This window comes from Lipophrys pholis (assembly GCF_963383615.2).
Source record: "Lipophrys pholis genome assembly, chromosome: 7".
Taxonomy (NCBI): domain Eukaryota; kingdom Metazoa; phylum Chordata; class Actinopteri; order Blenniiformes; family Blenniidae; genus Lipophrys; species Lipophrys pholis.
Window position 1 is genome coordinate 12315370 of NC_137638.1, and position 241084 is coordinate 12556453.

The 241084-nt window shown below is 42.6% G+C and overlaps 14 protein-coding genes across 29 annotated transcripts; 5 read left to right on the forward strand and 9 right to left on the reverse strand.

Annotated features, from left to right (window-relative positions):
* The first annotated feature begins 11725 nt into the window (after nt 1–11725).
* On the forward strand, nt 11726–15206 carry ptger4a (prostaglandin E receptor 4 (subtype EP4) a). Its single transcript, XM_080467908.1, has 2 exons — nt 11726–12777; nt 13173–15206. The coding sequence occupies exons 1-2, from the start codon at nt 11995–11997 to the stop codon at nt 13731–13733; spliced, it is 1344 nt and encodes a 447-aa protein (XP_080324034.1). The 5' UTR covers nt 11726–11994; the 3' UTR covers nt 13734–15206.
* Nucleotides 15207–28233: 13027 nt separating this feature from the next.
* loxhd1b (lipoxygenase homology PLAT domains 1b) lies at nt 28234–51872 on the forward strand (the record flags this gene model as incomplete). Its single annotated transcript, XM_080467884.1, has 42 exons — nt 28234–28924; nt 29718–29832; nt 30436–30531; nt 30737–30921; nt 31492–31590; nt 31723–31871; nt 33413–33536; nt 33867–33976; nt 34263–34403; nt 34526–34661; nt 35642–35802; nt 35891–35977; nt 36331–36466; nt 36552–36706; nt 36957–37117; nt 38309–38385; nt 38469–38665; nt 39028–39220; nt 39346–39506; nt 39593–39914; nt 40620–40771; nt 42282–42415; nt 42584–42729; nt 42867–42971; nt 43065–43193; nt 43281–43445; nt 43911–44092; nt 44169–44285; nt 44463–44625; nt 45285–45439; nt 45523–45732; nt 45832–45958; nt 46515–46723; nt 46977–47162; nt 47270–47397; nt 48636–48753; nt 49285–49462; nt 49743–49928; nt 50130–50300; nt 50441–50573; nt 50826–50981; nt 51065–51872. 42 exons carry the CDS (start codon nt 28234–28236, stop codon nt 51543–51545), a joined length of 7227 nt encoding a protein of 2408 aa, XP_080324010.1. The 3' UTR covers nt 51546–51872.
* Nucleotides 51873–55734: 3862 nt separating this feature from the next.
* On the reverse strand, nt 55735–61712 carry ark2cb (arkadia (RNF111) C-terminal like ring finger ubiquitin ligase 2Cb). Its single transcript, XM_080467910.1, has 7 exons — nt 61388–61712; nt 61105–61236; nt 60266–60395; nt 59972–60076; nt 59506–59601; nt 58627–58730; nt 55735–56378 (listed from the first exon to the last, which is right to left on the reverse strand). Exons 1-7 carry the CDS (start codon nt 61618–61620, stop codon nt 56261–56263), a joined length of 918 nt encoding a protein of 305 aa, XP_080324036.1. The 5' UTR covers nt 61621–61712; the 3' UTR covers nt 55735–56260.
* An 8211-nt stretch (nt 61713–69923) lies between these two features.
* Nucleotides 69924–73956, forward strand: LOC308112398 (ATP synthase subunit alpha, mitochondrial-like). The gene is made up of 11 exons (XM_080467897.1): nt 69924–70088; nt 70563–70638; nt 70936–71105; nt 71197–71370; nt 71662–71828; nt 71937–72237; nt 72356–72580; nt 72657–72764; nt 72862–73006; nt 73085–73235; nt 73319–73956. The coding sequence occupies exons 1-11, from the start codon at nt 70029–70031 to the stop codon at nt 73395–73397; spliced, it is 1656 nt and encodes a 551-aa protein (XP_080324023.1). The 5' UTR covers nt 69924–70028; the 3' UTR covers nt 73398–73956.
* Nucleotides 73957–76640: 2684 nt separating this feature from the next.
* Nucleotides 76641–83551, reverse strand: LOC308112408 (phospholipid phosphatase 1-like). The gene is made up of 6 exons (XM_080467914.1): nt 83109–83551; nt 80081–80232; nt 79726–80006; nt 79086–79143; nt 78792–78968; nt 76641–78289 (listed from the first exon to the last, which is right to left on the reverse strand). The coding sequence occupies exons 1-6, from the start codon at nt 83164–83166 to the stop codon at nt 78161–78163; spliced, it is 855 nt and encodes a 284-aa protein (XP_080324040.1). The 5' UTR covers nt 83167–83551; the 3' UTR covers nt 76641–78160.
* Nucleotides 83552–87308: 3757 nt separating this feature from the next.
* LOC308112399 (chondroitin sulfate N-acetylgalactosaminyltransferase 1-like) lies at nt 87309–94975 on the reverse strand. 3 transcript variants are annotated; one of them, XM_080467898.1, is made up of 11 exons: nt 94802–94975; nt 93928–94057; nt 92276–92876; nt 92073–92173; nt 91783–91961; nt 90950–91166; nt 90537–90638; nt 90039–90220; nt 88824–88918; nt 88650–88731; nt 87309–88070 (listed from the first exon to the last, which is right to left on the reverse strand). In XM_080467898.1, exons 3-11 carry the CDS (start codon nt 92636–92638, stop codon nt 87784–87786), a joined length of 1608 nt encoding a protein of 535 aa, XP_080324024.1. In that variant the 5' UTR covers nt 92639–92876; nt 93928–94057; nt 94802–94975; the 3' UTR covers nt 87309–87783. The 3 variants fall into 3 exon arrangements, with proteins under 3 accessions (XP_080324024.1, XP_080324026.1, XP_080324025.1); XM_080467900.1 differs by lacking the exon at nt 93928–94057 and having other exon boundaries at nt 94802–94943; XM_080467899.1 differs by lacking the exon at nt 94802–94975 and having other exon boundaries at nt 93928–94121.
* A 1407-nt stretch (nt 94976–96382) lies between these two features.
* Nucleotides 96383–112329, reverse strand: rnf122 (ring finger protein 122). Its single transcript, XM_080467917.1, has 6 exons — nt 111803–112329; nt 105234–105390; nt 100048–100093; nt 99904–99945; nt 99693–99775; nt 96383–98636 (listed from the first exon to the last, which is right to left on the reverse strand). Exons 1-6 carry the CDS (start codon nt 111825–111827, stop codon nt 98522–98524), a joined length of 468 nt encoding a protein of 155 aa, XP_080324043.1. The 5' UTR covers nt 111828–112329; the 3' UTR covers nt 96383–98521.
* Nucleotides 112330–113947: 1618 nt separating this feature from the next.
* LOC308112406 (gamma-glutamyl hydrolase) lies at nt 113948–118258 on the reverse strand. Of its 2 annotated transcripts, XM_080467912.1 has the most exons (10): nt 117966–118207; nt 117793–117867; nt 117596–117710; nt 117132–117182; nt 116957–117041; nt 116537–116675; nt 115894–116000; nt 115362–115455; nt 115118–115255; nt 113948–114240 (listed from the first exon to the last, which is right to left on the reverse strand). In XM_080467912.1, the coding sequence occupies exons 2-10, from the start codon at nt 117839–117841 to the stop codon at nt 114122–114124; spliced, it is 897 nt and encodes a 298-aa protein (XP_080324038.1). In that variant the 5' UTR covers nt 117842–117867; nt 117966–118207; the 3' UTR covers nt 113948–114121. The 2 variants fall into 2 exon arrangements, with proteins under 2 accessions (XP_080324038.1, XP_080324037.1); XM_080467911.1 differs by having other exon boundaries at nt 117793–118258.
* A 959-nt stretch (nt 118259–119217) lies between these two features.
* On the reverse strand, nt 119218–123617 carry nmrk1 (nicotinamide riboside kinase 1). Its single transcript, XM_080467916.1, has 8 exons — nt 123452–123617; nt 122661–122751; nt 122524–122572; nt 122238–122385; nt 121893–121964; nt 121657–121763; nt 121087–121170; nt 119218–120526 (listed from the first exon to the last, which is right to left on the reverse strand). The coding sequence occupies exons 1-8, from the start codon at nt 123478–123480 to the stop codon at nt 120507–120509; spliced, it is 600 nt and encodes a 199-aa protein (XP_080324042.1). The 5' UTR covers nt 123481–123617; the 3' UTR covers nt 119218–120506.
* A 1984-nt stretch (nt 123618–125601) lies between these two features.
* Nucleotides 125602–133568, forward strand: ostf1 (osteoclast stimulating factor 1). Its single transcript, XM_080467915.1, has 10 exons — nt 125602–125761; nt 128808–128854; nt 129353–129403; nt 129650–129713; nt 129827–129880; nt 130000–130107; nt 130298–130347; nt 130776–130854; nt 131071–131169; nt 132445–133568. The coding sequence occupies exons 1-10, from the start codon at nt 125728–125730 to the stop codon at nt 132501–132503; spliced, it is 645 nt and encodes a 214-aa protein (XP_080324041.1). The 5' UTR covers nt 125602–125727; the 3' UTR covers nt 132504–133568.
* Nucleotides 133569–133698: 130 nt separating this feature from the next.
* Nucleotides 133699–149003, reverse strand: mapkapk5 (MAPK activated protein kinase 5). 2 transcript variants are annotated; one of them, XM_080467906.1, is made up of 14 exons: nt 148077–149003; nt 146387–146460; nt 142923–142998; nt 141265–141362; nt 141050–141158; nt 140474–140563; nt 139992–140087; nt 139798–139878; nt 139517–139704; nt 139047–139167; nt 138325–138455; nt 138047–138162; nt 137507–137611; nt 133699–137252 (listed from the first exon to the last, which is right to left on the reverse strand). In XM_080467906.1, exons 1-14 carry the CDS (start codon nt 148110–148112, stop codon nt 137158–137160), a joined length of 1416 nt encoding a protein of 471 aa, XP_080324032.1. In that variant the 5' UTR covers nt 148113–149003; the 3' UTR covers nt 133699–137157. The 2 variants fall into 2 exon arrangements, with proteins under 2 accessions (XP_080324032.1, XP_080324033.1); XM_080467907.1 differs by lacking the exon at nt 142923–142998 and having other exon boundaries at nt 148077–148103.
* A 3540-nt stretch (nt 149004–152543) lies between these two features.
* On the forward strand, nt 152544–175126 carry atxn2 (ataxin 2). Of its 8 annotated transcripts, none has more exons than XM_080467889.1 (24): nt 152590–153074; nt 154589–154619; nt 155357–155416; nt 155805–155876; nt 158338–158503; nt 161771–161895; nt 162037–162128; nt 162542–162730; nt 164228–164400; nt 164713–164961; nt 166340–166525; nt 166637–166807; nt 166929–167036; nt 167136–167206; nt 167315–167679; nt 167916–167979; nt 168080–168226; nt 169477–169549; nt 170601–170794; nt 171614–171740; nt 171829–172020; nt 172126–172337; nt 173558–173735; nt 174442–175126. In XM_080467889.1, the coding sequence occupies exons 1-24, from the start codon at nt 152965–152967 to the stop codon at nt 174468–174470; spliced, it is 3384 nt and encodes a 1127-aa protein (XP_080324015.1). In that variant the 5' UTR covers nt 152590–152964; the 3' UTR covers nt 174471–175126. The 8 variants fall into 8 exon arrangements, with proteins under 8 accessions (XP_080324013.1, XP_080324017.1, XP_080324015.1 ...); XM_080467886.1 differs by adding an exon at nt 159835–159849 and having other exon boundaries at nt 158338–158488; nt 171829–172337; nt 174442–174603; XM_080467887.1 differs by having other exon boundaries at nt 152544–153074; nt 158338–158488; nt 171829–172337; nt 174442–174603.
* Nucleotides 175127–178260: 3134 nt separating this feature from the next.
* Nucleotides 178261–226688, reverse strand: sh2b3 (SH2B adaptor protein 3). Of its 2 annotated transcripts, none has more exons than XM_080467896.1 (8): nt 226465–226688; nt 211463–212644; nt 184559–184660; nt 183290–183378; nt 180492–180586; nt 179907–180121; nt 179548–179725; nt 178261–179290 (listed from the first exon to the last, which is right to left on the reverse strand). In XM_080467896.1, exons 2-8 carry the CDS (start codon nt 212615–212617, stop codon nt 178890–178892), a joined length of 2235 nt encoding a protein of 744 aa, XP_080324022.1. In that variant the 5' UTR covers nt 212618–212644; nt 226465–226688; the 3' UTR covers nt 178261–178889. The 2 variants fall into 2 exon arrangements, with proteins under 2 accessions (XP_080324022.1, XP_080324021.1); XM_080467895.1 differs by having other exon boundaries at nt 211463–212647.
* A 7275-nt stretch (nt 226689–233963) lies between these two features.
* Nucleotides 233964–238541, reverse strand: LOC308112550 (sesquipedalian-1-like). Of its 4 annotated transcripts, none has more exons than XM_080468146.1 (3): nt 238434–238541; nt 237909–237973; nt 233964–236907 (listed from the first exon to the last, which is right to left on the reverse strand). In XM_080468146.1, exon 3 carries the CDS (start codon nt 236864–236866, stop codon nt 235970–235972), a length of 897 nt encoding a protein of 298 aa, XP_080324272.1. In that variant the 5' UTR covers nt 236867–236907; nt 237909–237973; nt 238434–238541; the 3' UTR covers nt 233964–235969. The 4 variants fall into 4 exon arrangements, with proteins under 4 accessions (XP_080324272.1, XP_080324273.1, XP_080324275.1 ...); XM_080468147.1 differs by having other exon boundaries at nt 237909–238009; nt 238434–238525; XM_080468149.1 differs by having other exon boundaries at nt 237909–238022; nt 238434–238522.
* Nucleotides 238542–241084: the final 2543 nt, after the last annotated feature.

The following is a 241084-nucleotide window of genomic DNA, read 5'->3' on the forward strand; positions in this document are numbered from 1 at the left end:
TGTGTATCTGAACACACACACGTTATTTAAAATCTCCTCAAGAGGCTCACAGCAGTTTGGTGACTCTCTACGAGATGTTGTAGATTCAAAGTTGACCTTTTTATAAGTGTAGAGTGACGTCTTTGGAATTGAAAACCTTTTTATTGTTACCTGAACGACCTGTAGGTGGGAAAGTGAGTGCGTGGTTGTGTTTTCCCAGTGGTTCACTGGTGACCTGTGCAGCATGTACAGCGATCGGCTCCAGTGGCCTTGAGTTGAATAAAGTGTTATCGAAGATCAATAATTGATGTGTGATAAAGCAACTTTGCTCAGCAGTAAGTGGAGATAATCATTATGTTGCAGGTTGTCTTGTTTTCTTGTGTTTTATTGGCATTCGAAAGATAGGAATCTGCAATCAATCACTTTATTCCTTTTATTCCAACGGGTTTATAGCAGGAAAAAGAACAAACACAGGTGTATTGATCCTTTATTTTTTTCCCCTTCTGCATCTGCTTGTCATTTACTCATTCAAGGAGACAGAATTTTTTTTACTTGTCGACACAATTACATATCACATTATCACCAGTTCAGAGCTGAGTTCACCCTCAGGATAAGGCTGGATATGCACCAGAAAAGTATAATTACCATAAAGAAAAGTGTCACTATCTGTTGTCTCCGAGCAATAAAATCTTTCATCTCCCTTCAATTCACTTCACAGGCTCAGGCCTTTTTTATTTTTTATTTTTTGTGAGCGTCTGCGATGCTTATCTTCTGGCGATAAAGCTTAAACCGTGTAAAAGGTACAGAGAATGAATTTGCTCTATCTGTGGTGTCATTTTGTTTGCTTTCTCAGCTTTGACTCAGAGTCACTGGCCTAAAATTAACATTGTTTGGACTTCTTGCTCTTATCACAGAAGCTTTTTGTTCATCACTTCAGGTGTTTGAGAACAAGACGTTGCTCATGCTGCAGCTGAAGTCAGCCAGCTAAGATAATCAGGAAGTTTGACGTTCTCGCCACAGCCTTGAAATGCTCAGAGACCTTTGAGTGTTTGGAAAGGTGTCCAGAATTCTCTGTGATATGTGACGAAATATTTCGAAATCTCAGACAAAATGGATGCTACTGAGCATAAATACCTGCTAAATACCTGTAAAAACAATATTGTCTTGCTTAGAAGATTGTAGATTATTCTACTAATACAAACAATAATCTTGTTTGTTATTTAAGGTCTATTACACATTACGACTGAATAACAAAGTCCTGAATCCATCATTTAACTCTTTTTTTTTTTTCCTAAAGTTTTACTCTTAAACTGGCGGACGGGCTCTGGTCAAGTTATATCTTATCTTTAATGCTTCAGTGAGATTTGCATCAGAAGTAGTGACAGAAATGTATTATTGCTGCTACGTGAGGCAGACTACAGGATGAGCTGCTGCCGGTCGTGTTGCTCTTTGACCGCCTGCAGAGTCTCCAGAGAAATACGCTTATTATCCTTTCATTTTTCATCAAGATCAATTGCCTCATATTTAACATTTTAAAGAGGTAATTGGAAACACATAATGTCTAATTTGTCTGTCCATTTGTTCAGAGGGTATACGTGACTTTCATCTCATCTGACATTGTTCACATATTAAACTAACAAATTAGAGAGATAAGCAGCGGTAATTAGAAATTGGATTTAACTGCTGGCTGATTCATTTGCCTGATATTTTCTCACCATCAGCAGATAAATGTTGGAAATTTGAGCAACGAAAATGCACAAACAGATTTTAATGGACACCATTAGCTTCTAAATGCTTGCTATGGACACTGAAACTCTGTGAGATTTATATTTCTAAGTTACCAGTTGTGGCAAATAGGAGGAAATCTCTTCTCAGACATTTGCTGATTGAGTTTTGTTGAGTCATTTGACTGTTTTAAGGTGTATTTAGTGGACTCATGCCAATTTTGTTGTTTTTGTTTGAATGCTCTCTAAGCAATAGTATCTCGAGAAGTGAATGGATGACGTACGATTCAGATGTTTGGCACTTTATTTTGAAATCTGCTGCTTTCTTCTGTAAACATGAAAATCATTGCAAAGTTAGTTTTTTTGTTTTGTTTTTAAGAATATAAAAGGTATGAGGCTGTTCATGTGAACGATGAAACAGGCCAAACCAAAAACACTGGCCCTCGCCATCCCAGTTCAAATGAATGGTTTGTCAGCAAGTGCTGCTGTAGTTTCTTGGTACCTCGACGAATCGAATCAGGCCTGTGGGAGAAAGTAAACATCAAATGAATCCAACCTGAAAACCAGGATTGGAAATCCCTCAAGTAATAACTGTCTAAACATTGATTTTGAAAGCTGAGGTCTATTAATGGTATTTCTGACTTGTTGATGGCATCTGTTGCAGAGAGAGGTCAATTGAATCGCCCAGAGAGGATTTAAAGCTGATGTGAAGAGTTGCAGCAGGAAAGCTGTGGCACGCAGAAAGGCAAAGCTTGAGGCAAAAGTCAAGTGAAACAATGGAGAAACAAAGCAACAAAGACGTTAAAGAAGAAAGGAAACCACCAAGGTTAAGCAGTAAAAGTCTAATTAAAGTGATGTCAAACTAAAAAACAGGAAGTCCATCGAGAAAATGTTTCTGCTGTTCCTGATGATCTCACTCAGAATCAGAATGGAAAACGTGCTATCATACACACTTGGACAGCCTCCACCCCCTCCACACACCTGACGAAATGCACAGTCAGTTCATATACAGTATGTCGGACTGTCGCGTTCCCAGAGCTGCTGAAATCTGAACTATCCCACACCTTCAGACTGTGGTTTCCTCAACTTTGTAACCGAAGTAAGTAAGCTGAGTTCTTTACAGATGGTAACTTGTACAAATGTGAGTGACTTTTGTTGATTGGATGGTTTGATACTGATTTCAGTATTTTTTTTCTTTCAACCTGGAACTACAGTTCATCCATCCAGCTCTGTGAAGAAAACAAATTACAGTGTTTAAGTATGATGTAACTATGTAAGGTGACAAACAGTCTCACTGGTCCGAAAAGCTAAAGTGGTGACCCCAAACAAGAAGGAGGAAAACTTTTAAATATAAGAATTCTAAAATTATGTAATTGTCAAAAATACTCAATAAACAATGTGAATATCAGTGTGAATATACTTGCCCACAGATCTTACAGGAGGGTGGTAAGAATGAATAGAATACTGCGAAACTGTTCCTGTTTAGCTTCAGCAGCAGATTATTCAGATGAAACAAGCGACGGTAAAAATGAAATGAAAACTTGTTTCATATAACGCTCAGTAATCTGAATTCAACTTTACATTGGCCTCGAGTTTAGTTACAGGCAGCCTCCATTTAGTCTGAAGGTAGTTCACACAGTCAGTGGTTAGAATATAAATGAGGGGATTAAAGAAGGAGCAGTCCTACTCGACCCATTTAGCTGGAGGCTTGCACCTTTGTCTTTAATTTATGTATCATCAGCAGTATAACGTCCCGCGTGCGTTTTTCCACGGTGTTCTAATGTTCAACTATGGTGGTCTGGCTATTTAAAGATTAGCAGAGAACACCTCTAACATGGCTTTGAGTTTGTCTCTCTGTTAATGATTACACTGTAGGACAACCAGCAGGACACCTGCACAAAAAAACTGCTGGCTCTGGAGTGAGACGCCCACATTTTTTTTCCAAAGAGTCTGCACTTTTTAAAGGGGACATATCATGCTAAATCCACTTTTTTAGCCCTTAAATGCATTTTGGTGTATATTTAGAGTGTTTAGAAGTACAGAAAAGTTCAAAGTAGTCTCTTCAGGTGCTCCGTTGATATCTTTATATTCTGTTTTGGTCATATTTTGCGATCGGTTTCGATTTTTCTATTCTCTATTACGTTTTTTGAACAATGACGTCACAGTATTCTCAGCGGAACTGCCAAATTAGGACATCGACGTTTCGAGCAATCCGCCATTTTTGTTTCTCGCTGCGATTTTGTAGTCCAACCGAAGTTACGAGAGGATAAGTCGAAATGTTCGGTTGTTGGATGTAGTAACCCACAAGCTTCGTTACACCGTCTCCCAGCATCAGAACCTTTTCGAAGTGCCTGGTTGAGTTTTATTTTTCACAGAAATGTACCCACATCTGTGGGTAAGGTCATTTTTGTGTGCGCGAATCACTTTAAGGACGACTGCTTCAGCAACCTCCGCCAGTATAAAGAAGGATTTGCCGAAAGACTTCGTCTGATTGAGCGGTCAGTTCCTTCTATCTATGCAGACGACGAACAGAGCACTTCGGTAAGCTGTATATAACGCTAAAAAGTGTGATGATAAGACGTCCCTGTCATTGTTTTGTTAGCATTAGCAGTTGCACCGTCTTCATATGTTAGCGCTGTGTGCTCGTTTTAGATTATAATGTAACTTCTGTGTTAAATAGTCGTTGTAATACAGGCAGTATTGTAGTAGTGGGCATGGATGGAGAAGTTAGTGTAAATATAGTAACACACCATTGCGTTACATCCATATGAAGACGTTGTTCTGAAGGTGCATCATCGTCATTTTCATCTCGCTCCGCCGGGTCCGACTCTGGCTCCAACATGTATGGCTGGATGGACAAATCTTCCGTTGTTGACATTTTGTAAATAATGTGTGAATATAAAGTTTCTGCGCCGCTAGATAATTGTATCTGTTCTATCAAACTACAAAGATGGCCGAACAGGGTGACGTTGAACCGAGTGTGACCTCTGCAACCTGGAGAGGAGGAGGGGTATGAAGTGTCTCATTTGCATTTGAAGAGACCGCCCCAAAACGAGTTGCTCTCAGAAGCGCATCAGAAAAGGGGTTGAAAAGGGGCCTGTGGAGCTATAATAATGAGGAATTCAGACCCAAGCATTGCAGTTTCGCGTTGTATAGACCACAACTGTATGATTTATATGTAAAAAGGAAGGATTTAAAAGCATGATATGTCTCCTTTAAGTTCATTAACACTTTTAGCACAGCTTACCATATTGTTGATGTTTGACTGTTGCTATGCTATGAGGCACACCCTGTGTAGAAATAAACTTTGTCTCTCAGAGGACAATGATTGTGCCACGTGAGGAGTGAAGAGCATTAAAGTGAATAAGGATGAGCCTGCTGTTGAAGGAGATAGACTTTGCAAACGTCCAGTCTCACTTGTCCTTGGTGAGTTTGATGTGTGAGGAATGATTAATGCGAGTAACTGAAGAAGAATGTTTTCATTAAATCCCACCAGGCCACTGAAGGCCATATTTACAGAAATCCTTATAATGTGTAGAGTCTAATTACATTCAGTGAGTTGAGAACATTATCAAGAGATGGACTGGTTGGATGCAAACTGTGGATAAAAGCAGACTAGTTGTGTTTTCGAGGAGCTGGAAGCGCCATGTCACGGTTTAATTGGATCACTTCCAAAATGGGAACGTGAACAAGAACAAACAACAATGAAGATAAGCCAACACATAGACAGAATACCCCATCCGATCCATCCATCCATGGTCTTTAATGCTTTATCTCAGGAGGAGGGTCTGTAAGTCCATCACAGGACAAACAGGGAGAGTTGGAGAAGCATACACTCGCCCACATTCACACCTACAAGAAGAACATGCAAACCACACACAGGGATACCCGTGTTTTCAGCAATATAGAATTAGTTTCTCCTGGCTCGACTGAATTCCACACTTTCCCAGCTGTAAGTTACCAGTTTAATGGAGTTGGCATGTATTTTTCCCGTTGTGGACATTCCCAGTCCTTCAATTACTCTTGAACGCACCGCCGCTGTTTGTGTTTCCATGTTGCCAAATGTGTGCCAGTTCAAACTGTTTACATCTGATTCCCAGCGCTGTGGGTTTGTTATGTTGAGCGGGATTGCGTTCGGATGTTATCTATAAATCTACCGGACTCCAGAATAAACACATCCTCTAACTGTCTAAACTTTACATTTAAAAACAAGCTGCAGGCAGCGTGTCCTCAAGGACAACAACCCCTCCACCTGGGCTAATGCTTGGAGATGCTGGGATTAAAAAAAAAAAAAACACTTTAAAAGTCCCAGCAATGACCCCCCAGGATATATTTAGAGGCAAACCAGACCAAAAAAGTGAACAAGCTTTTGATTTGTAAGGATAAGAAAATGTTAAGCGAATCTTAACTTAACTCATAATGTCAGTCTTTAGTTAGTTGTGAACTGAGTCTTTCCTCAGCATCAACATACCAACAACTAACGATTGTTTTTAGGAAGAAGCCTTCTGCTCTCCGTCTAGTAATCATAAATAACCAGGCCATAGAGGTGATACAAAAGCCGCCAACAAACTGTCTTTTCTTCACCAAGTCGATGTATTATGAAGAAAATTTAACCTTTTTAGAAAACTGACAAATTTTAATAGATTTTAATCAAACTTTTATGAACATATATTTCATTCTTGTTTTATCAAATCTTGCCTTACTTTTGCTTTGTCTGTTGGTATGGGTTGGTCATTCACACCCAAAATCAAAAACAGACTAGAGAGTGTAATAAGAACCACACTCAAAATCCTCAATGTTTTGTACAGGACAAGAATCATGAAGTTCTCCTTGCTGCTGTCCAGTTCAGTTTACCTTCATGCAGACCCAATACACACAAGAGCTCAGTTGCTCCAGCTGCCATTGCTCTGCTCAATAATTGTAAATAGGTGTGTCAGTGCATGTATTGTACGGATGCCGTTTTCTTACATGTCTGTCTTACTAATGGCTGCACCACAAATTGCCCCTTGGGAATAATAACGTTTACCCGGACCTTAAAACTCAAGTCTCGTTATCCAAATCACCAGGACAATGAGAACTGTGACTCAAAACCAGCCTCATTAGAAATGAGTTCCTATAATCTAATTCTACCTGAACAACAACTCCACCAAAGTCAGTAAAAAGAAAGCGTCTGCAGGTTGGAAAGGGTTAATGCTCGATATAGCGATGCAGACTGAAATGATGGCCGAGTTACAGTGTTGAGTCAAGGTTCATGAAAACGCCCTCTGCAGTCTGACGCTCGTGTTGGATTAACACACAAATCTCCAGTCTGCAGACTGGTGCCGCTGCTCCCGCTGGTCAAGTCGTCTTTTTAGCTTTTAGTTTAGTCGATGCATTCATCTCCATTCCATTCGCCACTACAATATTTATAACAAACATCTTAAAAGTTTTTTTTTTTTTTTTACTTCAGGGAGCCCTAACCTCAACTTTCAAATGACTAGTTTGGAAAATATGTTCATTCCCTTCATGCCGAGAGTTATATTAATTATAATGACTGTAACTGTTCACCTGGAGCCAGCAGCTCACAGCACAGAGAATAGATGTCTGCCGAGCAATACTTTGCCTGCAAGATTTTTCTTTTTCTTTTTTTTTCTTGTTTCATCAACAAGATGTGACATGTTTTACATCAGTGAGCTTTACATGTGCTGGTGGGTGGATTTTGTTACCTTTGGACAGAGATCGGAGTTCTCTCTTCCCATTTCACGTCTTGGTGCTAAAGCTATACGAACCAGATACACTTCCCAGGGCTTATCTACTTTCTTTAGTTAAGAAAGCAAATGAGCATAAGTTTCAACTTCAAACCAGTGCTGACGTATATTTACATTTATGTCTGGTTCGAAAGTGACTTCAGAGTTATGCAATGGTTTCATCGAGAGAAGAGTAAGCTGTGTTTGTAGAGTCCGTTTTATCTATTATGAAACATGTGGGTGTGAATGCATCAGCGCATACACATCCTGCACAGTTAAACCCTGGAATGAAAAACAGCTTTCTTCGAAGCCCCCTAGGAGCTGCTGGATGTGTCTGTACCTGTCCACAGCGATCACGTTATGCTACAGGTACGAGTAGTTCTCTTTTTTTCTAAACACAAAGGCCCATGGAGTACCATAATCTCAAGTACATTTCAAATACTGAACCAAAACACAGACACGTCGTTGCGAAGGAAATCATCCTCCGATAATGTGGCCAACAGAGAAAGACACACCTGTAATTGCATTTCTAGTTTTTCCGCCGATACGCCACAATCGACTCATTCAGCCAGAAACAAAAGTCTCGAGCAGCTATCACAGGAGGAACGTCATGTTCGGTTTCCCACCAATTGGCAATACTTTGAGGAATCTATGGAGCCAACAAATCTTTTCCACAACACAATGTAGTAATTGTTTGGCACAGGAATTAAAGGACTGGAAGAAATCTCGCGTTTGGGAAGTATTTTTGTGTTTGCTTTCTTTAGACCGCTGAGTTTACCCCAAAAAACAAACATAGAAACAGAGAGACCCACTCACCCGTACCATTGTCTGTCAACAATAAGTACACTGGAGTGGGTTTTTTTTATAAGAAAATCAATTCTTTCAGCAGTGATGGTGGTCATTACTCTTGAGCTGAAGGCGCAGTCACGCTGCAGGTTATCTGACTTCAACAAACAAATCCAGGAAAAGCGCATTCATAAGAAGCCTAATCTTTCAAATCTCCTTACAGAACATTCTGCAAGGCCTGAAACCAGACATACGCACACAAACAACAGGCAGAAACCATCATTTACACAGTATGTACGCACGCGTGTTACATAATGGCTCTGTTCTCCAAAACAGTGACATGTTACCACCAATTTAATCATGTCACATGTGAATGCCAGTCTTAAAAAATAATTATGTTCTCAAGGCCGTACAGCGACCCTGATCGCAAGTTCCCTTCTTTTCTGAGTTGGAATAAATTCCAGAAAGTGTCAGCAAGGAAAACAAGAAGCATGTTTTTTCTAAGTGCACAGGGTCAGTGCAGCAGGATGACGTCAGGCAGAGGGACTCGAGGTCTCGGCAGCTCATAGTTCAACGTGTTGTGTCACAATTAAGGAGAGGAAACCGCCTGGAATAGTGGACAGACTCAAGTATTTGACTCATGGACCATTAACCGCGCCGATTCGAGAAAATCCCACTGCGTCAACAACGAGGTTGAACTACTTCAAATGCAAATGGCTGCAAGCACGTGGCTAAACTACCCACAGACAAGCTCCAGCCTCGACTGTGGGTGCTGACTAACAACACACACATGAGCGTAGAGAACGTGGCAGAGCCGCTCCTTATTTTAGAAAGACCAGGCCTGATCACTGAACAATACATCTTTAGAGATTTGACATCTGCTCGGGACAGTTAGATCAGCTGATGTCCTTCATGTTTACAGTCACCCTGCTGCTGACACAGATATGACTTCCTTATTCAAAATGTCGGATTGCTCTCACCTCTACACTCTCGCCATGACACCACCACCGTCCCACCTTTGACAATAAAGGATAAATTTATGCGTTCATGTTGTCAATGTGGCAGCAGAACTCGAGAGTCGCCAGAGTTTTTCCAATCATATATACATATATAACCTCAGTTTCCTGTTCTTAGCTGACAGAAGTGGCACCCGGTGTGGCCCACAGTTTACTGTGGCTTTGGTTGGAAGAACGGGCATCTCTCAGTTGGAACACTGCAGGTTCAATTCCCAATCTCCGCATGTCGAAGCACCCTTGCGCAACTCTAGCAATGGGTGAGTTCCTTGCAACTGCTTTCCTGTGTGTGAATGGGCGAATGGAATTACCAGTGTAAAGCACTTTGGCAAAAGCAGTGTAAAAGCTCCATATACATACTTAATACTGTTGCTTTTCATCATCTCTAACCAGTCTGGCCACTCCATTCTGGCCTTTTGTATCGACACACCATTGAGAACTGTACTGGATATTTTCTCTTTTTCTGATCATTATATACTTAGATCAGTTCCTGCCATGTCATGGTTGATGAGCTTGTTGCAGCAGTGTATATGTGTACCCTGCCTTCACCCAGTCAGCTGGGATCAGCTCCTTCCTTCTGTAACTGCATGTTCTTGTTTCTGTCTTTCTATTCAATTCAGTGCGATTGAAGTTGATTGGATTGTTCAATCAGAAATGACTTTTCTTCGCATTTCAAGTGGTCATTTTCCCTGATTTCTGCAAAAAATGTTGAATAGATGTTTTAATAGCTATTGCACCCCAACAAATTATATTTTGTTGTATTGATTCAACAACAAAACACGTAAGTGAATGAAATCAAATTTTTCTTTGTAATTTACCAAAATGTGATCCAGTTGATCAAACGCAACGACAATACAAGTCAGAATTATTATTATTATTATTATTATTATTATTATTATTATTATTATTATTATTATTATTATTATTATTATTATTATTGTCATTATCATTATTATTATTAATAATAATCATATTATTATTATTAATAATAATCATATTATTAATATTGTTGTTATTATTATTATGTTGTTGTTGTTGTTGTTGCAACGACTTACAAAGTTTTACTTTTACTTATTTATCTTTGAATTCTATAGTTATGTCACTATTCATACTATTCATGCTTCATAATAATTCATCCATCCATCTTCTATGCCGCTTCATCCTGTGCAGGGTCGCAGGGAGCTGGAGCTGGAGCTGGTCGGAGCTATGAGTGACAGCAGGATACACTCTGGATAAGTCGCCAGTCCATCGCAGGGCAAAGGGTCACTAATTAACCTCACGTGCATGTTTTTGGGAGGAAATCGGAGTACCCACAGGAAACACATGCACACAGAGGAAGAAAAAAATCCTCACAGAACAGCCTGGCTGGTATTTGAACCTGGACCTTCCCGCTATGAGGTGAGAGCATTAACCACTGCACCGTTTTCAGCCTTCATGAAGATTTAAAACTTTTATTATATGCATGTTTCTTGGTAGAATAAGTCCTTTAATGAACAAACCCACCACAAACCTCCAAATATTTCACTCAAAACAAATCGATTTATGGCTTCTATCAAAACAAGTGAAGTAATTATACCTCAAAATGTTGGAAAGCCTCAACATTACAGGCTATGAATTGTAATTATATCTTGGTTTTTTTTCAAAATCTAGTCTTCATTTATGTAAAACATAAATAAAATCAAACCATGACTATAACTTTAAATGAAGGGAAAAAATATAACTTACTTGTTTAAAATATGTTGATACAGAAATCTTGCTGTTGCCAAAATATCAAAAAAATTGTCTGAAAATTGAGTATTCTGTTTCATAAACACACTATTAATTGTAATAATCCAAAGTGCAATAAAAATGGTCCAAAATACTTTTTGAGGTAAACGTCTTCCGGTGGTGTATCTGTTGGGATGACATCTGCAGTCACACAGGAGGTTCAACTGTGAGGTCGTGAGGTGATTACAATGCAGATATTGTGTTTGTTTCTGTTGAAAAATGGAAATACATCAAGGTGTCTCACATGTCTATTTATTTCAATAAACTTTTACAAACTCACGGAAGCTCTGCTGCATCTCTCCCTCACTAGCACTGATCCAGAGGTTGTTACAAAAAGGCAGCTGCCACGACACCACACATAATTTCATACCAGTAAAATCATTGTGTCACATAAAGGATTCATTTTATACTTTTAAGTAACAATAATATCCTTTCACGTAAACATTTACTACAAAGTCCTTGCTCTTATGGCATGAGACAAATCACATGCATCATGAAGGTTAAGGGGCGCTCATCCTCCCACATTTTGAGGAACCCCGGTGTAGGGATTTCCTGTGAGCTCATGTCATCCTTCGTGTTGTGAAATAGGTCCAAGGCCTCTCCTGAAGCACGTTGAACAGCTGATAAAGTGGAGTGAAGGGGAGGGGCTAAACCCGTGGAAAGCTTGGAGGCAGAGCCTCAATTCAATGAAGTCACTGCTGTCTTGTGCCCACTTTTATCTGTCTCCACTCATGAGTGAAATCTGCTTCTGTCTTGCACAGCCAGCTAAGGATCTAATGACAAAACCCCACTAAGCTGTGAGCAGCAGGCGGAGGATGCTCTGAAAGTTTTTCAGAAGTTAGTTGTCAGATTTTGGTGAAAACACTTTTTTTTCTCCTCACATTTTCAGGATGTTTCCCAGACTCCTTTTGAGTGCAAATAAGTTTTCTGCTGTGGACTGGAAGTACAGGCGTTAAGAAGAGTCCTTTCACTCGTCTTCCACAACATTTGGACTCAACAATGAATAACCAGACGGAGACAGGGAGAACGATGGTCCCCACCATCCCGTCTCTGATGTTCATTTTCGGCGTGATTGGAAATGTCATCGCCATCGTGGTTCTGTGCAAATCTCGAAAGGAACAGAAAGAAACCACCTTTTACACGCTGGTGTGTGGGCTGGCTGTCACGGACCTGCTGGGCACGCTGCTGGCCAGTCCTGTTACCATCGCCATTTACGTGAAAGGCTCGTGGCCCGGAGAGGACCCGCTGTGCCAGTACTTTGGATTCACCATGCTCTTCTTCTCCCTGGCAGGACTGAGCATCATCTGTGCCATGTCCGTGGAGAGGTACATCGCCATAAACCATGCCTACTTCTACAATGATTTTGTGGACCAGAAACTTGCTGGACTGACTCTTGTGGCGATCTACTTCTCCAATGCGTTTTTCTGCGCGCTGCCAATTATGGGCTTTGGCCAAGTTAAGAAACAATACCCGCAGACCTGGTGCTTTCTCGAGTGGAGGAGCAATAAGACCAGCGATGCCGCCTACACCTACATGTATGCGGGCTTCAGCTCTCTTCTCATTCTCGCTACTGTCATCTGCAACGTGCTGGTGTGCGTCGCTCTGATTCGGATGCACCGGAGATTCGTGCGCAGGATGTCGCTGGGAACCGACCTGGGGCGCAACGTGGACCCACAGAGGAGAGGACGCAGCTTCGGGCGTTTGGCTGGTGCAGAGATTCAGATGGTCATTCTGCTCATTGGCACATCAGCAGTGGTCCTCATCTGTTCCATACCACTGGTTGTAAGTTCTTCTTTTTTTTCTTCTTTTTTTTTTTTGCGTTGCTCTCCGTTACGCGTGTTTTACGCACGGTTCTTTTACGCACAAAACAAGTCAGGGAAAACGCTTTGCAAGGGAAGTTAAACCATGTCATTTTTATTATGAAAAACTTTATCTCCCTCTTTAAAAGCTACAGCTTATATATTTCATGGCTCCTATTGCTGTGAAATGTGCTCATGGAGCCATGTGTTTATGCACTTTGATCCTGATCTACAGAGTGAAAAACAAACATATTAAAACAATCCTTTTTCTACCAATCTTTTTATTTTTTTTATTTAACTTTATTACATGCCTCTCCATCAAACGCATGCACATCCAAACATGTATCTCTGAACACAGTATTCTCATCTCCTTTGCAGGCTCAAGTATTTCTGAACCAACTTTATAAGACTCCAGTGGAGCTGAAGCTGGAGATAAACCCTGATCTACGTGCCATACGCTTTGCCTCCTTCAACCCTATTCTGGATCCCTGGATCTACATCCTACTCCGCAAGGCTGTTCTACTTAAGCTGATTGAGAAAATCAAGTGTCTATTTTGTAAAATAGGAGCAAGACGACAACAGAGACAAGGGAACTTTCACTGTATAGATGCTCATCAGCTCTCCTCAGTCATCTCTAATCGAGATTCCCACTCAGTGGTGTCAAATGACCTGCAAGATGTCACCAGCAGCTCCCAGACCTTTCTCTATCTGCCAGAGGGGACTGAGGTCTACACTGGGAGCTGTTACAAAGTGGACAGACCTTGTGTTTCTCAACCATCATCAGTCGAAGACTCGCAAGCGTGTTATTTATGTGTAAAGTGTAACACTGGCGATCAGAGCAGAAAAGGGACAAATGTTACCCGTACTGTCTCCCGCCCAAAAGATGCACCGCTTCAGGTGACTTTAAAGACTGACACAATGAGGGAGAAAAGTATCTGACTTGACTGAAGCAGAGGAAAAATCTCAACCAGAATTGAACTTTTAAACCTACTGAAGACCAGGGAAGGCACATAAAACTAACGAATAACTCGTCTTGTGAAGGTGTGCACGCGCGGGGAGAAAGCTCTACAAGCTTCACCGTCCCATATTGTTTCATCACACAGCTACCTCAGGCACGACTATCTCAGACTCTATGAGCAGGTTTTTGTCAATTTGTCATTGATGGATGTTACAACCAGGAAATTGATGGAAAAGCTAATCTGTCCTAACATCATTTGCCTTCTTCAGTGATTGTGGAGACCTTTACTGTAAAGTAGATGTAGCCAGTAATTTAGAATGATTGAGTCACACACTTGTGGTCAACACAGTGAATGAATGCGGCACTGAAAGTGATTCTTATGCGTAATCGATGACATGTGTGCTATTGTGGGGGTTGATTTTTTCTTAAAACTATTGTACAGCACTTTTAGAATGACATAGCGTGTCAGTTCCATGACTAATGGGGTGAACACTTATTTTTTGTTCCTCTGTGCGGGAATACACTCAAACATGTTGTCTCACATCGTAAAATCCTTTGGTTTTCCATTATCCAGTGAGGGTACCATTGTTGCACCATGTTTTGTGAACGAGGAGAATAAGTCATCAGCTTGAAAAACAAACAACAAAAACATGAGGTGTAAATAATTTAGCACTAAAGTTATTCTTCTCCGGGAGAAGGCACTCGATAATAAAACCTAATTATATAAAGGTTACCATGCCAAAACAAGTATTACAATGCAGTTACAATACACTTATGCTTATGTGAGTTGCTTACATCCAGAACTATAATCTAAAAAGCCTGATGTTTGAGGAAGGAACTTATTTGCAAAACCTGTAGTAGCAAAGGTCGCAACTGACTTACATTTAACTTAGAAATCACCCACAATTAATATGTAGCGTCTATGTGGACAAATGTGGGAAAATACAACTTCTGAACTCTTTTTCTCACAAAATAAGCTTTTTGTCTTCGTTTGAGCAGCTTTGAGGCACGGGCTCCAGCAGCTGTTTTTTTCCTTCTTAATCTTCTCAGATTAATTTTCCTCCCAGTCATGCCTGTTTGTGTGCATGAATACTAAAAAGTGATGCCACTCAAGACTGTACTGTGAGATGTTTGTTTGAATAACTAATGGCCTGTTAAGCAAGGTCTTTTAATTTATTGTTTAATTTCTGAATGCACTTTATTTTGTATTGTGTTTATATTGTGATGTAGATTGGAACCTGTGGTCATGTATTTGAGCATTGAGGTATTGTTTGCTGTTGCATCATTTTCACATGTGTAAAGATGGCTCGATGTTAGACTGAGTGGTAAATACCGAGAACCTCTGTGATCAGGAATGCAGATGTGTACATTTCATGATGCAGCTGTACATTTGCCATTTGTTCCACATGACTTTTGACATGTTGTCACACGTTGTCACCATAAACCAAATGTTCAAAATACACTTTCTCACACTCAGTTTTTCCTGCTCAGATTAGACGAGATCATCTGATGACCCTCATTAGCTCTGACAAATAACTCCAACAGGAAAATGATCCCAGTGTCTCAGACTTTTCCATTCACAGATAAACACAAAGGCTTCACTCTGGGGTTAGCTTGGATAACGCTAAGTTGTTGTTTTTCTTCATCCGGGGTTTAACGAAAAGAGACATCACTAATGTAGCCGAGACGAAGAGGAAACACTGCAAAACCAAGCGAGCCTGTGCGCTGATGGAAAAGGTCTCAGGAAGTAGACGTGGCTGAAAGCTTCTTCCCTGAAACAATAAACATAATGGAAGACTCCAATTCACTTCAATTAAGCTTAAACAAGCAATGCTGTGGCTTAAGCAAACACACGGCTTGAAAGACAGTGTCAGAATACTGTTGAGACTCTGGGAACATCGCATATTGTTCAATTGAACCGTGAAAAACGGATTCAAACAGTAGCAAGACACCGTGATACACAGATCTACTCATGAGTGTCATCTGCAATTTGACCCTCTTTGCTTAGTGTCTGTAGGGCTTAATTAAATGAACGGGTGGACAACTGGCAAGGCTGATGTCTAGTGTCTGCATGAACCAAAGGACATTCAGCGGTAACTCTCATGTCAAGCTGGTTTAAAAGGCTCCATTTCAGAAATAAATGAGGATGTTTTGAATAATAGGATCTCAGGGGGCATTCAGCCTAACATGTCTGTTTGTTGTTGTTTTTTTTTAACAGAGGCTGCTTTCCGTCAGTGGGACCCTTCACTGACGCTCTGCACTCATTGATAAACAGCAGAAAGCACCTGCTGCACTGTCACGCCTGCTGTCACCCTCGGTTGAAAAGGACACAAAACAATCCCAGTCTGACGCAGGTTATTGATAAATGTCAAACAACCTGCACTTCGTCTTTTTACTGGAGGAGAAAACAGGAGTAAAGTGTAATCTAGGTGAGGGAAATATGGCTTGATGTGCCTGGAGCCGCTTCTTTTTCTTTTTTTATTTCAAGAAAATTTCAAGACATCATTAAGCAATAAGGGCTGAGTGCTAATGTGCTATCGGAACACTTAAAGGGCAGTTCATCCAAATTACAAAAAAAAAAATCTATTTTTAAAAGTGCTGACGAGTGGGCTGTTGATGCAGTCTGACTATGATGCTGCTAATAGAGCCTAAAATACTGGGAAGTGAGTGGAATTCGCCATAGCAACACAAACAGTGATTCTGGGAAAAATGTGATCTATGAATAAGTGTACTTTTTTTATGAATTCCAATGAATGCAAGTCAATTCAGTCTCACGTGGGAAATTAATGCATTTCTATCCCGTGTCCAGTTCATGGTCTTTGAACAGAGGCTCTGATCCCAGCCGACTAAAGGTGAAGACAGATTTTACTCTGGACAGGTCACCAGTCTATAACATGGAAAATATAGAGAGACTGACAGGGACACACACTCACATTCACACCTAAAGGCAATTTGAGTCACCAATTCAAGTCAATTGCATTTATTTTATTTTTTTTTGTGGTCTCTTGGAAGAAACTTCTATACCTTGAAAAAACCCCACACCCTCTCACTACTTTATATCAAAAGTACAGTTCACCAAAGATCTTCTACATGAGGGCAAGTTTAGCTGTAGTGAGAACCAAATGACTAATGGTTGAAACCTATTTTTTCTATAATTCATGCATATTTTTGGGCTGAACTTTGGAGGTATTGGATGGATTCCACCAGAACAGTTACTTTGATCAGCAGGAATCTCTTAAATCTGGAGCCCAGCACAGTCCCAGCTGTGTCAGAAAGCTCCTGTTGTTTGGATAACAGATTGAAGATTAAATCCAGTGTACGTGACAGCCTCAGGATGAAGGACCTTTTAAATCCCAAGGTGCTGTACAGCAATAACGGAAATTTCTCAACATCGGGCTTAAAATCTAAGATGAAATCAGTACTATGCCACACAAAAGATAATGTTGCTGCTGTTTCATTGGCAGGTTTGTGTCAGTTTTAGTAAGCAGTCCTGGTGAAAGAAATTCTCATCATCTGCAACAAAGAAGTATGTTGAACTACCTCACATAACAGTGTCGCTCCAACAAAATGATCAAATAAACCTGGTTTTACAAAAGCAAAGGTAAAATGATTGAAGCTGGTGCTCATAACCTCTCAACGCTCCATCATGAAGGAGTGTCTACTTTCAATGTCTGGTTGCTCTGAAGTATTAGAAGAAAAACATACTCCTCCCACTTCCCAGCTATTGTGCTGTGGTGTGCAGGATTCTTATTTTCATAGTTTAACTTTTACAAGACATGAAAAATCTGTTTCATGTTTCCTTCCATTTTATGGGAGGAAGTATTACTCAAGCAGTGAGTGCTGAGTCAAAAGCAATAATGCCACTACCATGCACTGGGTGGCAGTGCTGTCCTCAATCTGCCTCTAAAAGTGCCATTAATTAGTAGTTCTTCAGTTATTTGAGTCTAACGTTCAGAGAAAAAAAAGTGCTGACACCTGCACTCTATTTTGTATTTTTCCCTTGTTGGAGTTTGAACAGACTCCACAGTAGCGTGACTTGTAACTCCATCTTATGGTTTAAAAGCTCCTTGAATATTCCAAGTTTAGAATGATGTATTCAAGCTCAATATATTCCAGTAACTTCCTGAAGTCTTTGCCTTCATCTGAGCTGGTTTTATGTTCACAGACGTCTCAGGGTAAACAATATCAGACTGGCCTGAGAGAGGTTAGTGTCACGAGCAGTAGCAGTAGTTTAATACTCAAAAGCTTGAGTTGAATCTTTTTGTTGGTCACGTGACTGTCTGGCTTTGTTTGATTGATCACAGAGAGTCAGGTGGCGAAGCCTCGGGAGGAAATATCTCTGCCAAACTGTAAATGGAACAGATTAAATGTAACGGATACCGTTGATCACTGCAGGTTGAGGACAAGGTTTTTCCCAATTTAACTCCACATTATAATGCTGCCCACAAATGTGTCCTGCTTCTTTTCTTTTTTTTCAGCGAACCAATAATCCAACTGGTGTATTCCTCACAACCATGCATATTTCAAGATCCATAGCATGAAGGGACGTAACAATGTGCCTGTCTTAGGGCAACATCTCCATGTGGTGGACAGCCTTAGAAGGACATATTTTGCAAGCCTCAACAAACTTGATCCAACTGAAGGAAAAACTTTTTCCAGCGATCAAATTGCAAACAACATGAATTTCAAAGAAGACTAGAATGCATGCAGCATGAGTGGTGCCAAGTGAACTACCTCAAGGTTGTTAAGTTCAAGTATCATGTTAAAAGAAAATTACAATAATTGCATCCAGCTCTGTTTTCTCCCTGTATTACAGGACTGATGCCCAGTTGATATGAAACTAATCTTCTTCTTTGCAATACTGTGAGGTCATTATTGCCCTGTGAACTTTCTTATTCCATTGCCTTTGACCTGCAGATGACTCAGTCCTTGAAATGCCAAATCCAACAAAGACCGAGAAGGCAAGTGATTTGAACACACATATTCACATTTTACGAGTCATCTATCAGTATATCATGAACATGTGTGTTTGGATTGTGATCTTTGAATTGTCCAGTGAAGTAGTAGAACGGGAGAATATGCACACGTCACAAAACAGGCCCAGTCAAAAAGGAATATATTTGCTGAAAGACATCCGTGTTAACCACTTCATCACCATGATCAAATGATTCATCAAATATACAAAACAAGGACAAAATGTTGAGCTTCGGGACAAACCTTTAGGGACACAAAAGAGAAATTGAAATTGCAATAGAAGAAAAAGTCCACTTTAAGTGATTTGACTCATTATCTTGGTTGTGGTCCAGCTCCCACTAGATTTGATTCATTCCTGTGAACCAATGAATGTAAAAACTGAAAAACTAGCCATTCCTTTCACACCACAATATCAATAATATCATCATTGCTCAACTTGACCCCGCCAAACATTCAGTCCAGAAGAAGACGGCAGTGTGAACAGCTCCGGGGCAGGATTTAGTGCCCCTCCTCACTGCGTTAAATCCAACACAAACATACAGCATGTAGAGCGGCTTATTTCAAAGGGCTTTAAAGCAGAATTATGTACTCCCGCAAGTTCCCATGAAATCAGCCACTAATTGCTTACTTTGATCGTTGCTGTTCCGTAACAGCCGAGGCAGGAGGAAAACGTTAACCACATGAGATGACCTGTTCGACAACAGAGTTTGAATAAACAACACACATCCTCAAATGTATTTCTCAATTGGTTTTATTTTCAAGAGAGTCGAAGTCGTGCAGCGATCCGACCGACTTCTAGCTCAGCTTTGTGTTTCTAAAGTAGAAAAAAAAAAAGTGTCCACTGATCATGTTGCTGTGTGTGTGTGTGTGTGTGTGTGTGTGTGTGTGTGTGTGTGTGTGTGTGTGTGTGTGTGTGTGTGTGTGTGTGTGTGTGTGTGTGTGTGTGTGTGTGTGTGTGTGTGTGTGTGTGTGTGTGTGTGTGTGTGTGTGTGTGTGTGCGTGTGCATGTGTGTGTGTGAGCTGGCTGCATTCTCCAGGGTCATATTCATCCAAGAATTTTCCAGAGTCTACTGTGGGTCCTGACTGAGGTGAACATTCACCCGAGTCACTCGTGTCCCTAAATTTCCATTTCATATCAGTCACAGACCACCCAGGACAAATATTATTGCTCCTACGTAATAATATCATAATATAAAACTACACACCATCAAGGAAATTGGCTGCAAAGAGGTCAAAATGAAACATTAACCACTGGAATCAGAGCAATAATGTTGGTTGTTTGTCGTCTGCTCACGTGTACAAACGTACGGGGAGTGATGAAGAAAATGGATACAAACGGTAAAAAGTCTTTAAGTAAACTAGTGAAATTTTAACCCAACTGTTAGTTTAAATCTTCCACTCTCCTTTGGGTTCATAAGGGAGCCGATTGGTTGACAGCTTATTGTCTGTCTCTCCTTGTTTGTGTTACAAACCCAAATTCACCAGCCTCTTTACCACTTTGTTTTCTGCTTTGAAGTCCCTGTTCCCCATTTTTCCAGATGCATTCTCTCCCCGACACATCTGATTTAACTGAATAGGTTATCTTCAAGTCTTACGGAGGCCTTGTAATGACCAATCCTTTGGCTTCACAGGATTAAGCTGTCGGCTGCTGAATCAGAGCAGATGCAGATGAAAGAGCCACAGTACCAGAGAAAGAAATATAAAAGACCCTGTAGGAAGTCCAGCATTCCTTTTTTTTAAGATTACAACTTAAATGTAGCATGGACCAGCAGATCCTTTTGGAGGCAGACAGCAGGCAGTCAAACATCTCCAAACCTGCACTGCCCTCACTGTCTTTGGTTTGGACGCAGAACTTTTGAACGTTCATGAAAACCCAAAGCAGTGAAGCTCTTGCTGAGAGGTGAGAGTGCTGAGCATTACACCACAGTGCAGCTTCTCTTAGAGGGAAATTCAAATATGGATTAAACCCCTGTGATTTCAACACCTCAGTTCTAATAAATTAACATTAACACAGTCTGTTAGACTTTTTAACTCCCTTTTTAAACGGAACAAAATCCAGATAGTTTCAGGAGAATCCGCTGTGTTTTGAGGGGAAAGCAGTTAAAATGACTTAGTCATCTTCAGATGTCATAACATCAGACTGGCGCACTATGAAAATGCTTATATCTGGTTTCAACACAAGGTTCCTGGCAGAAAGTCACATGTCTGCTCGTACTGGAAGTCTGTAATGTTTCCCAGCTCATGCCACTCTCCCGGTTCGCTGTGGCGCCGCGCTCAGTGATTCTTGGAGCTCTCGCCTGGTTTTTTTTTTGTGGTTTTTTTGAAACTACGACCTAATATCACAATGTTTCTCATTAATTTTTTTCACGTCGCGATTAACTCCTGCAATCACCCATTTCGAGCTGAGTGGAGTTTCCTCTCATTGTTGCTCTGCACCATTAATCATTGATTCCAACACAGGTTCGTTTGGCTGCAGAGCGTCACCAGATCCTCCCTCCGTGCCCAAGAATCATAATAGTTCCCCTTTACTGTTTTCTTTTTCTTTTCTTTTTTCCCTCAAATGAAACTCAGACACAGTGTTGATGGCTTGAACCTGCTTATAGATTTCTTTTTTTTTATTAGATCATATCAACACCTTGTCAGTCAAACTTTCTTATTTCAAAACAACTCATCAGACACTGCATTACTAGAAAAACAAACATTATTATGTATCACCCAATGAAAAGAACTCATCTGGAATGGGTTCTATGTTTAAATTAGTTGACTTCATCTGGTTAGATTTAATGTTAGTGTTGTTTGAACTGTTGATAAACAGTGATTATTCGCTGTATAATACTGGTGAAGCAAATATCTTATTAGTTGTGCCAAAACTATGCTGTTGTGACATTTACAACCACAACGCATACCCCAATAAGAACAGGTTGGTAAATATGGCTTTACATAAGTACATGGTTTGATGGTGTTTGGGTTTTTTGCTGCCTTGTTGCACATTTCAAGTGAAATTGTGTTTCTTCTCTCCCTCGTGCTCCTCTGTTCACCCTAACGCCTGTTTCTTGTCCATTCCTCAGTGTGTGTGTGTGTGTGTGTGTGTGTGTGTGTATGTATGGGCTCCGCCCGCCTGTTGATTTCTACCAACTGTGCTTAATTCCTTTCCTTTAAATATCAGTGTTATATTGTCTAATAATGCCAGGAAAGACTTTCTGGTTGGCGCTCCGTGTCAGAATAATGCCTATTTTGCTGAAAGCGTCACCAGTGCATGGGGAGTGTGTGTGATGTCGTCTTAATGATGGATTTTTCTCCCCGAGTCAACGGCTCAAGTGTTTCCGTCCTTTTTTACCGGTTTATTGAAATGTCTCAGACGTCACAAGATCTATGCACATGCAGTGGCAGAGTTAGATTCAGCACACCTCGTGACTATGCATGGGAGATAATAGTGTCCCACACAAAAAAAAGTAAACTAATTAGCAGAAGTTAAGGATAGTATAGTCCTCCATCCTCCCTGCAATTATCACTGTCACATTTTTTTGCATGGCTATAACTTCCCTCGAGTCCGTGCTCATCTGTGTGTTATGACTCAAGATATTTTCCATATAAACATCCCCTCCTTCTATTTCAGAGACAATGAATGTTTCCTTGAGAAGCAAAGCGTTAATGGTGACTTTTCTCATCATCTTGCCAGTTTAATAACACAATATTTAGTTAAAACAGCACCACTGAGTCATAATAAGCACTTTTTTTTTTCTTCCCGCCGACGGCTAACAGATGAAGGTACTCAGGTTGGTGTTTTCACTTGATTTTCATTGCAATCCGGCTTTCAAATGCGAGTCTCTTGTCATGAGTCACTGAAAAATGCATTGTTTACTCCTCAAATATTGCTTCTGCAAAGATCATTTTTATGTCAATTTACTGGAAACCACCTGTATATTATCAGCCCTCTCTGAGTCCATGACATGTACGGGAATCTCTGGTAAAAGGTGCAGTGTTTGGCACAAACGTGATTTAGCGGAGGGTACTGGGATAAAGCGACAGGAACAGGCCATAAGTCTGCTAATTCAAGTCTCCTTGAAATGGTTTATGAAATCACCGACTTCAAAAGGACAAGACATTAGTGGGGAGAGCACATTTCTTGGCATTTAAAGAGAAAATAAATCTGAAAACAGAGGCTATTTAGCATGCTATTAATCATAATCATTTTTTTCTCATGTGTGCGTGCGCGTGCGTGTTTAGGTGTTTCCTGTGCTGCTGCACGACTCAAGTTTCCCTCCCACTCGTGTTTTTTGCTTTCACTTCCTTGGCATTTCAAGCGATGCAATTTGACTTTGTCCTCATTTCGACTGCCTGGACTGGGGCCACTAATTGTATTGACGAGAGTGTTTTACCAGCAGCTGGGAACTGAACGCCATGGTGCTCTCACTCACACACACACACACTGTATCATGTGTTGCTTTTCAGCAGACAAACAAGCACCAAAGACGTGTGGACGTGGCAGGAGCACATCGATTGTAGATCCATTTCTCAGCGCATCCCATATGACCTGCATCGTTTTTGTCAACTATCCAGTCATCGAATTCCATACATGTGTTACACTTCTGAATAGTTTGCTTTGTTCAGTTAAGAAGAAAAATAGCAAATCTGACTTATTAGCGTTTCATTCATGACGTTTGTCCAAGAATCAAACTCTGTGCACTGTAGTGTGTTGTTGACAGGGGTTGGTGCAGGAAGGGTCCTGGTTTGAGTCTGTTGGACAGCGGGGCTGAGGCAGGGAGGACGGGGCGGAGCGCAGGTGGAAGGAGAGCTCAGAGGCTTGTGTCTCACCTGGGACAAACAACAAATATCAACATATTTTCACAGTCTTTCATTCCATCTCACAAATTTGCAATCTTCAGGGTGCAAGATGACGGTAGTCGTGGTATTCAACAAACCAGGAGTCTCATTATTATGAGAAGTACAAAGAGAGGAAGGTCTTTCAAGCCAGTTTTAAAAGTCTTGCAAATAGAGTGACAACTTTCTATTCTGATCAAAAACAAACTCATGTTCACCTGAAAGTAACTTTCTATCACGAGAATACACAGACACATGTAGTATCCTATTGACAGTATGGATTTTTGTATTATTGCTAAATGGATTTCACTCACTATATAGTTCCCAATAGATGCAAGGTATCTAATCCGTCCATTGGGAGCAATTTGGGGTTCAGTGTCTTGCTCAAGGACACTTGAGATGGGATGGGAATCAAACCTGCAACCTTCCAATTGGGAGAGGACTGCTCTACCAACCAAGCCACAGCTTCCCCTTGAAGAAGGAGCAACATTTTCTGAATGTGAAGTCATTTGTTGCTCAATGGAAAGTCTGTGGTGAAAGTCTCAGGTTTTCTTCATAATGTTTCCCCACGGTGCAGTGTTTACACAGAACGGGATCAGCGACTCTGAGGGTGATTCTGTCTTCCCACCGTGTCACCTGATTTCCACCATATCGATATCATCAACACCATCAGCAACCTTTCACTCTGTGTTGCATAACCACCAGACACGGAAGGACTGAACCACCTTGCTCTTGTGGAATAAATCAATGTTTAGGTTCCTCGACATGGAGATCCCCGCTGTCAAAACAGAACTTGACCGCAATCGGTAGGGCAACACAATAAGTGCCTGTCCTCCTCACGTATCCTGCACTGGCCGTCTTTTTCCTGCTCATTTCCGTCGGTGCATCCTGCCTGAACTGTCAGACCCTCTGGTATGTTTGTTTGAAGAGTTTTTCGCAGAGTGTCTTGTGTGTCACTGAGCCGCAGCCATGTTATCACTGTGTTCCTTCTGGATGGGATGGAAAATAAACATTTGTAGTTTGGGAAAACTAATTTGGCTTATAATCTGAAGGCTTGGATGGGATCTGAAGTCTCACACAGGAGAAATTGCAAGCTCACATGGGAGTCTACAGTGACATGTTCCTATCTGAAGAGCGAATCGGGGCCGTACAGTTCGTTTGGGTCTCGGGTGGTAATGAGTAAGATTAGCAGGGTACAAAGATACTGCTCTGTTTATGTCCTCATTTTTTTAAAGCATGCGCAAGTCGAGAACATCACGGACTGTAGTAGGTTGATTAGATGTGAATTTGACAACACCAGCAGTTTAGATGAACCGATAAATTGCTTAAAAAGCAACATGACCGGAATGAATGACAACAGTTTAAGTTGTGTTACCACATAATAGTTGCACAGGCCGAAGAAGAAAGGCACTCCTGACATAGGGTAGTCCAAATATAAGCTATAAACAAATAATTTGAGAAGAAATATATTCAAAATGAGTGAAATTATCTGTCTACGCAACTAAGTAAATTTTACTTGATAAGAAATCTTGAAATAAGATTTATAAATCCAGATTAAAGATTATACTGTAAAATCAAGGACTAAAAACAAGTAAAATAACTTTTAAAACAAGCTACGGGTCAATCATGTCTAAAAATAAGATTTTAAATCTTGGCAAGTGCCAGATAATTTGCAGTGTTCTTAAATTCCATTTCATGGGATGAGTTTTTAATCGTATGGTGTGTTTCTCTTGATACAGACTTAATCATAACAGAATATCTTTAAATATTACATATTTGTGCAAATTTGCGTTTTAGTTCAAAAGAGGTACACCAAAAAGAAAAAAAGAAAAAGGCAGAAGCTGCTTGTAGTGTTTTTTGGAACAAACCACCTGAAGACTGAAAACTGCCGGACGGCTCTAACCAAGTCCTTCAAAATGAGGCTGAAGATGTTTTACTTTATATTGCATTGTATCTTTAATGGTTGTTTTGACGCCTTGATGATTTCTGTTTTTATTGCTTTTTCTCATTGTTCTTGCCAATTGTACATGTTTGGTAATGAAAGGCGCTTTGCTGCCAAACATCCGGTCCAAAGAAAGCAGCCTTGCCATCTCACTACACCTGAATTCAATATAAAACGTTTGTATGATAGAAACATTTAAAAACTAAACAGTAAGAAAACTACCACCATGAGCGTTTCCTTTTGGTTGCAGTGAACTGAAGAGCAAAGGACAGATATAATTTGAATCAGATCAGTTTTTGATTACAGGCTAAACTGAGCTTTGGGATTTAGGCTCTTTGAATCCGTGTTCAAAGAAATAAACGATAATGCTGCGTCTGAACTTCAGTATCTGGCCCTGGTGGACTGCCATGTCTGAACCGCTTCCCTTCCTTTCAATGACTCTAAAAGACTTTCATACTGTACACATACAGTCAGTATGTTTTGGTTGTCAGGAGACCATCTTGAAAGACCTGTTGGATGTCCTCCTCTTCCTAGAAGCATCACTGATATGCATCTCACAAACATGTCAGTGCCCTTTAGCTTCCCAAACAGCCCTACCCTACAGGAAAGGTTACACCGCAGGGTGATGGCTATCAGCTTTCCTCTCCTTTAAAGAGAAAATTATCACCCACACTGCTCTGGAGCTCGTTATGCTACGACTAACAGATTTTGTCACGTTATATAAGAACCGTTTCTCCAAATCTATCGGGTAATTCATTTTAATGTACAAGACAATTCTGGACAAACTGTTTCAGATTCCCATTTTTGTGTACACAGCAGTTTTAGAACTTTAAAGCAACAACTGATGAGGAATTCAGATGAATAAATAAAAGAGGGATAGCAGTCTCGGTCAAGGGACAGACTGCAAAATAATTTGATTAATGGTACAAACCTTGACACTGATCAGTGCTGTAGAGAGCCCCAGAGAAGAAACACTGAGGGAAATGGGAAGATGAACATGCAATCGAGAAAGAGGAAGAGCTTCCAGTATTTCACTGAAACTGAGGATTTCTTTCTTTCTTTCTGAATATAAGCAGGTTCACACAATACAATTAGTGTGTCAGTATTTGTATATTTGTGGTTTGTACTGTGTTTGTTTTTATCTAATCTCTGCATCTTGAATGCAAAAGTAATTTAAAATTAAATTACTGCCACACAGAGAGTTTGCATGAATAATTACAGCATTATCTGTGTAAATTGCATCTAATGAAGGGCGTTAATAGTACAGTCAGCCATATCCCTTGAACCCTAAACCAAATGACGGTGTCTCCCTCTGCTGGTTATAATGAAAACTTCAGGCAGAAAAGCTGTGGGTCAACACATTTTGAGTCGCTCTTTAAGAACCTCTTATGTGAAAGATGTTTGTACAATTTAGATTATCAGTATACTATAACTGTGCTGCTTAATTATGCTCAAGTTTCGATTAGAGACAATCTGTGAGATTTCAGATTTCAACTGGGACACTTTACAGCCGTATCACTCCGCTTCATAGTCGCTTCAACAATAAAGACATTGTATTTGAATCCAAGGAGAAAGGTTTAACTGGTAAATAGTTCTAATAACAACTTTATGATGTAGTGGTGGAACCATTTGACTTGCAAGAGTAAAACATATTCAAACATTGTGGTGCTATTTTTATTGCTGTGTAAAAGAAATTGTAATCCATTGTATAGCAGGAATATCTCCAAGTATTGATTAACACTGTTTGATAATACAATGCAAATTATGACATTGATGTAGTTTTCCCTTTGTTGACAAAAATGCGATTACTTTTTAGGAATGTTCACATATCAATGCACTTTTCCCATCAAATTAAGCACTTCTGACACTGTGTGCGTCTGGTTTTGGATCTTTCTCATATCAGGATATCAACATCTTGGTGAGTATTTTATATAAATAGCTAGGAAAGTATACGGCACCGCAACTAAAGGCATCTACACAAATATTAGGATTAAAAACTCAGAGTAAAGTAGCTGCCAACTGTCTAGAGCAAATTTAACTAATCTAAACTCTTATGTAACTCGTTTTTCTGAAACAGTAATGATTGGTTAGGTGCTGGAATTACTGATGTTTTACTGATTTACTGATGTCACAGATGACCAATACCAAAAAGCTTTACCACACTATTCTCATGAGAGAGTAACAGTGTGTGTTGATGACTTTAAAAGAATCGTGTCATTAGTTTGAAAAAAGGGCTCAGTTATCAAGTCAATGTATTTCCAAGGCTGCCATCATTTATTAAATAAATTAAGACTGAAGATTTTCCTCTTTGTTGAGCCAAAGTACTGTGATCTCTAATTGTTTAAACTCCCTTGACAGGGGCGTGCCTCTAATGTATATGTACTGCTAAGTGAGGATCAACCAATAATATAAAATAATGAAGTGTCTTTTAAAGGTTTTTTTTCCTTTAAAGCTTGGGGAAAATGTTTGTAGTTTGTTTGTTTTTTCAGCAGCTAACAGAGGGTTTCCTCCTTACGTCAGGTGACCTATTATCATTTATAATGAGGTCAGAGCATCTGCTGCAGTTGTAGGTCAGGATTACCAGGAGAGAAGGGCTTCCCCGGCCAGCCACAAAACAGCAGTCGGTCAGCTCGGACTTGTCCTGCCAGCAGGTCACTCCTCTGCAGTTAGCAGGTCAGTTTAATCAAGTTTCACAGGATCCCGCAGAAATCGGTTACGGTTACAAGGTAGTAAATAAATTAAAGATGCCCACAAAAAAGAAAAAAACAAGACAAAGAGCAGAAGAGGAAACCGAAGCTGTGGATGACGAAGACTTAGAGGATCAGGAACCAAAGACTAAGAAGAAAAGTAAGCAGGTGAGTGAGTCAAGAGATACGGGAAGACTGAAGAAGAAGAGGTTGAAGGACACCGAGGAAGAGCCGTACGACTCGGACACATCAGAACCTGAAGTGAAGAACACCAAGAAGAAAGGAAGAGATCAAGAAAAGGTCAAGAGGAAGAAAAAGAAGAAAGAGAAAGACGAGAAGGAGAGCGACGATGAGTTGAGCAATGGATCAGATGATACAGACGATGAATGGAACAATAATGACTCCAAAAATAAAAAGAGAGGAGAGAATCTCCCGGATGTGATTGAGATCACGAAGAAAGGCTCAAAGAAAGCCTCAGTCAAAGACAAGATGGGCAAGGATAAAAAATCCAAAAAGGACTCGGAGAAAGAGGATGAGCCCTCAGCCGGGGATGAGGAGGAGGGGAAGAAGAAAAAGAAAGAAAAGAAGAAGAAAGGTTCAGTGAAGGGCGACAGTGACGACGACACCAAGAAGACAAAGGCCAAAAAGAAAAAGATTGAAAACTATGTTGAGATCTACGAGAAGGAGCTGCGCAACTACGAGCCAGAAAAAGTGGAGAACTACGAAGATGAGTATCACAAAAAGAAAGGTAAACCATCTCAGGCTGTACAATCTACAAATACTAAGACGGAGAAAGTATAGATATATAAGTATCTGTCTTTTATAGGACGGCCGTATTGTTTAATCGTAGTGTGTGATTCCTTCATGGAGATATCGATGATAATTCTTCTTCAGAGACATTTGACACCCAGAGAAGAGGTGAATCCTTGATTTCAGTTACGGGAGTCTGAGTGGCTCGAGCAGTCACGCATCCGTGCTTTAGTTTAATGTTCACGGTAACGCGACACGCTGAGATGTACTACCCAAGTATCGTTAGTGTACCTCCTGGTAAGAGACACCTGTCACTCACTACACCTTATACAGACTGATCTCACATCCATCTCATTAGTCCTCGCATCCTTTTTGTTACTGAGCCCTCATATCGGAAACACATTTAATGTCACTCCAGATCTTAAACACTGAATTCCTGTGTGAGCATTTACTTTGATATCATGACAGGGAAAAAATATGGATGACGTTTTCAGGTCAGTTGATTAAAGAGCAATCAAATAAATCGCTGGTCATGTAAGGGACATGTTGAACAATGTCTTTGGGATCATGTCTTGGTAGCAAACCTTTTCAAAAGAAAGGTGAGATACCGTGTGAAACAGGAGGGATAACCAGCTTCATGAATCCTTTTTCAGGTCAAGCTGGTCTGCGGCAGTACGCATTCTCGTTTCATTTGAATAATATTTATTTCGTAATCCTACGTGTCCTCTAGTTCCCATGATGTCAGTTTCCCCTGGTGTAATCACGCTCTTTACCACAACAATGCTTCCCAGTGTACGAGGTGGTGACCATCACTGGTGATGAGAGAGGAGCTGGAACCGATGCCAACGTGTTTGTCACTCTATTCGGAGAATACGGTATAACTCCCAAAGTCCACCTGGCGAGCAAGTAAGTCCCCTTAAAACGTTGTACAAAAGTATATGCGAGCTCACCTGTACTCCAAGTAAAGAGCAAGTGTGTAACATAAACCAGGCTGCATGAGGCAGAGCCCTATTAACTTTACTTCACTTAGACTTCCATCTTCCTTCAGTTTTCAAGCCTGAACAGTGTTTTCTTCCTCTTCAACAGCACAGAAAAAAGGTATTTACCCCCTAAAACTTGTGAGTGAATGACGGCTCACTTTGTGCTGTGATTTTGATGTGAATCGATCTGCATGGCATGTGAATGTGTCAAAAGGGTGCAATGCATTTGTTTCATCATGAACTTCATGTGATTGTGAAATATCTTAGTTTGTTGTCTGGATCAGTGTTTTTCAGTCCTGATCTGGGATTCCTCCATTACACAACTTTTACTTGGCTTCGTTCTATATACAGTATCTGATTTATGGGATGGTCCAGCGTGATGGTCTTCAGGGAAAGATAATGACCTAGTCATATAAATTACAAATATTAAAAAAAGGAAGACATAGAAAATATCCAGGACGCAGGTTTTTCAGGAACAGGACTGTAAAACATTGATCTACTCTGCTTGTTTGGGTCAGATAAAGTTCAGTCACTGTGATTTCAGGAGTCGCACAGCATTCGAAAGAGGCAAAACAGACGTGTTCAGAATCAGAACCCACAATATCGGCGCTCTGAAAAAGATCAGGTATGTCCAAATGGAAGCATTTCATCCTGTTAACCTTTGAATGGAACCATTTCGTTTAGTTTGTTATTTGCATAAGATATGAAGCATCTTCCTGGTTGATGATGGTTGAATACTGTTGACTTGGATCAAATATGCGTTGGTTTCCTTGATTATTTTCCTGAAGAAAGCCGACGTAACTCATTGCTTTTTGCTCTGTGTGCTTTAGGATTGAGCACGACAACACAGGCATGAGTGCCAGCTGGTTTCTGGACAGAGTCGTGGTTACAGATGTGATTCGACCTCACCTGAGGTTCTATTTTGCGTGTAACAACTGGCTCAGTAAGGTGGAAGGAGATGGGCTTTATGTCAGGGACCTGCTGGGCAGCATGGACCCCATGGACATTCCCAAATGTACGTACCCACAGATAGGAGATTCTGAAACAAAAGAATCGGCCCAAACTGTTTGAAATATTAGAAACTGCTGATCATTACCATTAAAGGGGTCAAACTTTTGACCTCTGGGCCAAAATCACTGAAAACAACTGTTGTCTGTAATTGATGTACCAGCGATTTAATGTTTCAGTGAGTAGTGGCTACAGCGCCGTAGAGATCCGTTTGTTTGTTTGTTTTGTTTTAAGTATTATCCCTCCTATGAGGGAGAATATGCAAAAACATGCATGCAAGCTTCAAAATGCTTCAGTTAAAGGACTTAACAGGCATGGTTGAAATTCCATTTGTTTTTCTTTGTAAATTTCAGCTTGTTCTAATTTTGCATAAAGCAATTAAATGAAACGTCCACTACCCTGCGCTAAACTTAAACAAAGGAGCGCATTTGAATTTGTATTTAAAGATTATTTCTTGTCATGTTACTGATGCAGCCCTCTTAAGCTAGAAGGGGGCTGCGCGAGACCTACTGGACCCTGGCTTACATTCAAAGGGTTTCTTTTAATGATGTTTCAACATTTCATTGTTGTTTTCCAGATAATAAGTGTGTGGTGAGTGTTTTCACAGCAGATGTAAAAGGCAGTGGAACAGATGCGGATGTCTTTATCAATATATTCGGGGAGTTTGGAGACACAGGTAAATCAGACTGCAGCGGGGAACAAGTGTCACAAATGTAGAAAAACACATTTTCCCGACTGAAATGTCAGTTTTAATTATGTGCACCTTAATTATAGTGTAGTCTGTTACCGTTTGCTTTTTTCATTTCAGGGGAGAGGCGACTTGACAATGACAAAGATAACTTTGAAAAAGGAACTGAGGACAAGTTTACCATTGAGGCACCGAATTTAGGCAAAATTAGGAAGATCACCATTGGTCATAATAACAAAGGCTCCTCAGCAGGGTGGTTTGTAGACAAGGTAAGAAACTAACAAACATATTGTCCATGCCTGATTCGATGTTACTTCAGAAACTGTTATTGCGCAGAAGCAGGGTTTGGTGTGGTTTCAGTCTGGGTCTCCCCCGGAGGTGACTGGAGAGCTTCAGAGGACACGTAGCAGCAGCAGAAATCCGGAGGTCAGGGCAATGCGATGCCTTTCAAAATGAAAATCAGCTTTAGTTTCATTACAATCATAGTTGCAGACTTTAGTAAAATCCAAAAGTATTTAATTAGTACAAGAGCAGCCATTAGGAATTATATAATCTGTTTTGGGCATTCAACCTCCCCAAAAATCCTAAATTACAACAAAGCAGACTTGAGAGTTTTGGTGGCTGGGGGCCACAATGTGATCCAAGCTTGTTCGGGAGGAATTTGTCCTCCTGCGTTTAAAATGAAAGCGCTGTGGTATTTAAGACACGTAACCTTTGTGTTTCCTGCCAGTCTTTTCAACTGAGACCGGCATCCCAGCTGCTCCAACACGTACAGTGCACCTCAGCTCAGGCAGACGGTCACTCAAACAGACACATGCACACACACATTGTCATTCTACACTCTGTGTAAAGGGAAACCGTGGCCCATTAAGGGATTGTCTTACGACAGGCAGATGAGTTGTTAGATTTGTTGGTTCCTACAGCACAGACCAAGAGTGGCAGCAACAGTGGCATTGGCATTCCTCATGGGGTCCCATCAATGTTTATTACACTGAGACATGTTTGAGAGTGAGCAGCGTTTTGAGAACAAGATATGTGAGCTTGTTTTTTCCTCCTGCTGCAACCTGTTTAGGCTCCTATGCTAAATGTAATCGGCATTCCCACACTGAACACATTGGACTATCAAACTATAATTACTATATGTCGCTCATGAATTCAGCGGAATGCCAAAAAACACAATTAATACAATTTATGGCAGCATTATATGTTTATTTAAATATGTATAAAGAGGACAGAGTTTCAAGGACTCAAAATTATTGAAATGATGAACTCAGGAAGGGAAAAGAGTAACCTGACTGGCCTTGATGCCTGAGGAACTGTAGGGGACATTAAACATTACACTTCTACGATAAACTCCCCCAAACAAAAAACATATTGAAAAAAATAACCAACAAAATGACTGGAACCATATCCTGGATTCAGCTCAGGGATACACCTTTAGGTGAAGGCAACTATAATTATTTTTATATTTAGGATGAATAATAGCAACAAGGAAACCTGAACAAACACTACAGAAATTTAAAAACGTTTTAAAACTGTCTCAATATTTTCATTCAGCTCATACTAGATGATTTACTTCAAGTAACAAAATGCAAAAACCTGCATTCTCACACTCATCAGGTTTTCTATTTTTTACCTTTTGCATCTAATTACTTCTGTAAAATGTCCATTATGTGTACCATAGCGTAAGAGAGATGGAGAAATAGCTCAAGAAAGGATGAAGAACACCAGTGTGTTCATCGTTTGACCCATCAGTGTGACTATTTATGCAGGTTTATGTCTGAATAAACATATTTGTCTTTTCATACAGGTGGTTGTGGATGATCTAGGAAACAAACTACTGTACGAGTTCCCCATCAACCGTTGGTTTGCTATTGATGAGGATGACGGGAAGATTCAAAGGGATGTGTTGGTGGGCGGGAGCCAGCCCACAGGTGAGGCTTGACCAGCAGAAATGTAGCTCTAAGCTTGGAAAAATGTAACTGTCACATATAGTCATGCTGGAGAACAGAATATTGGTGAGAAAATGTTCATTTTGAAAAATTTGCTGGGTCATTCATTTCAAAGTTTAATAAAAAGACAACTGCAGATAAAGTTTGCTGGAATGCCTGCGGTGTAACGATTCATTCTAGGGTCGGAATACGGCCGTTTAAATGGGGGTGATCCGGTTTCTTCTCCACTCCTTTGCAGTATGGGTGTACTGTGAACCATGGTGAGCCTCTGGCGTTGCCTCTGATAGCCTGACATGTAACTGTACCCAACAGGTATTGTGTACAATGTCCAGATTGTGACAGGAAACATCCGTGGTGCTGGGACCAACTCCAAAATCCACATTGTGATGCATGGCACGAAAGGCATGAAGAACAGTGGAAAGGTAATGAGAAGATCACAGCAGCAGAGACGTCCGCTCACATTCAATTTAGAAAGTAATGAGAGCGGTGCAGCAGTCATTAGTTTCTATTTGTAGGAAGCAGAGTCGATAAAGACACTGCAGTTAACTTGAGCGGCCAACACAAGGCGCAGGATTCTGGACACAAAGCAACATCAGCAGCAAAATCAAACATTTAATTCAATCAGGTGTCCTTGATAATGTTTCCTGTTAATGAAATGACTCAAATTAAATGTGCGTGTCAATGAACCACTATTTCCTTTTGATGCAGGTGTTTTTGGAAGGTGGAAAGTTTGAGCGGAGCCTGACGGACATCTTTAATGTTGAGACTGCTGCACTCCTCAGTCCCCTCAGTCGAGTCACCATTGGACACGACAACGGAGGCCTCAGCGCCGGGTGGTACTGTGAGAAGGTGCATTGATATGCGTGTGAGCATCCGAACACTGCAGTCTGGCAATTTTCTCCAAAATGGCTCAGTGGAATTGATGTTTGTTTTTTTTTTTTGGGGGGGGGGGGCTGTCTGCGGTTTTGCAGGTCGTGGTGTATTGTCCATTCACAGGCATCGAGCAGACCTTCCCCTGCAGTAAATGGCTGGATGAGAAGGAGGGAGATGGGCTGATAGAGAGAGAGCTCTATGAGATGGTCTCACTCAGGCAGAAGAGACAGAAGAGTGAGTTGAATGTTAATAATTGTGACTAGTGTGCTGCCACACTGAATGCTTCTGTTTCCAATTTCACTGCCTGAAACACGAAGCAGAGGAATTTTAAATCTCTCGCATGTATCACAAATTTGCATAATGACTCATTAGGCAGTCTGTCTTCGCTGTACCTCATATGATGGCTCGTGAAATGAAGCCCAATATAATTTTTTGAGAGCCATGAATGACAACTCCAGTTATCTTCCATCCTAACTTTGTGGCCTATGAGCAAATACAGCATGGCTCAGGTATTTCTGTCCCTATAAACCTGTACAGTTAGTACTCCCCCACCAGCTGGTTTCATATCAGTCACATGTCCACAGCAATCACTTCATTATGATCGATCTGTGTCCAGCGAAGACTTTTTAACAAGCAAGAATGTCATTTTAAAGTCTCCCAAAATGGTGAGAAAGCAGATCTGCTTTGGAGCCGACTGTTACAGACTTGAGGCTTCTCGTGGGCACAAATGTGAGAAATATGCTTATTAAAGTCTGCCTGGGCACCCCTTAGGGCTATATTTTAAGTACTTCGCTAGAACACATTTAGGAAGAGTCCAAATCCACTTTAGTTCAACAGCAGATGCTCTATTTGCAGCTTGGAGTGCTGTTCTAAAGCTGTTGTATTCGGTATTAATACAGGTGTGCATCAGGCCGAGAAGGCGAAAACAAGGGAACTCCCACTCACTGTCAACCCAGTGACAGAAAAACACAAAGTCCTTTATATGTCAGATTTACAATGTATTTATGTTTGACATTGTTGGATACTTGCACCATCGGTAGCAACATCAAAACTGCAAATAAAACACAGAAGTGTTTACAATGACTTTGCATGCGACCAAATTTAAAGTGAACAGTGCAATCAGTTTCTGCACCAACTTGTATACGGGAACAATAAGAGAAACTTAGAGAGAAATTGTCCCCCAGAAACACTAACAGTGATTCGTTTCTCCACAGAGCACCCCTGGTCCCTGTGGATCTGGACGTCAGACCTGCCTGGTGCAGGAACCGACGCAGAGATCTCCTTCCAGCTGTTCGGAGTGAAGGGCAAGTCCGACGAACTCAGGCTGGACAACAAAACAGACAATTTTGAACAGGGACAGGTAGACAGATTCATGGTAAGCAGCTTATAATTCATACTAATATATGAAAGGCATAACAGGAGGCCCTGTCATTAACTTCTTCAATCCTGCTGTCAACCTGCAGGTTGAACTGCCAGATTTGGGAAAAATTACCAAACTTCGCATCTGGCATGAGAAGAGGAATCCTTTTGCCGGATGGCATCTCAGCAAGGTGACAATTTCTCAGATCTTCTCATACATGCTGATGAATCAATTTAAGTACCTCACCGTGATGCTCCAGTACATATATTTCAAAATAATGAGCCATATTTAATGATTGACTATATAAATGTGTATATTGGTAGGCAGAGTATATAAATGAGGCAATTAAATAGCTCAGGGTCCTCAGGCACAGACAGATATAGTAATGTCATAACCATAAAAAGGTCTGTGATTTATACACTTTTATATAAGCTTTAGGATCATTGTTGTACCTGCAATTAAAATAAAGTTTAATGAATCACAGCACATTGATTATTGGTCAAAGCAAGCAAACTCACCAGCATAATCTCTCCTCATTAACAGGCAACATTGATGAAGACCTTAACGAAGGAGAAGTATACATTTCCTTGTGAGCGGTGGCTGGATACGAATGAGGACGATAACGAGGTTGTGAGAGAGTTAACCGCCACTGGAGACCTGATTGCTGAGCCTCTGCCACGTATGTAAAATGCACAAGCAGCCAGGATGTGCTTTAAAGAAATCAACAACGGCGGTTTGAGTTCTGGCGTTGTTCTGTTCTTCAGTGGTCAAATACAGAGTGACTGTGTGCACGGGGATGGTCGGCGGCAGCGGCACAGACGCTTCTGTTTTTCTCAATCTGATTGGAGACCTGGGGGACACTGGAGATCGTGAGCTGGTCAACTGCAAAAACAATGTCAACAAGTTTGAGAAAGGAAATGTGGGTACAGTCAAATCAGTATGAGTCAAACCTCAGGAAGAATGATCAGTGCTTCTGCCTTTGTCTCACTTGAAATAACTGACAGATCCTCACTCCTTTATTTCAACCCTGAAACTCTGAAATTAAGCCTTAATGGAGTTTCTTTTTTTTAATGTGTGTTACTGCATTCGTAGCAGAAATGCTTCAAACCTTTTTCACACTGAATATGTGGTAAATGTCTGCGTGTTAATGGGTTATTTTGTCATTCCAGTTGGATGAGTTTATAATTGAGGCAGCAACCATCGGGCAGATTCGCCGGGTGAGAATTGGACACGATGGCAAAGGCGGAGGCTGCGGCTGGTTCTTAGACAAAGTGATTGTAAGAGAAGAGGGACAAGCTGCGGCCCAGGCCGCCGAGTTCCCCTGCAACAGGTGCATTGGTTTCAGTGTTCGTACATGATAAGTGCTAATTTGGGATGAGAGTATCTAGAATCCTTTTAAAACTACACCGAGCCGGGGCAGCCTCAACTCCATCATTTCATTTTCACAAATCCATATTTTCCTCATATTTATGAGCCGTGGCTTCACATTCCACAGGTGTTTTACAGTATTTCGTTAAGCTCACATTTCCCATATATTTCTCCTCCAGCAGCAGCAGTCCACGCTGTTGGCACGTGGCAGCTTGGCGCCATTTTGTCCATAGATTCATGCTTTTGATGCCAAATCCTGAGTGCACCATCTGCAGCTTCAACAGATAAAAAGACACGTCAGTCAAGGCCTCAGTTTTAGTTTTTTCTTCAGCTGTACAGTTTTAGCAAACTTGTATCCCATGCAGCTTCAAATTTCTCTTCCTGCCTGACAGGAATAGATCCAGATAAGGTCTTCTTCTGTTGGAGTGAATTTGCCTGCAGGATAAATGTGTAGTAGATGTTGAGAGGCTTCTTTGCTGCGTCTGATCAATGGTGACCTGAACGGAGAGGCTGTTCACTTGAGGATATTTCTGTTGTTTCATGTATCACAATTGGTATCAATATTATGGTGTCTAAATGTGGAATTAATGCACAATTAAGTGATCTGGCATCATGAAATTAGCAATGCATTCATCAATACTGGTATGTAGCAGACTGTGTTACTCATTACTTTTGTCAAACAGAGAAACTGTTTGAGCTGCAGTCTCACTCTGTCCAGTCAATTCTCTCAGAATTTCTAAGGAATTTATATTTCACTAAATTGCTGTTTACTGGAGAAGGAGCGGCTGATTATTCCTGAACACTGACAGTTACATAACAGTTGTCAGTTTTTCAATAACACTGACACAATGACGTTCACACTACCTGTGATATAATCTAGATTACAGAGCATGTTCTCTAATCTATGTAACTTCTGATGAACTTGACGAGTGACTCAATCATCAGACTGAACCACACGGAGCTGACAACTCAGCTAATGTGTCAAAAGCAACACTACAATTGCACCACTGCATGTGCTGTACTGTTATAACTAAACACATTGAAAACCAAGAAACTAACTGACTTCACAGAAAGTGACTGTTCATGACTAACTTTCATTAACATGTATAACATGATATGAATAAGATGGGTTTATTGACAATACGCTCTCTAGGTGGCTGGATCGCAATGAGGATGATGGACAGATTGTTCGAGAGTTGGTGCCGTTCTCCGATGGACAGCGTCTTTACAGTAAGTGAGAGAAAATGTTATTTTATTGAGCTTTTTCAACTCAACCCTGACACTTCCATTTGTGCCTCCGCCACGTGTGTCAGACATCAGCTATCACATCGCAGTGAAGACAGGAAACATCCCCGGGGGCAGCTCAGACTCCAACGTGTTTGTCAAGCTGTACGGCGAGAAAGGCGACACGAGCAAGATGATGCTGGTGGTCTCTGCCAACAACCTGGGGAACTACTTTGAGACGGGCCGTGTTGACATCTTCACCGTGGAAACCTTTGATATTGGACAGGTTCGAACGTTTGATGTTGGCAGCTCGCTATAAGAAGCTTTAGGTGTAATTTAACTGAGGACACACAGTCAGAGATTAGTTCTCCGGTTAATTTGGGATCAAAGATTTTATCAACATGCGATGTAGAGATACTGTGGATGAACTGTGTGACGAATATCACTTTTTTTCTATCGAAGTAATTAGAAATAGTGTATTTTTAAGATTAGAACTTGACACAAAGTTGGAGTTTTGAAAACTTCTACAGAATCTCTGACCGAGCAACAAAAATACACTATATGACGTTTCATTAGTTTTACATGAATAATTGATATTTCATGTTTAATTTTTGACATCTGAGATATAATCTGTTTAATCATTTTTAGATCAACCGTCTGATGATTGGCCACACCAACATAGGCATGCGGGCCGGCTGGTTCTTGGACAGTGTTCAGATCATTGTTCCGGTCCATGGAAGCCATTACATGTTCCCCAGTCACCGCTGGCTGGATGAAGACGAGGCTGACGGCAAGACCGAGGTGGAACTTTATCCGAGCGAGATCTTGGAAATGGAGCAAAGTAGGCAACACATGCGTTCTGGATTTTCAAAGTCAATTACTTACATTCATCTATGTACAGTTAATAAAGTGATGTTGTGCAGGTAATAATGCTCCAGTGTGTGTCCTGTGACTTTTCTTCCGCAGTGATTAACTATGAGGTGACGGTCGTGACTGGAGACGTCACTTTTGCCGGCACCAATGCCAAAGTGTTCACACAGATTTATGGGAAGAAAGGCAAGACAGAGGTTATCACTCTCGAAAGCAGGTCCAACAACTTCGAGAGGAACACCACAGAGATATTCAAGGTATCAGAGCTACAGGTCGAACAGTGAGCACCTCTAAAAAGTGCAAGTTGAACAAAAGTATTTGAAACATTGTGCTTGCTCCCCAGACTGAGGCCAAAGATGTAGGGAAGATCTTCAAGATACGCATTGGTCACGACGGCTCTGGGATTGGATCGGGTTGGTTTCTGGACACCGTCGACGTGAAACACCTCATCATGGCCATGGTGCCCAAAGAGAAGAAGAAGGAGGACAAGAAGAAGAAGAAGAAAAAGAAGAAAGATGAGGAAGATGAGGATGAAGAGGGTGGAGAGGAGATGCAGGAGGTGGTGCTGACATATCATTTTCCTTGCTCGCGCTGGCTGGCTGGCGGAGAGGAGGATGGCGAGCTGGTGGTGGAGTTACTGCCTGATGGAGAAGAGGAACTGGAAGGTAAAACTTTATTTTTTATTTCTTTTAAAAAGCTTGCTGAGAGGGAAGAGTTGAATATCGAAGTACTTCCAACTGCATCGTGAATTTCTTGGACAGTGAACAGCTGATGATCTGAGCACTCACTTATAAAAACCAATCTCAGCTAGTAGAAGCTTCTCTTTATGCAATGATAGAGTATACATTGTTGTAGGCTATATAGAGTGTAAAACTATACACTAAAACAATCGTTACTTCAAAAAAAATCCATTAACATGAAATCCATAAAAACAGCAGCATTATTCTTGTCAACGCTCCCTGGAGCACATTGAAGTTGCCGTCCTTAAGATTTTCATTGTGTTTTATGCTATTGTCATTAAGTCTATTCCTCCCACTGCATTCATTTGTATGGCCACTGGGTGAATCCACCATCCCTGCCCTGAATTCAAATGACCTGCGCTTTCATAAAGTACTCTCGAGAAGAATATCATGCAAGAGCTGAGTAGAAGTCTCAGGAACATTGCACTTTATGATATCGTGACATCAGCCAGACAAGAAAGTTTAAGAAATACAACGTGTTCATTTACTCCGACTAGAAGTTCTGCTTTCTACTCTGGACTGTCTGTGAATTTGTATCTATTTGTTTGCATGATATTTGGATATAGTCGACATTTATACATAAATAGTGACACTGCATGCTGGCAATTCATCCTGTCTGTTGTCTTCCAGTCAACACTTATGAAGTGTGTGTCTTCACTGGTGACATGCTGGGAGCTGGGACCGATGCCAACGTCTACATTAATGTTTATGGGGAAAACGGAGACACCGGCGAGCGCTACCTAAAGAATTCTGACAACCTCAACAAATTTGAGCGGGGGCAGGTATTGATGAGTCAAACAAAAACAGACCAGTCACTCAACTGTGAGGACGCATCCAGATCGCATGATCTGTGAAGTCAGAAAGATGTTGAGTCGATGATTCGTATAAGTACATTGCTTAAATGACACCAGCTGAGTCATAAAATAATTTAGATATTCACACTCTTTCCTGGATGGGTAATTCGCTGAAAATTTGCCAGCAGTTAGTCAAAGATCGATCTGCGCAGCCCGAGGTGTGGCCCGAGGTGTGGGCAGGAGTGTTTTCTGATTGGGTTACAAGCTCTCCGGCAGGCGAGCCAGCTGTGACTGAGAGGAGCTCCGAGGAGTACTCAGTGTCATTGAACCTGCCCTACTTTTACTCGTTACTTCATCCACACCTGTGAATTATTCATCACTACATTACACCTGGCTTAGTGTGATCACTAAACTGAGGCCCGCTGACCGCCAGGCTCATCAGTAGCCCACGAGGGGGAAAAAAAAAGCCACAGAGGACTTGGCAAATTGCATGCACTCTTGACAGGAAATAAGTGAATAAATTATAATATGAAGGACCAACATCAGAATAGTTTTGTTGATTAAATCAAACTTTTAAAATATATTTTATTCAAACTATGTCGTTACAGAAAGCCAAACAACCTCAGAAAAATGTAATCGAAAACTTTTTTTTTTTTTAAATTATTATTATAGTAAAGCACTCAATGTGAGTGTTAAATTATCCTGTCTAAATATTATTTAACAACATAACAAAAGCCCAAATAGTTTTAGAGGAGTTTTTTTCTCGAACTAGAAGGAGCTCATCACAAAAAAACACTGTCTCACCATGAAGTTCTGTATAATTCATTTCTTCTCACAACCTGAAATTTCTACCCGATTAAACAAATCATGTGTTTTGAAACAAACCTTCCAGAACTATTTGTACTGGGAGTATTTGGCAATTGAGACTCTACACTTTAGTCTTGCTGCGTAAAGGCTTAAAAGGGATATTAAAAAAGAAACTAGCAGCTTTGGTTACTCTGGAGATTGGTGGGATTTTTCATAGAAAAACTAACAACATTCAATAAAATTACTGCAGGACATACAAAGCAGATCAAAGAAATGTTTTAAAAGTTGAAAATCTAACTGACCTCTCATGAAACTTAAACAATTAACTCTGATTAACATTCAGCTTTCATTTCATCTCTCCAAGCGATGCAAGGCCAGACAATTATCATAGACAAGAAATGACATTTGTTGATGGGTAGTCGTTGGAGCCTTTGACTTTGGAAGCTATATCTGTATGCACCAATCACAGTTAGAATGGTCTTGCATCTGTTTTTGTCTGCATTGCACCATTGCATGTATTATTGTTATTATTTTTACCCTTTGCTCAGTGTATTTTTTATTTTTTTTTAGCTGCTTTCCTTTCCTTTTTTATCTGTTCCTCCCACATGACCACCCTTGTTGAAAACATCCCCCGTCCTGCTTTCATCACGAATGGCACCCTGCCCGTATCAGCATGTGTTGTATTTTGCAGGAGGATGTTTTCACTGTGACAGCTATTGACTTGGGCCCTCTGAAGAAGCTGCGTATCCGACATGACAACAGTGATCCTTACTCCGCTTGGTACCTGGATCGGGTGGAGATAGTGGACACGACGGAAGACATCACGTAGGTGAAGCATTTGCAGAGGAATTGCTCGGCTGTTTAATCAGAGGAGAAGAAAGATCCTCCTGCTGTTTGATTTAAAAATTCATTTGTTGATATATTTGATTGTGACGTAACAACGTGCTATCTTTAAATAACAGTGCTAATCAAAGGAATTTCCTGTGTCCACAGATACTATTTCCCCTGCAACCGCTGGCTGGCAGTGGATGAAGATGACGGGCAGATAGCGAGAGAGCTGGTTCCAGTGGACGAGGCCTTCATGAGGAAGGACGAGGATGACGAGGGGACAGGAGCCACACTGGGGCTCGAGCAGAAATGTGATGCCATTTTTGAGCTTCTTCATTTTTTTTAGATGGAAAAACGAGAGAAATCAATGAATCATGTTAGACTTTAAAGAGGAGATATATCAACGTAAAGAGAGTTAAAGTAATGACTTGTTCCATTTATCTTACAGCCATGTCTACCACATATACTCTTAAATTGAAAACTGGAGAGAAGAAATATGCTGGAACGGATGCAAATGTGTTTGCCATACTGTTTGGTGAAAATGACGACACAGGTATAACTCATCCACATCCTGACATACTGTAGTTCTGTGCTCTGTGATAGAGTCAAGATACAATGTGATAGAAGTTTGCTGCACCATTCACAGGAATCATCAACCTAAAGGCTTGCAAAACCTACAAGAACAAGTTTGAACAGGGGATGATTAACGAGTTCACAGTGGAGGCCGTCGACTTAGGGGATCTTGAGAAGCTTCGAATTGGCCATGACAACTCAGGTGGGGTAAGACCCAAAAGATAATCAAATACTGACGGTAAATAAAAATCCTCTTGGATCAAAACTCTCCCGCCTCATCTGTCTCCAGGAGGTTCCCCTGGTTGGTTCCTGGACTGGGTGGAGATAGACGCCCCCTCGCAGGGTCAGCGAATACGCTTCCCATGTGGCCGCTGGCTGGATAACGGCGAGGACGACGGTGCCACAGTGAGGGATCTCTATCCAGCTGAACTCCAGACTGAATTCTACACGCCATGTGAGTGACGAGGCAATTTAAGGACTGTTTGAATCTATTAGTAGAAGTAGCAAGAACTGATGGAGAAAACGTCCTGTGAAAGTGTTTTTTTATGTATATCTAGTAAAAGTGTGGGTGGATTTGCAGTGAAATGTATTAAAGGTAGACTGTGTGAGGTTGTCAGAGTAGTCTTATTTTGTAGTTTCAGTTTACTGCTTTTTTCATTGAACCGAATTAAAGGCATTTTCCCAACATGAAAAAAGTATTTTCTTCCAAACTGTGCTCATTTGGAAAACATCAATCATCAAATGTCACAGCACTCCTACAGGCTGATAGCATTGAAAAGTCTCGATATTTAGGATATTTTTTATTCACATAAAATATTAACGTGTACTTGTGTTTATGCCACTTTGTGTTTATTGTGTGACAGATACATTATGGCGCTTTTATTTTTCAACCGACATTTTCTGCCTCGGATTTTTCTAGTTGTGCCTTACGAGATAAAGATCTACACCAGCGACGTGTTTGCAGCAGGAACCGATGCAGACGTGTTCATAGTTCTGTATGGGGGTAAGGGTGTGTGCACGCAGCAGAAACACCTGTGTGTCAATAAGAGAGAGCGACGTCTGTACTTTGAGAGAGGAGCCGAGGACATGTTCATTGTGGAGGTGAGTCTTTTCCATCAACGGCTCTTTTAAAACTGTGGCCGCTGTTGACCACAAGCTGTTTTATTTGTTTCCACAGCTGGAGGACATTGGCGATATTCTGGAGAAAATCAGGATAGGACATGACAACAGAGGCACCAACCCCGGATGGCACCTCGACAGAGTGGAGCTCAGGCGTCAGCTCAGGAAAGGAAAGGTAGTAAAAATCCACTTGAGATCCACCTACGTAATGGAGAGCATCATTAAAGAGATTCTGGTCTGTGCTCTCATTAATGGTTAATAATTCAGCATCTTTTGGCTCTCGCAGTCAGATAGAGATACCTTTCCGTCACTATGAGGCTCAGCCTGGGGATTCGTCTGTGTTTAACGGCAGGGTTCCGAGACGACCATCTTCCCCTGTGAGTGTTGGCTGGCCAAGTCTGAGGATGATGGGGAGATTGTGAGGGAGCTGGTCCCCTCGGACATCATCACACAGAAGCTCCTCAGGGATGGGACACTAAAAACGACTGAAACTGAGGTGGAGGACGCACTGGAAAGTAGGTTGACCCTGGCTTCAGTGCTGGAGTGTAACTGATTACTCTAACTTTGGCTGCAATTAACCCTTAATTACTTTTCATTTGTCTTTCCTTGTTCAATTTTGGCACAGAGCGTGTAGTCATTATGGACAAAAACATCTCTTGTTATCACACAATGTCATGTCCTGTTTTACATTAGACATGAAAATAAAACTGTCAATATCCCTGACATGGTGGCTTGAAATTTGATTAGAAATGTTGATATATAATAACTGTAATTAGAGTACTCAAAACTAGCACCTGGTCCAATAAAATATCACAACATGCAAACAAAGAGTGACACATTCTTACATGCGGTTAACATAATTCATTGTATAATTGTATAATAAGAGAACTATTTGTCAATATATTTAAAAGGTGTTGCTTGTAGTGATGAACCCACACAAAGTTATCTTAACCTACTGCTCAGCCCTGCTCTGCTCCATGGATCTTTGAGATTCTGCTGATTGTTTTGAGGCCTTTTACTGCATAAATTCACATATTGCTGCACTAACTGAGCAGAGAAATGCCACTCCATAGCCAGAGGTCTGCTTTCTCTCAATAATGTGGTTCAATTGCACAAAATTACAGACTCGGTGAGCAAACAAACAATTCACAGCAGAGTTTTTCTCCCCTCACAGTTCACACGTACAAGGTGTCTGTGCGGACAGGTGATATGTACGGAGCGGGAACTGATGCCAACGTTTTTCTCACCATCTATGGAGACCTGGGAGACACCGGGGAGCGTAAACTCGCCAAATCTGAGACCAACAAGAACAAGTTTGAGAGAGGGGAGGTATGTGTGGAAAGATGTTTGGATATTATATCACAGTATTTCCACAGTATTGAAATCATCTCATTTCTCTTTTGCCTTCTAAGGTGGACAAGTTCACAATAGAGGCCGTGGACCTGGGGCAGGTGTTTAAGATCCGCATTCGTCATGACAACTCCATGATTGGGGCCGGCTGGTACCTGGACCAGGTGGAGGTGCTGGATGTGGAAACAGAGGAGGTGTACATGTTCCTGTGTGAACGCTGGCTCTCAACCAAGAAAGAAGACAAAAGAATAGAGAGGACTTTCTACGTTAAGGTTTGTGGGAATATCTGCTGCTGGAGCAGCACAGTGGCGTTGGAAGAGGGATGGATTGATAGAGGCTGTGGTGAGAAATGTTTCTTCTGTCCTGTTCAGGATTATGAGGGTGAAAGAAGCAGTGACCCATATACCAAGATGATCGCTCAGGCCAAACTGGGACTGGACAGGAATGCCAACAAGAAGAAAAAGAAGAAGAAGGTGGCAGTTGTCGAAGAGGGTCCAAGTAAGGCCACAAAAGCAATACTCATGTTTCTCAAAGCTGAAGGCGGGTAAGATGAGAGCAATGTGCCTCGGGAACCTTTTGAAAATGTTTCAGATTCTCAACATGTATACCTAATTAGACATGTTGAAATAATTAAAAATATGTGAGATTCATCAGTTCAAATTCCAATTTTAACATTTTGACCTAGTCAGCTAGATAGCTATAGATAAATGTATATGAAACCAAATTTCCCAAAACAACCTGCTAAAGTCATTTAACATGTGCAATTTTGTTATTCAAATGAAAAAAAACTAAAAGACAAAAAATCAAACATTAGCGACTAAATTTCATGCTTTACTTATTGAGAAAAATTAAGAAATTCCCAACAGTTCAAACCGATTCTTCATAACATACGTCTTAAAATTGCTTCAGTCTAGCTTTATAGTCACTCAGTAGAGCACACTCAGGTTAAAGATGGCTGACATCTCTCGTTTGAAGTGTGAACTTGAAAGAAGACTTCAAACTGAACTTTCAACGGAACTCAAATCTTAAAGCGATCCCTCTCTCTCTCACTCAGTCATTCCATATCACTTCACCCTGTACACGGGGATTGACCGCGATGCCAGCACGACGGCCAGGGTCTATGTTATCATCATTGGCCCTAATGACGTGGAGACAGACCGGCTCTGGCTGGACCTCCCCGAGGGAAAGAAATCCTTCCCAGCCGGCACGATGGAGCACTTTGTGTCCTATGGAACTGACGTAGGAGAGATCAAGAGGGTGGAAGTGAGAATCTTTGACTGTGTCTGTTGGCTGAATCTGTGAATGTGCCTCCTATCTGCTTCCTCCTCTCACGCACCGATGCTTAAAATTCAAATATAGCCATGCTGCCTTGGTAATAATTAATAATAGTTGTGCCTGCTGGTGCCAGATCAAACAAAATCAAATCCCCACTTCTACCTTCTTCCTGTATTCTCTCTCTCTCTCTCTCGCTCTCTCTCTCGTCTGCTTTCTCATTCCTGCCGTGTCTCTTCCTCAGCTCGGCCATAACGGTGTAACACCAGAAAGCTGCTGGTTGGTGGATGAGCTGTCGGTTGCCGTGCCAACCAAAGGTATCAAGTACATCTTTCCGTGTAAGTGCTGGCTGGCTAAAGACAGGGGAGATGGTCTGACTGCCAGACTGTTCAATGTGCTGGACTCCAGCACCATCAACATCAGCCGCAAAGTGAGTCACCGCATGAAAATATGATGTCTAGCAAACATTCAGTGAACCTGTTACATAAAGGCAGAGTTCCCACTGTCTGCGTCTGTAATACCGACTGTATGTTTCAGGTTGTATATACAGTCACAGTTGTCACAGGTGACACTCAGTATGCAGGGACTGACACCAACATTTTCCTGACCACGTACGGAGCCAACGGGAGCACTGAGGAAATGCTGCTGCCTAAAAACGAGGACAGGTCAGTGGAGTCAGCCCACCGATTAATGAAGGAGTATTTAATTGTATTGAATTACATGGAATTGAATGGATTGATACCTGCTTAACCAAAGCTGTCAACGTTTGACTTCAGCTTGGAGTGAGATTTCTTTTTCCATCGAGGGAGTACACAAACACACACACACACACACACACACACACACACACACACACACACACACACACACACACACACACACACACACACACACACACACACACACACACACACACACACACACACACACAGTGCAAGTGTAATACATAAGGCATTAGTAGGCAATCGATAGAGAATCAAAATACAGGTAGTTTATGTGAAAATGTTATTTTTGCAGCTCTCCTCGCGTCATTTAATGTGACTCACAGGAAGTTCAGCATGGATCTGAAAACTGCAGCGTAGCGTGACAAAAGGTTATGTGTGGAGGGAGAATGTGTGTGTAAAGTCTCACAATCGCTGGCAGCTCAGGTTGAACTCAACTGATCACAAATATGAGCAGCATCTTGAAGCACCACATCATCAAATCTCACTTATTTACAAGGGATGTATAAAAAAAGTGCTTTAACAAAAAATCACAGGCTGCATTAGACTGTTTATGAGTCAGAGAGCTCATTCACACACTTTTTTTTTAATTCATTTATTTTAGGCATGTGACATTCAAAGGTTTTGTACAATCACATACATAACCAATTTCCCCGTATACCTACACACGTATCCCAAAATATCTACACCATTTGATGATAATAGATAATTAAATTATAGCTTATGAAAATATAGTTATACAAAATATCTAATTCTATGTTCAAGTATACCCACACATACTTATCAACATACATGCACACACACAGCTTGTATATCTGATTAACATGTCTGAAAAGGACATCTCATGTCTCATAGAAATCTCACTGGTCACAACTCACACCTAATAAATAGTCTCTTTCCGAAAGGTTAGTGTACTTTTCTGAGGAGTGTAAATCACTGAGCTTTAGACATGCTGTTAACAGTGTTCACAATTAGGGAAACTGTTTTACTGATTCCATACCTTAAACTGAGTCAAGCAGCCAATGCTTGCTACGTATTTATTTAAAAAAAAGAGGAGCCATTTGGGCTGATCTAACTCTCAAAGCAATATCCGTTTGTACAAATGGGACAAACTCTTTCGTCAGGATGCCCATTCAGATGTTTTCAAAGGCCAATTGAATCAAGCATATTGTTCTGTGCAGGTTTGAAAGAGGTCAAGAAGACACTTTCAGCCTGGAGATCGATGATATTGCTCCTCTAAAGAAGATCAGAGTTCGGATCGACGGCAGCGGCAGTCGCCCTGATTGGTTTCTTGACAGGGTAACAAACACACTGCTGGGACTGAAATGCAAATCGGTGATAACACAGATTATACGCACAGGCAGCAGAGCTGGCAGGGTCATAAATTGTAATGTAAATGAGGCACCATGTTTGAACGGCGCTATCAGAAGTATCTCTGGATTCTGCCACCTGAAGATCCAGTTTAGTTCTATTTTACTGCTAAATTGTAAACACAGTTTTCATTTGCCAGACAAGAAGTATCTCTGCGGTTTAGTGCTTTAGATTATCTACAACTAAAATTAGAATGTTGTAACTGTAAATATGCAATAAAGCAATGAATTGGTCTCCAAACAGCTGAAAGCAGGAGGAATGTTTTAGTTTGTACTTGTGCTTGTTATGGCTGCATAATGTTTTATACAGTGACGACATACATAAAATGAATGGTTATGCATACATGTGCTGGAACAATATTTTTAAATATTGATGATAAGTTCCTGATGTCGATATGTTTGTGTTAAACCTTGTACTTCTGCTATGTACTCAAACCACTGGTTTAATTAATACGTTTAGATGCTAATGAGGAACCTGATCACGGAGGACATGTATCTGTTCACCTACGAGGACTGGCTGTCCAAAACCAAAGGTCCAAAGAGGACGAAGGTGTGTGAACTTGCGGCCGTGGTGGACGACGAGGAAATGGTGGAGAAAACGACTTACATCATCCAAGTCCAGACCAGTGATGTCGGAGGTGCGGTGCATGGGTTTTCAATAGTTTAGTTGAGAAATCTATTTGAATTTGTTCTCTGAGGTCCCTCACAAATATTTATTAATTCTAAGGTGGACGTTAAGATTAAAACTAAACTGTTATTTGAGTCTTGAAGAGTCCGATAGCATGTAGAAATTCTTTTTATTTATTGTGCCTCTTGGTTGAGCTTTTTCCAAACACAAAAGGAAACATATGATGTTTACTACGGAATTTATACAGATGGATTATCTGTGCCAAACTGCCAATCTGTGTGATATTACAGGTGCTGGCACAGACACTAACGTGTTTCTGATACTGTTTGGGGAGTACGGAGACACAGGGACTCTGCCTCTGAAAGAGAGCACCAACCGGAACAAATTTGAGCGAAAAGCGAAGGACGTATTTCGATTCCCCGACTTGCTCAGTCTTGGCGAATTGTCCAAAGTCAGAGTTTGGCATGACAACAAAGGTGAAGAAAGAGGGAGCTTTTCCACACATTTGTTCATTTTATGACCAGGCTTCTTCTTTGATTTAAAGAAAATAATAATAATTCTGTTTCTCTAAATCAAAATGTTTCTTGTGAATTTAATGGGCTTTTTGAACTTTTCAAATGAAAAACATGTAAATATGTTGTGTCTCGGTGGATTTAGTTTTCTCTCTCCGTGAGCAGGCCCTGCTGCCGGCTGGCACCTGGAGTACATCGATGTGAAAGATGAGGCCATGGACCAGACTTTCAGGTTCCCCTGCGACCGCTGGTTGGCTAAAAATGAAGACGACGGGCAGATTATGAGGGAGCTGGCTTGTGCCAACAATGACGCTATAGACCTCAGTGACAAAACTAGTCAGTATGAATGGACGTTTGCAGACATAATTACAACCTGTCCAGCTGTCGGAGATGCATTACTTACAGCTAATTGCAACCATTTGCCAGATGTGAAATGATTGCAGTGTGACAAATTCTGCCCCTCTGCTTCGTCACAGAATATGAAATTGCCACAACAACTGCGAACACAGACGACGCCTCCACCTCGGAAAATGCTTGGATCGTTTTGGAAGGGAGGAAAGCCCGCTCCAAAGAGTTTGTTCTGGAAAATAAGAAGAAAAAGTTCTTATGGTAAAGTCTTCAAAGAGAATCCAGGGGCTCGTGCCCCGAAGTCTTACGTAATCTCTTCTCTTTCACGTTTTGTTTTTCTACCCTCTTTTTATCTTGTCGCCAAACGTTCTGTTCTCCAAGTCTCTGCTCTCTGGAGATATAATCCCATGAGGTGCACAGAAGAAACTCAGAGAGACCGCTCAATTCGCTGTTCAGAAACCTCACACAAACCCTGCCGGTGACTGAAACTTTCTTTATTCCGATGCTTTACAGTGGTGCCACTGACACGTTTGAGTTTTCGTCCAAGCACTTGGGGGAGATTGCCGGGATCTGCCTCGGTCACGTCACTAAAGACGGCAAGAAGGTGAAGAGTGAAGCGTTCTGGCATGTGATGGAGGTGGTGGTGACAGAGAAGGAGCTGGGAAACAAGTAAGTGGAATCCCACACAACCTACTGAACATTGTATGAAATGTAATAAACATTGAATGTGTTGATTTCGCTCTCTTGTTTAGGTATTTCTTCCATTGTGATGCACAAATCCCCCTGGCAGCCAAAAAGGACCAGTTCCAGACGTTTGAGTGCTACAAGACGGTTGAAAGCTTTGCGAGCAAAGTCCGCAACCTGGTCCCTGTCAAGTATGAGGTCATCATCATCACCGGGGACGTCAAAGGGGCGGGCACGGACGCCAACGTATTCATCACCATCTATGGCGTCAACGGCGACTCGGGCACTCGCCATCTGCGGCAGAGGTTCCGCAACCTCTTCGAGCGAGGGCAAACGGACCGCTTCGTTCTGGAGATGCTCGACCTCGGCGAGCTGCTGAGGGTCAAGGTGGAGCATGACGCCAGCGGCTCCAACTGTGGCTGGTTTTTAGAGTGTGTTGAGGTGACCAACACTGCCAACTCGGTCACAACCATCTTCCAGTGCGGAAAGTGGTTGGACATTAATAAAGCCGATGGACAGATTCAACGAGTGCTCTACCCGAGATATTAGACCCCAAACCTATGAAACAATGAGTGGGTATGCATTTTTCTTTCTCCTTTTTTGGGGGGTTTGTTTTTTTTTAACTATGTGTTAAATGAGAATTGGGTGGGAAAAAAAGAAGTTAACAGGCCTGAATGTGACTTTATGTCAGCTTTTAAGGGGTAGAAACAGTGTTTGTTCTTACATTGGTGCCAAGAGTTCAGGCTGCCCCTCTACAATCCTCACACAGAAAAAAGCCATTTGCACCCGACGTGTACAGTCTGAAAAATGAACCTCAGCCGACCTCAACATCACTAAAAGTCCTCATGAGAACATAATAAATGTGTTTTCACCCGGTGTTTGTTTTCTCTTGTTTAGAACCAGCTAAACCACTTCAATGCTGAATACTTGAGAAGTTCTGGTCAGAAACATCAGTCTATCTTCTATGCCATGCCCAGCTAAGTATGGGTGAGGGCAGGATTCACCCTGGACAGATCCCCAGTCCATCACGGGGCAAAAACAAAGACAGACAACTGCGCACACTCATATTCACACCTAGGGGCAACCATTTCAGCTTGATTTGTCCTCCTCATGTGCCACATAAACATATTTTGGTGTTCGTAATATGGATTTTAACTCAGATGCTTGTTTTGTCTCAGTATTTAGGCAATGAAAGTTCAAGGTCACTGTGTTCTCATGAAACATTATGAGGCCATGACTGAAATTAATTTACTAATCATGAAATAAAACACACAAATGTGGCAGAGAAAAAGTAATCCAAGATACGTTTGTATCCTCTCTCTGTATCAAATGTAGAACTGTAGTCTTCAATAGACTGCACAGCTTACACAAGTCTAAACAGTCTGAATATCTGTGAAGACTTTGCTGAACATCAAAAGGAATTGATTAATGCATCTCAGGATTATTTAAACTGAAACCAGGATAATTTAAATGAGTGTAAATACGCTTTCAATGCAATATGAGCAGTAGATAACTATTTTGATATAATAGTCATACAGATTTGCTTCAGATTACTGTTCAAAGTCACAGGGTGCCAAATAACACCAGAAATTAGTTCTCAGCATTTTAGGCAGTTTATTTGAAAAACACATACAAAAAGATCATGTACAAGACAATAAATAAAAAAGAGACAGAACAGTTTGGGTTAAGCTATGCAACTTTTTGCATCATCATTAGTAATAAATACAGTACAAAATCCACCCAGAGTGAATCTAAAGATTTTCCACAATATTCACTGATCATGTTATTCTTCATTATGATTTAGCTATTGCTTTCATATTATTGATACATACTTCTACTTTTCTATAAAATACTCAAGATCATAAAACATTGCGCGGTTACAGCAAAACAGCAGTGTGTTGTACAAAGATGGCCACTTCCCTTTTTCACTGGCAGGTTAATAATCAACTTTTTTTTTTTTTTTCAGCAGCAAAGAAACATCTGAAATATTCAAGAAGGTACAGCATCATATTAAACACATCTACAGAGCTACTCCCACATACACATAGGAAAACCTGAGAAGGACATGCATTAAAAAGCTTGTGCTTTAAGTTCTACTGTTCATTCCGGTTCATCAGCTTGAGTTAATACTATGGCTACTGTCCAGTTCGCTCTGGAGTTATGGGGTACACTGTGGAGGGCACGGGGTAAGGCCAGTGAGAGCACAAAATGAAATAATAATAATGATAATAGTAAGACCAGCCAGCTTCATTCCAATCCGATACGTGTTATAATAATTTGCAGGATTAGTAGAGTATTAAGAAGAAATGCACACCGAAAACAGAGTTAGCTTATTATACCCAGGTGTAAAACATCTATATTGTATAACCACAGTACACCAGAAGTTTGCTCAATAAGATCAATGGCTCAAGTTAGCATGTTAGATACGCCCCAAAGTCCCACACAAAGCAACTGCCAGCAATACGTTAAGAACAAAGATTACAGCTCGTTATGTGGGCCCTAAAGTAAGAAGCACTAAATTCTGATCCAGATATGATGGATATCATGAACACGAGAAAAGCAAAAGTAAAAAGAAACGACACAAATATGACTGATTATGACGGGCAAAGCAGGATCATGTGGGAAAAGCAAGCTAAGACAAGCAGGGCTGCACCCCGACGTCTGCTTTGGATCAAAGCAGGGAGGATATTTTTGAAACGTCACTAAGACCAAACCAAGAGATGACATGAATGGAATGTAATCCAGATTAACAGCACCATGCTGGCTAGTAAATGTGTCGGGAAACGCCCCCCCCCCCCCAATCAATTTTTCAACTAGTTTCTTTTTTTCTCCTCTGAAAAAGAAAACACAGACGGCATGCAGAAGCATCCCCACCGACCAATGCATAATGAGGTATTCTTTTTTTTTTATATTTTGTGTTATTTTAAATAAATATATTGATTAAATTGCAAAGTTATGAGATAGAGACATTAAATATTCCACCACAATAGCTAGCTAGCTACAGTTAGTAATAAATAATGATTGTTAAATACTTAAGGCATCTTTAATCACAGCATTCTATGTGAACTAGCAAACCTCCATTTTCATCCATCTGTAGTTTTTTGGATGGAGGTTTCATACAAAAAAGGAAAAATAAAAACGCAACACAAACAGTCAAGTTACCCTCCAATAGTACACAAGGAAGCATGAAAATACTTTAAAATGAAAAGAAACACAAAAATCTAGGACAAGAAGAACCCACACCACCAAACCAAAATATCAGGCAACTCCATATTATAGTGCATTTACAAAACACAAGCTACATTATAACAACAATAAATATGTTTTTGCAGCATTGCAGCTTTTCTTCACTATGGTTAAAATGGACACGGACTCGGCATATTGGTACCATGTCCACATTGGCATGTGAGCAAAAAAAAAAAAAGAAAAGAAAAAAATTAAGTTAACCGAAACAAAGAAGAAGAAAAAGAAATGACAGAAAAAGACAATTGAAATAAACTAATGTTAAGAACAATTGTTTGGTATTTTTCAAATGGATGGCTTTTTCTCCCTTTCACCCTCCTTCAAGTGAACTACGCCAACATGGTTCATGCATGATATAGAGAAAACATCTTCTATCACTGAACATATCACAGTTGTTCTAGCAATACCATACACTACTACCATGGGGGAAGAGGGGAGTGGGGGACAATCATACACATTCTAGCACATATCACAGGCAAACTAGTTTGTATTTTCCCTGTAAAACCAGACACAGTCATTTTTTGTTTTTGTATAAATCAAACAGTGGGAGCAACTCAGATTGAAATGAAAGGAGCTGATACACAACAGAGGCGATTCACTGTATATAGAAATCACATGTGCTTGTTCGATAGGCAATAAGGTTCTGGTAATAGGTAATACAAATGTTTTATTCACTCTGATGGCAAAACTCAGGCACTGCATCCTCAAGCCCATGCCAGCCTCTCGCCATCGCCATCATGCCGGGAGCGAGGCCACAGAGGGGAGTTGCTGTTAGACACGGACCCCGCTAGCAGCTCTTGGAGTCCTAATCACTCGACTCTCTGAGAGAGAAACGCTACACGGGTCTGAGATCAGCGTCTAAGAGCAACTTTGGTCTTCTCAGGATGGGGCAGGGGCAGGGAGGGAGGGGTGTGGTGTGGGGTGGGGTGGGGTGGGGTGGGTTGGGGTGGGGTGTTCAGGTGCATTCTCGACCTCCCCTGCGGATGAGTGGGATCATCAGAGTCAGAATATACGGTTCACATGCACAGACACAGTCCCTGTTTCTACTGCTCCACAATATTAACGACACAGCCCAAGCCTGCCATACAGCATGCACATCTGGGGCCTCTGCTCTAGGTTATAGAGGCCCGACTACGACACTACACACATCACTGGAAGCCATGCCTGCAGTTAGCGGGTTGAGCATCAACTCCGATGGCATCTACTAACTGGAAATCCAAAACCATGTTAGACAAGAAAGAGGGATTTTTGGCCTTTTTACACAACTAGCTCTTTCTCTGGTTGCCTATGATTAAACACACTGAATATTCGCACTGGCAGAGCTGCATTCCCCTTCTCCGTTAGGATTATTTTTCACAAACATATTTCTCAAAAGGCTTCTGCTTGCTACACAACACTGTTACTCTGTAAATACTTATTCAGTACTATACTCCATTACACCACAAGCGTTCAGCTACAAGAGTTCACACCAAACAACCTCATGCTAATCATTTGATAATGTTCTGTACAGATGTGCTGAGGGCTTGGGCAGAGTGCAGCTTAAAGGATTTTTCACAGGCCTCGGGGCGGGGGTGGAGGGGGGTGGGAGGGGGTTGGATACAGTGGCAGAGAAATGGCCTTAATACACCACACTGAGCAGGGGAGGTTGGTAGTCAGAGTGTCCTCTCTCATCGCTCTGTGGCTGTATGGAGAAATGCACACGAGGTACACAATCTGACAGTCGTGTGAGGCCTCAGCACATCTGTCCATACCTGTCCCCTCCTACCTGTCACATCCAGCTAACTCCGTTCAAGTGACCTTACGTCCCGCCAGCTGTCTGTGCGTCAACCCCCGTCCCTCGTAGTGTTGTGGGTGAGTGTGCTTTGTTAGATCCCTCCGTCACAGCTGTCTCAGAAGGCAGGCTCGTTGAGTGATGCAGAGGGGAAGAGGGGTGTTTGGCAGAGCTTCCTCCCCTCGACAAAGGGAGGCAATGGAGAATTAACAAGACCAGATCCAAAGCTGCAGGAGTCAGACAGGAACTATCAACTGTCCGGGGTCAGCTGGGTCTCAATGTCCACTCTGCAGATGGGACATTTCCTGCTGGTGGCCAGCCACTGGTCCACACACGCCTGGTGGAAGAGGTGCATGCAGGGTAATCTCCTACACACAGAAGAGACACAGTGATGTTTAGGCAAAATATCTTTGTGTACATTTTCAAAGGTTTCTTAGGAAATACAAAACACAACTTCTAATGGGGCCCAGGAACTGTCTTTGTGTTTCTGACAAAACCTGTGAAAAGTCAAAAACCAGCGAGTTTAAAACGTTCCTCTGCTCGGTTATAATAATTTACTGGTCTCTAAATCAACAACGTCCCTGTGATTCATGGGTGCTGTCACACCCCGTTATCCAGCCTGGGTCTAGAATAGCTCCAGTTGTCAGACTGTGGCTCACATTTGACACCAGAACGCGTCTCAAGTGGCCTCTTCAGATCAAATTTCGCCATACAGCAGACGTCAGATTTTATCTGAGGAGAAACTGCAACTGCTGGGAAAGGTTTTGTGTGTCTTTGGGGGTATTAGGTGGGATGTTTACAACAAGCATGTTATTGCCAAGTGTGAGCAAAGCCAAAGGTATTCCCGTCTCAAATCAGTCTTCTTTGACCTTGGAAGTATGAACCGAAGAAAACCAGGCATGTCATGACTAAAGAGGGACTCTCACTGTGAAGCACTGCTCACACCAACTGTATGAATGTGATCGAAGTGAACACAAACATGATCACAGTTTCACTAAATCATCTTCCTCTAAACAAAACCTGACACACCTCAACCGTTAAAAGCCTTTTAAATTGTTACATGTACCTTCTTCTTTTCCTCAAAGTATAGCGACTTGCTCTCTCACTATGCCAGTAAAAAACGAAATACACCCGTGGACACACACCATAAGGTTTAGTTCAAATGCTAATGTTGCCTGAGGGCAGTTTTTTTCGAGAAGATTTCATGATGGGACCTGGTGCTTTGCAGAAACAATCTGAAGTTAAAAGCATGTTTTACTCAGTTTATTAATAACTGGTTAAAGTTCTAGGCAGATGTGAGAGACTGTGCCACTTATCCATCCAGTACTACAATCAGAACGGCATCTGATGAGACTGACATGTACACCGAAGACACAACTGCAAACATGCAGCCAAGGTCATCAAGGTCAGTCTTCAGTGCAGAGACAAGAAGGTCCTGGAAGTGATGATGTGGCTCATCTCCACACCTCAGTTTGAGATAGCATAAACACATATGAAGCAGGGAGCCATAAAAGATCTGTAGTCCATTCTCAAATATGATTGGAACAACTCCAATTCAGAAGACTTTCAAAACCAAGCAATGTGTCACCCAATATTGATTATCATCTGTAAATTCACTTTGTCTTGTAAAAAAAAAAATGGCACTTTGGTTTTTTAGGAAGCAATATGTATAATATCAGAGTTGAACGCAATATCAATGTAACCTCAAAGATCAGCAGAATGAGACAATGCAACAGCCCTGATGTCATCTGAAAGACAGTTGTGTGATACGCTGGTCTCCCATTTATCTCCATGTTTTCTAATGTGTCTGTTCACTCCTGCAGTGCAAGTGTGCACCACAACATGGACTACTGCGTCACCCAAAATAACATCAGGATTAATAGTTACCATAACAATGGCTGAAAATCGTACTATTGAACAATGACACAGTCCACATGATAAGAAGCTGCATCAAATTTAGTCACTGGACCCAAAGTAGACCGACAACAAATAAGAACAGTGAATATCGAAATATAGGCGAAGGACAAACTGGTGCTAAATTGACTCAAAACTGCCACCCAGTGGACATCAGACACGGGTTAAATTTCACACATTGCCCCTTTAAAGTTTTCTTGCTTTAAAAGGGGAGAGAAAATCTTTGCAGTGCTGTATATATGAAATATTAATGTCAGCGTGCTTCAAAGATGTCTGGTCGGGAGGGTGTGTATTGTCTGAGGAGGCACAGTGACTTAACCAGCTTTGCATCAACCGCACACAGCAGAGTGTGTAAGGTCCAGTATGTTGTGTAGAGGCTGGATGTCAAAAACAAATATAATGGACAGGTGAGAAATGTCACAAGAGTCTTTAAGCCGGTGTAAAACGGCGCCAGACTGCAAAAGTACTGCAGTGCTTTGAGCTGGAGCTGAACTCAGTGTGATTTCATGCATATTGATGTTTAGGGGGTCACAAGAAGAAAAGCTGGGTCTAATGAGGTGGGACGGGTACTACTGTGAATGATGCAAACTAATTCAGGACAGGTAAAATACATTTATTGAGCCAACAGGGGACTGTGCACATAGCCTCCGTGTACTTCTGCACAACCAGCATGATGGTCTCTGAAGGAGCAAACAGCCCTACCTCACGTCCTCGCCATCCTCCAGCATCGACAGACAGATGGTGCACTTCTCGTCAGTGTCCAGCTCTTCGTCGTCCAGACACATCTTCAGGTCCTGGGGTATTCTCTGCACAGGCACAGAGGCGTTAAATATTAAAATGGGCTGAGTAATGACATAGGAGTCCACCGAGTCATCCAAGGCTCAAGAAGAAGTCACCTCACACTCAATCAATTGCATCTCAAAATGAGGAGGATTTTTGAAATGTGACTTCTGAAATGAAAGGATTAGGTTTATTGTAATAACTACGGGCTCCAGGTGAAGAATAAAGCCAAAATCTGGTCTTTTGAAAATGCTTAAGTTCCTGTCTTTCTAGATCCAAACATTTTAGTTTAGGTTTGACCATTCACAAACACATGAAGGCTTGACTTGAATTAAATTATGGGAGACATTAAATTGGTCATTGAATTCGAATTGCGAGACGCACCTGTACCTCCCAGAATAATATAACACATTGGATTCAGAAGACTCGATTACCTCTCCTGACTCGCAATGTGCCAAATAATCTGACAGTTTCCCCAGACTATGTATGTGGGTCATATTCAGTATGGATGTTTCCTGAAATTCATTCCAGGCACGTATCTGCAGACAGCTGGATGACTCATCCTCTCACTTAAACTGTGCACACTGCAGCCCTGTCTCACTAATCTGAGAACGGAAATTAGTTTGACCTTTGAACCGCTGTGAGAGTCGCGACCTTCTTTCCACTGGCGTCTCCGCTCTTTGATCGCTGCAAACCCTGCGGCGCCCTTCTCTATTCCCATCTTTCACTTCTTCCTCAACTCATTTCTTGCATAACGCTTCAGCAGACCACATCAAGACGATCCAAAGTCTCTAATCTTACCTTTTTGTACTTATGGGGGAAGGTGAATCTCTCGATGGTGGTTTGCACCGCTCCTCGGTTCACACTGCCCAGCCTGTCCTCCAGCTGCAGCAGCTCCTTTCAAGGACACATATATATCAGTTAATCATTTTAGGTGACACGTTCAAGAAAAGGCTCGCCCGTGTAAACAATATAACTGCGCACAATAAAAAGTGGAATATCTGCTCTAATTCAATAAAGTTGCTCCTTCGAGCAAAAGGCAAGAGCATCTGAGGAAATCTCACTCAAATGAAAACAAATGTCATGAGATTAAAGTCAGCCGGACCGTCTGAAGCATCTGGAGTCCAGAGTATTTGGAAATAAGAAAATCAGTTACACACTCCAGCCTGTCCAGAGCTTTGGTCACACAGGAAACGATGACAAAATTAATGCAGACTGGCGTGTCTGCTGAGAAGAGGGAGGGAAGGAGGGAGGAAGATACACTAACCTCATAGCTCTCTCTGACTGCAGATGCGTGGCGGGAGGGGTTGAGACTCTGCAGAGCCAGCAAGTGCAACTGGGGATATGGGTAGTTTCTGATCTCGTGGACAACCTAAGAGATGACAGATAAAAGAAGCTGGCGTCAGCTCTGGAGCAGAAATCAGGAAGAATAGCAGAGGTACGGGGTCGGTCGTTCCGCAGCTGCTGGATATCCAAATTAATCTGAGAAGCCAGAGGAGATTCGAGCAGAGTTCACTGAGATGAGCATGATTGATTATACGGAGGCAGAGGCGACTCTCACCACTTGTGTTGAGGCATTGTTTCGAGGGAAGTGGTGCATCCTTGGAGAGGTCAAGTAGTGCTGATAGTGCTGTGGCAGAGGGTGGATGTGATACTGGTGGGGGGGCAGCCCAGCATCTACACTTAGATCCCTGGGCAAAACCACAAGACGGGTCAAACACGTAGAAGTCATCTTTTTATGACATTTATTTTTTCTAAAAAACGGGTGTGCCGGTATTTCTTGATTGGGCCATTTAGCATATATGTCCATAATTGTCACAACTATTAAACAATTGACCATCTCGGGGAAATTCAAAAGCTACCAGAAAGCTGTGAAAAAGAGCTTTGCAACCATTTACCATCCAGCATTTCCAGAGTACACATGTCCAACCACAGACAAGTCGGCTTTATAGTGTTTTGGGTCCGCTTATTTCAGATCTCATTTTATGCGTCTCTGTGGTTATGTTTTCTCATATTAACCACTATTCATCTCTCTGTGGTTACTTGTATTTATTCACAATCCTTTTATGGATCATTTTTGCTGTTTGTCTTCTTAACACATCATCCCAGTTGGATTTATTTCTGGCAACCAGACAAAACGTCAATATTGTTTTTGTGTTCTGCTGATCAAAATCTATTTTCGTCTGAAATGTTGCTGCACCTGAAGTGCACGGACTAAAATGAAGATGAAAAGTAGCAAAACTGTTGAGATTCTGTTTTAAATATAATAGAAATTATATGTTATTAATGCTAATGTTTGGCATTAACTCCAACCTTGAAAGAAGGAAGGAATTCTTCCAGCATTTGACAGCAGCTGATACTGTTTGCATTTTGCTATGAAACAATAGATGACCTGCTTACCAGTCTGTGCCCTCAGCCAGGTAACGGGGCTGCTGTACCACAGGCTGAGGAGGAACATGAAGAGGGGGCGCAAACTCGTAGCCAGGCCGCAGTCTGTGGGGCTGATGAGGAACTCTCTCTGGGGTGCGTCTACTAAAACAAACAATCGAGCAGTTTAAGGATCACATCCTGGTAAAAAAAAAAAAAAACACACTTCAGGCATGGCTGACGCAAACCCCTCGTAACAACTAACGGTCTGCTGCAGCCTGTCATCGCTCACGTTTCTGCAAACCTGAATGGATACCTGGAGGGTGGCAGGATGTGTCGATGCTGGGCCTCGAGAATCTGCTGCTGGAGGAGGTATTGCTGGTGTAATGCCTGAGGTAGGAAGGGAGGGGCAGGGATGTCCTGGAACTGGGGAGCGGGCAGGGGGTTGAGGGGCGGGTGGAGCGGAGGGCCATGCTGGTGGCCGGGAGGGGCCAGGTGAGGGTTAATGCCTGACTGTGGCTGCCCTGGGTGGGGCATGGGGAAGTCCATGGGCAGCGGGGCCTGAGGACCTAACTGGAAGTGCCGGCAAGAGGTAGCATGGCTGTGCTGCTGCTGCTGCTGCTGTTGCTGTTGCCGGTTGAAATGGGATCCTGTGGAGGATAAGGACAAGTTGTCAGGCACCTGAAGGGAGAGATGAGCTGGAATTAATTGTGGGTGAAATGTGGTGTCACTGTGTGTGTGATATAGCATGTTAATGAAGCCCTACCTCTTACCTAGGGTGACAAATACTTCTGTAGGGGTGGGAAAATGATGGTTACCACAAGTACCATGAAAATGAAAACCGTTTTTGGCGCTGTGCACGAATCGTGAGTGTTCATTTCTTTAACTGTATGTCCGACCTCTGGACTCTGGACTCCTGGTCTTCTGATTCTCAGACAAAGGCACTGGATCAGAACAGATGAAGTCTACCAGTAAACAGGTTTGGTCCTCAGAGCTGCCCAGTTGTGAAAAGGTCGGTGAAAACCATAATTACCTTGCTCTCTGTAAAGACAAACTGTTTTAAACAGCAGGTTTAAATCTGAATGACCTTAAAGAACCATTCCTTTGTTTTAGGATCATAAAACGGGACAGTAAATTCACATCAGGTGCCTGTGCTTCACTAAAAGCGAGTTTCTTTACGTTTTACACATACAGTGTGGCTCTACTATTCTTCTCCCATATGAACAGTTGAGGGTTGAGAGGAAATAGCCTGAATGCTTTTTTTAACTCTCTCCAACCACAGCTATTTGGCAGCCGCAGTGGACCGACTGCTGTCGAGACTCAACGGGGAGGAAAACACTGGATAGCTTGTGCTGTGGTGCAATATGGTTTTAATACTGTGCTTAAGCTTGCAAAGACCTTCTGGACTGTAACAGTTTGACAATACAGACATACTCCGGAGAACATTACTATATATTATGCCCAGCTATGTCTGAATTTGCAGATCAAAACTCTGCCGTTCTGACAGGAAATGCTAAACATCTAATCTGACAATATAAAAGAGGACTTCTGTTGCACAGTGGATTCTCTTTTTAACAAATCATGAGGAAATTGGCAAAGTCTACATTGCATTTACTAGGAGCACGCTTGTAAAACGCAGTAAACGTCTTATAAACACAGCCAGGATTTTCTTTTCAAAAAAAGGTAAGCAGTATGGCTTTCGAGATAGGTCTCCTTGCTCAACAGTTGTGTCGGCGTGAAGGCGCAGACAAGAGGTGACCTTGCTGCCGTGGGTCAAAAGCTCGAGTCTAGACTGCAAGTAGCACACTGCGTTTTCAAGCGTCTCAGTGAGTACGATCACCATGAATGACAGCAGATAGACTCATTCAGGCCCTGTGATGGAGGAAGCGTGGAAATCATCTATCTTTGTCACAGCGGGAGAGGAGGTTGGTGGGAGGGGGGGGTGGAGGAGGAGGAGGAGGAGGGGGGCAGGTAGGGACAAGGGAGGAGGAGGAGTAGGACAATAAATGGAAATCAGCAAGAAGCACACTGAAGGTTAGGAAAAACACTATATTCTTTATTGAAAATTAGTAGTATATGTGGAATTCGTGTTTTCTTTCTTGTCCGTTTGTAATAATAGTATAAATCCATGCAACAAAAATAAACAACATAGACTGAAGGCAAGGCCCACCATGCTCCATATAGGGTTAAAAAGAACAAAAGCGGCATCCAATGAGCAGACGTGTTGGCTACAGCACATGATTTCAGTACAGCAGGGTACATCTTTACTACAGAAAGATTACATTGGATTTTCACTAGTCAATGTAGAAAAAACATAAACAAAAAATTATGAATCATAAATGTGACCATGCATTGAAAGTACTATTACCAGAACAAAAGGTAAAGAGAGACCACAACCAAACAATAAAAGACGTTATTACTAATAGAGGATCTCTTTAGCAGTGCAGGAAAATAGGCATCCCTGTGAAATGGATAGCATTTTGGTCTTATGTTAGTGGGGTAAATTGGGAAGTGATGAACCACCAGTGAGCATGTTTTCCTACTTAATTTCTTAGAAGTGTAATTTGCCCGCGAAAGTAAGGGCAAAAACAGCCCCGACAATTCAGTGTGATTCAAAGCTTGAAATTTGCAAAGGGAACAAAAGGATTACACAAAAATGGAGACAGTTATGGCAGGTTGTCGTGTGCAGGTGCAGTGTACCTTTGAGTCATTTCAAGTGATCACATGACAGCGTTTGTTCCAATGTTGACATTACTAATACAAAGGGCATGCACGTGGCTCCAATTAGCATGCTTCTGGCTTGCTCTTTTGTTTTCAATCATATGTCACTTTGGTCATGTACATTGCACCTTGTGTGAAGAGAAGGAAGATGAGCCAAATTCTGGTGTTCAACAATGCAGTGCAGTATTTGAGATCATGCAAAATGTATCCACTTTACAGGAATTTACAGCATGTTGTCTATCAAGACTGGATGGGAGGTACACAATGACATTCAACTGATATCTAGAAAGGAGCTAATATGTTTACTCAGTGCTACAGCAATTTGACAGAAAAAAAAGACAAAAAAAAAGGTGCACTGGTCTAAGGTGTTAGCTACTGTTTTAGTCTGCTCAACATGGAAAAGTCTATGGCTGAATACAGTCTTGGGAGGGGGGGGGGTGCGTTTAATACCAATGTCGTCTTCTGATGGAAAGAGGAAATGAAGAAGGGATTCACAATACAGCTAAATGCAGAGAACAGGCAGAGGCCACGCCACACCACACAGCAGCAGATGATCATTAGCTACACAATGGGGGGACGACAAAGATCTGATAAATGCAGAATGTAGAGCCAGCCTCCATACTATGAAACAGGGAAATAAGAACAGAAATAAAAGCACAATGAAATCACTGATGCCACTGTTGTGAAATTAATGTTACACTGTAGCTTTATCATTATTGTTTTAACTCAGACCGCATACATGGTTGCTTTCTTGTTTTCCAATTCGGCGAACAAACAGCTGCTGAATTTGCCAATGAGCAAATTAAAAAGGGAGGAAAGGGGGGGAAAAAAGAAAAAAGAAACCCGACGGTAACAAATAGGAACAAAAAAATTTGCGCAGTACGGGCGATTGACAGTGAATCGATTAATGCATCGGGAGATTTACGGAGACGATAATGATAATAATTGAAGAAACGACGAGCGACGGCAGAAGCGGATGATCTTCAAATGACATCATCCAGGCTCAGCTAAGCTGACTGGCTGGACGGGCTCCGGCTAGTTTGCGGTATTTTTTTTTTTTTACACTGCAAACTGCTCCGAGCGAGGAGGTGAACAACAATGCACAGACGCGTTATCGGGTTTAGAAATAAAACTTGCAAATAAAAAAATATATATTTCAGCCGGTTTCACTATGAACTCTTGTGCAGGACTGTGTGTGTTGTTGTTTTTTTATAGCCGCATGTGCAAAGCCTTTGTGAGAAATGTGTCCGATCCAAGACGTAGCCGGAGCCGACGAGCCTGTTAGCTTAGCCGTAGCCGCGGCGTTCCGAGCCTCGATAAAAGCGGATTCACATCCGGCAAAAACACTTCACTCGGTGCCTTTTGTTCACCCGCGACGGGTGGGGATTAAAGAGCTGACATGTTGCGGCGACATGGGCGAGTAATTTGAGCGCTAATTTGGAGGGTAGCTAACGGGAGCTAAGCGGCTAACGGCTGAGCTCGAGCTAGCTAGCCAACAGCTGCAGTGAATATTAAGATAAACAGGGCACATGTTGTTGGATCGATATGAATATTAATACCATACCTCTGTTTCTTACTGAGCCGAATACGGGAAGAACCAGATATCCGACATGCACTAACACCATCCTGGGATCCGTGTGTTATGATTCCGCCTGGTTATTTGGAGAGATGGAGTAGTAGTAGCAGCAGCCCATGCGGATCTACATTCAGGCGGCTGGTTGTTGCTGGCTGCTGGCTGGGCTCAAACACTACAGGCTCACCAAACCCAACGACTGTCTGCCTCGCCTGCTTATCGTTCACAAAAGCAGACATGTCATTTGTTGTCCGGAGCAAAAGAGGGCGATGTTGCGGCGCCGCACGCCACAGCTGAGGCTGCCTCCCGGATTCACCTTATCCGGCCCTGATGGAAATAAAATGGATTTCAATGTTTTAAAGCGCAGACGGGCATTTCATTATGTGGGTTTTAACTTGAACTCACAAACCCTGCATTTAAAGAGACATTTACTGAATGGTTATTGCTTGTACCAAAGTTATGTATTTTAGAGAAGAAAAAAAAAAAAAAAAAAAGTCAAATTCAGAGTGTTGGTGGAGTAGTGGTCTGGGAGTAGTTCCCTGCAGTTTGCATGTTCTCCCTGAGCAGTGGGTACAAACACACTTGACAACCACACACTTATAGAAATTTTATGTTCATTAACTAACCTAGTCATACCATATTCATCCCCTTTAGTGACCTTTCCCCCCCCACACATTGGTCAATCCTATTTCTCGGATGTGGAGGTGCAGCCACATTACAGCGCTGATGGGGGTCAAGGGTCTTGCTTAGGTGTTGGACTGTTGACCTGTCCAGGATGTATCCTGCCCTCGCCCATAGTCATCTGGCTTCAGCACCAGACCACCCTGCACAAGATAAAGCGGTATAGAAGATGGATGGAACTAACCTCACATGCACCTCTGTTGGGATCTGTTGTCTTTAACTATGTTGTGTGCAAAATCCCTTGTTGAGCTTGAACATTTGCGACAAAGAAAAGACATGAATTCAACATGGTGTGGAACAGTGGCTCTGGTATATAGTTCTGCCAACTTCACAATCAAAAAACCTTTTTGCCATGATCCTTGTCCAGACCCTTTTCCTTACTTAGTTAAAGAATTGTCCTTGTTTAAATTTGCTTGCTTTACAAAGTTGGCCACATTCACACACCAGTGGTGTTGCCTGCTATGCAAGGTGGATTTAATGCCTTAACCAAAAATCACTTCAACAGAGACGGTGAGAGATGGAATTAAACAATCAGCCTTGAGAATGAAGGACAAACGATTTTCTTAATTGAGCTGCACCCGTAGAGACCCCTTTAACTTATCATTTGTGGAGCTCAACCAAAATTGCTTGATATATATATATATATTTATTTTTTATTTATTTATTTTTTTTAATTTATTTTTATTTTTTTTCCGTTTAACGTCCTCCCCACTTTGGACACAGATTTCCATCTTGTTCAGGCTGGACGATACGGGAGAAGATGACAATTACGATGCAGCAGTGAACAAGTTGGATGAGTATTTTGCACCGCAGAAAAACATTCCTTATGAGAGACACGTGTTTAGATAAGCAGAGCAAGAACCAGGAGAGTCAATGGACAGTTTTGTAAGCAGATTAAAGAAGCTGGCGTCCACTTGTGAGTTTGGAGATAATAAAGATGACTTCATGCGAGATCAAGTTATTGACAACTGCAATTCAAATGCACTGCGCATACGGTTGTTGTGTGAAAAGGATTTGAAGTTGGCAGGACTCCAAGTAATGGACAGAGCAATGAAGACAGCAGATTAACAAGCTGCAAAAATGGAGATATTAACAATTAATGCAGTGGAAATGAAACCAAACAGAGGGAGAGGAAAAAGAAAACGGGCAAAACCCAGACCTCAAGATAGTTCCTTAAGTGATGAAAAAAGAGTGAGCTGTTATTGGTGTGGACGTGCAGGTCACATGAGCAGAGAATGTACCATAACAAAGGACAAAAAGTGGAACAAATGTAGAAAACCAGGACATTTCACCAAGATGTGCAAGACGAAGAATGTGCATAAAGTGAACAGAGTGTCAACCACAGTTACAGAAGATAGTGACAATGATGGTGATCGTCTTCTCTGTTGAGAGTGGCAATAAGGAAGGAACACTGACTGTGCATGTTAATGAGCAGGCAGTGGAAATGTTGTTAGACTCTGGTGCTTCTTGTAATATTGCGAACGGGCCTACATTCAAAGAGATCAAGTCAAGGGATAACATTAAGTTAAAACCAGCAGACAAAAAGGTCTATTCATTTGGATCTAGAAAATCCACTTAAATTGAAAGGGATTTTCACAGCTGAGCTGAAGACTGGGAGGTCAGACACTGTCACTGCAGAGATTCAAGTGATAGAAAATACACAGATCTGTCTGTTAGGCAGGGAAACAGCTGTTAAATAGGGCTGTTGCACATAGGCTCTAAGGAACAGATGAATGCCATTCAATCACCAGAGGCAGGAGGTTTCACAGCTGAGATACAGGAAAAATATAAAAAAAAGTGTCTCCAGGGATTTGGCAGGTCAAAAGACTGTCAGCTAAAGTTACATGTTGATGACACTGTAAAGCCAGTAGCGCAGTGGGTTCGCAGAGTGCCATTCTGTGTGAGAAAACAAGTTCAAGAGAAAATCAGAGAACTTGAGGAAATGGATGTAATAGAAAGAGTAACTGGACCACCTCCATAAGGTGTCAGCGTTAGATGTAGTCCAAGCCAAGAAAGAACCAAGACTGTGTGTGGACAGGAGAAGAGCAAATGAAGCTATTGTTCATGAGAGGCACCCCATTCCCACAATTGAGGACATGATGGGAGCCACAGTATATTCAAAGCGAGATTTGAAATGGGGATATCACCAGAGCTCACTACATTCGTCACACACACAGGGCTGTGGCGTTATAAGAGACTGATGTTTGGGATTCCGTGTGCCGCTGAGATTTACCAACACATCATAGGACAAGTTCTACACGGCGTTCCTGGTGTTCATAACATCTCTGATGACATCATAGTTTCAAGAGAAACCATCCAGCTGCACGACGAGAGGCTGCACCAAGTTCTCTAACGACTGGAGGAGAAGCAGCTGACACTAAGTGGGAAGAAGTGCCAATTCAGAATGACAGAACTGGAGTTCATGGGTCATGTGCTGTCGAAAAACGGTATCGGAGCAGCTCAGTCAAAGGTGGAGGCAGTGGAGAACACACGTCGTCCAACAAATGCTTGTGAGGTGAGAAGTTTCCTTGGGTTTGTGAACTACTGTGGCAGATTTATTCCCGATCTGGCTAAATCAGCGCCACTGAGGATATCCTGCAAATGGACATGGGGTTCAGAACGGGAGGCAGCATTTGTAGAGCGAAGAGGCCAGTTCACATGTGATGACATATTTTAATCAGGATGCAGAGACACATGTGATAGTGGATGCTAGCCCTGTTGGGCTTGGGGCTATTTTGAGCCAAAAACAACGTGATGGAGCGCATAAACCCGTGTACGATCCCAGCCCAGCTTTGTCAGATGTGGAGCGACATTACTCTCAGACAGAAAGAGAAGCTTTTGCAATTGTATGGGCATGTGAGAAATTCCCCATTTTCCTTTACGGAAAAAAAGTTTGTGATGGTCACAGATCACAGGCCTCTTGAAACAATATATTCACCAGGGTCAAAACCACCGGTGAGGATTGAAAGATGGACACTGAGGTTGCAGCCATACAAGTTTAAGGTTGTGTACAAGCAAGGGCTGCAGATTGCAGCTGATTCACTGTCACGCCTCACAGTGAATCCATCAGTGGGCATTGAGGACACAGAGGAACACATTGACCTTGTAGCTCAACATGCAGCGCCAAAAGCTTTCATTCACCGACAACTAGAGGAGCTCTCAGCAGTAGATCATACCTGTATACAAATGGTTGCACGTGTGTTATGTGATGGCAAGGAGAGGAATTGTTTACAGCTTATTGAAAGTCTAATGTGTATTTTTGTATAACTGACAGAGAGAATTATTGTTTTAGAAAGTGTTAAGTGTTGAGTTTGCTATCAATAATTTTGAAGGTGTTATTCTATTGAGAATTGAAGTGCTTTAGATTTATTATTTAGTTTTGGTATTGCAATGTTAGTAATGAAAGTTAACATCTAAGAAAAAGAGGGATGTACTGTACGTCACTTCCAGTTTGATAAAGGTCATAGGTGATTAAGACGTACAGCAGTGTCAAATAACCAGGAATTTAAAAAGAACATTATTTACCGCTTACACATCTTTTGGTTCACAATTTATTGCTTCATTTTATGGAAATATTGCTACTTTTTATTTTCTGTACAGGTATTTATTTAGAAATCTTACTCTATGGGCCACTATGGGGAGAATGCTTAGGGATGAAAAGAGTAGTTGGATTGTGAACAGTCAAAGTGTATGATGGAAAAGAAAAAAACCTACCTCCTGTCATTTTTCTTTTCTCTTAAGTGGCCCTTGTTGCCTTTCGTATTAATTAAACTTTTGAAAAGGTAATAAACTATATGTTGAAATAGGATACAGCACTGAGGTCAGTATCATCACCGCTCAGACAGGGGGCAGCGGTGAGCTCTAAAGCCGGAGAGTCACCGTGGGCGCAGCATAAATAGAAGAAGTGTCCATTCTGCCATTACATTCACAGGCAGGTCGGAGCAGCTAACGGTGGAGGACAGGTCATCAGAAACCCGACAACATGCTTTCCGTGAGAGTTGCAGCAGCTCTGGCAAGAAGCCTGCCCAGGCGGGCTGGCCTTGTAAGTATTTTAGCTAAAGGTTGCACATCTGATTAACATGTTGCAGCTGCTTTCTTTAAACTTGTGTGAACCTTGTGGGTGTGAAGGGTAACGTTAACGCTACAGGCCGCTAGCTGACTCGGCACCGGGCTATAATGGCGTCCCTAAACGTTCATAATCTTATCGGATCAAAGTTTCTAGTTTAAATTTGTGATTTGTTTCCCATTTTAATATGCTTGTTGAAGTTGCCCTTGTGGTTGACAGTGTTCGTCCTGCAGCGCTAAAGTTAGCACACAGGCTAACGCTAGCTCGGAGCTAGCGGCTCATTCAGCCACGCTTTGAAGGTCAGAAAGCCTGACGACGCATTTCGTCTCCTCTTTATCAGATGAAGACGGCTGCAGCTTTTTGGATACTAATTTAACTCTCTCTGCTGGGTCTGCAGAGAAGTGAAGTTTGCATTTTACCCATAATTGAATCCGACTGTCATTGATTCAGGTGTCCAAGACTGTTCCGGCCGCCTGTGTTGGGGTCAACCACCTCCACACAAACAGACCATGGCTGCAGAAGACTGGTGAGGAAGTCAAAAACTTTACCCTTTACGTTAATATAATTTAGATCCTAATGCGTTTGTGTAATTGGAGAATGCATACGGGTTTCGAGCCATGCACAGCCATCACATCGATATATCCACAAAGTCTGCCTGTACATGCATTCAACTCTTTATCACTGTACTTTTTAGAATCATAGACATTTCTATAGATTAATATTGTCACTTGTCAATTTGTTTTTGTTTGACCTTTTAGTTAAATGAGTGAATGATTTATGAAAAACATTGATCAACTAAAGCTTTTACTCCTCTCCTTATCAGGCACAGCTGAGGTGTCTTCAATCCTGGAGGAGAAGATCATGGGAGCTGACACCTCTGCGTCCCTGGAGGAGACGGGACGTGTGCTGTCCATCGGTGATGGTATTGCCAGAGTGTACGGACTGAGGAACGTCCAGGCAGAAGAGATGGTGGAGTTCTCTTCTGGTCTTAAAGTAGGTCGACTTTTGTCTCCATGAGTTCTCAAAGCAATACATTGTACTATATTTGGCAAAAGGCATTGCTAACCAGTTGTCTTCTTGCTAGGGCATGTCTCTGAACTTGGAGCCGGACAATGTTGGTGTTGTGGTGTTCGGTAACGACAAGTTGATCAAGGAGGGTGACATTGTGAAGAGGACTGGTGCCATTGTGGATGTTCCTGTGGGCGTGGAGCTGCTCGGCCGTGTGGTGGACGCTCTGGGAAATGCCATCGATGGAAAGGTCATTTGGGACATTATGATTATTTTTAGTTTGGTGAAATAATATAGATTGAAAGTTGCTATTCACCAAGATTTGTTTCTGCAATCTGTAAAAGCAGGTTGTTTATCTTAATCACTTGGCTCCAAATTTTTTTTTTTTTAACATTCATTTATTGAATCACAAGGGCCTTAAAAAAAAAATGTTAGACATTGTCACGGTTGGGCCTGCCAAAAAGAATCTAAAATGAAATGTACAATGGTGCTTGAATTATTTGACAGTTTGTCATTAAAGTTGGTGTTTGTTCTTTCTCAGGGTCCCCTGGGCTCCAACACCCGTAGGCGTGTGGGTCTGAAGGCTCCTGGTATCATTCCCCGTATCTCTGTGAGGGAGCCCATGCAGACTGGAATCAAGGCTGTGGACAGTCTGGTGCCCATTGGCAGAGGCCAGCGTGAGCTGATCATTGGAGACAGGCAGACTGGGTAATTACACAAGGATGAAGAACGAAGTGTTTTCCATAATACAATTACTTTGATCAAACTGTTGCTTGGATTCAATATGAAGTTCTTCAAGTTGTAATTTCGTTATAGTAAAACCGCCATTGCCATCGACACCATCATCAACCAGAAGCGCTTCAACGAAGGAACAGACGAGAAGAAGAAGCTGTACTGCATCTACGTCGCCATCGGACAGAAAAGGTCCACCGTGGCTCAGCTGGTGAAGAGGCTGACTGACGCAGACGCCATGAAATACACCATTGTGGTCTCTGCCACCGCCTCCGATGCCGCTCCTCTGCAGTACCTGGCCCCGTACTCCGGCTGCTCCATGGGAGAGTACTTCAGAGACAACGGCAAGCATGCCCTGATCATCTATGATGATCTGTCCAAGCAGGTGAGGGCTTTCTCGGAATTACAACATCAACATGCGTACTATTCCATTGGTTTAAGCACCCAACACATTTAAAAGATTGCGCCCTCCGTTCATTTTCTTTTTTCGTCCCTCCCTGCAGGCTGTTGCCTACCGTCAGATGTCCCTGCTGCTGCGTCGTCCCCCCGGTCGTGAGGCCTACCCTGGCGATGTCTTCTATCTGCACTCCCGTCTGCTGGAGAGAGCTGCCAAGATGAACGACAATTTCGGAGGCGGCTCCCTCACTGCCCTCCCCGTCATTGAGACTCAGGCCGGTGACGTGTCTGCCTACATCCCCACCAACGTCATCTCCATCACAGACGGACAGGTCTGTCCCTGAGCCCGTGACCAAAGTGATTAAATGCTCCGAGTTGGGACGTTTCTCACCAACTTACCCGTTGCAGATCTTCTTGGAGACTGAGCTGTTCTACAAGGGTATCCGCCCAGCCATCAATGTGGGTCTGTCTGTGTCCAGAGTGGGGTCTGCTGCTCAGACCAGAGCCATGAAGCAGGTAACATCTGGTTTACAAACCTGCTCTATCGTTCTGTGCTGCATTGTTGGGAAGATTGTGCTTTTACACTTTTGTTTTTTCCTCCCCTACCTCATAGGTGGCCGGTACCATGAAGCTGGAGCTGGCCCAGTACCGTGAGGTGGCTGCTTTCGCCCAGTTCGGTTCTGACCTGGATGCTGCCACCCAGCAGCTGCTGAACAGGGGCGTCAGGCTGACTGAGCTGCTGAAGCAGGGACAGTACTGTAAGTGTCTCGGTTTCTAAAGACTCTTGCAGTGTTTGTTATACAGATGGTGTTATTAAAGTCTGTCTCCTCATTCAGCTCCCATGGCCATCGAGGAGCAGGTAACGGTCATCTACGCTGGCGTCAGAGGTCACCTGGACAAAATGGAGCCCAGCAAGATCACAAAGTTCGAGAAAGCTTTCCTGCAGCACATTCTCAGCCAGCACCAGGAACTGCTCGGCGCAATCAGGTGAGGAAACCGGAAATCTCAGGCTTTTCATAAACGATGTCTTTTTAAGAGGCTAAATCTGATTTTAAATCTGTTTGTTTCAGGACTGACGGCAAAATCTCAGAGGCATCAGACGCTAAACTGAAGCAGATTGTACTGACCTTCCTGTCCAGTTTTGAGTAATGGATAGCACTTGTGTTGATCTTCAGTGAACTATCCATCTGTGTCCCCACCATGCTTATATATGTGAACACACTGAAGGCCGAAACCTCCATGTACAGATTTCTCCAAAAATAAAATTTTACAACCTCGCTCCGCCGAACAACTCTTCTGAGTGTGACTGCATCTCGTGTTGTGTTTCGGTCAGAAAGAGAAGAGTTTGAGGGGAAATGAAACAAAAGCCACGCTTCTCTTAAAACATATTAAATGTTTTGTTTTTTCAGTGTCCCAAACTACAAAGCTAACTTCTGTGGCTTTGCACACGTTCATAAATTTAGCTGGCTCCTGTTGGTAGTTCATGAGTATTGTGGTAAACAGTGGCTGAATGGGTTTAGAGTTATGTGAAAGATCTGTTTTACTCTTCACTTGCTCAGACCGTCGGTGAGGCGTTAGCGCAGGTCCTCAGCTGTGGTTGAACTGTTCGATACTACAGTAATAAATTCAGTGACATTGTCACATACCAAACGATCTTGTCCTGTCTTCATATACATGTTCTTTGCTTAAAGCAACTCATAACTGTATTAAAAAGGAAAAATATACACGAGTTTTCCATCAAAATGTATACAATAACCGAAGAAAATGTCATTTTGACCCTCTTATGACATTTTGTTATGAAATGCATTTTCATGACCAAGCTCATCCTTTATAAGACAAACACTTGAAATAGTTTATGTAATGTATCTGTTCGGAAAAGGATTTGCCAAATTTTGGAAAGAGTTCACCCATGCTTCCATAGTGGAGACTATATCATCAAAAATTTCTTTGAAAACTTAATTTCTCCTTGCAAACTTTAAAGATTGAATTGTCCATAATTCTGTTTCTTTATTCTGGCTATTGAGTTTCTCAACCCAAATGAACAATTTCCACCGCTTGATTTATTTTTAAATGTCCACATTTGGGTTTGTCTCATTCTTAAAAAACCTTTTCCTTCACCTGCACATATCCAATTCTACATTGTTTGAAAGCAGACCACAGCACGGAGAGACTGATAATCTCATTCACACTTACAGGCAATCTAAAGTCACCAGATCACCTCAGGAGCACGTGTTTGGACTGTAGGACAACCTAAAGACAATCCAGCAACCGGGAGAACATGCAAACTCCACAAAGAAACCACACCTCCACCTCGTTATATTTCTTGGCAAGTAAAATGATTTACTTTTTGCAACACTCATTGTACTGGTGTTGTGCGGCTTCTGTGTCGGTTGTGTCCAGTAGGTGGAGTTTGTGACCTATTTTGCCTCTGAAGGGCACGTTGACCCGGGAGACTGGAAAGGTGACAAGCTGTTCAGTGTGTTGAGGTCATTTATCAGATCATTTGTCTGACCTCATTAAAACCATAAATATCTTCTTTTTTTTTTAGTTCCACATCAGAATATATACATGATATTAAGATTTTAAATGGCCAACTAATGTATCTCTTCTGAGGAAATTAGGTTAAAATGATCAAATGTCAAGGTGGAATAAGAATGAATTACATGTTGATGAGGTTTGTGTGTGGGATTAGTATGCATCACAGATTCTCCAACAAATTGCACGTTTTAAAAATGAATGGTGTCTAAAGTTTGCACTGACAACACTTCCTCCACGCACCACCATGTATTAGTAGTCAGTATTTTCTCAGCCTGTGCTGCGTTTACCTCTTTTATTACTGCCTGTCCAGCCTTGAAATATATCTGAAGAACATTTTAAAGAATCGATTTTGGTTGCTGTGTCTTACTCTTCAGGTGAAATCTGCAACGGTTTTCCAATAATTTCTCAGTGAATTTTTTCTTTCTTTCAATTTAACAGTGGATATTGTTTTTTATGTCATTATGTTGGAGTTTTTTTTGTGTCACTTCATAATGTTGACTATTAAGTAAGAATATAGTATTGATGGAATTGGATGTATAGGAGAGAATGAGTGTTTCGGTGAGTGGTCCTTTTATAATTGTGACAGGACGCTGTGTTCTGAGTGGTTTGTTTCTCCAGCAGCATCAGTGCCTGGCAAGATAAAGTGAGGCATGTGACAGAGAGTGAATGGAGCTGCTTTCAATAAGGACTATTGTCAGTGTCAGCGTGACAACAAGTGAGAGCGCTGTGCTGCGAGAGCGACGGGCAGCAGGATCCCTCAGAGGTGACGCTACAGCAACACTACAAATCATCAGGCCCAGTGGATTCCATAAGATTAAATGATATTAAATCAATTTAAAACGTTTAAAACATATCTTTTTGGGATATCAGCCAATTGCGATTGTTTGCTTTGGTTGTTGCCCTCAGCAAGAAATAGAACATTTTCAAAACAAAATTTAAATGAATATAATCAATTAAACGTTGTCCGAATAATAAAATAGAATAAAATAAAATAAAATATCAATATTCTGTAGTGTGTCATTGTTATTCTTGCTTTGTATGTCATTTGCAACATTTAGACAAGGCATTTCAGCTTCGCCAGCATTTTGTAGCTTAGATCCACGTGACATCCATTCAAATTCCCATGAGGTCGTCATGCCGTCGTGTTTGTGTACAGAAAAGTCTTATTGTGCTTCTCAATCAAATTTCCTCCTCAGTCTTCACAGGGTTAAGTGATTACAGGGACAATAATGAGTGTCTGTACAGGAAATCTCCCCATCAACACGTTTGTAAATTTCTTGTGCTGACTGAGGTCTGTAACAAGAAGAGCTGAGTCTGTAAGAGGAACTGAATCTCTGTTTTAAATGACAACGCGAAACAGCAAACCAAAGACAAACATTTAAGTATCACTTTGTCTTTCAGCACAGATTGATCTGTGATCAAGTCAGCTGAATTTTTTATCATTTGTTTAATCTGATGGAATATTTTATCACTTTTCCTCAACCATCATTTGGCGTTACCCTGTTGCTATGGCAACCACTAAATGATTAAGTGACTTTTTCATGCCCAGTATTCATTTCCCAGGACCAAACAACTATAACTCAAACAGCTTTTATCTACTTCATGAATGTTGGAATGTTAGCGGCCTAACAATACAAACACAAAGATTCATGACTAATTTGCTGTAATTAAAGTCGCATTACAGGAATTTCCTGATTACAAACAAAAGGCAGCAGGGATCATTCGATGGTGCTGTGCAATGCACCACTACGCTGACTTGAACTAAAATCCAACAACCTATTTACTTTTTCCCAACTAAGTTCCAAATCTTATCAAGCTGCTTGTATAATTTATATTTCTTTTTTTTTTGGTCTTTTGGTTTACATACACAATTTTTTGACACTCATTTAATAAAATACTTGCGGTGCTCCAGTTGACTTTATTTCCTGTATATTTCTAGCATTTGTTTTAGTTCCAGTCCAGACCTATCACGCCTCCAGCTTCTACAGTGAACATGTTCAGCTCACCGGCTTGCAGGCGGCGCGGGAGCAATCATCCTCGAGGTGCACAGTTAAAGCTCAGCTTTGCTCCAGTCAACCACAAGTACAACTGGTTTAATGTTAACTCCTTTAACAATGAGCTGAGCTTTTCTCACAGGGTGACATCATCACAAATAAAACCATCCCTACATATTTAAGCTGTTGGTTGCACTTAAGAACATCATTTACTTCAGTGGCCGAGAATTTGTGTGTTAACAGGATCTTGCGGTTTCTATCGCTGTACACTTGAGGACCTGCCAAAGCACTGTTTGTTTGTTTGTTTGTGTTTTTTTAATGCAACAGCTTGGTTTCTCTTCCTTGATATAATCATACTTAAAAGTGAAGTGTACAGTTACGTATCAGCTTAAAAGCAGCAGCAGAAAACGCACAGCAGATTAGCCGAGCAGTGGAAAGACAGCATCAGTCCTTTGCGCAGCATTGGATTTGCATTTTTGTCATTGTACCGATGAGCAAGACACCGACCCCCAGATTCCTCCCAGTGGAAGTCGTTTTTCTTGCCCGGCAGCAGTGAATGGGGGACTGTAACCAACAGTGTAAACTGCTGAAAGACTCCCGAAGTGGTGGAGCCACTCCAAGTGAAGTCCATATAGAAGAAAATAAATCACATGGGAAGATTTGTTTTTCTTTCATAGCAAAATGAATTTTATTTTTATTTTTTTATTTCACCACTGCTCGGCAGAGCAATTGCAGTTTAAAGCTTTATGCTCAGAGAAAAACTCATAAAACTTCATACAAACTATGCAAAAAATAAAAATAAAAAATTTCTGAATTTGTATTTTTTTAATACATAAAATGTGTGAGGTGACTGGGGAGCAGGTAGCAGCAAACGTCTAAGGCAAAAATATAGCATTTCTGACTTCTGTCCCCATTTTAAAAGCGTGTCTTATTCACAGGTGCCAGGCCGCTACAAGCCTGCTTGCAGTGTGCACACAGAGGATCATTATATTCTGGGCAAAAAGAATTTCATTCATTCATAATGGCAACATCACACCAATATACATATATAACCACATTTCCACCACACTCACTATAAAAAATAACTAATTTAAAGGTCGACAGAACACGCTGCCATTTTTCTTTTTCTCTCTCTCTTCTGGTCACTCTGAAATCAAATGTGTTATATAAGGTTTCAACCAGAACTGGTCGGAATCTTCAGCTGCTTAACGTCTCAGCGTAGTGCACTTTACACCCCATAAAAACGATCAAAGGCAGCAGCTAAAGCCTGCGGGCTGCAGCGATGGCTTCATGACGGCGAGCCCGGTTCAAGACATGAGGGCAGGGAGCCGGCAGTGAATCTCACAAGCGTGTGTTTCGAGGCCCACGCCAACCTCAGATTCAGTCAGTGCTGCCGTAGTGGTTCCCATTGGAAGGGTTATCCTGTAAACTGGTCTGCGAGGCTTCGTCTTCCTCCTGCGACACCACTGGCTCCACTGGCTGTTTGAAGAAGTTCGAGACGCAGCAAACCTGCCGGGAAGGAACACACAGTGAAAACACGTCACTCGGCATTGCCACAACAGTGCTGAGGAGACAGAAGAAATCTTTATCTTGATCACATGGGCTTTATTTTCCATCTTAACAGCTTTGACCTAAACCGTCAACGACTGTCTTAAAATTCACACCATACCAATAATTAGTCTGACAGTCGAGCAAGAATTTTTTTTTCTAATTATAACATTACTTCTGGGGGGGGGGGGGGGGACAAATATGACATGGACATTCTTCTCCATTAATCCATCTTCTAAACTTGCTGGTGTCTCAGTCAGCCGAGACAAAGCAAAAAGCAGGGACAGGTTGACAGACACTCGCAGCCAATGTAAAAGTCAGTATTTCACCCAACATATATGTCTTCAGAATGTTGGCGGAGGCTACTGCCAAAACCAAAAACTACACAGGCACAGGAAGAACATGCAACTTTCAACCTTTGCTGCTAAACCATCATCCCGACACCTCCTTCGGTGACACTTACTGTGAGAACGGCGACGACTCCGCCCTGCAGGAGGCCGGCCAGCACGTCACTCCAGTGGTGTTTATAGTCGGACACCCGGGACAGGCCCACATACACCGCAGTGGCAAGCAGGAAGAACTGGATGGTGGGACGCAGGAGCCTCGCCCACTTCGACCTCAGTCTGGCATGAATGTAGAGCTGCAGTAATTAGAGGGGAGAGACCAATCGATAGTGGAGACAATGCATCACTTCAGGAAATAGATTTATAGCAATAAACTGGAACTGAATTCAAGTCTGCAGAAAATGAGTACTTACTACAAGGAACAGCATGCAGTACATGGAGAAGGATGAATGTCCAGAGTAGAAGGACAGTCTAAAAGACATAGGAACAACAAATATTCAGTAGAATGCAGCACAAACTACACAGGAAAACAAGCAAACACAGAAAGGCCACAGCCAGAGATTGAACCCCAGTATAATGACCTTTAGCCTTCTTATTCATCTTCTTTGTTTTTCCAACTGCTCCCTTCAGGGGCCTCCACCGCAGATCATCTCTTCCCATCTCCCACTATGACTGTTATGCCAACTTTGCTCTTTCACTACATCCATGGATCTCCTCTAAGGTTTCCCCCCTGTCCTCATCCATCTCTAATACTTGCCCAACATATCCACCATCTCCTCAGCACACATCCAAAACATCCCAGCCTGGCCTCTCTGGCTTTATCTGTGAGCTTCTCAACCTTAGCTGTCCCCCTGCTCATCATGTTCTAATGGTCATCTCATTCAACTCCAAAGAGCTAGAGCACTCAGCTGATTTCTTGAAGTACCTTATTCAGAAGACGTTAGATATGATGCAAACTATTGCACAAAGCTTGTGACATTGTGATTTAGTCACAGGAAATCTAATTTGTTGGGGGTTCCTTCGTATGGTTCCCTTCCTGCTCAGGAGCATTACCGGGCCTCGTCCACTAGAAACTTTTCTCCCGTGCAGGTGAAGTTCTCGATGTAGCCGCCGGCTTTGCAGTTGATGCGATCCCACGCCGGCTTGCACACAGCCAGGAAGTGTGGTCGCAGCCGGCCGATGGAATACTTGGCTATGTCGGTGAGAGACTGGCTGGCGGCGGCTCCAAACACGTAGCTGCCCACGGCTTTGTAGACGCACGAGACGTACTTTGTCCCCAAGGACTGGCTCTTGATGCGGGACATGTAGACAGAAAGGCACTCCCCGCAAACAATCTGAAAGAGAAGGGAGCCGACGTTACATAACGCCGCGAGTTGAGGAATCCGGCGAGAGCGGCGAGGTGACTCACGACAATCAGTGTGAACGGGATCATGACTCCGCCCAGCAGCTGGTAGGATATGGTGTCCTCTTTGAGAGGGTATCTGATGGACTCGTCATTGCAGAAGAAACCTCTTTTGAACGGGTTGTGTTGAGGCGTGAGGATAAAAAATGGCAGTCCGACTGAAAACGGAGAAAAAGGCACATCTTTAAATCACTCAAATTCCCGTCAACAAGTGGCAACATGAACCCAGACGCATGAGTCACTGCCGCTGTGACACACGCTGTTATTGTGGTCAGAGGAAGCGTGATCTGTTGGCATTGCTCGGGCATTTTACCGGCGGAAAAAAGAAATTAAAAAAGACGTTTTCAGATGAGGGTTTTTCTCCGCAGCCAGGCCTCGAGTTACTGCAGATCAATAACGGGTCCAAAACAAAGAGAGGGCCAGTCATACGATTAGATTCATACTGGGACAGTGACGGTTATGATAATCTGAGGGGAGTAACCGGGATGCCAGTCTGTACAACAACAAAAGACAAAAAAAAAAAAAACACATGTTCAAACTAGAGTTGGTTGCACAGTCATCTCAAGATATTACAAAACTGAGTGGAGCTAAAATCGAGCCTGTTGGCTAAACTGCAGAAGGTAAAGCAACACCAGGCTTTCCTCCAAGTAAGATCACTGACATTTATGCTTTCAGGCTAAATGAGCCATCATCCATCATCCATGCTGAAACAGAGACTGGCTGCTTGTATCTTATTATTCAGTCATGCGGTTAACTCATTTAAAACTCCAGTTTTTAGCCATTATAAGATCTGCTCAAGCTCTCTTTCTACTCAGCTGCCACGATTTTTGTTACTAATACCATAATATAATTTTTTTTTTTTTTATTATTATTTTTTTTTTAATGAATCTAGAAAACCAAAATGTCTTTATTTGCACAGTGAGATTTTGTCCTCTGCGCTCCGTCCATCCTGAAGCAGCAGCGGGCAGACGTTGCTCGATGCATTCAGAGATCTTGCTCAATGGAAAACAGTGGTGGCAACAAGCAGTGGCTTTTACTTTCCCCTCAAAAGACACCTGCAAGTCCCGCCCGGGTACAAGATTCTCTAACTGATAAGCCACCACTTCCTCCCAGACTGGGCTCTTCGTTCAGTGCCCAGTCATATTGAAAGCTCATGATGGTTTGGTGCTTTCACGTCCTCTTTCTGTTGCCGTTTCTTGCACAACATACAAAGAGCCATCACAGAACCAACGACTCCGCCAGAGATTAATGAAAGTGAGATATGATGTTATTTCAGAAACATTGTAGAGGTGGTTTGCTGCTCCACCTCGTGAGGCATTGGTGGGAACAGAGGCCCGGATGTAAACACACAAAGGATGATTCACTGTCCTGCTCATTTTATGAACCATGGAAACGAAATAACCGATGAGCACAAAGAGCAGGGATCATTCCTATATTGATGGCAGGTTATTTACTCAGCTAAAATACTTAATATAGTTGTCATTTTTAAAGACTTTTACCATATTTCATATACTGTATAATTTAGTTTATGTAGTGAATTTCTCATGTAATGCACCGATGCTATACTGACTCATCAGGCATATCTATGTCAAAGTACACAAATGTTTTATAACAACCATACATAAATATCTCAATGACTTCCACATGGATGCCTCAGTAGTAGAGATGGTGGAATGAAGATGATGTGAATTTCCCCATTGTGGGACAATAAAGGAAAATCTAAATACACGTCACACCGTTTATTTAATCTCGCTATCAAAATCCTGGCCATTGTGTTTTCACATTAGTACACACTTTTAAACTCCTGCATAACATCTATATGTGTTATCAGAATCAATTTCTTTAGTGTATTTTAATATGCACTCTATTATTTGTTGGGAAAAAATGTGGTTTGAATAAGCATATTCCTAATAAAAACTTTCAGTTGTTTTCATGATTAGTTTGCACCTTTACTTGAGAGGTTTAAAAAAAAAACAAAAAAAAAAACAATTACATAAAAGTAGATTATATTAGAGTGGCTATGTGACTCTTGGACTTTACGGTCATTTTGATCATTTGCTTTTAATTTTCAGTGGAAAACATTTATTTGAGATGAAGAGGCAGAGTACTTTTGACGTTGTATTGAATTGTTTGGTTTATATATATATATATATATATATATATATATATATATATATATTACAATGAATGAAATAAACTAAAAACTTCACTAAATTCTCATTCAAAACACCACAGGTGCAGACATAAACGAAATTTCGTTTGTAGGCTTGGACAGGCCTAAAACGTAAAGTAATAAAGTGATATGGTGCGCTGGGTTATTGTATCACTCTCAACCCCTACAGACTATTTGCAGTTCAGCAGTCTTATGGCCTGAGGTAGAAAGCTGTTTTACATGAGCAACATTTGCATGTTCTACACAATAACAGCACCACAGCAATACCTTTTGAGGAACACACTTTCTGTACTATTTCTACATCTGTTTGTCGTGAGTGAAAGTCACTGCAGAGTTTGGTCGTTGCAAAGTGACGCCAGCTTTCAGATGAGAGGAGAGGAGAGGACTGGTGTGTGATCAGCAGCTCAGTCGACCACAACACAGGGAGAAAAGATTGGAGTTTAAACTTTCCAGATCAAACAGGCCCAGACAGAGACAAACCACACACTCTCGGGGTTTCTCTCTTTATGCAGAATCTCTGTATTATTGTTTGAACACATAGCTACTGCGGTGATCCAGCATTCCTCCCTGATTACATTCCAAACACAAAGTTCAAAATATAACTTTGCCTGGGAGAAAGGAAAAAAAAAAAAAAGAAGCACACAGGGTGGGGCTTTGTTAATCATTTTCCATCTTCTTGCCTCGTTCCCAAACCAGCTTTCCCCCCCCCCCTCACAGTATTTACATGACTCTTTATGCAAATCTCTCCATTTGCACTTTCCTCGTATGTTTGTAACAATGATGGTAAACACAGTTTACTCCTCGCGATACAGACACAGAGATTAAACGGTGGGTTAATCTGCCAAGGGAGGATTTACATACCGAGGATAAGGCAGGTAATGTCCAGCAGGATGAAAGGAATCCCCGAGGCTTCAAACATGTTGCGTGTCCTTATTCTTGAGTCTGTCTGGAAAAAAAAAGAAAAAAAAAAAGTCCTCTCCGGGACTGTCCTGTCTACACAGCGGCGGAGAGGCGAGGCGCAGACAATCTGCCGCACATGTCTCTCTATTTCGGCACAAAATCTAAGCACACCAGTGTCACTGTCCTCTACCAGGGACTTTTTCCTGAGGTTTAAAAAAAACAATTAAAATATAAAAAGGGGAAACGTGTCCTACTCTAGATCAAAAACACCAAACTCAACTCAAATCTAATCTAAAGACACCAGTGTTATGATGGCTCACAGACCATCATAACACAGCGCGAGCTCCTGAGCTCATAGCGGCGTCCAAGTACACGCGTCTGGCTCGAGGAGCGTTCACGTTCACAAACCCAGTCTGCTGAGCTCATTCGTGACGCGTTCAACGACAACACGGAAACTGGAGACCCCAGAAACACCAGCACGTTCACGGGAGGGAGGGAAGAGGGATTTGTATTCATATAACAATTTGCATCGTTTAAAATGTTCTCAAATATAAGTAGGGGTGTTTTTGGTAAATGTACATGAGCAGGAAATTAAATATTCTTCTCAAACTACTTATACTAAGTATTAGTTATTTTACAACCATGTTTTAATGGTAGATCCAATCCAGTCCACAACATCCATGTTGGAAGCACAAGTAGCAGAAAAACAATATAGTATATAAAAATTACACTCACTATTTGTTTTTTTTAAGCCGATTTAGTGACTGGAAACAAACAAACAAACAAACAAAAAAAAGATCTAAAGGTTTAAAACACTCAAAATCAAAGGTGTGCTCAGACGTGACTTTAAGAGTTAAAATGTAGATTTCATGGTGTAAATTGATTCAGTTTACATATTTAGAATCTTATCTGAACAGCACAACTTTCAAAACCAGCTCTAGTATATCTCAAGGAAAGCTGTGGGATATTTTTGAAAGCATGCACAGTTACACTTACAGACAAAAACACCAAGAGGCTTGCTGGGCCGGGGCCTGTCTGTGTGGACTTTGCATGTATGTGGATTTCCTCCGACCATCCAAAAACATGCACGTGAGGTTAATTTGTAGCTAATGAATTGCCCCTCGGTGAGATTGTGAGCGTGTGTGGATGTCTGTCTTTCTGTGTTACTTTTTTTAACTTTATATATACTGTATATGATAGAAATTCTAAGCAATATATGGGCATACTGCATTATCAAATAGAGGCTTTGAAGGGAATGCCTGCTACTGATGTTGAATTAAAAAATACATTATAAACCAGGTACAATTTATACAGTGAAACAGTAGTCATGAATTATACTTGTTTTTATTACACTTTACCTCTGTGGTGGTGTAACATACCATATTTCTCTCTAAACTGTAATGAGGCAGAGATTTTGAATAACAATGAAATAATCCAGCCGAGCTGATGGGCCACAAAGCTGTATTTAAATATTCCCAATGTCAATTTAGTCAACAGATCAGCATGACAACAGATCACATGGTTACCGTTGGTGGGATTATTTCCGAGGTGCACCTGAAAGCCTCCCCGGTGCAGCCGTGTGGCATTAGGACCTGCGGGCCTATCGCGTGCCTGTGAGGCCGTCTGCTGATGTGAATCTGCTCCTCCCTCCCGTGAGCTCAGCTCCCCGAACAGCAGACAAACTGCGTGTCTGTGCAGGTTACAAGGTCATAAGAGGAAGACGTGGACAGATCCAGCTGTGCAGGAATCCCTGCATCGTTTACACCTGGGGTCAGCATCATCAGATGTGGCAGGGAATCCCAATGGATCATATACTCTATTATACTCTATTAAATATACTATTAAATGCCACCAGTTCCAAATATCTACCCTGAAAAATGTTCTGTCACCCCCCCCCCCCCCCCCCCCGCATTATCTATTGGACCATAAAGGCAACATTTTATTTCTATATTTCAGGGGTGTCTAACTCATTGTAGTTCAGTGATCATGTAAAGCTCTATTTGAGCAATAGAATTATATGTACTGTATTAATAGAATCCATTTGCTTTAGTGAAGTTTGATAAGTAGATTATGAAAATGCTATATTCAAATTTAATATATTTTTGCAAAAACTATTTGGAATTTCCCAATGACGAAAAGTACAGGTATAACATTACGCTGTTTTTAACAATGCATTTTGGTGCATTGAGTGAAAACAACAATTTTCTCTTTAAATGTGTTTGACTTTGTTGCTTTCCTTGACAAACCGGCTCGTCAGTCTGCACAATATTTTGCACACGTTTTCACAAATTCACCATCACATTATGTTCACTTGGAGAGAAATATGGTAGATAGCTACGCTGCGTCTGATCTCTCTGCATAAAAAGACTGCATGTATTTAAATTTTGTAAAAATGTGTTGATCCCCCCCCCTCCAAAAAAATTGTTTTAAAGGGGACATATCATGCTAAATCCACTTTTTTAGCCCTTAAATGCATTTTGGTGTATATTTAGAGTGTTTAGAAGTACAGAAAAGTTCAAAGTAGTCTCTTCAGGTGCTCCGTTGATATCTTTATATTCTGTTTTGGTCATATTTTGCGATCGGTTTCGATTTTTCTATTCTCTATTACGTTTTTTGAACAATGACGTCACAGTATTCTCAGCGGAACTGCCAAATTAGGACATCGACGTTTCGAGCAATCCGCCATTTTTGTTTCTCGCTGCGATTTTGTAGTCCAACCGAAGTTACGAGAGGATAAGTCGAAATGTTCGGTTGTTGGATGTAGTAACCCACAAGCTTCGTTACACCGTCTCCCAGCATCAGAACCTTTTCGAAGTGCCTGGTTGAGTTTTATTTTTCACAGAAATGTACCCACATCTGTGGGTAAGGTCATTTTTGTGTGCGCGAATCACTTTAAGGACGACTGCTTCAGCAACCTCCGCCAGTATAAAGAAGGATTTGCCGAAAGACTTCGTCTGATTGAGCGGTCAGTTCCTTCTATCTATGCAGACGACGAACAGAGCACTTCGGTAAGCTGTATATAACGCTAAAAAGTGTGATGATAAGACGTCCCTGTCATTGTTTTGTTAGCATTAGCAGTTGCACCGTCTTCATATGTTAGCGCTGTGTGCTCGTTTTAGATTATAATGTAACTTCTGTGTTAAATAGTCGTTGTAATACAGGCAGTATTGTAGTAGTGGGCATGGATGGAGAAGTTAGTGTAAATATAGTAACACACCATTGCGTTACATCCATATGAAGACGTTGTTCTGAAGGTGCATCATCGTCATTTTCATCTCGCTCCGCCGGGTCCGACTCTGGCTCCAACATGTATGGCTGGATGGACAAATCTTCCGTTGTTGACATTTTGTAAATAATGTGTGAATATAAAGTTTCTGCGCCGCTAGATAATTGTATCTGTTCTATCAAACTACAAAGATGGCCGAACAGGGTGACGTTGAACCGAGTGTGACCTCTGCAACCTGGAGAGGAGGAGGGGTATGAAGTGTCTCATTTGCATTTGAAGAGACCGCCCCAAAACGAGTTGCTCTCAGAAGCGCATCAGAAAAGGGGTTGAAAAGGGGCCTGTGGAGCTATAATAATGAGGAATTCAGACCCAAGCATTGCAGTTTCGCGTTGTATAGACCACAACTGTATGATTTATATGTAAAAAGGAAGGATTTAAAAGCATGATATGTCTCCTTTAAATGAAGTTTGTTACACGTGAAAAGTGTCAGAATCGTCACACTTCTTCTCCACATAATATTTCCCTTGTTAGTTTGATTGCATTGTAAAATTTCACTTACACAATGTGCGATGATTCAGCAATGAAAAAAAAAAAAAGCCTAAGGAATTAATACAATTTTAATTATTTGAGAAAACAGATTGTCTTAAACAATTTAAATTTGGGGAACTCCAATAAATCACCTTTTTAGTCTTGGAGTTTAGGTAGTTTTGTTAAGGTAACTTTAATGAATAAGGTTTAAAATAACCATTTCAGTGAGTTGATAGAGACTCACACTCAAGCTATTACATTGTTCTTGGCTAAACCCTCATTGGACATGTCTACATAGGGTGACACTTTACCACACGTTTGCTCTTGTCTCCTCTCAGGCTCATTCCTAACGGTCCACAGTGAAGAAATCTGGATTCATGAAGCACGAGTATCTTGAACAGTCTGATAATATTTTGAACATACATCAACTTTATTCATATTGTGATTGTGCTTACTCCGGTGAGAAAAGAAAAGCCTGTGAACCTTTTTTATTGACAGTAAGGCAAAATTCAACATCTACTAAATGCAAAAATCAGCTTTAATTCTTTAATGGGCATCAATAAGCTGTCAAAAGAAACTTGCACATACAATTCTCAAATTCGTTTTCATTACAAAAATATTTTCTAGGGAAGTGTAAAGGAACTCTGTCATGCCAGAAAAAGTACACCAATTAGAAAAAACTTATAAGAGACAAGTAGATTACATACCGCACTGTTTTATTAAAATGAAATATGAGTTTTGATATCAGTTCCTCGATGATTTTTTTGTGTCCATGAACTAAATCATTGTCTTTCTCTTAACATAACCTGAATGTCCTGCTGTCCATATATCAATAATAAAGGGATGAAACAGAGCGATGATTAAGATGTTCTTGGTTCTCCCTCATGATGTGTCTCTGCTCTTCTGTTTCTGGGAGTTTAGGTGAGTTTCAATCTGAGGTCTGAAGAAGAGCTCCCCCAGCTGGCTGTGCGAGGCTTCGCTCATGGCCTTGGTCTGCATGCACATCTTGTATTTGTCCGGAGGAAGCTCGTCTGCACAATTCTTCTCATGCCACAGGTGGAACAATCCTCGAGACGGAGCTCGGATCACCATCAGTTTGCTGTGGAGGTATTTCCTGTACAGGTGCACATCCTCCAGCCCCCAGCCTTTGATGCTGCGGTCAAAACCACCTGTGAGGAGACAGAGCAGGTCACAGGAGGCGGATAACCCAACCTGGCTCCTATAAAACCATCAGAGGCCCCATCGACTATTAGATACTTTATAGTTATTTTAAAAAATTCTTATAAAGCAATTGCTAATGCAAATGATAGTGTGCTGTAACCTGGAAGTTCCTCAAATGATATAATAGTCCATGTAACTTCCTTAATATAAAAATATATTTAATGTGACATGAACGCAAAGAAAAATTCAAACAAAAATAAGACAATAGATCAATTAACTACAAACAAAAACACACTTTTACTGCTCTTGGACCGGTATCCAGAGATCCCCTTAAACTGTTCAGCATACAACATATAACATATCAATTTGTAAAATCTGATCAGTTTTTCGAAAATGTCTAAAAATATCCTGATTGTTACTCTTGTGATTTGGCAATTAAGCAATTGAAAAGAACTGTATTCACTTGCGTAGTATACATTGTACACCCACCTTAATTAAAACATAGATAAACACACAGAATTGGACAGTTGGCAGTGATATTCAACCGTGTCTATCAGAGAAGATATTATAAGTGGTGTTTTTATTACCTATATTGATGAAATCAGACCTGTACTGACACGTCATGCCGAAGCCGAAGTCTCGCCAGAACCCACTTTCCTTTCTTATCACCTACGATTAAAGGAGCAGCTTCAATCCAGTTTTTTTACACCAAGATGATTTTTTCACATGATGAGCTTTTTTGAATGCTCTTCTCTACTTACCAGCTGTTGTTGGAGTGAAGGAAGGACTGTCTGGTTGCTGTATATGATGGAGGGGTTGTATTGGCTGAAGAGCACAGGATAGTACACTTTTTTACCTGCAAACAACAAACAACAATCAAATCAAATCAGCTGCGCACTATGGATGTAAGAGGAGGAGAAGAAGAAGATTTCAGGCACGATTAATGGGTGTTGGAGATGATTGTTGTAAGAAGCGAGGATGTAGAGGGCAGTGGAGACTGAAGGCAGATGAAAAGGGGCAGCCCGAGGTGAAAACAGGTTTCAAAGAAAAGTAATGGAGAAAAGCAAACGCCAAATGTTCCACAACTTTTTTGAAAAATGATCTGGTGAATAATGATCACGCCTGATATTCTTATTCAGCTTCTTTCTGCTTTTTTTTTAATTTTTGAGTTCAGGATCTCTAAACTGAACTAATTTCCAGTTTCCTCCGCCTACAACCATTTTCTACACCTGAGGGATGAGAGACGGATGCAAACGGGCATGAATAGATAATAAAAAGTAGCTGAAGTATTTATAGTTAGTGCCAAGACATATCTTTGCAACATAGAAAATTGTTTTTGTGCACAATTTACATATCAGGTGTCAATATAAGGTATTTATGTTTGAGTGTGTATTCAGAATTGTGGTTGCTCTAAAGATATAGAGGAACTGATGCACTGAAAAGATTTGATCTGAATGAAAATCTCTGTCCTTCGTGGGAAACTTTGACAGATGTTTGACAGTGAAACAGTCGCACAGACTGACCAGTGACACGTCCTTAAGGCTGAGAATCACCCAGACACTTGGATCCATTACCTTTTCCAGGTGAACCCTGAAACTAGCTCGTCATGATTAAATGTACTGGTTGGTTTTGCAGTCGGACATCTACTGTATGATTTTCAGCTCCCTGCAGAGCCCCGCTCACCCTCGACCTGCAGTTTAATTCGCCGGGATAATTGAAAAGCCTGTGTGCTGTGAATTAATTAAATGGACAAGTGGCCGTGAAATGATCGCCACCGTCAAGTGTTTTACTCGTGTGGAAACGCACCACATTGAGACTGGATTAACATTAGTGACTTAACATTACTGGTGACTCAATCTTACAGACGCTATGACAATAATATCTAAACATGTTTGATACATTTTGTGAAAATGTGTATTTGTTCGTCTCTTGTGTAATTCCTCCAGTGTTCCAGGTGAGGATGCCCCGTCGCTCACCAGGCTCGGCATTGACGCGGCAGGACGTTAGGAAGTCAGCAGTGAAGTGGATGTCAACGTCACAGAAGAAGAGCAGGACATTCTGGCTGCGCCTCCACGCCCTGGCGCCCACGTCTAAGGCCCGCCCACGAGAGAAGTCCTCATTCAGCTGAATCAACGTGAAGCTCCTGAATCGAGTCTCTCTGAAGAATGAGGGGTCCGTCAGACACTTTGATGCTTCTGTCCTCATATATGACATCCTGGACAATCATAGGATAATCCTACACCGCATGTGAGAGTAGGTGGTCTCGATGTGGTTCAAGTTCTCGGGACATGTCAAAGGTTTACAGAAAAATCGGCAAAAGTTCACAAGTTTATCATTTGTCACTTAAAGAAACAAAATGGACAATGCACAACAGCATACAGTGTTTTGTAAAGCATAATTACGCTTGACATAATGATGCTGTCATCTCCTTTACTGATGCTTATTTTATTCAACATGGCCTTGAGCAACTTTACCTGGCAGTTTGGTCCAACACAGCTTTCACTTGGTCTATCTGATCCCGGCCAAAATAGACCACGGTGAGATGAACCCTGCCGTCCTGATGGATTCCCGCCTCTCTGAGCCCAAAACACACACAAACTCACATCAGGACCACTCCTCTACTTCATTCTCAAAGAGCACAAAGGGCTCGTTTTCAGATAAGGACAATTCAATTAAAGCCACAGGCCTGTAAAATCCATACATTTTGTTTGTTTTTATCGCTTGTGAGGAGTGTTATTGGTCTTCTGCCAGGCTGCTTTGTTAAGATAATGACTCCCTCAGCTCCTCCACACACAGTACTCAGTGTGAGATTGATAATTCGAGAATACAGTCACAGCAGGAGTGTGTGAGACGGAGTAACGGCGCCCATTAACTTGTGAACGTGTACCTGAAATTGTTGATGAACTGCCTGAAAGTGTCGGCTCTCTTGGAAAGAGGAACAATGATGTTGATGGTCATGCTGCGCGTGTTTACACTCTCGCTCTTCACCTTCATCACGGGGCCGAACGGTCTGAAGAGCACGAGCCGGGTGAAGTCCTGGGGACCGTCGCCTTTGAACGTCAGCTCGTACACAGTTCCCCTGTCCCGCTCCGTGCGAGTCAGCCCTGCGACAGAGATGAGAACCGGTGGGGGGGGACAGTAAATGAAACGTTCTGTAGAGGGTGGAGCAGTGGTCACCACTCTCATCTCACAGGGAGATTGTCCAGACTTTGAGGCCCCTCTGTATGTAGTTTGCATGTTCTCCCTGTGCAAGTTTTTTTTTTTTTTCCTCCAGGAGTCCTAAAAGAGGTGTAAGTTAGAGGGAACTTTGTGGCTCTAGAATCCCCTGGATATTGGAATGTGAGTATGTGATTTGTGTTTTTCCAGGTTTATGATATTTATAGAAAGCTGACTCCGCCAACATTTCCTCCAAACCTGCGTGGAAACTTTCACAGTGCTCTGTATAAATGCCAGTTGGCTGGACACCAGAACATGTGTAGAATCTCTGAAATGATTGATATCCATCCAGCCATCCAGCTTCTATAATCACTTCATCCAATCAATCTTCAGACCGATCGCAGCTGACTGTTTGTGAAAGCATCGGTCCACCTTGCACAGGTGGACACAGACACCCACACGCTCGTACGGTCAATTTAGGGACACTAACGTACCTTAAATGCATGTTTTTGTACAGTGTGAGGAAAACCATTGTATCTGAAGGTGGACTGAGCTCTTTCCCACCTTGTATGAAGTCTGACGGGGAGAATGTGCGCTTCCGCCGCGTGCTGTCCACATGCTGCTGAGGTCCATTGAGGACGTGCAGAGCTGTTTCCACGGTGCTTATCAGCTCATCCCTTCGGTCTTTTCTCACAGGCCGCTCCGCTGGGTGCCTCGTCAGCCCCGTCTCCAGCTGGTATATCCTGAGAGACCCCAAGGAAACCCAACTCTTGAGACACAGCTCTTATCAGTGCATTAGATAAATCAAGACGTAGGCGGCGGTGAAGCCACACCAGTTCCACTGTCCTGCTCACCTCTGCAGGGTGAAAGTGTCGAAAGGAATCAGTGCATATTCGCTGGGCAGCTTCACACCTGTGTTCACCTCCGCCTGGTTCAGCTGGGAGCGGAAGAACTCCTGCAGGATGCCATGGATCATTTAATACAACACCTATAATGTCACACTTCATTCATTCAATCTATCCATCTTTTCTGCACCTGCATTGGGCTGCTTCCCTACCTTGAGGTCAGACTGTGTGGGGGTTTTGTGCAGGCTCTCCAAACCCTGCGGCAGAATCCCTCCAACTTTAGCTTTCTCCAGAGACTCCTGAAGCTGCTGCGTCCTCTCCTGCAGAGCCTCCTTCAGCTGGGCTATCTGCTTCGTCAGGCTGTTGATGTAATGCCTGTGAGAGTCCTCCCTCTCCTGCAGCAGCGCCATGTACCCCTCCTTACTGGTGGCACTGCTAGACCACTGTTGAGGCTGACGGCTGCCTCCAGACGCTGGTTTACAGGTCAGGAAGTAGAAGAGGAACAGGCAGCAGCAGAGGCCCAACAAAACAAGGCCGATGCGGGCCGCCAGGGCCAGCAGCCAGCGTTTAAACATGGCGAATCGTCTGCTAAACAAATCCTAAATGTCTGAGGAGTTCAAATTAACTGTCACATGGAGCTCCATCCACAAAAAGGTGGGCAACCCATTGTTCCTCAACTGTAGGTTGAAGTTGAAATGACGGGTTGAAATCCTCTTGTTTTCTCATGCTGACCTCATCCAAAGGCACCAAGCTTTCATTAGTGTTCGGCACGTATGTTCGTGTTGAGATCATCAACTGGGTGGTGCAGCTTCCCTATGAGAACAAAAATACACATATTAAAGCAGTGACTCACAAACAGTTTGGCTATGTGAGAGCCATGTGAGGTCCAAAGTTCCTGGTGTTGGGGATTAAAAGGATTGGTTCTTGAGAGTTCAGTTTTCTACAAGCATCGTCGGTCTGTGTGAGACTCAAATTACACAAATGTACCGCAACAGTACAGTAAGATGGATGAAGCAATCTTATTAAAATAGGTGGAAGGTAGACAATATGAATTCAGGTATACATTGACAGGAATCTTAAAGCTTTGGCCATGACAACAAGAGGATGTTCCTGTAGAATGAACCTTACAATACATGCTACTTGAATACTATTATTTTGAATAAATTATGTCTACAGTTGTTAAATAATGCCTTTCTACACACTAATGCAGTTTGCAAACAAAATAACCAGCATCATGCATGCACCTGTTATGTATTGTTGCTAGTATGTTGGCATTAACAAGCACTAAGAACATACTGGAGGACCAGCAACATTATTGAGACGATGCATATTGTCCAGCTTGGTTTGGCTTGAGGACCCTTCTCCCTGTGCATATGTTGGGGTTTTCTGTTTCCTTGTCCAATTAACAAACACGTCTTTGTAATTGCTCAATTCCTCATACACATGGATGGATGGATGGATGGATGGATGGATGGATGGATGGATGGATGGATGGATGGATGGATGGATGGATGGATGGATGGATGGATGGATGGATGGATGGATGGATGGATGGATGGATGGATGGATGGATGGAGAACCAGCTTCAAAGTCAAGCGTCATCAACCAAATCAACACTGGAACATGGTGGGTGAGGACTGACATTTTGGCAGTTTTCTTTTGCAGAGCAAGTTACAGAGGAAGAACTATAACATCAGTCATGAATCAATGTATCTCGCAGATTTGACTATCATCATGAATAGTTTTGAATACACGTGTAAGAGCAACAACATTCACGTCAACCTTAAAAAACCCTTGGCAGTCAGAAACTGGGACTTGACCAGGTACACTTGAATTACAACAGGAAAAAGGCAAATGAACCAACCTGCGTAATCCTGTCCTGATGGTGTCTCTGTGTTTTGTCAGTTACTCATTTCATTTCCTCGACATCGTACACGCTCTCCATACGTTAGAGTCTGGGCAGTTTGGGCTGCAGGTCGAGTTTAGTTTGACTGCTATGGAACACACACACACAGAGAAATATCCTGACCTTATATTCACTCTGAGTGCCACGACACTGAAGCTGGGAAGTGACAGAAACAAGCCTTTCTCTGTGTGTCTCTCCTCCACCCAGTGTGTGTGTGTGTGTGTGTGTGTGTGTGTGTGTGTGTGTGTGTGTGTGTGTGTGTGTGTGTGTGTGTGTGTGTGTGTGTGTGTGTGTGTGTGTGTGTGTGTGTGTGTGTGTGTGTGTGTGTGTGTGTTGCCAATAATCAGTGTATTCACTACACAGTTGGCCCTTTATAGCTCAGGTGGAGGCCGAATTCATGAAAGACTTGCTTATGTTTCCAGGTCCACCCAAACTGTGTATGTGTGTGTGTGTGTGTGTGTGTGTGTGTGTGTGTGTGTGTGTGTGTGTGTGTGTGTGTGTGTGTGTGTGTGTGTGTGTGTGTGTGTGTGTGTGTGTGTGTGTGTGTGTGTGTGTGTGTGTGTGTGTGTGTCTAAGAGGATGCACGTATGCATGAGTTCATACCACGTGGACCTTTAAAACACTGTACAGTTAATAATACAGATTCAAACAAGCAAATGAAATTGAGTGTTTTAGCACACAAAGATGCATAAGGCACCCACAACATGACTTCAGCTCATAAAGATGTTGTAATTGTAAAATAGCTTCTCATCTCAGCTGACCTGACCTCGAGATCAATTAAATTGCTCGACCATCAAAAAGTGATTGTAAAAACATGCATGTATATACTCACCTATGGATGTAAATCTCAAGCAGATGTTACGATCAAATGTCCACTGAGTGAAAACAGCTCACGTCCCAGTCCACAACTCAAAAAGTGAGAAAATGACCTGTAGAGAGACGTGGAGGCAGCTCTATACCCACCAGAAGTGAGTGCTGAAGTGGCCTCGCTGGAGTAAATCACACTACAGAGGACCTCCTCTCCCTCCCATCCTCTTCCCCTCTCAATCTCCACCTTTTCCCCGCACCTCCCTCCTCTCCTCTCCCTTTTTCCATCCTTCACTCCAAACCGTCCACATAGGATCTCACACCATCTGCCCCCATCCTCAATTCCCCTTTCAGGTCCTCCGTGGCTACCGCTCTGCCCTTAAGTCTAATTAGAAGGCAGCCAGAGTAAGGAATGCCCTTCAGCCTGCGATGCACTGCCACCTGCAATCTGTTGTGGGGAAATAGCTAGGTACCCATCAGACCCCGCCAATAGGATGGGGTCTTGCACATTTAATGAGGCGCCGTACAGATGGTCCTTGTTTTCATTCAGACGTCGACTCATGAGCACAGACTCCTTGAAAGCCTCAAGTATGTCACTTTTCTTTTCTTGTTTTTCATCTCTATATTTTTATTTTTTTACGAACATAAGGTATTTTTGCCATTTGTATTCAATCGTTTAATGGAAACTGTGATATTTCCCGCTATGTTTCTGAAATATAAAATAATTGGAATTGAAGGAAAAGAGCAAAAATAAATCTGACCTTCTCTTTGATGATGTGATGTTATTTATCACTGTTACTTTATGAATCAACCTTTCAGCTAAAGTCAAACATAAGCATAAAATACAACACATTTGTTCTTTTTTTAATTCCTGTGCTGCTCCTATTATATGTTTGTTCGAACAGCTGCTTTGTTTTTAATTTGGTAAAAAGCACTTTATTTCTACTTATTGTGGTATTAAACAATAAAACCCAGAGACCTGTGTCTGAAACATTTGGCAAATGAAAGAAATGACTATTTTGTCTCAAGCAGTGGTTTTAATTGACCTATTCAACTGATACTGGCAGTACAATTAAGATACATGGTGTGCAGCTTTTTTGGTACAGTAATGCTGATTGTACAAACATATCTGTCGCTTTCATTAATGTAATCAGTTGCTCAGTTCTAGATCTCAGTGTTGTGTTATGTCTACTGAACGTAATAAAAATAAACGAACAATGGATAAATTAATAAGAATAAATATTGTATATTTTTTGTCATTTTCAAACCAATAAGACATTTTGGGATTTGTCCTGGTTTTAACCCGCTTGTCATATATTTTACACTACTGTGTTAAATGATCTGCTATAGCTTTCTGGCAAAAAACATATAATCTCTAAATATCTAAAAAAAATTATAATTTTGAGAATGCCTGAAACATCTTTGATGGCTACTTGGGCTCAGGCTCAAATGTTTTCATCAAATTTCATTAATGTCACTCATCTGAGTTGCAGATTAAATGGGAAGAATGATTTTAAATGAACCTATTACATCACTGCCATACATATTGATGCATCATTGCACCAGATGATGACTGCCAGGAAATGAGCAGGACACTGAGGAAACAGACAACCATATTTATTGTTATTTACATCTGTTGGAATACAAAATGTGGAATGTGGCCAGAATCTGGGTGAAAACGGTTATTGTTGGTGGGCACAAAAGGCAAAAGGATCAAGAAGTTTTCTTTTCATTACTTTTCTTTTCTTGGCACATGGACATTTTAATTACAGTGCAGGTGCCTGCTATGTCTGGGTAATGTGCTTTGTGAGATTAGTGCTCAATTTAGGCAGTGTTTTGCTTTCAGAATCTTTGTAAAACACACGCACGCACACGCACGCACAGACACACACGCACGCACACACACACACACAGACACATATATAAATAAATAAAAAATAATAATTCACAACAGAGGAATGTAAAACAGACTCACCAGAAACAATGCGACTGTGTACAAAATTGGGATTCAGTAATTTCCCAGATGAATTCACAGAAGAACACTGAGGACCAACACTGGCGCTTCCCTTGTCTTTCAGCATTGATACTTCATATACTTTCACGACAGAGTCACCACAGTTAACAAACAAAAAGACCTGTTGTGGTGCATCCGAGCTTCAGTCGAACATTTTAGACAAACAAAGGCATTCAAAGAGTTTTTTTGTTTTTTTTCTTGTGAATTCAAAGTGCAATATCTAAAAAGAGATTTTAAACGATATTTAACAGAACAGTTGCTGTGAGAAGCAAAATGTGTCAGGTCCTTCCAACCATTACAGTGGTTTTCAAAGTGTGGGGGGGCGTGCTGCCCCTAGGGGACGCCAGAGAGCTTCGGAGTGGGAATAATCTGGGATTAGAGGGAAAGTCATTTCCTAGCATGATTATTCTTCATTTTATCATGATTTCATCCGACAGATAAAGGCTTACTGTGTATTAGAAATGAAAAGGATCTAACTAGCCTGATGCATCCTACCAGCCATTATCACTAATATCTTATAATCAAAAACAATAGTACGTCCAGCATGTAGCCAAAATTTACCACTTGGAATAACACAATGCTGCGAGGGGTGAGAATTTGGGGTGCACACTGTGGGAGGGGCTCATCCACTCACACTTTGAAAATCCTGGATTTATAATAACACAAATAAAACCACCTCTGAACAATAAAAGTGGAAAACACAACTGGACAATGTGCAGTATGTAGTCATGATAGAACCGTATGTGTGACTTCCAGTATGTATTCAACTCATCGTAGCAGAAGAAAACTCGAGTGCTTGAGAAATCTAGTTTTACTCCATTTTAACAAAAGTTTGAAAAGCATGTTCTCTGTAATCTTGATCCTAGTATTGAGGCTTGAACTCAGCTTTTCCGTTAATACTAAACAGTGCGACTGAAATGTAACCTTGTTGAAATCATTTTTAATGCCTTTTCACAGGTTCTAAAAAAAAAAAAAAAAAAACTTTCTGTGCCTTCTCTGGAGTATCATTATTCTGTTCAGGTTCCAGACATTTTTGTTGTTCCTCTCCTCGCTGTTCTTTTATACAAACTCTAAAAGCCGCCCTTGGACTACCCCCAGGGATGTTGAACACAGTATCTAAATGTGTTTTCTCAAAGTTTTTGAATATGAAATGTGTTATTCTCTGGCATTTGGGGGAGTTTCAGTAATCTCAACCAATGTGGGTAAGTATTTCATGGCTGAACCCATCACAGCAGACATGCCTCATACAGACTCAGAGAGGATCAGCGCATCCCGCTGAGAAAACACTTAACACTGTCCACATCACTGTGAGAGAAAAAAAAAAAAGAAAAAAAAAACCAACCCAACCTTCTCCTCCACTTCAGTGGTGCCATTACTCTCACTCGAGGCAACGAGAGAAGATGTGACGGAACAAGTGGTGAGGGGATCTTGAAAGAGGAGTGGTGGAGCGATGTGTGGGTGGTTGAAGATAATCTCTCAGACACCACAAGGTGTCGTGTTGCCATCATGAAGATTGTTGCCTGGCAACAGCATCCTTTAGAGTCTTCCTCTGGGTGGTAACTAGGTTACCCCAATTTACCACCATCATGTTGGTGCTCTGCTGGACTTCAAGGGCAAAACAGTGTCTCTCTCTTGATCACTGACTCACACCAGCTGTATTTGTTTTGTTTTTTTTCTTCTTCTCCCAGATATTGCCAGCGTCGCTTGCTGGCTGGTGGGTCATTGACAGGATTAAACCAGTTCATCCAGCAGGGTCCCTATGCTGTGGTGCTGCTCGGGGGGGCCGGCAATGGGTTTGTTGCACATGGGACAGACGCAGCGCACCTCCAGCCACTTTACCAGACACCTGTCAAGAGATACGCGGACATGAGGAATAAGAAGGGAAACTAAATTGCTGCAGGTCATTACTCATTTTTCACACAATCATACACTTCTGGCCCATGCATGAGTATGCGAGAGCTCTGTGGGAGTGACAAATGTATCTGTGATTGACAAGCTACTATCATGACTGAGATGTAATGACGCCCTGATTTGTGATTTGCGTGGCAGCAGTGTTTTCACAGGAACTGTTTCCTAGTTAGATGAAGTCATAGTGGGGTGGGGGGGGGGGGGTTAGTGGGATGTTTCCCAAACGTGAGCATTCATTCGCATTCGAAAATATTTCCCAGTCAGGACAAAAAAAGACTTTTTCTTTATGTTACTGAGAAAATGCAATCAGGCCAAATTAGGATAACAAAACACAAAATTCAGATAAAAATTAGTTAAATGATCAAAACCGCAGAGAAGCCTCAAACAACAACAAAAAAGAAAACAAGGTTGTAAGTATATAAAAACAGGAGAAGTGAAAACATTGTCAAACAGAATATGGCCTCTATCACTGGCTTTGAGGTGTTTTCTTATCTGTGAGGATGATTTATGACATGTAAAGTAGAATTTTATGGGGAAAATGCTGCACTTGAGTTTATATTCAAATAGTTTTTTAGTTTCTCTACCATTTGGACAAACACAAGCCCACGATAATAATGCCATTAGTTGCAGGTTTCTTTGTCTCTGCACAGGATTCAAAATAAATCCAGTGACCTTGGCCCAATTTGCCCAATGTAAACTGAAAAGGGAACCATAAGGAACTTTCTCAGGTGCACTGAGAAATGTTTCCTGTAATTACTAAAATGACAATGAACTGCCAAAGTCCCAGCCTTAGGTTTTGTTGTTTGTTTTTTCGTACTGTAGTTGCCACTCAGGAGGGACTGAAGCGGCTACAAGGCCTTGTGAAAAGGGTTGCTGACCCTTGATCTGAAGTCACCAACCAGTTCAAACGCCGCCGTTTTCATCTGAACACACCAGGGCAGGTGCCGGGCAGAAAAACAAGGCTTGAAGAAAGGCTCTGCTGTGCACTACTCACTTCCTGTGGAAAGCATGTTGGCATGGCAACACTCCCAGCTCGTCTTTCACTTTGAAGTCCTCGAGACACACGGCACACGTCTGCTGTGAGTGACAGACCGGGTAGAGTGAGAGCGGACAGCCATTACATCAAATTATCATGAGTCAACAGTTTCCAACCTGAAAGTCTGAGCAGGACTCGGCACGAATGTGCAGGTAAATGTCATTCTTACCCCGTGAAGGCTCAGCTTTTTGGGATCTCCTTTTAAAACTACCTGTGGGAGGAACAAAGCAAGCATGTTTTTTTTTTTTTTTATAAAGAGCTTTTTTAGCCTCAGATCTGTAAAGTTGCTGCTAAAAATAAACCCCTGTCTTACCTCTCTGTATCCAAACCGCTCACTCTGGGCTTGGTGTCGTAATTTGCTATGAATGAAAAGAAGATACAGATGATTAGATCAACCTTTATAATATGTGTGCTTAATGTTTAAGGAGACAGAAGAAAGGAGAAGAAAGAACACTTTTATTTTTAGAAAACGTCTGTGTGAGAGGGTAGACGGGCTGTATTGACATGCCATATTGAGAAGTGTATAATCAGCTGAGGTCAGCTCCAGTTCTCCCAGAACCTTTATTCTGATGAACCAGTGTAGAAGTACATTATACTCAATTTCATATATGGTTAAAAAACAAACAAACACGCAAAACAAGTACATCATGTATTAAAAAAATTTCAATAATAACACATGGTTTGTTTTGTCATATTTCTCACCAAAATGACATGCCTGCCCACTTCTGATTTTGACAAGGCTGAACTGTAATTTAGCTGTAATCTCATTTAATGAAAAATGCTAAAATACAAATGAGGAAGCAGCAACAATTCTTGATCAGTATAAAACTAAAAATTTTTAATATTCACTAAACTATGCTAATAATAATAGAAGTAAAACATCTCATTATGCAAAAATGGCCGTTTTATTGGGTTATATAAGTAATATATTAATATTTAAGTGGATTTTCTATTATTTAATGTTTCGATACATTTAGTAAAAAGTAATGTTCCTCATACTGATGTACAAAGCGGACAGATTACCTGAAATACGCGTGATCAAGTATCAAAACATGTTTATTAGCGGATAAGGTAAGTACACACATACACACATTCACAGATTGTTCACACACTTACACAACCATGCAACATATGCAAAACACCAACACATGCTTGAGCACATTCATACACAAAAACACGGTTAATGAGTACATTGCTTGTTTGAATCAGCACCCCCCACCCCAAAAAAAACAAAAACAACAATGGAGAGATCTTTATCACTTGGCAAGCTCTGTCTGCTCAGCCGGGTTATTTTTGGGCCTCCTGTTTTGATCCAACTAATCTTAGACTAAAATGTCTATCACTGTCTGTAATTCAGGCCTGAAAGTAAATGCAGCGACAGCCTCCGAGATGAAAGGTGAATGTTTATTTGTGATCAGGTCCCTGAAAAACATCATTATTCCGTTGAGTCAGCGTTTAGAGCGACGGCAGCTATCCGCTGTGTTTGTCATTTGGGTTTGCACTGATTGCAGATTGCAGTCTGCGACGGTGAACAATGCAAGGATACACGTTTAACATGTGTTGAGGTTTCTCATGCCAGAAGAATGATGTGAAGTGGGTGAAAGGGGGTGGGGGGGGGGGGGGGGGGGTGTGATGGAGTTTCATTGTGTAATATTCAGTCTGCTTGAATCGAAAAATCTTTTCAAGAAACCTCAGCGGGTTTCGCTCATGAGCGATATAGATTACACTCTAATCTATATTCCCGTACAGAAGGATTCTGTGGTTAATGATTTTAGCAGCGCCAACTGTTTGCGATTTATTGATATCGTAAAGCCATCCATCCATCCCATTTATTTAGTGATTTATTTGCTCATTTGTTTGTGTTTTTTGTTTGTTTGTTTATTTGAGGCGATTGGGGCTGAGGGTCCTGATCAAGGACCCACGCTGCGTGTTTTTTGCGCTGTGGGAAGAAACAAAGTACTGGAGGAAATCCATGTACACATGGGAAGAACATGCAAACTCAACACAGAGGGGGCCCCGGCTGGTATTTGGGCCTTGTTGCTGTGAGCAGAAAGCACTAACCACTACGTCACCATGACCTCCAGGCATCCATGCATGCATCCATCTGCTATGATTACCCTATTCAAGTTTACCGCTCTAATTATAAAACAAACATCAATGTGGCTGCAATGCTGTTTAAAAATGCCAGTGAAGGTCTTCCTGGTTTCATAGTAATCACTAACGCACAATACAGTTAATTGATTATTAGACATTAATCTATAAAAACACAGTTTCAACAATTATTTAAATGATTTTAACTTGAACTTGAACAGAGATAAAATAAAGAATACGAAAAACCCTCAATGTGACAACCATGACAGTCAGAGACTATATACAAAGATGTACACTCAAGTTTACCAATTGAACGCATCTAACTCGTGTTGGATGAGTTATATCTTTATACTTGCATATTGACTCCAAACAATGAAATGTCATTCTATGAAAAAAAGTAAAAAATAGGAAGTCTGGACATCTAGATATAAAGTATCATAGATCATTCTCATTTTATTGTTACTAAAATCCTTTCATAAGCAGATTTAAACGACTTCTGTGCCTGATACAGTGCTGTCACTCTGTATTTCCATGATCACAATCAATTGAAGCCGACTTTTATTTTCCCCTCCAAAGCATTTTTTGAGTCCTTCACCTCGCTGGGGGTGAGATAGCATCTGTTTTCAACTCAACATTGTTGCAGGAAATAAGACAGTTTGTCATTTATTTAAGTTCTTGTCAGATGCAGTGTGTCTATGTGCAGCTACTTGTGAAGCACCAGCCAGCTTTTTATTTTTTTATTTTTTTAATCCACAACTGTGTTTACATTTTGAAACACTGCCTGCTTCTTTAGAAATTATTAGCCTGCTTTTTTAAATTTTATGACTGTCTGGCCCTGAATTAAATGAGTCGGTGACTTTATTTGGGGAAGGTTTTTAATCATTGTATTGTCGGGTTAAAACCACTTTTAGTTGGCCGCTGTACCTTTCAGACCCCAAATCATCGCTCTGACGAGCTGCATTGCTCCTGAGCACTGTTGGAGCAGACTGGGGAGCCATTAAAGATGTAATGTTTTTGGCTTCTCTTGTTGCCACCTCCATTTTCACTGGTGTTCACTGCAGGCGTGAGTTTGCATGTAAGACACATGAAATGGCTGAGTGCTGAAAAACCCCATCACATGAAGGAGGAATCTTTTTTAGAGACAATGGGTTTCTGAATAATAACAACAACAACAACAACAACAACAATAACAATAACAATAACAATGATAATGATAATGATAATGATAATGATAATGATAATAATAATAATAATAATAATAATAATAGAAAGCCTGCCCCCAACAGAGAATAGCATTTCTTACACGGTATTCATCTGGTTTATCAGTCGATATAAATGAATGCACACTCACACTCCCACCCAGGGCTACCTTCAGCATGTTGACGGCGCCAGAGGAAGTGACTCAGTGGTTATGATTCACAGACGGACACTTTGAGGGAGGCGCGAACGGCATGAGCTTTCTCTGACACGGCTGATGGTTGACTTTGTGGTGAGATTCAGTCACATAAAACAATTGTGTTCACGACCCCAACACTATGTATATCAGTAGAAATTAATAACGATGATGATGACAATAATAATACATGATCTTGATCAAAAGGTGGGGTCTTCTTAATGTTTGTCGAAGCAGTATATTGTCAGTAATCATGACACGGCAGCTGTGGATTTTTGTGAAAACAAAATATACTCTTGTATTGTCGAGTGCCGGAATAAAAATGTGTCATCTCATTGTGGAATTGTGATTAATAAATGTAGTCAAAGACACTTACAGAGGTTTCAAAAAATGTGAAGGGTATAATCATACAGCATGCCACCTCCTGGTTAAACTCAGGATGATGTAACTACAGATTTGGAGTTTATAAATGTCAGTATCCCTCTGTCGTCCTTTTTGCATGTCTCTCGTTCACTCTTTGGTCATCCTCTAAAGCTCTATAGCTGTAAATATTTGCTTTGTTTTGTCTATTTTACAGACAATAAGTTGTTATGTCATACAAAATCAATGAAATTGTTATATAAGATATTTATCTAATATGGCCATTATGGTGAGATTATTTTGTTTTGACGTCCCAAGTCAAATTTCTATCTCTCTTTTGATGGTTTAAATTCAATAAAAGTTTTATTAGTATCAAATTACGTGAGCTAACATACTACCTGAGTGTCTGCCACCAAATTCACACATTTGCATGTCACTGTTCCTATTGTGATTTATTTCCTCCAGACAGCAAAGGGCCCCTGCATTCGTCTATTTCCTCAATGGTTTGGCATTTTGATGACAAACCACCACTTGGTTATCAATTCTAATTCATATACAACAAGACCAAAAATAGAACATCCCATTATGAGATGTAAGGTCATTTGCAATATCCTGATGCTGAGTCATCCAAAGGGAGCCTGAGATCAAAAGCAAACTCAACTGCAGGTGTTACTATTTCCTGATGAGGTTTTTGTATGCCACAGACCTTCATTTATGATGATTTGCTATGCTCAGACTGTGCGCTATTCAGGCCGTGTTTATACTGAGCACAAGTTTGTCTGTAGCTTCCCTCACTTCTGTCCTCACACATTGTGACGGGCGGCATCCTGTTGCCTCACATCCCGTCCTTTCATACACAAACGTTCCCCTCAGCTCATCAGGGAGTTCACAGTCAACTGCAGGAGAGGTCAACCTGTTCCTTTTTTTTTTTTTTTTTTAATCCTCCTGACTCATTGAGTGTCTTACGGTGTTTCTACTTTTAGCATTCAAGGACTTCAATTCTAGAGAATATCATATTGTTCCACTAAACTTATCCCAGGGCTTCTAAGCATGCAAACTGATGTTCAATACTTGTTTGTGTGGCAAGATGAGACCATCCTCCTGAACCTCCTGACACACACACACACAAAACCCCTCTCCCCTACACTTGTTTAATGCACTGATTTAGGCAAACACTGTGCTGAGCTGTCATGTTCATACTTTTGACAGTTTGAGATGCTCTTCTTTAAAATGTGGTTGACTGAAAAATTAACCACCTACCTTCAAAATGCATTAAATTTTGAATTGTGGATACGGAAGAAATGTGTGGGCTGTCGCAGTATGCTTGGGGAGATTTCAGCAGCACTAATACGGAGCCAGAACGCCCACATTGACTCCCTTAAGAGAAATCTGGTCACGGAAAAACTTTGTTTGGCTTCATTTGTGGTCCAAGAGTGAGGCCGTGTCGAGCTGACCAAAACCTTTCTGTGCAGGTTTTAGATAAATATTTGTAGCCGGACAGACTTTGAAAGCTGGGATAAGGCTAAGAAAACCCAAACAACTTCATCAAGTGTGACACAAGATGACACTTTTACCTAAGTAACTAAATAAATGTCACTTTTATTGGCATCTTCCTTCTCTTTAAATGGCACGTTTGTGCTCCTGCAGCCACCCACCTGATGAAGTAACAGCAGAAGATGAGGCTCAGGATGAAGACAGAGATGCCCGTCCCAAAGATGACCATGTAGATATTGAGAGGTAGGTCCTGGAAAGTGATGGGCGGCATGGTGCACGACTTGTTGGAGTAAACTAGTCCCAGACCACAGAAGCAGCCTAGATAAAGACAGATTCAAGAATTCAGGGCCCATTTACAGGAACAGTGTATTACAGTATAATAAATACATTTATGTGAAGGTAGTCTTAAATACACAAAATATATACACATAGGGCTAAGGAAGCCAGAGTCCTGTGACCACCGCAGTACATGCATAATGGTAAAGGAGTCATTTTTAATGTACTTAAGCATGTAAAACAGTCCTAATTCAGTATCCAAGCAACAAGCCAGAATCTCTTAAGATACTCCTTTGTCCAATAACAAGGTCAGAGCAGTTTGCAGGCACTCGAGTGGACATATGAAAACGCGACAGCCAGAGATGAAAAGATTATATTTGTGCTGCTGTCTTCCATACAATCTGAATTACTTACGTTTAATACACTGATCAAATCTGGTTATTAAGCTTCAAGACTTAGAAGAAAGAGTGCAATTTGATGAAAATGGCTCCCAAAATTGCTTTTTAGGCTATCCGTGTTCTTGGATAGTGTGGTGACTCATCCGTATGCACTACCAGTGACTGCAAATCTAAAACACAAGCGCAGCACAATGTGGTTTTCTCATCTTGAACTGAGCACTTTTGGAAGAAAATTGGAGTGTGCTCTAATCAAAACAGATGAGACTTGCATTGGAGGGGTCCTCCTTTGTCCACCTGCATTGCTTTGATGATCCGCTCCTCTGTGTGCTGGTTTTACCATGAAATAGATCCTCACTGTAATGCCCCTGCCTGTAGATAAAGATGCAGGTCGAACAGAAGAAGAACCAGCGCGGCACAACACTGAACAGACCGCACAGTTCACAGGATCTTATAGGCTGTCTAACTTTTCATTTCACAGACACTCTCGACTTGTTGAAAGGTGTACGCTAACTTTTAGTATATTTACTGTGGCATTTTTTTGTGTGCAGTTTTGATTTTAAAGTTTAATAGTTTGAAGAAACCGTAATATTATCAACAACCAAAGGACAGCCTCTCGGAGAGAGCAAAGCAAGTGTCACTGTCATACCGTACAGTGTCAAGTAAAAAATGAATTTTCCTAGGTATTCTAGGACCTGGTCACACAATATGATCATACAATTAAACTGACCTGACAACTAGAATAATCCATGTCTTTATCTAACACCATCATGAAACCTTGGCAATGCTGCAGGAAATCTGCATAGACCCTGAATAAGACCAAGAATACCTTGATTTAATTATTTTGTTCTCGCACCCACTCGATAAAAGCTCAAAGGAAGAAAAGCAGCTGTGAATCATGATGCTCCCTCCACTGTACATACATGTATGTATAGATGGCTTTGCTCCATGTACGCTATAGAAAGAGCTACAAGTTTTTCTTTGTTTAATTTGGACCAAGGTGCATGGTCCTGTTAAAACCTTGTCGTAAACTCATGGACCGAGGCGTTAACTTGCTTCAGTGGTTCCTTCAAGAGTTTGTACTTCTTCAACAGGTTTAATTTTACGTCACTCAATCTTGTGCTTTGTGTCATTTGGGTTCAACATAGCTGGGCGTCTACTTCTAGGAAGAACAGGCAAACGACTAAATCACCTCCGTTTGTGAACAGCTTGTTTAACTGGTGGCTTTGTATGTAAGTCAACCATCTTAGAGCAAATGCATCTCTAGAGCTGCAGATTCTTCTTGTGATTCAGAACATTTTAGTGTTTTTCACTCGTCGATACAACTGGAATCAAAACTCATTTTGTCGATTGGCTTCCAACAAGCTTTTAGAAGTAATTAGTCAGAGGGTTCACTTATTTTTCCAGCAGCACAGTTATGATTATTCTCTGAGTTTGAAAATCTACAGGTTTAACTGTTGAGCGTGTACTTTTCAAGAGATCAAGAGATCTAACCAGATTTTCACGTACTCGTCTTACCATTGTATGCCCTAATGCACTCGTGATTCAACTGTGAAAGTGATTAATTTAAAAAAAAAAATGTAAATGAACTTACAGTAACCCTGAATCTCTTTAAGGTATGAGAGAACTAATTTTAGAGTAAAAATAATTGATAAAAGTCAGACATTCACGTAAATAAACTACTGATATGACCCTCAGAGGGTTGTGTAGTGTGGTTGTCAGTGCCATTATTTATAACAGTCACAATACAATATTGTCTTACACTCATTATGCACATTAAATAGAGAACGTCAAATTGCAAGATTGCAAGCATTAGACTCAAAGTAGGACGACGGCAGACAAAAGAGAAGTGAATCAGAGAGACAGAGACAAAGAGACACAGCGAGCATATTTGTGTCAGTGTGACTAATAAAAAGTCAGTATTTGCATGTGAGAGGAGCCTTTGTGAGGTCAGGGTCACGCTAACCCAGCGAGCGATAGTGAATGAGGACGCGGGACTCATCGCAGTCTGCTGATACGTCTGCAGATTACATCAGGAACACAACAAGAGACTCTGCAGATTTTCATTTCGATCAAACACGGCAGAAGCTGGTTTCTCTGATTAGCACACGCTCATCCAGAGACAAGGGAGTAATCAGTCAAGATCAACTTGTACTTGGTTCGATAGAGGACCACCGACTCTTGGCCTTGTGAGCCACGTGGCAGCGGGGCTGATCATAAAAACAAAGTGAAGTCAACTCTTGTGAATCTGCCCGGCGAAGAGCTTCATCGAAAGCAAAGTTACCACCCACATGCTTTCCTTTTAAAACTGTGTGAGTGTGAATGTGTTGACTGCCTATGTTTGCAACTCCTGAGATGAGCTGGCTATAAATCCAGACACACCGTGTAGAGACATGCAGATGGATTGTGAATGGAAAAAGGTGGGTGGATGAAGAAATGGGTGAATAAATGGTTGGACAGATGGATCCAGAGAAGGATAAATGAAAGGCTACTGAAAGCTCAAAACTATGGGTGGACAAATGAAAAGATCAATGCAACGGATGACTAGACAGACAAACAGCAGATGAAGACCTTTACCAATTTAATTCCCCTGTGATGGATATTGTTTTCTTGTAGCATTGCTTTTTCAATCGATCGTGAGATTTCTCGTCACTCCTGCAGCCAAAGTAACACATTGACATTTCAATCCGACACCTCTCAGGCCTCACAGTGGAAACTGCAGTATGACAGGATCGATACCTCTCGCCTCCCGCTTCCACTCACGCTGAACGAGCCGAGATTCTCCATTAATAGAGTCTCATTGAGTCTCCACATTCAAGTTCCAACACTTCACTCTGCAAGACACAATTCTTACCAGAGGCATCAAACTTTTAACTAATCTCCATCAACACAGCCAACTTGTGTGTGAATGAAACACTGATGAAATCCCGCCGCCAAGACTCTGTGAACATTAAACTGAAAGTTCCTACTTTGTTAGAATAGCAAATGATTTTAAGCCACACATAATGAAGTGGTTAATACGTTTTCCACGTCCTCTCCTGGGATTGCATGAGCTGATCAAAATCTACCATCATTTGGATGATTATTTGCTATCAGCACCACAGATAAAAAAAAAAAAGGGGGAGTGAAGCTGATGTTAAATTACAAGCACATGATGCTATTTATAGATCGGGTCCAAAAAAAATCAAAAGTCAATAAATAATAGGAGGCTTAGAAAAAGTTACTAGATAGATTGTAAAGGGTCTGTATATTTAAAAAAAAATAAAAATACCCCAGAGAGGTTTTGAAAAATAAAATAATTTACAATAATCATAATCCATACACAGCACAAAAGTGGTACGATAAACTATTTTATCTGAATACAAAATACATTTTTCAAAGTTTCCATTTACTCATTCAATTATTTCCCTTTGAACTAAATTTGTGTTAAAAACCAAAGTAAAACACTACCTACACTTTCACTCTTAAATTCACACTGTTTTTTTTTGTTTTTTTTTACTGTTTTAGCATATTACCTTAGCATTTGTCTCACACTTCTTCACACCAGACGTGTCACAGAAACATTCTTATTTCTAGGTCGAGGACGATGTTGGAGCTCGAATCTTGATAAAACTGTTTCAATTAGGTCAGATTGTCGGGCGTCACTTAGAAATTGACCAAATGCACTGAATCAATATATTCGTGGCAGAATCAGTGAGTAAGAAAGAACAATTCCCTCTCAGAATCACATTTTCATTGTTTCAAGATTTCATGACTGTTTATTTTTCTACGTATGCTAAACTTTGGTGATACTGTGGCAGATAATCCTAATCTTCCCCGAAACAATCCAAAGTGTTTGGATAATTCATCAGAAGCGGCATTAAGAAAAAAAAAACCCAACATGCATGATAATACAATGTAAACTCCTTTTGTGCCATTAGTTCCTTTACATTCCCAGAATAATACGGAGGATGTGAGCCCACGAGCAGCTGTAGAGGCGTGAGGATGTGGACATACAAACAGGCATGTTGACCTAATTTTCTCCATTACATGTGTCAAACGGTCCAAATAACAAAGATGCTGAGAGGACAAAGAGACACATACTGCCAGAAAGAGGGAGAATGGGGGGGGGGGGAGCATATGTGTGTATTCATGTCACTGCACAGCTGATGGCAACAAATCACCTGTGAAGCGGCTGCAGACTCACGATGCAAATCTGGGTCATTTGTCCTGAAGTCTTTGTGCTCATCATATACGGGCACTTGTGTTTTCCTCCTCCACTTTTGTATGAATTGAAAGCAGACTGCTGTATGTGATATTTTGCTTTGGGTGGAGCCTTGCACGGCCACTGACCTATATATCGGCGCTTTCGTGATAGGCCCCGTTGCCATGGCGCCAAGCGGATGCATAAAATGGGATGATGCAGGCTTACCAGCGAAAGTTCTCATTTTGAGGACAGAGGAAATCGGACTCAGACAGTGGTTTCTAAAAAAAGGCAAGAAAGTCCCTCTGTGAATTGATAAAGCTGTAAAATACCTCGACTAAAGCAGATTCACTGACAGCTCCTGTGAGATGATGCTTTTTTTTTTTTTTTTTGTCCTATATACGCCGCGCTCACACAAAGCTACCTCCGCCGCCGCCGCTCGCACTGAAGAGAGAACTTCCCATCAAATATTCAGCACTTCACATGGGGGGGGAAACACTCAGGCCTGCCTGCACGGCTGCTGCTGCTGCTGCTGCTGCCGCCTTCGGAAAGAAAGTAGGTTGGACCCAGAACTCCTGAGCCACAGACATGAAAGTGCTACATGTGTCACACAAAACACTGGGACAAATAGGCTCGATCACAGACACAGTGGGGGCACACGGGGCAGACGCTGGGCTGAGGGCGCCTGATACTGCTTCATTTTTCCAGCAGAATGTCACTCTTTGATACGGCGCGCGCACACAGTGTGTGTGTGTGTGTGTGTGTGTGTGTGTGTGTGTCCACACACTGTTTCCCCAATGAATAGCAGGGGAGTTGAGCAGCACAAAGGGAGTAATTGTTTCTGGTCTGAACGGCACCAAGAGTCCACCGAGGAGGCTGCTGGGGCTCCTGCATTCAAAGTCAGAGGGGAAAAAAGACCCCGGATCCATCAGCCTCCCCAGGTCTGCCCATCACAACGGAGCACAGAAACACCATTTCACTGCTATGAGCTGGCTTGTTTTTTTTTTTTTCTTTGTTTCATTGTCAATCATACACTTCTGGATGTGAAACAACAGAGGAGAAGTTGTTCGGGCTTCCTAAGATAATTGGTTTGAAGTCAAGAAGAGTGTAAGTGAGAGACTGATAACAGTCAGCGTAAACAAGGTTACCCAGAGAGGCAAACGTTACACACAGACAACACAAAGGGCGGCCTTGTGGGGGGTTTTGACTGGACCCACTCTTGAATGGAAATAAAGGGCTTATTATAGTGTCTTACTCTAATAAATACAAAGGCGGACATTCAATCACTGCTCAGGCATTTTTATCATTTGTAAGAATCCCAGCAAAAAATATCATAGGTGACTAAAAACCTGCAAGCAGCTAATGGATTAGTGAATATATATCTATAGTTGTATTGTGTAAACAGAATGGTTGTTAAAAAAAGATGAATATTTTTTGTGAGGGGATAGTTTTCAGTCTCATAGCTCTAATAATTATAGGAGAAATGTATGGTCTTTGGTATAGTCAACGTCTATAAATACTCTTTTAAAGACACATTTTTGACAATAACATTTTTTTTTAACAGTATATTTTTCATGTTTGCTTCCACCCACTGGTCCTCATGAGCAGCATTTTTCCTTCCAGTAAACAAACCACAACTTGCTGATTACAGTGTTGTACATGCTTATTTAAATCAAGATCCCAACAAGTGACAGAGCGCCTAGAACTCAACACAAACGGAGCACCAATGGCACCTTTTACTGGCTATAATTGGGGTTTTTCATGGTGCCACAATAAACAACATTTCAGAAAACACCTCCTTCGCTCACTCTCGGATCATGTACTGGACGGACTATCAGCGAGGCCCCGACAAACGTAATGTGAGATGATCGCTCACCGTTACACCACTGAAACGGGTGCATCAATGCACCAGAGGGAGTCCTCGCCGGAGGGATCCGATCCGTGTTTACCAACAAGCCGCCTGTGCAGAGGGAGGACGGCGGCGGCGTGCAGCGGCGGCGGAGCCCGAGGACTGCGTGTGTGTGTGTGTGTGTGAGAGAGTCAGAGAGAGAGAGGGAGAGGGAGAGGGAGGGAGAGAGAGAGGGAGAGGGAGAGGGAGAGAGAGGGAGAGAGAGAGAGAGAGAGAGAGAGAGAGAGAGAGAGAGAGAGAGAGAGAGCGCGCGACGGACAATAGCTCCAGTAAACAGGTCGTGAGACGAGGCGAGGGGAGACAGGCGCTTTATCTCCTAACTTGGAGCGCACTTATGCAGCACAGCGCGCGCGATGGTTCAGCTCTGCAGAAGGTTGAAGCGCTGACGAGGATGTGGAGGATGATGAAGAGGAGGATGAGGAGGATTCTCCGTTCTCTCGCCTCCGCGCCGTGGCTGTTTTGACTCTGTGATTATTAATAGACGGCATGACACTGACCCAGCAGCATCTGTGAGTGTGTGTGTTTGTGTGTGTGAGAGAGAGAGAGAGAGGAGAGAGAGGAGAGAGAGAGAACTGGAGCACGGGTCGTCTCTCCCTGGCCCCGCCCCCCCGCAGACTCTACGGACATGCGGCTCGACCAATCAGCGTCCGCGCTGCTCGCGCTGGACGGGCTGAGTGTTTCCTGTGTCTCTCCCTTTAGAAAAAGCTTGTTTTCTTTTATAGGCCATTTAATCCGGGAGTGGAGCAGGACAAGCACCAGACTCACTGACTGATACAACACAAATACAACCACTGGAATGAAATACATGTTTAAATATTATTTTACAATGCATTGTTTCTTCAATCACGACACATTCTGAGAGACAGTACCTTTACAATTAAAAAGAACAAAATGAAAACATCATTGAAATATTTAAGGTTACGTGTAATAGATGATGGTGTAATCCAAAGGGAAAATCAGCTCTGGGGTAAAAACTGTTTAGATCGATGGAATGGATGGAGAGACAGCCATCCGCTCGTTACTGTTATGAAACACACAGAGAAATATCCTGTCCTCATTTTCCCTCTGAAGGTGGGAAGTGACATTAACAAGTATTTCTGTGTGTCTCTCCTTCACCCAGTGTGTGCGGGTGGGTGAAGGGGGTCAATGGAGGCTCCTGCAACCTTTTCCATGATTACAACAAAAAGAAGAGTAAAGAGTGTAAAAAGGACACTGTCTTCAGTGGTGGCAGTAACCCTGTGTGCACAGCAGTGGTCGAAAAGCTATTGCCAGATTTTCTTCAGAATAAATAATCAACTATTCAAAATTTTGTGTACATTTTCAGTATGATTGAGTGATTCGACATGATAAAACTTGTAAAACACTTGCATGATTTAAAGACAAATCCGATTTTATAAAGGTTTGTAATTTAGCTTTATTATGATTCACTCAGACTGCACAGTGGCATAGTCGCTCTTGCCTCACAGCGAGAAGGTGCTGTGTTCTTGGCCGGGCCTGCATGCATGTTTTACATGGTACTCTGGTTTCCTCCAACTGTTTATCGGCTTACATGTGAGCTTTATTGATGATCCTATAGTTGATTGAATTGATGAACCGACACTGGTAAATCCCTAGTTGTGCATGTGTGACTGTCTGTGGTTGTCCTGGGCTGAACTAGTGGATTATCCAGGGTGAATCTTGCCCTCATACCACTGCTCTATTTGGATTTATACATCAAAATAATACAAATTAAACAGTGTTTTAAAACTAAAATTGCATAGTTTTGCTTTTCACAAGCTTTTTCTGCATTTTCTTGAAACACTAGGTTAAATAGGTTGATGAGATTCAGGTGAACTTCAGTCTCTATTACTACTCATTTTTATAATTGGAGCCTCTTACATTTTGGGTAGATAGTTATATTTCATTTCTCTAAACGAAGGCCCCATGGGGGTCAGGGATGAAACTCCAGCAGGAAAAAAAATGAATGAATGAATCTCTTTTTCCTTATTTTAGACTGAAGGGTTGCTGATATTGGGAGTTATGGCACACTGCAGCATGAACACTGAGTCTTCAAGTCTTCAGAGAAATTAAAAACTCACATATTCCTGCAACAAATGGACACACTCAAGTAGAAACTGTTTTGCAATTTACAACTTTAATAAAATCATCCATTTTCATATAAAAGCCTTTCATTTTCTTTGTTTTGCATGTGGTTAAAACCGTTCCCTTTTCAAGGTTGATCTGTAAGTTAATGTTGTATAAAACTAGACTGAGTATACGAAGTCAAACATGTACAACGAACAATTTTCAGAAGAAATAGACCTGCTCATATCCTGTGAAGTTCCCAGCATAGACGGGCGTGTAGTTGTAAATCAGGGACGAGGCCTCTTCCTCAGGATTGTCAAAGTGATGTAAACTTCTCCTTCCTAAACAAAGCAGAAGTGAGACGCATGTGATTATTGTCGTGGAGTGCAAGACAAATTACCCCCACATGGGAATTAAAACAGGAAATACAATCTACAAATGCTTCCATTATTTTGAATGTTGTTTGTGTTCAATCCTGATTTGGTTTTATTTGGTCTAGTAAAATAAACTGTAGGCATCATACTGGTTTAGTTATAATATAAGATAATGAATATTCGTTATCAGCTGTAGTCTTTTATCACTACGGGCGTGTGTCAAATGAGAATAAATGTAATTACAAAATCTAAGATGGTAAAGGACATATCACAATATAGTTATTGCGCAATATCACATGCTCCAGTACAACAGTACTGGTAAAAATTCCTGCTTTTAGAAATGTAAGAAAACTCAGTTTTGCTTGAGATCTTTATAGAGAGGGGTGCTTAAGAGCCAAAATTAATGTTAGGAAATGATTAACCCATAAATGTTTGCTTTTCATTTTTTTTTTTTACTCTATTAATCAACATTGTTTTTTTGTGTTTTTTTACATGAACACGCTTGCAGTTTTGGAATTATTCAGCTTTGTCAGTGTTCAGTATAGTGATTATAAATGAAATCCTCAGTTGTGGAGCTTTTACTGTAGAGATTGCTTTGTTGAGATATTTCTAGAAATCCAATTTTGTGAGTGTTAGACATTCGGATAAACATTTGTAAATGTACATTTCTGGTTAATCGAGTTAAACTGTCATGAATCGTGCTCACAATGATGAACGTGTATTGTAACATCAACAGTGTGACATGATGTCACAGAATATGAAAGTAAACTTTATTTGAGTAAATAAAACTGATCCATTGGATATTTAGGAATCAATATTTGATCATGAGGTTTTTTTTTGTTACCTTCATTGACAAAAAACTCGGCCAGCAGTGACGATAACTGAACAGCGTGACGTGAATGAGGGAAGTTGAGGTTTGATTTCCACTGGAATCGATTCACTTCAGGATGCCACTGCACTCCGTAGAAGGGATACTTTTTACCTGGTGGGACACAAAGTACAAAACAATATGCACCAGGACGTTAGTCGGGCTCTTCTACAGAGCAGTAATTCAGTTTGTCCAGATAATGTCAGAATTGCCTAGTAACCTTCAATTGTTGAGACAAAGTGGGCTCCGTTTTCAGCGACGTTGGTGGACAGGAGGTAGAAGAAACTCTGCAGATTTACGTTTTCATTGAAGGTCTGTGGGAACATTTGTCACATCAGTCATCATGACAGTGTTGCTTTTAGTGAATGAATTCTCATTTCCTTTTGTATTTCATCAGTGAAAGTCATCTTTACTTTCTTATGTTTAATACGCTAATTATTGTGCTCGGGGATTCTGGGACAAAATATACTGTGTATAGTCCTAATGCACTGGAATACTCAATGTCTATCAGTTTGATTAAACATAACTTAATTTGTGCCATGTCAAATTAACACAATGTGAAACTCAAAGAATTTAAATAATGAGATTACCACAAGCTCATATCATTAATCAAACATTATTTCATTCACATTCTATGTTGAATAAATGCAGATTGCACCATCCTTTATGCATATCAATGCAATATCAAGAATAAAAAACCCCACCAGAGAAGGAAAAGACATGTCATGTGACACACAGGATTTTTGCCGTACCTTCACTTCAACTCCATAGTGGTGGAAATTGCCAGTCAGAGGTTCTTGTGTCACAGCTTTAATGAGAGCAGTGGGGAAATCTGTGAAGATCCTGCTAGAGTACGCCTCTGCGGGGCAAAAGAAAAAAAAAAAAAAAAGTATTTATTATATATTCACTGGTTCCGTGTAACAGAGTCATTGTGATAATCAGGTCATCGTAGTTGTGAAAACAAGTCGTGTGGTGTGACTTCAATGACTGTGAGTGTTTCAGTGATTCAGTTCCTGCAGTTTCCTTGTTAAAGAGAGACCAAAACGTGAAAAAAAACAGCTCCCATCCATCCGTCTATTACACAACCTTAATCGATGTTACAATTGAGGGATGCCTTCCCCAGTTATGGTTCAGAGTCGCCAACGGCAATACAATGCAGGTCTCAGGATCGTGGGAGCAAACGTCACCCAAAGAGAAAAAAAAAACCCCACAGAGAACATGAAAACTCAAAGTCTCCTTAGATAAACCTTGTTTTTATCGTGTGAGGTGAGACAGCTAACCGCTGCTCCACTGTGCCTCATGAACACATCCTGAAAAAAAAATTACAACCGCAAACTTGAGGCTGTACTTTAAGTTGACGCAACAACGATTCCCATGTAGACACCGATAACAAACCTGTGGTTAAGTTGAGGGGCAAAGCTATATTCTCAGCTGTGGTTTTTGTCAGCAGATTTTTACCAGCCACCAGAACAGTGAGAAGCTGCATGCCCATACACGTGCCCCAGATTGGGAAGAAGTCCCCGGCATCATTGGCCTGGAAAGCAGACAGAGTCAGAAATGTAAGATTCATAAGCCTGAAAGTAGCAGCCAACATTAACCACTGAATGTCCGGCAGAGTTTTTAAGTACAAAACGAACACAATTAATTGAACTTTATTTCAAAAAGTGCACAAACAGATGTCTTTTGGAGTATTACAAAACTGAAGGCTGTGTTAAGTCATTTTTCCAGTCAAGGGGGTAACAGTGGCCGGAATCTTTTTTTTTTTTTTTAAATATAAAATGGTAGTCAACGTCATAAACAATGCTGTGAACTCACCACCACAGCCAGATTGTAAAAAAGCTTTGCCACCCTCGCGAAGTCTGAAGTCTCCAAATTCACAGCTCCTCCAATAAGAAGCAGGCTGAAGACAAATGGAAAATATATTCATTGGGCTCATTTGAGGTTGAAACATAATTTTATTGCACATTTGCAGTCATTTGCTATGGCTCACCCATTAATTTTCTTGAAAATATTCTCATATTCAGTATCGGTGAGGGTCAGTCTGTGAGAGGAAACAAATTCTCTGTCATTATATAACAGTAGTTTTCAACAGCTCATAACAAGAGATGAGAGGAAGTCAGCTTCTCCGTGCACAAAATGTCAGATTAAATATGTATACCGGTAGTTGTTATCTTGTTCATGACGTTGAAAGATTAAAAAGCAATCCTATTTTTTTTGGCGTTTTTTATTCCCATTTTCCAACTGTAATCAACAGATATAGAATAGATGTCTGCCTTTATAACAAGGGTGAGAAATTAATTTTGTTGAGGGGGTTACATGAAAAGTTTTGACCACAGTTAGATGCATCATTCACTCTGACCTTCATTTAATTGATCATGGGCCAGGGCGACGTGTGGCCCCGGTCTGCTTCTTGGTGTATACCATATATTTTAAACCCTACAGGACTGGACCCACCTGATAGGCATCACTCTGCTGCCCCCAGACTCCAGGTATTTCACATAGGACGCCGGTATGTAAGTCCTCCCGAACGGCTTCATGACTTCATCTGAAACTATCTGAGTCAGAACGCCTGCGGAGCAGAAACACGGCAGCTATGAGTGCACTTCCAAGGGAAATACAACGCACCAGCCCTCCAGGTAGGTTCTACTTACCAATCACAGGTCTGTCATTCACCGCCTGCTGGTGGACTTGAGTTGGCATACTTTTACAGACACAGAGGCAGCAGGCTGAAAGAAAACATGTTGAAAATCCTGTGCTGGCCATCTTCTTTTCTCACCAGGCTGGAAGGCTATGAATGGTGTGGATCTCGCTTCAGCAGACTTACATAAACTTGCTCTCGTGGAGGAGAATAGTCATTTGCTTACAGGGAAGTGAGGAATGTCCCAATTTACGCATGTGATCCCTCCTCAACTGCACATGCCGGTCAAACCAGATCACTGCTGAGGTGAACGCAAATGTCCTTCTGACAGCTTGGACTTTTTGGTGAATGTTTGACTCTCTTAGATTGTGGGAAGCCCTGTACCTCAAACCCTTGCAGCAACTCCAGCACTGCGGAACTGAAAGTCCGTACAGCAGAGCGGTATTCACAGTGCTGTCAGACTGGTTTGATCTGTCTGTGCTTGTCAGGACCTAAACTTCATTATATGCTACTGTGGAGTTCCCCACTCAGGCAATCATGCGTTTATTATAGGTGAGGACATGAGGTTAGGTTGCAGTAAGATGAGGGAACTGGTGTGGCTGAAATTCAATCTGCAGGAAATTAATGTGTCAGTGTCAGGTCCCCATACGGGTTAGAAACATGCAAGCATTCATGAGACAATAATTGTTTTAATTATAGGCTCTCGTTGCAGAGGTGTGCACAGACTGAGAGCTTTGTGTCGTGTCTCTGTCCAGACCTTTTTTATTTTTCCTTTCTTTTTAGTCTTTCCAACGTCAGCCAATACAGCTGAGTAAACAATTCTGAAAATGTGCCTATCCAGCAGAAATCAGGTTGCATACACCAAGGATGGAAATTACATCCTACATTCTAAGAAAAAGCGAAGGAAACCTCTTCTGCAACATTAAGTTTTTTTTACTGATTGTGTAACAATAAGAAGTTTTGTCATTGGAATCTGCTCATAGTTTTGAAAAAAAATAAAAAATAAAAAAATCAGATCAACCATATATTGGATACATGAAAGTTTTAAATACAGTTAACTAAACCGCTTACAGGAGGCTGAAGCTCGCCATGTTCCCGACAGTGAAAGTAGAAAATGACGATCCCTCCGAGCATCAGTCACTGTAATGACCTTTAATTAAAATCCTATCAATAAAGAGCACTGTTAAACCTCCAACACCAGTACAAGAGGAGGGGAATTATTAGGTGAGGTTTTGGCCACATCTAGTGTTCACATGGTGCATATTTCCAGTTTCACCAGAAGAAAATGTGTCTCTGATTTAGTGTAAAAATGTTTAGTTTTTTTTCCCCCTTAAAGCATTTGGATCAATCGATTCCTGGGGTGAGCTCTTTGATCGTCTTGAGGGGACTACATGCAAAACTAGAAAAACAAAAAAACCATACTAGAAGGGACGCGTATCGTATTTCATGCAGTTCTGCTTTATAAAAGTACATCTCTTTTAAAAAAAAAAGCATGATGTTACATAGTTTAAAGAAACTACTAACTCTGCTCTGCAGCAGTCAAGTTCTTGTATTTTTGTGCGTGTGGGTTTTGTTTGATTAACAGCAAAGGTAAAGGTAAGGCTGATACAAGTTTGCCCACGATCATGACATTGACTGCATGTGTGATGTCCACCCAGTCTGCTCTGTAGTATAAAGTAAGGTTTTAATAGGTGGTAGTGTCAACAACATCCCAGCGCTTCACACAGAAAACTTCAAAGAACAATAAAAAAATATATAAAGTTATGAGCAGAGAAGAAATCATCAGAATAGTGGGAAATGTAAAACATGTCTTATCTTTGATTATCAAGAGGGGTTTAAGTTGATTGTAAAGATTGTTGCATAATTTGAGTGATAGAAGAGAAAAAGCTCCGGCTGCTTTGAAATCCAGACGGTCACACAGCACACACACCTTGGTACTGTGAGAGCAACACAAACAAAACCTGTCGTGTTGTTACAAAGATCTTTCAAAGTAATCCAGTATATTCCAGGATCAACCGTGAAACACAGCAGCCGCCACAAGGGCCTTTTGTGAGTTTTGATGAAAACTTAAAAAAATAAATCTTTCAGACTGAAAGATGGGCGACTCATGTAAATATTCAGCTTTGATGTGCGGTTTTTTTTTTTTCTTTTTTCCTTCCCTACCAACAATCACAGATGGATGGAGATGTGAATTCATGTCACTGCACTGAAGAAAGAAGTCAAAGGAGCTGTGGTCGACCAGAAGGTGAAGTTAGTCAATATTAAACATGAAGTACACACAAACAGTCTCCTATGGTATTTCATCAAAGGACTGCATGCACATTAATGAAACCAGCTACTGCACATCTCATGAAATGACAGGGCGTAATGGGTGTAGTGTCTCACATTATCCCACATTAAATCTTAAATAATGTGTTAAAAGACATCAGTAGATTATAAATCTTCTGTTCAATACAAACCTGCTGTATTCCCACAAAAGACTTTAAGATTAACGATCTCTGTGAAGCTGTCAGTCTCATTCCAGATTTCATGGGCGACTTCATGACTCACAGCCTCTTGTCATTATCATCTTATATTTTTTAAAGCTCTTGATAAAGGCAAGCAATACTGTAATGCAAAACACATGTAAACACACAAATAACTAACTTATTTTGGTCTTTTTAGTTACACATTATTCCAAACATCCACAGGGGCCGCATTAGTCTCCATCTTCAATCCAGTCAAACTTCATTCTTTTACATTTTTCTCTGCAGACAAAATTAAAAAAACAAAACAAAAAAAATATATTACATCTAAATAATGAACTTATTTGACTCTTACAAGTGAAGGAAGACAAATAAACTAAGTGTTCTTTCCATGATGGCCATAGGTTCTTAAAACTGGGACATCATTTAAAAAAAAAAGAACAGAAAATAGAATTTATCAAAGATGTTAAGTCCCTAGGCGCACACACACACACACACACACACATACACACCACACACACACCACACACACACACACACACACACACACACACACACACACACACACACACACACACACACACACACACACACACACACACACACACACACACACACACACACACACACACACACACACACACACACACACAATGATCCTATCATAATAATTAAAGTATATATACATTTGTTTAATCTCTGTAGTTTTAATTCATTCATAAACAAATATGTAAATCACATACAGTGAGTAGTTATCATAATTTGAAAATTAATTAAAAATAGAAAAAAAAAAACATGCATGTGTTGTCTTTAAACATGAATAATAAGAACACTGCCCTTACCTTTAATTTCTTGTATTTTCTTAATAACATCTTTATACACAACAGCCAACAGCTCTTCTTTAGACTGAAGTCCATCCAGAAAGACTTGAAAAACAAAATACACATGCAAATTATTTATTAGAATATTTCAGTGTAAATATTGTTGATTTGTTTGAGAGTTGGTCTTTGGTGTATTGGTATGTCTATATTTAGCTGTCTGCGTGGAGTTTGCATGTGTTCCCTGTGTGCATGCTGGGGATTCTTCCAGACATTCCAGCTTCGTCCCACAGTTCCAAAACCCTCTTAGGTTAATTGATGACCCTAAATTGCCCATAGGTGTCTGTCTCCCTGTGCTTGCTGTGACCTGTCTTGGCTGTTTCCTGCCTTCACCCACAGTCAGCTGGGATTGGGTCCAGCAGCAGAGGTTGGATGAAACAAGTCAAGAACAAGGAGAGATGGTTTGAAGGATGGCTGCTTTATATGAGGTCTGTGATTCAAAAAGACGGCTCCAATAATCCCACTAATAATATAAACAATGTCGTCTTCATCATCATCCATCAAAAAGCATGCAGCACCAGACTGGACTCTCACCAATCCCCGACACGGCGCTCTCCATCTCTTTGCGGTTTTTCAGGTGCATTGGCCACACGTGTCCGTCGAAGTAGCCCGGAGGATCGGGAGGGGTGTACACCCTCAAGCTGTCAATATCAAATTTACCGTCAGCATCAATTGCAATGTTTTCCGCTCGCTGGCGCTCAAACAACGAACACAAACAAAAAGCCATTCAAATAAAATATAAGGTGCGATAGGTAGTGTGGAAGCAGGACCTTCGTCTTGTTCTGCAGACATCGTACGGGATTTCTATGAAATACCTTCGCTCAAGCAGTTCGTTCAGAGGCCTGGAAGGACGCAACAAAACAAAATGAGTGTGAAATCACTACGACCAGATAGTGAAACCTTCTTAAAATACTTATGCCATTCAAAATAATCACTGAACACAGATATCACTCATGGTAAATGATAAATGCATATACATTTTTTTTTTTTTTCATTATGAAAATTGTTTGTTTTTTTCCAGATATCAAAAATTTGGTAATATAGTAATTTACTGAGATAAATACAAAAAACAACAACAAGTAAAACATGTTTTTCTGTAGGAAAGGTCGACTTACCCGTAGTTGAAAATGAGAAAACCCTCCACTATGAGCACGTACACCTCGACTGTGTGTGTGGGGCTCCGGTCCTTCAGGAAAGCTTCAGGATATTTTCGCCACAGGTTCACATGACTCATCATCTTGTCCATGTGGAGCGCACTGAGCACTTTAACAGAGGAAGAGCAATTCATTTTTTTATACTTTCCAGGGACATACATCAAACACATTATTATTTGAATGTAAATTCTGCCTTAAACTTTGCACTCAAAATTAGATGATGTTCAGGCTAAACAAGAGTCCTTACTGTCATACTGCTTGAAGCCATTGCTGTCTACCGGTACAACAGAGTCATCCTGACAAAATACACATCTGTGATCACACACACACACACTCAGAAGTTATGTAATGCAGCAGGAAACAGATAAACCTTTAGATTCAGACCTTAAAATACATGTCTTGTGCAATAATGCAGCTGTGGGGTATCTGCTGGTTGAGACTCTGAGAAAGAGTAGTTTTTCCTCCATTGGTCATTCTAAAAGATAAACAGTACACATCATGAACAAACAATCATTCCAAGAGGACCACTAAAATCTATCTCAATTATGATCTTAACACCAATTGTCTGTGAAACTGTTGCCTCTTTCCTTTAATTTAAATTATTTACTTTAACAGTAAAAAACATTTGATATTATTCATATTTTCTAAACTTGTTTACCTATTTTGTGTTTTATGTAACAAAAATGTGTTTTATCACGGTTTTTAATTCTACCACAGAACCTATTTGGGTAAATAATTCAATGGGTCCATTTAATAAAAGCAAAAGGCTTCTATTTGAAGGTTACGCTGGGGAAAAGTTAATGCATCATAACTAAACTCCCAAGTAATATTGTAAAATCAGTTGGAAAATAATTCCGTTTGCAACATCTCTGTTGAGTGAAGATAAGAGCACAAACAAGGTTTGACTGGACTTTATCACTTCTCTGAGATACAAACTGCTCTTCACAGCGCCTTTTTGCAGCCACTTGGTAACTTGTCACGCTCTATTAAAGCGACCCCCCCCCCCCCCCCCCCCCCCCCCCAATACATGTTGTATTAATGTGTAATCCAGTAAACCTTTTACGCTCATTTATTTCACCGTGGTACACTTGCACAAAAACAAAAAAACACCCCCAACGCGTTTTATAACTGCGTGTAAAATCTTGCACCAGCGTTCCTTAAAGTTTCTGACATACCCTCCAACTCCAACGATTAATGTTCTCATCTCAGCTCGCTGCGGCTCGCCACGGTAACCAATACCGGGGTAAACAACTCGGAGGAGAAGATTTACTCAAGCGCAAACTTTACTGGAACACAGGCCAGAGGGTCCGTGTACCGGTGTAGGTACCAGATGTGTCCGGGGCGGGGCTTGCGCATGCGCTCAGCCTACCAGATTGTCAGCGGCGGAGTTTGTGCCTGCGCCTGTCAATGACGTCACACACATTATGATCTACAGCAACTCCATACAAACAAACTACATTACGGGCTGGATCCGTCGATAGATAGATAAACTTTTTCATAAGAATTCTACCTTTGTCGCTACATCCAATATTATGATATTGTGTATGTAATTGGTAATATAATGAAAACAGTCACTTATCACCCGTAGTCACGCCGTTGGGGTCCGTGTCCACTATTACGTTGGCGCAACCGTCCAAAGACATTCATTTAAGTTTTTAATCATTAAATTTATACAAGAATATCCCCGAGGGGAAAGCCAGACGAGTATAGACGGTGAAGCAGCGGCAGCAACAGACGAAGAAGAGGGTCGACTTCCCGGTTTTCCGGCAAATCAAACTTGAAATAAAGAATTACGGTCGTATTTTATTTCCCGATTTTTGTTTAAGAAACGCATATTGGGAAACGGGAAACCATCCGATTTTCGTTTCCCGATATTAAATCGAAAAACGAAAATCGGATGGTTTCCGGTTTTTCGTTCTCGACATCAAAACGAAAATCGAATGGCCGGAAGGTACACGGACCCTCGAGCCGCTGTATCATCCCGTTACTCTTTTACTCTGCTCGTGATTGTCCGATCTTTGCGCCGCACATGATTGGTTGAAAAAGCTGCTACGTCACTTATGACCTGCCCATTCACTTAAAAAAAAAAAGATAAACAGAAAAACAGGGTTGTCATACTCAGTTTAGTTCAGTTGGTGAAATAACGAATACTACATCTCAGTATTTGATTGGATGATGGATGAATTAATGAATAAATGTATGTTGTCTTGTTCACTCAAGAAAATCATGTTCTGTTTTTCTTTTTAAAATTGTAAACTCTTAGATTAACCTCAACATGAGCTCGAGCATCTATGGCTGAGATTCAGAAACTTGATCATGCATTTATTTGCAACGGGTTAGATTACTGTAACAGTGTGTTTGTTTACAGATTTCAGTATACGGTATAAAAGAAAAGTTAGACAGCTGCAACTCATCCAGAACCCTGCAGTCAGATCTTCACCTGCACAAAGGTGGAGCACTTTTCACCTGAGCTCCAATCTCTGCACTGGCTGCCTGTGTGTCAAATGATCCAGTTCTAAATCTAACTTCTGGTCCCTTAAAGCTTTGAATGGACTCAGGACTAAATTCCTAATTCCTAAATTTGGGCCTAAACTCAGATTTACTTTTAAAATATGAAACATTCAGACTGCTGAGGTCCTCGGGAAGAGGTTGACACGGTATTTCCAGTGTCAGAAGAATGAAGGTGAGGCAGCTTTTAGTCCCGACACCACACTCCTCACCTGTGGAACATACTGATGAAACACCTGAGGATTGTTGACTCACTTCTTCTAAATCTAAAACATTTTTATTTGCTCATGCTTTCCCATTAAACTACAGATTTTACTTATTATATTACCTTTGTATCAATGAAATTCTTATGTTATTCATTCTCATTTGTATGTCTTTCTGGATCACTTTGTGTCAATGTATTTCCTTGGACAAAATATCTGTACGCTTACCCAGATAAGTGTGTGTACAATTGATATACATTTATTTATTTATGTTGTCGTATGTGTATTTTCATTAAAAAAATATTTATATAGATGTACTTATTTGTGTGTGTGTGTGAGAGAGAGCGCGAGGGAGAGAGAGATCATCGGAATAATCAATAGGGGAGTCAATAATCATGATCAACATGGATGCACGTGAGTGATTTGTGATTTTTCACATTCTCTTTACCCGAGGGATTACATCCAATGTCGTTGTACTTGTGCAGTGACACATTCAATCCTATTCTCTGTTTTCACGTGGAGATATCCTCAGTATTTTAAGTTTTGACACGGTCTGCAGGTCTGATGTCAGACTCGCAGCGGCTGCAGCTCGTGCGCATGCGCACACTAACTTTTCCGCGTCAGTCAACTTCCTCATTGGGAGGGTCGGCCGCAAAGTGCTCCCTCAGAGCGGCGACGTTTGTGATTGAAAGTAACATCCGAGCGTCTGCCTTGGGTTTTTTCTCCTGTGAGCCTCACAAATGTCGAAGCCTCCTCCCAAACCGGCCAAGCCAGGTAAGAGTCAACACGACGGGGGTTATCGCTTTAAATGGAGTCAAAACTCTGAAGTTTGTACGCGCTGTGCGCACCTTGTTGGCACCGTCGGCTCAGTGGGCGGACGGTGATCAGTCTCACCACCGACTGATCTCTGCCGTTTGTCTGTGAAACTCTCGCCAGTCAGTGGAAACACGGGCTTCAAGCCGCGGTTTTTAACTTATATTTCCAGTCAGCAGTTGTACGGGACGGCGCCTGTTGAAGTTTAAGAGTGTGTGAAGTCCTTTCTGTGGACCAACAGGGACGCGCAGCTCTCAGCTGTAGGCCTCGGTTACTTCCCTTTTCCCATCCCTCATGCTGCCTTTCAGCAGCTCTGGGTGAAGAGGTGATGTCAGCCTGCATGGACGGTGACATCAGCACGACTTCCGCTGTGCTCGGTTCACTTCCCATAGCTGGGAAATATCTGCCACTTATTAACAACGATCAATCCGGTGCAGAGGTTGTGTCTGAGCACATGTTTACCCAGAAACACCAAATAGACGTGCAGGAACTAACTTATCCCAGTTTTAACTCGAGTCAAACGAGTGGAACCTCTGGTTCAAATCTCCACGGTCACCCCTGTGGGTCCTTGAGCAAGACCCACAAACCCTGACTGCTGGGGTTGAAGATGTGCATCCGGTGCAACTTCAGATCAGAACGAATCATCTTTTGTTTTTTTGTTTTTTATTGCTGGTGCTCCAGTATTGTTGCAAATAGGATGTCTGCACTTGAATATGTGAATAAAGTCTAATTGAGCATAGAGGTGTATCAACAGCATTCAAGACAACGTCACATATTTACAGTTGTAATGATTTTTGCAGGAAGGTTGCATCCGTTGTTCACACGTGAGATTCTGTGGCACACATTTTGCCATCAAGTATTCCGGACAGGTGTTAATACGTGAATAAATCCACGTAACTGCGTTCAAAAACGTGTTTCAAAATCACACAGAATGCCAAAGCCTGGCAGGTCTGCCCCTTTACTGTGGTACCAAGAGGAAAGCACGTAACGCTGCCATCACACTATGCCTGGGTGTGAACACGTCAGCCTTGTGCCGTCAGGTGAGATCCGCCCGATCTGTGTTTTTGGGGAACCTAAATCACTATTTAGCCAAATTGCCGCCTCGTGTAGTCGTCTGGTAGCTCACGTGGAGACATCAAATTATTCTCTGCCTGCGTAGTGTTTGTTTCTGTTGCATGGCGTGACGTAGATTTAAAGGGTGGCTTTTCATCTTCTATAGTTTGGAGATTTCAGATGTGCTCTTGAGTTGCCGGGTCCATAGTCATCCTCCTGGTGGATGTCCTTTTGTTTTTTTTGGGGGGGGTTTTTTCTAGTTCTAAAAAGACTAGAACCCCATCCCGCCCATCAAAGTTGTATTATTGTTTCTCAAGAGACATGCTTGAGCTTCTGAGTTTCCCAAGATACGGCAACAACAGGAGCTTTATGCAATTTGTTCTTTAGTAGAATGTGTACCAGGGTCCTTGAGCTGTATTTTGTACAAAACTATGGAATTGAAGCACCAGCGTGATCAGACTTGTTTCTTTTTTACGGAGAGCAGGACTCGAGCTGCCGTCGTTTTGCAATAAATGCACACCCCAGTGATCATCAAGCAAAACAAAAAGACCCACAACCATACGAGGCGTACTGTCGGTGTTTCAATTGATCCGTGGGGAGAGATTATTGTTCTTCTACATTTCAGCACTTTCTCTTCCTTTTCTTGAACTGTGTTCCCTATAAGCCCCCGAGGTATAAGAACGCAGGGAGAACGTGGCTCAGTCAGGACAGGCCTCTGTGTGTTTGAACGCTGCATGACCGGACCTGCACAGCCGAGGCGCTCGCTGTGGGGGAACAGAGGCGGACTTGTGCAGCGACTCAGCCCCTCTCGGTCTGACACACACTGAGGCGGTTTGTTAGCCAAACAGAAACCCCAAGCAACGGCAGGGATGGGGTTACACACGCACACACACACACACACACACACACACGCCAGCATTGAGTCCTGTTATGTAAAAATATTAGAAAAACACCAGCCACTCGCCCCCGCCCTCATGTGTGAAACATCCTAAACATACATGGTATTGAATGACTCTGGATCAGCTGTGTGTGATTCATGTTTGATTTGGGGTTTGTGAGCGTCGTGAATCTTTCAGCCTTTGTCACGTTTTACATAAGAATGAATGCGACCTGTATTCTTTAACAAAGTTATATGTTCGTGATGTAATCAAGTCAGATTATGACTGGAAATATATATATATTTAAAGACCGATAAATTCACTTGAACAGTAATAGTTTATGTGTAATTGTGAACATAGCTGAGGCCTCATCTAATCGGGGCGTGTCAAGTCTTCAAAGGGGAAGTTGTTCAAACAACCCACTAAAGGACTTTTTCTAGCAAAAAAAGAACTAATATCCTTCCTCTGGCTGTGAGCGTAATCAGATCTCTGCTTTGCTTTTTAAACCCGGTTTGAAGTATTCAATCAGATATGTGTAACTTGGGTTTTTAACCACGGGCAGGAATGTTAAATAAATAGTCACACAGGAGCTCATCACGGTCCCTTTAAGCTTTTTCTGTTTGTGGGTTTCTGTGAACTAGTTCAGCTGTCAGCTCGGGCCACAACCACCCTGGTAGCATTCCAGCCCTGCAGCTCATGCCATGCTCCACGGCGAGCCGCCCCGGGGGCAGCGCCACTCGCTGGGACCACTCTGTGTGTGTGTGTGTGTGTGTGTGTGTGTGTGCGCGTCACATGCGAGAATGTGTAGCGTCGCCGGGTGGTAGCAAACGCTTCAAGCAGCCCAGCTCGTTGGCGGGATCGTGCGTAATGTCACAGCTTTATTCACAGAGAGCCAATCACCTGCAGGCCGGCTGGAGAGACGGAGCTGTGCGGCAGCGGCGTGTGTGGTCTCGCCTCTTTGTTTGTGTGCTCTCCACCACTATGGGCGCCGCTCACTGCCGCCCTGCAAACAGGGACGGGATCGGCTCAGTAGAAATGCTCTGTAAACATGTCATCTGGTGTTTTGTCTCCACCAGGCCAAGTCAAGGTGTTCAGAGCGTTGTTCACCTTCGACCCCAGAACAGTAAGACTTTTTTTTCTTCTTCTTCTTCTTCAAGATTCAGCACCTTTTCTCATGTTAGATGACTGCTTTTGTGTTGTTGAGTGAATGTTTTAGAAATGGTTATTTCCATTTCTGTCCTAGAAATAATTCCTTTTTTTATTCCAATAAACGATTTCAAATCATTCAGTTTGTCTAAAGGTTGATGTCGTCACGTTGCCTGGTTGGACGGGTATAAAACAGACATTTAAACAATAAATGTCACTGAAAGGCAAATAGTAGATTTCCTCTCTCTTTAGGGACTAAGGGATGATTTTTATAATCCCATTAGTAGAAACAGTCAAATAACAAAGGGAGTTTAGCCTAAAAAATGTATTTGTGACCCTTCCTACAGGCTGCGTCACTAAAAGGGGAAGGAAAGTGTTAAAATGTGACACAAAATTCAAATTTGTGTTCAAAATAGTTTGGGTGTAACATCCTGAAGAATCCAGAGTGACGCTGTTTCTTCTTGTTTGTCTTCAGCCAGATGAGCTGTATTTTGAAGAGGGAGACATCTTGTACATTTCTGACACGGTAAGTAAAAGCTTTAACCACTAATGTCCAGAGTTTGAATCTGCACTTCTTCTTCCTCTTCTTTCGAGGGGGGGGGGGACTGGCACGTGTTGGATTTTGTGTTGTTCCTTTTTGATTGTCACCTCTTCATCTCTCATTTCAATCCTTTTTTTTTTCCTCTTAATTCTGTTGCTTCGATCTTTCTTGTTTTTTTATTTTTTTTATTTTTAACTAAACTTTGTTTTTTTGCCTCCCTGCTCTTCTCAGAGTGACTCTAACTGGTGGAAGGGGACCTGTCGAGGGAGGACAGGACTAATTCCAAGTAACTATGGTGAGTCGCGTGTCTACGGTGCTCCAAATGATTACTGGTGATTTAGTCCAACACACAGAATGTAATTGGTTTATTTAGTTTCTCATGATTTACTGCTGCTTTGGTTCTATCAGTGGCTGAGCGAGCGGAGTCTATCGACAATCCAATGCACGAAGCGGCCAAACGAGGTACTAAATTATTCTTTACTTCTCAGCAGTGGCTTTCTGGTTCCGTTCAAAAGGTTTTTTTGGGCCATTTGAATTGTTTGTGATTTATGCACCTCTGCCTGCGTTTGTGTTTTTACCAGGTAATCTGAGCTGGCTGAGGGAATGTGTGGAGAGCAAGGTGGGAATAAACGGCCTGGATAAGGCTGGGAACACTGCCCTCTACTGGGGATGTCATGGAGGACACCGAGGTAACTGGAAATTCTAATTACTGACATGGAAAGTGAGATGTCGCCCAAATGAAAAGAAGGGTGTCTTCTATTGAACGCACACATTCCTTTTTCAGTGAAAAGTGGTGTATAAAAGAAGAGGATCTTGGTCTTTCTCCTTCTTAGTTCCTGCCTGATGGTTATGTAATATCTGCATTTGTTTCTCCATCAGATGTGGTGGAGGTTTTGCTAAGCCAGCCCAACGTGGAGCTCAACCAGCAGGTGAGATGAGCCTTGTGCACTCACGAAAGTACTTTTACTAATGGGTATAAAAACATCAGGTCGGAGACTTTAACTAACCTGGATATCCAGGTTCGTCTTGTATCACAAGAAGAGCAGTGAAGGTGGCCACAGGAGTTAGAATTGGAATGCAAAATTTTGTATACAAAACTGAAAAAATTGTGTAAAGGGCATGGAGACCCTCAGAGGAATGAAATTTTATGCAACAAGTTTATAATGGAGCAAAAAAGGAACAAGTGAACAAAATGTATTCAGGGCTCATGTTCAGTTGCGTATTTCAGGAACTTGAAGTCGTTTTTCTTTTCCAAAACCGATGACATCCTGTTGAAACCGTCATAAATATACATGGCTGTGATTTGGGTCACGCTTATCAAGGTGTTTGTTATTGACACTAATGCGTTGGGTTTCAGAATAAACTTGGAGACACGCCGCTGCACGCCGCTGCCTGGAAAGGTTATGCCGACATTGTGGAAATGCTGCTTAACAAGAGTGAGTACTCTCCTCTGCGTCCTTTCTCGTGGTGAATGGAGGGTTTAAAAAAGACAAAAGAACACAATCCCCCAGGTTGGAATGAGTGGAGAAGCTAAAGAAGAAATAGTGATTCCAGGCAGTGACTTCCTGATTGTTAACCATCCGTATATCAGCGCATGAGCCAACTTTCCATATCTGTCTGCTTTTCTTTAACTTGATCATTCTGTGTTCCAGATGCGAGGACAGACATCCGGAACAATGAGAATAAGCTCGCTCTGGACATGGCCACCAACGCCCAGTCTGCTTCACTCCTCAAACGAAAGCTGGGAAGCAGTAAGTTCAGCCGACACTAGAGGGCGGTGTCACCGAGCCCACACACACACTGCAGTGTCAGATTTAATGACTTCAGAGAGGAAGACGCTCTAGTCCCTCTAGTTGCGCATGTGTGGTTGTTGGTCTCTGTTTTTGTCCTGCGATGGACCAGAGACCGTCCACCCTCGTCAGCAGATGAACGAGTTGACATGAGGAAAAATTCTCCCGGCTTATGCGACCCCCTCTTTTAAGTCATTACATTTGCATAAATACTATAAAGTATGTTCTGTAAGTATCATTGTTAATGCATTTCACATTTTCAGTTCTTTCTACTCTTCAATCAATTTTCAGATGTATGGATATTTTTATTCTCAAATTCTCAAAAAATCTCAAGCTTCATTCACATTACGAATGAGTCCACACATCCAGCAGGAAGAAAAATGCATGAGAACATTTATTTTTTTTATAGTTTCCAGAAAGAATTGGTCATAAAATACAATTTAATCCACAATTAAGTCCAAGGTGCAAACCACACGCTTAAAGTGCTTAACCTGGTACCACACTAACGGTTAAAATATTTAATGGTCCCATTAAACACAGATAGTAAACATTTATAGAGCTTCTGGGAAAAGTACAAGCTCAATTCCAAAAAGGTTGGGACACAGTGTAAAGTAAATGACAGGATGCAAGGATTGTCAAAAAAGGCGTATTTTATTCACACTAAATCATAGATGACTTATCCAATTTTGAAAAGGAAGAAAGAAACAGCTGGAAGTCCTCTACATGACTGGTTATAGATTTTACTATGTGCTGTGTATTGCTGTGCCAGTGAATGAATCACCGAGCTTATCAACGCGTCCTACAGGAACATGTCGGCTTGGACGTCCACCAGCTGTAGCAGGACAATGTACTCTGGAAGTAAATTGAATTGTGGGCTGAGCCTGATGAGAATCTAAGATACGGCCCAGAAGGAAGTCGGTAGAGCATTTCCAGCACGCAGCCTCTGAATATGGCTGAGCCGGGAAGTTTTACGAGCGGAAAAATCAAAGTTGTACAGCTTTGAAGCAGAGAGAAGGTTCAATTAAAGTGAACACATTGGTTGTGTTAAACATGTGACTGAGGCCGATTGCAACTGTTCTACTTATTACTTCTACTATTATGACTTATTTTTGGAAAACAATAGATACATTTTAGGAATAATGACGTTTTCAAAGTTCATACTGTTTGTTGCAGGTGTGTACTGTATTTATTTATACACGCCATGTGTCATTAACCGTCCAACTTGTGTCGTTTCAGACATCACCCGCACACACAGCAACGCTGAAGAGTACCTGGACGACTCGGACTCGGACTAAGCCAGTCCACCCCCCTACCCCCACCCCCCGTCAAAACATCGTCATCCTCTTCCACTGAGTTTCCGAAGCGATTGTGGAGCCGGGAGAGTTTCATTAAAGACCTAAACTGAATTTTGCTCTGACGGTAACTCCATTTTAGTTTGGTTGTTTTTGTCGAAGGCCTCATTTCGCGTCCCTCTGCATCACCCCAGGCTGAATCTGAACGCATTGAGTCGCTGTTTTACAGTTCTCCCGCTATTCCAAGTTCACTTCCACTCACGAGCAATTCGTCTTGGAGCGGAGAGGGAGAATATATGCAGCCGTATAAGAGGGACCAAAGCTCACAGACACATTCCAGACATACAGATTACGTTTAACCTAATAAGATGAGAATTAAAGTGCCAGAGCAGATTAAAAAAAAGAAATTGATCTAGTCCGTGTCTAGATGTGTTTTCAAGCTCCACGTAAATAACTGAACTACAACTTTGACCAAAATGACCTGCAACGCATCATCTCCTGCCGCTTGGAACCGTACAACTGGACACAATCTACCTAGATCTTTCTATGTATACTGGGGAGACAATGACGCTTGTATTTAAGTAATATTTCTGCTTTAAATGGGATGTGAAAATAAGATTTTCCTGTGACGCCTGCATCAAGGTTCTCAGTAATGTGCATTCGAGGGCTTCAAATTGGGAAAGTGTAACCTGTCCCGTGTGAATCTGACCTGTTACTCTGCGGTACCTGTCATTTCGGTTTACGCGCGAGTATTTCCGCTGCCGTGAAAAACTTGCCCGTATCGCCGCCGAACTGAATAATCTGCCGTGTGTACAACAGACCTCGTATTCCTCCATGAACCTTCAAACTTGTGATGGTTGGATTTCTATCCTGGGAGCAAATCTTCTACTGTTTGCCTTCGCTCAGTCGTTCCTTTTCTCTTTCTACTAAAGTGCCTTGTCTGCTTTTCTGTGGTTTCTTTGTGTTCTGTGTTTTTGTTCTATTGAGGTTGTGAATTTCCTTCAAAGATTTTGTTTTAGATTTCTATCGGCTCAAGTCCATAATTTGCATTAAAGATCTTTAACGTCAGCCGTTTAAATGAGTCTATTTTCAAAGACAACCGCGATGCGCCTCGGACGTGTAAACGGAGATTTACAATAACGCCATTGTGGATGTTAGAATGTGCAAACCCACAAAGAACAATTCAAAGGTTCAAAAGTCCAAAGAATTCCTTTTATTACAAAGTCAGCATGTCGACGTTCCACAAAAGGGGCAAAAAAATACATGTTTAGACAGAAAAATACAGCAAGTATGATGATTTCATGCTACATTACTGCAAGACTGTAGAAAAAAGGGGCTGCAAAAGCAGGAAAAAAAGGCGGTGAAACTCTCAAATGATTTTCTCCCGACACATCAATATATAAAACCAGCGACATTTGTCTTACTCTTCACATTTAAAGAACTTTTTTCAACCTCATTCTACATGAGAACGAATGCAGCAGAGGAAATGGAAGCAACTAGTTCTTTTCATTTAAACGAGCCGATGTAGCTTAAAATGAGAGCGCCTCATGGAAGCCAGTTTAAAGTTGTAAACTAGATCTACAGCTGGTGTGGCCTGAGCGTCGGTCTGCGGCGGCAGCAACTTGGTGAAAGGATGCAGGGGAGGGAGGCTGCCTCTTCGATCAGCCCTTTGGGAGTTTTGGTAACACTGAGCAGCAAACAGCAGGGAAATGTTGGGCTGTGTGCAGGACTAGAAGCCCCCCCCCCCCAGAGGGTTTTCACTGTCGGGGCTATTAAGAGCAAGAATCATGCCTTGAATTTACAGTATAGAAAACACTAATAAACAAAAAGACTTACAGCGACACTCCCAGGTGGCAGCGGATAAACATTTTGCCAAAAGTGGTTAGGGCAGGAGGAGTTTGATTAAACCGATTTAATAATCTAATAAGCCTCCAGAAACAAAGTTTACATAGAAGTCTCTCGACACATACAAATGGAAACATAAGTAATATTTGGTTCCACCTAATGCAGGAAGTCTGGTCAAGCCTGCTTTAAAAGTAATCCAGCTTTTAACTACATTAGTTTGTGGTTAATTATAATCATGGGGATTTATTTTGGACTATTGCTACGCAACAACTGAAATGTAAAACCTGGTGCAAGATTCAAAAGATGCATTATTACTAAAATATACTTTTTTTTTTTTTTTTTTTAGAGGGAGAAGCCAAATGTGCATTTTCTTTTGTATTTCATTTCTGTTGTCAGATCAAATATATCTACATAAAGAAAAGCATTGTGGAATGAATACTTATTAAAAATAAAAAAAACAGCAAATAATGACTTTCTATAACTCAGATTTTCCTCAAATTGACTCGAGCAGTAAAGTAAAAAAAGACGCTGCTCTTTCAACAAGGCACATTTAAGCATAAAAAATTTGCCATGTTTTCATAAGGCTCCCTGGAACATAATGATTTCTCAGAATAGTGCCAGTAATTATTTTTACTCAGCGTTTTATAATTCGCTTTAAGCCAAACCCAAAGTTGGACACACAGATATACAAAGGAAGACATTTTAGGTCAATTTTACAAAATGTTAAAAACGTCAGCTCACATAATCGCTGCCCTGTATCTTTAAATCCGACACGTCCCACCAGAGATATAGTGCACCAGTGTTCTTCAGGTAGTCAAAAGAAAACAATTAAAAAAAAAAAACATGTTTAATGCTGTTTTGTCATGGACGTTCGCTCGATTGGAGGAAAATTAATCGACTTTTTTAACTAAACAGAAAAGAACACGAGAGATTTCTTTCAACCGCTCAACGTGGAAACATCCGATATGACTGAAGCGCTAAAGCAGAGGTTATCAAAGTGTGAGAGGAGGAACTCTCCCTCACAGAACCTATGACGGGATATTATTATTTTTGAACGGCTGTTCGGAATCCTTGAGCAGCAACAACAGCAAAACTCTTCCTCTGAGAGTTCCAGTCGTTCATTTGGAAACATCTGGTAGGCCTTCACGTCTACAACTCTCGGAGCTGTTCCACCTTTGGTTTTTGCACTGAAGAGTCTTTCTAATCATTCAAATGATTTATTTAACAGTTCCATCATCCAGCGAGGATTTCTTCTCATCGCCCTGAGCCCTGGACCTTTCCCTGCCCACACCTTTGAGAAGCACAGTGAGATTGTTGGTTTCTCTCTGGGCAGGTGACGATATGACTTTTAACCCTGAATAAAAGGCTCGAGTATGAATGGAGGGAGGGAGTCGGACATTAATACTGATAAGATTGAATACCAGCGGCCACACCGCTGTGTGTGTGTGTGTGTGTGTACGCGCACAAACTATGAACACATGATTTAAATTATTGTCCTATTGCACATTCAGTAGAGCATCAAGTAATGAGACGTAATAGTGTGTGCGTGTGTTTGGTCAAGTTAAAATGTTAACTTTGAATACCAGCAGGTGGGACTGCGTCCGTTTCACAGCTCGACGACTTTACGCAGAAGCTGGACTCAAACCCTTTTTGCAACCACAGCAAATATCTGGGGAAAGTCGTCACTTTGCTCGTCGGACACAAACTTCAGTCGCCGACACAATTCTTCAACGCAGGTTTGGTAATGACACGTTGAGCTAGACTTTGCAACAAAAAGGGGAATTTGTGTTGAGTAGATCTTTCTTTGCTCCAAACTGTGATTCTTGACACAGAAAAACAAAAAAATAAGCCCATTTCCCGTATTTGTAAGAGAAAATGCATTTGTGGGATGAGCAGCAGACTGCCTGTGTTTTGAAATGTGTTCCCCCCCCCAACAAGCACGGTCTTTGTGTGTATTTTAGTTAAAGGCGAACACTTCTTGCAGAATGCAGAAGACTTTAAACCACATCTCACGTTTTTTTCTCTTTTTGAAAAGGGGCTTTGACACAAAAGTCCCAAAAAAAACCCCCTAAAGTTTGTGACAAGATTCCGTCTGCGTGGAAAAGCCAACGTATCCATAGTGTCAAAGCCTATTCAGTCTGCTTTCCCTCCTCTTCCTGACCTCTGAACAATAAGGCAGAGAGAAAAGTCAAAGAGTTGTATGATTTACTAAACAGACATTAGTCTGAGAGTGGGAGGAAGGGAAAAGAAAAAAAAGAAAATAAAGGTCACATCATGGACAACTTCTCATCTTCAGATTCCGCTACCAAGATACGAGTGGGGCGTAAGATAATGGAACACTTTGTTTAAATAAATAAAATTATTAGGATGGTTAAAACAAAATGGAATAAAAATGAAATAACTGCGATAAAAACACACATCTTGGATAAGCAGCTAATAAAAATTCCCTCCCAGAAAATAATTTCCTCTACAGATTTTTCTTCTTTTGTGTTTTTGCTTTTTTTTTTTTTTTTTTTGCAAAAAATGAAAATATAGTTGTTTTTTTTTATAGTATATATAGTTTTTTTTCATTGTTATTTGCAAGTGTCCTTTACAAAAAAAAAAAAAAAAACTTATAGTACCAATGAATCCTCTTTGAAATATATCTACAGCTGTACAATAGATCTTGCAAGTAGGTTAACAACAGGCCTCGCAAGTGAATTTATGAAAAAGAAAAGAAAATAGCGCATCGTTTTACATAAAAAAAGCTTCTTTACAGATATGCGTTAAAAAGGGTCATAATAAACGATATAAAAAGATGACAGAAAGACTGCTAATGAGATTCTTGGAGATTCGTCTTCTCTTCAATGGCCTGCTTTACTATTTCGGCCAACTTCAAGCGGTCGACCTTGTCGGAGAAGGTTCGTCCTGCAACAAAGAACCGGACGATTAGGAAGCCCATAATGAAACCTACAATGAGAAATAAGAATTATTAATTTTTTTTTTTTTTAAATACACCCACGTTTAACCTTATATTCCTGTCCTGACAGGATTTGGCATTTGTACATCTCATAACTATAAAGAAGCTTCCAGGCTGTGAGCATCTCTCACATGCAACAATTTCTGTTGAATGAATAAATAGAATGAGGAGTTCATTTCAGAGAGGAGGAAATGCTACCAACCGTCCCAGCTGAGTCCCTGCAGACCGTCTCTCAGCTGCTTGCAGTCTCTGTTGAACCTCCAGGCTTCATACATCACCTCATTCAGCTTCTCGTCCTCATTCTCGCCTGGACAAAAAAAAACAAAAAAAAAACAAATCCACTTCAGAAGCTGCTCTCCGTCTTTCTCCACTGAGATATTTTGAATTAAGAAGAGGACAACGTCGCATTTATGCCTCATTTAAGCGGTGAAATATGACCCAATTTAGCTCACTTAGACTTTCAGAAAAGTTTTGAAAACCAATTGCTTGCTCAGCGTTTTCTGTATCACAGTCCCAACCAATTAAACAGAACATTATGAATGTTTCCATTAGGAAGGTTCTGTGCACACTGGCCATTTCTTTCATTTGGTTTTCATCACGGACCAAAATAAAAAAAAAAAACACACACTTTACAGTTCATAAACTTAAGAAAAAGCCATAATTCATGTACTTTAATACAACGGTCTGTCGCAGAATATGTGTCTTTGCATCTATTTCTGCATTGGAATGCGGTTGTTCTCACCGGCCTGTGGTAATATACACTGTGCAATGACATCTCGTAGTTTTTCCAGCGCTACGTTGGAGTCTTCCCCTCCGTTTTCTGGGTCGTTAATGAAGAAACCGTCACTGGGCTTTGGCCTGTAACGATAAGAGCAGAACATGTTGGGAGAGAACGCAGGATTATAAAGTAGAAATCCATTTGGTGGAGAGACATAAATCGTGCTGCGTTACTGCAACAGGTTTAATGTCAACATATAAGAATCTAATCCAGAACTAAACCTCCGCAACATGAAGTCATACCCGAGAAGTTTCCGCTTCCTGAGGATGGGGTTGTTGACAGAGTTCAGAGGCTTCAGGCTGACGTTCAGGTCCTGAATTCTCATGTTGGCCAGCTGCTCTGCGTGAGCCTGCTGGATTCCCGCAACCACCGCCTGGAAGTCAGGGAACAGACGGGAAAGCGGTTTTTACTTGTGCGCAGACTTGAATGGTTTTCTGTCCCGAGCTCTGCCTCCGCCGACACGTCCTGTTCTCCGGAATGAATCGACGAGTTGGAACTGCGATGGAGAAATAGCATAAGGAATGGAACAACCAGGACCACCTTAATGTGTTCTCCCCTGCTGTGCCAGATCAGGCTACAATTCTGCTGCACATGAAGAAATAAGTAACTTGAGTCGTTTTCAACAGTCATATTCCTGGGGAACAGCCACTGCTCAACAATAGTCCGTGACAGTGGTTTTCAAAGTGAAGGACGAGTCTCCTCTGGGGGGGGGGGGCGCCAGAGAGTAAAATGAATGATCACTTCATTAGAACAAACTTTTACAACTGAAGCATAATTAAACCTACAAAATAAGCTCTAGTGTCACAGTTTCAACAGTGGCAGATGATATGTAAAGACGGTTTTTGTATTGCCTATGAACCTCCTGTATGTTTTTCACTCCATAAAACAGGAATAAGTTTGGGGATTGAGACGCAACATGAGGAGTGTGGGCGTCTGATCACCCCACACTGCGTGTCCCTCTCACCTTGTCCATCATCATTTGGGCGGATGGCAGCACGTTGTCGAGGGCCTCGGTGCAGTTGAGCCACGGGTGAGCCAGCACTCCTTCGATAGTCAGCCTCTCCTCTGGCTTCACCTTCAGCAGCCTGCCACAAGCAGAGACGGGTGACGAATGAACGAGAGAGAGTGAGGGTGAATGAATACAAGGAGAGGAGAAAGACAATTACGCTTGAAATGAGCCCGCTGTGATGACAGATTATAAGAGTAAATAATGGCTTGTAAATCTATTACTCATTTAGGCGTTAAAGAGATGAAACTGCGGTTTGCTGGAAGCCCTTGTACCCTCATAATGAGGGCACGTTCCACATACTTTAACCTCTCTCGCCAACTTATCCTCTCCAGCAGCGATAGAAGAAAGGCCAAAAATACGACCTCATCAATGAGAAATGATGTGTGATTCAGCTCTTTGGAGGAGAAGCTTGGGAAACCACTTACTTGCGTACAATGTCCTTGGCCATCTCGGAGATCTGGCTCCACTCATCTTCAGGAAAATCGAAGCTGCCCGTCATGATCTTCTTCCTCATGTCCTTTGGGATGGTGCGACTGTGGTGCTTGGAGTAGAACGGAGGGTAGCCGCACAACATTACGTAGATAATCACACCAAGAGACCACAAGTCACAGCTCTGCAAATGGAAAGCAAACATGGATTGAAGGCAAAAAAATCACCCTGAAGTTCAGACTGTCACGGGTGAAGCGGATGATTGGTCGTCTCTTGCCTTGTTGTAGGTGTACGGTGTGGGTGAGGTAGGTATAATTCCAGATTTTTCTTTCTGGTGTCGTCTTTGAGCCTCAAGTACCTGCGCAGAAATAAAGCAAGAGACTTCACTTCTTGTCGTGTGTTTAAAATATGTTGAGTAGTTCGACAGGCACGTTTATACATCGGTGTTGCTTTTTGCTTGTTTTGTTTTACCTGAGGTGCTACGTAGTACGGAGTGAACTGAGGGGTCATCAAGTCTCCTTGATCTATTTTGGCAAAGCCAAAGTCGCATAACTTCACAGGTGCATCCTGTGTTACAGAGGGAGACACGGAGAAGGTGAGTGAGTTTGTAAAGACACTGCAGCATCATCCTGTGGAACCATTCAGTTTGTTTCTATCTCAGAGACATGACTGGGATTCACTTGATAGGATTTCTCTGATGGAACACAGTCGTGGGATAACTGAAGATGCTGCCGGGACAACAATTGATTTCAAAGACTCTTACAGCAATTGCACATGGAGGATTTCTATATCATTTTGGCAAAGATTCTTCCAAATGTATCCCAGAGGGAGACTCTCATCCCAGTGAAGTCTTTAAATCTTTTTTCTTTTTTTCTTTCCTTTCGGTGATACACTCTTCGCATTTCAAATGTCAGCGATACTTTTGTCTGAATGTTAAACACAACAGCGCTTACCAGAGAGTTATCCTTAAAAAGCAGGTTTTCTGGCTTCAGGTCGCGATGTGCAATATTCAGAGAGTGACAATGCTCCAGAGCTTGACTGATCTGCGGGGGGGGGGGGGGGGACACGGCACACTGAGACCACAGCTATTCCGAGGTGTGTCATTATTAAAGAGAGCAGAGTCGAGCTGCCGGGTGAAGCTTCATTTGACCGCATGTCTCACAGCTCATACACTGCAAGAGCAGCTCGATCAGAGCAGAGGGGGCCGATGGCAACACAGACATGTTGTTAGCCACAGATGTGAAAAGGTTTGACAGGAAAAAGACAGATGCAGCATGATGAAGCAATCATAGAAAACAGACCAGGATTAAACATTTATCAAAGCAGGAGTAAGAGAAATCACACATATACTAGATGCGGTGGAGACAGGGCTGAGGGGCCTCTCTGAATGGATTTGCGGTGGCAATGATGAAGATGAGAGTTAACATGAGACAAGTGATAGTTGCAGCTGAGATTAGAGCGACTCTGCATAAAAGCGACTGAAGCTCATGCGATGGAGGTACGTAAAACCAGCGCGTGTGGTCACCGACCTGTTTGGTGACCTGACTGGCCATCTTTTCAGTAAAGTGCCTGTGCTGACTGATTCTGTGGAACAGCTCTCCGCCCTCCATCATCTCCATCACAATGAGGAGTCTCGCTCTGCGGATGCAGGAGGAGGTATTGATGGACAGGAGAAGACGGGATCAATGAACAGAGCGAACAGAGCACAGGGTTTTACACAATGGCACACACCGAAGCTCCTCACCTGGGGCTGGACTCATGTGGGAACTGGACACTGTTGGCATAAACCTCCAGGATCTGCACGATGTTTGGGTGGTTGGCACACATCATATGGAGACGCACCTGCAAAGGAGAAGTCAAAACTGTAAACGCAGTGTTTTGTGTTAACATGCTACATTTTTATGAAGGAATCATGTGAAATAAACATCATGCTCTCCTCACAGCAGAAGACCCCCAACTTTTTATTGTGGTAATTAAGTGGGCAGCTTCACACCTACCTTTCAAATAAAACCTGCAGATTTCAGGAGTGTAAGCTTCCTTTTTCTCTACAAATTATGTAGAGAAAAGGGAAGCGGGTTCTTCCAATTAATTAAAACAATACAAACTGTAAAAATAATTGACATGGAGAGGTCCACTGCAGGAAGTCACAGACAAAGATGACATTACAGGGGCAAGCACTGGACACAGGTTGAGAAGCAAAGGAAATGTGTGGTGGTCCACCACCAGCGTGTGTGCAGACTCAAACCTTTAGGTCATGAAAACAGTTCAACATTGTGATAACGGTTAAAAACTATGTTGCAACTTTGGTACAAAGTCTTTTCAAAAATGCTGATGATCTGTAACTTTGCAGTGAATTCCGTGCTTTTTATAAACAGTTTGCTGTTGATAAAAATGATCCAACACCGGCTCCTGTTCAAATACTGAGGATCACTGTGGACGATGCTTCATCTCCAGCACGGACAAAACACTGAACCTTTTGGGTCGGCTGAAGGAAGTCAGCCGCTCCAACTCCATCCTAAACACTTTTTACAGCAGCGTCACAGAAAGGCGTGCCAAGGAGTTTCATCACGAAAGCACCGGTGGCAGGTAAAAAGTACTGAGGACAGCTGAAAACAGGTTTCTTTTCAACCAAAACACCTCCTGCGTACGCAGGATTTCCTCTCCCGGCAGGTTTTTGTTGTCCTCGTGCCTGCTGGCAGAGCCACAGCATCCAGATCGACCTGCTCAGCCGCGGCGTGTCACAGCTTCCCGTGACAAAGCGTCAGACTCCTCATTGTTCGTCTCCTACACTGCAGCTTGTTGCCACCTTCAGTCATTAACGCGAGGCAGTCGGTACTTCATACCAAAGTCTAAAAATTGATTCCAGCTGCACATTTGTAAATTCAGAACTTCACAAGAATGGCTTTACTCAAGATAACAAATTCACACATCAGGGTTCCCAACACCCCTCAGCGGGAAAACACGATGACTAATTATTTCGCTACACAGACAAGCTTTAAAGGTCATTATTGTTTAATGTGACTGTTTCTCAACTCTTGTTGTCTCCTTAACACAAAAAGATACACGTACTTTGCAATGAAGGAATTATCTGCAGATTCCTTCCCAATATGAAAGATCATTAAAACATACTACACAACATTACACACTCACAACCACAGTACATAATATGTTCACGTTATCCATCCATCCATCCTGTAATACTGTCCGATTCTGCGACGTTGTTTTGGTCAGTTCCATGTTTATATGTGACAAAACGATCCCGACAACACCCAGCTTAGTTTCAACTTGTACACCGTGCTCTGACGAGAAGGCAATAAAAGAAAATTGAAGTAGAACGACAGGCCCTGCTGACAACTACGACACGAGTCATGTAGGATATGAGTCAGGAGTGTTTCCGCCAACCTCATTTCTGGCCTTGGGGCGATCAATAAGGATCTTCAGGGCCAGACGTTCCTGAGTTGACTTCTTCACACAAACTCTGGGCAAAGAAAAGAAAAGGAGAGTCAAAAAAAAAAACCCCACCTCACACAACACAAATGACCAACTTCAAAGTAACATGTTTTGTTGAGGATCAACGAAAGCTCTCAGCAGACCGAGTGTCTCAGTTTTAGCTGTGTGCATTACCAGTTCGCCACCAGCCGTGAGCTTATCCGAGTCATCTATCTTAAATCCTCGTCTGCATACAAAATACATACCTGAGCATTTCTTGGCGCTCTGGTAGAAATGATTAAAAAAAAAACATTCGATTTAGTTGAACTGGGAGAACCACAAATTAATCTCAGAAGGGATGAAACATTTCATAAAACGTTTTAACAGCCTCTCGCCTTGACAAACACAAAAACCTGCCAATATTGATGTGTGACAATGTGTAGTTTGTTAAACACTGGAGGGGATATAATCGTGTCTGTGAATACTTTGCTTTGACCTGTAAATGAAGAGGTCATTTGTTACCTGGAAAACAGGCTTTCGTGTCAATATGATCAAATAATCCAATGTGGTCTTAAGAGTTTCAAACAGTTTTGAGTGATAAAGTCCTAAAATGTTGTGTAAATACTCTGAATGGGTTTGGTAACTTTAGATACATGCAGTACTATGGAAAAAGTCGCCTGAAAGAAATGCTCCAAATCCATCACGCAATACCATGAGACAACATCTTTATTAGTTTCAGTTGTACTCTGATTAAATCACCATGGTTATTATATTTTAATCCAAAGTTTTTATGTTCCAGGAAGGTTTGGTAGGGCTACCAGAGGCATCCATATATTTAGCTTGCGCGTTCTCATGAGTTCAATGGGGCCTCCTGTGTTGTTACCACAAGACAAAACATCCCCCTCTGAACAGCAGCGATTAGAAAACTATCTGCCTATTTAGAAAGAAAAGTGCTTGAACACAGTCATCCCTGTAGTTTATGTTAATCAGATAAGCGAGTAATGAGTTAATCATTGAGGCTTTCAGTTTTGTATAAACAGATCAGACCACTCTAGGCAGTTTTCCGTGTGCGCACATTTTATCATCTTCAGATCATGATTTGAGCTTCTGTCGTGAAGCTTAAACTGCCGACAAGCTGGAATCAGGACCTGTATTTTGCCAACATCACAATTTGTTAGGGAAATATGAATCTGCTCTCCATCTTTGTAAGGAGGGTAAACCCGATGGGGAAACCATCTGTGCATGTCATACCTTTTATTGTCACAAGGTATAAATAAATCAGATAACTTCTGGCCCATGTTTTTCTTTGAACCACATTTTAGGACCGCAGCACCACAGATCACTGTGTACATGCGTTTGATTTCCTGCAGAAACTCAGTACCTCTCCCCCTGTTCCTCTAATAAGCAAATATTCACTTTAAAGGGCAACCTCTGCCCCCCCTCCCGAACTCAGATTACACTATTAAAGCATTACTGAAAGAAACATTCTGCTTCGGCCAAAGTTCACTGCATTGGAAAACCAACCTACCAAATCACAGAGTGAGACAGGAGGAAGCGAGGGTGGGACGGTAAAAGACATTGCACGTGTTTTTAAGCAGGCGGGGATGTGCAGGGAGCCGAGAAGCCAAAGGTCTGCACAGAACCGGGGAGCAAAAACACGGAGAGAAAAAATAAATAGCGACTGGAGAAAGAAACAGCTCAGCATGAATCACGGAGGGTGTTTACGAGGAGGGCTGATGAGTCAGTTTCTCAGTATTCTCGTCACTTGAGACCAAAACTACACACATTAGGAAATAACAGGTTGCTCTCTACTGATTTAGAGACACAACAGTGTAAAAAGTGCTGAATAAGCAGAGAGTCTGTGACAGACGCTGATATACGACAGCTTGTATGGAACTAGATTCAGTGAGACGGAAAGAAGCTGCACAAACAGACTTTCTTACGAGGCCAGAAACCCACAGCAGTGCGGCGTCTCACTTGCTTTTTAGATTTACAAGTTATCCCCATGAGGTGTATAATGTTGTCAAGTTGTTATTGTTAGCGTTTCAGAAATGTGTGCTTCTCTGTGAAATATCACCCCGGATGCGTTAAAATGGAAACTATTGGAAGAATGCAGAGTGGAAAAGCAGACAAAAAAAAAACGGCCCCATTTTGTTACCGAGTCCTCGTCCATAGACAAGCAGCAGCAACTCAATCTGAATGCAGCTCCTTAAAGCACTTTGCCTCCATCCATAGCATGCAGACTAAGACCTGCCAAAGCTAAGGATTTACAAGTAATTCCACTTTTTTTTTTTTTTTTTTCCCCAAAGTGTTCTAAATGCAATTGTCTGGACAAGAGGAATTTCCAAAGGCTACGAGAGTCCCACTGAAGGCTGCGAAGGATAAATGTTTGGGGTTGAACTTAATCCCGGAGTGCTGCAGCTACACCCGTCTGAGCCAACTGAGCCACCGACGGAAACAATACAAATGTTTCCTGTGCCAAACAGGTTCACACTAAGCCTGTTGACGTGTGAGTGAAAGCAAACTGTGGGCATCTGGCTCTTTCATGTTTTCAATATGTGTTAATGAATCAAGGAATAAGATGGAGCTATAGTTGTAGTATAGACACATGCACAGGAGTGTGATTGATGTATTGATCGACCGCAATTTGCACTCTCTCAGGTTGTATTGGGGCCGTTGCCAGCTTACCTCGGACAGCACAGACCACATCAATAATCCATAGGGAGTTAGCAAGTTAGCAACGAAATACGTTTACAGTCACCTTTTTTTTTTTTTCCTTCTTCTGTTTTTGGTCCGGTACAGGCCATGTCACCGTCGTCAGTGAACACAAGAGCAAAACCCGCACATGATGTCCAAAGTGGCAAACATCACAAATGACTCAGAAGAGGGTTTGTTTTTTTTTGGCACCAAACACTTAGTTTGTCCATTCAACTGTCGGATTGATGAATAATTTGCTCTGACATCATCGCTGCAGCACTACTCACACCAGTGATTCAAACAGCCGAACAATGCAAAGCGGGTGGACACTGTCGCAATCTCTCCGTCCTTAATCATGTGGCGGGATATGCTGTACTACATTTTGAGTCACAACATGTTTTTTTTTTGTTTTTTTTTACCAAATCAAAACACATTTAGAAACTAATCTCAACTGATTGTGACTGAACTGATTACGTATTAATGTGAAAAATGACTGTTTCAATGGGATTATCCACCTTTGTGAACATCGGCAACATAGATTAAGGTGATTTTTCTATCTCAAACCAATAGTCTGATGACGTCCATCTTGTTTCCGATATTAGATCAGTGAGATAATCCTGAGTCAGGCTCTGGCAGAAACAAAAGCCCACACACATTTAAATCTGTGACAGAAAATGACGTTTAGAGGCTGGAGAACGTCGATAAACCAAGTCCGTTTGAATTTTCTCTTTCACACTCACCTGACAGGTCCGCTGATGCCTGCGCCCAACTTCTGGGTCCAGTTTATGTTGTACTCGTCCAGAATGGACGTCTCCTGTTCAAAAGACCACCCGCAAAAAGCAATATATTAGCTTGGAAGAGAAAAAGATTTGGAAAAGATTTAGTTTTTTATTGGTATGTTACAATCTTATCATCAGAATTTGAATTACATGGAAAAATGCAAAGCGTGTGGAAATAATATCAAAATATATTCTACATGACAGATTATTTTTTATCCCTGCCTATACCTTGATAATGATTTAATCAAACCCTCTTTTAATGTCAATACAGACATTTTAAATTCAAGAGACTCATTGACAATGGAGCTGACAGATACTCTTGAGAGTTTTATTAGAAAAGATTTTCCTCCAGGTAACCCCCTGTTGTGGGAGTACTGGGGTTGCATAAGGTGATATATTCGGTATCACCCCCGTGGTTTCACAATAGCGATAATCCGTAACCCAGATTATTCTTGGAAAAAGACAAGCTTGGCTGCCATAAAACAGATACATCTGAGGAAGCTTAGCCACTGCTGCCAATAAACAGGATTTGTGTGGTATTCTGGAAGAAGAGAGACTGTTTGTGTGATCAAACTGAGCTGAAATCCACTGAAGGCCTCAGAAATGACAGCGCTTCTTTTTCCTAAACACTAAATCCAAGGTCAAGATATTTAAACAGACCTTTCACTCACAAACTACAAAAGCAAACTGACAGCAACCAAGATTCATTTACACAACATAGGAGATGTTCTCGTGTGGTCCTGAAAGGTAAAGTTCAAAAGCAAATTAATCTTTAAATGTTGGCTGTAAAGGATGAAACGTTGGTTCAAATTCAGATTAAGGATAAAGTTGTCGGAAATACAAGCCAGCCACGTGTCTTTCACGATCGATTGATAACAACGTACAAAATACGCAACATGTTGCAAGAGATTCCTAAAGCACAGTCAGGTTAATGAAAAACTAGAGCGACGTTCAAGATGGCTGTGATCCAGTGATGTGATCACCTCCTGCTGTGAGTGAGTCAGGGGGTGATCATCGGGGTCTTTTGGATGGGTGTGTGAGGGTCTTGACACCAGAGAAGCTATGTTAAGCCAAACGTCAGCAACATCTCTCTTCATGATAATAGCACCAGTGTGTGTTCCAGTTTGCAACTGCCTCTTATGACCCAACTGTGAAAGTGGGGGCCAGGGCTACTCCAGATCACATTTTACTGCTGACATAGATGCCAGGATAGTGACACATAGAGAGCAGCAGGCCAAGAACAAATCTCAGAACCAGACTGGATGGACAGACCACCGGTTAATGACCATAACTGAAAACTCAGCCAGGGGTCTTCCTGTAATGTTTAGTGGGGTAAATCTTTAAATAAGTAATTTAAATGTTGTTATATTTGCTGTTCATAACCTACATAACTGCTATCATAAGATGCCATGTGTCATAATGATTCAACGGCCACGTAAATCAAGATTACTGGACTCAGAGCATCTCAACGTCACATTTAAAATGCAACATCCAATCTCAGTTTATTCATCAAAACTAAGTAAATCAGACACCAGTAGTAACTAGTCACATTTGTCAACATTTATGAGACGTATTAACAAGTATGAAGTACTAAAATAGATAAAATGACAGTATCTTACATGGGTAATCACCCTGAAGATGGTGAGATTACCTTAATAAACTTGTCTGCGTTGTTATCCTCCGACATGGCGCTCCGCTCGGGACAGATGAAGCCTGCCACAGTCTCAGACAGCTGACAATGGAAGCAAAGTGGTTTTTCTATGACCTTCACAAAGTTTCGGTCTTGCGACCCCCTGGCCAGGACCGAAACTCGTTATATTACCACTGATGACAAGGCAAGCCCATGAGGGCAGGATGATCTCGGGCCACCGATCAGCCACAGCCGGGCGCCGACACCTCGGAGAGCTGAAGCCGACAGGTCAGGCCAGCTCGGCTCACAACCTCGGGGTCCAACTCGGTCTTCCAGTGGTCTCAGACCCACTGCAGTGACCATGTAGAGCGTCGAACTCCGAGCAAGGCGATCAAAGAAAACAAACAAACAGCCAAAGTCGATTCCAAAGACGGCTAGTCCACCACTTCTGGAGGCGTACTGTGCTCAGGAGCGAAGGTGGTATTTTTAGCCAGCGCAATGAGAGCAGCCCTCTGCGAACCGCAAACACACTGGGGACGTGCTGAGGTGTTACTGCTGCCACTCCACCTCACGGCCGGGCGGCGCAAACAATGACAAGACAATCTGTCTCCAAGGCAGCGTGTATAACAGCCAGCTGCGGTGCTCGGTGACAGCCGGGATGATGTGACACCCAGGGCACACGGCGTTCCCAGCACGGCTATTATGTCGTCGAGGCGAACTCTCTGACCAACAAGGTACTCCTTCCCCCGGCTCCGCTACAAGCCGCGGAGATTAACATTCTTCAGTAACACCGCCCGATAACATTGTGAGTCGGGACGGAACGACAACGCGGTGTCATTGACAGAACCGTTAGAGGAGTTTAATTTGAGTAGGGACCCGCATCTCTGTTTGCTAATCCGACGTTCACTGGAATACAAGACCAGTCGGCACTACGCAGAGGCAGTCCGTGCGGAACGCCTGACGGAAATTATCCCTACATTTTACCGACACGTTTTATACTCATACTCAAAAATACATGGACCCTTAGTATCACATGTAGATTTTAGTGTCTCTTCAACTTGATTCAATTTGATGGTGTGAATATTTTTAAATCTAAATGTGGATGGTTGTGTTTGTAACGGGAGACCATAGAGGAATGGGTCCTCGGAGGGACCCGTGTGCTCTGCGAATTGAAAGGGTTAATATGGTTCAATATGTCTGCGAGCAGCCTGCAGGCCAATCAGCTGCCTGTCTGTCTCTACTACTGCCACTGTCTGTCGCTGCTGTCTTGCTGCTGCCGCTGTCTTTCTGTCTGTCTCTTGTGCTACTGCTGCCTGGCTTGCTGCTGCATGTCTCTGCTGTCTGCCTGTGTTTGCTGCTGCAGCTGCTAACCTCTGCACCAATCACACCAAAACCGATACAAACTCTGGCTTTGCTTAAAAAAATCAGTCACTAATAACATTTTCAAGACCTCTACCAACATGTTCATAATATTATTTGACATATAAAGTACTATCATCAAAACAAACACTAACATACTTCATTTGTTAAAATTGTTTTCAAAAAGTATGTGATAAAATACAACATTTAAAGCAAAAGATATATATAGCCAGCTGGTCTAACTTAACTAAATAATGGGCAACTCAGGCATTTTAACTTTATCGGTGTGTCACCCAAAGTATCTAATGATAATGGACCATTGTGTTTCATCCAGTTTACATGGAACTCTGTGAACATGCATAGATGCAATGAGTCCATTTCCATTTGTGTTATGGGTTTAATAAACCTCCTCTTATCACATCCACATTTTTCTCAGTAATTAAATGAATAGATAGATGTATGCTGATACATACAAAGAATATAAACCCTTGAAAAAGTCCAGGCTAATGACAATATTGTATCCTCAGTTACAACTGCTGTTGTATTCAAAACTGCCAAGCAAATATGATACTTTTAAATGCATTTACATTTTTCATTAGATTCCAATTAAAATATTTCGAAAAACAAATATTAACTTAAACTTATTATGAACTTATCATGATGGCAGCTCAGTGGAGTCGTGGTAAGCACTCTGACCTCATAGTGAGAAGGTTCTATGTTTGTGTCCAGGTTAGGCCTTTCTGTGAGGTATTTTCAAGTTCTCCCTATATGTATACGGTTTCTTTGCGCATTCTGTTTTCCTCCCATATTCCCAAAACATGCTTTTTATTGTCATTCTTAAAATCGATTTCAATCAATAATGCTTCTTAATTGCCCCAAGTGTGAATGGAATTGCATGTCCAGTGTGTAACCTGCCTTTTGTCCATTGTCTGATGGGCTCAGCTAACACACCCTGTGATCCTGACTAGGATAAAGCACTGTAGAAGATGGATGGGTGGGTAAAAATGTAATGATACAACCCTAGTTTCTGGGGGGAAAAAAAACAACAACTTGTGTTGTCAGAAAATAAAAACATCTCACAACTACAGTTGTTAGGTTAAGTGGCAATAGAACAGGGCGAGCACTTTCCTCGTACATCAAAAAGTTCTAGGTTTTATTTGGGGCCATTTTGTGTGGAGGTGACTCCTGTGACTGCAAGGGTTTTTTTCAGCTTCTTCAACATGCCTCTTTTTTAATTGCTGATTCCAGTTGTCCCATATGTGTGGAAATGTGTGTGTGTGTGTGTGTGTGTGTGTGTGTGTGTGTGTGTGTGTGTGTGTGTGTGTGTGTGTGTGTGTGTGTGTGTGTGTGTGTGTGTGTGTGTGTGTGTGTGTGTGTGTGTGTGTGTGTGTGTGTGTGTGTGTGTGTGTGTGTGTGTGTGTGTGTGTGTAAAACCTGCAGTTTGTACTGTGTGTGCTGGGGCCGTCTCTAGCTAACCATGATCCTGATACAGATGAATGATAGAAAGAGGTGAGTAACATGATTTGGTATGAAAAGCTTCCAAGAGAGCATTTCCTGAAATAGTTCATAACAAATCTTTTAGCATAGGTTTAAGAAGAATGTTCATATATTACATATTCAATACATAATACCTTTATAACAATCAGAATACATGGAGAAATGTCAGTACTGTATTTTGTAGAAGACCAAAGTAAAATTTTGGTTCCAATGATTTCTAATGCAGCAATACAAAGACACATTTGTGCAATGGAAGCAGCTGCTCTGATGTTTGCTTTTGGTCCACGCTAATTGAACGTGTACCGGGGTGACTGTCTATACATATTCTTATTTGTCCAAATAAGAGTCATCTTAATGTAGTGTGAATCAAGTCAGCTGGACTTGGTCATACTGTATGTCTTTGAATATGTTTCTGCTCTTGTGCAAGTGTCTTCATCAGTTCGTGCTGGGTATGTCATGGGCTGAAGAAGGAGGTTTATAGTTGTCAGATGGATCAAAAGTTGAACCAGCAATAAAGAAGAGTAAACAAGTTGAATCAAAGTAGTGATCAAATTAAAAGTCAAACAAGACATTCGTTCTGTGAAGGCATCATAAATGATCAACGTTTAGGAATTATGTGCTGCTCAACCTATAATTTTACGGTGGATGTTGAGCTCAGACGGAAAAATCCCAAATTACATCCTGCACCTGTTACAACATGTTTTCTCAGACAAACTCTTGTGTGCTAAACTGGCCTTATCATCTCATTAATGTAACATGACATTTATTCCAGAGGAGAATGAAGGAGGTGTGATACATGCCAAGATTACATAAATAACACAACACAGAAAAAAAATCCTAAATGTCTATTTGCCTAACCTTCATCTTCTATATTGCTTTATCTGATTCAGGGTAGCAGTGTGGTCGTGCAGGTAGATCTCACCCAGGCTTCCAAGAGGACTAGATCAATGAGAACCACTGATCTAGTGCACTTTATGGTTACCCAAGTCCTGGTACGAAGGAGAGAATAAAATGAATGTGATCTTGAAAATTGTGAGTCAGATTGTGACAGCATAGTCCAAATGTGCCATGGGTGCTTATAAGAATACCCAGGATAATAGAATATAATATGCTAGATCCAATAAATATGTAAATATAGGTTTTTGTAGCCTTGCAGACCAGATGCAGGGAAATATGCACTTAAAAGTGAGACAAGAAAGAAATAAAAAAGCTACAGCAGTTACATTGAATTCTTCATACACGCACTGAGTTTTCTTTTTTCAGCCTCTTCAGAGATAATTGGAATAAGTTTGATAAGCCCTGTAATGATTTCTTGGTTTGCATCAACACACACAGCAGTGTTTAGTGTGTGTTTGTGTCTGTGTGCGCCGGCTCACGTGGATGCCTTTAAACGGCCATTGAAGATTCATGGACTTCCTGAAAGTAGTGCCACGCTGTCGGTGTAATCATTAAAACTATTGCCAATCTATGTGTATCCGATGAGATCCTTGTTCAGATATGACCGTATTATTTTGATTAACACACGGGGTGTTGTCAGCTGACCACGGCATCGTTGTGTATGAATAACGAGTTAGATGTTGTGAGCCGTCACGCCTTTCATATATCCCTCCGCGATTTTTTTTGTCCCCTTTCAGACTGTTTTGGTCTTTTCGCTGTTAGCAACGGAAAGAGCCCGAGATAGCGCCAAACCCCTATTTTGGGATCATAGAACCAATTTGTTAGGATCATACAACAATTTGACAAGAGGCATAGCCCCATATGTTCAATTCGGACGAGTTATCGGAGGGTGTTGTCTTTTTTAAATGTCATTTACCCCCCCCTGTTTTAATAGGAATTGTACACATTGCTCAGCCGAGCCACCGCTAGCCCGCTAGCCGCTGTAGCCTAGCATCCAGCTCGCAGAGGCACGTTGACGTCTCGCTCCGCTGGCCGGCCACATCGCAGCAAGCGCTCAGCATTAGCGAGCTGTCACACGACCGCACAGCGTCTCGTCGGCAGGACATTACGGTGCGGAAAGTGGTCTGTTTAAGACGCCGTCTTTTATGGGATCACAATGTCAATGAAGGCCGGTGGAAATCGCAGCAAGCCTGGGGGTGGCGGCGCAGCTGGTGCAGCCGCCTCCGGTGCCGGAGGAAGCGGTGGGGGAAGACAGAATCTGGGCAGGTCGGTGGATTTTTTTTTTTTAATTTTTTTTTTTTGGGGGGGTAAAAACGTTTAACCCAGTCGACACGGCGGCGAGCGGTGACACGAGTCCGGTTAAAATACTAGGATGCAGTCCCCTTCCGAACGTGGTAGTTGTGAGAGATGACATTCCTGATAAGTTGTGCAGAGCTAATGTGTGTGTGTGTGAGAGCGTTCCGCGGGCCTTGCGATGTCTTGGTCAGCCACTGGAACGGTGTGCGGTTTTAGCTAGCGAGGCCTGCTCGCTCCAATTGTGTTGCAACTTCGACGTCACGTTACTCAGTCCTGCACGCTGAATAAAACCCGAACACCTGGCTTCTGATTGTGCATAGCGGCACGTTTGGGCGTGCGAACCTCTTTTCTCACGTGTGCGTAGCATCTCGGCTTGCCGAGCGGCCCGATGTCAGTTTGATATCAGTTTACTATCGGCTCGGAGTCTATTTAGCTCGGCATTAATTAGCCGTTTGACAGCCCATGCCTGCGCCTCGGTGTTCTCGGTCCTGCTAACGGGACACGGCCCGGGTGGGGTTGGGGGCGGGGAGGGTGCATCTCGCGGTAATAAAACAACTGCGTTTGTTTTCATTTGGCAGTGATGTCGCTTTTATTGTAGGATACCGCAACATTGCTGCATCTGTGTGTGTGTGTGTGTGTGTGTGTGTGTGTGTGTGTGTGTGTGTGTGTGTGTGTGTGTGTGTGTGTGTGTGTGTGTGTGTGTGTGTGTGTGTGTGATCGGGGCTGAAGGAGAAGAGGAATCATGGGCTTTCAACCTTGACGTTGCTGCTCGTGAGGAATAGTGTCCTTGAAGCATGACTTTTCTGCACATGTCGCCCTCACACAAAGCTAACACTCACACTGCCGGTGCAGGAGCTGCATGCATATTGTCATATTTTCCTCGGATTGTGACGATCTGGCCCCGTTTCGCCGGTCACTAGGACAGAACGCCCCGTTCACTGCGTAGGTTTCAGCTATCAGGGCCAAGCGGAGATCCTCGTGGATTCAGACTCCACTTCGCCCGGTTCATGCTACCCCAGCGCGGTTTCACTCGCACATGATACTGGATCTGTGTGGAAGTGTATGTTACCGATCATATTGCTGAATTCCTCCGAGGAATACAGTGCATTCAAGTGATTCAAGTGTGAATGCTTGGCCATGTGCCAGCTGCTGAGCAAGGTGCATTTTAGGACATGATGGGGGGAAAAAATGTAGGCTACTGACTACTGCATGAACATCACACCAGTTACATGTACCGAAATCTGCAGGGGGAAAATCCAACGTTTTCATTTATATGCAAATATGTGATGAGACGAGCTTCGATTGTATTGCTTGTGTTTGCAGTGATTTCATTGATTCCCTTTTGCAACAGTCATCCCGTGCCACTAAATATGTATGATTTATGTTTCTTACACAGAGAGCAGTTTTGACACAGTGTGGTGACGATGAGGATGATCTGATCGTGAATTCTATAACAATATCGTCATCATCTTTTTCTCTTTCAGGGGAAGACACAGTGGTAAAGGTCCTGCTGCCGTAAGTCACCTGTTAACGGTCTAAAAGCAGTGTAGAATAGCTTTTTGTGCTACAGAGGCGTGTATAATCCTATTTAGATTATATTAAAATCAATATAAGATGCTCTATGAAAACTCTCAAAATAGATTAAAAAAACAAAGCCAGTCATTTAGTTTTGAAGGAAATTGTTCAAATTAGGTCATTTGTGAATCTCGGTAGCATAAATGAACAGTTTGACCTATTTGCTTCAGTAAAAGATCTACTCTACCCAGTTAGTGCCCCTGATTGATGTATTAATCTTAAAAATATGAAAAAGAAAAGAAAAATGTACACGTACATCTATATTTAGGTTGCTATTTTGCATAGACATTTTTATTGTAGTTCATAATACTAGATAGTGAAGGAAATTTTGTGAATTTATCTTAATAGAATTTAGGGCTGCTAGATATTGGTTGAACATGCAATATTGCACAATTTGATTATTTTGTCCCAATAATTGTGATATAAAACACTAAAATATATATTATTGCAGTTTCATAAGCAGAAAGTCCTTGACTTTACTGTTTTTAGTGTTTTTTGTGCTTCTGATTTCTGACCTGTGGTAACCTCAGAAAAAGCATGCAATCTTTCAGTCAAATATGTATTTTCTTATCAACGGAGGTCTAGTAGGTGTCACAAGGGTGTATATTGTGTAATGTGTCATTCCCAGTTTTTAACTCCCGAGTAAGAGTTTTTTTTTTCTTTTTCTCCTCCTTTAGGTCCTTTTCAATGGCGTATATGCAAATATGAGGATGGTCCATGTGTTGACTTCAGTGGTGGTACGTTCAGTGTACATCCTCTCTTCGGTCTTGTTTCATGTGTTCCTATGAAAGTGATCGTTCTGTTCAAACAACAATGACAAACTTCATGAGAAGAAACAGCCATGTGAATCATGCATACTGTAAACTGATTAATATCAGCATTATTTACTGCAGCCTGTCTTTCACCACATGCTGCTTCTTCACAATGTCTACACTGCAATAAACAAAGCCTGCTTGTGGAGACAGCTGGTTGCATAAACGCAGCAGAAATTGATCAATCATTTGTCTGCTTCACAGCAGATTGCTTTCTGGACTTTTTTTTTGTTTTTGAATGTGTAAATCGACAGTGGGACTTTATTGAGCGAGTGAGTGTACAATGAATAACGGCAGATCTTTTCTTTTGTAGGGGACCAAGTGCGAGCTGAAAGTGAAAAATGGGACGGTCTATGAAGGCGTATTTAAGACATATGGTCCAGAGGTAAGGATCGTACACGGTGCAATGTTCTTTCTCGGTGCTAATATGCAGCTGAATCCGTTACTGCCTCGGTTGCTGGAGAAGTGATTGAGCTTAACTGTGATTGCGCTTTGCCAGCAGTTAGCAGCAGCTTCACCCTTGAGGTGGTTTAAAGAAAGATCACCCTTTCTGTCTCTTCCTTTTTTGGCGGAGAGGAATGTGGCCCTTCATCTTCCCTTTTAGGCTGAAGTATTCGCCAATCTTTCTTTGTGTGGAGGGAACATACCTTGTTGAGATGAACAGCTTCACCTGAGCGATGGCACAGATTACTGTCCAGTTCATTTATTGGGAGTTCACTTCCTGACGGGGTGCCAGTGTCATTCATTACCTCGTCTTTTCACACCACAATATTGATGAATCTGACATTTCCTAGCTCCTTTTAAAAAGTATGCGTGACTGAATTATGAACTAGAACGGGCACTCAGTAGAGCGCATACCTTCCCCAACGCCACATTGGTTTGCGGAACTGAGTTAGCATTGCTATCATGTTAGCTGTTATCTCATATTTATGATAACTGGCCTGTCGGAGAGCAAAACATCACCGTGCAAAACACTGAGCGAGGGCTCACGGATAAATCGCTACCCGAGTCAACGCGCTCACAACGGTGAGTCTGGATACTTGTCGGACCAGGATTTTAGCTGCACGGGCGGAGTTAGCATAGTAGCTTCCTTGCTGCAGCCCTGACTGATGGCGGACTGCGGAGTCCCAGTGTGTCCACAACGGAGTAAATATCTTGTCTCTCCGGGAGCTGTTTGATCCCAAGATTTAACTGATTAGTTCTTGGATGACGGCAAATTATCCCTGAAGATTTTATGCAATCCGGGTCCATAGTTTTTGCGAAAAGTTGGTAAAATACATACAAACCAATATATGCACGAGGACAAAAACATAACCTTCGCCCCAATGTTTGTTGGCAAAAGGTAAATAATGCTGGCAGGATACCAAAACAAAATTGAATTCGGTGTGCTTGCACAGGCAAACGCCACTTTGTTTTGGGACCAAAACAAAGAAGCACATTTGGCTTTTATTACCACAGGCTGGCTCAGCAACTTGAACCGTCAAACATGCTGAAATGTTCGCTTGTCAGTGTATTTACTGCCCCTCTGTACACAGCCTTTTTGTCAACAGCGTCAGCTTGTGTTGCAGGGCCTGTGATTTCATTTTTCCTCTTCAGTATTACAGTCGGTAACAGTACAACTACCCGATTTGGACTTCTTGTTAGCTCCCTCAGGCTCTCAGAAGCGCCTCCACATGGTGATGATGCCAGTAAATAAAAAAGTGATCAATACCTTTCATTGATTTCCTTCAGATCAGGTTTCGACAAGCGAGTTGATGCAAGGCCAAAATTACTAGACGAATTCCAATTAAACTAATCAGGTGGTTTAATTGATTACATTTGCTCCTTTGGTTGCACTCAAATTTAGTTAGAAACAAATAATATTTTTTTGAATAATAAGCAAATGCCGATGAGAGTGGACGCAAAGGCATAAAAGCTAATTTTGTCAGACTGGATTGTTTTTGATTGAGAGGTCAGATAGTCTCCTTCACACTAAGTCAGATAGTTTGTGTTTATGTGCACAGAAAATAAGTAATCAATCAGTGGAACGTAATGCTTCGCTCCAGAAAGTTTGTGACTTGCAGGCAAGGACTCGTATCCAGCTTAACCTAATAAAACTCCACTATTAAAAATGAGTTTGACATCTAAAGTGAGCAAGTCTCTTTTTTGAAACTGCTACACCCAAAAAGAAAAGGGGAAAAAAAGAGGACGCGATGAATATCCAACGCTTCATGTTTGTTGAGTTTTGGTAATGTTTTATAGTAACATATTCCCTTGCGTGGACTTTTTGGGCTCCTCCATCACTGTTTTTCCTCACTGCAGTGTATTAAGCATCAGGTGGAGACATTACATCACACCAATGTGTGCAAAGCTCCCACAGTGGGAAGGATCTGATGAACAGTTTTACATGGATTCTGATGAGTCTGGATCAGATTGAAATTATCATGGGATCATAGGAGGTAGCGTGACCTCTTAACGCTCCGATCAGAGTCCATGTAAACCACATTACCTCATTGTGCTATTAAATCTAACAACCCAAACCAAATTGCAAATTTTAATAAGATGATTTTTAGTTTTGAAAACCTGCACATATCTCAAGGTCTTTTATTTTAACTGAACTGTATGAAATCAGACATTGAACTGAACGTTCCTAAAACATTTCTTTGTGTTTTTTTTCCCCCAATTAATGGCCGCAATTATGGTTGATTTTGTTCATCCTGTCAGGGTCGAGTTCAGGATGGAATGATGTGGGCATGTTTCTCTCCTGCAGAAAAGTGGAAAATCATAGCTTTCTGTTCCAATTCAAGGTTTCTGTTGAATGTCGGATTTTTTTTCTTTAATGGGTTCCACACTCCTTCATCCCGCAGTGCGACCTAGTGTTGGATGCAGCCCACCGAAAGAGCCCCGAGCCGAGCACAGGTCCCAGAAAAGAAGATATTGTAGAAAGCATCATTTTCAAGGCCTCCGACGTGGTGGTGGTGACCTTCAAAGATGTGGACCTGAATTTTGCCCGAAAAGGTACTGACTGCATTTGTGGAGGCACAACTGCACACAGAGAGATGAACTGCATGTGTTATTTTGTACATTCTAAAAACGGAGCCCATACCAAGTGTGACTAGGTGTGTTGGTCGCTCTGTATTCGCCGCAGTCAGACAAAACTAAACAGATGCCAGAATGAATGTCCATCAATGCATACACACAATGTATTGATCTTTCTCAGTCTGTATTCACTCCCTTGATGTCACAGAGGCTTCGCCATGAATTAAATCTTGTGTGTCTGCTCTGAGTGGCCAGTCATTGAAGACTAATTTGATCTATTGATTGGTCGAAGGTTGCCGTGGCACACCAAGGACACTCGATAAAACGTGAGAGAGTCTGCTCTCATGTAATTCGTCTTGAGCCATATATTTCCCCTTTGATTGATAATGGACTGTATGAGAGAGTTTTATTCTCTGAAAATGAACAAGTGTCAGGGTTTGATCACAAGTCAAAGACGTGGCACTAAACTGATGCCACCTCTGGAAATAAATCACTGCGTCACTGCTTGAATTGACTGGAAATCTATGGTTTGCAGGAGAGAGAAAAAAATCAAGCATCTAAAGCACTAATATTAATCCGCTTGCTTATCCAAACCCTTTAATAAGCGGATAATTATTGTAAATGCATGGCAGTCATAGTGCACTGGAACAAATAGTTATTATGCTTTATTATAGATACTGCTGATACGTTTAATCTCTGCCTTTAATCATATTTGGCACACTTTATCGATGCAATTATCTTAACAAAGAAGATTGAAAAAATGTACTTGGAGTACATAAAGTTATAGTGCTAATGTCCCTTTTCAAACATACACTCAATGTTTTGCAAATCATGCGTCATATAGTAGCGCAGTCATCTGTTACAAAAATAAAGCAGGAAATGTTTCAAATTGTGGACATATTGATGCTAGAAATGACTTGTGTGCGGTCTTGGTCACTTGATGCTGTTATACACATTTTATTAAAGCTCATTAACAGTTTGGTGTTCACATTTTTAAATGTCCAAGTGTTATGATCAACGTTAACCAAGAGTTCAGTTGCTCACGTATATTTCTGTGAGGTGTGCCATGTTTTTTTCCAGAATTAATAAATGAAAGTGGATGTGGAGAGTCTGTCCGACAAAGGTGAAGTAAATCTGTGAAAGAGCTCTCACCCTGTGAAAAAGAACATTGCATTTCCCTGTAAAAGTGGCAACCTGTTGATCCTCATCATCAGAATGTTGGGGGGGGGGGGTCAGCTGTTGGTTTTGTTTATTTTTCGTCACTCTGTCTGTCTGGCTGTCTCCTGACTCTCTGTCATCTGTGTCTCTCCTTTCCAATGGTCTAGTCTCTTCTGACACAGGTAATATATGGCTGTTTTCTTCTCTTGTTCCCTCTCTGTATGCACCTGTCTACAATTTGATGAGACTACCTGGAAAAAATCAAACTCGAGCTCATAACAGTGGTGAAAATTTGGGCACGATCTGCTACCACTTACTGATGCATTCCTTTTCATAATTTGATGGTAGACTTTGAGCACTGCTGCTGTCATACCAACTAAAACGAACAACCCTGCTGATCAGTCTTGCTTCATCTCTTTACCTGAATCTTTTGATGTTGCTTTCCATGGAACAATAGCCACTTCACACACACAGTACAGTTGAGCTTTTTCTTTAAAGGCCGACAATGAATCATGAAAATGTGGAGAATGTCGTCGAAATATACTGCCAGTATGGTCTGATGTCATAAACCAAGACTTTATTTCTTCAAGACAAATAACTTTAGTTTTGATTTTGACATTAAATAGTTCAAAATTTGAATACAATGAAAAGGTTTCACGTGGTATAATAGAGTGAAACTTGTATATGACGTAGATTTATCACACAATCTGAAATAGTTCCAGCTCGATTTGTTTGTATTTCTAATTGTACCTTAAATTAAGGACAGCGTCTTTAAATGTTGGATTATTTAGTCATATCAGATGTTTCATTTTAACCAAAGGTGACAATCATCACAAATTACATTTTTAATAAAGCTTGATGTTTTATAGTGTATATGGTATGAACATAGCCCTAACTATGAAAACAATTGGCTTATCATTTTGAGATGTATAATTTTACAAGATGTTGTACCTGTTCGTCTTGATATTAACCATACTTGGACTAAAAAGCTCAATTTCTCCTCATTATTGTTTAATATGAGGAGTTTGATTCCATTGAAAGCAACTGATTGCAACCTGCCACGCACTAGCATTTTCCTTTCCGAGCTTCGTATTAAAACAAAGTGAGGATGTTTAATCTACTCTGGCCGTGATGTTCCTTGAGGCCATACAATTGACTGCAGCCTCAGTGCATGTTTGTTTCCCCCTCACTTTTCCCCACATTTAATTTGTAAATATTCCTTATTTGATGTAAATTCACCCGATGGACGGTGTGCACAAAGCATGCCAACAACCTTGAGAAACAGGAGCCGGGCCTGGTGGTCCGTCTGTACGACAGCGTCTGATCTGGATGTGAGACAGAAATGTGTAAATAGCCTTTGTATTGTGAGGAAGGCTGCGTTATGTAACTCTAGGTGGCCGGTATGCTCTTCACATACTCCATTGGTGTTAAGTGCGAGCAGACTTGGGCTAACGTGAGAAAAGGATTTCTTCTCAGGGGTGATTTTAAGGGACATCTATGAATTAGTCCAAAATTTAGTAAGTTTACATCATTTTGGTGAATTTTCTGACAGAATAAACTGTCAAGTTGAGCTTTATATATATTCTTGAATTCTGCCCATCAATGTGGTGACTAACCGATGGATGGTACTTAAATAAAATTTCTGACAAACATTGGCAATTTGGAATTTCCTCTTGATTTAATAAGTGCTTTATATTACAAGAGGAAATGGTGATTGAGGCCTAGTTATTCCCCTTTTTCTTCTCTGGATTGCACTCTCAGGCTTTTTCGTATGGTCAGAACAATTTATTCTGCTTAGGTTTACCAAGGCCAGCTCAAGCAAATAGCTTGAATCTTTGAAAAGATTTAGCTTTTCCAGTTCAGTTGGACCCATGTCTGGATGTGAGTGGGTGTGCCTGATAAAACCACCAAAAACCTTCGTGCAGACCTTTGCTGCGAAAGCTTGGGGCAGAGGTTGTTGAGGCATGTGTGCTTCCCTGTGGAACGAGTGAGAGTGCAGCAACGTAACCGTATACTGTGTGTGCGTGTGTGTGTGTGTGTGTGTGTGTGGCAGTATGCCGTTTATGTAACGTATAATATATATTTATTTTGTCTATTTCTCAGACAACTTCACAGATGCAGCAGTGACCGGCAGGATCAATGGCGAGCATAAAGAAAAAGATTTAGAGCCCTGGGATGGAGGAGAGACTCGTAACTCTGACAGCCTGGAGTCTCTGGATACAGATGTGGTGAGAGAAAAAAACCAACACGATGATGCTGTATTGATTGGACTCTGTACAGGACTTGAGGAGAATTAATTTCATAGGCACTGTAATCCAATTGATCGAAGCTCTGTTTCTCCCTGTGTTGCTTGTGTTTCTTCACATCAGTCAAATGGATGGGATCCCAATGACATGTTCAAGTACAATGAGGAAAAGTATGGAGTCTTGTCTACATATGACAGCAGCCTGTCCACATATACGTAAGCTTCTCTGTTTGATCCACATGTATTTATATCTGGCCTTTTCATTTTTAGTATTAAAAAGCACTATATAATATATATTTTAATGCATTTGTAGGTTTAACCTACCGTAATTTCCAGACTATAAGCCACTACGTTTTCCACACGCTTTGAACCATGTGGCTTGTAAAATGACGCAGCTAATTTATGAACAGTGAAATTCCTGCCCTGTTACAACGTGGACACCTACGACTTATAGTCACGTGTGGCCTATATATGTACTTTTCTTTGTTTTGTTTTTTTCTTTTTAAGTTTTGCGGGTGCACCTTCTATTCAGGTGCGCTCAATAGTCGGGGAAAATACAGTATGTCGTTTGATTCGTTCAGTGTTGACTTAGTGTACCGTCACGTGAAAACAGAACGTGTGTTTCCCAGGGTCCCACTAGAGCGGGACAACTCCGAAGAGTTTCTGAAGAGGGAGGCGCGCGCCGCCCAGCTGGCGGAGGAGATTGAGGCAAGTGCCACATATAAGGCTCGCGTGGCCCTGGAGAACGACGAGCGCACTGAGGAGGAAAAATACACTGCTGTGGTGCGAGGGGAAAGGGAGACCCACACACTTAGTAGGTAGGACCACACTCCTCACTTCTGCTTGGGAAAAGTGTTTATTTCATTTGCCTGTGAGCAAGTTAGTGCACACATTGCAATTAAGTAAGTATGGACTTTGTTTGCGGCCAGAATTTTCAGACCTCCTTAATTTCCTTTGTTGGTATTTGACTCCTTCAAAACCTTTTAAAATGTTTCAAAACTATAATGCAACACCTCTACTGCTGTTGATTTTTGAGATGATTGTTACTGACGGTTACTGTTACTGACAGCTTTGAGAAATGAGATTTAAACCTGTGTGGAAGCCAAAGTAGTTCCACTAATGTCGCTAAGGGGGCTTTTTCCACCGGAAAGAACCAGGTGCTCGTTCGGAGCCAGGGCCAGACTTGGCACCAGTTCTGTGTCTTTCCGCCGCCAAAGACCCGGCCTATCAGCTAAGCTGGCCCCACATCGTTGCCGGAGCCGTGGCTCTCGAGGTGCAGAGCTCCGGCTCTCCCCTGTCAGCTGCGTCGGACATATAATTTAGAAGCAGTTTTCCAGTGTCGTTTTTTTTCACTCTTTTCACGGTAACATCATTGTAACTAACTTCACTTCCAGGTCTTGTATCGCGTTGTGACCGCAGGCTGAGGTCTGCATGAGGCTGCGTTGCTCTGCTATGAGACGCTCCAATATTATTTTCTAACCCACAGAACTTTATAATGAAGTGATACTTTTGGTTCATCGGCAACTACAAAACAAACTACTATAAATAAAAGCCTGGGATTTTATTTTGCCATAAAATGAGCCCTTTAATGGCACTTAATGTGAAAGAGAACTTTAATCAGTGTTTGTTTACGTAGGTTGCCATTGGAAACGCCTGTAGAGCTGCATTCTATCATTCTACACCTCCATTCCTTCTGATGTTGAAGCGTTTGATTCAGACACTTCCAGAAATGAAGTGAAAGGAGCAGAAATTCACAATGTAATGCCCCAATGTTGAAAAATAAGCCCCAAGCTCATTCCCGCGTAGTTTTTTTCTTTCTTTCTCTCTATGACCACTCTGGGGCTCCGGACTAAAGCAAGACTGACGTGAAAAAACACCAATAGAGCAACGAGGAGACTGAATGTTTTCTGGCTCTTTGGTCGACATCCGAGGTTCAGGTCAAACTAGATGGAGCGACCCGGACCAATCCGATGAATACAGTCCGTCTCCATTGGTGAAATCAGTGACATACAACGTTTTGGAGTGACCCAATGACGTAGCTCTCACTTGGCTTCGTCAACGGTGGAAAAACAACCGGTTCTTTGGTGGTGCTCATTTAGAACTGGCACCGGCCCTGAACAAGCACCTGGTTCTTTTTGGTGGAAAAGTTCTATAAGTCAACTATTGGTGGTCCCAGAATAAATTCTTCTACGTACTTTCATTAAATTAATTTTTTGCCAATTACACATCTTTAATTAAGTGTAATTGAGTATAGAATGATTTCTTGTTGTTTCATATATTTTACTGAACAATTTATTTGTTGTGTGTGCGTGCAGAGAGAACAAATACATTCCTCCAGGTCAGAGGAACAGGGATGCAATGTCTTGGGGTCCCGGGAGGCAGAATTCGCCTCGTCTGGGTCAGAGCTCCGGTGGACCCTCGACTCCTCGTCCCGGACCTCACGACTACAGTCCCAGCTCCGGGGCCGACCAGCGGGTAGTGAATGGAGGTATGTGAAAGACGTCACTCGCACATTTATTTGGTGCTGCGCACTGCACTCTGCAGACAAACCGCTGGCACTACTGCCATTGATTTGTTTGTTGTCGTTTTCCTTTGAGCAGTTATAGTCGGTAAAATCATTATTATCCCCGTTTCCCATTTGTTCTCATTTTTATTCCTCTTTTTCTGTCCCTTTCTGCTACGACACCCCCCCCCACACACACACATGCACGCACACACACATACACACCCTACCCCCCCGACATTAACTCATTTTTGTCGTCGTTTGTCATCCTTGATCATTTGTCCTTGCCTCTTTTAGGTTCATCCCATTGGCCCTCACCCTGTCCGTCTCCTTCCTCCCGCCCCCCCTCTCGTTACCAGTCTGGCCCCTCCTCCCTGCCACCTCGGGCGACCACGCCCACCAGGCCGCCCTCCAGACCCCCCTCTCGACCTTCCAGGCCTTCCTCTCACTCATCTCACCCCTCTTATATCTCTCCTTCATCCTCCTTTTCCCACCACGGGCCCTCGTCGCCAGCCTCCACTCTGCCCAAACGCATGTCTTCAGAAGGTACCCACATCACTGTGGAGTAGACCTGGGCAAAGGCATGAGTGGAAAGTGGAGGCAGATTTAAAAAGTGGCTTGAAACATTTGCCCAGGTCTTGTGTGGGACAACACAAGTGGGTGAAATCGCTTATTCAGACTGATCGAGGGTCAGATTTGCAATTTTCATGAAGTAAAAAAAGTGAGACAATTCAGCTGTGCAAATGAAATCTGATTCTTTGTCAGTGTGTGAAGCAGTTTCACCTCGGCATGTGGGTGTGCCACAGTGTGTCTGTGTGCTGTGCTTTCTGATTTCTATGACTTATTGCATCAAAACAACAGAGACAAACATTCAAAGAAAGATGAGCACACAACAATTATTACGTTTAGGATAAGATACTTTTGATATAAACCAACTTTATTAGTTAGTTCTCACACTATTTAACTGTCACTTTTGACATAGATATTGCCACTTTAACAATATGTTGATTAATACCTGTTTTCATCCAGATCAGTTAGACTATCAGAGCTTCTTTTAAGAGTCTGGGTCAAAAGAAACCAGGTGTTTAATGATAGTTGATCTAGTTCCAACAGTCCAGGACTGTTACAAAGAATCCGTGTGTAGTTTAAAGTCCAGTGGAAAAAGTCTCTGTCTCCTTCATAGAACCTAGGTCTTGTTTTAATAATCCAGGTGTCCTTTAAAGAGTCCAGCTCTAGATTAAAGAACCCATATGTTATTTTAAGAAGCAAAGTTCTTTAAAGAGTCTACTTGTGGTTTAACAAGTATTTATCTTTTTGTTAATACGAAACTAGGACCACCTAAGAAAGCCTGGATCTTGATTTTATTTCATGTGAAAGAAATTTCTTTGAAATGGTGGGATTTATTGACGGCTGATCAGATGTTGAAAATGGGTTGAATCTGATTATCAAAAAAGGTTTCCGTAACTGTCCCAAATTTGATTAAAATGCATAAAACCTTTTGTTATTTTTATTTGGTTAGAGTGTTGGAGGAAAGAAAATAGCAGCTGGCGTTGTAATGTTTGGCTTTTTGAGGCGTTTTTACAGTGAAAGGACAGATGGTTATTTTCATAGCTGGCTGTTCACTACATAAAGTGAGAGCTTGATTACAGATTCCCACCTCTATTCTCCCATTTCTCTTTGTTGTGATTTTCAAAGTGTGGTGTTTGATGACCTAAGGATCTTCTGCAGTTCCCTACACTAACATGCATGTCACCAAGTAACAGCACTGTAAGATGTGATACTGAATCACTGCATCGGGTCGTAATCATCACTGAGGTTTGGGGTTTCAGAGGTTTTGGTGTGACAGAATAACTTTGGTGGCGGCTCAGGAAACTCTTGAGTGTTTATAGAGTTCCGTCTCTTGTCTCTCTCTCTTCATCCGCAGGTCCGCCCAGGATGTCTCCAAAATCCCAGCGGACCCCTCGTGCTCACAGGGCGCCACCCTGCCGGACGAGTGGCGTGCCCCCAGGTGTGGACCTAATTTCCCACAATGCCCCTGGAGATCTCCCAGTGAATCCACCAACCAGGAGTAGCTCCTCTGGAGGGACATGGTCTTCAGTGGTTAGTGGAGGTAGGGAGTATACCCCGCTGTATTTCATGGTTTAAAGCACTTTTATCAACCTTTTGCAGCTAAATCAGAAGGAAACCTGATCACCAACATCCTTTCTTGTTCCTCCCCAAGCTCACAGACCTCGCTCCCCCCGGCAGAACAGTGTGGGCGGAGCCTCCCCCGGCTCCTCCTCTGTCCCTTCACCCCAGACTCCTGTGGAAACTGTGGCCACACCGACTTCAGCTTCCTCTCCTACAGCTGCTAGTCCCACCCCAAACACGGTCGTCACTCTATCAGGAGATGGTACGTCTGAATGAAATCCATGCTGAGACCGAGAACAAGGGATGTAATGTGTGCTATGTGTCTCTTCTATTTTAGCACCTATAAATCTAATGGTGATGCTTTTTTTTTTCCCCCTGTAAAGCTAAAGATTGTCGTGTCCAGGAGACGAGACAAACATCCCCCTCTGCAAATAAAGAGAACATCAAGCCTGTGGACAACTCGCCTAGTATTTCTAGACCAGTCTGTAAAGGTATTTGTCTCAAACTGCTCAGCGCAGTAAACTTATATTCTTAGATTTTCAGATCCTTGTTGCTTTCAAGAGTCTCAGCATTTCCTTCTCTTCCTACAGGACCTTCTTCAATGGCACCAGACCACAGAAAACAAATTGATAATTTAAAGAAATTTAGTGTAGATTTTAGAGTAAGTTTCCTATTTTTTTCGGATGACAAATGCTAATTATCTCACATAACTAGACGGAGCTTGCCAGTTTGTCCTTTAAACTCTTGTCTTCGTTGTTCCACTTTTCAGTTGCAGTCTAGTTCAAATCCAGACCCTGCTTTCGACCCGATGATGACCAAGGCTGCCAGAGATCCAGCGGAGAAGCCCAAAGACCTCCCCCTGGACAAAGCGTCCATAGTGGGGCGGGAGGGCGCCGACGATGGTGTTGTGGCAATCACTGCTGGCGCTCCTGGAAGTGCTTCTACTCCTTCCACCGCTGCAACAAACACCAGTAAGCCCGGCAGCCCTGCTGCACTGTCTCCATCTCCCTCAGCCCCGGACCAGAAGAGAGCGGGGCTGGACGTGACCTCACAGGGGGTTCAGACGACGGCCACATCCACATTCGGTGGACCCAAGCACGAGGAGAAGGAGGAGAAAAAGGAGGCAGTGCAAGAGTGAGTGAAAGAGAGGGCCTGCACAGCGTTAATGCATGATGACCCGTCATGAAGAGAAAGCACAGCAAAGGTTGACCTGATCTTTAGAAAGACATTTATTTTTTGTTATATACCTGATGTTTCTTTTTGCACCACTCAATTTCGAAAATGTAGTTTTTTTTATTGGCCAAGACAAGTTGAATCATTGTATGCTAGTAATTTAAATGTTGACGTCATCACTGTTTGCTCTTCTGCAGTCAAGTTAGAAAATCGACCCTGAACCCAAACGCCAACGAGTTCAAGCCCAGGTTTAACACACAGGTCAGTCCACCTCTCCGCCTGCCAAACTACAGACAAACCACAAGTGGCGGTCACTGATTTAACTCGGGCTGCGCCCGTCTCTGCATTCCATATCCATCAGCCGAAACCAGCCAACACCCCGACTCCTCCCCGGCCTCAGGGCCAACCCAGCCCCTCCATCGTTGTGCAGCAGCCTCAGCCCGTCTACGGCCAAACCGTGTGCTTTCCCCAGATGTATCCGCTCACTCCCGTCAGCCCCGGGGTGCAGGTAAGATCACCACCAGCGTGCTGGAGAAGGGCGTTCCTGTTCATACCAGACGACGTCCTGGTAATTCACTCTGAATTCCAAGCAATCATCAGTTCTCTCCATCTTGGTTCGCTCTCATCTTTGAGTGTTTGTGCTCATCATCTCCTTCAGCCTTTCTTTACTTCTATTCTTGAAGAGTAACCTTCACGATTAGTTTCTTTCATCACTTCAATATCTAAACATCACGTTCTTTTTTCTTTTGTCATCCTTCAGAATTTTTTTAATTTTTTAATGGATTCATAATGTTTCGGTTCATATTTGTAATGACAAGCTGAAGTAATAAAGTTAGTCGTGTATGAAATGTATCTAGATTCATGTTGACATATATATTTTTTTTAACACTCATTGAAAAGTTTAAGTGTATTGTTGAACACCGTCGCTGCTTTTTTTTTTAACTCATAAATCAGTATTTTGTCCTGTGTTGCTTTAAGAAAAACTTGGTGATCCAACATCAGACACGTTCGAGCGATAACAACTAAAGAGTGGTTCTTTTTCCCTTGTCTCCCCCTCCTCCTCCTCTCTCTCTCTCTCGCTCCATTAGAAAAGCATAATATGGAAGGTTTGTGGATTTTTCTCAGATTTCTACTTGTTAAGCCCTTTTTGTTCTGTTGTTTCTTTGAAAGCCCAAACAGTACTGAGATGTTCTGCTTGCTTGTTCAATTAATGCCATCAGATGTTGGTTTGCCAACTTCTCATTGCAATTCATTTGAAACCGTCGCCACAGATGGACTTCATCTTATTTCTATTGGCTTCATCTGTTTTAGCAGAGAAATGGCTGGAAGCTAATAGGAGCTTCTCTTTTGATTTTGTTTTTCCTGCAGTGCTGTTTCGTAATAGAAATGCATGTGAAGTGGTTACGACAGGGACGGGCAGTTTGGTTCAAAATCCTAAATATAAAAACACCTTTTGTTTTTGCACAATGGCAGGCAGACATAGATTGCATGTGGCCCCAGAAGTTCAGAGTTAACGCCCACAATGATTGTTAGGTGAGAGTTTAGCTGCCAGAACAGCTTAATGCTGCATAATTGCTGTGCAGCCCGATGGATAATAACGACGCCCTGAAGATTAATTCGTCCCGTTTTTAGTGGTGGGCCTTTCATTCATGTACGAAGGATGATGCTTACGTTCACCAGGAAAACTGGGTATAAAAATGTTTTGTTTTCCTTCCTTCATCTTCCACCCTCATTCCTCATCTCCTTTTCTTCCATCAGTCTCCTGCTATGTACCAGGTTCAGATGCCACACATGACGGTCAGCCAGTCCAAACCCTACAGACCAGGTAAAGGTGAGAATAACCACCATTTCATTCTTCTGCTACGTTCATTTTCCTTCACTGGGACTTCTCCCAGTGGGTTGAATGGCGTTTTATGACATAAACACAAGCCTGAGGGCCATTTTCAGCTCATGCCCCTCCTACTTCTGTTGGAACGGGTATTGTTTTTATTAGTCCCCCCCCCCCCCCCCCCTCAATTGAAACAACAGTGTCCTGTGCAGTTAAAAGGATGCTTTTTTCTTTTCTCAAATTTTTATATTAATTAACCTTTATTTAGTGCATTAGTTCACTGTAAAAGATTTTAAAAACACAAACACTGATTGAAGTTTGATCTTTGATCCATTAGAAGAAGAAGAAGAAGAAGAAAAAAAGAACGGAGATGATTCCAAGAAACCAACTCGCTCATTTTGGTTTCTATTTGGAGGTTTTATTTTGTTGGTTATGAAGAAAATATGAGCATAAGTGTTGTCATGTGTTTGGTCAGAAGAGTTGACCAAATGGTTCTAATTCATTTAAATCTTTTGATATAGGACTGAGAGAAGCAGAACACATTAAAAAAAAAAGGGGGGGGGGGGGTCTGTTTTTCTGTTTTGTTTTGTTTGTTTTTTTTATACCACTCTAAATGGCCTCCAGCACAGCTTTGGTTTGGCCCCCTACTGTAGGTTTTACCAAACCTCAGAGGTTTTCGAAAACAGCCTTGTAAGTGTTTGAATTCACTCAGATTGCCCAACATGTTTCATTTCGGTTTCCCCATTCACTGCGCCGATTATGAAAAGTTGTCTTTTCCCTCAACAGCTGTCCCTTTGGAAAAGAAAAAGGCTCTTTAAATGGATTAATGAAACCTTCTGCTGTGCAATAATTGCTCAGAATAGTCCTAATGACAGCGCTGAATAAAGAAGACAAATTCATTTATTTTCTGAAGCGAATGTATAGGTGCCTGAACAAATACAACAATAACAACTCTTATGCACGCTAACGAGGTTTATATTGTGTTTTAAGTGTCTGATTTAAGGAACTGTTCATTTCACTGACCAGAACATGATCTTGTAATTGGTATCTCCAGTACCCAACATGCCCCAGCAGAGGTCAGACCAGCACCACCCACCAGGCACACCCACCATGATGCACCCAGCCACGGCAGCGGGACCCCCGATCGTAGCACCCAGCCCCGCCTACTCCGCGCAGTACTTCACCTGCAGCCCGCAGCAGTTCACCAGTCAGCCGCTCGTCCAGCAGATGCCACACTACCAGTCGCAGGTGAGGTTTGGTCCCAGCGTCGAAAAAAATCTAAAAAGTTCATTTCTCAGTTAGAGAAACTTCCATATCTTTTACATTTATTACAGAAACGTTTCAATCCTTTTTAGATTCGTTCTTGTATACAATTGTCGTTGTAAATGTATAAAATCAAAGATAAAGTGTCTGAAAATATCCAACAATTTCATGAAATTGGATCGTTTTCCTATTTTTCTAACCAGAGACTACAATTATCAAAAGTAATATTTCAAAATGCTCTAAGAAGTTATTGGATTATATGGAATTTAACGTTTATTCTTTAAATACCCATTATGTAGGATTTGAGGTATCAGCAGAAAATGGCGCCGCCTACTGCACAGATCCCCTGAAATGTTTATTTCCAGTCAGGATTTGAACCATTTTCAGATGTGATCCTATAGCAGATGCCCTTCTCTTTATTTCTTTCTGTCCTTCATATAACGTTCACATAATCTCATGTGCTGATGAATTCACACCCTTCAACTGCACATCAAAACTGATGAACAAAACGATAAACGCTGACTGCTGCAGTTTCAATATTTCATGGTCTCGTTCTGTTTGTGATGTCTTGCCTGCACATCGGCCGAATGCTGGGATCTGAGCAATACATGCGACTCGAGTTCTGAGCCTCACAATATGAGAGGAGCCTCGGTTTCACATCCTCTTAAATGTTCCACTTTGCAGCCACAGAAGGTTTTTCTTTCAGCTCCGGGCTGCGAGCGAACGTCTCATTAACACATGCGATGACACCCGCGCGGATGCCGTCACTCACACGGCTCATGTCTGCCCTTGTGCGTCTTCCAGGCGCAGCATGTGTTCAGCCCTGTGATGCAGGGTAGCGCCAGGATGATGGCGCCGCCGACGCACGGACAGCCCAGCCTCGTCTCGTCCTCCACTACGCAGTACCAGGAGCAGACACACACCATGTATGGTACGTAGCCCCCGCGGAAGTGCTGCTCGTGCTACGCGTGCCGCTTTAATGAAGTCCATTGTTCTAAAGAGGATCTCTTGTGTCGTAGTGTCTCCAGGGCCGATGCCTCAGCAGTATCCCCACCCCAGTGCCACCCTGCACCCTCACCCACAGCACCCTCAGCCGTCTGCCACACCTACAGGCCAAGGCCAGCAGGGTGGCCCCCCGCAGCATGGAGGGCCTCAGAGCCACCCGGCCGCCAGCCCGGTGCAGCACCAACAGCACCAACAGGCAGCAGCGGGTGAGTATCTCCATGACGAACGAGACCCGCTTCACTTCCTGTTCTCCTCACGAGATGGTCGCCGGCATCATGGATTCATGTCTGTATTTGCTTTGTACGCTGTAGCGGCGGCGGCGGCCCAGGCCCTCCATCTGGCCAACCAGCCGCCTCAGCAGCAGATGTACTCAGCCTTGGCCCCCACACCACCCTCGATGACCCCGGGGCCAAACCCCCAGTCTCCCCAGGCGTCATTCCCCTCCGCCCAGCAGACCGTCTACATCCACCCACAGCAAGTGCAGCACGGCTACAACCCCAACCACATGGCCCACGTGCAGCAGGTGGGTGACGCACCAAGAATATCATCTCATTCAGGGAGTGGCGCAATCCCATAATCCTTTGTACTGTCATGTTTGGATTAGAATATTCTAGCTTCGGCTTGAAAATGACATACGGTTAATTCAGTTTGTTATTATTTATTATTATTATATTATTATCTCCTAGAACTGCTGTTGTTGATATACGCAGCGTCATTGCAGCCGGCTGTTAGTCATGTTAAATTCTTACGTTCCTCACAGTGGTCAGTCGTCCTTCCCTAGTTTACGTGTTATGATTTGAATCAGAATCGCCCTTTCATTTTATTAGCTATTGTCTTTATGACCGTATTTGGTCTTTTCCCATTGTCAGATTTTAACGGCAATCAGAAAAATGCAGGGTGAGTTACTAAGTATGTGATTCTCTAAATACGATCAAAACTTTAATTGGCAGGCTAGATTATTTCAATTTAGAAATCCCATGTTGTGAAGTTGCAAATGTCAGTTGGTTTAGTTCATCAGCAGATGATCCCACCTCTAAACAACCACATATTTCAGTCGCTATTTCATTTAAAGGAATATTTCTGCAAGCGGCACTTTATTGACCTATTTACAGAGTTGAATAATGGATCGACTGTAGCTTTGTACTGAACCCACAAGAAGGAAATGTTCATGTTGCAACACTTTCCAGAGAGCATCAAGGCTCATTCCTTCGAATGTGGACACAATCCTTCAAACAGGAAAGTAGTTGGTTGAGAAAACACGTCAAGAGGACGTTTGGTTACAGGGACTGTGCTCGGCTTTAGCATCAAGGTCTCGAATAAAGTAAACAGGAGACTGTATTGGCCCCTCTTCATTTACAAGCACTCAAAGATGCAGTCAGTCACTTCAAACAGAGATTATTATTAATCACGTGTCTGATTATTCTGTACTTTTCCTTCTGGTTTGTTAAGGTCAGGAAGTTTCCAAGAAGCTCCAATACGTACTTACCAAGTGTGAGGAGGAGAATCTGTTCAGGGTTTCCGACATGTTTAGCCATCTTCAGCTTTCAGTGTTGTCTCCACCTTATGGCTTCTCCACACGGGTCGAATGTTCTGTGTTCTTCTTTGGCGTTGGTGCGCAGCGGAAGCCGTCAGTAACGCTCGTCTGTCTCATCTTCCCCGCAGACCCCTCGGTGTCTTTCTCACTTTCTGTCACACTCTTGTGTCGTCGTCACACTCAACACAACATTTGCTCTCCACTTTCAGGCCCATATGCAGTCCGGCATCGTGCAGTCTCACCACCCGGGGACCACCCACCCACCGATGATGCTCATGGCCACGCAGGGTCCTCCAGGCGGTCCGCAGCCACCCATGCCCCAGACCGCCCTCAACCCCATCCCCGTCTCCTCCACCACACATTTCTCCTACCTGGCACATCCGCAAGGTGTGTTTACCAGAAAACCCAGCGTAGCTTCGCTCTTGTTGATGCAGAAAACGATCCGAGTGGACGGAGCCGGCGTACTTTAATGGAGAAGCTCACTCATTTAATAATCGCTTGGGTGGTGTTCACACCTCGTCCGTACCAAAGTGGCGTCGGTGGTAAAAAAAAAAAAAAGAAAAAAGAAAGTACAATAGAAACGATGTAAAGAAAGTAAATGCTGAAAAAAAAAAATGCAACTTTCACAGCGGCGTTCACTTCATTCCCAATAAATGGCCAGGATACAGAGCTGCTGAGGTTCTCGTGTCCTGTTTGATCCTTCATCATATGAGCATTAGTACAGTCCGATTTATAACCTCATAGCAGTGGTGACTGTGCATCCCCCAAATGCTTCCTGGGCAGTGTGTACAAAGTAGTGACGAGGGAATCGACAACCTTCTCTCGCGTGTCTCTAGTTTTTAACTTCCAAGGCAAGAAAGGAATCGGTAGGTTTGCAAAGGGACTTCAAACAGCAGCAGAGTTGGCGTCAACACACTTTATAAAAAACAAAATAAAACGTTAAGGTTCCATATTTACCTCAAACCTCCCTGGCTGTGTCCAAACAAGTGTTTGACACTTATCTATTTGTTTTCCGAGTCTGTCCATCTTCACATGCGTCTTACCATTGTGTGTCGCAGACGGTCATTTCCTTCCTTGTGTCTCCTCCCTGCAGTGCAACCTCACCATCAACAGCAGCTGTAGGTAGAGGGCGCCAGCGAGCCGAGGGACCCCCCCCTCCCCTGCTCCTCCAACCAGAGCCCTCGCAACCAGGCCATGATGAGAAAGGGAGCCCTCCCTCTCCTCTTTTCCTCATCCCCCACCAGATATGTTTCACATCAGCTTTTTTTTTTATTTTTTTTTTTTTAAACCCCCTCCCCTCCTCCCCTACCCCCCTCCACCCCCTCCACCCCTCCCAGATTAGGCAATAAAAGAATGTTAACAGGTTGATGCAGTGACAGGTGTTAACGAGCTAGTGAGTTTTAACAAACGACTGCTCCGGAACGGCCCAGTACACACACACACACACACACACACACACACACTACACATGCGCACACACTACACACACACACACACCCTTCCAAGAGTCCCAAATTGCAACTTACGTCAGCTTGCCAAGTAAGCAGTGAAAGCGAGAATGAGAGTAACTAATCAGTGAGAGTGAAGACGAAGGAAATTGAACTGGAACTTGAAATATGTCTGCACCTTGTTCTAAAAAGAAAGAAGCTTCCTACTTTTAAAACAGTATTAATCCTACTGTTTGTTGCTGCTGCTATGTTCCGCGTTTGTTTCCAGACTACATGACAGGTCTCTAACCAAACTAAAAAAAAAAAAAAACCAACATTAAAATAAGGAAACACGACAAGAAACTCCCCGTGAAGTGAACTGGTTTTGGCAGCCAAGAGAGGAGACCGGAGAAGCGTTATTTATGGAAAAATTCTAATGGCTAAGGTGATCGGATCCCACTTCTCACCTGACCCTTATGTAACTTTTAAGTTAAAACTTTTACTTTGTAGATAATATAAATAATTTAAAAAATGAGCAAAAAAATTTAAAAACAATAAAAAAGTTTTAAAAACTGAATTCTGTGTTTGCGTCTTCTTCTTCCAACACGGAACACGAGACACTTATTAGACTTAAACTACTGTGGCTTTATGCTAAATTTCATGTTCCTCTCATTATTGTGAAAGGTGCGCCGGTCAAGAAAAGAGGTTTGGTGAAATGGTGACCATCAGGAGAATGTTTCTGGTTATTCTTTGGACAGCTAAAGTGACAAGTCGACTAAAACGGTCTTACTGTTTTTTCTTGTGTCTCTACTTTCTGCCTTGCGCTGCATATCTGACCGTTTTTCCGGTTCCCATACAGAGACTGAAGCATCACTTCACACAAAGTCAATATTTGGTTAGGTTTATTTAAAAAAAAAAAAAAAAAAAAGTCAAATATACAGTTGATATATATTTCATATAATTTAGATGCTTATAACTGAAAGAGATGCAAACACAATGACAGGTCTGAGAAGCTGTTGCGTGAGTGTTTTCTCTGGCGGGCTGATGGCGGGTGGGGGGTGGGGGTGTTGAACTGGAATGTTTACAGTGCTAAGTTAAAACAAACAGGATGAACAGTATTGAGAAGACATTACACTCAACTGGACATTTTCAAATGAAACGTGGGGGGGGAGGGGGGTACAAGCTGCTGGGGGTGGTTAGGGGTTAGGGTTTAAGACACCTGAGGGATGCAGGGATTTTCTTCAGCTCGACTATCGGCGAGTGTAAAGCAACAGAAACGTGGCGCAGCCCTAGTTTGTTTTTTTCGTTCTTCAAATCGCCAAGGTTTTTCCGGGGACTTTGGCTTTCGTCGGATTTTCTTTTCCGGCCGGGAGCAATTTCACACGGTGAAGTTCTCCACCTGAGCCTGTCGTCGCTCGTGGACTGAAAAGATGTGGTGCACTGGGCATCTCTCGGATATTGCACGAAACAGTCACACCCTGAGCTTCAGTGGGGGAAAAAACTAAATGAAAAAGGGGGAGGGGGGGGGCAAAGGCACAGTTCTACTCCTGAGAAGAGGCAAAATCAACAGAGAAGAGTTGAGATTCAAACTTGTTACCGTTGCTTTCCTGAAATGAAATGGAGAGGAGGTGATTGGGGGGGGGGGGGGGTTTGGACTCGGCCACATAGAGGCAGGAAGACCAACCGTACTTTTGCCAAAGACATCCTTGTTTTTGTCCCCCTTTGAAAGACGTCATTCTGGATCCTGACGGCGAGGCACTGAGAGGACGACACAACCATTGTACAGATGTTCCTTTGGGGGTAAATCAGTGACTGCATGAGGTCACGTTTGAGCTGCGTTAATGCATTTCTCTCATTTAAAAACAACCCCCCCGCCCCCCCCAAATAAAATAAAAGTCCAACGATTCAGAGAACAAGGCGAGAGACAGAAGCCGGTCTGAACCATCAGACGCTCGCATTCACTTGCAGGTAAATCGAAAAGAAATCCTCCGCTAAAGTTAGTGTTCAAGCAAAGTTAGAAGTTACGAAGACACTTTCTCTCAAAAGGCTGTTAATGGAAACGAAGCTTTAAAAAAAAAAATCAAACGGTCTGCTGCTTTAGGAACGTCCCAGGGTGTCTGGACGGCGACGTCGGGTTCACACGTGGCCGCGTGAGGTAAGTTGAGGCTCCCAGTCGGGAGGAGACCCCGGCCTTGGGGTTTGTGTGGATCTCCTTCCAGTGAAGGACGTCTTCTGGGCCTACAACTCCACCGCCGGGTCGACGTGTGACGTATTTGGCGGTTTAATCCTTTTTAAAAAAAAAGTATGATGACAAAACCCACAAGACACCTTGAATTATTGATCAAACTCAGCTTGAAGGTACAAAAAAAAAAATAAACCCCAAACAAGAAGCTGAAGATTAAAAGTGCGTCGAATCACCGGTGTGGAACCCGTGGAGCCCAAGTTCTGTTCAAAACCACATATAGTGTAAAAACATTTGGTTCACAGCCTCTCTCTTGGTTTTTTTTTTTTTTTTTTTAGCTGCAAAGATGAAGACGTGCAGAAAAGTTGCAGGAAAACTATATTTAATGCTTTTTAAGTGTCGAAGACTTGGAAACTCTGATGCCACTCCTGGAATCAAGGAATCGGCCCGAAGTAGTAAGAAAATCCCCGCGGATACGAGCCGAGGCACTTGTGTGTGACGTCAGCATTTTTTTTTTTTTCCTTCAGGATTGTGTGAATGGAGGACTCTCATGGTGGTCACTGTTAAATCATCTTTATGCCACAAAAATCAATGAAACCAGAGATTTCTTTTTTTTATTTACAGATTCTAATATGTGGAGATGAATTAAAGTACACTTGAATTTCAAACTGTTTCTCCTAACGTGGCCCAAATGTCAAAAAAATAAAAACCATAAACCATCTGAAGGGTTTAGAGAAAGTGTGAAAATCCATTTCACACGTTTTTCAGCAAAGAAATTCTGACATGAATAAACCAAGAATAAACGCAGGATGTCCACCTGAAATTTGGCGTTGTGCATTATAGCAGTTTCTTTGATTTTGTGGCAAAGTAAGTGTCGCTACGCAGAGACTCTCCACCAAACTTTGGGGTGATTATTTTGTGTGTGTGTGTGTGTGGCGGGGGGGGGGGACGGGCCGGACGGTCCCGCCACGTGGCTCCAGTCAACCTTTCAAAGTGGTTTTCAATCCGTTTCGAAGAAAAAGTTTCCCCAACTGACTTTAACTCAAACCCCCACCTCGCTTTAAACTTTATATATATATATATATATATATTTCAAATATTTTCTACAAAAGAATCTGTGTACAAAAAAAAAAAAAAAAAAAATACACATTGTTTCCAAAGTGCACTGAGAGCTACGTGCACTTAAATACACAATAATGCACAAGAGGAGGAATACATAATGCAGCCCGCGCTCAGACGAGAGTGCGGTTTGTTTGTGTTTGTGTGAGAAGGTGGGACTTTCGCTCCACACGGGGGGGGGGTCGTGTGACGACTAAGTGGATTTTAAATATTTCAAAGAGGAGCACTTTCTTTGCTCTCACTTTGCAAAACAGTGCTTTTTTTTTTTTTTTTTTTTTCTTCCTGTCAATTCATGTTAAGTGCCTAAAAAAAAAAAAAAAAAAAAAGTAAATCAAGTGCACCTGTACAAATTCACTAGAATTTAAATATTGAAAAACTCTTTTTTTTTCTTTTCACCCGGTTCGAGGACAGCTGCTCATGTGACTCCGAAACAACAACAAAGACTCCAGTCAACACTGTTCAGAAGAGAAGAAGAAAAAAAAATCCTGAAAATACATTCACTGTGGACGCTCTGGGGGGGGGGGGGGGATCTCACACTGTGTGTGTGTGTGTGTGTGTGTGTGTGTGTGTGTGTGTGTACACAAAGTGCTTTGCATTCATCCCACAAAGGCTTGCTGGCATTTTGTTTGAGTGTGCTGTAATCAGATTTTGCATCTCTAAAGAGGTGTTACACACCTACATGAAGCTGTGTGTGTGTGTTTGTATGTGTGTGTGTGTGTGTGTGTGTGTGTGTGTGTGTGTGTGTGTGTGTGTGTGTGTGTGTGCGCACGGTGGCTTCATCGGCTGTCTGTCAGCGGCGTTCAACTCCGCGGGTCAGAAAAACATGTACTGGTTGTCTATTGCCCGCTTGCGCCCTCGGTCGGGCTCCAGCTCGTAGTCCGAGTCCCGCTGGGGGATGATGGGGGGGTGGGGGGCCGGGTGGCGGAGCAGGGGTCTCCTCCCCACCGATTCGTTCCGACGCAGAGGGAGCGGCGCCGAGGGAGCAGGGTCGGGGCCGCGGTTGGTGCGGGTGGACAGGTGACCGAGCGGGTGGAGACCGGAGCTTTGACTGGGGGGGCCGGAGGAGGTGGTGGTGGTGGTGGTGGTGGTGGAGGAGGAGGAGCAGGAGGAGCGGGGCTGGCCGGTGCTGCGAGCCAGGCTGCAGTGAGCCAGACTGGGCTCGGAGCTCCATCGATGGAGGGAGAAAGGGACGAGCAGAGCGCCAGAGAGCTGACCTGAGGGAGAGGAGAGACCATGAGGCGACGCCGCAGGAGTTCAGGGATCAACCAAACACTCCTGACGTCACACTCAACACAAAACACTCACTGCCTTCAGCCTCATGACTTTCCTTTTCTCGATTCAACTACAATATCTGATATTCTTCTCATTTAAAACTTCTGCGAATACACCGATATTAAAATGAATCTGTTAAAATGTCTTTCCAAATTCCAATATGGACCGTCTTTACACGGACGGACTGAGGGAGTCTCACCCTGCGACGGGGGGCTGGAGCCGGCCACCACAAAGCTGGACAGAGTGACGGCGCCGGCGGCGCCGCACTCCAGCGGGATGGGGAAGAAGCGGAAGTGATTGAGCATGTCCATGACGGAGGGGAAGCGCAGGTGCTGCACCCGGCACTGACCCCATTCTGTGAGGGAGAGACGCAGGTGCTGCGGGACAGAGCAGACATCAAGAGAGGACCGTGAGGTTTTGGCCGGGACTGAAGCACCCCGGCGGCCAGTGTGTGTGTGTGTGTGTGTGTGTGTGTGTGTGTGTGTGTTTAGGGGGGAAAAAAACTACCAAAAAAACTACAATACAGTATTGCAACAAGTAACACTGAGACATCAGTACCTTTGCTTTCCCCTGGTAGTTAAACGTGAGGACGTAGTCTCCCCTGCGTGTCTCACTCTGTCGGACCAGAAACACCCCGTGTCCCTCCGGTCCAGAGCTCTGGACCAGGTTGGCCGCTTTGATACGGGAGATGGGCCCGTGGAACCAGGGGTAGGAAAACAGGAAGTGGTCTGTCTTCTGGTTGGCCTGCTCCGATGGGGTGAAGGGGACAGAAGCTGGAGGGGGGGGGGGAAACGGAGAGACGTGTTGGTCTTGGTGGGTAAACCTGCTGTGTGCCTCTTCTCACTTTATCCTTTCCTTTTGTCTCTCAACTCGTTGATTGAAATCAGTTTTCATGTCTCCTTCTTCTACAGCTACATCCCAACCAGGGGGACACAGACTTTAACCCAAGGCCTGCTAACCACTGCACCACCGCGCCGCTCTCACTAACAATCCTGCTGCGCACGATGTACGCCGAGGACAAACTGCTCCAAATAATGACATGGTTATAAGAGGAGGTCGACTGACAAAGAAAAAACAAACATGCCTGGATCGATATCATCTCCCTGGTCTCATTCAGGACTGATGGAACATGCTGCTACTCACTCTGACTTCCTGTCTCTGGGCTCGCTCGTGTGGGATTGGCTGGAGTGGAGCTGTCAGTCGGGGAGGGGAGGGGCTCCAGATCCACGCTGCTCGACCTGACGGGCAAGAAAGATTCAGATGACACACTGTGTTGGCCCTTCTTCTTCGTCTTCTTCTTCTTCATGGTTTGTCAGGACATTTCAGCTCAGGTAGCAGAAGGTTTTGACATGAAAGGTTGAAGCTGCTGAACAATGCAGCTCTCGTGTTTCCCTCAGTGACTGCCTGGAGTCACTGTGTGTGTGTGTGTGTGTGTGTGTGTGTGTGTGTGTGTGTGTGTGTGTGTGTGTGTGTGTGTGTGTGTGTGTGTGTGTGTGTGTGTGTGTGCGTGTGTGTGTCCCAATCTAGTAAAAATCTGGAGTCTGGAAAAGAACAAACAAAAACAAACCAAAGACACGGAGAACAGACAGGAAGAGAGTCCAGTTCACTAGTTCACATCTCAACTGAGACACTGTTCTTCTGTTTCCACACACACACACACACACACACACACACACACACACACACACACACACACACACACACACACACACACACACACACACACACACACACACACACACACACACACACACACACACACACACACACACACACACACACACACACACACACACAGAGAGAGAACGGGAAGGTTAAAGAGGGAAGCCGGAGCAAATCCTGCTTAAATGCTGACTCGAGGTAGCCGCTCTCTGAATAACAGGAAGACAAGTCTCCTGTCTCCCCACTGTGTGCGCTCTTGTTGTATCACTGCCACAGTCATTTGGCTCGGCGAGGTCCATCTGCAAAGCGGGAGACCTTCAATCCGGTCGGCGATCCTCCGAGGATCAGATTTAAGGCCTCGGCATGCCTTAAGTAAACGGCACCTAACGCATCGGACCACATTTTAAAGACGACAAGCACTCGTAGTCGCTTCGCTGCCTCCCGGATGTCTTTCCCACGGCTCCCTGCCCCCCTGCGGGCCTTTGTAGTCTCGACTTGATGAGTCACACAAATAACGACGCCGTGTTTCGCAGAGCAGGCCCTTTTCTTGACTGGTCACGGGAGGAAGAGCCCAGGTGTGACCAATTAAAAGAAATCACACGTCCCGCGCTCTATCAGAGAGTTGGCCACGCGGCTCATGTTAACTCAGCATTATGAGCGTGATTCAGCCGTTACTCATTTTAATGTGGCGGCCCGCGCAACATGCATGCGCTCTGTCGTGGATAAAAGTGTGCGACTGGTCAAATGTGGCACCCCAAAAAAAAAAAAAAGCCACTAAAATAAATATGTGACAGGTGTAGGCTGTGAGTGGACTGTTATGGAAGCTCACGTACATGGAGCCATTCTGTGAGGTAATACAGAATTTAACAAAAAAAAACAGATTCAAAGTTTATTTTTGGTAAAAAAAAAAAAAAAAAAGTGGTTTTACACACGGGTGCTATTGCAAGCTATTTCACTACTTTAAAAAAAAAAGAAGAAGAAGAAAAGGTTTGTAACATTTTGATTATAAAAGTGCCAAACTTCACTAAAATAGCGCAGAATTTCACAGCCCGCACTTAAAATAAACCTCCGAATGGGATCAACTTCTCAGTGGGTCTCGGGAAAAGTCACACGCTCTGGAATTGTCATCACTTCAGAACGATTAACATCGAAGAGAGAAGAGAAATATGGTTTAGCACAATACATAGTCACCTCTCTGAAAACCCCCTGCACTGGGGCGATGGAGGGGGGCTTCATTCAAATGAAAGAAAAGTGAAGCATATTTCGACCTCCAGCATGTGTTGGACTCAGGGAGCGCCATGTGGCGCGGACTTCGTTTGAAGCTTGCCGAGCCACATCAGGTCAGAATTGGGAAGCGATTTATCATTCGGCATTTGGTGATGTTTATACATCAGATACGGTCAGTTGTACTAAATTTAGACAAAAATTAAGAGCGGTCTTTGGCGAAATTCAGGACGTGTGTGCGTGTGCGTGTGCGTGTGTGTGTGTGTGTGTGTGTAATTGAAGACATCTGCAGAAATGAGAAAGGTCCTGAGACTCTCTGAGCCTCAGGCCGCCCCCGCACTTCCTCTCACACAAATACAGATTTTATTCATCACGCTGAAACAGGACAGACGACTCAAGCAAACTCCAATCTGCAACACATCACTGAGTTGTCCTGTGATCCTCACTTCCACCAAGTATTGCTTCACATGCCCCGTCGAGGATCCTAACCAACAATTGGGGAGAAAAGAGGCTGCTGATACAAACTCCTTCACGAGTGAAAAAACCCCACCGAGGCCGTGTCACCCAAACATAAAGTTGCTATTATTATTCAAATGAACTCGTTAGAACTCGACTTTCAGACTTCCAGGAAATTCATGTGTGAGCAGCCGTCAAGATATTGTCGCTGCGTCTTTGAGTTATTGCGAAATTCCACATCTCCGTGACTCGAGCGCTCATTTAACTTCAACCAGCTTCAGAAGGCAAACATCTCTGTAACGGATGGCAGCGATTCTTTAAACACAAACGGCAGCGTTTTGTGCTCCATAAATTGATCACGTGCAACGAGCTGCATCTGTTCGACATTGCAGAAGAAGGACAAGCTCGCCGTTTCCCGCAGGTAGTCCGGGGCACATAAAAGTAAAAATAGACGACGTGAACATGAGCGTGTGCTCAGTCAGAGACGTGGTTTTCTACTCCGGACTCAAGCGTTTAATGAGGAGGACTCATCTGAGAATGACAGGACTGTGTCGCACTGAGCTTTTCTCAAATCGGTGTTGAGTTGAAGTCTCTTTCACCTGTTGCTGATACATTCTTTGAGCTCCGTGGTCCACGAGCTGACCTGCTGGTCGTTGTCCGTCTCAAATATCAAACTACCTCGATTAACCTGCAAACAAAAACAAACAGATTGTAAAAATAAACACAAAAAGTTGGGAGATTTTTTTGGATCATTTCTTGATTATGGCAATATATATATATATATATATATATATATACTTGCACTTCTAGAAAGCCTGTTTATTTTCCTTTTTTGAAATAATGACAATAGTAAGGTGCATACATTTCCAGGATGAATAGCAGGGCTGGTTTGTAGACTGTATCATCCCACAAATGCACATACATGATAAATGGGTCACCATCCAGAAGGTGTGACACGCCCACATTACAATGACACTGAAACATATGGTATCTTGCGCAGTTATGAAATTATGCAAAATACATGCAGTGTGTATGAACAAATTATAATAGTTATTTATGCAGTACTCACAGTTTTTGTAGCTTTTTTCTAATGATCTAAACACAAGATGAAACAATAAACCGTCTTAAAGCTACTGGGGGTCTCCTTGTTTCCATGACAACAACGATTACGAGTAAAGGCTAGAGAAGCAGACATGCTCTACGTGCACAACGTCGTGACGGCGAGAATTAAGATTAAGACAACATGGATCATGAAATAACCTCCGGGAATAAAAAGATCACTGCGCTGTTTGGACTGAAAAATACAGTTGGCAACATCTGCAACAGAAGCAAATTTATATCAATACGGGGGTAAAACAGTTATGTCTTCTATTGTGAATGAATCAGCTTCGATCAGGTGGGTTGTCAGACGGCATTCCCTACAGTTTTCATAGCTAATGACACAACCGAGCCCTTAAATGCGATTCATCACCTACTGCCAGACAAACCACTCCACTGTAGTCCAGCTTAAAATCAGTACCAGCCAAGTTTGCTCACAAATTCTCAAAGCAAACGGGACGGTTGATGGTATAAACCTATATAAAGTTAGGTTTTCACAGTTCGACTGAGTGTGTGTGTGTGTGTGTGTGTGTGTGTGTGTGTGTGTGTGTGTGTGTGTGTGTGTGTGTGTGTGTGTGTGTGTGTGTGTGTGGGTGTGTGTGTGTGTGTGTGTGTGTGTGTGTGTGTGTGTGGAGCCCCAACTGGAAGCTTATGTAGAGATGCGATTTGGAGGAGATTGTTTGGCCCAAATTTGAGATGTGTTGCCGAGACGTTCATGTTGTGTTGTGAAGCCAGTCTGAGTTCCATTCATCTCAAAAACTCCTCCGTACCTTTAAAACAAATGTGTTTAAGTTGTCGGGCATCTCCAGTCGGTTGCAACGACGGACCTCTTGGATATCTGAGCAGTGAGTGGTCAGCTTGGGACTGGAGGCCTGAAAAAGACAGTGCAGACACAATTAAAGCCTTTGTGATGTTGACGAGCAGCTCTTTGATACTGAAATATCGTTCAACCTTTTGCTTCTGAGATAATCGCAGCCAATCTGCCAGCAGCAGATCCGAGCAATGAAAACTCGTGGCCTCTTTTCCTCTGTGAAACGGGTCACGGGGAATCTAGAAGCGTACTGCCTGGAGATAAATGAGGATGTTGTTTCTGCCACATCAATGCTTTAAAATCAGTTTCTCCTTTTTTGATGATTTCAACAAAAATAAACGTCTTTAGGATTTCTCGGTCACTGATATCAGCATGACCACCGGGGGAAGGGGGAAAGAGTTGGCATTTATGTAATTTAAGCTTTAAGCCTGCATGTAATATGCAGGGAACTTGTCTGGAAGTACTGCAGCAGTCAATCTCCAACTGTGTTTCCACAGTTAGTAATCAGAGTACATTAGTCCGGAGAAGCACGTGCATTTCCAGACTGATGCTGATGTTGCTTGGATAATTAATAAAATAGGTCCGCATGCGCCTCCTGTGTTCTCTGCTTCTATTCAAAGATTTAACACGTCTGCGGTGCAGGTCGGCTGTGGGCTGAAAAAGAGGAACCGCCTTCTGAGCGAGACGCCACTGCACAGTGTGTTATTCTCAGTTGAACCAATTAAGTTCCAGATAGCAGAAGACGGGAGTTTATCCATGAACGTACACACGAGTGCAGACTCGTCACTCTCTTAGTGCCTGATGAGAACCAGATGGTGCGCGGCACAAGCCGACCGAGGCTGCTGCGTGTGTGAATGTGCACGTTCTGAACGTGTGACTGTTTGGAGAGAGTGAATGCTGCTGCTGCTGCTGCTGCTGGCTGCTGCTGCTGCTAAAACGGAGGACTCCTTTTTTTCCAAACGCGAAGCCACCCAGTGAATTGTGGGAAGAAGAGGGTGATGCGAGCCCTTGTGGTGGACCTCCGAAGGCGACCGCCATCAGGAAACAAGCCGAGTTTGAACAAAGTTAAATAAGCGATGAGGGGCTTTCTTGGGGGGGGGGGGGGCTGTGTGACCTTGAACACACTGAAACAACCACCAACAGCACCACATTGAGCTTTAAACAAGAACGGCGTTAAAATAAGGACGCACATGCCGATGCTCCACTCCAACCGAAAACGCCATCTGCCTGGACGACTGAGAGCGAGCGCGTGCGAGCATCCACGGCGGCACGGCAACAGGCACATGCACAGAAGCTCATCATATGTCACAAACACTGCCATGGAGAGCCTACAAACACCACACACACACACACACACACACACACACACACACACACACACCGCCGGACAGAAGCGAGCGCGAGCGGGGCCGCTGGCATAAACGCATGGATGGATGCCTCGGTCGGCCATGTGAACAGGCCCGTGGCATGTGGGGGTCAGAGGTCACCCGAGAGGTGAGGCCCGGGTGACAGCTGAAAGAAACACGTGGAGACAAGAGAGTCAGAATCTATTACTGAACGACGGCGAACAGGCGGGTGTGTCGGATGTGTCAGCTGGATGTGTGTGGCCACGTTTGAGGACCGAAAATGTCAAATCCATGACAAAGCAAGTGAGGGGTAGCCGGGAGGGGAAAGACAGATTATTAATATCCCTGTTACTGTGTTGGAGATTATTTCTGTACAGAATATAAAGTTTGTGACCATGCAAGGATCGACTACGCTTTTAAAAGATCATTTTATGTCTATATGCAAAGGCTCTGGGATGAATACACAAAAAAAAAAAAAAAAAAAAAATGCAAATATATGGTCTGAAGCCCTAAAACTACCTGAGGTTTACAGATCAGTTGTGCATTCAGAAGAGAAAAAAAAGGAGATTTCATAAGAAAACTTGATATTTTTTGTAAGTGACAAAAATGATCCATAAACTCAGTGCATCAAAACTGTAAATGTATATTTATTTGCATTATATTTGATGAAACAAAAAAATCCATGTAGCATGTAGATTTTTGACATTAGAAATAAACTGACATATGCTCTATTTTTCCGACTGTAAGTCACATTGTTAGTAGCCGTTTGGTTGCTCGTGCAAATCCTGTTAAGAAACAAGTAAACTGGGACAAACCACTGGAATTATGCATGAAAACATGTTTTTTTTTTTTATATCAGTGTTTAAGCTTAGGACGGCCAATAAACAGTATTTTCACTACTGATTAATAAAATAATTTTGTGAATTAAGCCGACAAGCTTTTGATCAACATAACAGCAGAAAATCTGGAGGAAAGTGGGCAAAGTGTGAAGTGTGAAAGTGTGAAATCCAAAAATGTTCCTTCTGGTAAAAACAAGAGCAACCAGGGATTTCCGGCCTCTGCCAACACTGGGAAATGACACATATCCCACATCCAGATCAACTGCCTTCACGCATTTATTTAGTTTAGTGATCACATGATTTTATTTTCATAATTTCAAAGAACACAAGACAATATATTGCAAATGGAAGATTTTCTATTGTAACAATTTTTTCGACAAATAAAATTGACTTCCTTTGTGTACCAGTTTTCTTAGGAAGATCCGATCATCGGTTTTTGAGATATCTTGTTAACAGACAAATAAATGCGGGTGATTTTCGAACCTCCTTGGCCCAAGGTAATTAGCCAGCTCTTCAAGTCGTCCGTATGTTTCAGCAAGTATTCAAAACACCTCACTGTATAACAATCTAAACTGTGTTCAATCATTCAAACACAAATATCCACTTTTATAAACTGTCACCGTTCCATTGAAGGAGAAAACGTTTGCCTGATAACAATTAGCACTTATTCCATGATGACACGGGAAAATACGTCTCGTACCGGGGCAGCATTTTTTTTTTTTTATCAACGGGCAATTAATGCGACGCCCCACAATGAGAGCTAACGAGATCAAACCCTGAGGGACAGACACATGCCAGAGAGCAGAATAATAGCAGGGGGGACGGGGGGGGGGGGGGGGGGGGGGGGGGGGTTTAGAGCGGGAGCAGCAAAAAGGAAACAGACGAGACGGTGAAAGAGACGGCGGTTGGTGGGAGAGCAGGAGAGATGGAGAGCAGAAGAAAGAGCAGGGAGGACGGATTCCAGTGCTTTGTGCACCGGATGAGTCTGAGTCTATGTGACAGTGTGTGAGCCTGAGGAATGTCTATGTTAACACACACACACACACACACACACACACACACACACACACACACACACACACACACACACACACACACACACACACACACACACACACACACACACACACACACACACACACACACACACACACACACACACACACACACACACACACACACACACACACACACACACACACACCAGAGAAAAGAATAAAAGATTTAGCCTCTTAATCATAAATCTTCACAATCTGCATTTCGACCGCAGCGTCTAATATTATCAATAAAACACGATGACGCAGAGAGGAGGGGGATGTGAGTCACTCCGTGAGACGTGACTCGGTGAATGAGGAACTGACGAAAAGTGAACTTGTGCCAAAGTGCTGCCACAGCTGAATTTTTAAGTCCAGGATGTTCAGAGAAATTAGTTTGTGCTTCTTCAAATTCAGGTCGTAGAATTCACGTTATCTTGCAAATCTCTGCCGCGCGAAGATCGACTTAAAGATATCAACACTGAAAACGCACACGTGTGAACAACACCGAAAGACTTAAAGTGTTTTGCAAAGCAGCCTTGTCGCGTGCAAAAGGACCGTCACCCGACCGGGTACAGAGAAATCTACGCAGTAGAATGTTGTTGATCTTGGTGAGGAGCAATGGTCAATATCTGGATGAGTTCAACGCTGTCTTTAATGTCAGAATTGAGCTTTGTAGGATGTGGATGGAGCATTTCATTTAATGCCGTGAACCTAAAAGTCCGGTTGAGCTTCTGCAGGTGCTCCCACTGTTTTTATATACACACTTTTAAAAGTAGCAGATTTCTATTAAAACACACACCAAATCAAGCGGCTCAGGAGAAGGAGTTGAGAGCAACCGTGCAGGAGATGAACGTCCCAGAAAAGCACGAAAACACAACGTGCGCTCGGTAACTTTTCGGAGGCCCGACGAGAACGCCGGAGAAACCAGCGGGCAGATTTACGGCAGCTGCAGACCCACATGTGGACATGAGTTCAAGCTTCATCATGACTACACCGGATACATGACGGCTAATAAGAACTGCTACTCTGTGTGTGTGTGTGTGTGTGTGTGTGTGTGTGTGTGTGTGTGTGTGTGTGTGTGTGTGTGTGTGTGTGTGTGTGTGTGTGTGTGTGTGTGTGTGTGTGTGTGTGTGTGTGTGTGTGTGTGTGTGTGGGTGTGTGTGTGTGTGTGTGCTGGCAAGCGTCGGAGCTGAACGGAGTGACTCATTGAGAAGAATTTATTGAGAGAATGTGAATGGGGTTCTGATGAGGAGCATTTTTTTGAGGAACCAGTTGTGTCTGTGCCGAGGAAAAAAAAGAAGAAGAAGAAGAAGAAGAAGAAAAACATGCAGCAGATGTCTGACTGGTTGAGCAACAGCGTAACAGGGCCGTGTTTCTGTGAATCAACTTCACCAGGGGAGCGAGTTCAAGCTCACGGCACATTTCCTATTACTGCACACACTCAAGTCTGTAATCGTCCCCCCAGGGGGGGGGGGGGTCTGAGTTGAGCGGGCCCGTTTCTTTTTTTTCTTTTTTTAAATTTCATATCAATCGCAAAAAAATAAATAAAAAACAGCAATGAGGGAAGACTGTCAAAGTTTTTATGAAGCATGGGAGTGAACGACAGCAGGTGGGCCTTCTCCTTACCGACACTTTGCCACATGCCGGGTGAAAAGGTGGCGCCTGGTGGCGTTTCTTAGTATGACGTACGGAGAATAATCAATGAGTTTAGCAAGTAAAGGCTGCCGAGACCTCTTGATCACTCAGACAAAATAAACACTATGAGTGCAGGCCAATCTGAGGAGCAAAATGTTAAAAAAAAAGAAAGAAAAGAAAACATGCACAATTGCTGTGATAATATTATCAATGTTGAGATGAAACAAGTTGCAAAACGACTAAAAACACACGCAAAAATAAAGTCTCGATGTCAGAGGGTTGGAGAGCCTTTCTTATTTCCAAAGCTTCCATTTAATTGTACCTGATGCTGCAAATCTGAAAAAAAAAAAAAAAGCCATTAAAAAGAGCGGCGCCCCTCTTTAAATCGCACCCATCCAGCTCAGACGTGCTTAAACCCGCCTGAATTGGACCGGCGACACCAGCGAGCAGCTGTTTGAAGGGTTAACTCCACAACCTGGTCTTTTACCAGAGAGACACACCAAACAAAGGCTGCAGTTCAGTTAAAACGCCGTCACCGCCGGGTGTCTACCTCGTCCACGGGCACCGGAGAACACACACATTCAGACGCACGGAACCCGTCGGGAGTCTTTAAATACACACCGAAGCCCCCGGGGAGGCCTTTCATTCATGTCCTAAATTGCCGCTCTTTGTCTCAACGGCTCATTGCGCCGTTTGCCGGCAGACTTCCCCTCGACAAGGCGGCTCTTCTCAACTGAGTCAGTGGAAGAAGGGATGGTACGTCTCAACGCACGGCGGCCGCACATTTCCCAGGTATCAAAGAACATCTTATTCAGGCGGCTTTCTGACATTTAAAGTCTTCTCAGAGAAGAGAATGTGACGACGTCGCCCTCAAACTGTTCCCGGCTCTGCTGGCCCGTTCACATGACATCCATTTGAATTCGACCTAAAACTGTGGCGCCGTGTTTGTATGCGTGGCGATGCGTCGTCGCTGTGGAGAACAATCACAGTTTCTCACGATATACGACAAGATACGGGCAGATGCTCGCTGGTATACGACCTATTTTAAACAAATTACAACCACATCGCTTTTGCGCGGTGCTGAAGTGGTCATCGCTCTCACCTCACAATGCGAGGGTCCGGGGTTTGAGACTGGGTTGGACCTTTTTGTGTTGAGTTTGTAAGTTTTCTCTTAGCACACACACACACACACACACACACACACACACACACACACACACACACACACACACACACACACACACAGAGCACGAGTTGTGGGGTTACCAACACTGATAGAGATGACAGCGTTCTTGGAAACACTTCTGAGGTTATTTAGTGTGCGGATACATGAACGTATGTAACGATTATATAAAGAATAAAGCCATTATAGAAGTGACACGATGTTAATCATCAATATTAAATTCTAAATATTGGATTTAATATTAGATCCAGGATCTAAACTCGACACTGAAACTTCTGGGGGATTTTAACAATGACACCAAACAGGTTATTTCACCCGGGCGAAGGAAAGTGCCACGACCGCTTGTTATTTGCATTCATTTAAACTAAATTCTATGCAGCTGAAGTTAGACATTTTCCATGTTTTTGACACGCGATCAGAATAAAAGGGTTATCGACAGTGTGCGATGTGTTATGGAGTTTGTGATTGACTCAGTTCTCACTCTGAGTCAGCTTTCACTACCATGTTTCACCCTCAAACACGGATATTACAAATATGAAACGCAGATGCACACCAGCGACAACACGGCGGGCTTATGACAAAAGGTTGCATAATTATTTAAAACACAAAGGAGTGAAGTTGGTTGCTTTTCAAAAGGTTAAGAAAAGGAACATAGTGTTGGAGGCATAAGCGTTTCCCTCAAAAATATCTAAACGGCGAAAGACTGCAAGCAACAGAAGAGACAGATCCTGTAATGTCCAGAGAAGAATCTCGTGTATAAAAAATACTGGAGGAAAAACTACTTTTAACATGAACTGACTTTGAACATATTTTAGCATTTTAACAAATCACAAAATACAAAAACAAAATAAATAGAATTGTTGAAGACATTTCTACAAAGCTCGACTACATTTATTCCACAAAGGACAAATTCTAGTGTAGCAACAGGGTCACAGTGATAAATATGTAATAATAGATAAGACGACTAATAACTAATAAACCTAAAGCACTATATAAACCATACACGAAGAACCAAAAGAATTACCTTCACTATACTAATGAAATCAAAGCTGTTCTTCTCGGGAATTTAAACTTCAGAGAATCAAAAGATTTAGGGGAAGAAGAAACGGGAATATTTGAAGCACGAAAAGCTTCTTCACACGGGGCAGCGAGCATAAACACATGAAGTAAGTAGCGCGCAAACAAGACACACGGCAACAGATGCAATCGAGCAGCTTCTCACCCACACAGTCACAAACACTTCTACGGTCTGCACACACACACACACACACACACACACACACACACACACACACACACACACACACACACACACACACACACACACACACACACACACACACACACACACACACACACACACACACACACACACACACACACACACACACACACACACACACACACACACACAGGCGACACACAGGATGTTTGGAGTCCCAAACCATCTTCCCAGGGTCCTTTTCTCAAGGCCGTCGCCACGGTAACCGAATGACACTCGACATTCCTTTATCCCTCCGAGGGTCAATGTAGCCAACCGCCGTCCGGGGTGCATGCATGTGTGTGTGTATGTTGGACCGACCCGAGCCTCTGCGGGGTCAAACTAGTCTCCAGAGAGGATTGTGGACAGTGCATGTGCACAACTGACACGCGCACACACACGCACACACACGCACACACACACACACACACTTGCAGCACCGCCCACCAGGGCTTTTTGCAGCCAGGGAAGGCCGTGACCTCAAACACAGTAACCAACACATCTGCCTGTACTTCCCCTGTTTTCAGGTCGGATCCACGGATGCAGTTGTTTTGTTTGATAAGGCCGGTAATGCTCAACTCCGGCTCATTATAGTCCAGATCCACAATAAAACAGTCCTGACAGCGGGTGCTGGTGGAGCAGAGGCCTCACGCCACAACTCCTGTTTCCACTCAAATTCCCCTTCCAATCAGGTTTAGATTAAAACACGTTTCCCCAGAAAAAGCAGCAGGAAAATGCTCATAAACTTACTTCCACGAGATGTTTGTGCAGTTAATCGTCCACTTGTAAGCGATTAAAATACGGCTCGGGTAGACCAAGCGTGGGGCTTACAAAGCCGGTCAAATAAGAAAATGTCCTCTTTAATTAAAGCAGGGGAAGCCAGATGATCGTGGCAAACAGGTTTTATGCGTACACGTTTTTATCATTACAATACAACTACTGCCGTGAGACGCTTTCTCGCATTTATGCGCACACGATCTTCAACCAATACATCATTTACACTAATCGATGTGCCATGTGCATGTGTTGAGGACTGCTTTTACCATCAGATCAAGGTGAACATCTGGATTATAGCTACTGTGTACACACACACACACACACACACACACACACACACACACACACACACACACACACACACGCGGTATGTTTGCAGAGGGAACAAAACGCGCACTCCTTTTCTTTCCTCTTCCAAAATGTGTTGAAACAACATCTCCAGCTGCAGCTGATGGCGATCCGCTGCAGCTGGCATTGTTTTTGCACTTCCACCCTGCTGCCACACTCTGCCAGCACCTGTTGCTCGTGTCACGCTGATAAACACTCCTGAGGTCATCCCTCAATAGCCGACGGGACACAAATAGACTCTGTGATCCCCGCTCGCTCCTGCTTTGCTCATTTTGTGCCGAGGCCCCTGACGAACCCCAGACGAGAGAGAGTCGGTTTCAGGAAGCAGATCTCAAACAACGATAGCACAGGTTTTATAGTCCCACTGAGAAATGGACCAGTAGAAAAGCGGCTGTGATCGCATGATACCACATTACAAATGTAGTTAAAAACAACTACTGCATTGTGCAGTCCGCCTATGATTTAAAAATTGTTCTCCCTTTTTTTTTTTTTCTGTGTTCAGTTTAAATCAACATTTAGGAGGAGGATATGTTTAGTTTGGACATTTTTATGCTCAAGCGTTCTGAAGCCAAACTAAATATTAAGACTCTTTCGGTGACCTCTGTACAGATCAGTTTATGCATCTCAGTGTACACAAACTGGGGGTTGTGAAAACTGATCACCTTTAGAATCAGCTCGATCTGTGGCATCATGGAGGATGTGGGACACACACACACACACACACACACACACACACACACACACACACACACACACACACACACACACACACACACACACACACACACACGCACACGCACACGCACACGCACACGCACGCACGCACACGCACACACACACCACGAGTTGTGGGGTTACCAACACTGATAGAGATGACAGCGTTCTTGGAAACATGTCAGAAGCCGTCAGAGACAAAGCCCTGAGCGATGAATAAATGTGTCACTTCACTGCACTGCCCTCCTTGCAAGCTTCTCAGAAATAACTGATATACGAGCCAAATATGAAGAAGTAAAGGCAGCACCCTTGAGATTCACAGAACTCAGAGCGCTTCCCCGTAAATGAATTAGCTGTGGTTTTTGCACACAGGAGACGGCCAATTAGCAAGCCTGACAGAGCAGGGGGGGAAAAAAAATAGTAACATCTCTTTGTGCTTTAAACAAATTTAAAAAACTGAACGACAACAACAGAGAAACAAACCCGACTTTCCTCTGCTGATGACCAAAATATTAAATTTAACTCCAGATGACTGACTGAAGCTCGACGATATCTTGACGAGCACTGAGTCATTATTCTGCTGCAACTTTCAGCCTATTTGACCAGTTTCTTCTTAAATTGCACTCGTTTATGACAGACTTCAAGATGTGAGTTACATTCTACTGACATTTTAGGTGACAAATCCACTTTGCCTAAGGAATCTGGAAACATACATTATAATGCAGGATTCTGAATCTGAAGTCAAACATGCAAAATCTCGAGTCACTCATGAGATAGAGGCATTTGAATGCGACAACTTTCCATGGACCACAAACCTGCAGGTGCAGATTTGACAAACGTTAGCTCAGTTGTAAGCTTTAAAAGTTTCACCAAGACACTTCGATTACATCTTTATGGTATATCGTACATAACATTTTGTGTTTCGAAGAGGATAAAGCCAAACAAGTGTAATCTCAGCTCGTCCACGCTGGGCCCATAATTCTCCATGTCGGTCAGAGTGATGGTTTCAATTCATTTTGCATCTTCCAATTAGCTCCAGGACAAAACCAAACCATGGCCTTCCGTGCTTGACTGGCCACACGCTGATTCCAATCGAATATGTCAACACGTGTCCACATTTCTGTCATTGAGGCAGAAAATGCCGCCGTGAATCGCTGTGATTTTTACATTTTTTTCAGTCACTATTTTGTTTGTAATACAAATACTATTTGAAACATCAAATCTGACTTGATTTTCACAAAATACACATTCTGGGCTTTCACATGTGGCGCAGCAAAAATTAAAAAAAAGTCCCCATTATTAAAATGGCGGTGAAATGCAACTCAGATCTCGAAAGCCTGTCTCATGTAAAAAGCTCCTCCCATCTAGATAAAGTAGTAATGCCGCGGCAGGAAAAAAAGGAACAATTTTGTAGCTTTTTAAATAATTACGTACTAAGATATTGATGACGGCAGCAGCAAATTGATTTTTGTATTTGACGAGAATGTAAATCCAATTTTGCCTGACCAATATTTTGTCAAACTCTTAAATAGTCTATACCGAGTAGTAGATTAGCTGCACGGTTCAACCATAAAAATAAAAAAAGAAAAGTCACCATTTCTCACTATAGTTGTCAACAAAATGGAAAATTATAGAAAACATTTTCTAAATAAAAAATCTAATTATACACAGTTTCATAATAGGATATCTTATGTTTACTGTGTTTGAAAAATAAGGGAAAAATAATCATCTCAAAGTTTGTCTTTATGCAGTTTGAGATACTGTGAGACTTGTGTTATCACTGGAATACGCCTCAAGAGATGGCACTTCCTGAAAACCTCAAATGGAGTTTAAAATGTTGTTTTCAACTCAAAACTATGCTTCTTATGTGACGCGTGACCTCGTCTTAATGGGACATCTTCTGAACTATTGGAGTCCAAATTGCTTGTGAGTCCCGAGTCTATCCGCATATGACCAGAGATACTGGCCATAATGTTGTCACAACATCGCCTGCGCACACTCCCACTGGAGGATTCATATCTCCTCTCTCATTTCCTGTTTCTTCTTCGTGTTCATCTTCTATCCTGCTCCGTCCAGTTCAGGGTCACTTGGGGCTGGATCAGAGTGCAGCTGACTGAGGGTGAAGGCGGAGAACACCCTGAACGGGTCACCAGGCCAAACAACCACACACACACTCACATCTAGATCTACCAGCAACAGAACGCTTTTTTTTTGGGCAGATTATCGAGTCACATTGAGTCAAGAGGAGGGGACACAAGTTAACTGCTAAGTTTAACACATTTTAAAATGGACTTCCACTCCAGAGTGGACGTGAGACTGTTTGGCTTTGTGGGATTTTACACGGGTTCACATGCACTCTTGTCATGTGTCAGTTATGGGTGTGTGTGTGTGTGTTATGGTCAGTTAAGGGTGTGTTGTGTGTCTGGTAACTGTGCACATGTAGACGTATGTAAAACATCTCTGTTTGTGTCCAGCCCACACGTTCTTCCTGCTTTCTCATTTCTTTGGCCGGAAACGTCTATTTTGCAGTTCCTCGAGTAATAAAGTTGAACCAAAAACCAACTTTTACCGGCATGAGCCACACTCAACTATCACCTGCCCGAACCACAGCAAAGGAATGAGAGTCTGACCAGTAAATTATTTCTGTTAGAAACAGCATGAAACAATCTAATAATAATAATAAAAAAAAAAAGATGCATTTTGTTGAGGCACTGAAAATAAATCTAAATATTTTTTGGCTCCGTAATGATAACATCAGACATGCAGAAAGAATATGGTGAAGGAGCTTAACAGGGTGGGTAAATAATAAAGCCGAGACATTTTGGAAAGTTATGAGGGCAGGAGAGTGTAACAGCCGCAGAGACACAGTGAGCACAAAAAAAAAAAGAAAAAAAACCCAGACGAACGGATGCACAGAGAGGGTTTGAGCTGATCGATATACACGCCAGGTGCCGTTCGGGATGTTATCATGTATTCATGCATCACAGATGTGACACTGCTTGCTTCCTCGAAGAGGAAGTGTGGTAAACTCTGTTGCTCAAGAACGCAACCCCGAGAATCTCATGACCAGTACGGGACTCAAACTTCTGACATGTCGGCTCACAGTTCAGGGTTTTGCCAGATGTCTTACCTTTCTCTGGTTAGGAAGCCACAGAACTCATGCAATGTTCTAATCTCGCTGCTCAGATTACACACTCTGTGACATTACGTGGTACTCATGACTGTTGTAAATACCCTTGTGTGTTTGACGTTATTCATACGACTTGGCCCATGATTGAATTAAAACTGTCAAGTCCGTTTAGTGAATCATGCTAAAATTGAGTAAATTGTCTTTCTGTCCTATTAAAGCTGCATGATATCAGGTCAACAAGCAATATGGGTTAAAGTCGTTGAAAATAATATGATTTGCAATAAATAAAAACACTTGAATTGTATGTTAATATGTTTGTGCCACTTTTTTGGTCAGTCAAACTGCATTTTTTATTTTTTTTTAATTAGTTAACCACACTTTTCAATTACATTTTAAATGCTGTCATTTTTAATTTGCAGAACATGAATGAAGCAAAGTGTCAAAGTTCAGTCTTTCACCACATTGTACATGTTGATGTTGCGATAAAACGGTTACTATATATTATATTGATAAGCCCATGTATCCCTATGTTGTGTGTGTGTGTGTGTGTGTGTGTGTGTGTGTGTGTGTGTGTGTGTGTGTGTGTGTGTGTGTGTGTGTGTGTGTCCCATCCATCTGATTATTAGGGGGGCAGGAAATTTGTCTGCTGCCTCGAGATATTTTGTACATGAAGAAATATGAATAGTACTGTTTCATAAGTAACTGAATGCTTCCAACTACCAAGGGGGGGGGGGATTAATTGTCAAAACAAAAAAGTGTTTTCATTTTCATGTCATCTGAGGTTGTGTCCATGTTTACGAGGCAACAGGAGGAAATGAAAAGAAAAGTGATGATCCAGATAAATCATTTTGTGTTTACACTAGCTTTTTATTTTAAATGTATTTATTGTTTTAATCTCAGGCCCGCGGGATGTTAACTGATGCCATACCTGAAACGTATTATTTTATCCAGTTATTTTCAACAGGCATGATTTGTATGAGGCTAATTCTGTTTCATTCTGGTATTGTGTTTGCCATTTCATTGCTGCACAAATTAAACCTTTTGTGGAAAAAGTTACGAGGTTAAATCAGTAGTTAACACTCCTCCACTGCAGTAATGAGACGCCTGAAACATCTAAGGTTCGTCCTGCGTTCCTGCGCTTCTTCACCGGAGTTGAAAGCGGACAAAGAGCTGCTGAGTCGGTTTGTTTTCGGTGCACAAGGGTTCAAATTACACCATTCATACTTCCACAAGTGAACTGCGCTGACACAAGACTAGCATGAGATTTGGTTCTAATTCACGCTTAACTTTACATTTATGACATAACTGAAGCTTCGATGTTCTTCCATCTAAATCTCCTCCGTAAAGGTTTAAAAAACAAAACAAAACAAAAAGCGTTGGTAAACTGGTTTCAGTTAATAAACCTAATGGACATTTCGAGGAACAACCAGACAGCAATAATTTGAGCTGTTATGCAACAATTCTGGTGATCAATTTTAGCCCCTCAAGGAGGTGATCTTACTAATTTGTGATCTGGCTGCTTTCAGGACGACAGAAGTACTGCATACTCCATTGATGAAATAGAGAAATCACTGAACATGTGATATATGTGACCATCAAATTTCTAAATGGAGGAAGTTTGTCCTTTCGAAAGCAGCCACCGTGCTCATCCTGAGGAAGAGAAAAGCCCAAAACAAAAGGACGCAACTTTGTCTTGTTGGTTCATGCTTATCTGGCTGCACTGCATCCCCAGCCTTCATCGCGTTAAATAGGTTCAGGTGACACACCTCAGCACAACAATACGCAAAATTCATCTGATGTTCTCCAAAACATCTGCATGCTTGTACCTGCATGGGGTATATTCTGGAGCTGAGAAAGCACTGTGAGGTGGGGCTCCATCCATAAAGACTCGGTCATTAAAAAAAAAAAAAAAAAAAAGGTAATGTCAACATGGTTCACGATTCAACAATGCAAACGCTTAAACTGCAATTGTGCCGACTCAGACTATGACAGAAGAGGGCTGGGTAAGTCTACAGTGTTTGCAGGTGTGTGTGTGCGTGTGTGCGTGTGTGCGTGTGTGCGTGTGTGTGTGCGTGTGTGCGTGTGTGTGTGTGTGTGTGTGTGTGTGTGTGTGTGTGTGTGTGTGTGTGTGTGTGTGTGTGTGTGTGTGTAGGTCTGCGGGGACATTGATGAATAATAAGAGCAAAGGCCAAGAAAGAAATGTTGAGTGAGGGTGTAGCATAGCTTCGGGGCTTTACACTCACGAGTCAGCAAGGTCATGTGCAATGGCACTGTGGTTGTAAGTTGCACACACACAAATAGACGGATATGCACCAGCAAAATGATTATAGCGGGCGCGAGGGGGGGGGGGGGGGGGGGGGGGGGGTGTTTAGTGCTTGCAGACATTTCAGATGCATTGACAATTCAATATAAGTTCTCATGACGGATTGCACACACTCAAGCTCTTTAATGAAGATGCACACAACCGCAGCATGATAACCTTTTGTGCAGGAGAAGTCGCAGAACTATAAAACCAGAGGAGGAGATCAGACAAACATCTTGACCACATGACTCTAACCACGCAACTTCCTATAGATGTTTCTCTAGATTTTTGTCAAGCAAAACACACAGAAGCAAAGACAAGTGCACATTCAGATTTTCCACTCTTCATGAGGTACGAGCTTACGGTCTCCTTCAGGCCTCATCCAAACAGAAATGAGTAATATCGTGGGAGAATACATGCTGCGTTCAAATAGGCCTTCTAGGAGTTTTTTTCGTTAAGACTTTCTCAGATATTAAGTACTGTTTACTTTTGAGGTTCCAGAGCACAGTTTGGCTCATACCAACTTTTTTTTTTTTCCAAGTAAAATTTATCATCTTGGGGCTGTCTAGTTGTCTAGTTAGCACCTGAATTATTATTCTTAGGTGGGGTGTGCTTTCCTCCTTTCATGCTGTAGTGATGTTCACATGAGCCCCCAAATGAGATATGTAGTATTACTTTATAAATCAGATGCCCGATCCTAATGTATTGGATTCTCCAAATTTAGGGAGCAGTTGTTTTTTTACTTGGGCCAACACTCCTCGAAGCTACAACACTTCCGTCTGCAATATAAACTCTGACCTACATGTGTCAGCATATAAAGACAATAAAGACACTCCCTGATCGTGGGAGGTCATTGTGGCAGAGCTACCAAAAGCATTTCACACCCATATCAGGATTGTCACATATTAATGGAGACAGTGAAGACAGCGTCTGCAAAATCTAATGTGGGGAATAAATCTAGATGTAATCAGAGTGAAAAGCTTCCACTGCTGAGCGTCTCAATTGAATCTAGTTTCTAAAGAACTGAGTAACCAGACGAGCCCCACTGACAAGGTGGAGAACAGACGGGGGGGGGGGGGGGGTGTTGTTGAACAAGGAGGACCACCAGCATGTGTCACTCCACAATATAATTACTGTTCTGGCGAGACAAAAGAGGCAGTCTACTGTGCCACAATAAGAGCAATCTCAGTGCTGCTCCTCCGCAATCTGAGGCTCGGCAGCCAGCTGGAGCCTCCTCAAGTTTCAGGAGGGGAACGGCTCAGTGGAGTTGCACCCTAATGACTGTCATCCACTTTTGCAAGTTAAAAACAAAAGTAATGTTCCCAAGCTCACACCAAACCTCCCGCCACGCATGAAGCCAGAAACACAACGCCATGAATCATATATGTTCGTATTGAAGTTGTGTTCCAGGAAAGCCATGCAACAAACCCAACGTCTGTGTGAAAAGGCAAAAACTACAGGCAGTTAAAAAACTTTATACACTTAGGAAGTAGTGTATCGACTCTGAAAGTAACCGAATTTTGAAGGCCTCGGTAGCTTTCAGAAGGCTTTGGGAAAATGAGAACCGAGTCCACGCACTGAAGTGAAGATCAACAGTGGAGAGGTCCTCACCGGCCTCCTCGATACCCGGGAGACCTGGACCTTACAGAAGTGAAACGCTCAATACTTCAATCATTGTCACACGAGCTGTCTTCACAAACACTAAATAGCACGACACGATTCCAGACACCGTAGTTATGGAACGTGCTGAGCTTTAAAGTGTCGACGCCTTAATTTAGAAGGCTCAAGCCAGAAGAGCCGGCCACACAGTCGGGATGCCAGACAGCAGACTTCCAAAGCAGCTTCTCGGCGGTGAACCGTGGGATCTTAAACAATCAGAGGGAGGACCAAGTAAACGAAACAAAGACAACCTCAAGGCCTCTCTCAAGGAACTCGACGTAGATGCTGACTCATTGGAGACACTTGCTACCAAACTGGCGCAGCCAAATCCCATCTGGTGCCCGTTCAGCCGAGACCAATCGCGTTTTTTGACGGATGGAAAAGAAGAGCTACCCGCAAGGCACGCACAGCATCAACTGCCGAGACAGCCCCGACATGGAGACGTTTCCCCAACAGTCGGGCTGGCCTTACAAGTCATGAATGGGCTCATAAGTCCTGACACTGTTTGAAAGTTTCAAAGTCTTGGCCATTGTTGAATACAGCAGACCAACAACACTCAGACATTACATCGCTTGATATTAAACTACGGCTCGGAGTAATTTAACAACAAGCAATGCTGTAGATTTTAGTACATAAAAAGCATATATTACATTTTTTTTATTTTTATAAGTGGATTGACTTGAGCTATGTTTAGCTGAAAATAGAGATAAGTTCATAAGTCAACAGCATACCCGGAGCAGGTCGGCTCCTGAGAACTGTGTGGGCAAGCCGCTTCATGTCAGCACCCTCACTGAGACGGATCTGGTCAATAAACATCCGGAATTCGCCTCACAACACAATCTTTTCAATCACAAATCTGCACTTGAGTCATGTTACAACAACTATTTCATCGCAAGACACGAGTCAAGTGAGATCAGAGAGAAGAAGGTCAGTAACGTCTGCGTTTCATCTGCCCGTAACCACATTGGTTGAAACGAGAGAAAGAAAAACGATGCAGTGTTCTACTGTATGGAGTCGACAACATCTGAAAGGTCTCAGTACTTTGAAGCCCTTTTTTTATTTACACCAAGTTCTTTCTTTGGAAATGTGTGGATTTTAACTTTGTCGGCTCTCTCTGTGACTCACCACACGGCTGACAGGAGTCATTACTGCTGACTTCGACTAAGCACGGGCTGTCTACACAGTCTTAATCCCGCCAGCCCACTTTCATGCAAGTGCGCTGTGTGATGACTTAATTATGATGCAAAAAGTTAAATTATACTGAAAGAATGATGAATATCGTCTGAACGTCTGTACACGGTGGCCGGTTGACAATCAACCTCAAGCACGAAGCTCGATCACCTACGAGGAGCCGTTACTTTTTCCACGTCAAGTCAGTTTTGCCACAGAGATAAACGGCATGACGACACGTTTCGGTGAAACATGCTTTGTTTGATCGCGGCAACAGAAACTCACGCGACGGCCAAAATCTTAGCTGTGCTTTTTTTTTTTTTTTCTCAGACAGCTGAACATTGCGGCATGACCCAGGTTTCTGAGTTAAAGAGACTTACTAACCCAGGTCGTCTCCACTGATTCACATCTTCAGAGAAAACACTCCCTTTGTGCCCACTTATGGCAAGAATTCCACGCCTGCTTCGGTACAAGAACGTCACTGCATTTTCCCATGACTGTTTTTCACCACTGGTGACCTCGGCTGTAACTTAACCCCTCATCTTAACAGCCTTTGCTGCATATCCTGCCCTGTGGCGTTATAGAGAGACCTCATGCAGTAGAGTTCACCAAATGCAACACGGTGCCTCCTGAAGATGGCAAGTAACTGTTGCACCATCCACCCTGCTGAAGCTTCAGGACCTCCGATTTGAACACCCAGGAGCTTTTGTTGCAGTGACGTGCACCGCTGGTGAGTAAGTTGGCGTTTTCTAAAATGCTCCCCGTCGGCACGTTTCTGAAGCACGAGTAACGTCATCTATTTCGAACCATCCACCTTGCAGTGAATCAGAACTTTAAGAAGGTTGAAAGGTGATTTCATGTTCAGAAGGTGGTCTGCTTAGAGCATTAGAGGCTGTGGCCTGGTGAAGCATCAAGTATTGGAGTGAGGACGTCTCACTGTAACTGAATCAACCAATACAACCACGAAGTCCACCTCTCTCCCCTCTGAACTGAGAGTAACTGAGAGGCACAATCCGACAAGCTCAATGATTATCTAACAATAGAAATCGGAGAAAAAACAACCCCGCTAATGTCACCTAACCTATATACAAAACACACAGTGTGGAGCTCTGAGCCGAGACCGAATGATGGTCGTGAAATCCAGGCAGGCAGAATAAATAATCAGTAAATCAACGTGCACCTTCAAGAACAAACAACGCTTACTGTAATCTTTCTCTGTTCGTTGGATAATTTATCTGACTGTGCTGAGCCTCTTTGAGGTGCAGACCCAGTATACACAGAAAACAGAGACTATGAACTCGCCACTTTGAACACAGATATAATATGACAGAAGTTTCTCTTATCGGTGCATCCATCTTGCAAACCTGCTTTCAGTGAATTAGGGTTGCAGGAGGCTGACACTCAATTTTATCAAGACAATAATCAAGAAAGGCAAGCTGGAAGGGGGCTCCCGTGCTCGGCTTTGTCACACCGACTCTCCAGTGACCTCAGCGACGATGCAAAACCTTCACTGGAGTAAAGGTTTGGCTCTTAGACAAACTGAAACCCACATGCAATCCTGCAGACCTGCTGTTGAATTTGACATCACAACAGTTTTGAGAAGATTGGATTGGTTAGCGAAGAGCTGCGCCTTTGTGTGTGTGTGTGTGTGTGTGTGTGTGTGTGTGTGTGTGTGTGTGTGTGTGTGTGTGTGTGTGGGGGGGGGGGGTATTTAAAACATATAAATATCTAGTGCCACACTGTCAGGGGGAAACAAGCGATGATCGCTCGGCATGTACAGTGAATGTGGTGGAGACACACTCGACAGTTCAAACTCGCAAATCAACGCGCCGCCACGTACACCGAAAGGACTCGGTGAGTCACTTCAGGTCACAACTTCTAGGTTTCAAGAAATTCGATCCCTTGAAAGAGCAAAAGATGCGACTTTGTGGGCGAGATATGAAGACTGCTGTGATGTGAAATGAAACTGCCTCGGAAGAGACAATCTGTGCTTTCAGAAATGGAGTCAGCAGAAGCGAAGCTGCGATCTGGAACATCGACAACATCGCACGCAGCCTCACACGCTCCTTCACCTGGCCTGCGAAGACACCTAAATAACATAAACATCCTCCACAGTAAAACCCAGCTGCAAGCTGGAGCAAAGAGATGGGGATTCTACTCATCTTTAGGAATTACTTCCAATTTCACGACGTAGGCGGAAAATGCCTTCCTGTGTACTGCATTGATTCAGACAAGAATATAAATCTAATGATCTTCACCTCACTGACGATAAAGATTTTCTTTAATGACACAGTGATGCGTATTATGGAATGAGCTGCTGATTTATTCTCTGTTAAATGACCAAATCAATAATATTTTCATCAGAGGTTTTGTGGAATTCTTGAAGTGAAACTTACTTCCTTAAATGAGAATGTTTTATGGCTGATCGGCGACTTACAGCCTCGGGGCGGCAATAAAACACAGGAGGCTGAAATAATGTAATAATATTATCGTTATAATGTGGCTGGAATCGACCATTATGCATATTGGAAGTATAACAAAGACTTTCTACCAGTGAAGCAGCGGCAGTAAAAACGGAATTGTACATCGTATCCCTGAGAACGAGTCCATTTCTAGAAAGACTCTCTGAAGAGGAGCTTTTGAAGTGTTATTAAACCCTTTAAGCAGAACAAATGAGATTCACCTCAATATTGGTGGCCCAGAAGAAGTAATCACACAATTCATTTAAAAAAAAAAAAAAAAAAAAAAAAAAAACCTGCATGCACTAACAGTTACCTTTAATACACCGTGCGTGTGAACTTTTCTATTTTTGAAAGCAAGGCAAATCTTTGCATTCTCTCTCATGTTTTGCAATAAATCTGCAGACTTTAAGTTCACCTTTTCCCACACCTGCAGACACTTTGATCTCTGTGGGCCTCCTTTTCGAGTTTACACACCAGAACTGTCAGCCTGCCTGTCACATGTCTCTCCTGCAGTTGTGTTTTTTTGCCCTCCCCCCCCCTCTCTCTCTCTCTCTCTCTCTCTCTCTCTCTCTCTCTCTCTCTCTCTCTCGGTTTCATTCTGTTTCTCGTTCAGCTGACTGGGACCCATGTGTTCAGGGCTTCAGTTGTGGTATGCAACCAGAGCCAAATTAACGCTGCATGCTGCCATATGAGAGACCGGAGGAGTACAAGTAACGCAGAACAGATGGACACCGGGGCCTGGTAGCTGGAGCACCAGTTTCTCCTGATGTTGCAAACTCCTCTCCTGTCAGTGAACATGCACTTTAAGAAAAACACTGCACAGATGTAGGAACACAGAATAAATGAAGAACTGCATCTACGCAAGTCAACATGTATGGAAGCCATAATGCAGAACTTGATATTTACTAAGACCCGATAGTGTTTTCTTTTTCTTGATACGCTGAACTGTGCATGAGAATCTACTGGCAGCGCACCGACACGTACATGGTACACAGCGTAGGCACATGTACGAAGTGAAACCATGTGGAAAAGATTACGGCCAGAAAAGCTGGAACAAACACACACAGAGCTGAGCTGAACCGAGATGAGAGGGGTATGATTAGGATGGAGTCGACGGGAGGTCTGAGGAAACATATCTGCCATCACAGTGAAGCCGTCTGTGGGAACCGGTTCTCCGAGACGGAACACCGCGATTTTCCTGGCAGGACCCTCACCTAGTCTGTAACCTCGACTACTGAACGTCAGATGAAAGGGAAAAGTAGGCCTCGCCGCTGGGGATGAAGCGACGTTAGATGAAAAGAAATAACAGATGAGGAAGGTTAAAGAGTCAATGCCTCATCACAGGAGAAACTACAGGCTAAAAATGCATCATAAAGAGCACATACACGGGAATGTACTTGACTTAGAAAATAGATAACAAAACATGTGATTCTATAGTGACACCAAAACTTTGAGCAAAAAAAATACTAACAGAGTGGCATCCGGTCTACCACCAAAAAAAAAAATAAAAATAAAAAAGTGTCTGGAAGTGCACGTTTAACCTTAACCTTCAAAACCTTCAGAAATATGCATGTGACTTAGACAAAAACTGGAATTTAATTTGCGATGGTGAAACTATGATTAAGAACCTTTATCACCGTTTTTAGGGTGAAAGTAAACAAAGGAAAAAATAATTTATTCAATTAAATTAAATAAAGGCCTACTGAAGTCACCCAATGTAAAAATAAAGAGAATAATTCGCAGGTTTTTCAAAAAAAAATAAAAATAAAAAAATTGGTGCAGCATTAAATCTTAAATCGAGGGATAAAAACGTGCCTCTTTTCCTCTGTCATAAGTGGCTCCACGGCCTGAGTTGGAGGCCGAAACGACATGAAGACTGCAGGGATGAAGTCTCAGACAACACGGAGGACTTCTGCTCTTTTCAGCTGACGGGACAAGATTCACTTCTGCAATAAAAACAAGCGCCGCATTGACTCTGCTTCGGTGTTTGTTTGTTGCTTGCTGCTAAAACAAAACACAGACCCAAATCCTGAAGATATCGTAGAGGCGGTAAAAGTTCAATATATCAACAAGTTGGTTGTCAACACAGATATTCTTTTGTTTTGACTTTTATCCCCAAAACTATTAATACAGGCAATTTTGTTTGTATTTCTATAATTTAAACTTTTTCGAGGAAGCAAACAAACTCACAAAATATTCAAGTGATTTAAAAAAAGAAAAATTTTTATCGAATGGGGTGAAAAAGCAGTTATCCAGACCGTGCCTGCAAGTATGGGAAAAATACATTTGAGCGGTGTGAAATTCAGATTTTCGGGTAATTGTTTTTCTCTATTTGTATTTTCACTTCTGTAAAGACGGTGTTGCCGTTTCCTGCGTCTTTCAGGTCACCGCTGCTGAACCCAGCTCAAACGTTTTCTAATGGGATTCAACGTTGGCTTTAATGTGCCGCGTTAGTGAATCCAAAATAAGCAAGAAGAAAATTGCTTCTCAGTGAGTTATTACCCGACAAACTTGCAGATCAAGTCCTAAAACAAGACTTCCGATTATCTGTATGCCGGTGCCCATCATCACACGAAAGCACATGCTTGTGGAGCGTGTTTTTTTTTATTTTTTATTTTGCGTTTAACCTTTTTCAGTACCAAAGTGAAACTGTTATTAATGTAATCTCGGGTGAAATAATGACAGCGTTCAGGCTCCTTAATAGAAGAAAACAGCTTGTGTCGTGTCTGAGCTACCGTTTTCTTAAATGAAAAAAAAATAGCCAATGACAATGAAAAGTGCTGCACAAAATGTGGCAGCAGATTATCTTGCAGGTTTATTCAACTTTCAGAGCATTGCTGAGGAACTTGCAGCTACTTTCTCACACGAACACATTATCAGTTTGCATGCAGCTTGCTCTTTTGTGCTAAATGAGCTCACTGATATTACTTCTGTTTCACACACACACACACACACCAACACACACTATATATATACAAAGGAAGTTCTATCACATCATACAACAAAGTAACACCAATACGTTACAGGTTGGTGTTTTTAAACAACTTCTTGTAGTTTGTGGACTCATGTGTCTTCACTTGTGCATGTTAAAATGTGAGCATGCTCGCCCACGGCTCTCCTTCCTTTTAAGGCCACTCTCAGGGCCTTAACTCTCTGAGCTGCCAAGATTAAACACACAAACACGCACGCACGCACACACACAGAGAGCATCAGAGGAATTTGCAAACCAAAGCAGGGCTTCAAACAGCCAGTCACACACACACACACACACACACACACACACACACACACACACACACACACACACACACACACACACACACACACACACACACACACACACACACACACACACACACACAATCAACTGAATTTCCTAACACACACACAGACCTGCAGTTGGCCGAGGAGTCGAGGTCTGCTAAATATAAAACACTGCAGAGACACGCATACACACAAACATGCACGCACTATTCTGTGTGGACATGGTTTTTTTTGCCTCGGTACACACTTCCACAGATGCCGTGGCGAGTGACCTGTGCTCACAGTGACCTTATAGGTGGTGGCAGCCAGGACAGCGTTCAACCTGCCTGCTCTAATTACTGGCACCGGGATCTTAGGGGGGACTGGGGATTCGAGCAACGTGCAGCCTCACAGCTGGCCCCATCTGGAGATATTGCAGGGTTTGATGCCATGAGGTCTTATGTGGGGAGCCAAGCACGCACTTCAGAAAAGAAAAAAAGAAGACACATCCTGCTGTGCTGTGAGGGGCCGTCAGCAAACAGAGTCGGAGGAAGGCAATCGAATAGAGTATCTTGTTGCTCGTGAGATGTCAAAACAAATTCAAACCATCCAATTTGATATTTTCTGATCGCTGAACCGATTTATCAGTAATACAAAGTTGTGACTGGTTGACGTGAACCCCACAAACAGGAAGTAGCATGGGAGGCCTTTCCACTTAACTGAAATTCAGCAAAACAATACAAACTGGGAAAACGCTGGGCTGTGGAAATGAAAATATGTGACGGTAATCAGTGAAGAAAACACAAGCAGTCTTTGTTAATATGATCAGCAGCTCCATTTCCTTAAGGTTTTTTTTTTTTTTTAATCTGGGCTAAAGGGCCAACCATCTTCCCTGTGTGAACCCAATGAGGGTGTTTTAACAGCGGCGGCGTAGCTTTGCATGCAGACGACACAGTGCTGGTTGCCCTTCATTACACAATGCTATGACTTGACTGGTGAATATCAAGTCAACCTGCTCAGCATTACGGCGCTCCCTGCAGCGGCAGTAGCAAACCAAGTCAATCACGGGAGGCAACGATGGGGAGAGAACCACTTTTAAAACAATCAAATGCCATCATAACGGAGTCATGTGGCAGGAGCGCGTGCCAAATAGAGCTCCTCCGAAGCAGTGAAATGCCAAAACAAACACAGGCAAAGAGAAAGAAAGATCATCTCAAAGAGGAGGGGGGGGACCCCCTATGAGTGAAACAGCTGGAAACAGGAAATGTCTTTGTGTCTGTGTATGTGTGTGTGTGTGTGTGTGTGTGTGTGTGTGTGTGTGTGTGTGTGTGTGTGTGTGTGTGTGTGTGTGTGTGTGTGTGTGTGTGCGTGCTTGTGTGTGTGACACTGTTTGGCAGACCTACATGAACCAACCCCTTTAAAGGCTTCTGTGGGTTTCCATCTTATTGACACAAAGAGATCTGCAGTTAAATTTCAGATATGAAACAGGAGATGAGGAACCTGTCAGCTGTTAAAAGTTGCAGATTTCTGAGAAGCAGTGTTAAAAAAAAAAAAAAAAAAAAAAAGCCAGCATCTTCTGTACCAGGAACATCAGTAACAGAGAAACAGATGTGAGCGTGGTGCTGCGGAACACCTGCTTAGTGTGGTTAAGATTATTGTCAATAAAACGTTTAACTCAAGGTATGTACATTTCTGGCTTTGGAGTAACTCAACACAAATTCTAAACAGGAATTTTAAACAACATGCAGCTCTCTTCTGTGGTTGAGCCAACCTGGTTTTTAACCCTGCTGACAGTCAAACCAGCCCTCATCTTGAAAGAACTTAACCCTTGAGAAACCGATTCCAGTCAGCTTTATTCTTGACGCTCCTCACAAAAAGTTATTCGGCTTCCGAGTGAAATTCCAAGAGGAAACTAAAATGCACTATGACCTTTATAGGTGAACTTAATATGTCCTTCTCTAAACGATTAAATGCACATGTCCAACTGTTCAATGTTTCAGTACTTTCTGCTGTTCTCTAACAAGGAGCTCAACGGCAAAATTCACAACAGATGTTTGAATCAGGAATCGACCAGTAAACTTCCTGGTTCAATTAGAATGGGCACTTAAACAGTCCTCCCATTCTGACATCACGAGAGCAAGGCGACACCGAACAATTGATCAACAGTACCTCGCCATTGTGAGGTTCAAACAGGATGTTCTCAGACGGAAGTGGCCACTGAGTGTCACGGCGAGTCATCAGCAGGTTGAACAGAGATACAGACTGGAGGAATTCACAGAAACACATAGAAGCGAAGATGCTTCAGCCTCATCTCACACTGATGACCCCGCCGTGGTGAACAGTGTCCTGCTGAACTAGATGATGAATGACGCTCAACTCCAGGTACATTTAAAGACGGTGAGAGGCACCAAGTGTAACTCTGAACCCCGGAACCTCTATGACCTGAGGGCCGCTCATCTAGAACAGTCTGATGCCATGCCTCAGCAGACAATAAGTCCACCTGTCCAACAGCATGAGACGTCTTCAAGCTGCAACTCATTGATATTTGTTGTTACGGTTTTGTTCCGGCTTTTATTTCAATAAATTCAGATGAGGAAATCACCATCGCATGCTTCTATTTTCATGATATATCTCTGTAGCATGAACTTTCTGTTTTCCATAAATTTCACCCAAATATCCCTACGTTTTTGTGAGTAGTGCATCTTCCCACACTCTCTGGTTTCATTTGGTGTATGGCTTGTGAGTGTGGGATCAAGCTTTATCATACAAAATGTGGCATGTGGGTTGATGGAGTGAGGCTCCCCGGGCTTTACTATTTGGTATTTTATTGGTGTTGGAGTTCTACTTTGTGCATGTAAAAATGTCTCACTTATTTGTGTGGCTCAGGTTCTCCCAATCCATTTAGTGTGCATAGTCTCTATATTTTCACATGATTAGTGCACCGTTTTATGCAGACTGTGGCAGAGATTTTCATCTGCCCCCAACTGGGGGAGCTCTCATTTTCAAAGGGTTAAAGAACCACTTCAGCAATCTTATAAACACACATCCTTGCTTTCTCTGTTCTTATTCATATCACTGCACCAACAATCAAGGATTCGAGACTCGTTTGCTGAGCTGAGTACAAAGGCCTGCCGAGAGCAGCTAATCTGTTTTCAGTGAAAAAGCACGACTTCCAGCACCTTTAAAGCTTGATGAATCTTTTTGAACGATAAATGAAGTAAATATGAGACAGGCAATCTCTGCTTTGAAAATATTTTATATTCTATTCATGAGAGCAAGACGATGAATGGGCCTTGCTGCAAGAAACTGGCAAACCGAGATCTTGACTCATCTTTAATTAAAATGTTTGTTTACTTCATTTTGCCACTAGTTGCCTTTATAATCCAAACACGGTCGCCACGGTCTGGGTATCAGGAATGCATACTTCACACCGTCTTTACCAAATTATATATTTGTTACTTAGCAAAGGCAAAGAAACATATACTTCAACGATTAGTTAACTCTTTGATATTACAAACTATATGTATTTACCATTTTCTAGCTGTATGTTTGTTAGACGTCTTTGTGAGCACTGTTCTACAGCTTATTGAAGATGCTCGTATAGCTTATTGACTTGTGTTTGCAGCTACAATCGGAACTGAGTTGTAATATTTCTAATTAGTTTAACCAAGCAGCCATTAAATAGCCACTGCTGGACTGTAAGAATGTCGCCATTCAAGGTATGTCGTGAAATCAAAACATGAGCACGTGTTTTTACCTTTGGAGGATCGTAGAGCTCCAGCTGGTACCTCTCCCCGCCTCCTCTTCCTCTTCCTCTTCCTCCTCGAGTGTCTCTGATCCTCCTGACCAGCAGGCGGCAGCGTTGCCAGCGAGGCTGAGAGTCTGAAATAGTGTCATCCACCAGCAAGTACCTCAGTTGGCCCTCTTTACAGCAGCCGCTCACCTCCGACCTCCGGGGCCTCATGCTCCTACTGCGGAACAGGAAACGACCCAGGAAGTGAGAGACGACTCCTGATACAGGCCAGTGTGGGGCAGCGTGGGGTGTGGCTTCAAAGTTCGGACACGACGAAGAGTGGGAGGACGAGGAGGAGAAAGACCCGTCCTCATTGGTGGAGGAACCCACTCTGTCGCTATTGAGTGGGGGGCTACTGTTGTTGGTGTGGTTGCTAGGAGACAGGTCCTGTGATAAGCGGGGGCTCGGGGTGGGCCGCTTCTTTAAAATCTGCTTTACGGTTTGCTGGATTTGACTGACAGAGAAATGCGTGACGTCAGCGTGGGCAGAGTTGGAGGCCGAGGAGTCGGAGGAATACCGTTCAGGTACCCGACGACGAGCCATGCCGGAGACCTCTTCGTTGCTACGGCTACGAGTCAGCAGTGGCCCGCCACCGATACAGTGAGATCCCGAAAAGGAGTTTCCCACAGTACATCTCAGCGCCTGCTCCTGCTCCCGGTTCACCACCACCGGCTCCACCTTGGGCGACCCCGTAGATGGAGCCGCCCCGCCACTTGATCGGCACGCCTCCCGATAGTCCTGCACACCGGACAAAGATGTGATCCGTAATCGACTGATCGCAGTCTGTGACTGAAGGGGGGAAACCAGCAGAGAGGTGGAGGAGGCACCACTGGAGGGCGTAGAGCACGAGTTCTGGCCGTGTGGAGTGCCATCTTTGATGACCTCGCAGGAGAAGTGCTGCTGGAAGAGGTCTGTAAATTGCTTGGAGAAGGTCTCTGGTGGGAGGACGTCATGTTGTGGATGCTCTCTGGCGAAGCTCCGGTAGTGTCCAGCCAGCTGCCGGGCCGTGGCAATAGCATGTAGCTCGCAGAACTCTCTCCATCCTCTTGGTGGCGCCGCCGCACCCGTGCCTCCTCCTGCCGCTGTAATGTTGGCTGGATGAATAGTGTTACCATTCATTGCAGTAACCAGGCTGGGTGAGAATCACTGCTGCAGGACAGAGGGAAAGAAAAGGACAGTGAATGAGGTCAATATACAAAATTGGGTCAATTATATTCACTAAATATTGAGCAATGAGTAAGTGTTGTGTCTTAACTAACAGGAAGTGTTTACAAGTTTGCACATAATCGTTCCCCATCAACCACTATTAGAATAAACTGTTGAACATGAACAAATAACAGCAATCATACTCAGCTAAAAGACAATAAATTACCATTCAAAATAAGTTAAACGTTCAGAACTGCTTCGGGGGAAAATAATCACCTCAAGTGCATATAATCTATGAACAAGGAAATGCAGGAGTGACTCAAAGACGACCGAGTCATTTCCAAACTGCCCTGATATGGAGGGCAGACGCTGAAGTAATTGAGGTGAATGAAAACAGCAATGAGCCAGGTAGACAGTGAATGAGGCCTCCACTGAGGAAGTACGGTTGGAAAATTTCTCAATCAACCGAACTGCCTGCTGTATGGCCATCTGTGTGTGTATTCACATGTGACCCGTTTCAGCGCTCCTTGTTGTGCTCTGTGATGTCCGCTTCATTTCCAGGCTCGTGAACATAGAAGAGGCTTACGCTGGAAAGTTTCATTTTGAAGAGCACAATAAAAGAGTTCAAAGTGTCAAAGTGATTTGTCAGTGCAGAGTGAAGTCAACAACAGAGCTGCGGTTCTTTTTTTTTTCTCCACTGCACGTGCTCCAACTTGTCCCAAGGTTTAATCAAGCACAACTGCAGTATTCACAAAGAAATGAGGTGGTAGTATAAAGAGCGAAATACTCACTCCACAGAAGGCAGGAAGCATGCATTTCCGATGTATTCAATAGAGGCCCTGACCATGTCTCTTTCAGACACCCGCAGCCTGGTTGTGTGTGTGTTAACGTCGTGCTCAGTCTGAGCATGCCCGGCTCATCGCTACAAAGGATTCAAATGACATATTGCAGCCTTTCAGAAGAGAGGACCACGACGGGCCTTTACTGTTTCCAGTGTTGTCACACAAAGAGTGTGATAACAAGTGGACTCTGCTGGTGTTGTATGAACTCTCTCCGATGTATGTTTTTCTTCAGTATCTGCTATACAACTGTGTAGAATAGTAAAACAGGAGTGTTGTGCTTATGATCAGGTTGTGATGGATTTGTTGAAGCCCGCTGTTGCAGCCCATACATCTTAGTCAGATGTTTTAGCTGTACAAGACAGAAGGTTTGTGTCCTCACAAACTGCAACAAGCCACATTCTAATGAAGGTCAGGAGGAATGTCGGATTCGTGATAAACATCGATTTGGAAATTACAAATTTGTTGTGGATGTAAGATTCAGTGATTAGGACGCTACAATCTATCATGTAATACATGGAGAAATACTCCATACAGACAGATTAAGCACATAGTTATCATTATAGAACTACACTGGGAGGTGTAGCACACAAACATTTCACAGGTTTGACCATCAGATAATTTATAATGTACTATGGAATTTGTCACATCCGAAATACAATCAAAATGTAAGTAAAATTACAATAAAATTTTTTATTTACAGCTTTACTAGGGCGGCTATGCGTTAGAGTGATAATCTGTATAATCTCTTTACAGAGTTGTCGTTAAATGTTATAACTAAGAAAATCATGATCACTGATGGTGCAGGAGTCAACACCTGATTAAAGTTTCATGAGCAATTTCCTCTTTCCATTTCATTCGAAATCGAGTATAAATAGCTGTTCAAAATTAAATTGGAAGTGTTTCTCACACACAAATGAGCCAGTTTCCACCTGTTTTCACAGATGAGAAAAGATGTGCCCAGTGGCCTAAATCCATGATGCAACTCTCCCCGTGAGTTTAGTGATCTGCGACACACCTACTCAGTGTTTAGTGATCATTCGTGGTAAAGCAAAAAAGTACAAATAACAAAGCAAACAAACAAAAGAACATTCACCAGGTTTAAAGTATCAGAAGGATGAGCTGGACGGAGTTTGCATTTGCCGCCTCGGATGAAAGATAAACTCCTGATCGTGGAACACTAGTGAGAAAACACTGAAGTTTAAACAACCTTGAAAATGTCTGTTAAAAAAGACGCATCAACATGCATAACGATACAGCAGCGCCTTTCTTTACAGCTGGGTACATGCTTCCCTAAATGAGCTGCTGAGAAACTTTCGGCATGTGCCTAAAGTACATACCATCTTCCTCCAGTGCAGTAGTGAAGGGTCTATTCTATAGACAGGAAGTATGAATGCGTGCGTGGGTCCGCATGGGGGGGGGGTGTCACAGAAAACCACAAGATATTGGAGGGTTTGTGGTTCGGACCATACATGGAGTAACATGTGTCGTTATCTCTCAGCGCACATCTCCCTTCATGTCGCATACGACAACTTTCAGAAGTACAAGCTTGTACATTCTTGAGATACCATCTTTCAAAAAACCCACAATCCCCCCCCCTCCCCGCCACTGACCACCGTGAAATTTAAGTTGGCACATATACGTCAATGCAGCAGCAGAAACTTGGCATCGTGAAATATTGCGTCACTACGGTTCTTGGATGTGTCCTGTCACAACAACTAATTCCCTTCCTGTGCGTTTCAGAGCATGCTCAGTGCGTGCACCTTTGTGCCCCTCCAGCTGGCCCCCCCCCAGCAGCTCCTTTCTATCTGCGTGGCCAGCCCAGCGATGACTCAGCACTGACTGCATGACTACAGAACACACACACACACACACACACACACACACACACACACACACACACACACACACACACACACACACACACACACACACACACACACACACACACACACACACACACACACACACACACACACACACACACACACACACACACACTTCCTCTGGCAGTGTCCCTCTGGGGGCTTGGCCGCGTCTGTTCCCAGGGTTTTCGCTTTCTTTTCATCCTCTTTGTCCTCTGGTGTGAGGATCTCCAGATGTGTTTGGGATTCTCATTCAAGTTGTGAAGGAAAACAAAGAGCATACGACTGTCTTGAACCTCCTTTTTGCCGCTATCCTCAACTCTGTGCTTTGTTATTGTATTATTGTTTTGCTAGACAGTGTTCGGCAGGAGGCGAGAGGAGGAAAGGCCAGTTCGAACACAGAGTTTCAAATAGGAGGCAATCCTGCATGACCAAGTTAAAGTTCCTGCATCTTTGCTTCTTTCTTCCCCAACTCACTCGACTCTCACTTTTCCTTCACAATGCCGTACATTCTTCTCTGCGAACCCGCTGACTGTCTTCTTTCTCTCATCTTGTGCTTTACAGGAATCTGGCACAGCTTTCCCGGTTCTGGGGACGCCACAAACAACCCGAGAAACTGCGGCAGCGTCAGCTGGAGGTTTCATGGCATCGAGACAAATTGGTCTAATAGAACTACTGTGAGAAAGTCACAGTGCCACAGCTGAACTGCTCCTGTTGAAAATAGCAAGCAGGCAGTGAGTGACATCGAGCACACTCAGGCGCCGGTTTTGCTTTTATTGGACAGATGCTCGTGTCAAACACACTTCAAGACAAGCTGCTTGTAATTGACAGATGAGAGAGACAAAGAACAATCTACTTTTAACCTCTATGAGATTCATACATCAAGGTAGAATAAAGAGCAAGTATTTCATTAATAAAATCAGTAAAAATATTTTGATAAAAAGCCAAACATTGAGATTTCCTTGTCTTTACTCTGATTATTGCATGAACAGGTTACAATTCATCGGCTTAAGATTCTCACGTTTACGACTGCTGAATATTCATCCAAAAAAATATACTGTGGAACAGTGAAAAGAATAAAGTAGCTGTAATTCAGCCATTATAAAATGTAATGGTGTAAAAAGTGGACTCTCGTGACTCCATGTCTCCAGAAGTAGAAACTTCTTGGGGGAAGAAGATAAAACTGATATCAATCAAGCAGGAAGGAAACAGGATGTGTGAATCACACGTGAATTGATCTGGTCAGTGTGGGTTAACTTCATGACTGAGCCGATTTGTAACACGAGCCAAAGCTTCCATGAACCTCAGGACACGCTGGGGCGATAAACGGGGGACGCCGTGGCACATCGTTCCCTGCTACATGTCCACCTGCCAGAACAGATGACCTTGCAGCAGGCTGACGTTAAACCAGTGTCATACCTGCTGCCTCTTTCAAAGAGAGGTGGTAACAACTTTTGAATAACACTGCAGAAACGCCACTGCTGCACCGCAAACTCTGGTGGAAAAAAAAAATGCTTATTAATGCAAAACCAAGAAGTTAAACTTGACAAAGACTCAGGCGTGCATGACATAGATAATTATCAGGGCTGTTGGTGGAAGCCAGACTACAGGGAGGTGCTATTTATAGCTCGGGAGCCCAGTATTAGCTCTCACACACACACACACACACACACACACACACACACACCGCTGTGTGTTCCTTGTTGTCCCCAGTATGGAACAGCATGTTGCAATGGACGGCGCACACACAAGTGGTCACTTTCATGTCATTTAATTACAGCTGGTAGTCCAGAGTTAAGTGCCGTGGTAAGTTAATGTGCAATACTTCAAATGGCCACAAGATGCTGGAGGAAGAATGGAAATGTAAAGTGGGTGGAAAAGGTTGTAACAATTGAATAATTCTTGTAGAAAAAGTTCATTTTTAAAGTCACGAGTGTCTTAAGCCGATCTTGAAGCAGGAAGCGTAAAGGAGAGACAGACAGTCAACTACTTTTAGTGTCAAAAATTCCAAGCTGGTTGCTTCTCAAGTATTTATTTCTCTTCTCCGGTTTGTGATGATTAATTGAAAAACAGTTAAAATCATTGATTAGTGCAAGTTACATTTCCATATCAATTCCATGGCTCAAGTAGGGCTTTCGCGGAGTGATGAAGGTTGATGAATTAAAAAACAACTTCAGCGATCCTTAACATATGCCTCCCGCCATTTCCCAATCGCTTAAAGCAACACTTGAAATTGTTGGTTGGCTGCTGCCACTGATTTTTACGCTTTCACAGTCACACTTAAACATGCCAGCACATCTTCTCGCCGGGCAACAATGAGTTAAACTTATTTTCCTCGCTCCAACACACACGAAGAAACAGCTGTGTGTGAGCAACTCGTCTGAGAATGCATGTCTGTGTGCACCTCCACGCACTCATTACTGCAAAGATAGGATGTGCCCCTGATTGTCATACTCATTAAGTAAAATGCAATTTACAGCGAGCCACATCCGTCTGACCTTTATATAGCCCTCGCCTTATTACCCAGATCAGCCGGATCCAATCTATTGCTTATGACTCAATTAATCTGCATCGAGGCTCGCTGAGACATCAAACACTCCAGCTTTTACGGGAAAAGTCGGAGTGGAAAAAGTAAACGAATCCCCCCCCAAAAAAAAGAAGAGAAAAGAAAGAAAAAAAAAGCAGCAACATGTGCATCACAGGGTCTTGGATGAAAAGCAGATTTAGTTACCACCTCTGAATTTTCATTCCCTGAATCACTGACTGAATCACAGTGCGATGGATAACTTTACAAAGCAGGGATTGTGTGAGCACGGGAGTTATTAAAGGGGTGAGAAAGGAGGGAGGGGAGCACCGAGGAGTGAAGGGACTCCAAACGAGAAAAAGGAAGAAGAGACGGGGAGAGAGAGGAGTCACGAGGACAGAGAGAACGAGGGGATAATGAGAGGGCAGGCAGGAAGTGAGGCAGGACAAAGGCGAGAGGCGAGGAGACGGCGTCAGGTTTGTGGGTGAGGGTCCAGGTGGCCGGGCGAAAGACAAGAGGCAGAGAGCAAAGGATCTTTACTCTGCTGGGGCAACAGTCACGGCAACAGGAAACCCTGCCCTGGCAAGCTGAGACCAGCACACACATGCAAAGACATACCCTCAAAGTGGCAGGCGTCTGAACAACAGAGGTAAGAAAGAAAAAAAAAAAAAGGGACAGAGCGTCAGATGTTTGAGTTGCCACTTAAAGTGTTTGACTGTGAGCACAATGAAATGGTATTGTACTGAAAACTACAAGTTGAAAAAAACAAACGTAGCTTCCATTCAGACACGTCTCAGACGCCACAGAAAGGCTGATGTAGCAAACCTCTCGTATAAATAAGGCCTGCAGGCTAATTTCCCTCATAAAAAGTGTCGCACACAAAAGCACATCATAGATTTCTACTTCAACTTTCACATTGTCTAAAGATGGATGCCTAAAGCAGAGAGGCCCCGATGTGCAGCAGCCAACGCGCCGGTGTGCGTTCAGGAGCAAAAAGCCAGGGTTTCCAAACATTACAGCCCTCATCTGATACGGTTATTATGACAGGCAAAAACAGCCGTCTCCCGTGGTAACCAACGCGCCAGCTAACAAGAAGGGACACTAAGTGACCTTTTTTGTCCCCTTTTCACTCCATGTTTTAAACTCGAATGCAAGTGGCTGCTGTGCACAAGAAGTGGCACAACTTGAAGGTTACATGCTGCTAAAAGCATTGTTTTCGATTTGCTGGCTGAAAGACGGGCGACTTTAAAGAAGAAGGCGGGGGTCATATATGGACCTATGGTTGCAGGATCGACTGAGGCTTGCTCCTGTTTGTGTGAAGTGAGATGTGAAAGGGCTTTGATAATAAACAGAGCAGAAAGCAAGACGCACACTGCTTACATAATTGAAGAGCATATTGTAAAGGGGGAAGTCGCGCCGAAACATGAGATAACTTTGGTCTCAACTTCCCAAAGCCTGGGGAATGCATCAGCTGATTCAGGGCGAAGCAAGTGTGTGTGTGTGTGTGGGGGGGGGGGGGGGGGGGGGGGGGGGGGCTGCCTGTAGTTACATCACACTGAAATATAGCACATCAGCACCAGATAAAATACAAATTTATGAAATGTCTGTATAAATGTTATTTACCTTGTGCTGAAATCCTACTGTTGTCACATTTCACCAAATAAAGCTCTGAGACAAGCACAACCTTCAGTTTGGTGTTTACTGCAGAAACTATCGGAGGCAGTAGCTTTGGGAGACATCACACCGCAGGAAAATAAGCCATTTAAAATATCAACATTTTACTGCTGCAGGCCTTCAACCTTAAGCTGACACTATCTTTTATAACAGAAAAACAAGAGGCAATAAGACCAGTGAAGGCACATTACCGGTGGGTATATAGGGTTTTTGTTTGGGTTAGAGTATTCTCTAGCCCACTGCTACATTCCCACAACAATAACACAATGCTGCTATTCTTGAGACGCACAGAAATAAAGCACAGCCCACTTTCTGGCTATTTCCTGTGGTCTGGGAACGGCGAGTGGGAGGCAGGTTGGGGAAGTAGCACAATTTAAAGTGCTGGATCTTTGATAAGAAGAAGAGGAAAGGAAAAAAAGAAAGAAAAAAAAAGCACAGCACCAGTGAGGATTTAGCAATGTATGCTGAAACATGAAGTCTGCTGTCAGTGCTGCAAGATAACCCTGGAGTGTATGCTAAATAAAATGCCCAGGAGTTCACAACAACTCATAATATTCAGACTAAAAAGCATCCTCCCAGCTGTCCGACGTCCTACCAACAACTGATACAGAGCGGCTTTGTAGAGTCTGCGGCCTCTCATTATTCTGCAAACACTGAGCTCAGTGGCACGTCGAGGAAATACTAAAATACAGGATTCACATGACGACAGGCAGAAAACAGAGGAAAAGCCGGCTCTGGCTGCATGGAGGTAATGTTCAATGTATCTCTCACACACGTGCACCAGTGAAAAGGACATTCATTAGATGTACCTTTTGGCAGTAAGCAAAACATTAAAATCCGGCTTTATAATCTCACCCATCAGTGTGTTTTCAACCACTTATCAAGAGAATCTAAAAGGCGCTCTCACACCTTTAATTTTAACTCGAACCGGATGAGTTTAGGACCGCGTGCCGTGCAGTGGGACGGGTGTGAACCTGCAGAACAAACCAGGACTGACCCGAAGACGTCGTTTCAGCGCGGCTGTCGAAAGCACGGGGGAAATACACCCACTGCCCCACGTACTCACACGTCAGAGATAAAAAAAAAACCCACTGTAGCCTGACGAGCTGTGCATCGTGGCTTGTTCTGTGAGCGTACAAACATCCAACAGAAAAAGGCCACAGCTGGAGTCAAACTTGATCCAATGCCTCGTTATTTTGTCCAATAAATTCGTGAGCACGGAGCCAACAACTCGTAGTAAAGGTGATGCAACTCCTGGGTTTAAAAAGCAAAAAGGGGGCTTCAATCATTCTGTGCAGATAAAACAAGGCCCTGAAGTACGGGTGGCATCCAGTATGTAAAAGTGCATCACGCACCTGGGAAAACGGGGAGCGATGGTGGAGAAAAGGTACTTTGTGGGAAAACTTTTAGCCACGTGAACATGAGTCTCACCATGTCAACACGCTCGGTAGTCATGGAAACTCGATAGAAATAAGCATGGAGGACCAAATTCAAGACAAACACTTTTCAAATCCAATGAGAAAGGAGAGCTGAACAGGAACCTCCTGAGATGTATCGTCATATTGCTCGTTTTATGTGATAAATTAAGTTAACCTGGTGTTTTCAGGAGGAATGGTTAACACCATTATTTCCCACGGATTGGGCGACTGGTGCTAAATGTAATCGTCATGATTGCTACGGCTTCCGCAGGTGAGAAGAGAGCGTAAGCCCCCCTACTTACCCACCCCAACCACTATCCATGCTCTCATTACTGAGGCTTTAGCCCACCCACATTTCCGTTCCGTCTGTTTTTCAAACTGTGGAGACACTCCATTTCAACCTATATATAGGATTCTTTTATGTTTGTTTGCTTATTGTAGAATACATACTTTCGTGGTACACAACAACTTGGCCGGCACTACAATGTAAAGACGTTCCCTCACGTGCAGAGTTGTGGGTCGACACCAGCGACACAGGAAAGCCTCTAGTGTTGCAGATCCTGCAAAGCACTCAACTTTTCCCCAACCTGGATCAGTCTGAAAGGCAGAGGCATCATCGGCATTGTTTAATTTAATTTTACAGCTTTTCCACTGATTCAACCATCCACGTGCAGCTCACCAAAGGAAGGCCATTCATTTGTTCATGCAAGTCAAGGTATTTTTCAAACTGTGTTTCAGTCTCTGTTTCCAAGAACGTATACACACCTTTTCCCAGGAATTTTGAAAAATAATGGTAAAATGATGCTGCCAACTTCGTGAATTGATGAGTCCCTGAGATGCAAATTAAAAAGATCACACAGTCAGCTGAAAACACCAATCGCAACATTTAACCTTTACATCTCAACACATTCACGTGAAGATAAGAGTGACGACGCAGACTTATTACCCAATTCCCGAAATGTAAATTAATTTCACCTACAGTATATCGCGCTTTTCCACCGCTTGAGCGGTCCCTGAAGTGCTTTACACTTTTAATCACGTTCACACATACACACACATTCACACTCCAGTGGAGGCGGCCGCCACGCAGGGTGCTCAATCCGTCCAATGGGAGCAGTTTGGGGTTCAGTCATTTTGAAAGCAACTTGACACCAGGTATCAGGCCGTCCTTCGCGGATCGTACTGTTGGGTGTCACCGTGCAAGGCGTCACATACAGACACTTTTCTCTGAGCTTCAACGCCATGCGAAATGAACCGTAACTGAGATGCACATCATAAGACATTAAATCCAAAAACAGAGCTTAAACTATGTTAATCAGCTAAAAAAACAAAAAACAAAAGCCGACCTCGACTTTTTACAGCAATCCTTACACATGGGCTCCGTTTTTGACTCAAGATATACTCCAGTCAAATCAGCTCAGTGAACTCAAGCTCTGGAGGCACCACGTGTTTCAGCCGGAGAGTACGACAGACATGTCGATGTGAACTCCACGAGCACTTTATGAATGAGTCACCCCTGCTTGTAATGCCTTTCTGATTCATTGTGAACCGAGAGGAGGCCTGGTATTATTAAAGACGTGCGACACTAGATTGTGTGTGTGTGTGTGTGTGTGTGTGTGTGTGTGTGTGTGTGTGTGTGTGTGTGTGTGTGTGTGCGAGTGTGCGTAGGAGTCGCAGGCTCCTTTAGCAGGGCCCGATGGGTTGTGAATCATCCGCAGGCATCAAACTTCCTGGAAGGCGAATTCAGGAGTTATAAACTTTTCCACATTGGGACTGGTGCGTAGCCAGCTGAGTTCCAGCGCCTGCACTTACCAAATACCACCATCTCATACACAAATGTTTCCTAAGACTCTCTTTTTTTTTTTTTTTCCTCTCTCTCTCTCTCTCTCTCTCTCTCTCTCTCTCTCTCTCTCTCTGCAGTGTTGGGCTCGTGTCGGGACGGAAATTTACGAAACATGATGCAAACTGGGTATTTTTTTGTGGGACAAGATCTTTCTCCCACGTCAACTGAGGCGCAACTTTCATTTCTGCTTCACACAGAAGGGTGGGGTGGGGGGGGGGGTTGCTTTTCGTGTACAGCTCCTGTGACCCTCCGGTAAATCCTAACTGGGCACACACCAGCACAAAATCCATTATTGTATTGCAAATGAGGAAACTACGAGCGCACGCGTTTTAAGTGCCGCTGCCGTTAAATCGAGCCTATAATCAACATTCTTCCAACAACAAGAGCCGGGGTGCACGGGGGTAAACACACACACACAGTCTCTAATTATCGCTGCTTTGGGGGAAAAACACACAGGCATGTATGTGGAGCTCCCTTTACCTCCACACGCATGGCTTTGCGAGGACGTCTGAGATTGTGGTGAGAATCTACAGTCCCAGCTGAGATTTCAGATTTCAGAGGCCAAGTCTTCTGCATGTCAGATTATATAAGCACCCATCCGGTGTTCAACCATGTTTTTGCAGAAAGTCCCAATTTTCATTGAGGGGGGGGGGGGGGGGGGGAGCTCCCTTCAGTCATCTCCTTTGGTTTCTTTCTTCTGTCTATTATATGAGATTCTTCATTTTTATTGTTGCAGAATCCTGCTTCTGCCCGTCTGCCAAGTAATCTCTCATGGCTCGCCCCCCCCCCCCCCCCCCCCCCCGGGGCCACCGGGGGTCAGACCTCTCTCGTGGTCTCATCAGAGGATTTCTTAGAAGCCTCAAGAGAGACGGAAGAGCTGATGTCCGATAACGTTTCAGCTAAAGACATGAAACCATGACATCGTCTGATCTGGGGCCGATAGTCGAAGCTTGCGGAGTTCACAACTTTCACTTCTTTCCCTCCACTTTCTCAACCACGACGCACGCACGCACGCACGCACACACGAACGCCGAACGCGCGGAATGCGCAAACGAAAACAAACACACATAAGGGACTCATTTCTAATGTCTGATTTCTAAGAAGCTGCGTGGTTCTCTTTCAAGGAAACATTTCTCCAGCAGTTTCCAAGACAATGCCGTGTTGTGGTGCACAAGATTCCCGAGCAAGTAATCATGTCATGTCGGAGAAGATCTTGTTATAATCGCGCTCAACAAGTGTCATGCCCATCTCGGGTTAGAGTCCAGGATTTCTTGAGTCATACAGAAAATGAAATTACAATTTCAGATTCGGAGCCAGTCCCGGTCAGTCGTCGGCAAATCTATGCCGTTGTGCTTGCACGCTACCGTAGTCTACATGTGCTTTTTTTTGAACTGACACTCCAATGTGGCGACCTCAGAAACGTCTGGGTGAGACGGAGGCCAGGTTAACTCGAGTTGACATGTGATTAAAAAAAAAATCAGTGACCGTGTCGACCAGTTGGTGCACTAAATGTTCACAATCGCAGGGGTTTGGCCTGGACTTGACAGAGCTAAAGCTGTGTGAAATGGAAACATTCACTCAATTCAAACTACACCTACTTCCCCACCCTCGAGGAATGTTTTGCTTTCTCTATGTTTCAGTGACTCGAAGGGCGACAGCAGCTGTATCAAAATGACTCAATCATCAAAGAATGCAAACCTCAGCCGAGTGCTGCGATTTCTGCACGAGGTAACTATCCACCGAGCGAGTCCCCGGACGGTGTACAGAAAGGAGGTCCAGTAATTTAACCGAGTGGTGGATACGATGAAATATGACGTAGTGTAATGAGAAGCCGTAAATTTGTCAACTCTGAAAGACTTGACCATTACTGTGTAATACTGCAGCAGCACTCTCAATGCATTAAAAGCCACTGTGCTAAATGCACCATATTTACTCTGCCTGCATCACATTTTGCATCTCATACCTGGAGTTTCCTTAATAAACGTGTAACCAGCATTTCAACGACGAAGCTCATTACAGGTGGGCGATACAGATTCAAATCCTGCTCGCATCCGGAGGGGCAACCGGTGCACAAGTTAGTCAAGTCTACAGCGCAAGCCGCAAAGGAAACCCCTGTAAAGGTGTGCACCCAAAGAGACACGAAATATAGAGCTCCCTCTAAAACATCACAAGTTTGTCAATCTACATGATAGCTGGTGTTTTAGCTGTATGAAATGTAAAGGACACCATTATTTTCTAAATGCATTTATAAACATGAAATTTGACTTCTGATTATCCTCAGATATTGAAGTGCTTTTAAAAACTGTATGAAATGATTGAAAACACATCTTCTTTTTGCCATAGAATCTGAGTAGCAAATACTTGTCCATTCAGCAGGAAACCATAACTACATATTCGTATGTACAGTATATGCTTGCATTATTGTATTTGAAACAACCTGCAGTGGTGCAAAGCATTTCTACGGAGGTGCAAAAACTCTGAGGTTGTGGGTATTTATCTACCTCAGTACACTTAATCTGGTTTACATGCTACCTGGAAGAAATTATTGGGATTGTTTTTCCGTTTAACCCCAGGGCCCCTCAACAGCTGAGCGAAGACGGCCCACGTTTGCAGTGCGTACAGATTCAGACGACACAAAAGGCATTCAATTAGGTGTTTACCTCATAAAACAGATTAAAGTGTCTTGGGGCGTTAATGACATTCTCGAGAAATGGGAAACACAGCAAAGTATCTTTGATTACAACCAAATCACACCGATTTGGGCTATTCTGCGCAATCTGCCGTGTAGATAACTAAATGAATATTACTTTCACATTCATAAGTGGGGCCTCACTGAGACAGGCTCACTTCCCATTGAACTGCATTTACGAGAAGCAACAACAAAGGCCCGAGATGGTTGAGCTTCTGGTAAAGGTCAAGGTTAGGCCTAAATCCAGACCTCACACCAGCTCCGGCTCCACACAACACATCCCTCCAAGGTCAATAGATGAGTTTACAAACAAAACAAACGCAGCCATGATCTCAACCTGTCCAAAACAAAACTAGTGATTCCATTTCGACTCACACAGGATTTTAACACTGAGCATCTTCATCCTGCAACACACAAACTCCACCACCTTCTGTACAATTAGAAAATTCATTACTACTTCTTGCTCCATGTTTGAAGAATTAACTATTACGATTTCCTCTTATCTCGTTCAGAATTGCGTCATCACCATGGTGACTGGTGGATAAACTTGCGTAAACTAACCCTAAAAAAAGAGAAAGAAAAGGCCCTTAAACTCCCACATTCATGCTTTTGTTAAGTCACAGACAACACACGTGTCCATAGTTTGTAGCGGTTATGCTCTCTGATGCACTGAAGTTGTGAAATTAATAATTGCAAGTAGAAGTTTAACTTGTTTTCTTCCTGCAAGAAGAAATCTGCGCCAGCAGCGCGCAGGAGGGGAGAAAGACCCTTTAAACTCCTAAAGTAACTATTGATTGAAACGAAAAAGGAGGAATCCGGGATGAAGTTTAGTCCACACTGCGGCCGCAGCTCGTCTTTGTGCGTCCTTCTGGTGTTAAATGTGGGAGTTGAGCCGGGGTTTCAGTGCGCCGCGCGAGAAGAAAGAGAGTACAAAAGTTGCGGGTGCTCCGCGTTCACAACATACTCACGCTCTCCGTTATCTCCGATGTTCACCCTCCGCTGCACGACGACTAACCAACAAGTTGGACTTCGCATAACGGAAATGTGTCGAGAGGCATCTAACGTTACGTTTTCAAACGATGGGCGACGCGGAGCGGGGACCGGAGGAGAAGCTGCGCGCTGGGGATCCCGTTGCGTTCTCTCTCATGGTGGTTGCACGCGCCTGCGTCTCGGCACGAGAGAGAGGAAAGAAAACTTTCAGCCACGAACTTGACGCGGAAAAAAAAGTGGCGAGGCGACTCCTCATTTCCGCTGTCAAAAAAAAAAAAAAAGAAAAAAAAAAAGAAAGACAAACGCGCTGCAGTCCAGATGTGTCGAAGTAGAGGAGATTAAACCATCTGCTTCCGGCTGTGGTGTTTCAAAGCAAGAGGAGGCGCGCGCCTGCTTCAGTTTACATGAGAGGGCTGAATAGAAGTGAAGAACTGAGCTCAGGGTCCTAATGACTGACAACACTGGAGGGTTTGTCAAGTCCTGCAAAAAGACTTCAAATTACAACAAGATCCACGGATTTAGAATAATTGATTGTCAACACATAATGTTGATGTACAACTCCATTGATTATCTGAGGCAGTAGGTTGAAACCACATCCAACAAACTGCATAAATTGCAATTATAAACCAAAAAAAAACCCTAAAAGAAAAACCAATTCCACTTTATTAATCCTATTGGGAAAATTATTTTTTTCTGTACATACCCATCCATTTCTAGTATGCTGTGGGTCCTGGGCAGCCACATTAAAGCACTCTGGGGAGCTGATAGGGTCAAAGGTCATGCTCAGGGACTCAGTGGTGACGGCAGTACTGCGAGTTTAGAACTTCAGCGGTGAGACAGTGAAAATTATTACATTTAGTACTTTTATTTTGAATGAAAAAATAGATTTTCTTATTAATAATTAAATTTTTTGGGGAAAATGTTTCATTCACAAATGCAAATATTTAAAAAAACAAATTTCATTTATTGGAACAAGGATGTAAGCTTTTTTGCTAAAACTTTGAAATGAGTGGAGAATGAGTCAGCTTGTAGATTGTTGTCCCTAATAGAACATTATTATTATTTATTTTTTTCAAATTATGTCCCCAATGTACATTTGGGTAAGATAATCTGCACTTTTTATTTAAATTTAATTTTACATTTTTGCTTAAGTTAAATATAAAGGACTTTTTTTTTTTAGGTTTTTATTTAATTTAATATAAATCAAGATAATTTTGCATCCCCTGTGTGTTTTTAGGTGTAACATGTACATGTACATGTAAAGACTATGTACCACTGTTATGTTTGTAAATATGTTTAATGAAAAAAATGTTTTTTAAACAATCCCAAGTCCTCATCCCTAGTCTCTAGGTCAGGGGTGTCAAACAGCTCAATCTTATATTGGCTGGGCCAAACCAGTGAAATGGTGTCACAATAACCTTTAAGTTATTAAAAATGTTCTTTGTTTTAGCACAGAGCATACGTGATGAAAATCTCAACATAAAGTCAATTCTAATGATCTAATAAATGTTTTCTTTGAATTTTTTTACAATATGATTGGCGGTTCGGCCGGCTGATTTTTGCCCACAGGGCTTATGTTTGACACCCTTCTTCCAATTTATGGCTAAATGTGAAATTACAAGATGTACTGCAATTTTTGACTTCTGTTGTGATTTATCGGAAATAAAAAGCTTTTCTCATGCTCCATAGAGGTTTTTTAATTTAATCTAAAATCTCAAAGGTTTATGTATAATCTTCAACTGTTGTTAAACTTTAAGGTTTCAACACTAAAGATCAGCTTTTAATTTAATTTAATCTCCATTTTTTTATTCCGATCTTTATGCTGATGATCATAATTTTAAAATCATGCTGGGAAAAGCATCCTCCTGATTCCCTGCTTTTCCTTACTTTTCCTTCCATCCTGAAACTCTCTGGCGCCCCCTGGGGGCCCCTTATACCTAAAAACTGAAAAAAAGAAAACCCACTGCTTTGGGGAATGGTGGTCTTGTGCCAAAGAGCTGGTGGGTGGGTGACCACCTCAAGACACATTGAATCTCACTGCAGCCATGTCATCTTGAGGTCTCCACTAAAGGTCCCTGAGCAAAGCTTTTAACCCTGTAATGCTCTCTGGACATGGCACACCGACTCCCCACTGTTCCAAAAGGAAAAGTTCGAGAATAAATGTCACTGTATATTTGCTGCGTGTGTGACACGGAAAGGTTTGCTGCCCTTTTCCAGAGCTTGGCCTTAACGTGTTATGCTCATGAACAGGAGTTAGGTCATCGCACCACATCAACCTTCATGCAGAGCAAACCTGTGAGAGAAAGCACAATAGTTATATAAAATACTACAGCGGACACTGACAGCGGTCATATTTCTGCCATATACATTATATACTTACAAATCAATGCTTCAAAATTAAGGTAATGGATCCATTTATTTTATTTTATATTCTTCCTTAGGCAACTTTGTTGGTTGTGCAGTGCTGCAGTCAATTGCAACTGACCTCTAAAGGCAAAGAACACCCTCTACACATTGTCAAACACACACATTTTCATATATTTGGACTACCGGTGGGCAAACGGCCGAGGTGGTGTAGTGAGGCTGAAGCCGAACCTCAGAGCTGTGACAGCACAGACAACCGTGCCCCTATGTGGACACTGCTGCACAGGGTATGACAGTACTCCCTCTCCTTACGTGCACCACCTGGCGTACGACTGAGCTGGCCTGGCTTTAGGTCATGAAACTCACAGACGAGGTTTGAATTCTTGATGCGACTTACCCACGATCGTTCCTCAGATCCATAATCCTCCCAATCCATCAGGTACTGGAGGCCTCGTACACAGCGACCTACATCCACCAGTCAATGCACCAAGTAGACCAGGGTGCCATCCAACATCCTGGTCGGCGGAAGGGGATGGACATGATAGGCCAGTTCACTCTCTTTCACTGGCTTGAGATGGGAAACATGGAAGGTCGGGTGGATGCGAAGTTGAAGCCACAGGACGCTTCCGGTTGGCCTGGCACTCCATTCTGCGAGAGGACAGGAGGAGTGTAGCCAGCGCCCATTTCCATATCCTCCTGCACATCTTGAGGTGGGCCAGAACCGAAGGCATCATCAACTCAGTCTCATGTGATACCCTAGGGAGCACTATAATGGAGACAGACCAGAGAAGGACTAGACGAGAGAATTATGAGCCTAGTCCACCAGAGGTTTTCTACCTCAACCACAAAGTGGAGACTAGATTGGGTTGGGTGAGGCTGGGCGGAGAGGTGAACTGACTCTGCCTCAGAGGTCCAGATGAATTGGGGAGAAGTGGAGGTGAGAGCTGTGAGAGGAGTGGCCTTCCCACTGTAGTCCCGGATGAGCGGAAAGTAAAAGTTTGCAAAAACAAGGAATCCGCTGGTGCTGCTTCCGGTACTCAGGCTACGGCCAGTCGTGAACTGTGAAGAGTTTAGTCAGATCCATCCTCATCTCTACCTGTGAGATGATGTAACCGAGGAAGGATACCATGGACTGATGAAATGCACACTTCTCTGCCTCAACATGTAAGCGATTTCTCTGGAGTCGTTCTGGGACTTGACGGATGTGCAGAGTGTGTTCCTCAGGGTTGCGGGTGTAGACCAAGATGTCATCCAGGGAGATGAATTCAAACTGGTTGATCATGTCTCTCAGGACGTCATTCATGAGTTTCTGGAAAACTGCAGGAGGGTTAGTGAGTCCAAAAGACATTACCAGGTATTCAAAATGTTCCAGTAGGGTGTTGAAAGCCATCTTCCACTCATCTATTTCACAAATGTGCACCAGGTAATAGGCATTAGTTTTGTGAAGACAGTGCCCCTGTGGAGCGCAGTGAAGGCGGAACAGAGCAGAGGAAGGGTGTACCAGTTCCTAACGGTGATGTCATTAAGACTCTGGTAGTCGATGCATGGGCGGAAGAAGCCGTCCTTCATACAAACAAAGAAGAACTCAGTTCCAACAGGAGACGATGAGGGCTGGATAATTTCCACAGCCAGAGACTCACGGATGTAGGTCTCCATAGCTTCCCGTTCAGGTCTGGAGAGGTTGTACAACCGACTGTGAAGTAGCTTGGCTCCAGGAAGCAGGCTATAAGGGGAGGCATTGAGAGCACCTTGTCTTTGCTGAAAATGAGAGCCAGGTCAAGATAGGTGGTCGAAACAGCAGAGAGGTCCACGGGTTCAGAAGGTGCCAGTCCAGCGGGGGCAGTTTGAGTCAGGGGGGCCACAGTCCGTGATTACAACAACAGGAGCTCCAGGCGCTGATCTCGTCCCTCACCCAGAAGACTCAAGGTTTATGGCACCGCAACCAGGGGTTACCCAGGACCAAAGCAGAGAGTTCCAGTTAATTGGAGTCACTGGGGGATTTTCAGAGATTGTTCGGCTCACCAATAACCTCTTAATTATTGGGCAGCATGTCCCTTTTCCCGGCCGCATAGGACAATTGGCGAGAAAGTGCCCCGGCTTACTGCACTCGAGGCAGACATTGGTGTCATAGTGATGGCGCACCTCCTGCAGGGTGAGATAGGCACTCCCAATCTGCATGCGCTTCTTGGGCTGGAGATATGAATGAAGAAACCTTCTGGACTCGCGAGGACGAAAACGGGATGTCCACTTTGTTCCATCCACTCCAAACAGCGAGGGTCCAAAACATGATGGCAAACTCGGCAGCACTGCGAGAACCCTAGCGCAGCAGGGTGAGTCAATCGCTGGCCTCCCTCTAACGGAGTGATCAAACATCCTCCACAATCCACCAGTAAAGGCTGGTCGGAGTGGCACTCCGGGGACTGACTCCCCCACATAGCGGTACCCCAACGAGGTAGGCAATGCAGGCTCGAGCTGACCCATATGAGTGGGGTTGGAGTTGGAAAACGAGATCCACCTGGGTCAGGAAGGCCGGGCAGGATCTTAAATCTCCCAAGTACCTCTCAGGAAAAGGGGCAGATCCTGGATGTTGCCGCTGGTCTGGGAGGGCTGGTCCACGACCGATGCAGCTGGAGCCTGGTTGGTGCTGTTCAGGTGGGTGGACTGTCCAGCAGCTTGGGAGGTCATCCGTGAAGCTTGGTCCAACACGGCTTGGTTGCTCTCTGCCAAGTTCTGAAGGTGTGCATCATGCTGCTCAAGTCTGGATGTCTGCCATGTTGAACGTATGTATGAAGGCTGGGCTGGTTTCTGAACCTGGCCTGTGATCTTCTGAGCTCATAGTGGCTGGAACCTACTGTTGTGGGTCTGGTTCTGAGGCTCAAGCACGGAAGACAGACCAGGGACCCGGTATAAAAGTTCATCAGGCGCAGAGTTGAGCCGGTGGGAGCCCATGGACAGAACGGGAACTGGTGGGTGAACAGCCGAGGTGTCGGAAGTCCTGGCGGGCAAGTAGCGAGGCTGGAAGCCAAACGTGGGCGCTGTGGTAGGTTGTACAAGAAGTCGGTGTTACACAGGAGCAGAGCAGACAGAGAGCTTACACAAAGGCATAGAAAAATTACTGTCACCTGGTGACCACAGCTGTGCAGAATCTCAGGTAAGAGCCAGCAACAACAGTGCCCCTGTGTGGACACTGCTGCACAGGGCGTGACGCACAGAAAGGCAATCAAACCCTGAATCAAACCAGGGGTGCTCTCAGTCTGCAGAAGGAAGTGCTAACCACTACACTAAATTCATAATAACATTTCTTAGTTTCAGTATTGGGGTGTACGGTATTGGCTAGTCTTTGATTAACATGTGGTTTAAGTGATTTGCATATCACTGTATTCTGATTCTATCTACAGGTTAAGATGTGTCCTCATATTTTTGAGAGTATTATTCTGAATGAGTCAACAGGTGAATCAGCACTGAACACCTGCAGCCTTCTGCACCAAATATAATTTCAGCTCGTTTGCGTGCTGTGTTTTGATTAACTGCACAGCAATTAATCACTTTCTGAATGTATATTTAAATTCACTGAGTGTGAAGAACAGCTGATAAATTAAATGGAGCGAAAACAAAAGGATTCGTTCTGAAATGTCATAGTTTGTATACAGGAGTACAAAGCCAGTGCATCAGTCATAGTAAATGTATGACTTTACGCCAACTTGTCACATTTGTATTGAGAAGGGGTAATCAAGACAAATCAGACTCAATATTGTGCTGCAAATCTACAAACAGAAATCAAGTCTAATTAACAGATAAAGGGAATGGAGGAAATGTTTGGGGCAGCTAGTTATTCTGAAATTACAGTGCACAGCAGATTTACTAATCTATTCCCAGTGCAAGCATGTTTCAGCATAAAGCAACACCAATCCACTCCCATGCAAACAAATACCATAGTGTTTTAGCCTGTTTGAGTTGTATCCAAAGCCATGGAGCACAAACAACGGTTGTATGGTCATACAAAACCAACACTCTTGATTTGCAGTGTGTAGTGTCAGTGTGTGACAGTGTACTTTTATGTTGAAAATAGCAGGCAGGAAGAAGCCCCACTATTTCTGAGGGGTTTTGCTCAATGTGCCTAATGGACGGGGACAGTATGTGCAAGCTGGTGAAAAGAGTTCAGCCTGCAGCTCGCTGTGCCGTCAAATATTGTCCATTCAGTTTGGAAACTATTGTGTGTGGAAGTAAGCAACATTTCATCTGTTGTTGTAAGAATACAACCCACAGCACAACACATTAGAGGGAAAACTGTGTTCTTTCTCTTTTGCAGCCTATATCTTTATGTAGTCTGCCAGACAATTTATATTTGCAGTCACCTGTTCGACCAGGTGAGTGTGGCTGAGGGCCTGAGAGACTTAGGTTGAAAATTAATGCACAGCGCCCCCTGGTGACAGACAAGCCGCAAAGCACCAGGAATGTGTTAATGGCCTCAGTACTCTGTAGCACCCATCAAAATGAAGAGGTGGGAACGTTTTGTACACTCCTTAACCTGTTTAGAAAAGATAAACGCAAAAGAAACCCCAATATATTTTTTCTACTTTAAATAGATTATATAGATAGGGAGTTGAGCTTAAAGGACTTTTGTACACGTCAGAAAACGGCTGCGTCTTTGTGTCTGAGTCAGGGAAAATTCAGGGAACATTTCAGATTTGTTTTGCCTCTAGGAGCACTTTAGCCTCAGATCTGGATTATCCCTGGGTGGATGTTAATGTTGAACATGCTGGAGTTTGCATGTTTCCCATAGGTGTGTGTTTTTTCATGGCTATTCCCGTTTCATCCCACAAATCAAAAACATGCATTTGAGGTTAACTGGGGACTCAAAATCGTCTATTGAAATTAATGTGTGTGCGTGTTTACCTGGGAAGTAAAAGTAAAAAGATGAGAGAATAACAAACATTTAAGTTTAGTAGAGAAACCCCAAAACAATTTTGTAAGGAAATTATTAAAATGGTTTTATTCCAGCTCCAATATAAATTCTCCACTTTTAAAAGACCAAACAACAGGAAACTTTCTCTTCAACTCATTTCTTTGCTACGATTGACAGCAATAACTCCAACCACAGAAATGTACAATATGAACACTGTTTATTCAATGTTTTACAGAAAAACACATTTTCAAGGTACCATAGTAATAATAGTGTACAATAGTATTCTTTTTTTTTTTTTTAAAAAGTGGAAGAATAAAAATGCCTTTAAAAAAAACAACAACAATCAGATTGGTTATTGTGCAAATGGGGCTACATTTCTCCCTTGGCAGATTGGTATGTTTTATATCGATGCCGTTTTGACACATTCACACTGTACTTATACCGATACACTTCTGGAGTTATGGCGAGTCGCGGTGCAAGAGGATATAGTCCCAGTATTGTCATGCCCAAAGTGTACCGTTTTTCCTAATGGTGGACTTGGTAGTAATGTGCTTTGATGCAGACTGAAGTGACTGAGCCATTGCCAAAAAGTGATTGCACAAAAATGAGCCTTTGGTAAGAAAAGAAGGAAAGAAAGAAAGAAAAAAAAAAGAAAAGAAGGAAAGTCCCTCCCATCACTGTGGTCATATGGTAATGGTTGCAAGTGCATTAAATGATTTATAGGTGACGCGAGGCACGTAATTAAGTAAAATGTAAACGGAACCATGATTGGATATAGAAACACGATATCATATGAAAAGTTCCATTGTGAGAAGTGTTAGTGTTAATTTCCAACATGGAATATTAAGACTTGTGTTGCAACCAAGAGGTTAGACGTTTACGCACAGTATACGTAGGCCGATAACAGTTACACTCATCCAGTAACGCTCGGGTTAATCAGTTGTAACAAACAGACCGACATCATAAAGATCTGACCACTTTAAAGTGAGACTCACGGAGACGTGTGTTACAGCGGTGGAAGTTGGAGGGTAAAAACCATCTCCTTTGATGAAATGAAAGAGTCAAAAGAGAACTAAGTGATGCGCACTCTTATGACACAGCCTCATCTGGCCGCTGGCAAACAAGGGCTAAAAATAAAAGGGAGTGCGTAGCTCTGAGCGAGACATCCAGCTTCCACCGCTGGTCCCCAGTGACTGTCAGGAGGGGGTGTGACATTACCAACCACCACCCCCCGGGGTGACTCGTGCCCTCGTGGGAGCAAAGAGGAGAATCTGGACACATTTACAAAAAGTTCCTAGTCTCCAGAGGATCCTCGTTTCTCCATAAATCGCTACATGATTGTGATGCAGTGATTAAGGAGGTTTAAAGTTGTGGGAAACTTCAAACCTGAAGCTGAAATATTAATTGCCCGGGGGCATTGCACCACGAGAGCCCACTTCCTCACGAGCAAGAGGAAACGTGTTCAACGCCACAAAGGGATTTCATCCAATCGGCCGCAGGATTTTCCCTCAGCTTGGATGTTTGCAGATAATGCATCATTGTGACAACCTGAGCTTTGTGGAGCCGTCTCACTCCACATGTTCAGATTATTATTTATGTCGCCTTATAGCAGCCCCCCCAAAAAAATTTCATGACTGTGTTGATTAGTTGCAGCCACCTGTTGTTTTTGTTACTTAACAGATGCTAAATTGGGGAAAAAAAAAAAGGTTTGTTGTTTGTGCGGGTTCAACAAAAAAAAAACCTCTTATGATTCGCAAGAAAATGTCCCCAAAAGAATTCCACAACTATTTCTAGAAGCAGAAAAGTCTTAAACACAGGCACTATATTAAAGAAGCTATCAAGTTTGAGCTAAACTCAAAGATTAGCTCTTTGCATTGCATCTTAGCATTTTAATACTGGATTTCTCGCATTCTTAACCGTCATTGGCAAAAATAACTCAGCAAATGGTTGTACAAATAAAAATAAAAGCGCAAAACTATCGTTCTTGGATTGTACCCAGATTGATTCCTGAGTGTCGCTCAAGCTCTGGGATCAATTTCATACTTTAGTTGTGTCTTCTGATTGCTGATGTTTGGCCTTCAACTTTGCATTGGGATCAGAATGATGCAGCAGTGGAGAACGATTGCGTCGGAATGATAGAAATGTGTGGTTAAATAATAAAATAAGCATTTTTTTTTTTTTTTTTTTAAATGAGGCGATCCATCTCCATCAGTTCACTGGCTCTGCAGCCACTGCACTCTCAGCTCCTCCACCTCTCTGCCATACCAGTCGTGCAGTTTGGAGAAGCAGCCGGTGCCTGGAGAAACTGGGCTTTCCAGAGAGGCTCCTCTCCTCCTGGGCGGCACTGGTGGGGCCCTCGCTCCATCGGCCCCACACCCGATGGCGTTCCCCGAGTCTGCGCAGCCCTCCCAGGCCACAGAGGACGACACTCCCTCCACACAGCCGTTAGCCAAGGCAGCTGGTGATTTGCTCCACGCGACTCCATTCTCCCTGGAAGAGCCAGACATCAGCTGCACCTCATCCGGGAGGCTCTTCTGGCCCACGGAGGCAATCGACATAGGGGCGGCGTTCGACGAGGACGATGACAAAGAAGACGAAGATGAAGAGGACGATGATGCTCCGGACCTGGAGCGTGCCACCTGGTTCCTCTTGGAGGTCTTCGGCCTGGCCTGCAGGCCTCCAACCCCGGCTCCGACGAAGCCGACCCCGGTGGCCTCCTGGATCTGCTCCAGCTGCTGCTCCAGCTCCTTCACCACCAGCCTCATGTAGTCGAAGCTTGCCCTCGACAGCGCCTTCACCCACGACTCCATGCCCGCTTGGCTCTCGGCCGCCATCTTGTACACCCGAGCTTTGGCGCAGTCAAACTTGACGGCGAAGGCGAACTCCTCGGCCGACACGCACAGCTCCACGGTGCACCCCTCGAGGACGATGACGCCGATGGGCTCCCGGCTGTCCCGCTCCTCGAAGTAGAAGAGCATGTTTCCCTTCAGGACGAACCAGCGCCGGTGATACGCCGTGTTGCGCTCGCCCTTTTTGAACAGGAAGCCGGTTTTGTCCGGCGGGGTGTCGCACGTGGCATAGTGCGCGACGCTGCGTTCGTTGAGCTTCATTTTCTACCGTTCTCCTTTTCCGCAGCAGATTCTTTATTTACCTGAAGGACAACATGAAAGGATGTGTCATGGTTTATGATCAGAATCCACATTGTATTCGCTCTTCTCACGTTAAAAAGAGGTCAAAGTACAGGGCTGAAAAAAAAAAAAAAAAAAAGAAGCTTTATTTAAAGCAACTATCCAGGGCAATTGAGAAAAGTCTCGATTGTACTCCACCTGACCTCGCCGGACACCACCTTTAGAGACATTCTGCTCCTACAAACACCTTTGTTTCTTAAAGGCACAGTGTGCCACATGATGCCACTTGTAAAGTATAACTACAAGACAGGAGACGAGGAATGCCGAAAACTGCAAATGTGGGCCACTTTAAGAGGCTGACTTACAAAACAAAGACAGTTTTCCTGGGTTATATGCGGTGCAGTCACATGTCCAGCTGTAAAGTAGAGCTCAGACCTTCCCTCTGTGTAAACAACTACTAATCCAATTTTATTCGGTTGAGAAAGAAGGAACACTTACAGGCTCACAGTAATACTCGACCCTGCTGTAACTTCATGTATCACTTTTTTTTTTCTTTTGCATATGTGAGAGGGCACAACCTCAGGGAGTCATGAGAAAAGCTCTGGTTTCAAAGTGGGAAAAACTAAAAAATACTGTACATCTCACAGATTCTCAGTACATCCCAACACTGAGAGATCGCACTCTTTAGTATAGCTGACCTAGTTTACAGCAAAGAAAACAGAAGGGGATGAAAATGTACATCACTAATACTGACCGCCCGTCCCTTTACTTCACCCTTGTGTCCAGCACGGCTGATGACAGCATTGTTTGTTATCTCTGTGCAGGTTTTCAAAGGGTGAAAAATAATCTCTAACTTAATCTGGGCTGCATGAAAGCTTCACTCCCAGAGAGACATAATACAGATCCCAGAAAGAAACACAAACTAGTTGTAAACGATCGAACGATATCCATGACAGGGTGCTCCTTCACATGTGTGTGCAGAGACACAACACTGATTCAGTTGTCAAGAAAGTTTATTACTTACGTGTTCATCTCACATCCAGCAGACTCCCAGCAGCCCCATCACACCTCCAGCTCGCCCTGCTTCAGCTGCAGACCGGAAGAGACAAACATTGCGGGTGTGATCTTGTTGTTGTGACTCCAGGTATGAGAGGAGAGGAGTGAGACAGGAAGCAGCGGTCAGGTGAGGGTCTAGTGTTTCACGCTCAGTTACAGATTAGCGGTTTTTTCCCAGCTTGTGCCAGCAGCTAATCCCGTCTGGACCCATGACTCAGTCTCGGATGGGGTCTGCCGCGGCTCACACACGCCTTTGACACATCAGCGTTTGGCAGCAGGATGTTGTCTGGATGTTAAAGTTTAACTCTCGGGAGATTGAGGGATTTGAAACACGTCTCTCTGCAGCGACTAGCTTTAAGCGTTTAGCCTCTGCGGTTTGCGCAAATACGCGAGACGCGGCGGAGTTCATTAATCCCGCCGAGCAGAAGCTGTCAGTCACTCAGCTTTAGCTTTTGTACCCCAAAACCTGAGTGTTACCTGTAGATAAACTCACCTCCTCCTCCTGCCGGGGCGGTTTCCTCCGCGTTCTTTAGTTTGTCTTCATTTCTTTTTCCCTTCTTTTCTTTTTCCTTGCTTTCGTCTGTCACGTGACGGCCGGAGTGGAGGCACGTTGTGATTTACGCGAGCGGCTCGGGAGGGCGGTGTTATCCGTGCAACTTTAACGTGAGCTATCGGGATACGCGGAGATGCAAAACACGCGAACCTCGTCCGTGCCCTTGGAAAAAGAGAGTCTGTCTGACTCCCGGTGCCACTGCAGCACCTGCACGGATGGACCGTGACCAGAATCAATGTACCGGTAAATTAAACTCGGGTTCCCCAAGTGTTAACCCCGGAGTTCTCAAATTAATCCTGGGGTTCACACATTTGTGGTAGGAGGTTCATCCAACTCTCAATTTGATGGTAATTGCGTATTCAATGCAAATGACTATTATTATTATACAATTATGATATTATATCAATATCGAATATTAATATGACAGCCGGTTTCTATATAATCTGCTAGTGTGTTTTATTACTTCAGATCAATCAATTTGATTTCGAACAAACGAAGGAATGAACATATCTGTTTTAATAAAATTATTCCAACTTTTTATCAGCATATTTGCACCACCTATAGACCCCCCCCACCCCCACACACACACACACACTTTGAGAAGCACCCTTTAAATCTATATTGTAAAACTGTAAAAGTTTAATGATGAAATTTCATCAACCAGACAAAATAAACAATAGATTTATTTGATTATGTCTGCACATTATTGTCATTCTTGTTGACCAGAACCATTTCATTAACTCATTAGGCTATAAACATGTCAGTACAATTATAATTTGTGACCCCATTGAGTATTTTTTAACCATCAGATGAGCCGATAAGGAAAATCTCTTAAATTGTGGGTATTTCACTGTATTTCCAAGAATTCACCATTTTACTAAAGGGCTGTTAATTGCAATGCAATTACTGTGGTAACATCAACAACATATCAGTCAAACATATTAATGCTTTGAATCCACAAATTGACATGTGACAGCTCCAGTTGCAGGGAACAACATTTTACACACAAAACTTGTGTCATCAGACATGGATAATGAGAAATAGTTATAGTTTACCTTTGGTAGTACAGTGGTGTAATGGTTAGCACTTACGCTTCTCAGAGAGGTCGGGGTTGGGCTCCAGGGCCTTTCTGTGTGGAGCTTGCATGTTCTTCCTGTGTATGTGTGTGAGATTTCTCCAGCTATTCTCCAGTTTCCAACCAGAGTCCAAAAAACATGAGTTTGAGATTAACTGATGGGTCTTAATTAACTGTAGATGTGATGGTCTGTCTCTCTCTGTTGTTGTCCTGTGAAAGACTGCTGACCTGTCTATGATGTGTCTGGCCTTTGGCCATATTCCGCTGTGATTGGCTCCAGCCCAACACAACCCTACATTGGATTAGGAAACAACATAACACAGAATACAACCTTTTAAACTCAAAAGTGTGATGAAGTGGAAGTCTCCTTTCTTCTTACAGTTAATGTATGTATTTGGAAAGAAGCTGTATTTAATTTCATCATGTGCCATCAGACTGTCACCTCAAGAGAAACTATAATAATATCTTAATTCACTGTCGGCCAGACTTCAGGTTCTCTGTAATTAGATTGGAAAGTATATCGTGCTTAGGTTGGCGCTAGCATCAGCAATCTGCCAAAAGAGTTTGAAAATATTGGCATACGGGCAGAAAAAGACAGATCTGTATTATAATATTGTGACAACTGCTATCTTAGTTGCTTCTTTTTGACAGTCGCCATCCATTATTAATGATTTCATTGTTTCATGGACCAATACATTAAACATTTTTTGACATTTGATTCCTGCGTGATATTAACTCCAGATAGTTTTTAGAAGTGAAAGTACAACATGCCTCAGTGGAGATTTCATGCAGATATTTAACGTGAATGACAGAGGCAAAGTCCAGATAACAAATACATTTTTTTCCAAATCATTCGAAGTGAAAAGTGCATCATGTTTTCTGTTCCAGATCCTAAAACTTTGGCTTTCTTTCAGAAGTGGTTTCTTTTGCGACCGTGCTACACTGTCTTGTGTTTTTCTCACAGATCAAGCAGTTACTTAGGTAATATGTAAGCTGCATTAAAACATTATAGCTGCCTCGGGAAAGGCCATTTCCATCCATCCATCTTTGAATGACTTTATTCAACTTAGTGCCACGGGGCACTGGAGCCAATCCCAACTGATTATGAGTGAAGGCAGGGTACATCCTGTACAAGTTATTAGGCAAACAGGGGAAGACAAACAGTCACACACATTCACATTCACATGTAGGAGCAAATTAGAGACATCAGAGGGCCTCAGATTTGTGTCTTTGTACTACAGGAGGAGAGCAGTTTCCCCTGAGAAAACCCACATTGCACAGGGAAAACATGCAACCCGAACAGAGAAAAGCCCCTAAGCCCGACCCCGGACTCACACATGCACACATAAAATCTGTTTTGTGAGCAGAAAGAGATTCAGATTATTATGGGCCTGTTGGAACATTGAATACATTATATTTTATTAATCCATTCTTAAGGTTACCAGTTAAATTGTTTAATTTCTCCTGGGTGATTTTCTAAATTCACTGAAATTACATTTAAAAATCCCTCAATTAA

Coding starts and splice junctions, on each gene's coding strand:
- ptger4a (XM_080467908.1), top strand. CDS start 11,995: ATGAATAACCAGACGGAGACAGGGAGAACGATGGTCCCCACCATCCCG. Junction 12,778..13,172: donor TCTGTTCCATACCACTGGTT/GTAAGTTCTTCT, acceptor TCTCCTTTGCAG/GCTCAAGTATTTCTGAACCA.
- LOC308112399 (XM_080467898.1), bottom strand. CDS start 92,638: ATGTTTAAACGCTGGCTGCTGGCCCTGGCGGCCCGCATCGGCCTTGTT. Junction 92,174..92,275: donor CCACACAGTCTGACCTCAAG/GTAGGGAAGCAG, acceptor GGCATCCTGCAG/GAGTTCTTCCGCTCCCAGCT. Junction 90,639..90,949: donor CAGTTCATCAACAATTTCAG/GTACACGTTCAC, acceptor TTTTGGGCTCAG/AGAGGCGGGAATCCATCAGG.
- ostf1 (XM_080467915.1), top strand. CDS start 125,728: ATGTCGAAGCCTCCTCCCAAACCGGCCAAGCCAG. Junction 129,881..129,999: donor GCACGAAGCGGCCAAACGAG/GTACTAAATTAT, acceptor TGTTTTTACCAG/GTAATCTGAGCTGGCTGAGG. Junction 131,170..132,444: donor CAAACGAAAGCTGGGAAGCA/GTAAGTTCAGCC, acceptor GTGTCGTTTCAG/ACATCACCCGCACACACAGC.
- mapkapk5 (XM_080467906.1), bottom strand. CDS start 148,112: ATGTCGGAGGATAACAACGCAGACAAGTTTATTAAG. Junction 142,999..146,386: donor GGCATCAGCGGACCTGTCAG/GTGAGTGTGAAA, acceptor TTCTTTGCCCAG/AGTTTGTGTGAAGAAGTCAA. Junction 139,168..139,516: donor GCCAAGGACATTGTACGCAA/GTAAGTGGTTTC, acceptor TGCTTGTGGCAG/GCTGCTGAAGGTGAAGCCAG.
- LOC308112398 (XM_080467897.1), top strand. CDS start 70,029: ATGCTTTCCGTGAGAGTTGCAGCAGCTCTGGCAAGAAGCCTGCCCAGG. Junction 71,106..71,196: donor AGTTCTCTTCTGGTCTTAAA/GTAGGTCGACTT, acceptor TCTTCTTGCTAG/GGCATGTCTCTGAACTTGGA. Junction 72,581..72,656: donor TCTCCATCACAGACGGACAG/GTCTGTCCCTGA, acceptor TACCCGTTGCAG/ATCTTCTTGGAGACTGAGCT.
- nmrk1 (XM_080467916.1), bottom strand. CDS start 123,480: ATGAGAACATTAATCGTTGGAGTTGGAGG. Junction 122,752..123,451: donor TTAATCGTTGGAGTTGGAGG/GTATGTCAGAAA, acceptor TTTATCTTTTAG/AATGACCAATGGAGGAAAAA. Junction 121,764..121,892: donor GTCTGCAGAACAAGACGAAG/GTCCTGCTTCCA, acceptor TGATATTGACAG/CTTGAGGGTGTACACCCCTC.
- rnf122 (XM_080467917.1), bottom strand. CDS start 111,827: ATGCACCCGTTTCAGTGGTGTAACG. Junction 100,094..105,233: donor TTCTGCTGTTACTTCATCAG/GTGGGTGGCTGC, acceptor TTTCATTCATAG/CAAATTACGACACCAAGCCC. Junction 98,637..99,692: donor CAACATGCTTTCCACAGGAA/GTGAGTAGTGCA, acceptor ATCTCTTGACAG/GTGTCTGGTAAAGTGGCTGG.
- LOC308112550 (XM_080468146.1), bottom strand. CDS start 236,866: ATGAAGCTCAACGAACGCAGCGTCGCGCACTATGCCACGTGCGACACC.
- LOC308112406 (XM_080467911.1), bottom strand. CDS start 117,904: ATGGCCAGCACAGGATTTTCAACATGTTTTCTTTCAGCCTGCTGCCTC. Junction 117,042..117,131: donor ATTTTCAAGAAAATTAATGG/GTGAGCCATAGC, acceptor ATTTGTCTTCAG/CCTGCTTCTTATTGGAGGAG. Junction 115,456..115,893: donor ACTATGGAGTTGAAGTGAAG/GTACGGCAAAAA, acceptor ATGTTCCCACAG/ACCTTCAATGAAAACGTAAA.
- ark2cb (XM_080467910.1), bottom strand. CDS start 61,620: ATGGACTTCCCCATGCCCCACCCAGGGCAGCCACAGTCAGGCATTAAC. Junction 61,237..61,387: donor CACATCCTGCCACCCTCCAG/GTATCCATTCAG, acceptor TGTTTGTTTTAG/TAGACGCACCCCAGAGAGAG. Junction 60,077..60,265: donor ACAATGCCTCAACACAAGTG/GTGAGAGTCGCC, acceptor GTCATCTCTTAG/GTTGTCCACGAGATCAGAAA.
- sh2b3 (XM_080467896.1), bottom strand. CDS start 212,617: ATGAATGGTAACACTATTCATCCAGCCAACATTACAGCGGCAGGAGGA. Junction 184,661..211,462: donor AGCTCTACGATCCTCCAAAG/GTAAAAACACGT, acceptor TGTCTTTTTCAG/GCCTCCAGTCCCAAGCTGAC. Junction 180,587..183,289: donor AAAGAATGTATCAGCAACAG/GTGAAAGAGACT, acceptor CTTGCCCGTCAG/GTCGAGCAGCGTGGATCTGG.
- LOC308112408 (XM_080467914.1), bottom strand. CDS start 83,166: ATGTTTGAAGCCTCGGGGATTCCTTTCATCCTGCTGGACATTACCTGC. Junction 80,007..80,080: donor TCCCGTTCACACTGATTGTC/GTGAGTCACCTC, acceptor CTTCTCTTTCAG/ATTGTTTGCGGGGAGTGCCT. Junction 78,290..78,791: donor GAGTCGTCGCCGTTCTCACA/GTAAGTGTCACC, acceptor CCTTCCCGGCAG/GTTTGCTGCGTCTCGAACTT.
- atxn2 (XM_080467885.1), top strand. CDS start 152,965: ATGTCAATGAAGGCCGGTGGAAATCGCAGCAAGCCTGGGGGTGGCGGC. Junction 153,075..154,588: donor GGAAGACAGAATCTGGGCAG/GTCGGTGGATTT, acceptor TTTCTCTTTCAG/GGGAAGACACAGTGGTAAAG. Junction 158,504..161,770: donor AAAAGGTACTGACTGCATTT/GTGGAGGCACAA, acceptor TCTATTTCTCAG/ACAACTTCACAGATGCAGCA.